Source organism: Peromyscus maniculatus, chromosome 4 (genome assembly GCF_049852395.1).
Source record: "Peromyscus maniculatus bairdii isolate BWxNUB_F1_BW_parent chromosome 4, HU_Pman_BW_mat_3.1, whole genome shotgun sequence".
Taxonomy (NCBI): domain Eukaryota; kingdom Metazoa; phylum Chordata; class Mammalia; order Rodentia; family Cricetidae; genus Peromyscus; species Peromyscus maniculatus.
Genome location: NC_134855.1, coordinates 50,861,467 through 51,116,678, shown reverse-complemented (window position 1 = coordinate 51,116,678; position 255,212 = coordinate 50,861,467). Strand labels below are relative to the sequence as shown.

The 255,212-nt window shown below is 42.5% G+C and overlaps 2 protein-coding genes, 1 long non-coding RNA gene and 1 pseudogene across 4 annotated transcripts; 1 reads left to right on the top strand and 3 right to left on the bottom strand.

The window, feature by feature from the left end:
• Nucleotides 1-8,151: 8,151 nt before the first annotated feature.
• Nucleotides 8,152-11,782, bottom strand: Sp9 (Sp9 transcription factor). Its single transcript, XM_042277023.2, has 2 exons — nucleotides 11,615-11,782; nucleotides 8,152-10,611 (listed from the first exon to the last, which is right to left on the bottom strand). The coding sequence occupies exons 1-2, from the start codon at nucleotides 11,633-11,635 to the stop codon at nucleotides 9,175-9,177; spliced, it is 1,458 nt and encodes a 485-aa protein (XP_042132957.2). The 5' UTR covers nucleotides 11,636-11,782; the 3' UTR covers nucleotides 8,152-9,174.
• Nucleotides 11,783-54,808: 43,026 nt separating this feature from the next.
• LOC107399757 (large ribosomal subunit protein eL31 pseudogene) lies at nucleotides 54,809-59,773 on the bottom strand (annotated as a pseudogene).
• Nucleotides 59,774-82,168: 22,395 nt separating this feature from the next.
• Ola1 (Obg like ATPase 1) lies at nucleotides 82,169-218,376 on the top strand. Of its 2 annotated transcripts, XM_006972431.3 has the most exons (11): nucleotides 82,169-82,359; nucleotides 83,656-83,756; nucleotides 98,834-98,977; nucleotides 102,701-102,828; nucleotides 150,721-150,896; nucleotides 165,548-165,628; nucleotides 165,929-166,026; nucleotides 211,605-211,745; nucleotides 212,431-212,527; nucleotides 214,541-214,663; nucleotides 217,856-218,376. In XM_006972431.3, the coding sequence occupies exons 2-11, from the start codon at nucleotides 83,656-83,658 to the stop codon at nucleotides 217,955-217,957; spliced, it is 1,191 nt and encodes a 396-aa protein (XP_006972493.1). In that variant the 5' UTR covers nucleotides 82,169-82,359; the 3' UTR covers nucleotides 217,958-218,376. The 2 variants fall into 2 exon arrangements, with proteins under 2 accessions (XP_006972493.1, XP_076425788.1); XM_076569673.1 differs by lacking the exons at nucleotides 82,169-82,359; nucleotides 83,656-83,756; nucleotides 98,834-98,977; nucleotides 102,701-102,828 and adding an exon at nucleotides 113,518-113,675.
• On the bottom strand, nucleotides 217,610-225,595 carry LOC121828685 (uncharacterized). Its single transcript, XR_013050515.1, has 2 exons — nucleotides 225,221-225,595; nucleotides 217,610-217,859 (listed from the first exon to the last, which is right to left on the bottom strand). It is a non-coding gene; the product is annotated as an uncharacterized LOC121828685 (long non-coding RNA).
• Between the last annotated feature and the right edge of the window lie 29,617 nt (nucleotides 225,596-255,212).

The window sequence follows — 255,212 nt, the reverse complement described above, 5'->3', positions numbered from 1 at the left end:
TCACAGGAACCAGGGCTTGAAGACGTGTATCTTTTGGGGAATGGTTATTCTGCCTACCGCAATAGCCTTTCTGATGTTAGACATATCATTACAAGTTGTTCCCCCCCCCCCAAAGGTAAAACATTTATGTTACAAAATACAAAGAAACAATATAAACTAGATATATTTTACTTAAAAGTTGGAGGGTTCCTCTTCTTTGAAACAGGGTCTCACTATCACCTTGTAGCCCTTGCTAGCCTGCAGCTCACTATGTAGACCAAGCCAATATATAAAATGGTTTCATTTGTTGTTGTTGTTTTTTAATTTAGCTACAATTTTTGCTATATGTGCCAAAGGACTGGTAAAGAAAAACTGTGGAAATTTTTAATACAAATTACAGATACCATGCAGTTCAAATTTTTTTCCTATTGTGCATGTATTAAATATTTCTTTTATCAGGGCTTCACTTTTTAAAAACATCCCTCATTTAGTACAAAAATACTGATTTTGATGGCAGTCACAATTTCCAAGTTCTGAAGAAAATAGATTTGCAAGGAGTTAAAACTACTCCATGTCTACTCCTTGACTACGCACAGGGAAGCAGCTGGCCTGGGATGTAGCTGTGTTGACGATGTAAATAGCCCTTTGATTATGCAGATGAAGGAAACTGGAGAGGAACTGAGCTCCTTCACACATCCACTAATGTCTCCCAGCACACCTCAAAGATCCTACTCCTTCACTTTAAAAAGCATGCATTTGAAATTGATAAAGGCTAATTTACACCCTGAGTTCATCAGTGTCGCTGTGATTATTTTCTACCGTACACCTTTTTAGACTTTATAATTTTTGTAATGTCAAAACCTATGCAGTACTTACTGCCTTAAAAGAGGGTTCCAAACCAATACAGTGCTCATGAGGAAAAATGTTGAAATGCATCCTGTAATTAAGAATGAATTAAATACTGTTTCTTACACTTTGACTTTCACCAAAATGTGCCACCACCCCTTAACTTTATAAGGTAGCCCCTCAGGTTTTTTAAATCTCTGATCTAATCCTTCGTGTTGAGAATATGAAACCATACATAAGGGACTAATTTTTAAAGCTCTAATCTTACCCACCCAATTCTGAAAGAAATTTCCATGGTTACAGATCACAAGCATCTGCAGTTTAGTTTTTGGCCTTGGCCGCTAAGGATGCTAGACAAACACAAAGGACCAGCATTCTAACCTTATGAACTAAGAGGTGAAAGGGAGACATTTTTACACACAAAAACTCCATAACAGCAGCCTTCCAAAAGCTCACTCATTTGCATGCTATGGTGATACTAGGGGATGGGACTGAAAATGATCTTAAAAATATTAGGCTTCGTAAGTACTAATACTTCAGGTTCTAAACAAGTCAATAGTGACATTTTCTGGAAATCTAGACATGAAATATGTCATTCTTACCCTAAATAGAGAAGTTATTTTTTAAAAAATCTGGGTACACTTGAACGTTTTTTTTTATTTTTTATTTATTTATTTTTTTTATTTTTCCCCCAATGTGGACATATATGGAAAGGCATAGGTCAAACTTTGGGGCGATCCAGATCCTTCAAGGCTTCCCCCTAGCTTCGGTTAACTCAACACTGACGGATTCGTTCCTGTAGGAGGCACTGTCGATTTACAAATGACCAGGAAAAATTGGGTTGTTAGGCTAGGGTTTGTTTATCTGGATGTCTATATAGTAAATTAGTCATAATTTCTTTTAATAATTGCCCAAATAGGCAGAAGTTGCTGCGGCATGGCGGCAGGAATGCTCATTTTGCAATGTGACATGAATCTTGCTTGAATCGAACACTTGCAATACAAAGAAAGCTTTTTATCTGAATGGTTATGGAGAGACCTTGCTTCCAGATTCTTCCATGAGGCCAGTGGCAGAGAACGAGTCCAATCAGTCCTGCTGTTGGAGTAGGCGTTTTTCAGTTTCAATCACAGAATTTAGTATCCTTTAGCCCTGAAGATCTGAGTTCAAGATCCGCTCCGACTATTTCGTGCTTTTGACCTAATGAGCAAAACACCGGTGGAGGCCTCTCAGGAAGGCCGCATCCTCCAAGGAGCAGGCTTAAATACACACACACACACACACACACACACACTTTTATTCTTACCTGGGTTTTCTGAAAAGATAACGTTTACTACGGTTCTTGACGAGTGTGAACAGGCCTGCGATGGCGGCCTTTGGAGCCGGTTCAGATCTGAAAGTGCTGTTTGTACAGGTGAGGAGCAAGCGCCCTGAGAACTGAACGCTTTTCTGACTTGAAGCGCCTCCTTACTACCCGGTTCCTGCCGGCAGGGAAGGAAGCAGATCATCTTACCACCTTCCCCTCGCTTCACCTCCCACTTAGCCCCCCAGCGCCCCACAGTGTACCTAATACTATAGAGAGGTGCCTGCGGAGGCGCGGATGTCTCATTGTACTAGTATCCGGCGGGCCGAACTGCCCTCGGGTCGCCTACCCGCGCCTGGAGACATAGAAAACCTTCAGTCCTTCCCTGTCAGCGGCTCCCGGGGTGCCGAGGCCTTCACAACCGACCAGATCCCCACTTCAGCTTGCATCACACTGAACCCAAAGGAAGCAGAGGGCCGGGGAGGGTGAGCCCTGAACAGGTGTCGCCGGCCCATCCGCAGATGCCGTGGCACTCTGAGTTCTCTGGGGCCTTGACGGGTTTCTCACCTGGCAACCTGGGACGCCGCACACGGAGAGAAGCTGGGAATTTAGGGGCGCACAGCCGCCCGACTTCCTGTTCACATGCGTTAAGAGACAGGGACAAATTGGCTCTTTGCATGGGTACCCTGGCTCTGACCCGCGGTGGCCCGAACCCAGCCAGAAGACACTCGCAGGTCCCTCTGCGAGGCTGCGAGCCAGGGCTCGACCTCCCGGGGTCCTGGCCCTTGACGTCCTGTCCCCACCAGGGCTCGCCAGGCCTCCTGCATGTGTCCCCTGAGCGGGTCGCAGGGCGTACTCGCCCGCGGTGGCTTGGAAAGCGAGAGAATTTTTCTGCTCGCTGGGGCTCCACAGGTGAAGACCGCGCTTTGGAAAGCCAATACCAATCTCCGGCTCCTGGCGCGGAAGAAGAAGAAAATACCAAAGCTCACTAGCAACCTACAAGAAGACAGCGGACTGAGGGAGTCACAGCCTATCACTCTGCATTTCTTTCATCAACGAATCACCCCCGAAGTGGCAAGATGCCTGCGAAACAATGCAAAATCCCCAGTGAATGTCCAAAGAAAAAGAAGGCTATGGTTTGGGAAAACCTACAGCTTTCCCCGGATCCGGGCCAACTGACTCTGGAGGAATGTGTCCCTACGGACATTCGGAAACCTTAACTCGAGTTCCAAACACCCGTACATATTTATATCAATAATATATGGGGAGGCAAGTCTGTATGTATTTATCTCATACATATTTCTATAAACTCCAGCGTCTGGAAAAGGTGGGGGGTAAATAGCACTGAACGGTTAAAATTATGGAGAAGGGATAATAACTGATTACTAATTTGAAAGTAAATAAACAGGTGACTTTTTCAGATCAAATTCCTCCTTGGATCGTTACAATAAATATCTCTGAAGGAAGAGCTCTATTTATGTTGTCATTGATTAATTCTTCACTACCTCATTTGATTTCGATTTAGAACGATTTGATTCTAATTTAATTAGCATGTAATTTGGATGTACATAATTACTGTAATTATGACATTCAGGTAAGGCAGCTTTAGGCTGAAAGGCAATTTCAAATTTTCTAGCAACCTACTTTGTACTGGGAAATGGACAAGGACTTTGCGCCCTGCTATCCAAGTAGTAATTAGCACATCTTTGAAATAGGCAGTGCGGCGGGGTTTGTATTAAAACAGCAAATACAAACCCAGCCGAGTACCCGCTACAAAGGTGGCTGTTGAGTTCCCAGAAGCGCGCTGCGTTTCCCTGGCTTGAGTTTGGGGAGCCCGGCACCCCGGAGCCTCAGCTGCTCTCTCACAGCTTCGGGTGACTGCGTTTCTTTCCTCCTCCGGCGGGCGCGGGGTTGGAAGGTGTCGCTTTTTAAATTAAAATACAATAAGGGCTGAGGGGGGGGAGGGGAGAAAGTCGCTGCCAGGCGTCTAGGGCTCCTGGATGGGGGAGGGGTAGTGGACTAAGAAGAGGAGGGAAGGGGGCGGCAGGAGGCAGGACGAAGCACAGAGAAGAGAAAATTGGCCAACGCCCCCAACTGTTATCTCATTTCAGATTTGGGTTTCGAAAAGGCGAGGACAAAAGGGGTGGGTCTGCTCTGGGAGGGGGTGCGCACCCGTCGGGAGGACCTGGGGCGAGGACTCTGGCGGCTCCTGGTCGCCCTCTGGGGCCCCGCGCGCACGGCCCCGCCTTGGCCAGCCCAGATGCCCCCTGCGCCCCACTCGGGCAGCGGTCGCCTCCCAGAGCACCGAAGCCCTGCAGAGGGCTGCTGCGGTGGTCGGTGGGTTCAGGCTGGCCAGAGCCTCGGGACTCTCTGCCTTTCCCTCCTATCCTAGGGGTTCTGGGAACCTGAAGAGGTCTTGGTGACCTGGTTGAGTGAATTGCGTTCCCGCCCGCCCTGGGTAATCCACGTAGACCCCACAGTCCGGCAGCCCTCGATCCCAGTGCTCTGGGCAAAGTGTTCGAGGCAAGCTGTGCCCACCTCGGGATCTCTACCCCGGGTCCACGTCGCTACCGCTACCGACAGCGTTCAGCTTTCTCATCTAGGAGTGCTGGAAGACTCTGAAATCGCCTAGGAAAGAATGCTAAATGAAACAATGAAAGCAAGCTAAGACCAAGGCCAAGCAGGGCGGTAGTCTGTTTTGCTTGGAATTTTCAGTAAACGTGTTCCAGAAATAATCCCCTTCCCCTGGAGCCACTGCTAGGCAGTGTCCCCCCAAAATGGGGCTTGTCCCCAGCTGAAACACAAAACCTCGCTTTTCTTTACTTGATTCCTTGGGTTGTCGGAGTTCGCGACAGAAGCCAGTCTCCGCGCGCTAATAGCCAAGTGCCAGGCCGCCAGCGCGGACCTCCCCGGCAGGACCTCTAGATGGCGCCAGAGAGCCACACTCGCCGTACGCCTCTTGGGGGAATCAAGAGCTACTGTCAAACATAAAAGCAAATCAGAGTTTTCAGTTTTTTTAATGTGTTAAGAATGTTATTCCTTAAGAAAATTTGTAGCTAAATTATTCTCACTTAAAATAAACACTTAGTATACCAATTACACAAATGGGCGGGATTTATGTGAGATTTACTTCATCTGCATTTTTGGAGTGGAAGAGAGCCTTGGTGAATACAGATAATAGATGCAAATAAGATTAGAGTTAAAATAAATAAAGTTTCCATGTGAATAAAAAGAAATTCAATTTTGCACGGCCGGTGACGATTTGACGGAAATGTCCAGACACGCGCGCGGTTCAGGTGCACAATCTAATCTCATCCAAATGTTTTCATTTCCAAACGTCCTTGAGGAAAGGAAATCTTTTTCTGCTCCTTTCTCCTAATCAGGTAGGACCCTGTTCACTCCAAGAGGCGCGCGGGGCGGGGGGATGGGGGGGAGGATCACGCCAAGAAAGAAAAATACTGGGGAGGGTGTGGATCGGGGCCGGGTAGGCGCAGGCCCAGCAAACTTGGTCTTGGTTCATCTGCTGCGCGGAAGCTGGAAACAAGAAATCTTTGGAAACTCGCTGAAACGAAATTGCATTTCCCCTCACCCCGGCGGGAGCGGGATTCCTGGCCCCAGATCCCAGCCCTGGCTCCACAAAATCCACTTCGAGGTCGATGCCCTCATTCCCAGCATGGACCCCCAGCCGCGGCCTCCCCATCTACTCTACCCGGGACCCAGTTAGGCCCAGGCCGCGGGAACCCGGAGGTGGCCCTGGGGAGGCGCAGCCGCACCTCAGCTGGGGACCCAACTGGTGTCCTCGCTGGTGGACTTCTCTGGTGCACGCTCTCTTCAATCTGCTAGCCTTCGGGCGGTCGCCACCCACTGAGGTCAAGGTTCTCCGCGCCCGGGGGACGCCTAGAGCTGGAGGGGGACGTGGGACTGGTGTGTTTCCCCTGCTGGGTTTCCGACAGGAGCTAGGGACCCGGTCCCTCTTGGCTCAGCCTCGGAGCACACGGTGTCAGGCTGGACACTGGGGCCCGGGCTGCCGCCCGCGGTTCACCGGAGCCGCGGTGATGGACGTCGGCTGACCCGCGGGGCAGAGGCAGCGCGCAGAGGCCTTGATCACTGGCCTGCGGAGGGAGCCCCTCCGGGAGCGAGACCTGCACAGCCAGACCCTTTGATCTGCCTTTATTATCAACAAGAAACAAAGCTGCCGGGGACCGACGTCCCGGCGCCCTCCTTCTCAGGAACCCCCAGCACACACTCACCTCCGCGCCTCCAGCCCGCAGCCCCCAGACGCGCGGGGCACCCTATGGGCCTGCACAGCCTCTGCCCAGAGGCCCCAGAATAAACGCCCCTCTGCCAGCTTCTCCCCCAAGACCAGACCCAAACCCGAAGACGCCTGGGGAGGGGGGGGGGCGATCCCAGGCAGGAATGGATGAGCCAGGAGAGAAAATGACCAAAGAGAAAAACTAGAGGCAGAAGAGCCTGGCAGCTGGGGCGGCGGGGACCACAGGAGGAAGAACCTCCTCGTGCTGCAGACGCCCCGCTGGGAACCTTCCGGCTGTCTCCTCGCTACTTTGCTATTTGGCTTTTCAGAGCAGTTTTTGTTGACTGTTAATACCAATAATGTATTCTTTCCAAAGAATCAAAATCTTCATTTAAGTTTCCAAGGCCAGTAATGAAAAAAAAAGAGAGAGAGAAATTTATTGATTTTGACTTCGCTTGTAGTTTCTATTGTGTGAGAAGCCTTTTAGAAATATTTTTATTCTGTAAATATGTACTTTCTTTTCCAAACTAACATTTTTTTTTTCGAATTGCGAAATTGTCTCATTTACCAATTTCCCTTTCGTCATTCTCTCCGTTCTCCCTCTTTTTAAACGGGGGCTGTTAAGTTGGTGGTCAGAAGACAAAGAGAGTGAAAATAATTTTCATTTCAATAATTGCCTTCTGGTCAATTTAACTGTGCCTTATTTTGAAAGAGACTGTCTAAATGAGATTCCTGTCCCAAATGTGTTCCCAGGCCTGATCTCAGCCTTTAATTATTCCTGAGTTTTTTTCTTCAGAATAAGACGCCGCACTGAGTAATCACAAAGAAGGCCGAGAGCATCCTTGAACCTTTTCAGAAGCAGCCACTGATATTCAAATAACCTGCGAGGGCCATTTGACGGCGAGGGGACCTAGGCATTTCCAATTCACTATTTGCATAGATCAGCCCTCTTTGAAAGGGAAAGGAGCAGTTGTCTTCCATAACATTAAAAAGCCTAGTTATCAAATCAAGTGCTTAGTTTGGGGCTTCTAAAACGTTTACATTTTATCTCAGGTTGCCCTTTACCGTTTGACATGCAAATTTGGTGCAGTTAATTTAGACAATTAAAAAGATCTTCAAGGGAGCTTTGTCACAGAGAATATTTGGAGTTTTCCCCGTGGACCAGCTGAGATAAAGTTGGCCAGAACAAATGATGTCTAGGAGATTAATTAGATATTTGATAAGACATGAATCCCTAATAAGGGAATACAAGGCACCGGGGGCTGCTGTGTGCTCTAAGTCAAAATTAATAACATTTAACAAGATTTTCATTTAGGCATGAAATGTCTTTTCCGGGGTATTGACTCTAGCGATTTATTCCCCAGAGATGCCTCCCAACGTAGAGGGCCTTGGAAACTAAAAGACTTTTTTTTTTCCTAGAAAGATTTTTCTTTCATAGATTGTTTTAAAAATCAGATTTAAAAAACAAATCCACCAATTTTCTCTGAGCCCTCTGGGAGATGTAGTTACCTCCCCAGTTAAAACTGCCAAAAGACCTGGCTTTTTAAAAGGCGATCCAGAGATTTAAAATGTCACCTTTTGCTAGCCCTCCCATTAAGTAATACAACTACACATTCTTATAACCCAATTTAATTTATGCTGTTGATATACAAATAAATAATTTTGACTTCTCAAAATGTATCTGTGTTATGGCTTTTGCAACCCATATAGCCTACAACTAACATTAAGAGAATTTGCTTCCCAACCAAAAAAAAAAAATTGATCTCATACTATTGGGGGTGAGGAAGGTATTTCTTAAGGGGGGAGGGTGTTCAGAGTCTTTTAATAATACCAAAATGAAAAATATGATGTCAAGATTTTCTTCATACAGATAAACGCATTTAATTTCTTTAGATGACCTTAACTTACGGGTTTGAGTGAAATGGTAACTCAACATTTTAAATATCTTTTACATATATACTGACTTTCACAAAGTGCATCAGAAAATTAAAAAGAAACTCCCTGAATTTCAGGAATTCACAAAAAAAAAAACTATTCGAATGAACATTTACAAGAAATTAAAAGAGAACACAATCCTTTGAACCCTATTTATACAGATGTTATGAAATACAGAGAAACTGTTGCTAGACTTCCAGTTGAATATCTCACCTTAAGCCTTTTTTGATGCTTCCTTTTTTAGGAAAAAAAAGTCTCATTGTAAGTAGACATCAAGCAGGACTTGGAGCATTTTATATATAATATAATCCACACAAAGGGTCTTTTTTATAGGTCTCGTTTGTTGTCATTCGAAAGTTCTGACAGTCCTTTGCTGAGTGGTAGCTAGTTTTTTGTTTTTTGTTTTTGAGAAAAGGACAGAGGATGATGGAAGGAGTGGGCGGTGGGAGGGGGCGTTTCTGTGTATTGCTCTTCTCTGGAGAAGTTTGTGCCAGTGGTTGCGTGTGAGTGCACGCGTGCGCGAGTGTGCGTTTTTGCAGTTGTGGGTCTCCGGTGTGTGTGTGTGTGTATGTGTGTGTGCGCGCGTGTGTGTACAGTTTTGAACCTGTTTTGTCGGAGGACGGTTCGCTTTTGTTTCTGGACCTCGCGTTCGATTCTCGTCTGGGCGCATTGGGTGGAGGGGAACTCCGGCTCCGCCATCAAGCCACCGCCCGGGGATCCGCAGGGCTCCACCTCGCGCCCAACCTGGGCTCGGGGGCATCACTGGAGCCCCTGTCCTCCCGTGCGCCCACTCGCTCGCCCTCCGAACCTCTCGCTCGCTCTGGGTGTCTCTACTTGCTCGCTCGCGCCTCTCCGCCAACCTCTAGGAATCGTTGGGACCGGTCGCAGCTTCTTTGCCTCCCGCCGAGGCCGCCGCCGCCGCCGCCGCTGCAGCCGCCGCCGCCGCCGCCGCAGCCGCCCGGGCTGCACTGACGCCGGAGTCGTGCAGGATGAGGTCGGGGGACTCGGAACGGGGTGTCTCCAGGTTGCTGGCGTCCGTGTCACTGTCGCTGCCCTTTTTGCCCCCGCCGCCCCCGTTGTGCGTCTTAATGTGTTTGCTCAGGTGGTCGCTGCGCATGAAGCGCTTGTTGCACACCGGGCAGGCGAAGCGCTTCTCGCCCGTGTGAGTCCGCAGGTGCCGCTGCAGCTCGTCCGAGCGCGTGAAGCGCTTGCCGCAGAAGAGCCAGTTGCACACGAAGGGCCGCTCGCCCGTGTGCCAGCGCAGGTGCGCCTTCAGGTGCGACGTCTTGCCGTACACCTTGCCGCAGCCCGGGATGTGGCAGCTGTGCAGCCCCTTGCGTCGCAGGCTCGCCCCGGCCGGACCCAGCCGCTCGGCTTCCTGGCAGTTGGGGCAGTCGCAGGTGGCACGGCCGGAGTAGCGGCGGGCGGAGCGCGCGGAGCTGCCCCCGGCGGCCGCCGCCGCGGCCCCCGAGATCATGGCGCTGGCGGCGGCCGCGGCCACCGCGGCGCTGGAGTCCGAGTAGGAGGGCAGCACCGGCTTGAAGCCGTCCTGGGCCAGCAGGTGCTGGCTGGTGGAGAGCAGGTGCGAGGCGGCGGCGGCCGAGGAGCCGAGGCCGGTGGAGCTGAAGGCCGAGTGCGTGAGCGAGCTGAAGTCGGGGTTGTAGGTGCCCAGCTGCGAGTGCAGCGAGGCCTGGGGGGCGCCCGAGTGCAGCGAGCTCTGCAGCCCCCCGGCGGGGTTCTGCACCTCCAGCCAGGAGCCGGGGCTGCTGTGCACGTCCCACCACGACGACGCCGCGCCGTTGGTCACCTCGCCCGCCGCCAGCGTCGAGTGGAAGCCCGACTTGTACCACGACTCGTACGGGTGCGCCATGCCCACGCGCGGATACAGGCCGTCGGCGGCCGTCGTGTGCACCTTGGAGATGAAGGCCGACTGGCCGCCCGCCTCCTGCGGGGACACGCCGGCCGCCGCGGCCGCCGCCGCCGCCGAGTTAGAGAAGAGGCCGCCGTAGTCGCTGCTGAAGGCGGACGACGTGGGGGACGTGGAGGCCAGGCAGAAGGCGCTGTTGGCGGCTCCCGAGCCACCCGCCAGGCCGCTCGAGCCGCGGCCGCCCGTGGCCACAGCGAAGCCGGAGAGGCTGGAGCCGAGGTTGCAGCTGGACGACGAGCGCTTCCAAGGGTGGAAGCCGCCTTTGGCGAAGGCGCTGGACTCGGGCAGCGTCGTCAGCGGGCTCGTGTTGCCGATCTTGTTGCAGGTCGCCGCCAGCATGGCCAACGGGGTCGTTCCGAAGCGTGGCTCTTCCTGGAGTGGGTGGGGTGAGGGAGGGAGCAAGGAGGAGGAGGAGGAGGAGGGCAGGAGGAAGTGGAGGAAGACACAAAGTGCACCCGTGAGCAGCCTCGTTCCCCCGCGCCGGTCCCGGAGGGCCCTGGCACCCCGGCTCGCGCCTCCTCCCCACGGGCTGGCCGAGGACGTGCCGCGCCCCGCGCAAGGCAGAGGCGATCACAAGCGTGGAGGTCCTGGCGCTGGGAAGTTGTTCTTCCGTGAGACTACAGAGCAGAGATGCCTCGGTTTTCTTCACCTCGTTCACTGCCACCCTTGTCTAGAATCAGACTTGGGTTGACGCCATAAACCCGCTCTTCTCCCAGGAGCCCCCAAGTCGCCCTTCCGGGTGTAGCACGAAGATAAACACAGACAACAAACACGAGTGAGGGCAGGGGGATGGCCGAAACAGCGGCCCTGGCCTGGGAGAAACTTGGAACACTCCTCGCTTAAGTGCCTACGACTTAGCTATTTTCTTTTATAGTTCAAAAACGTGGTTTTAATATTTACACACACACACACACACACACACACACGCAGTTACAAAAATAATCCGAGTATAAACGGTCCGGGGACGGCTTTCAAAGTCAAGGGCGAACTGGGGAGCCACGCAAATGTAAATGTTTATTAATGTAACTGCATGGCCTGCAAAACAAGACTTTTCTGAAAACACTGCCCTGGATTAATGCAACAATTCCCAAAGCAAGGGGGTGGGGTAAAACCAAAGAGAGGAAAAGAAACCTTCAGCTTTGCTTTAAAACCAATTAAAAGGGAATTTGCTTAAATTCTTTACTTGCAAAGGCAATGCCCCAGGTTTCAATAACTTGAAAAGATCCGTTCCGGAAATGTGGAAAATGCTAGAAAGGAACCTGAGGCTGCGGTCCAGCAACAGTTTCATGTGAGCCGCGGACCCAGAGAAGCCATAAAGAAAAAAATAACTCCAGTCATAAAACGAGCAACTGCGTTGCAGCGCTTTTTCACTTACCCCGAGTATAGACGTGGCCATAGCAGGTCTCTTGGCTGCGCGGCGAGGCCGGGAGCGGTGTTAAGCCCTGCGGCTGCTGGGAAACGCAACTCGGGTCCCGCGCGGCTCCCGCGTCCCGCGCTCGCGCCGAGCGGACTCTGGGCTCCCGCCGGCAAAACTCAGCCTAAGTGCGAGGAGCACCCGCTTTGAAGTGCCGCTGGCTGCGCCTCTCGCCCAATGAGGGCGCAGGCAGAGCAGACGGGAGCTGCCCTGCAGCCAATCAGACGCGCCGAGGGGCCCGAGCCCGGGCTCCTGGCGCGTGCCAGTCAAGTCTGCGGGCGTGGGTGGGAGGGGGGGGGCGGGCTGGGGACAGAAGAAATTACAGTGCAATTAAAAATTTACACACACGTACCAAGCCAGGTTTAAGTACCGTTGAGACCGATCCGCAAGACCCCCACACACAACCCGGGTCACCTCGAGATGTTTGCCAGTTAAGGGCTGACAGTCTTCACTCCCCACTTGTGGGAAAGAGGCAGGAGAGGTGGGGACACCCGGGCCTAGGGCACAAGTGGAAATAATTTGCCTTCACTTTATGTGTACGGGTTCTTGCTGTGAAGAACTTCAGCTTGTAACCATCACTCTGTCGATTTCATCTTTGTCGTGGTCGGTTTTTTGTTTTTGTTTTTTTAACCAGTTTCTTATTCCCACTGTATTCGGTTGTATGCTCAGAGTCCTATTGAGCAAAGGGCGCAGAGGACAGCTGGGCCTCTCCAGGCAGGTCTACACCCACAGACTTATTGGGAGAGCCCAGAGCCTGCTGCATCTCGCCATTTCCCCCCAGCGGTCTAAGTGACTTCCTAATTGTCGCTCTGGCCTCTGACCCAGGGGGTAATACAAGTGCCACTCACTCCAGAAGCTTCTGGTGGTAATTGAGGGCACCCTTTGTACGGCTTCGCCAGCGCCTAGATACCAGGTTAACCCAGTTGTCAAATATGACTAAACAGTGGGATGTGCTGATTATCTGCCAGGTTTTGCTGGGGGCTGGCGTGGGGGTGGGAAGCATCAGCCCATACAACACGCGGCACGAAGCCGCTTATTTTCACATTGTAACAACTTTGGAAACGGAGACCAGCGCTAGAGGCACCCGCCCCCACCGCCACCCCCGCTGAAGCTGCAGCTTGCTCGCACCGCTGTTTGTTTAACCCGGTGGAGATTTGCATGTCGGATTTCAGCCTGAAGTCGGAGTTTTAAGGGATGTTTCTAAGAGTCATTTTTTTCTTGCTTCAGCTCCAACCTGTCTCCAGTGCAGACTGCCAGGGCCTAGAAACTCGGTCTGCAGGGCTAAGGGTGTCCAAAGGTAGGCTCATCCGCAGCAGGCACCCTGCTGTGACAGATCTACCAAGGACCTCTCCGGAACCTGCGAGAGCCAGGCCACACGTGGGCGCCTCCGCGTTCTGCAAGCGGGAAGCATCCTCAATCCTCTCTGGACCTTGGTGTGAAAGAGGTGTCTTCACACATCGCGGGGCGCCGCCGCTGGAGTGTTTCCAGTCCTCCTGGTCTCTACTTTCTCTTTTCCAGGATAGCCTGAGGCTGCTTTTGAACTAGAAATACCAGCGCCCTCAGGCAGGTCTGGGTACTGTAAAACACGTAGCACATTTCCCCCTCCAAACCTACATCCTGCTCTCTAAAAAAATAAGAACCACCATTCCCAAATGCTCGAGTGCGAAGACAATTTGTGGAGGAAGGACCCCTGAAGAGGTCGTGGAGGTGTTCTGCCAGCTGTTTCTCTGTTCTTTCGCAAGATGTCTAGGCCCAAAAGTAAGTCTACAGCAGCACTTCTCTCCCACCTTAAGGTGGAAGACTAGGCCTGCGTGCATCCGCTCTCTTCGTAGATGGGGAGAGCTATATGGATCGCGTTCCTTGCTTTTCACTAGAATATTTTTGCTCAGAATGCCTTAAAAAAAAAAAAACACCTTTAAGGTAGCAAAAAAAAGCACGGAGGAAGATGATTGCGGAAAAAGAAGAAAGATAGAAATGGCCTGAGCAGCTACGAAGGAAGCGCTGTGCCCTAGGGGACCGAGAGAGAAATCTGAGGGGAGGGGGAGGGTAAAGAAAGGCCCTAGGGCTACCGGGTGGAAGGTGGGGGGGGGGGGTGTACCAGGCCGCAGGACCGAGCTGAAAAGCCCAGCAGGGGGACCCAGGAGCCTTTCCCAACAGGTGACTTCTGCCCTGGAAGGGGAGGCTGGCCCTCGGCTTCCCGTAGCGTCCCCGCGTCGATTTACTAATAGAGGGATTGTTAAGTGGCAGCCAGGCGTTTCCGATTCACCCTGTGCAGCCCCGGGAGGAGAAGTGACGAGGGTTCCCCACGACTTCTCCTCCCCAGCCCACCCTCTTAAGGAAACCTGACCAAGTAATAAATAAGACAATCGGCGAAGCCACTTGGCACTGGTGACATTTTCAAGCCAACCATTGATGCAGTTCTCACGGGCACCTCGGGCTCGCGGATCCCGGCTCCTCTCCTTCTCCTCCTCCGGCAGTCCCCTCCCCCTCCCTCTGTTCTCCAGGCGGTTCCAGCTGCCAGACTCTGGACGTGGGCACTCTCGTATTCCTAGACACACGCGTCCCCATCACAATAAAAGTTAGGGAAATCTTCCAAACAAGACAGACAAACAATCGGAGCCAGTTCAACTCTAAGGTGGGGCTCAAAGGAAATCTTTCGGGAAAAGTCCAGTTTTTTTTTTTTTCCTTCTCCCGTTTGACAGATTTTTTTTTTCATCTTCTAAAAAATCTAGTTTTTAAACAAAGATCAATGTGTTATGCTAAAGTGTTGAGCTGACTGTTAAAACATTTGGGGAAATAATGACAATGTAACAAAGGCCTGGTTTGGAGTGAATCATCACCCTTTTAAAAGTTAAAGCAATTTTCAGGAGAATAGCTTTCAGCAAACGCTTTACATTATTCAAAACGGCCAAATAATGCTCTATTATAGCGCCTGAATGCTGCCAGTCAGCCCCTAAGTGCAATTTGTGCGAAGGCCCCGGTGCCTTATCTCCACTTCTTTATAAAGAGGTGAATATAAAACAATTTCTTCCAAACCCAGACAGAGAGCACGAAAATTGCTTCCCTTTCTGCAATCAGGGCAATTTAACTGGAGTGCAATTAGCACTATTAAATGTCGATTCTGCATAAACAAATCTGACTGAGCAGAGAAAGTGGGGTGAGAACCTCATATACACTGAAACTGATTTTTTAAAATTATGTATCCGGGTCCTTTACAATTGATCCGTGACGTTTTCATCTTGGCATATATTTACATCGTAAATACACTATGGTTAAATCAACATGATTTTTTTTTTTTGCAAAAAAAAAAAAAAATTCAATACGAAACCTAATAAAGAATGGAGCAATTAAAGGGAAGAGTTCACTTCCCTTGAACAAATGTTGCGTCTCCCATTTTGGCTCTCGGAAGGGCTTTGATCTGAGCAACTGCTCAAGTTTGTGGTGTTTAAGAGGCAAAGCTAGAGAAACAATTTCGTCTTGAGCGCTCATGCCGGATCCATGCGCCTATGCCGTAGATGAAATGCTTTCTCTCTGAGACACGAAGGAGGGTGGCGATCCCTAAGACCAGCTATTTTCTGAACTCCTCTAGACTGTAGCTGAGTAAACATTAGGTAGTGGCCCAGGCTCCTCGCTGGTTAGCAGCTGATGTACATCACTGAGGTGGGGTAAGGTGTAGTGGGAGACGCAGGATGTAGGCAGGAAGGGAGGCGTTGGGAGGGGAGGAACCGAAGGGTTCTCAAATTGGTGGGGCTGGCTTCAGTGGAAGCCTGGGCCACTAGAACCAGGATGCGGGGCGGGGGCAGGGGTGGGGGTAAGAGGGAGGGTGCCCATAAAAGCATTTGTCTGACCTGTCCTCCCACCTGCCTTTATTTATTTATTTGCTAAGCCACAGAGGCACCCGTTTTGAATCATTTGTGCAATTAATTATGCTTTTCATTTGCATGATCTACACCAGAGCAGTGATTATCAGGTCAGCACCGTGTGGGAGTTGGGGAGAAACATAATAACTTCAGTTTAAAAAAAAAAAAAAGCCGCATTTGTACCGGTTGTTGCCTGCCTTGAGCAAGTGGGGGAAGGAAGCCCAGTGCGGCCTTTAACGCCTGTTGAGTCCTGTGAATCCTTCCCACAGTTGGAGTTTGTCGATGTGAGTGAAAATGAAATACAGCCTTTGATTAGACGGGAATTTTTTATAGTTAACATATATTTATGTCTTTAAAAGCACCAGTCGAGTTCAAATGGATCAAGAAAATTAATTGAAAATTGAGGAACTCTTCCCACATTTTCTGTGGAGCTTTTATTTAATACTCATTTTATAACGCCCTTCCTTATTTTAGCCCAACCCTTACAAATAAAAAAGCCAAAGAAGAATCAATAGGCCAATGAGACTTTCTTTCTTTTTTTTTCTTTTCTTTCTCTGCTTCAAAGGTGTCTCTCCTATTTAGAGGTGCTAGGAGGTGCAAAGCATTCTAGCCTCTGGAGGGTTTCCAGGAGAAACTAAGTCCCTGGACTGTTGAGAACACAACATGCCTTTTGCTGCACAGCCAATTTTCTGCTGCTAGATGTGACTGGACCTTATATTCGAAGCTTGCCTTGATCTGTTTATCTGAGCCAAAAATGCATTAACAATTAAAGGAGAGGCTGGTATGTCAAAGGAAGGAAGGTGACTGGAGATTGTGATGATTTTAATGACTGCAATTATTGGAAGATTATTCAACAAGCATCATAGGTTTGTTTACTGCATCACTAGGAAACTATGGGGGGCCTGCTTGGCTTGAGGCTGTACTTTCCTCCCTCCCTCCCAACCACTATGAAGGAGTCTCAGACCCAAGCAAAGTGACAGGAGGGTCAGTTTTCTTCATTTTAGGGGGAGTCCTACCCAAAGGATACACATGCTGCGGTGCCTCAAACAAGGCTAACAGAACTCTCCTCGGAACCACTCTAAGATCTCCTCGTTTTCATCTGAACCTGATGTTCACAAAGAAGCCCAGAGGCCAGAAGACTCTGGTCAGGAGTCCTCTGCTGGCCAGCATGCTAGCTTCCTCCGTTTAAGCACTTCTTGGGCAGCCTGAGAGAAGGCTCTTCCCTCCTTCATCTAGAGCTCCGAGAAGGAAGACACCCCACCTGTAAGAGGCATACCTCCAGAGCTCACCTAGGGAAGTCCCCCCTTCCTTCCTTCCACAGTCCCCTTCAAATCATTCCTTGGCATTACTGTTCAGAATAAGTCAAGGAAAAAGAAAAGGTATGACCAAGAGCATTATCGGTTTGGGACTAGCCAAGTTTTTACTGTAAATACAACTGCAAGGAAGGGATGCAAACACAGAAAGGTTCAAAGAGTGACAGAATGTGCTTTGGTTCACAATCGCTCACCCTGGAAATGCTGGTGTGGAGGTTAACTTTAGCCAGTGGACATCCCTAGCAAACACTCGCCTCTTCTGGGCACCAAGGCTGGAGTGATTGGGGGTGCTCTTGCTGGGATCTGTAATGACCAGCCTGGGGCTTAAGGTGGACTGAGCTGGCGTTGAGAACCATCCCTACTCAAGTGTGAGCTTGCAGGCTTCTGCAAATGACAATTAGGAACCTATTACAAGCCATTAGATTGATCAATGTACCTTAAACAATGTGAATGATTTATATGGCTGATTTATAAGGGAGAAAGAAAGAGGTGGGGAGATGGCGCCATATCCTTCATCTCCATGGCATGGCTGTGCAGAGTAGGAGACCCAGATCCTTGCTCTTCTCAGCTTAGAGTCACCAGTGACTTAGACAACTTTTCAAGTAAAGACACAGGTTCCTCAGCTTGTCCAGTGGGTGGCGAAATGCATGTTCTTTGCCCCCGTTTCCTCTTTTTAAGAAAAAGCGAAGACCAAGGCCAGACACAGCAGAGGAGGGTCAGAGAGACGCCCCTCCCCTAGCAGAGGACACTACCAGCAGGGGTCCCAGCTGCCTCCCTTCCTCAGTCTCTTCCCCACAAGGATGACTTACATATTTGTTTAACGGAGTGTTGGATTGCTGCATGGCCCCCTAATTACTGCAGGAACACACACCATTAGCCCCTGAAATTTCGGGCCAGATTGGGGAGGAGCAGCAGCCAGGCTCTGAAAGGAAGACACTGCCGACGGGTGAGGTGGGGGCTGGGAATCCTCCTTAGCGCTGACTCTTCCGAGCTCGTCTACAAAGCGAAGACAAAATTACTACAGAGCTGAAGCGATCAAAGCTACCCTTCCTGTCCTGGCCCAAAGTCTGTTCGTGGCTGTCTACTTGCTGCAGACACTCATTGGCTTCTCACGACAAGGAAAGTCCTGCCACTTTTTTTCCAGAGCCTGTAAGGAGAGGACACACGTCACCCATCCCGAAGGAGGATTCCCTTTGTCTACCTTCTCCCTCCTGGTGCACCTTCAGCTCCACCACACAGGGGAGGCCAGGCTCTGGAAGGACTCTAAGTCTAATGTGGTGACTAACACAGAACATCCCATACTCAGGTCTAATTCCGCCCCTGCTGGTTCCTCCTCCTCCTCCTCCTCTCCCCTCTCCCTTCACAGGAAAGGGTCTCTCTGGGTCTCTGCCTCCTGAACACCCCCCCCCCATGTCTTCTTACCTCTCTAGTTCCATAGAGCCTGGACAGGGTATGTCCCCCACCTTAGTTTGGCAGGAAAGAGCTTCATCTTGGTTTGTTCACAAGTGTCAATAACAAACCCTTTTGCTTGTGTCTAAGTGTGGAATCCAAAGCCTTTCAAGGGTTGATCGTGCGCAGAAGGAAGGGGGAAAGAGTGGGGGAAACAACATACATATGTCTTTTGCAGCCAATGTTCCACGGGAGCCCAGGATTTGGAAAGACTTCTAAATGGATCATGCTCTCTCCCGAACATACCCCACCCCCATGCTACACACACACACACACACACACACACACACACACACACACACACACACACACACACACACACTTCCAGAGGCTGTCCTCTGACCTTATTTCTGCAGGTGGCACCCTGCTGAGTTCTTCTCTGAATGCCTTCAATCCCCTCCCTTCCCTGCCTGGAATCTCTTCTTAAGGCCCCTCAACTCCATGGGGCAGAGAAGGGGAGGTGGGTTATGTGGGCCATGAGACTGGCGGTGAGGATTCAGGCGCCCCTGTGACATCGCCCAGACAAGCCATGCTTTCTGGGTTTCAGCCACTCTAGAGCCCATCCCTGGCAAGAGGGCCTTCTATTTTCCCACCCACTGGTGTTACATACATCCTGCGTCCGCAGAGAGCCCGCGAGCACCTGGACTCTATCCGTGGAGTGGTGATTGAATGGGCTAAGGGTAGCTCCACACGCTGTAGGCACGTGCTTGTCCTGCCTCCACTCTTCCGGGACCGCAAGCAAAAGATACTCTTGCTGACATGACACACTCACCGAGCACATGCCGCGGGTGGCCGTCCTCGTTCTCAGCCAGGCGTCAGCGAGCAGGATGGCCTTAAGGCAGGCGACAATGCGGAGAGGCAGGCTCAGAGCTCCAGAAACATCCCTGCGAGTTCAGGCGTGGGGATACACTCAGACCTCTCAAAACTGCCTGGAAGCCTTTGGAGGGGTGGCCTCCGTCGTGGCAGGGCCTCTCCTCCACCTTCTGGTACCCGGCTCAGCTTCCTTCACCACACCATGTTGAGTATCTCCGTGGCTACAGCACCCCTGTTCCTGTCCAACAGCCCTCAGCAAGACCCCCGTCTTGCACGCCCTCCATAGGCTCAGTTACATCTGGGATGCTGCCCCTTAATTGTCAACCCGGTTATTGTGATCAAGTGAATGTTGCTAATCTCTACATTTATTGTTTAGGTAAATAGAGGTTGCGTTTCATCAATATGCAGGGCCCCAGCCCTCGCAGCGCCAAGTAACTTAAGTCAACGCTGAAAATTTCAGGGTGTGCGTAATTACAGGGCACGCGGAATTTTTACTCGATCCTAATTCCACATCTTTTCTCCGACCCGGGGGCAGCAGGAGGAGGGAACCCGAGGAATCTCCACCCTCTAAGGAGTCGAGGGCCTGCTCCTTTCGAGCAAAGGAACTTCACTGGCGGTGGCACGCGCGTCCTGTCCTCGACCCACAGCGTGAGACGGATCTGGGGACAATCCTAAACTTCCAAGCTGCAGAAACCAGCGCTCAGCGTTCTCTCTGCAATGCTTCTGGAACCCTCCCCCGAAATCTGCCGCAGTGAGGAGAGGGTTCCCCACTCGGCGGGTCCTCGTGGGAGGGGGAGGGGTTTTGGAGGAGGGTTGTCCCACGCTCTCCACGCGCGGATGCGCGGTGGGCTTCTTGTTCTGCTGTGCCCAGCTCCTTGCCGTGGGCTTGGAGCCAGAGAGTGTGTTGTGCTTCGGCGTGGAGAGCGCGGGTACTGGTGCTTCTTAAAGAGCAGCTATTGTTTTCTAATTAAGAGGATCTAAACCCAGATACTAAGAGACTAGGCATTCGCCTCAAGAATGGGCGGTCTCCTTCAGCCAAGGCTGGTGTGGGCTTCTCCCAGCCTCTGGGCTCTGGGAGTGGCCTTGGACGGCCGGGGTAGGGGGGGGGGGATCTGCTGCTCTGAGCCCGGCTGAGAAAGGGTTAGCTGGGAATATTCCAGGAGGCTGTGGAATGAGACTCTAGAGGCTGATGATGCTCAAGTCCGAGGGAGTAACACTTTCTCAGGCAACTCGGTTGCAGGGAATTTGTTTCTCTGCTTCAGGAGTAACTCCAGGTTTAACGGGAGGTCCATCTTATCGGAGATAGTCTGGCTTTATTTAAACAGAATTTTGAAGTCAACTCCTCACTTGCAAGTTTAGGGTGTCGGTGCAACCACTAGATAAAATTATAACTGAGGCGTGAACTGGGGGCCACAGTATGGAGTGGCAGCTAGGAGTTTTTCATCTTTGGAACCAGTCTCTTCTCATGTAAGGGACTTCTCTTTGCTTTCCTCTTTCCTGAAGAGTTGAATAGCGTTTGCAACAAGGGAGAAATTAAACACAAATGTCAGTTCCATCCCGACAGCCTTTCTTTCTGTTATCCCATTCTGAACCACCCCTTTGCAGGCCCAAGCTCCTTTCAGGCCTGTGACCCCCCCCCCTTATCATACATGCAGATCTTTACCACGCTGACACATACCAGCACTGCCTCTCACAGGGCAGCTGGATATGGGTTTAGACTATTCAGACTGAAAATGTTAACTTACCCTTTTCTGAGTTGTGGTTGTTTTCAGCTAGGACAGGGTAAAAAGGATAAGACGGCTGACAGCGAGGTCCTCTGGGTGGGCACATGCCCCTTGGAAGTCTCAGGATGGGTATACATTAAAGCCCACCACTTAAAAGTGTTGATCCTGACCAGGCCTAAACATTTGCCAGGTGTCTGTTCTCCAAAATGCAGCTAAGAATTTCAGATTTGAAGGATTGCTATAAAGGCTAAATGAAACCAGGCAGAGAAAGTCCTGGCCATGCTTTTCTTGGTGCTTACTGAGAATTAAAAGGTCTTGCCTTCCTAGGAAATTCCACTCATAGCTAAAACACTGAGACTCAAACCAGGCCCATGGCCACTCCACAGCTGATTCACAGTGAGGGGCCAGGAAGGCAAGCCTCCTATCAGCCAGCAGCCAGGAGACCTGTTTGGAAGGAGTCAGTAATCATTCTAGGGATGATTTCTTGCTGTCTGTTTAGTTGATTTTGTTTGGTTTGGGTTTGATTAGTTTTAGAGTCTTTTGTTGCTGTCTTGGAATTCTCTGTGTAGATCAAGGTGGCCTCTAACTCTGCCTCTGAGATCCATCTGCCTCTGCCTCCCAGAGTGCTGGGACTAAAGGGGTGTGCCACCATGCCTGACTTGTTTTAGTTTTTTGAGATTATTTTTATTTATTTATTTTTATTTTGTATATGTCTGTAGAGAGGCATGTACAGGGTTCCTGAGGAGGCCAGGGGCCTTTGGTGCTGGAATTACAGGTGGTGATTCAGAACCACCCATTGTGGATGCTGGGAACTGAACCCAGGTCCTCTGCAAGGGCAGTAAGTGCTCTTAACCATTGAGCCATCTTTCCAGCCCTTTTTTTTCTTTTTCTCTTTCTTTTCTTTTTTTTTCTTTTTCTTTTTTCTTTTCTTTTTTTTTAGGTAAGGTCTCACCATGTATCTCACACTGGGCTTGAACTTACTGATTTAGCCCAGGTTAACCTCTAACTTGCAGTCTTTTTGGAGTTACATGTGTCTTCTACCATGTCTATCCCTAGCTTCCACAATTTTTGCACATAGAAAATGGAGGTCTTGTTCCTAGGAACTACAGCTAACATTTATTGAGCAATTATTATATCCCGGGCATTCTGGCATGTGCTTTGCACTCAGCATCTCACTTATTTCACATAATAATCTTAACATTGAATATTACTGACCTCTTTCTCATTTTAAAGATATTATTTTCAGTTGTGTGTGTTAGTGTTAGGGTGCAGGTGCCCACAGAGACCAGAGGCGTCAGATGCCCTGGAGCGGGAGTTCTATGAGGTTTTGAGCTACCTGATGTGGGTGCTGGGAATAGAACGTGGTTCTTCTGGAAGAGCCTAAGTGCTGACCTTAACCACCCAGCCATCTCTCCAGCTCGCTCGCTCTCTTTAAAACATTACTATATAAAGTGTCAAATGCATATTGAAAAGTAGAGAAGAAGTCATCCATCATTCAGTGTCAATCATTGTCACCACCCGGCCCAAATTTGTTTTTCTGCTATTTCCATCTCCTCTTGCTAAATTTTAAATCAAATCTCAGAGACCATATTAATGATCTATATTATACATATGTGAAAAGATGTTTTAAAACTTACAATATCATGTTATGATCATATTTAAACACATTTGAAATCATTCCTTATAGTATCAAATATCTAATCAATGTTCAAGTATACCCTAGAGTCTTATGAATGATTTTTTATAATTTTTTTGTTAGATCAAAAACAATTTTTGTTTGGTTTTTTGGAGACAGTGTTTCTCTGTGTAACAGCCCTCTGGCTGTCTTGGAATTTGCTTTGTAGATCAGGCTGGCCTCGAACTCACAGAGATTCACCTGCATCTGTCTCCCAAGTGCTGGGATTAAAGGAGTGCTCAATCACTGCCCAGCTGATCAAGATATTCTTACATAATATTTAGTTAGCTAATTGCCTCTTTGTGTAGGGGTTTCTTTTTTGTTTGTTTGAGAAAGGGTCTCTCTATGTAGCTCTGTCTTTGAACTCTCTATGTAGACCAGGCTGGCCTCAAATGAACAAAGATCTGCCTGCCTCTACTTTCCAAGTGCTGGGATTAAAGGAGTATACCACCACACCTGGCTTTAATTGCCTATCAAGTCACTCTTGATACATCTCATATCTCCATCCACCCCTCCTTCCTCCCTTCCTTCCTCCCTTCCTTCCTCCCCCTCTTCTAACACTGAGTCACTCCTCGTCTCCTTGTGGTTTATTTGTTGACATGAGTCATTGGTCCTGATACTCATTTTTAGAATGAAGAAATCAAGGTTCAGAGAGGTTAGAAGCATTTAGAAGTGACTAGAAAAAGAATGTGGTTCTTCTAACTAGAGTGTCTCTGCTATATTGGCTTTGTTATAGTCCCTTTAAGTCAAATGATGGGAAGCAAGACGCAGGAAACCCTCGTCACCCCTAAGGGTTTCAGAGGATGCATGACTCCCCTAAGCAACCAGATCTACCAAATAACCACAGAACACTATTCACTCAAAAGCCAGTCTGGGTTTGAAACCGGGAGGAACATTGAGAAGAGTAACTCTGCATGATGAGGTAACCCCTGCATGCCCTTGTATCTGTAACATGAGCAGATTTGTATGTCCAACAAATATTTAATGAGATAAAAAGATTTCTCCCAGAAACCAAATGTCTTCCTCTTCCTCTTCTCCATTCGCTCCACAACCTCTCTTTCCAACGCTCCACAAGGCAGGGTAAGGAGAAAATATCTCTTTCAAGTAGTTATTTTAAAATACCGTCAAATTAACAATTTGGTAGTTTGATACGTGATATCTGGCTTTTGTTGCTGTAGTTTTGAAACCACACGTTACCCTAGCAACTGAATACATTTTTTTTTCTTTAAAAATTTTTTTAGCTGTCTAGAGGAGAAAAAAAGAAAAGGGAAACTTCTTGACAGAATTTCCCCATAATAGCTTCCATTAACTGCGGTGACTTCTATCGGGAAGGCCAGTGCGCTGTCTCCTGCTGTCGCCAGCCGTCCACCGATCCAGCAGATGTTTTGTTTGATAAGGCCAATTTGAGCGTGATAAAACATTTATTTTTCTCACCTCCAAGGAGCAAATACCAGTAAGGGTGGGATTCAGCGGTGATCACTAGACACGCAAGGGCCTCCATCTGCCTGCCGGTGGAGATGCTGGGTGAGAAGAAGCACTAAAACAAGTCTTAAGACTTCGGTTCCTAAAAAGAAGGGACGAAAAGGAAAAAAAAAGAGGAGGGATGGTTCAAGAGCATTGGATCAGCCTCCAGGGACTTAACAAGGGGAAGAAAGTGAGTTGAAGAGGCAAGAGTCTATGGGGGAAGCAACTGGAAATCGCTGGTGAGTGAGGCGTTCCCTGAGAGGGCAATGCTGAGGGTGAACAGAGAGAGAGGCTAGCAGGCCTTCTTCTGGGCCACCAACCAGCTCCCAGATACAGGCGTGGAGACTGAACATTAGTTATGAATGTCAGCATTACCTTTGCTTGTCTCACTAGCCCTTATAACTTAATTGAACCTGTTTCTCTTCATCTACATTTTGCCTTGGGGCTTTTGACCTTTCTGTCACTCTGTATGTCCTGCTCTGTGTCTGTGTCTGGCTGGCTGGCCCTGGGTGTGAGCATCAGCATCTCTCTCTTCCTCTCTTTCCTAGATTCCTCTTATTTATTCTCTCTGCCCACCAGCTCTGCCTATTTCTCTCTCCTGCTTAGCTATTGGACATTCAGCTTTTTATTAGACCAATCAGGTGCCTTAGGCAGGCAAGGTGAAGCAGCAACACATCTTTACATAATTCAACAAATGCAGCATAAACAAAAGCAACATATCTTTACATAGCGAAACAAACGTAGCACATCTTTGCCTAGTTAAAGCAACATTCCACAGGAAGGAGGTGTGGTTCATTTTACATTTAGTTTGTACTTTTGCTAAGTCAGGTGTCAGCATTTCAAGCACAGTAGAGAAGAATCAAGATGGAAAGCAAGTGACCGTTAGGTCTTCTCACAGCCACTAAACTGAAATATCTACTTGCATCTGAACAAGATGCTCCCACCCCCAACCTCATGACCCCCATGAAAGTGGCTCTGGGTTCCACTCTTTAAAAACACGGATTGATTTGATAAAATTATGAACATATCAGTCCTTTTCCTGGAGTAAAAAGAAGGTAAAGTTTCAAGGCCTGGAGTTGTGCTACATACAAATAATAAATCAGAATAAAAAGTGATCAGTGGTCTGTGCCTCTAGGTACAGGGCCCCCTTTAATATATATAATGTTAATATATATAATGTATGGGTCTCGAGGGGACTGCTTATTTAGTTATGTTTGCAGTAGAGAGAGAAAAAATAGGGAAGTCATCTGTTGCAAGATCTTGGCTGAACAAAGTTTGAAAGAAAAAAGATTCCACTGTTCAAGACTTTATTTTAGAATACCTATCTCCATATAATATTTTGATTTGAGGAATCATATTTTGAGCCAGAGGGAGAACTAAAGAACTAAGAGATGGAGAAAGGGAGGGGAGGGAGAAGGTGGGAAGGGAATAAGAATGTTGACAATTTTTATAGAAAATTTAAATTTTTTTAATAAACTCACCCTGAACAATATATATTGTTATATACATGTATGTGTATATACACACATATATGTATATATATGTATATATACACACACATACATACATGCATATTCTCTTCTAAGGAAAAAAGCCATAATCAATCTACAATATTAACTACGACTTTTTCCTTCACTTATTTTTTGAGACAGGGTCTTACTATGTACCTCTGGCTGGCCTGGGACTTCTTTTTCTATTTTTAAATTTATTTTCAGTTGTATGTGTCTAAGCGTTTGCCTGTGTGAGCGTATGTATCCCTCATGTATGATCGGCATCGTAGGAGAGGTGTCAGATCCCCTGGGACTGGAGTTACAACAGTTGTGATCCACCATGTGGGTGCTGGGAGTTGAACTTGGGTCCTGGCAGGAGCAGCAAGTGCTCTTAACTGCTGAACCACCCATCTCTCCCGCCCTAGAACTCCTCATACGGTCCGGGTTGGCTTCAAGTTCACAGAAGTCTGCTTGCCTCTGCTTCGAAGCTGCTGGGACCACAGATATCAGCTAGCTATGACTTTTCCTTAACTCCTCCAAGAACTGCAAGAGCCTTCTGGCCCTTGGTTGAGCAGCTACACAATGCCGCCATTATCTGTGTTCTATTTCCACCTGGGCAGTCGTGGCGTGGATCGCATTGGGCCCTAGATCCCAAACTGGAGAAGAATGAGTCTCCAGAGGAAACTCCTAAGAATGAGAAGTGGAGCTGGGCGGTGGTGGCGCATGCCTTTAATCCCAGCACTCGGGAGGCAGAGGCAGGCGGATCTCTGTGAGTTCGAGGTCAGCCTGGTCTACAAAGTGAGATCCAGTACAGCCAGGGCTACACAGAGAAACCTATCTGGAAAAATCAAAATCAAAAACAAAAACAAAGGAAGAGAGAGAATTAGATATTGAGAAGATAAAAAAGAAACACCCACTACAGGAAGCATGGTGAAAGCCTAAATAATATTGATTGGTTTGCGAGAAGAGCCGAGGAAATTAGAATGAAATATTATTCTGACATGTTTCAGTATCAATACCATCAAACATGCATGCCTCATGACCAGAACTGGAGAAATGTGTGGTAGATTCGATTATAATTTCCAATTCTTGTCTCTTGTATGCCTTTTCTTGTTTTCTTTCGTTCTTTTCTTTCTTTCTTTCTTTCTTTCTTCCTTCCTTCCTTCCTTCCTTCCTTCCTTCCTTCCTTCCTTCCTTCCTTCCTTTCTTTCTTTCTTTCTTTCTTTCTTTCTTTCTTTCTTCCTTCCTTCCTTCCTTCCTTCCTTCCTTTCTTCCTTCCTTTCTTTCTTTCTTTTTTTTTTTTTGGTTTTGTAGACCAGGCTGGCCTCGAACTCACAGAGAGAGATCTGCCTGCCTCTGCCTCCCGAGTGCTGGGATTAAAGGCATGCGCCACTGATAAATAAATTTTTTAAAGAAAAAAAGAAGCTGCCACCACCACCACCCAGCTTCTTTTTTTCTTTAAAAAATGTATTTATGTACATTGGTGTTTTGCCTGCACATATGTCTGTATGAGGGTGTCAGGTCCCCTGGAACTGGAGTTACAGACGGTTATGAGCTGTCACGTGCATCCTTGGCAGGCAAGCGCTGTATCACTGAACTTCATCACTGTATCACTGGGAACTGCTCTTCTCTGGAACAGCATCAGGTGCTCTTAGCTGCTGAGCCATCTCTCCAGCCCCTTTTCTCTTCCTTCCTCCCTTCCTTTCTTGCTGCCTTTCCTCCTTCTTCCCTGCTCCTTTTTATTTGTTTTTGAGACAGAGTTTCACTGTGTAACCCTGGCTGGTCTAGAACTCACTTTGCAGACCAGGCTGACCCAGAACTCACAGGGATCCACCTGTCTCTGGCTCCCGAGTGCTGGGATTAAATATTTGTACCACCACAGCCAGCAATTTTTTTTGATTTTTAAGTAATTTCCAGTGTTCAGGGGAGTTGTAAGAGTCATCCAGAGGAGCACCTTGGTTTTCTTCTTCACCAGAGTCACCAGCTTTTAACACTTGGCATCATTTGCTTCTCTCCTGTCTCAGGGGGTCCAGTTTCACAAAGAAGACGGTGGGTGGGTTTGAGAGCAGCAAAGTTCGACCTAATGATGCGGATCCAGATAGAAAGCTCAGCTACACTGGGATCCAGGCACGAAACAACACTTACCCCAGTGAGGACCGGACTTTCAGGGAAACAAATTCTGCAAGACAAAAGTCTAAACCCCAATAAAAAGACAGGGCCTGTGAATGGCAGTTTTTTTTTATGTCTCACTCCTTTTAGTGATAGGTCTAAACGATAGGTCTCATCCATGGCAGGCAAGCACTGTATCACTGAACTGCGACCCCAGGCCTGTTTTTCTCATTTCATCATTGAGAGATACTTTTGAATATGTCAATTTCATGGTTTCCATTAATTACTCATCTCGTTGCTGTGACAAAAATACCCTGACCAAACACAACTTAAGGGAGACAGAGTTTATTTTAGCGCACAGTTCAGGGTAGAGTTCATCACGATGAGGAAGTCATGGCAACAGGAACCGAGGCAGCTGGTCACGTCGCATCAGCAGCCAGGAAGCAGAGTGTTAATGCCCAGCTCATTTTCTCCCTTTTATTAAGTCTGGGACCCCAGCCTACAGAATGATGCTGCCCACATTCAAGGTAGGTCCTCAGATCTCACATAATGTAACCTAGATAATACCTCACAGACATGCCTGGAGTTTTGTCCTCTAGGTGATCCTAGTCTTGTCTCTTGGGTGATGGGAGATTCTGTCAAGCTGACAAGAGCAACCATCACATAGTTTCTCCTAGTTAGCCTTGACTGTCTACTTGACACAGCCTGAGAGAAAAGCCTGGACTGAGGAATAACTTACCTCAGCTTGGTCTGTAGGGGATCATCTTGTAGGGTATTATTAATTGATGCAGCAGGACTCAGCCCACTGTAGGTGGCCCTGTCCCTGGGCAGGTGAGCCTGAGCTGCACAAGAAAGCTAGTCAAATGTGAGCCTGGGAGCCAGCCAGCAAGCAGTGTTAGCCCCATGGTTTCTGCTTCAAGTTCTTACTTGAGTTCCTGTGCTGCCTCCCCTCAGTGATGAACCGTGACCTGGAAACAGTAGCCAAATAACCCACCACCACCACCAAGTGACTTTTGACCAGAATGTGTATCACCGCACCAGAGAGGCAACCAGAATGGGTTCTATCCTGGGATGTCATGGCTATTGAAAATGTTACTAATACAACTTATAACGTTTATATTCCAAGTTACTGTTGCACACTAGCAAACTGCCCTGAAACTCAGCAGCATAAAACAATGATTTTATTATGTGGACAGATTTTGTGAGTTAGGAATTCGGATGGGAAACAATGGGATGACTTCTCTTTGCTCTGAGACACAGAAGCCTCAGGGGAAGATGCAAAGGCCAGGTATGTTCGTAAGGACGCACCTGGGGCTGGAATCAGTGAACACGTCTTCACACCTATCCCGCAGATGACAGTGGCCGTTTAGTTGGGGCACCTTCCAGCTTGTGGGCTAATTTGGGCTTCCTTGGGGTATCCACGTGAGTTCCCACAGTGAGTGTCCCAAGCGACCAAGATGACACACTTGACATTTTTGTCATCTAGTCTCAGACTTTGCATAATAGTATTCCCCTGAATTCTTCTGCTTGATGCTCACCCAGGTTTAGGGGGCAAAGACATAAACTCCATCTTCCTATTAAGGTCAAACTGTGAAGAGAACACTGGGACATGCCATACTGTTTCAGCCACTTCTCGAAGATACAGTCTGCAATGATTCATGTATATGCATTTAAAGGGAGAATTGACATCTGAATTATGTTTTACTGTTTCTGGTGCTTGTAAAGTCTTCTTTTAATGTGTAAAGTATAAAGTAGGATTTTACCTCTTCTCTATGCTTCCTTTACTAGGAATTATTTTCCATTAATTTTTTAGAAGTATAAGACTTACAGTATTCTTTTGAATTTATTTTATATATTTATTTAAATTTATTTATTTTATGTATATGAGTGTTTTGTCTGCATGTGTGTCTGTGTACCACATGCATGCCTGGTGCCTGAGGAGGTCAGAAGAAGATATCAGATCCCCTGGAACTGGAGTTACAGACAATTGTGAGCCACCATGTGGGTGCTGGGCATCAAACCCAGATTCTCTGGAAGAATAGCTAGTGACCCTAACCACTGAACCATCTTCCAGCCCCTTGATTTGCAGTATTTTAATTAATGTTATGTTCTCACACATGAACTATAGTAACGTAGCAATTTTCTACACTTCTATGATCAGGTGAACAGCAGCAAGCCTGGGATTCCAGAGCATCCTTCTCTGGGCGGTAACACTGCCATTGAGGATACTATCTCTTGCATCTCATTAAGGTAAAATGTGTTGCTGGGGATGTAGCTCAACGGTAGAACACTGTCAACACATGCAAAGCTCAATCCTTGGCACTGAAAAAAGAAGGTAGACTTGATAGATTTTTTTGTTTTGTTTTTTCAAGGCAGGATTTCTCTGTGTAGCTTTATGCCTTTCCTGAAACTCACTCTGTAGCCCAGGCTGGCCTTGAACTCACAGAGATCCACCTGTCTCTACTTCCCAAGTGCTGGGACTAAAGGCGTGCGCCACCACTGCCTGGCATTCAATAGATTTTTTTTTATAGCAAAAAGTAGTATTTTGTCACTTCAGCAGCGTCTCTGGAACGGTGCAGAGTTTAGTGTCACCACAACATAAGGATGACATGCAGATCTGTGAAGAGAAAAAAAATAGATCCAGGTCCTCATTGCACGTTTTAAAATGAGCATCCCTCCCATACCTAGCTTAAATGTTTGGAATATTGGAAACTGGCTTGCATCTTTAAAAGAAGCCTTAACCCTTTTCTTTGTTACTGTAGGTCTTTTTCCTTTTTTTTTTTTTTTAAGTATAATAAGAGATTGAGAAGATGTCATGATGTTTGTTTAACAAATGAAAATCCCATGTTTAAGCTCTTTAATACCCTGGTCCTAATTCACTGTGTCATCAGGGGCTGGTTGTCTGGCTGTGAAATTACTTGAGAAACCTCTTCAGTTTGGAACCGTTGACAGTCCTTGAATGTCTGTACGTGTGCTTTGATCTCTGGCTAAGGACACATCCACTGTGACAGCTCCGAACATTCACCGGGCCTGGCTGAAGTCGGTGATGAGCGTTTAGAGAGCTCAGGCGGTTCACCACACAGCTTGCTCTGGTGTCCAGTTCCTGCACTGCTCTCAGTAGCTCAGGCTTCTTGCAGTCTTCGCCAAATCATTTTCAGCAGGCCAGCGACAAAATGTTTCTCTTAAGAGGCAAGCAGTTGGTCTACGTGGACAGCCTGTCAATTAAGACCGCAGAAAAGACATGGATTACACAGCCAGGACAGTTCCCAGGGAAAGGCGAACATGCGTCATTTTAAAATGGTAGATTTGACGGGCTGTGCCTCAGTTAATGTTGTATTAGGTGGAGAGCATTAGCTCAGAGCTAACCCATGTTTCCATGCCTATAGCCACCGCAATGGAAGGACTCTGCGGAAGTATGTGTCCGTTATGGTAAATTTAGCTATATGTGCTAAAATTGTTTGGGTTTGAAGTTTGGAGGACAGAGGCTTACTTCACAACTGACCGGGCACCTCCATGCCCATCAAGGATCCAAGTGTTTCTTTCATGGACACCTTACCCACTTGTACATAGTGTGCAAGTTCATAGGTCAAAACGCTGAAGTTCCAGCTACCGGTTCTACTTTCCAGTCAGCAAAGGAAACATGTGTTCTTCCTATTTAAGGGCATCTCCAGAAGCTTGATTCAAAGCACGATCTAATCCCCTACATTCTAGACTTTACCTCTCTAGCTGCATTAGGTTGCAGGAAAGCTTTCTTCTTCTTCTTCTTCTTCTTCTTCTTCTTCTTCTTCTTCTTCTTCTTCTTCTTCTTCTTCTTCTTCTTCTTCTTCTTCTTCTTCTTCTCCTCCTTCTCCTTCTCCTCCTCCTCCTCCTCCTCCTCCTCCTCCTCCTCCTCCTCCTCCTCCTTCTTCTTCTTCTTCACCATGTCTCTAGTTAAGAACTCCGTAACAGAGTGCTGTGGCTACAGAGTTTGGGTCTCCTCTAAATTCTCACGTGAGAAGCTTGGTCCCCAGTGCAACAGGATTGGCAGGTGGGTCCTGGGTGTTTAGCTATTACAGGTTTAACCCTGGCCAATGGATTAAGGTTATGAAAAGATCTTGCCGAGTGGTAGCTTCTGCTTTTCTGATGCCTGAGAAGGAGCAACCCCCTGGTGGTTGCTTTATACAGCCTTCACGGCAGCATCTGTGAAGCAGAGACTGTGTCCTCAGCAGACATCAACCCGCTGCTGCTGCCTTTGTCTTGGGCTTCCCAGCCTACACAACTGTAAGAAAGAACTGTTTTCTTTATAAATCACCCAAGCTTAGGCACTCTGCTAGTGTAGCACAAACGAACACTGAGGAGCTGAGAGCATTCCTTAACGCAAAATAAATTTTCCTTTGGAAAAGGATGAGTGATCGAAAAGCAAGACAAACTATGTGGTAAGATATATTTAGAGTATGTTTGGCACTTTGGTGGTTCAAGATAAGGGTCTTTAATTGAAAAAGCTTTAGATTGAATATAAGGAGTGAAATAAACTAATCTTCAGGATTTGTGTTACATTATTTGTGCAAAGAAAAGGGGAACATGAAAGAAGCATGCCCCGAATTTTTGTTGTCTACCTATCTACATGTACATGCATACATAATCTCTTTATCTATCTACATATACATGCATACATAATCTCTCTTATCTATCTACATGTACATGCATACATAATCTCTCTTATCTATCTACATGTACATGCATACATAATCTCTTTATCTATCTACATATACATGCATACATAATCTCTCTTATCTATCTACATGTACATGCATACATAATCTCTTTATCTATCTACATATACATGCATACATAATCTCTCTTATCTATCTACATGTACATGCATACATAATCTCTTTATCTATCTACATGTACATGCATACATAATCTCTTTATCTATCTACATATACATGCATACATAATCTCTCTTATCTATCTACATGTACATGAATACATAATCTCTCTTATCTATCTATCTACATGTACATGCATACACAATCTCTTTATCTATCTACATGTACATGCATACATAATCTCTCTTATCTATCCATCCACATATACATGCATACATAATTTCTCTTATCTATCTACATGTACATGCATACATAATCTCTCTTATCTATCTACATATACATGCATACATAATCTCTTTATCTATCTACATATACATGCATACATAATCTCTCTTATCTATCTACATGTACATGCATACATAATCTCTCTTATCTATCTATCTACATGTACATGCATACACAATCTCTTTATCTATCTACATGTACATGCATACATAATCTCTCTTATCTATCCATCCACATATACATGCATACATAATTTCTCTTATCTATCTACATGTACATGCATACAGAATCTCTCTTATCTATCTACATATACATGCATACATAATCTCTCTTCTCTAGCTTTCTACATATACATGCTTACATAATCTCCCTTATCTATCCATCCACATACATGTACATACATATCTTCAATAGTCAGAATCAACATTTCTGTCTTCTAGAGCAGAGAGTATAGTTCAGTTACTATGCTTACCTAGTGTGTAGGAGCCCTGGGTTTAAGCCTCAGCATAAAAAAAAAAAATGGGGCTGGAGAGATAGCTCAGCGGTTAAGAGCCCTGGCTGCTCTTCCAAAGGATCTGAGTTTAATTCCCAGCAACCACAAGGCAACTCACAACTATCTGTAATTCCAGTTCCAGGGGATCTGATATCCTCACAGAGACATACATGCAGACAAAATGCCAATGTGAAATAAAAAAAAAAAAACTACCTCTCAAAGGATAACATAAATTCTATGTATCCTTAACACCAGTTCATTTGATTTAAAAAAATATGTGCATTAGTGTTTTGTTTGTGTGTCTGTATGAGGGTATCAGATCCACTGGAACTTGAGTTACAGACAGTTGTGAACTTCCATATGGGTGCTGGGAATTGAATCCAGGTCCTCTGAAGAACAGACAATACTTTCACTGCTGAGCTATGTCTCCAGTCCCAAAGTTTATTTATTTACTTATCTATCTATCTATCTATCTATCTATCTATCTATCTATCTATCTATCTATCTATCTATCTATCTATTTTTGAGACAGGGTTGCCAGCCTGGAACTTGCTCTGTAGCACAAGCTGACTTCGAACTCAGAGATTCCGCTGTCTCTGCCTCCTGAGTGCTGGAATTAAAGACGTGCCACCGCAGCTCGACATTCATTTGATATTTTAACATTTGAGTTTCTTCAAGTATAGATTATAGATAATTGAGGATGGAGAGATGGCTCAATGGTTAAGAGCTCTTAATACTCTTCCAGAGGACTGGCATTTGGTTTCCAGCATTTGTATCAAAGATCTCACAACTGGCAGGCAGTGGTGATGCACGCCTTTAACCCCAGCACTTGGGAAGCAGAGGCAGTCGGATCTCAGTGAGTTCGAGGCCAGCCTGTTTTACAAAGTGAGTTCCAGCAGTCAAGTCAGACTGTTACACAGAGAAACCCTGTCTTGAAAAACCAAAAATAAGTAAATTAATTAATTAATAAAATAAAATAAAAATAAAAATCTCACAACTCCCTAAACCTCCAGCTCCAGGGGATTCAAAGATCCCTTTTGTCTCCACAGGCGTCTGTATTCACATGGGCACACATTCCACCACCACCCCCATATACAGATACACACAATTTTTTTTTTTAATACAGATAATAAAAATGAAAAGAATTTGTCCTAACCAGTTAACAGCCTTCTGGTGAAGCTTAAGTATACAACTGCCTGTGAGATGTTTTGGAACCTACATGTTAAAATAAAGCATGATATCAGATATTTTCAATAGTGCAGTTGCTAATAATTTTTATTATTATTAATGTGAGTGCAGAGGCCATCCTCATGGTTGACTATTGTATCTCCCATGATGAGTAAAATGCTTGGCACATAATAGACGAGAAATAAATGATTGGTGATCAAAGCAAAATCAAGGAAAAGAAATGTGGAACACATACCTGCTCGCGAGGATAGAAGAGATGGATGATTATCCAGCAAGCGCATGTTACCCACAAGAAAACTCAGTCACCGAGCAAATACATACATAGCTAACCTAAATGTCAGAACGACAGTTTGCAGTACAGTGGCCATGATAAAGGTGTAGTCATCTTCAGAACCACAAGAGAAACACCAGCACCCCAGAGAGAATGCTGTTCTCTTTTTAGTTACCGAACGGAAACTATGTTGCAATACAATCACATTGCTTCTTGTCAGAATCCCAAGAAACAGCACAATTTCTGGCAGTACTCAGATTTTGTTCTATTAACTACTGTTTCCATATAGGAGGCTAACCAGTGGGGACTCGGATCCTTTTGTCATGCTAACATTTTGGTTCTAATGGTCTCAATTATGAAAACTGGTTCTGTAGATGGAACTGCAATTACTTGCAATCATTTCTTTAAAAATTCTCATAATACCGTTACATAATTCTTGCGGCCAAGAGCTGTTTATTCTGTTTAAGTATTTCATGGGGAAATCTACTTGAAGGTGTACCTGAGTCAAGTTAACAATGTTCTGACACACAAAAAGGGCTACATTTACATATGAATGTTACTTTGATGGGTGAGATCCTTAAGATCAGCAGTCCTCAGGAAACAGTCACATGGCAGTCAGCCTGGTCTAGGGATGTAGCTCAGTGGTAGAGGGCTTGCTAGCATGGGCAAAGCCTCGGGTTCAATTTCCTGGCACCACAAATAAGACAGCATCAAGTAACCAAGTTTCCGTGTCAGAAATTATTAGACATTTCCCCTACTTCTTGCCAAACAAAACGTTTCTTTTCACTCATAAGTTTATGGGTCATTATTGTGGCTTAAATACAAAATATTCCCTATTGACCCATTTGTCTGATCCTTGTCCCCAGCTAGTGGCACTGTTTGGAGGCTGTAAAAGCTTCAGAAGGTGGGGCACTACTGGAGGAAGTGAGCTGTACCAGGCTTTGAGGTCTTCTAGCCTGGCCCTCCTCATGCCTGCTGTCTGCTTCCTGGCGGTATAGGCAATGCAACTTTAGCCTCTGGCTGCCATGTCGTCCCCCCCCCCCCCCCCCCCCCCCCCCCCCCCCGCTTCTGTGGATTTAACCCTCTCAAACTGTAGGCCAAAATAAACCCTTTCCCCTTTCATGTATTTGGCCACAGCAACGAAACAGGTAACTAAAACAGAAAATCAGTACCAGGAGTGGGGACATCGTTTTGATAAACCTGACCACATGGTTTGCAGGCCTTTGGACCTGATTTGCAAAAAGAATGTGGAATAGTTTGGGACTCTGAGCTAGGAAGGCCTGAGAATTCTATAAGCTTAGCTTAATGGTTTATTTTGATTGGGGTCTGGAAGGCCAGGATGCTTAGAGAAACAAGGACAGTGCTATCCCAACTCTGAGGTTTCAGAAGGCATAAGAACTCTGTTGGGAACTGAGAGAGAAGCCGTTCATGTTACATGCTGTCAAAGAATCTCTACATTCTGCCGCTGCCTGGAAAACTTGAGTGGGGCTGAATTTAAAAAATATTGGACCTCTTTGGAAAAGGGAATCTCAAAATAGGTTGGCATTTGGGCTGTGTCGTGGTTACTGCTCAGTGCTCTTATCAAGGTCTGCAGTGAGAAAAACCAGCAAGTAAAACAGAAAGACAGAGCAACCATCAGTTTGGAGAAGAAAGGAACGAGTTTAAGGATTCGGACGGGGTGAGTGTGAAAGCAGCTACATTTGCTAAAGGGATTATTAGCCTACTGAAGAGAAGCCAAGCCTGCCTGCAGAAGCGTTTCCCCGGATTCGCCTTGAACAGACACAGAGGATGCTACTCTGTAGCTATGACAGAGTGGCCAGGCTTCCCCTGGCAGCGCTGTCCACATGGCGCTCTCTGTGCAGGAGCGCCAAGTGCGAGAGTGAGGGGACGTAGGGTCTTGCATCAAGGTTCCATAAAGCTATTAAGTCCAACAGTGTGTGGCAGGGTCAGTGTCCCCTGGGAAGAAGCGCTGAGAGGCCATTGTGTAGAGCTGAAGCCTACGTTGCCATAGAGACTCCAGGATGTTGGAGATGTCGGGACTATGAGGTGTCTGTAGAGGAAAGCATAGGTACAGACCGGACCCAGCCAGGAGAAAGGCGAGGGTACCAAAGGCACCAGCATTGGAGATGTGGGCTTGTTGGAGTCTGGGTGGCTCTGTCAGGAGTCCCTGGTGCTAGGTATGGAGCTATCGAGTTTGGCATTTGCCCTGTTGGTTTTCAGTCTTGCTTTGGTTCAGTTTTTCTTGAGTACCTCCATACTGTATTCTTCCCTTTTAGAATGGGCATGATTACTCGGTGCCATTGTGTATTAGAAGACTACCACTTTAAAAAAATTATATAGGGGCTAGCAGTTAAGAGATTGCCTTGAGTCTCAGAAAAGACTTTAGACTCTTAACAGTGTTGGGACTATGAAAGACAATGGGGACTTTTGAAGCCAGAATAAATGCATTTTTCACTATGAGATGGTTGTTAGCTATGGCAGGCAGGGATAGAATATTCTGGTTTGAATATGAAATGCCCTGCATAAGATCGTATGTTTGAATACTTGATTCTCAGCTGTTTTGGAAGGGTGTGGAACATTCAGGAGACAGAGCCTCACTGGAGGATATTGGTCACTGGGGGCGGGGGGCGGGGGCGGGGCTTGAGGCCTTACAGCCCAGCCCCACTTCCTGTCTGCTTTCTGCTTCCTGACGGCAGAGGCGATGTAGCCAGCAACCTTGCAGCCTCACCGCTGGACCACCCCTGCTTGATGGGCTGTGTGCTCTCAAACCGTAAGCTGAAGTTGGAGTACTTCCTCCCTTACGTTGCTTCCTGTCGGCAAACAGGAAAATATCTGTCCTGGCTAGTTTCATGTTAACTTGACCCAAGAGTCTTTTGGGAAGAGGACATTGAGGAAATACGCTCACCAAATTGGCCTCTGGGAAAGTTTGCTGTGCATTTTTCATGATTGGCGATAGATACGGGCAGTGCCACCCTGGGATCATGGCTCTAGGTGCTGTAGGAAAGCAGGCTGAGCAAGCTGGGAAGAGCAAGCCAGCAAGCAGCACCCCTCCATGGTCTCTGCATCAGCTCCTGCCGCTAGGTGCCTGCCTTGTTTGAATTCCTGCCCCGACTTCCCTCAGTGATGGATTGTGATGTGGTATTATACGCTTAAATAAACTCTTTTCTCCCCGAGTTGATTCCGGTCATGGTGTTCTATCACAGAAATAGAAATCTTAACAGAAAAATTGGTACCAGGTTGTGGGGTGACAGACCTGACTATGTGTTTTGGGGAGGACTATCGTTGTATCTGAACTTGGAGCTGCAAGAGCCGCTGAGTGCTCAGAGCTCAGTGGTCCGTTCTGTGGGAGCTTGGAAGATAAGGAAGCTGAGCACAGTGCAGACTATGGAGGCCTGGCTTGCGAAGTTTCAGAGGGAAGCATTCATGTGATATTTTTAATTAAGAACCACTAAAGTGAAACTTGCGCTTTTCTGGGACAATTGATACCGGTCAGCTGTAGCTGAAGAATTGGCTGTGATTAAAAAAGAGAACAGAATCATTGAGGAAAAAAAAAATCTTCTGGGATGTGTTTCCTCAGGGTCATCACACAGAAGCCGTGTTCCAGAAAGGGCTCAGGCTGTATCTTGGGCTGGTAGCCAAACTTGGTCATGTGCAAGAGTCTCCCAAGCGTTACTGGTTTTGAAGGCATGAAGGGGTCATGGAGAGCAGCTGAGGCGTGGCCCCCTGAGAGGGTAGGTGAAACTTTTGGTGACTTTGCAGCTGCAGTTGAGGTAGAAGCTGTAGGATTGAAGAGGTTATGGTTAGAGTTTGAAGTTATGGTTTGAAGCTTGTCACCATGTGCCAGAGTCACAGTCCCCTACGGGAACCAAATGAGACCACTGGTGAAGCTGCAGCCGAGGGGCAGCCGGAGATCCCCGAAGTTCGGAGATGCCAGCATCATGGGAGGACCACCAAGAACAGTCGCAGGTGTGAAGTGGAGCCAGCCTGAGCCTGTGAGATGCCATGTGTGCTGTAGCAAAGCCCTGGGAAGCCTAGAAGGCGGTGAGTCCCGGAAGCCTGACACAAAACTGTTGCTCTCTGGGTTTGCTTTAATTTTAATGTGACTGTGCCCTCTTGGAATAAGAAAGGATGTAACATTTTTTAAAAAAAAATTTATTTTACAGTAGCCAATAGTTAAGTGATTTTGAAGTGTTAGAGAAACTTAGAATTTTAGTGAGGCTTTGACTATTGAAAGAGACCTTGGACTTTTTTTTTTTTTTTTTTTTGGTTTTTTTCGAGACAGGGTTTCTCTGTGTAGCTTTGCGCCTTTCCTGGGACTCACTTGGTAGTCCAGGCTGGCCTCGAACTCACAGAGATCCACCTGGCTCTGCCTCCCGAGTGCTGGGATTAAAGGCGTGCGCCACCACCGCCCGGCGAGACCTTGGACTTTTAATGGATTGACGTGTTTGGATTTTTAAAGACTAAGACTTGCAAAGTTTGGAATCTACTTTATACTGGGATATTGGTATTAATATGACATCTTGGGGACAACAAGGAAGGAAAGGTTCTAATTGAATAGTGATGTGTTTGTGTGTCAAGCTGACAACAGGTCAGTTGTGCTGGCTGGTTTTATGCCAACTTGACACACGTTGGAATAAATTTGTAAGAAGAATCTCAGTTGAGAAAACGCCCCCATCTGATTGGCCTGTTGGCAAGCCTGGGGAGCATTTTCTGAATCGATGACTGATGTGGGAAGGCTTAGATCACTGTGGGCAGTGCCATCTTGGGCTGGTGGTCCTGGATGCTATAAGAAAGCAGGATGAGCAGACTATGAGGATCAAGCCAGTAGGCAGTGTTCCTCCGTGGCCTCTGCTTCAGGTCCTGCCTCCAGATTCCTGCCTTGACTTCCCTTCATGATTGACTGTGATTGGGACCTATAAGGCGAAATAAACCCTTTCTTCCCAAAGTTGCTTTTGCTCATGGTGTTTTATCACAGCAATAAAAACACTAAGTTTCTACTGGGCTGGTGAGGCAGCTGGTTGATCTCAGCTAGGTTCACTTGCATCTCTGACTGACCTATAGCTCGAATTCCAATAGCTCCTTGTTATATCTGCTACCTCACATTGCCATCTGCATTTCCATTGACACTCTACTTTTTTTTTTTTTTTTTTTTTTTTTTAACTTCTGTAGGATTTTCCCACTGAGTTTTTCAAAGAGCAGTCTAGGATTCTCTATCCTATGGCTTCAAACTCTTCCACATTCCTTCTGCAAACCCGTTCCAAAGGAATCACATAGTCAGGTTTAGCCGCGGCAGTTACTCTATCTGTGGCACCAATTTTTCTCTCTTAGTTCCACGTTGCCGTGACCCAAATTCCTGACACCGACAGCTTAGGGGAGGAGAGTACATTAGTCACTTTCGTACTGCGGCGATGAAGCACCATGAGCAGCCTATGGAAGGAAGGGTTTATACGGACTTACAGTCCTGGGGGAGAAGAGTCATCACTGTCATGGTGGGGGGAGCTAGGCCGTGGGCAGGAATAGTGACTGGAACAGAAAGCTGAGAGCTCACGCCTTAAACCACAGGCAGAAAACAGAGCAAACTGGGAATGGCGAGAGTCTTTAAGCTCTCAAAGCCCGCCCCAGTGACACACCTCCCCCTGCAGGCCCACACCTCCTAAACTGCCCAAACAGTGCCACCCACCGGGGACCAAGTATGCAAATGCCCGGACATGGCAGCACTGAAAGGCTTATTTTGGTTTCTGTTGTCCGAGGGCTTCAGTTTACATGGCCGCGAAGGTATGACAAACAGTTCAGTTCACGGTGGTGGGAGCATGTGGCGGTGGCTGTTCACATCATGGCAGTTAGGGAGCAAAGAGCACAACAGTAAACAGGGACCGGTGTCATTTTTAAAGTTTTGCCAGCCAGGCTCTACTTCTTAAAGGCCCTACAGCCTCCCCAAACAGCACCACAAAATGGGGATCAAAGGCTGAGAATATGAACACCTGATTCAAACTGTAAAAAACGCATCGAAGACTGTATTTAGTTCATTATCACAGAAAACAGCAGACCATTGAAACAAGTTCAGTTCAAAGAACAAGCACCTATAACAGCAGTTAGTAATGCCCAAATGAGTCAGGTGTGCAGGCTCACATCTGTAACTCCAGTACTTAGGAGACCGAGACAGGAGGATGCGTTCAAGGCAAGCCTGAGCTATGGTCCTGACCAGCCTGAGTAAGACCCTGCCTCAAAACAATTAAACAATTAAACAAATGATAAAACAAACCATGCTGAAACGAAGCTGGACTGGGTATGCCTTAGTTAGTTGCTATTGCTGTGATGAAACACCATGTCCAGTAGCAACTTGGGAAGGAAAGGGCTTGTTTGGCTCACACTTTCACATCACTGTTAGTCATCAAAGAAGTCAGGACAGGAACTCAAACAGGGAAGGAACCCGGGGGCAGAAACTGACACAGAGGCCAGGGAGGGGTGCAGCTTAGGCTGGCCCCTCATGACTTATTCAGCATGCTTTCTTATAGAACCTAGGACCATCTGCTCAGGGGTGGCCCCACCCACAATGGGCTGGCCCTCCCCCATCAATCACTAGTTAAGAAAATGGGCAGTGGTGGCCCATGCCTTTAATCCCAGTACTCAGGAGGCAAAGACAGTTGGATCTCTGAGTTCAAGGCCAGCCTACTCTACAGAGTGAGTTCCAGGACAGCCAGAGCTACACAGAGAAACCCTGTCTTGAACCAACCCCCACCCCCGTCCCCCGCGAAAAAAAAAGAAAAGGAAAGAAAGAAAGAAAATGCCCTACAGCCCAATCTTACAGAGGTATTTTCTCAACTGAGGCTCCCTCCTCTCCAGTGACTCTAGCTTGTGTCAAGTTGACACAGAACTAGCCAGCACATGGTATTACCCAGGTGCCAAGGTTTGGGATCTGAGGCAAGAGGTTGGAGAGTCTAGATCTACCCTGGGCTACATATGGTTAGGGCCAACCTACAGTACATCGTAACACTGTCTCAAAAACAAAAGAAAATGAAACAAAGGATGCTCCAGTGAACTCCCTATAGATGAAAAACTGGACCATATTTGACATCTTTGCCGCAGAACATTGGTCAGCAGCATTGTTGGCCAACACATTACTATGTCTGTTAGGATTAATTTGTGTTATTAGTTTTCTACAACTTACATAGGTCTATGCAGTATCACCTAATCAAAAATGATGAACGCCACAGACTCACGTCTAGCTAAATCATCCCCCGAAAGACCACCATTGAGAATACACCCTGTAATTTTTACCAAGTCAAAAATTTCCTGGTAATCACTTGCAATTTTTTTCAACTCTATGTTTGAATCTGAAGTTTCCCAAATATGATACAGATAACATTGATGGCACTGCAATGATTTCAGATGACATGGATGATTTTTAACCTCAATCATGATATTTTTATTTTGATGTACAGCGGGGACAAAATTAGTTCAAAAGTCCTTACTTCATAGATAATATTATTTTTAATTCATAACTATACATATCACTATTAAATTTCAGATCATGGTACCTAGGAGATCATTCTATAATTTTGTATGGAAGGGGGAAAAAGCTACATAAAAAGAAACAAGAATGGAGGCCAGGGAGAAAGCTCCGTCAAAGTGTTTGCCATGTAAGCATCTGAGCTTGAGAACTGAAGTAGAAAAGGCAGGCGTGGTGGCGTGGGCATGTGATGCCAGTGCTGAGGAGGCAGAAACAGCCAGATGAGTCTCTGGGGCTCAGAGACCAGCCAGCCTGATCTACTCGGTGAGCGCCTGGCCATGCGAGACCCTGTCAAAAAACACAAGGTAGGTGTACCAGAGGAATAATACATGGGTTGACTTCTCCCCTCTCTCTACACACATTCTTACACACACACACACACACACACACACACACACACACACACACACACACACGAAGAAGAAGAAGGAGGAGGAGGAGGAGAAGAAGAAAGAAGGAGGAGGAGAAAGAGAGCAAGGAAGGAAGGGAGGGAGGGAGGAAGGGAGGGAGGGAGGGAGGGAGGGAGGGAGGGAGGGAGGGAGGAAGGGAGGGAGGGAGGAAGGGAGAATGGGAGGGAAGGAGGAAGAATCAAGCAATCACAAGTTCTTTTACCAGCAACACTAGATGCTTGAAAGGCAAGTAAAAATATTTGGAATAAAAATTATGTTAAGTGTAGAATTTTGTTTCCATTCGAAATGTTCAATAAAGACTGAGAACAAAGCACAGTCAATTTTAGACATCCAATAACTCAGAAAGTTTAACACCCATAAATTCCAGACAAATTAAAATCTTTAATACAGCACACACTTGTTCCCAGCAGGGGTGGGATAAAGCAAGACCAGATCCCAGCCCCACCTCATCTGAAACAACTGAAAAAAAGTCACAAAATATCCCTTTCTGTATGTTTGTGAGTGTATGTACATGTGTGTGTGCATGTTGTGTGTGCAGATTATGAAAGTCAGAAAAGGATGTTGAGTGTCCTGCTCTATTGTTCTATCTTATTTGCTTGAGACAGTGTCTTTCACTGAACCCGGAACTTGTCTTTTTTTCAGGTAGGCTTGCTGCTAGCCTAGTGAGCCCCAGTGGCCCCCTGTCTCCACTGCCACTGCCACAGAGCTGGGGGTGCAGGCCTAGGGTAGCCGCATCTAGGTTTTGCATGGGTTCTAGGAATGTGAACTCAGGTCCTTATGTCTGCAGAGTAGGTGCTTTTACCAAAGGAGCCATTTCCCTAGCTCTGAGCAAGGGTTCTTGAGACTCTGGACATGAGACAAGATCTCTGAGTGAAGAGAAATCTGACAGGTGATGCCGGGCCTGGCTTAGTGCTTAGGGGATTCTAGGCTGGACTGCAACCAGAGGAAATCTGAGAGGAAGCATCAAAAGCTGAAACTGGGAGGGATGTCAACTGCTGGAGTGTTTGTAGAACAAACTTCTAGAAGAGAGGGAGAGGGGAGAGGGATGGAGGGATGGAGGAAGGGAGGGGGGAGAGAGGGGGGAATCCTCTACACATTCAGGGCCTCTCTCAAGTATTCAGTAGAGTACTATCAGCAGATGTGGGTGAAAACTACTGTAGGTCATGCGTTCAACTAACCACAGGGGCCTCACATAGGGCTAGAAATAGTGTCAGTTCCTGCTGGCTAGACTGGGAAAGTCTTGTCATTCACTGAGCATTGGATAGACTGTGCAAAGTCTTGCTTTAGTGCTAGAACAGAATGAGCCAGAGATGCAACGTTGTTTTGGCCTCCACGAATGAGGCTAAAAGCAAGGCCTGAAAAGATCAAACCTCTTGCCAGGGACTTAGTTGCATCTCAGAACAAAGCTCAAGAGTATCTATAGGAGCATAAAAATATCCAGCATCCAAGAAAGTCAAACTCACGGTACCTGGCATCCAATAAAAATCAACTATAAGGCAGATGATAGAGTATGAAGTTTACAAGGAGAGAAATTAGCTGCAACTTAATAAGTTGGACAGAGGGTAATGGGAACAGCTGATGAGGACGTTTGTAACTAGAGCATTAGCAATAACCGAGGAACATTTAACAATGCCTGAAGACTATGTGCCACAACCCAGGGTAGCTGCCGACACCGGGTGGGTAGAATCCACAGGCCAGGTAAACATGTCCACAGTGCACAGGATAGCGTCCCACGACAAAATAGTATCTAGCTCCAATTCTCAACAATGAGAATTGAGGTAGAGAGACCTCCTGGCCTCCTGGTCTAGAGCTCAAAATGAAATTTGAAGACAGAATCATGGGAGACAAGAGAAAGATAAAAGGGTGAAAATGGGAGCGACCAGGATGAAAAATGCACTACCTAGGATTCACCACAAATTAGACACTTGGGGGAACACTGGTACAAAATAGAAAACAGCAGCAGGAATCTTGTCGAGGGAACCCAGACACAGTAAGCCTGGGGTAAAGAAAACAAACAAACCAACAAAGCAGCAGGTCATCAGTGCACCACGAGACAACGAGACAACGTCAAGGGGTCAGACACACTGCCATGGGAGCCCTAAGAAAAAGGATGGTGTCAGAAAGAAACCAACCCCAAACTCCAGACGTTTGAAGAGATACGAGCCACGGTGCTTCTAAACTTGATCAATGGGATGACAGCAGATCCCAGAAACTCCAGTGAACTCTGGGCACAAGGAGCAGGAGGAAAACTCTATCAGCTCAGCACCGTCATCAAATTGTTTCAAATGAGTGGTAAATGAGTTGTGCAGTCCTGGAAATCAAACGCAGAGGTTTACACATGCTAGGCAGCGATCGGTCAGTCACCAGCCTACATCCCCAGCCCAGGAGAAAGTGTGGAAAGCAGCCGTACATAATCGGGACACAGGAACAAAGGTGATGACAGAGGATAGCCTGTCAACGCCACCGTGAACAAAGAAGCAGAACACCACAAGCCGTGGAAACCAAAGCTAACCTGGACAAGCCAAGAGCTCTAAAGTGCTTAAGAGGAAAAATAAAAGTCGACTGAGGGGGCAGCTCAGTGGTGCTTGTGAGAGTGCCTGCTTAGCGTGCATGCAGCCCTGGGTTAATCTCCCGCAGCACATAGGAAAACAATGTCGGCTACAGACATACCGGGCTGATGAGATGGCTCAGCCAGGAAAGGCAGCAGCTACTGCCGCATCCTTGTGTGGCTCGGGCCGAGAACCCTGACTAGGCGTAATGAGGGAATGAAAAACAGACAGACAATAAAGAAATGACAGACATATGGACACAGAAAAGCGGAGATTGGGTGGTCTGAGGGAGGAGCTGCTACACCTCTGAAGCCCAGTGTGTTGATGAGACGGAGTTGAACAGGGAGGTGAGATTATTGCATACAGCTGAACAAGGAGGCAGGGGAGAGCTGTAGTGGACGTTTTCTTCACACTCTGTCAACATTCTCACTCAGCACAGAGGAAGGCTTTTCAAATTCCTTGAGCCTGAAGTGGGGAAAGCTTTGCCATTCCCACAGGTCTGAGGCTTTGGGGTTCTTGACATGGCTGTGCTCCTATCAACCACATGTTCACTCAGGGCTTCCTCTGCTCCCCAAAATGGTGCATGACTGCAACCCCAGAATTCTAGAGGTAGAAGGAGGAGGGTTACCACAAATTTGAGGCCAGTCTTGTGGTGATATATTGTGTACCCTAATAAACTTGCCTGAGGATCAGATCACAGAGCAAGCCACTAGATTAGACATAGAGATCAGGCAGTGGTGACACACGCCCTTAATCCCAGCACTTGAGATCTCATGCCTTTGCTTAGGAAGCACACAGGCCTTTAATCCCAGGAAGTAATATGGCAGGGCAGAGAAAGGTATACAAAGGTATATAAAGCATGAGGAAACAGGAACTCACTCTCTTTAGGCTGAGGATTTCGTAGAGGTAAGAACTAGTGGCTGCTGTTCTGCTTCTCTGATCTTTCAGCTTTCAACCTGATATCTGGCTCTGAGTTTTTTGTTTGTTTGTTTGTTTTTTTAATTAAAAGACCATCTAAGATTTGAACAACACAGTGTGGTCTCCATAATGGTCTGCATATTTTTAGGCAGCCAGGGTTATACAATGAGATCCCATCTCAGATAAACACACCACCACCACCACCACCGCCACGGCCACAGTTACCACCACCATTACCACCACCGCCGCCACCACTAACAACGCAAGAACGATGGCAGACACATCCTCAGTAGTGATGTGGGTCATTGTGTGGCTCTCTCTCTGACTCAGCCCCCTACTGAGCTCTGATGACATACTATATTGCAGGTAGGTCCTGTGTATCAGACTTGAGACTAGAATAGGAATCTGAAAGTTTTCCCTTTAGGGGACATCATGGCAAGCAATAGACAGCAAGCTGGTTTTCCTCAGGCCAAGAGGCGTGGCTACTGGAACAAATTGGCAAAGCTGAACCTGGATCCTTACTGCTCCTTTGGCAATAATCCCAGAGACGAGGTGTTGAGGCTTGGAAGGCAACTTTACTTTTTTGATGGCTCACTGGAAAGATAAGGATTATTTTCCAAAGTCCAGCTTGCTGTGTACAGTTTTTGTACTTATTGTGCATACATGTATATGTAGATGTATGTGCACATGTGTGGGTATGGAGGCCAGAGGTCATCACTGAGTGCCTTTCCTCAATCTTTTCTTTTTTTCTTTTTCTTTTTATTTTTTTAAGACAAGTTTTCTCACTGAACCTGGAGCTTGTCATTTTAACTCGGCTAGCCGGCTGCCCTGCAGGCCCCTGGGATCTTTCTGTCTTTGTCCCTAGGCCTGGGATTATAGCTGTATACTACAGCATCCAAAGTTTTCTATGTGGAGGTGCTGGAGGTCCAAACTTAGGTCCTTAAGCTTTTGCAAAAAGCACTTTATCCACTGAGACATCTCCTCAGCCCCCACACAAATTTTCTAAATATTTGTCATTTAAGAATTTCAGACTGTTTTATTTATTTAAGTCACATCTATGTATTTGTTTATTCACGTGTGTGCATATGTAGGTGGGTGCCACTGTGCTCATGCAGAGGAAGGAGGACAATTGGTAGGAATTGGTTCTCTCCTCCTACCATGTGGCTCCTGGGGATCAAACCCAGGTCCCCAGGCTTGGAGCAAAGTGCCTTTGCCTGCTAAGTCATTTTGCAGGTTCTAACTTTATACATTATCTATACATCCTCTATCAATGACCACTCCACTCTCTGCTCTTGGGATTCTAAACAAAAGTCCCAAGTGTGAAGTATTTGACCTCCTCTGACTTATTCTGATAGCACAATGCCATCTAGCTTGTCACATTGTCACTAATGGCAGGAATTCTTTCCATAAGGCTGAGTAACATTCTGTTTCATACACCATTTTCTTCTCTTGATAAACGTTTAGATTGCTTCTGCGTCTTGGCTTGTGTGGATAACGCTAAAGTACACACACCATTTTGAGACATTTATTTTATTTCTTTTGCACATGAAGGCCCAGAAGGGCAGTTGTCCACCATGTGGTTGTCTAGCTTTGTTTTTTTTTTGTTTTTTTTTTTTTGTTTTTTTTTTTTGTTTTTTTTTTTTTAGCTTTTCCATGATGTTCTTAAGAGCAGACGAAACAATCCACATTCTTGTTAATGGTATGCAAGGGTTCCCTCACTCCACACTCACAAACCTTACTTACTTTGGAATTTTGATAATGGCCGTCCTAATAGATGTGAAGAGGCATCCTTTTGGTTTGCATCTGTCTGACAATTAGCTGTCAATCATTTTTTTATATACCTGTTGGCTATTGATATATGTTCTTTAGAGAACTGTCTCTTTGGTCTTGGCCCACTTTAAAATGTATTTTTTATTTTATTTTATACTTTTGCTATTGAGCTGTAAGAGTTTCTCAGATATTTTAGATATTAGTCTCTTGTCAAATACATGGCTTACAAATGGTGTAGACTGTATTTTTGTTTTTTAAAAATCTCCTTTACTATTCAAAAACCGTTTAGCTTGATATAAACTTATTTGTTTATTTTTCCTTTTGTTGTCTGTGATTTTGCATGTCATATGCAAGATATTATCTCAAAGACCAGTATCAAGAAGAGTCCACAAATGTTTCCTCTAGAAATTTATGCTCTGAGATGCCCATTTATTATTAATTATTATTACATTTATTCAGTATAGTAACAGCAAGGGCAGCTAGGCAAGAAATTAATAATAAAAAGTATTTCAATCTGAAAGGAAAAATTATCTCTGCAGAAGCCCTGGTTTTATATAAAGAATAAAATCTCAAAGACGCCACAGAAGCCTGTTGGAATTAATAAATGAGTTCAGTAAAGTTGCAATATACAAAATCAATAAACGAAATGATTTGCACCTGTGTGTGACAGCGAGCACCTGTGTTAACTCCACACACACAATGCTAAGGCAGGAGGGTGGTGAGCTGAAGGCCAGTCTTGGCTACGTACCAAGTTTCATGCTACTCTGGGCTGCATAAGAAGACTTCATTATTTTTTTTAAAGTTAGTTATATTTCTATCAAGCAGCATGTGATTCAAAAAGAAGTTAAGAAGACAGTCCCATTTACAGTAGCATTAGGAATAAAATACTTAGGAACAAGCTAAGGAGATTAAACTTATATACTGAAAACTATAGAGCATTCATAAAGGGATTTAAGGAAGATACAAATAAATGGAAAGACTTTTTAGGGGAAGAATTAATTTTACTACAATGTCTATGTTACCTGAAGCAATTTATAAATTCAACGAAGTCTGTATCAAAATACAGACATTTCTTTGTAGAAATAGAAAAGCATCCCCAAGCTCATATTGATCCATTAAAGACTCCACATAACCAAAGTATCTCAGGCAAGAGGACCAAACCTGGAGGCATCACACTATGAAGCTACAGCAATCAAAACCGTATGATACGGGCGTGAGGACAGACACAGAGTGATGGACCAGAACAGAGAGCCTGGAAATAACCCCCTGCATGTATAGTCAACTGATCTTTAACAAGTGTGCCAAGGGTACCTGGTGGGGGAAGGATAGCCATGCCAATAGTGTTGGGAAAACTAGGTAGCCAGGTAGAAAAAGGAACCTCAATTTGGACCTTTATTTTATATCATACATAATTAATGACAAAAGCCTTAAATATAAAACTCCAAGAAACTGGAGAGGACCCTTCTCCTTTCCATCCCTAGCAGTTAAGAAAAGTCAGAATCCATGAGACAAGGTAGCCAGTGGTCCAGCAGGACTGTGCGTTGTTGTCCTGTGATGACGCCCAGCAGATGATTTCCGGAGGAGATGAAGAACAGCCAGTTCTGGTGTTGTAGAGGTTTCCAGAGGAGATGAAGAACAGCCAGTTCTGGTGTTGTAGAGGTTTCCAGAGGAGATGAAGAACAGCCAGTTCTGGTGTTGTAGAGGTTTCCAGAGGAGATGAAGAACAGCCAGTTCTGGTGTTGTAGAGGTTTCCAGAGGAGATGAAGAACAGCCAGTTCTGGTGTTGTAGAGGTTTCCAGAGGAGATGAAGAACAGGCAGTTCTGGTGTTGTAGAGTCTGCCTAAGTCTTGCCTTGGCTAGCACTCTAAGCTTCACCAAGTGTTTAACTTCAACTGGGCATGGAAGAGGTCTACATTGGTTAAAGCCAACTTGGAGCTGAATGCTAGTGTTTGAGATAAGTAATTGAGAGTTGGAAACGCTTGGCCCAATAGGATGGGGGACTTGACGGAGCTTATTAGATCACAGTTCCCTGTGAGCAGGGTCACCATGATTAAAGACAGATCTTTCTTCTTTCTTTTACACAGTGGGATGCTCCTAAGACCCATTCATATGAAAAAAAAAAAAATCAGTGAGGTCTGCCTCCTCAAGGATGGCTGTATCATCTTTCTCTGTGTTCCTTTCCCAAAATAATATGCTTTAGTCCCTAAGTCCCTTCAGACTTGCTTGGTTTAGGTAAAACTGCCTCTCCTTAACCGGTTGTGAAAATGTTTCCTGCATCCTACACATTTCTAAGAAGAACAGTATACACCAGACCCAACCTGTTTCCAATTGGGTTTCCTTCTATTGGCTGGAGAGAACTAATCCTTTCTCCCATGGGCGACATCAAAGGAGAGCTGGCAGGGTTTTCAGGGCTGGAGAATGTGGTCAGTGGCAGTTAGACTGCAGGTCTACAAGTGGCAGAAGTGCATTTGTTAGAATGTTTAATTGGACTTACAATAGGCTAAGCAACATGCTGGGCAATGGACCTATAGTAAACGTATCAGACAACCCGTGCTCTACAGGTGTTTCACATATAGGATTCTTTCATGTGTAAAACTGGGGAGAAAACAGCTGTTGCCCAGTCCTCCTTCCCCAGCAGGCCCTTTCTTTAAAGAATAATGAATATATATTGCTCCCTGCACATTCTCCATTTCTGCTGTCACAGAGATTGTATCCAGGAGGCATGTGAGTCCAGAAGAGCCATTTGATGATGGGTGCATACTACGAATTAATTTGGCTGCATCTCTGGAAGTCGCACCCAACTAGCCTGTCCTCTTTGAAGTAAGTACCACATAAGATGGCAGTTGGGCGGCTGCTGGCCTTCTGCAGCCTCTTCTGTGGCAGATGAAAGGACCAACATCATGTAAATCACGACAGCATTCAGACTTTCTGCAGACATTGTTTCCTCCAGGAACAAATTGGTGTTGGTGGGAAGGTGACCCATGCGTCTTAACTGGAACAAAAAGCGGGGGAGTTAACAGGACAGCTCGGAGCCTGCTGTCAGGCCTTCAGACCTGGGTGGGGGACACGGTGAAGGAGAGAGTCCTGATGGAGAACTAATTGCTCAGGTGTGTGTCCATCGGGAATCTGCCACCTTGAGTCAAGAGACAGGAGCCCAGATGGCGGCCCTAGAATTCAGCTGCTCGCCAGAATGTACTTGGCTAATATGATGGCCATGTCTGTTGGGAGTAGGAAGAAAGGAATGTAGCATGGAGTTGCGAGCATTCCTGGACTTCAAAGGACTGTGAACTAGGCACGCTTGCTACTTTCTGATTCCTTCTGTCTGGTTTATGACATAACTTAGATCCACGAATTCTCAAAACTGAATAGTGTTACTTCAGGTAAACATCTTTGCTCATATCGGATCAGAACTTAGTGATTCCTTTGAATCAGGTATTTCTTTTGTTGTCAAACATTGTTATTTATTTTGTGTCTATGTCTGGGGGAGTGCAGGTACACATTTGCCACAGCGAGAGCCTGTGGAGGTCAGAGGGCAACTTTGTGGAGTCGATTCCCTCCTTTCACCTCTGAGTGGGTTCTAGGGATTGAACTCAGGGTGTCAGGCTTGCAAGCTCGTGAGCCATGGAGTCATCTTCCAGCCCTAGTATGTCATTTCTTCTCCCGGGTTTTCTTGCTTTGGTGGGTGGCTGGCGCTCACTGTGATGTAGATGGGCCCATGGTTGTAACCATACAAACATCATTTGTTCTGTATGTAGTACCCGAAAAGCAGGCTGAAGTGAGCTGGAGGCCAGCCTGTGCTATATACTGAGTTCCAGTCCAGCCAGAGCTTCATAGTAGGGCCCCATTGGGAAGGCCTTTAAGGTCTGTGTGTGTGTGTGTGTGTGTGTGTGTGTGTGTGTGTGTGTGTGTATTCATTATTCATTCAGGTGAAATATCAGGGGATTTTTTTTTCCCATATAGGGACGTGTAAATGCATCTATGGTCTGGACTTACACTCTGGGTACAATTCTACTGACCTTTCCCAAGTCTAAGCAATCACTTATGCAACTCTCTAGTTCAAAGGCTCTTGTCCAAATCAGAGGGGCATTTTAGTCCTCCAAACAGTCTCTGAACAAAGGCTGATGCCACCACTGCCTCCTCCTCCAACACTTGTTTCTTCTTTTCTGAAATAAAACTCATAAACAATTTTTTTAAATCCAAAGAGAACATCATAAATAGACCCTTAAAGTCTACAATTCAGTAGGCTTTGGTAAACAAACAAGTAACATTGCCACCATTATCACTATGTAATTCAAGAGTAATTCTATCACCCCAGGAAGAGAGACTGTATCCATCAGCCATAGCTCCTCATTTCCCCACCTCCTCATATTAGCAACTACTTATATAATTTTGTTTCTATGGGTGTGCCCATTCCAGGCATTTCATGTAAATGGTATTAGTATGTGGTATTTTGTATCTGACTTTTTTCACTTCACATAATATTTTCAAGGTTTGTGACTAGTGTGGCATGATATTTTTACTGGCCTAGTAATATTCCATTGTGCGGCTATACCATGTTTTGTTTATTGGTTTCTCAGCTGATGGACATATGGGTTGTTCCCCATTTTAATTCTTTTAAGTATTGTTGCTTGTGATTCAAGAATCACAAGTTTCTGTGTGGAAATATGTTTCTAGTTCTCTTAGAAATATACTTAAGAATGGGGTTAGTGGATCCTATGGTAACTATGTGAGAAACTGTTGGATTGTTTGCAAATTGTTGAAGCATTTTACATCCCTACTATCAATGTATAAGGATTCCAGCTTTTCCATATTGTTCCCAACACTGACACTTCTATTGTTTGTTTGTTTTGAAGCAGGCTTTCACTATGGAGCCCTGGCTTGGAACTGGCTGTGTAGACTAGGGTTGCCTCAAACTCACAGAGATCTGCCTGTCTCTGCCTCCTGAGCTCTGGAATTTAAAGCATGTACCATCACTCCTGGCTTGTTAGTTTTCCTCATTCTAGCTTTCCTTCTAGTTATGAAGTTATATCTCATCACACTTTGATTTCTGTTTTTCTAAGACTTACTTATTTTTTAATTTATGTGTATAGGTTTTTTGATTTCATGTATGTCTGTGTATCATTTGTGTGTCTGAAGACCTCAAGGCTAGAAGGGGGTGTTAGATTCCTGAAACCAAAGTTACAGATGATTGTGAGCTGCATGTGGGTACTGGTAATTGAACCAGCACACCTTTAATCCCAGCATTTGGGAGGCAGAGGCCTATCTGTATGGCTCTGGCAGCAGCATGTGTAAGTAAATTGGTTGCAACAACTCTGGGTTTGGTCCCTGATTTTGGCACCAAAATGTGAGTTTTGTAACTCTGGGAAAGTGTCCTGATTACCTGGGGAGTCAGGCAACCCCTTGAGTTGCTTAGGACAGCTCTGACAGCTGAAGCTGCAAGGAGACAGTTCAGCCCTGGAGGGCGAGGTATCCCAGACACCTCAAGCTCCTCAGAACAACAGCTCTGCCCTGAAGGTGTCCCGGACACCTGGAGCTGTTTAGCACAGCTCTGACGGCTGGAACTGCAAAGAAGCAGCCCAACCCTGGAAGGAAAATTTTTCTGATTTCTTGGGAAAGTCAGGCCTGGAACTACTTCAGCAGGGAAGGGTATCCTGACTATTTGGAAAAGCCAAGGTATACCTGGTGTGATGGGGATTGTCTCCCCCCCAGGATATAGCAATCCTGTTCCTCTCCTGGAGAGCCACTTAAGGGGGCTTCCTGGCAGAGCTCTGCTTCTCTGGCCTAAGATGTTGCTTCTTTTGCTTCACTCTGCAAAAGGGGAGAAACTCCTGCAGAAATGTAGCAATCTCCTCTGGCTCAGAAGTGTTACTTTTTCAGCTTTCTTTTGCTCTGTCCATTGAGGGATATCTCAGTAGAGATCTTCCTTTCAGCTCCTCCTTGCTCTGCTTTTTCAGCTCTCCCTTGTTTTATTCACTGAGGGATGTCTCAGCAAGGATCTTCACACCCAAAACTCTTTTGAGAATGAAATTTATTTGGGAAGGAGGAGTCCAGGAGAGTAGCTGCCTCTACCAGGGTAGAGAGAACAGCCTTTTTTTCTAACTGACCAGGCAGGGCAGTTTATACATGAAGTCTTGGGGGTGGATTCAACCAGGGGTTGATTGGGTCCCAGGGTTCTACTATCCTGCTCTGTGACTGGTTGGTTTCACAAGTCAGTTGGCCAGGGGCGGAGATGGCTCTGATCTGACTGAGCCAAACTGTTTCTTTCTGCCCTGATCTGAGCCATCTTCCCCTAGTTCTGGGCTCCAGGGTCAGGGTGGGTTTCTTTAGCCAGCCGCTTTTCCCTACAGCCTGACCCTTGGACACCAACATGGCCTCAGATGTCGGCCCAGGTCCCAGGCACCTGCACAGCCATCAGTGGTAACAGGAGCCACAGACATAGGCACAGACCCTGACTGGGGTAGGGTCACAGAGCCTTTTAGTTTTTTTAATAGTCTCCTTTTCTTTAAATCACATAGCTTTCAATTTTGGTGAAGTTTAATTTGTTTACCTTTTCTTTGGTTGCTTGTATTTTATGTGTCTTAATTAAGAAAACACTGCTAATCCAAGGTCATGAACATACACTTGCATTCCCCCCCCCCGCCCTAAAATGTTACATAGTTTTAGTTCCTATGTTTAGGCTTTTGGTCTATTTTGAGCTCATTTTGTATATAATGTGATGTAGGAGCTGAGTTTTATTCTTTTTTTTGTTTTTGTTTTTGTTTTTTGTTTTTTCAAGACAGGGTTTCTCTGTAGTTTTGCGCCTTTCTTGGAACTTACTTTGTAGACCAGGCTGGCCTTGAACTCACAGAGATCCGCCTGCCTCTGCCTCCCGAGTGCTGGGATTAAAGGCGTGCGCCACCACCGCCCAGCGAGTTTCATTCGTTTGTCTGTGGATACTTACTAATTTTATAAGCATCTTATACTAAGTGTCCATAGTTTCTGGTAGTTGATGTGAAGCATTTTTTTTTTTTTTGGAAGTTCTACAGTTTTATTTGATATCCAGCAGGTTGGTTCTCATCCACAATGAGTCTGTAGAATTTTGAATGTGGTAATAGGCACATACGTCACCAATGTGTAGAACGTGTTTAGTGAATCCTCATCCTCATTACGTTTTCTGGACAAATGTATACATACATGGTATGGAACATTATTCCTTTGGCTCAGATGGCTTTGTTGAGCCTGGTATCAGTGCACACATCTGGAGTCCCCATCTCCTTCATGGCAAATTTCCAGATTTCTTTGAGTGCCCGAGGGGCACGCTTCTTGAAGCCCACTCCATGGATGCGCTTGTGAAAGTTGAAGGTGTTTTTTCCGGCCACTTCCCTGTTGATGGCAGAACAACCCTTCTTTTTCTCGCCACGCTTCCTTGTGGGAGCCTTACGCTGGGCCCAAGTTGGAAAGGCTGTAAAGCATTTATACTATTTATACTATTGTTGTTTTGTTTTGTTTTTTTTGAACCTGGGTCCTACTATATAGCCCTGGCTGACAGGGAATTTGCTATATAGACCAGGCTAGCCTCAAACCCACAGAGTTTCTGCCTCTTGAGTGCTGATAATACTATTTACCCAACAGTGAGCAGTAATTTTTATATGTCCTATTTTAGCATTACTTTAAGATCACTTTCTCTTCTTCCTTTTATAACAATGATTGGGCAACCAATATCTTCAGTTTTACACTCCTGTTTTGTAGCATTTACTGACTTAACTTTAGTCAATTGTGATTGTTAGCATCAACACTGGTCTATTGCCCATAATGCCTCCTTGCCTGCTTGTGACTGGAATCAAGCAGCTATTTAATTCAGTAAAGTTACTCATCCCAACAAACAAAAATAATCCAAATAAAAACTGAGCTCAATGGCACCGTCTTTAACTCCAGCTCAAGAGGCTGACCCTATGAGTTTGAGGCTAGCCTGGTCTATATAGCAAGCTCCCGGCCAGCCAGGGCTACATAGTAAGACCCAGTCTTAAAAAAAAAAAAAAAAAAAACCAACAACAACAAAAGAATTTCAAATGAGAAAAGTTTGGGTTCTGCCTCATTTTTAACAAAGGAATGCAACTTCCAATTTAGCACTCCAGGGCAAGAAAAACCTTGGCTACCTTTGAAAATGTTACAGGAAAGAAAAAAAGCACATAGACCCTTGCGCCTCTATTCCTCAAAGACAGTCAGACCTAAGCCGTGGAAATGGCATTCTAACAAGCAGATGCGATGAGCAAGAATGTGAATTATTGATGCACCATAGCACTGGCACAGGCAGACCACGGAATCTATTTAAAAAATTCTTTTACAGACATAGTTGATTCTGCTCCGGCACTGTGTACCCTCAAAGCCACAGATACGCCATGGAAACACTGATGAAGCTGCTAACTGCTCTGTCCGTGTGTTCATCGTAAATGTCATTATTCAAGAAACTTAAGAACCGTAATGATGGGAAATCACACAGAAAGAAAAGAGGAGGAATGGAGACCCTGTCAGCAGCAAGGGCGACATTTTTATTCAAGAGGTCCCTAATGATGGAAAATCACAGTGAAAGGCACGGACGAAACTGGGTTTCCATAAAGAAGCCAGCACATACCAGTTGTACGCGCAGGAGAACAGCCGTAACAGACGCATAAAAAGAAAGAAAAACAAAATTAACGAGACAAGTTGTACCAGGCCTGACACACAAAACAGCAACAAATCACAGCGCATTCTGAAGATTAATTTCAACGCATCTTCTGAAATAAGCAGGGAGACAGACAGCATCAATATTAATGATGCCGGAATGGAACTCCCTGAAAGAGCCATGGCAGAAAGCAGCACATGGAAATGTGTTGTTTTTAAATGGGCTGTAGATTGGATCACAGGACCATCAGGAAAATGAAGGGACATCTATAAGAACATCATAACAGGGCCAGCTGTGTGATGAGCAATTACAACATCATCGTTAAAGTCCCCAATGTAAAAGAAAAACATCAGTGTGGAAATCAAAGGAATGTCAACAGTCTGCAGATGAGGTAGAGGAAAGGAAAGAATGGATGTTATTGAGACTCAATTGCCTGCACTGTGTCTATATTGACTATCCTTGATAAAACGGACAATAGGCATTTGAAGAAAAATGAGAATTTGATTCATCTTGGATTGCACTTGCTCCCCTTCAAATTGTCGGGTAAGGCAGGCTGGGAGTCAGCCCAGAGCTTCCGGTGCTTAAGCTATTGCTGGTGGCAGATACTTCTGGACAGTGTGTCAAATGTCATGGGTTCCTACAAATCTGCAGATGTGTCTCTTACATCCTGTATAGCTCAAAATTAAAACTAGTAGTTACAACGTGTAATAACATGGTCTACTTAGTCCTATGTTACAGTCTAAATTCTTATGACAGATTTGCTATTAAAAGGCAAATGATCCTTTATTTGTTGGTCTTATGAAGTTCTGACCTCTAGTTTTGTAAGTCCACAGGTAGCAATGTATCATGGCAATTTATACCTCTGTGTGTAGGAAAATAACACACACACCCCCACCTCAAGCTTCGTCTCTTGTCTCATAGCTCTACAACATGTATGGTTGCAGAAGATTAAGCTACCTAACAACTAGCTGAGCCAAAGCAAGGAAGAGCAGAGTGAGGACCATTTCCAGCCCGCAGTTACAAAGGCAAACATACCCGGGACAAAACAGCGCCTGCAAGGCCACGTTCTTTTCCAGAACCCTCTAGAGGACAGGCGGGAAGGTATGGACATCTCTGGAGTACTTAAACTAAGAGAGCTTTTCACAAAACTTTGTTCAATGAAAGCCCAGGAGGAAATAATGCTAGCACAGAGGCAATGTGAAAATAGTCCCATGGATTCTCTGGAATGCTTTCCTTCAAGAGGCGGCGGCACCCAGCTACAAATGGTACCACGCGCCTGGGACACCAGCACTTGGGAGACCGAGGTAGGAGAATTATGAGCTTGAAGTTGGTGTTGGTATGGTGGTTTGAATAAGAATGGCCCCCATAGACTCATATATTTGAATATTTTGTAGTGGAACTGTTTGGGAAGGATTAGCCAGTTTGTGGGAGGATGTGTGTCATGGGGGGGGGTGCTTTGAGGTTTCAAAAGATGAACGCTACTCTCAGTGTGCTCTCTGTCTCCTGCTTGCGGACCCAGAGATCCAGATGTGCGCTCCCAGCTGTTCCTGCTGCCATGCCTTTTCTTCACTGTTTGGACACTCACCCTCTGAAACCATAAGGCCAATGAAATTTTTTCTTTTGTGAATTGCCTCGGTCATGGTATTTTATCACAGAGACAGAAAGGCGACCAATGCAGTGGTTTAAATAGCAAGACCTCGTCTCAAAATGGAAAAGAAGAGGGACAGAGAGACAGAGAGAGAGAGAGAGAGAGAGAGAGAGAGAGAGAGAGAGAGAGAGAGAGAGAGAATGCTGTGTTATCCTCCCTTGGAATGTTGGCTAGATTTAATGAGAAATAGATTATGATGAAGAAAATGATCAGTTATGAAAGACTCTGAGGTTGCATCTTTTCTCTCTTGAACCATTCACTCTGAAGAAGGCAGTTGTTATTTCCCAAGGACACCTAAGGAGTCCTGTGGAGAGGCCCACCTGGCAAGGAACTGAAAATGAAGCCTCCTAGGAAAAGCAATAGGAATGACTGAGGCCTTCTTATCCATCCATCCACCCACCCACCCACCCACCCACCCACCCACCCACCCACCCACCCATCTATCTATCTATCTATCTATCTATCTATCTATCTATCTATCTATCTATCTATCTATCTATCTGGTTTTTCAAGATAGGGTCTCTCTGTGTAGCCCTGGCTGTCCTGGAAATCACTCTGTAGACCAGGCTGGCCTTGAACTCACAGAGATCCTCTTGCCTCTGTCTCCAAGACTGGTATTAAAGCATACGCCACCATGTCTGGCTTTAAAAAAATTTCTGTACCTACAAAGTCATCCATATTCTTATGTACCCGAAGAATAATTGCAATTAAAGATTCAATTTCTTTTTAAAAGGTTTATTTTACTTTTATTTATGTGTATGGGGTGTGTGTGTGTGCTGGTGCTGTAGAGGCCAGAGGGATCCCCTGGAGCTGGAGCTGCGGGTGGTTGTGGGCCACCTGACATGGATGCCAGGAGCAAAACTCAGGTCTTCTGCAAGACCAAAAGCACTCTTAACCACTGAGCCCCCTTCAGCCCAGAGAAGAGATTTTTTTTTTTGATGGTGAGAGCCTGATGGTGAGAAAGAAGAGAAATTAGATACCAAATACCATAAATGAAGGCTCACAAGCCTGTAATCTCATTTTCATTGTGCTGAAAGAGCCCCCCAAGAAAGGAAAGGAAAGTCGTTCCTTTTCTTGGATTTTGACCAATCTTCTATTGCTTAAGAGACTGCCTTCATCCATGATAGCAGGATATTGCAGTTTGGATGGGATGAGAACACAGATAGAAACACCAAGTACAAAGAAAAATCACATTGGGACTAGACTGAGATATTTGATAAACACTGAAGAGGATAGTGGGTACCTTTTTTCTTTTTCTTTCCCTCCCTCCCTCCCTCCCTCCCTTTTTTCTTTCTTTCCTTTCTTTCTTTTTTCCTTTTCCTTCCTTCCTTCCTTCCTTCCTTCCTTCCTTCCTTCCTTCCTTCCTTCTTTCTCTTTCTTTCTTTCTTTCTTTCTTTCTTTCTTTCTTTCTTTCTTTCTTTCTTTCTTTCTTTCTTTCTTTCTTTCCTTCTCCCTTCCTAAGACAGGCTTTCTCTGTGTAGCCTGTCCTGGAACTGGCTCTGTAGACCAGCTGGCCTCTCAAATTCGGAGATCCACATGTCTCTGTCTCCTGAATTCTGGGACTAAAGTTGCACAACACTATGCCCAGCTACAGGACAATAACCACAGGCAAAACAATGGGGCTGTCTTCCTTAACTGCTGTAGAAATGACCATGGGGCTGCAGACCATGTCACCAATTCTTCCTTCTTCCTCCGCTGACCTCAGCATGCAGCGGGATTCTGTCTCCATCGTTACTGCAGAAACTGCAGAAGAAGAAATGGCTTTGGGAATCTTGAAGGAACTCTAACTAGCCCAGCAGAGGTTGTAAGTCTTCATTTTGGGGTGTTTCTATTTTGTTTTTTGTAACTCTGGGAATCATCCTGCCACAGAGCTACACTTTAGCCTTTGGAACATCTCTTTTTTAAACAAACAAACAAACAAACACCAGCACTCTACAGCTTGGCTCCTTGTACATACAGCCAGTTCTTTTTCTACTTCTCTGATACACACTGTGGCAAAGCCAGGAGTCATCTCCAGGATTACCATGCTGTTTGGACCTTCCAGTCACCAGAAATGTGAGCCAAATAAACATCTTTTACTTTATAAAATACCCAGCATTAAATATTGTGTTAAGGCAACACAAAATAGACTCAGCCATTCTATGAGCTCAATTTACCTTAACTAGCTCTTTAAACTCCCCTCTCCAAATATAGGCACATTATCAGATACCGGGGTTTTAAGACTTCAACATATGAACTTGGATGAGAGACACAGTTAAGTGCATAATAAAGAGCATGTCTGCCAGGTGGTGGCGCACATCTTTAATCCCAGCACTCAGGAGGCAGAAGCAGGAGGATTTCTGTGAGTTCGAAACCAGCCTGGTCTACAGAGCGAGTTCCAAGACAGGCTCCAAATCTACACAGAGAAACCTTATCTTGAAAAAAAAAAAAAAAACAAGAAGAAGAAGAACAACAACAACAACAACAGCAGCAGCAACAACAACAACAACAACAACATATCTGTGGGGGCAAGAAGACTTGAAAGAACATGATGAGATCACTGTTTATTGTAGCAAAAGTGTAATGTAATCTGAAATAAAGCTGAATGGGGCCGGTGTTCAGAGGTTTAAGGTTCTAATCTACCAAGGTAAGATTTCATCCTGGAGGTCATAGGCCTTGAAAAAACTGAAATCATAGAAATGCCCCAATCAGGCAGGTTGTGGTGATGCACACCTTTAGTCCCAGCACTCTGGAAGCAGAGGCAGGCAGATCTCTGAGTTGAGTCCAGCCTGGTCTACAGAGTGAGTTCTAGAACAGCCAGGACTACACAGAGAAACCCTATCTTGATAAATCAAAAAAAAAAAAAAAAAAAAAAAAAAAAAAAAAAAAGAAAAGAAAAGAAAAGGAAAGGAAAGAAAAGAAGTGTCCCAATCAAAGGTGTGTGTTTTGAATACCCTGCAGTGCAGGGACTGGACTGCTGGACTGTAGGGGGCGGGGAATGTTTGAAGAGACAGAAACTAGTTAAGAAGTTAATGGTAGGATGTGAGGGAGATCTGGCTGCGACATCTGTCACCCCATTGATCGCCAGGGTTGATTCGGCTGATCTGGCTGGCTAGGCGGGTGTCCCCTTCCTCCCTCACCGCTCCATGTGAAAGTGAAGCAGAAATTCTTCTCCAGCAGTTGTGAGCCAGCGGCCTCCTTTCTGGTGCCCTATGACCTGCCCCCAGAGCTCTATGGGAGTCAAGATCGGCCGTGGATCTGGAACATTCCTTATGTCAAAGCACCTGATACACACGGGAACATGTGTGTATCAGGTGCTTTGAGACAAAGTACTGTGAAGTTTGAGTGTAAGACGTTGAATGTTCCTGTTTGTACTGGTTGTTTACCGCCCTTTAAATCTTATTTGCACCCATACAAAACTCTTTGCAAAAGTCAGTCTTGGTTATGTGTCTGATGGTCATTGTCAACATCCTCCCTAAGAAAGAGAAGTGTTATTTTCTTAATTCACTTTTATGTGTTCTTGAAATCAAGCTATTAAACTTCATACTGTTTAAAAAAAAAAAAAAGAAGTTAACGGTAAATTAGACTACCAAGCAGGATGGCATTCCCAGAGTGTTAGTGTAGAGACTGTATGGACAGTAGCTGGATGTAAAAAAGTTGGCAGCCCTGGAGAAAGCTAAAAGACCATGAAAACAGAAAGCTGTCCACGAGGAAATGAGGCCCAGGCTCAATCTCTAGTAATAGACCAAAAATAAAATAAAATCAAAAGTGTGGCCAGGTGTGATGATTCATACTTTTAATCCCAGCACTCCAGAGGCAGGGAGAGAGATCACTGTGAGTTCAAGGCCAGCCTAGTCTACATAGCAAATTCTAGGCCAACCAGAGTGAAAAAAAAATGAGACTCTATCCCAGTCACAACAAAACAAAACTGATGAAGAAAAATTCAGGTACGTATGTAAACAGAGAATGAACGGAGTACCAACCTAACGGCCTTTTCCCCTCTGTCCTCCTTCTTGAGGGACTGGTGTTGGGAGCTTGAGAAGATCAACAACGTTTTAGGGCAGGCACTCTGGATAGAAAGGAAAGAAGGAAAGAAAGTAATTCCTGAGCGACCTTGTAACTCCAGGACTTTTAGGGTTGCGATTAAAGCTACAGGACTTGTTTGGATAGAGGCTGAGAAAGTCAGAATCCAAGGCTGAGGCTGTTGTGAGAGGGCAGGAGAGTGGCTGACCATTTGGGACCAGGCATATGAAGACAGAAACGAGTCAGGGGGGTCTTAAGTCTCAGGATGCACAGAATGAATGGCCAGATGGCTCGGTGGTTAGAAAAAAAATGAGGTTGCCGGTGACAGATGTCTGAGGAAGGACAGTCTGAGGTAGTGACAAGTCTTAAAGTCGCTGCTAAAGAAGAGGAGACATGTGCCGAGTTCCACAGGAGAGATTTATTTGTGTTATGCCCAGAGGAAGCATTTCCTTAAAGCTCTGTCAACATGGCTTTATTGTTGGGCCCTTTTTAAGTGTAGGGAAATATTGAAAACCTCTGTCCCTAGGAAAGATGAAAGTGAGAGGATGGGTTCTGGAGAGCAAGGACATCTGGGGACCATTAATTAGATGTAAAAACAAAAACACTGTTAGAGCAAGAGCAGGACGGGAGGTGAGGACTCTACCTCTCGCCACGGTAATAACCAGCGAGGAAAGCGTTCTCTGCACAAATCTTCATAATAAGGTGATTTTATTTGGCTTATACATCCCATAAATCTTGAAATAAGAGAACTTTTATTTAAGTTTTGTTATATAAATTCCCCTGCCTCTGAAAAACAGCATGAATTCTCTTTTATGTTCTGGTCCTCCTCCTGGGGTGTGATTAATACAGTGGACCGGTAATTCCTAACTTCACACTATCTAAGTATACATTATTGCCCTACTTCCTCCCTCCAGAAACCGGTTTTCTTTTAGATGACTTTCAGATTCCAATCTTAAAACAAAAACTGAGAAAAGACAATGCACAAACCCCACCAGAAGCAAACACATTCCTCTTATTTAAGACATTCTACAGAGCCCTTAGTCTAAATTGAATAAAGCTGTAAATAAATATTCGTGGAGTTAGAATGACTCAAAGGGGAAAAACAATCCAGTTATCTGGCCATTGATGAACGATTGAAAATGAACAGCGGTCTCACCATATGCCGAACAAGAAGGTGGGAGACAGGCGAATCCATCCTACCTGCCTGGCTTCTTGGGCTGGACACCCGTCTTCTGCTGGGACTGGACTCACACCATCAGTTCTCTGGTCCTCAGGACTTCATCAACAGTTTCCCTGGGTTTCCCAACTGCAGGAGTCAGACTGTGGGACTTTTCAGTCTCCATAATGGTGAGAGCTGGTTCTTCGTTATAAATCTGAGCCACAAACAAAGGGCCCAGAACTCACTCTTTTAATTTACCTCAAACTAGATAGCTCTAGACTTAACTTTTGCAATAGCTAGTCTCGAAAACTGGCCTTTCAGATGCTTTCTGTTCCTGGTTCACATGTTTCTCGTGTGTGTGTGTGTGTGTGTGTGTGTGTGTGTGTGTGTGTGTGTGTGTACAGGTCAGAGGTCAGTATTATTCCCTCAATTGCCCTCTGTCCTTCTTTTTGAGTCAGGGTCTGTTATTGAACTCTGACTAGCTATTCCCAGGGATCCTCCTGTCTGCTCCTTCCTAGTTTATAGGTGAGCATGGTTTTTAACATGAGTTCTAGGAATTTGAACTCAGCAATCACTTACTGAGGCCTGGGGTCTCTTTTATAAAAGCACTAATTCTAGTCACACTTTCATGATGTAATAACTTTCCAAAGGTCATAGCTTACAATACCATCATATTGAGGAGTATTATTTAGACATTTGCATGTGGACAATCATAAACATTTACTCTATAACAAAACTCAATTGCTATGATTACAGCTACATAAGAGACCCCATACAACACCAGAAGAACTACTCAGGTAAACCCTTGGCAATCCATAGAATCAAGAGAAGTGATAAAGTGCTGTTGCTTTTAAGTCACTAAAACTTCGGGGTTTTACATAGCAATAGATAACAAGACAGAAACTAGATTCACCTCAGGGGTCGCTGTAACAAATCTAAGTCATGTGGCATTGGTTCGGGGGCCAGCTGGAAGGCAGAGCTGAGCAGGGCCATTAGGAAACTAAACGGGACACAAGGACAGTGCCATTGGATCAGAATCCAGTACTTTTTATATTGTCTTCCTTTTGGGAAGTACCAGTTGTGGATATTCTGCTTCTTTCCCATCATTGCATTTTTTCACGGCATGTGCAACAGATCATCTTTCAGATCGTAGGTCTTTACACTCAGGCTGCCGCACCAGAAAACATGCTGGAAGATCCTTCCCCACTCCTGGGCTGATTTAGACCCATCTGGAATTTGAGTTGATGCCATAATTGTATGAGACGGTCAAGAGTTTGAGAAGGGGTGAGTGTATTTTCCATATTGGAGGGCTGCAAACTGTTGTGGCCTGAGGGTAGGCTCTAATAGCTAGTTGCTAAAGGTTAGTCACCCTCCACCCTCATTCCCAAATCCTTCATCTGCTGGTATATATTTTCTCCTGTTCCTATCAAGAGATGAAACTTCTTCCCTTCCTTGAGTCTGACTGAAAGTCTTTACAGACTGAAAGAACGTGGGCAAAAGTATAGTCTAGGACTTCCAGACTGTGACCTCAAGAGAAATGACAGCTTCTATTTTCTCTTGTTCTTGAAATGCTGTCAGTCCTCAGAGTGTGAGACACCTGAGTGGAAACTCAGATGCCTTAATGAAGGACCCCAGATGGCAAACAACAATGTTAGCCAAATAGGTGTAACAATTTTGGATCTATCTTCTAGAGTTCCCTGAGGACATATTAAGTAGTTAAGTAATGTAATATGCTTTTGTTCTTTCTAGTTTAACAAAACATTCACCAATACTTTAATAGAAAAACTTAAAAGTTTAACATAGAGAAAAACACAATCTGTAATTTTAAAGAGTACTATTCTAAAAACCTTGCATATCTTAAGTAGAAATAAAACTTTATTTTATATGTACTACCATATAATGTATATATTGGTATTATATATGTATTTATGTATATGTACATAATACATGTACATATATATGCTTTATTTGGATATATATCTCCAAATCCTTACTTTCTCAAATCTCAAGACTTTTTTTTTTTTTTTCCGAGACAGGGTTTCTCTGTGTAGTTTTGGTGCCTGTCCTGGACCTTGTTCTGTAGCCCAGGCTGGCCTCGAACTCACAGAGATCTGCCTGCCTCTGCCTCCAGAGTGCTGGGATTAAAGGTGTGTGCCACTTCCACCTGGCAAATCTCAAGACTTTTATTGGTTCTAATTTCTTCTTTGGGCCTGAATAATCCAAATAATAGTGTGTTGACTAGTTTATATGTCAACTGGACATAAGCTAGGGTCATCTGTGAGGAAGGAATCTTAATGGAGAAACTGCCTCCATAGGATTGGTCTGCAGGCAAGTCTGCAGGACATTTTTTTGATTGATGATTGATGTGGGCAGTGCCATGCCTGGGCTGCTGGTCATAGGTTCTATGAGGAAGCCGGCTGAGGAAGTCATGAGGAGCAAGGCAGTAAACAGTACTCCTCCACGGCCTCTGCACGAGTTTCTGCCTCCAGGTTCCTGCCTTGACTACTTTTCCATGATAAAGTGTGATGTGGAAGTGAGAGAATGATAAACCCTTTCATCCCTAACTTGCTTTTGCTTGTGGTGTTTCATCACAGCAATAGAAACCCCAACTAAGACAAATCGGAAGTTTGTTTTGTTGCTTATTTTGATACTACCTTTTTTTTTTTTTATTTCTATGGGAAAATCTTGTTACTCATGAGAGCCTTTGGCTGGCCTTGTGCTGTTTAGTGAGGTGGAGAACTATTCACTGCATTAGACTTTCTTTGAAGTTGGTGTTTGTCTCATAAAGCGCAGTGGAAGACCAATGCATACGGCGGGCACATTTCTGCAAGTTTGACTTTTAAGGAGAGAACACGGAAGGTGAACATTAAAAAAACAAGCAGCATGAAATACCTTCAAAGCCTCATACTGAAGAAAAAAATCTATGGTTAAAGAACAGTGAAAATTCTATACTTTCCCAAGATAGCTCATTCCAGTTTATTCACAGATTATTAGGTAGTTATATTTAGCTAACAATTCTATACAAAGACCTCTTAGTCTGTTTTAGAAGAATAGTTTCATATAAATGTGAGCAATTGTTTGGAGGCAACTCAGTTCTTTTTATCCCCCTGCTGTGAGCTATCACACATTGGCCTGCTTTATGGTTATTTTGTTCAGTTGGTTGGAACTTTATCATGCCTTAATTGAATATGTTATCAAGAGTGCTGGGGACGACTGTGGGTGTTAGCAGGAGTGGAGGGGACGACCGTGGATGTTAGCAGGGGTGGAGGGGACGACCATGGAGAGAAGGATCTGGCAGGCAAGTGCTTTTCCTTCTTGCTTCTGTCCACTGGCAGTGGACACCCCATACTCTGCCCTGGCCACACGAAGCTCTGCATTGTGAGGAAATGGTGACCTTGTATTTCTCTGAGACTTCCTCCAGCCATCTCAGTTAACTCCATCTTCGTATGCCCCCCCCTCAGGATGCAGTCCTTTTCAGCCTGGTACCACAGTGCACTCTTCTTGTCGACACTAGAAGGCTCATTCACCACGCTGAGTCCTTTGTCTCTTCTCCCGTTAGGTTAAGGAACTGTTGAAGGAGCAATTGCGGTCTTTATCTTTCTTCTCAGCACAGTATCTGCATGGCATTAGCTTTACTAAATGCCTAGTAAAGGTGAAAATTAAAGCGATGACCCCCGCCCCCATCTTACAGGAGGGGACAGTCAAGTCTTAGAAAGGCACCTTCAGGGGAACCACAAGAAAACAGGATTTTACTTCTTCTAGAAAGCTTTACCGAGTGAGTGTTATGGTGCACACTTCTAATCCCAGCACTCAGGAGGCAGAGGCATGTAGATCTCTGTGAGTCCAAGGTCAGTCTGGTCTACATAATGAGTTCTAGGATAGTCAGAGCTATGTAGAGAGTCTCTGTCTCAAAAAAAAAAAAAACTTTATTGAAGGACTTACTAAGACTCAAAAATATTTATGCTGTTACAATGAACTTTAGGTGGTAGTTAAAAACTATATTCTCTCAGGTTATCATATATATATATCACAAATAGTTTATTTTTAGACAGGGACTTACTATGTAGCCTAGCCTGGCCTGAAACTCACTATGCTGATCAGGCTGGCTTCAGATGCACAGAGAGATCTACCCACCTCTGCCTCCCCAATTTTGGAACGATGTGTGCCCACACATTATGTGTATATATATGTGTGTGTGTGTGTGTGTGTGTGTGTGTGTGTGTGTGTGTGTGTATACACACATATAATATTCTTAGAAATTGAATTTTACTATTTTTGTTTTTATTTTATGTGTATGTATGTTTGTTTTGTCTGTCTGTATGTTTGTGTACCACATGTATGCTTGGTGCCCTAAGAGGCCAGAAGAGGCCATAGGATCTCCTGGAACTGGAGGTACACACTTTTTTTTTTTTTTTTTTTTTGAGATAGAGCCTCTCTATTATGTAGCTCTTGTTGTCCTGGAACTCTCAATGTAGAGCAGGCTGGCCTCAAACTCACAGAGATCCACCTGCCTCTGCCTCCCGAGTGCTGGGATTAAAGGCGGGCACCACTGTTCTCAGACTGGTTTTGTTTCCTTTGTGGGGAGGTTGAACTAGTGCTTAGCTCATGGTAGGCAAGTGCTCTGCTCCTAGTCATATCCACAGCTCAAGAAATGTTTTACATTGAGTTTCAAAAATACCAAATGCCCTTAAGATTCTTAGGGACACTTTGTGTAGCGGTTGTTCCTCACCTGTAGGGGTGTGTGTGTGTGTGTGTGTGTGTAGCACATTGTGGCCCACTTGTGGAGATCAGAGGACAACTGTGGGAGTTGGTTCAGTCTTTCCTCTGTGGGCTCCTGGGATCCAACTCAACTTTGGTGGGAAGGGCCTTCACCTGCTGAGTCATCTGGCTGGTGACCCTTCCTTTTTCATGCCGTTGGTCTGTTGACAAAATCATGTCAATCACTTTGTTGGATGTGGATGACTGCTTCCTTGTAGTGTCACTAACTTGTCCCTCTAGTCACTGTATTTCTTGTAAACCGGGTTCATTTGGATTCAGTTTTAAGTTCTCTAACAGGAATATCTCATTGGCAATACAGCATTATATTGCTATCATAACAGGAGGTATGGTAGTTTGAATGAGAATGGCTCATATAGTTGTTGCTTGGTGCCCACTTGGTGGAACTGTCTGGGAAGGATTAGGAGGTGTGGCCTTGATGGAGGTGGTGTGTCACTGAGGATAGGCTTTGAGGTTTCAAAAGCCTACATCATTCTCAGGTAGCTCTTTCTGCTTCATGGTTGTGTTTCAGGATGTAAACTTGGAGCTACTGCTCCAGCACTCTGCCTGCCTGGTGGCTGTCATGCTGTCCACCAAATGATCATGAATTCTAACCCTCTGAGGCTGTAAGCCTTTGTCATGGTGTCTTATCACAGTATGGTGGTTTGAATAAGAATGGGTCCCGTAGGTTCATAGATTTGAATGCTTGGGTACCAGGGAGTGGCAGTATTTGAAAGGATTAGGAGGTATAGCCTTGTTGTAGAAAGTAAGTCATTGGGGGTGGCCTTTGAAGTTTCATGGGCCCAAGCCAGGCCCAGAGGCTTTCTCTGTTCTTCCTGCCCATAGATCCAGATGTAGAATTCTCAGCTACCTCTCCAGTACCATGTCTGCCTGCATGCCACCATGCTTCTTCCCATGATGGTAATGAACTAAGCCTCTGAAAGTGTAAGCAAGCCCCAGTTAAATGTTCTCCTTTATAAGAGTTGTTGTGGTCATGGTGTCTTTTCACAGCAATAAAACCCTAAGACACACATCAATAGAAAAGTAACTCAGACAGAAGGCATATAATATCTGTTTGTCTCACTTTTAGTGATGCTAAGTTGATGGCTATATCCAAGAAGTAAAGGCTTAACCTTTATATTGTACAGTGCACTACCAATCTTTCTTCTAGTGGCTTTACTATCCCCTGATGAGCACTGTTTATCTCACATAATGGTACTCTTCTAAACATACCACTTCTTTCACATTTATTAACATGATTTCTTACCATTAGACCTATTTTGTTGTGGAATATTTGTGTATACTATATAAAGATGTGTCTCTGTCTAAGGCACCTTCTGACTGGCTTAATAAAGAGCTGAATGGCAAATAACTAGGCAGGAGAGGATAGGCAGGATTTCTGGAGAGAGGAAGAGGAGGAGGAATCTAGGCACTGTGAATTATGCCAGAGACTTTAAACAAGTCAGACATGCCTTACCAAGGAGAGGTAACTGAGCCATAGTGGCAAAACATAGATTAAAAATATGGGTTAATTAAGTTATAAGAGCTAGTTGGAAACAAGCCTAAACTGAAGGCCAATCTTTCATAATTAATAATAAATCTGTGTCATTATTTTGGGGGCTGGTGACCTAAAGATAGTCTGACAAGAAGGCTTGATACATTTGGCACCCAACAGCTGGCATATACATCCACATAGGGCCTGATAAAGCTAAACCAAAAAAAGTTCCAAATATGGAGTAGTACATAGCCACAGCCTGGCAACTGTAGTCTCTTGGTGTGCTTGTGGCATACACAGGCACAGCTGGGACAGTTAGGTGCTGCTGAGAAGGTCAGGCCCAGCTCCTGCCACTGCCTGTGGACCCAAAGGGGGCAGAGCCAACCACCAGCGCCATGCACTGAGCCACATAGCAGCTGGCATGGCCATTTAAGGTTTGTCTCCTGCAGTCAGAAAATGCTGCAGAGGCCAGGCATGGTGGCACATGCCTTTAATCCCAGCACTTGAGAGGTAGAGGCAGGAGAATCTCTGTGAGTTCGAGGCCAGCCTGGTCTACAGAGCAAGATCCAGGAAAGGTGCAAAGATACATAGAGAAACCCTGTCTCAAAAAAAAAAAAAAGAAAGAAAGAAAGAAAGAAAGAAAAAAGAAAAGAAAAAGAAAATGCAGACATGGAGAAAGTCAGGTTCAGACCAAGAAAACCCCTGAACTGATATAGTATATTTAAAAATGTGCTTAGATGCTGAAGAAAGAAAAGAAAATGCATATAGATGGCCATCAAAAACTAAATAAATTGTTTAAAAATAATAAGTAACGTCTTTAAAGAGAGAGTCAAGTAATATAGAAGGAAAAAGCCACATAAAGATGGGAAATGCACAGAATGTCTGAATCCTGTGTGGTATCTTGTTGACTTTAGATTTTTTAAATGCTAATGAACAAAAACAATAGCTACTGAGACATTGGATTATGAAAACTACTAAGTTAAATCAACCTATATATTTTTAAATGTCTTAACTTCAGAATGGAATTCAGAAAAGACATTGCATTGGGGGAGAGGTTTTGCTTTTGTTTTCACAGGAAACAAAAAGCTATGGATTTCTTCAAAATTAAGACCAGATTTGATGGGTGGAGATCTCCTAGGAATCTTGACTTAAGACATGAAGAAAAAAAAAAGAAAAACTACAGAATAGGTGACTTATAAGCTGATAACTTGACATGAGAACAGCTCTGAGACTAGCTGAGACATGATAAAAGTTACTGGCTATAGAGTCTTCATGACTTATTATTCCATGCCATCCTTTCATATGAAATGGATAGGTTTGGCTATACAGTCCAAACAGACTTATCAAGTTACCAGATGCCTTTTACCTGCTCAAACATAAAACAAACAATCATCTTTAGCTGACTTGTACACACAGCACATTCCATACTTGTGTCAATGCAGATATATACAAACCTTTAAAAGTTTATGTTTTCAGAAAAAAAAGGACCAAACACCAATGAAGACAAATAGCCCAGATGATCCAGCCTCTCAGAATGCCTCTGTTGTAGTTTACTCAAAATTCTACACCCAGAACAACTTCAAAGCTGCTAGCTGAGATGGTCCAGCCTTACAGACTACTCTAGCCGGGACTTCAGATAAGCTCTACGCTTTCCCATCACACAGAGACTGAACAAAAAAATAATACAGCTAGTTCTCCCAGGACTTGACCATTATCCCAATTTTTTCAGGGTCCCTTAGAGATGCCATCACACCCAGACAATAGGAAGTAATTTTAAGAACACAATGTCCACATTCCCAAGAGGTGGGGTGGGTGGTTTTTGGTCATTCGGTGGGTTATGGATGTTTGTCATCATTTAGGGGGTTTGATTGTAAATTGTTACTGGTTGTGGTGAGAGAGGAAACTAAGCAAGGAGGTTGGATTCAAGGATCTCTTTCTGAAAAGAAAATGGGGGGATATGGAAAGGATAGGATAAAAGGGTAGATTATTGAATCTACTTTTAGATTAAAAAGCAACTATTAGTTTTAAATATTTTATATTGGTATGGGGTTTTGCATATTGATACAAAATTAAGGTTACACATACTGTATATATATTTCTATTCTTTTTAAGGTATTGTACCTGTGCAGCTCATTTTAAAATGTAACATTCTAGTCCTTGAAAGCTATTATTACAAACTCTTTAAGATAACTAAGAAATGCAGGTTAGTAGACATCTATAACAATCAAACTTGTAGTCATATTAGGTATGTTTTCAAGATTAAACATATATTTTAGAAAGATTGTCTTTGAACACTTCAGAAACCTACAGAATATGGCCTTTAAGATATTTTAATAATATAAGGATTTTCATGACAGTGAGATAAGTCTGTTCCTGGAAGCACCAATCATCTACTTCAAAAAAGGATGATGGGGATTGAAGAAACTCCATATGGAGTTTGCTTTCATTATGGCAAAGTTAGCCCCTGAGCAAGAAACTGCCCTTGCCTCAACTGCTGACACTATACTATCCAAAATGGATGAGCAGGACACAAAAGAAGCCAACTGCCAAACTTTGCCAAGACAAGGTAGGGCAGTCCTTCAAAATCCCTGCTTCACAGAAAAGTCTGTCAGATGTTCTAGACTTGTAGGCAGAAGATGGATGCCCCAACATTACAGAGGAACCTTGGATGACTGTCTAGGCAACCAGCTGTTTCTGTCATTTCTTAGTTTTGGAAGTTGTGTGCTGTGAACTTCCTATTTACTCAGGTAATAGTATATTCTTCTCAGGTCTTTGTTGGAGTTGAAGATAGTTATAGTTACAACTTTCCTTGTTACCAAATTCAGAAAGAAAAAAAAACCCTCACAAAACAGGTATAAAGTATTTAAGGTTAAGAGACATAAAAACTTAAATTGTTTATCTAAGAAAATGTTTTGAGGTCTAAGAAGATAGTTTTGGGTTGGTAATACAAGTTATGATAGAAAATAGTTTAGGTATAAAACTTTGGACTCATCAAAATAGGATAGATAATAGAGTATTTTCTCTGAAATTGCCAAATACAGATGGACTAGATATTGTGAGTGTAATTCTTACTTGATAATTGTTCTTATTATATATAGTTTTACTGTGTTAGAGTTAAACCCTTTCCTTTTTATTTAGACAAAAATGGGGGAATGTTGCAGAATATTTGTGTGCACTGTAAAGATGTGTCTCTAAGGCACTTTCTGATTGGTTTAATAAAGAACTGAATGGCCAATTCAGGAGAGGATCAGCAGGGTTTCTAGAGAGAGGGAAGAAGAGGAGTAGGAATCTAAGTACGTGGATTTCTCCAGAGACTCTGTGCAAGTCGAACATGCCATATTGAGGAGAGCTAACCAAGCCATGAAGCAGAACATGTATTTAAACGTATGGGTTAAGTTATAAGAATGAGTTGGAAACAAGCCCAAGCTTTCATAAATTAATAGTAAGTTTCTGTGTTGTTATTTGGGTGCTGGCAGTCCAAAGATAGTCTGACAAGAAAGTTTGATACTATTTACTGATTCTAAATGTGGTTTGCTTGGGTCAGATAGAACAAGATTTTGAATTCCTTACTTTCAAAGTCAGGAACTTGATGCTTATCCCTATTGAGGTGCATTCTCACAGATCCATGTCTTACGAGCTAACTCCCAGTGTCTGCATTGCGAGATAGGGTCTTTAATGAAGCAATCGATTTAAAATAAAGATATTAATCAGAACTGGCTTATGTCCTTATCAGAAGAGGAGATTTTTTTTTTTTTTTTTTTTTTTTTTTTTTTTTTTTTTTTTTTTTTTTGGTTTTTCGAGACAGGGTTTCTCTGTGTAGCTTTGCGCCTTTCCTGGAGCTCACTTGGTAGCCCAGGCTGGCCTCGAACTCACAGAGATCCGCCTGGCTCTGCCTCCCGAGTGCTGGGATTAAAGGCGTGCGCCACCAACGCCCAGCCAGAAGAGGAGATTTGATTGTAAGTGCGGAGTGAAGACCATGTGTGTATTGACGGCCACACAGATGCCAAGGAGCAGTCTCAGACGAAACCAACCTTGTTAACATCCTTCTTCCTGACTCTAGATTCTTGTTTGGCCACCTACTGTAGCTAGAGTTTTCTTGCCTTGCCCACAGTCAGGACAAATCTCTCTCACCCGCCAGTCCCACAGCCGCTCAGACCCAACCAAGTAAACACAGAGACTTATTTTGCTTACAAACTGTATGGCCATGGCAGGCTTCTTGCTAACTGTTCTTATATCTTAAATTAATCCATTTCTACAAATCTATACCTTGCCACGTGGCTCGTGGCTTACCAGCATTTTCACATTCTGCTTGTCCTGGTGGCAGCTGGCTGTGTCTCCTTCTGCCTTCCTGTTCTTTTATTTCTCCTCTCTGTTAGTCCCGCCTATACTTCGTGCCTAGCCACGGTCAATCAGGCTTTATTTATTGACCAATCAGAGCAACTTGACATACAGACCATCCCCCAGCACAGCCAAGTGCAGACCATCTCAGACACCTGCACTCAGGCTTGTGGTCCTAATCATCCTCTATGTCGACCTGCTGGGTAAAGCCATGAGGAACCCAAGAACGGGCTCCCACAGAACATACAGAACATCCCACAGGCCACCTACCCTGTGGCACTCTTGTTATGTGAGCCCACGTAAACAAGACTCTTTCTAATAGTAAATGCTGGCTTCTTGTGAAACTTCTTTTACGTGACCCATTTTTCTTGTCCTGTGACTTTACATACTATATTAGTTACTTTTCTATTGCCGTGGCCAAGGCAACTTATAGAAGGAAACATCTGCGGGTTAGAGGTCATGGCGGCGGCGGCATCAGGCTAATAGCTCACATCTTGAACCACAAGCAAGAAGAATGGGGAGAAAATTCAAAGTGGTGTATGGCTTTTAAACCTCTAAGCCCTCCCCTAGTGACGTACTTCCTCCAGCAAAACTATACCTACACTTATCCAAACAGTACCACCCCTGGGGACCAAATAAGCAAATCTCTGAGCCTTTGGGGGACGTTCTCGTTCAAACCACACACTCAGTTGACTCAGTTTTCTTTTGGATGTTAATTCTTGTTCTCTGTATTTTCTTGGTGGAAGACTGAATGGAAACAGGCTTGTGTATCATCTGATATGACCTGTTATGGCTACTCTTGTCAACTTGACGGGATCTAGAATCACCAAGAAGACAAGCTTCAGGGAAAGCCTGTGAGGGATTAGCCAGAATAAGTTGAGATGAGAAGACCCACCTTAGCTGTGGGTGGCTCCATTCCATGGGCTGGGACCCTAGACTTAATTAAAAGGAGAAATCAAGCTGTGTGCTAGGGTTCATTTCCCCTGCTTACCGACTGCACTTACTGAAATGTGACCTCGTGCCTCAAGCTCTGCCTCCCACTTCTCCATAATGGACTGCATCCTCAATGTAAATCCTTTCCCCCTTAAACTGTCTTAGATTGCTTTATCACAGCAACAGGGCAGGTCATGAGTACAAGACCTAGGAGTCTTTAGTGGTGTCTTCCTTACTTTCAGGTACATGATGTCCAGAATCATTTGAGACATTTCTTACCCCAGAGATAGAATTCTCAGTCATTGTTTTGTGTTTTTAAGACATGATCTCTATTATATAGCTCAGGCTGTCCTTGGGACTCACTATGTAGAGCAGGCTGGCCTCAGAATCACAGAGATCCACCTGCATCTGCCTCCCAAGCTCTGGGATTAAAGGCGTGCACCACCTCTGGGCTAGAATCAGCAATCTTAAAAATTGCATAATTGCTGTGTGACTATTAGTTGACACTAGGTTGTCACTGTGTTGAATTTTTTTTTTTTAAACTGGAAATAAAGTCTTCCAAAGTTTTTGCTTCTTTGACATGGTTCTTAACAAATAACTTTGGCTGGTCCGGAACTCACAAAGATCCACCTGCCTCTGTCTCCTGAGTGTTGGGATTAAAGACACATGCCACCATACCCAGCTATTTTTTTGATTTTTGTATATTTAATCTCTCTCTCTCTCTCTCTCTCTCTCTCTCTCTCTCTCTCTCTCTCTCTCTCTCTCTGTGTGTGTGTGTGTACATGCACACCTCCATATACATGGGGAAATCAAAGGATAACTTGGTGGGTTGGGTCTTTCCTTCTACTGTGTAGATTCTGGGGATTGAACTCGGGTGGTCAGATTGGTGGTAAGCACCTTTTCTAGCTGAACCAGCTCACTAGCCCCTTCTTTGTTTTTCTATCTATAGCTTTTATTTAAACATGTTAACATAATTTGCTCTATAATATTCATAGAAGTTTCAAAATGATACCAATATTTTTAAATATGAGACTAATAAAATGTTTAAAATTTGCCTTTTGTCCATAGCATATATATTTCTAAAAATAGTCAGTCTTATGTTCTAAAAAGTGCCTCTGAAAATTATTTTTGTATGGTTAAATCATTAACTTGATCAATAGTTCGTTTATTTTAGCACAGTCTTTTGGTACTTTGTAAGGCAATGCTCTCTGTCTTACTTTAGAAACATCATTAGAAAACAGCTTTGCTCATGTTTGTGTTAAGAATTGAGGTTAAAAGAAGAAATGAGAAGAAATAGTTCAGCGATCTCATCTTCCTGTTACATGCATCACTTAATGTCTTACCAGTGATTTCACAGCAATTCACCCAAGATTCCCTGCAGAAACTGTTCCCTGACAAAACGTTTTAATCACTGCCTCAATTTAGATAATCCTGGTCAAGTCACCAATGCTAAAGTCTTCATGTAACAAGCTCTTGTCTGCCTTTGAATGCTGAAGCCAATGATATGTCTTCCAACAGTTAATAATCACATTGACCAAACTGAAATGGTCATGATTAAAGAAAAGAAATCCTAGCCAAACATTTCCTTTGAAGTCGATGTCTGTACATTAAATATTTGAATTAATCTTTTGATCCTGTAAGAACACCCATACACACACAGTTTTTTTTCAATAGGTGTTTTTATTTCATTTTATTTTTAAAGAGTGGTCTTAGGCTCACAGCAAAATGGAGAGGACAGTATGGAGGTTTCTCACACACACCCTCTCCCCACAATGAATGGAATCCCATTGACAGTCTCCCTGTTAGAGCAGTGTGCTTGCTAACAGCCTGGCTGACACCTCCCCTCCAAAGTCCACAGACCCTAGACCTCACCTTGGGTCTGAGACTCCTTGGCTTAGCACAGACATACGGAGTTACTAAACATTCTAGGGTTATGCAAAGTCAGGTCATTGCTCTAAAGCCCTCTGTGCTCAGTCACCCCTCCCTCTCTCCATCAGCCCCGGGCAGGCGCAGATGTCTGTCTCCACCCTGCTTACTTCGTGCCTTTCCAAGATGTTATAGACGGGGAACCATCAGCATTTTCAGAAAGGCTCTTCTGACTTTAAGTTCTCCGAATGTTGTTTCTTCTTGATAGTTTCTTCCTCCTCCCTCCCTCCCTCCCTCCTTCCCTCCCTCCCTCCATGCAGGGTCTCACTGAATTCATGCCCGGTCAGGAACTGGCTGACTGGATCAAGCTGACAATGAATCCGCAGGGACCCCTCTACCTCTTCTTCCTGAGTGCTGGGATCAAAGCCATGTGCCACCACACCTTGATGTTTATTATTTTTGTTTGTCCACATATGTGTATGTGTGTGCACCTGTGTGTGAAGGTCACGGGACAACTTACAGGTATGGTGGTATTTTGTTTGTACTGAAATGTGATTTTAATTGTATGTTAATAAATAAAGTTGCCCAGGGGTCAGAGCTATTAGAGCCATAGCAAGAGCGTGGCGGTGGTGGCGTACGCTTATCCCAGCACTTAGTAGGCAGAGCTAGGTAAGTCTCTGTGTTCAGGGATACAGCCAGCATTGGACACATACGAAGACCTGGAGGGCTGTACTTACAGGCAGTGACGAGGCAGTCACGTGTTTGGGTTTACAACCAATGAGAAGGCAGAACAGAAAGACTATATCAAGACAAACACACAGGAAGTAGGTCTCTTTCAGAGAGGCAGGCCCACTGCAGGAGGAAGGGTAAGGTTTTAGCTCTGAGCTCTGACCTCTTGTCTTTCTCTTTTACATTGGTTCTGTGTTTCTTATTTAATAAGACAGTTGGTTACATCTACATATGGGAGCTTGTCCTCTTCTTCTACCCTGTGGACCCTGAGGTTCAAGCTCAGGGGGTCAGGGGTGGCAGTCTTTACCTGCTGAGTCAGCTTGCCAGCTCTTGATCTGTAATGAGTGTCTTCATGGGGCCAGGCAGATGGCTCAGCAGTTGAGAGCACTCACAGACTGCTCTTCCAGTGAGCAGGGGGTTTCGAGTCCCAGCACCCACACGGCAGCCACAACCATCCATAATACTCCAGTCCCAGGGGATCTGACACTCTCTTCTGGCCTCAGTGGGCACCAGGCATGCATGTGGTATATAGACATACATACAGGCAAAACAGGCAAACACATAAAATAAATAAATGAAAAAAAGGAGGTGTTTTTATACCAATCCCTGCAAACGACAACAACAAAAAACCCACCCTCATCTAATAGATACACCGGTCTCCCAAAACGATTATGCAGTGCTTCCTGAACTCATCTGATCCTGCACCCCCTTTCAGCAGAGCTTCTTGGAGAATCACAGATACATAGAGCATGCTCTGGGGGAACTGCTGTATCATTTAAAGCCACAGAGGAAAGGAACAGAGGAACAATGTCCCTCCAACACACACATTATAATACTTCTCAGCAGGGTATAAGTTCTTTTCTGCCTTGGCCACTGCAAATATTGCTTGGCTATTAGAAAGCCACTGTAAACCAATTTAAACAGAAAATGGAAGTTCTTGGTAGAAAACAAGGTTATCGGCGAGTCTAAGGTTAAAAAGTAAACAGGCCATTAGATGGATTAGCCATTTGGAATTGAACACTTAGAACTTGTGATTGCTCTTTCCTCTCTCAATTTCTCCAGGACCATCTTAGGATTACTTGCCTCATTTCTGCCTTATTTTTCTTTCTTTAGAATAGCCCTCTCTCAAAAATAAAATAAAATAAAAAGTGCCTAACGTAGTTCTTAGCCTTGGTTTTATGTTCTCTTTTCAGCCGCCAGTAGTGTTCCTTACTATGGCTTAACTCCAACTTCTCAGAACAAAGGAGAATCTTGATTTCTTCAGCTTGGGGTTGCTGCCCCTGGTACAAGATATTATGGCCAGAAGGTTCACGTGCTACAAACAGGAAGGCCTGAGACGAATGAAGGGGCCTGGGCTGTGTAGGTGTCCTCACAGTAATCAATCACCGTCTTAGGTGACTCTGAGATGACCCTGTGATGGGTGCTTTGTATGGATGTCAGTGCACTATGTGGCTGCCTGGTGCCCTTAGAGGCGAGAAGAAGGCATTAGATCCTCTGGGACAGGAATTCCAATTTTGAGTTGCCAGATGGGTGCTAGGAATTGAACCTGGTCCCTCTGGAAGAGCAGCCAGAGCTCTTCCCCACGGAGCCTTCTTGATTGCAGTACAATAGTCCCATCCCCTTAGCTGTGGTTTTACCTTCTGTGGTTTTATTTAGCCAAGCCCAATTGCAGTGTTAGAATATTAAAGGGAAAATTCCAGAAATAAGTAATTCCCAAGCTTTAAGTCCTGTCATGCTGAAGAACGCAATGCAGTCTTATGATGTTTTATTCTCTCCGGCCTGGGATGTGACTAACTTATCACGAGGCCCAGCACATCCACACTCAAAATCTCTCTCACCTGTGAGTCACGTAGGAGCCACCCAGTTTTGCCCAGTGAAATGGAAGATGTCTGCTAGAGGCTTCTGAGGCACATTTCCTTTTTTCCTAAGAGGTCCACTAGAAGAGAAGTCTTTCTCTCTCTTACTCCCCGAATTTTGGTGTTGCCTAGAACTGCAATAGTCTTTTTGTTGTTAGCCAGAGGATGAGACCAGAGGAAGGCCCAGCAACATAAAGCCACGATATGGGGGACCCGTAGTAATTGAAAATAGTGTCATTATTGAATCTATCAGACCTTAAATTCTGTTTTTGAACTTTGCTGTTTATTTATTTGGACTTTGGTAAACAGGATAAATTTTCACTGAACTAGAATATTTTGCTACTCAGAGCTAAAATCATTGGCTTGCCCAAAACACTGATTGTATAATTATATCCATAGATCAGCAGGTGCAATGTGATGTTGCCTCAGGAAAATAGCCTATGGACTTTTCTTCTCAGAATTTCTAAGTCTTTACCTGTGAATCACAATGGTAATAACATACAAAAACCTACTAGTTTCTAACCTGTATTATTTCCTATGGTATGAGCAATTGGTTAAACTGGGACATTGACTAGATTTCAAATACCTATATACTGTTGAGTGGAACAGAAACGTGATTAAATGTCTTCTTTCACCGGTTAAGTTAACAGGCAACTTTCAAAGGTCATGGTCTGTTAAGTGGAAGAATGAAAATGAAAAATTGGCTTCTTTGCTGGTACTTAACAGGCTGAGTGTTGTGCTATGGTGATGGAATAGGGGAAGGGGGTGATGACCAGTCCCAGATGGAGTATAGGATCAGATGTCCTGAGTCAGGGAAAACCAAAGTGGCTTATCTTAAAGTTAGCATTAATTAACTGTAGCTAAATCACATAACTATCCTGTCAATTTTTGTCTGTCTGTCTGTTTGTTTGTTTGTTTGTTTGAGACAGGCTCTACTATGTAGCCTTGGCTGGCCTAGAGCTGGACAGGTAGATTAGGCTAGTCTTAAACTCATAGAAATCCTCCTGCTTCTGCATCCTGAGTGCTGGGATTTAAGGCATATGCCACCATGCCAAGCCCATCTGTAGATTTTCTTAAAATACTTTTTACTTTATGTGTAGGAGTGTTTTGCTTGCATGTATGTAAGTGCACTGTGTGTGCCTGATCACTAAGGAGGCCAGAAGAGGGTGCTGGATCCCCTGGAATTGGACTTTTGTGTCCTGTGAGTGCTGGGAACTGAACTTGGGTCTTTTGCAAGAATATCAAGTGCTCTCAACTGTTGAGGTACCCTTTCATTCCCCCATCTGGAGAGATTTCCAGGCTGTTATTACATATATTTATCACATCCGGACTTGTCTCCCCACTAGATCATACATTCCTCAAGGGCAAAGGACTCTATTCAGCTTGCTCTTCACAACTCCAAAGATTACTGCCTGGGATGGAGGAGAAGGGTGTTCAAGAGCACAAATGTATACAGACATCAAAATGTAAATAGATATTCTAACGTTTTCAATTATACATCTAGATACTGGATATGGCGAAACCTTAGTGTAGAGGAAAATGAGTTGAAAGTCGCAGAGAATAATGTTGTTTTGTTTTCACTTATGTCTTATGAAGGATTGCGTCAGGACTAGTCAGTAGGTGTTGCTATGGTGTGCTTTGTATTTGTCTCCTGTAACAGTATTCTCTCAGAACTACCTGCTTTATGATAGGGAAGTCACACACAGGGTTGTTCTGAGTATGATTTGGATGACTCCTATCTACCTGGCTGATTCAGTTGTGTTAGGGTTCTGTACATGCCCAGCTTGGGGACTTGTCTGGAGCCTTACATCATCAGGAGGTGACTACGTACCACTTTAAAAAATCAGACACGGACCCCCACCCTCCCTTTTCTGTTTCCTCTCTGCTGTCTGCTCTGCCCTGCTTCCCCTCCCCCCAGGTCTGACTTCTCCCGCTATCCCATCATCTTTCTAATAAAGCCCATTCTAACTATGGTAACGATGGCCCGTGACTCTTCCATCGACCAACCAGCGCCGTTCATCCTTTCATGTTGGGTCCTTAGGAAAACTATTAAAGTTAGGCAAATTAGATATTTCCTATGAATAAAAGTTGACCTCTTAGCTGGGCGGTGGTGGCGCATGCCTTTAATCCCATCTCAACCGTGATATGCATGAGTCAATCCACACACGCACACATATTATACATAATAAACGTACTTTAAAAAAAATCCCCAGATTTTGCGGTGAGATCAGGGTTTGAAATGTGTTTTCTGTCACTTTCTGATACTAGTCTGTCATCTGCAAATTGGGGATAGCAACCAATTCACATCTTTTCCTTTATTTGGAGTTGGTATGCTTGAAAAAATTATTATAATTTTTGGACATTCACTGCAACAAATACTTGAAGGTCACTGAGGAAAAGCTAATAAAAAATACTTTTTCCAGTGGAGTTCATAGTGTACTCATCAGGTGTGGCGGCTTTATGCATATTATCTCATTTTATCCTCACAATAACCTCTTCTGATGGATCGCAATAGTCTCATTTTATAACCAGAAGGAAATCATGTTCTCCAAACTCCAAAAGCCTGTTCTTAACTACCCTGAGAAAAGGGATGTGCCTGTGGCAGTGGGAAAGGATATGAAGATTCTTTAAATGTTTTCTGTACTTGTGTGGTTGCTAGGGGCGCCTTGGATCCTAAGTTTTACTTGGTCCATTTTCCCTGGAAGAAAGTTTAATGGCCTCTCCTCGTCAACCCGTCTGAAAGAAGTTACTGGAAAAGAGAGGAGGGCTGCGCCGTGCAGGTGGCGGAAGGTGGATCTGTGCGCAGTCGTTCAGGGCCAAGGGGAATCCGAGGTGGAGCGGGTGAAGGACCCGGAGCAGCCAAACGGAAGGAAACGCGGAGGCTTGGCTGAAGCCCACGTGTTGAGACGCGGAAGCCTGGCGCAGCAGCTAAGTGCCCGCCCCCTCGCAAGCCCCGCCCACCGGGAACCCGGCATCCGGACCAATGGGCGTGGCTCGTGTGCGGGGCGTGGCCTGCGCACAGGTGCCGCCCCGGCCCGCCTGTTCCGTCGCCTCTGCCGTCGTGCGTGCGGCTCGGCGGAGGGCCGGGCCTGCGCTCTCTCCGCCTTCCTCCCCACCTCCGGCTGCCGGCTACACGGGTGTTTGCAGCCCGCGACCCGGTGCGATCGTCAGCCCGTTGCACGGTGAGTTCCCGAGGGAGCCCACGGGCGCCTAGGCCAGTGGCTTGGAGGCTGACGCCAGGCCGGAGCCGGGCCGCCGGGATGGACTGAGGGCAGCGGACGGCGTGGGGCGTGTGGATGAATGGGGCGCCCTCGGAGTAGGCCGCGCGGCCACGAGATCGGCCCTCGCCGCAGTCTGGGCAGAGCCTTGCCTCAGGGCAGGACGCCAGTGCCGGGTCGGGAGGGGAAAGGTGGTGTGCGGGGGGTCCTTCTCGGCTGGGCCGCGGGCCACCCCTTGTAGGCCCCAGGACTGGACCGGCTCTCCCCATGCAGCTGTTCATTGGAGGCCTGGAGATGGGCCCGGAACAGGTGTCAAGACCCTAAGACGGGAGATCTTTGGCCTCCCGATCTGGGCTTACAGGTTGGAATATCACTTCAGGAGCGGGGTCCCCTGCGTGGCTCGAAGAGGTACAAGCCAGAGGACAGGGGTAGTTTTAGTTTCCAGCTTCTGAGACGCGAGATTGCTGTTCCTCGTGGGTTCCTATTGCAGTGTAAAGTGGGATCCAGTTTTGCACAGAGGATCTTGGAGCCAAAACGAGCAAGCAAAGACAGAAAGTTTGGACCTGTCAATCAAAAGGTTGAAAGTATTTGGAATGGGGGTAGATAGAGCCCTTGCTTTTTAGCATGCCTGAAGCTCTGGGTTGGATTTTAGAAAGGGGTGAGGTGAGCCCCTGAGAAGTATCCAGTGTGTGGAGCGTGGGTTTTGAAGACTGTTGATAAGGACTGATTAGCCGTACCTACAGTGTCAAAGGTGGAGAAGTCTGGGTTAGGAGGACCTCCAGGCCTAGCAGTGAGCATTGTGGTAAACATTGAGCTGTGGAGAGAGGTGAAAGGGCGGATTCCAGGTAATGCAGGGATGATTGGGGAGAGGAGACTGGATGGCTGGTGTTGCCAGAATGGGTTTTCTTTGACTTGTGTCTCTGCCCTTGCTTCCGATGCTTTCCTTCGTATGACAGGTTAAGAAGGTGGTTGTCAGCAGCCAGGATGGAAGAGTAGGGCTAAGTTTTATGTTTGTCTTTGATTCCTTCTGTCACAGTCTTTCTGGGACTACTCACAAGTGACTCTGACAAACATTAGAGTCTGATATGTTTACAGACCCCTCCCCCCTTGTGTTAAAAACCGAATGGATTTCGCTCTTATTTTAGTTGAAGATTGATACATACAGTATGTTTTATTTTCTGTTACCCAGTTATATATTCTGTATACAGAAATGTGGTTTTTTTGTAGGGGTACTTTAAAAAGTTTATTTTGACATTTTAGATGCCCCCGAAAAAGGCAGGAGATGGAATTAAACCACCCCCAATCATTGGAAGATTTGGAACTTCACTGAAAATTGGTATTGTTGGATTGCCAAATGTTGGGTAAGTAAAAATCGGGATTTTTCATACTTTTATTTTATAAACTTTTGGGTCCTGTTGTAGAAATAGAAACTCACAAGGCAATAAGAATTGCAATTGAAAAAAAAAGGGGGGAGGCTAGAATATTACTGTTACAAACCTAGGCTTTAACTTACATGTGTTTTATTTATTTAATGTTAGTTTTTTTTTGCATACATTGAAACGAGTTATTTATATTGTTTTGCTAGCCTCAGGAAGAAGCAAGGAGGCAATATCAATATCAAAATATCAATGAGGCAAGCCCAATACAGTGGCTTGAAATGTTGGGAGAAGCATAGTATTGCATTTGTTGGGAATTGTACCTCCAACCTAGGCTGTTACCAGGAACCTTTTACAGAACAATTTAGGAAATAGTTTTAAAACTTTTTTATAAAGCTCTTGAGAGAAGACGGTTGTCTAGGGGGTGAATTTTTACTGGGGAGAGAGGCGAGTACTTCGAATATACTGTTGGAAGGTGGGTAGAGAGTTTCTGTGACAGCATGTTTAAAGGCTGAGACGGAATCCACAGAGCAAGCTGGCTGCCCAGTCTAGCCAAAATGGTGAGCTCGGGGTTCAGCAAGAGACCCTGCCTCAGTAGGTAAGGTGGCACGCCCTCAAGGAAGACGCTTCTGTCAGCGGCAGGCTGCCTTATACACACATGCACCCGTGTCTACACACATTTGAACATATGAATGCATGCCATACACATGTGTACACAAAAAAGTGTTTAAACTTGGGAATTATGTGAACAAAGTACTGAATTTTGTCATGTTTTCAAAATTAAGCATATATGCCATATATTTGCACGTAAGGCAGTGATAGCAGTATGTATGGGGTTTATCATATAGTTTTTTGTACATTTAACATTAATATTCAGTGTCTGCTCTTTTCATTATTTAAACTATCTTAGCTAGGCATGATGGTTTACATCTTCATCCTGGCACTTGAGAGGCTAATGCAAAAGCATTACTGTGAGATTGAGGCCAGTCTGGGCCGTATTGAGATCTTGTAACAACAAGAAACACACACACACACACACACACACACACACACACACACACACACACATTACAAGGTGATAGTGACGCACACCTTTAATTCCAGCGCTCAGGAGGCAGAGGCAGGTGGATCTCTGAGTTGGAGGCCAGCCTGGTCTACAGAGTGAGTTCCAGGACAGCCAGAGCTACACAGAGAGACCTTGTCTTGAAAAAAACAAAACAAACAAACAAGCAAGCAAGCGATTAGGTAGTAGGCACAGCGTGGATTTATGAGGCTCACTAGAGAATTAGTGACATGGAGAACAACTTGGTGCTCTGCTCCTTGGAGCTCCTGTTCCAGTCTTCAGTGAATGGCACACGATATGCTCAAGTACCCAGTTCTTAGATTCTTGTAATGTAAAACATGAGCAAATAGGTCCCAATTTCAGTCTCTTCTAGGTATATTTTGAAGGGGTTTCCTGCTGTGCTAGAGTCTACTTGTAAAGTAATAATAAACAAAGAGTGGAAATACAGCAAAACAAGTAATCAAGCCAGGTACTGTAGGGTACTGTCAATACATTTGAAAGCAAAATATGATTATAATGTTTGCAGTGAGTTTTTCTGCACCAGTAAGAAAATTTTTAGATATTAGCATTCATCTCTTTGGAATCACTGTAGTCAGAGGATCTAGAATTCAAATGGTACTAATTGAAAAGGGCCATCTTAAGATCTTAAGTGTTTTTTATGTAAGTTTTTTTTTTTAGGGGGGAACTAGAGTATAATAATAACTAATATATGAGAAAACCTAAAAGGTTTTATTATTCAGTGTAATTGTGGTATTTATGCTTTCAGCTTCAAAATAGTCCTCTTCAGTTTTATTGAAATGTTTTACATACAGTAAAATTTTACTTCAAAATATTTTGAATTTCATTTGTATTTATTTTGTTTGTGGGTGTTGCCACAAATATTAGAGATCAGATGACAACTTGTGGGAGTTGGTTCTTCCACCATGTGGGTTCAGGGGTTGAATTTAGGTCATCAGGCTTGGTGGTAGCCACCTTTACCTGCTGAGCCATCTCGCTGGCTTGAATTTATTTACTCAGTTTTGATAGGGAGGTTCTGAAGATTTGACTCGGGGCTTATGTGAACATTTATTTGCTTTTAAGCGATAGTTTATTCAATTTTGGCAATTGTGCTTGGTTATAAAATTTCTTTTTATAGAATGATCTTTCTTTTAAACAATATCAGGTAGGGCACACTGTGTGAAACACAAATCTTGATTCTTTTAAGACACTGGAAGAGTGAACAGCCAGACTTTAGGAGGATAAGAGCTTGAGTGGTACAGGCAGGTGTTGTGTCCACATGGAGCTCAGCTACATGAATTCTTGACCTGGATGATTCTTATTTCTTTTCTTTCTTTCTCTTTTTGAAGACAGGGTTTCTCTATGTAGTCTTGGCTGTTCTGGAACTTGATCAGTGAGCCAGGCAGGTCTCGAACTCACAGAGATCCACCTGCTTCTACCTCCTGAGTCCTGAGATTAAAGGCCTGAGCCACCACACCCTGCCAGGGTAGTTTAGTTAAGGATGGTCTGCTGGTGGAAATAAGGATGATCAATGTAGAAACTGTCTTGGTCAAGGTTACTGCTACAGTGATAAAAACACCATGACCAATAGCAAAAGCGACTTGGGGAGGAAAGGGTTTATTTTTATTGAGTTTACATATTCTGAATCACTGTCCATTGACAGTTGCCAAGGCGGAGACTCAGGCCAGTGGGGGAACCTTGAGGCAGGAGCTGATGCAGAGACCATCCATGCAGGAGTACTGCCTACTGGCTTGCTCTCCGTGGCTTGCTCAGCCTGCTTTCTTATAGAACCCAGGACTGTCTGCCCAAGGGTGTTCCCACCCATAATGAACTAATTAAGAAAATGCCCTACAGGCTTGCCTACAGTGATCTTATAGAAGCAATTTCTCAGTTGAGGTTCCCTCCTCTCAGATGACTCCAGCTTGTGTCAAGTTGGCATGAAACTATCCAGGACAGAAACTATCTAAGGAATCTCTTGATATTTAGAGAGTTAGTTAAGAATGCTTGCTTTTTTAGTATATATCTGTAAAGCTAATTACTAGAAGTTAAGAGGTTATACTGATAGCTAAACTGATTTGTTTGTGTTTGTTTTCATGACAAGGTCTCACTATGCAGCTCTGACTATCCTGGAACTCACTCTGTAGCCCAGGCTATTCTTGAACCCAAAGAGATCCTCCTGCCTCTGCCTCCCTAGTGCTGGGATGCATCACTGAGCCCAGCTGAATTTTGTATCATATCCTACCACACCATGTCATTTCATTTGTGACAAGGTCTCATTCTGTAGCCCGTGCTGATCTAGAACTTACTGTGTAGCCCAGGCTGTCCTTGAGTCTCCAGGGATCTTTGTGCCTGTGCTTACTGAATGCTGGGGCTACAGGAATAAATCCCTTTGCCCAGAAAGCTAGTCTGGCATTTAGCAAACACTTACTGTGTGCAAGTCTCTGTTCTGAGTGTTTGATACATGTTATCTAATTGAGTTAGCTATTTGGCATCTCCGATTGGACTTTCAAGACTGTAAAGGAAGAGATTGTGTTGTTCCTGTTTATTGACATATTTCTAGTGCCTAGACTGGTGTTAGTAACATAGTGAACACCCAATAATTATTTGTGGAAGGTAGTAATCATTTGTGAATGGGATAATTTCCCTCCTTTGATAGCTGTATGTAGGCTTAGTGATAAAGAAACATGTTTTATTGCTGCTTTTAATGAAGAAGAAAGAGTATCATGCCAAGAGTATGGACATTTGGTTTCTAGCTCTCTCTTACTGTTTCTTACCTCAGGGTGCTTTGTAAATTACCTCTTGTTAGACCATTGTATTATTGTGAGTGTAAGGCTTAGAAGCCCTTGGGGGAAACTACTCGATGTTCTAGACTGTGTCAGGGATAGCTCTTCTCGCATTGCGTTAGGTTGAGTTACGATGTTGATGTTTGAACAGCCCAGATAACCTTGGCTTAAAGAGTTGGTTATGGAAAGGAGTGTTTTGCAGTCAGAGATAGGTTGCTTTAGTCATAGTGGACCTTCTTTATGATTGCCTTAGGAAATTCATAGTTTAGCAGTCCCTAGGATTGCGGCCTTTTCCTATGGCCTAGGCTGCTATGAATTCCAGACAGCTGGTTACCCACAGTGTCAAAAGACCCAGTAATTTAGCAGCATTTCCCTTTCAACTGCAGTACCATACTCGCGCTACCATGCCTTTGCCAGAGTGTATTACAAGAATGAAGGTTAGGAAATGTAGTCCATATCTCAACACGCACGCACGCACGCACGCACGCACGCACGCACGCACGCTCCCTCGCTGCTGGGAGACATGTTATATCCTCTGTTTGAGCACCCCAGAGCTAGCTGCCCCAAGAAAGTAATTCTCTTGCTTGGTCGATATATCAGGGAATTATTCTTTAGTATGCCTACAACTTTCTCTTTCTAGCTGATTCCATTCTTGATTTTTTTCTTTTTTAGATTAAAAAAAATTATGTGTGTATGCATATGGCTAGAAGCATCAGATTCCCTTTGAACTGGAGTTACAGGTGATTGTGAGTGGGTGTTGGAGATCAAACTCAGGTCCTTTGCAAGAGCAGAGCCATTTTGTGCTCTTAACTGCTGAGGAAAATCCCCCATTCTTGATTTTGTAAAGGAACTCTGAGGAAAATATTTTGTAGGCTGCAGATATTGATGATCACAGTATTTTCATTCTAAAAGAGCTGACACAGTTAAGCAAAATTCCTATGCCTGCTGAATGGACAGATTTTCACACATCATACACACACTTTATATATGTGTAATTTTAAATACTTTATATATCGTGCTAGGGATTCAGTGATAGTTGCCTTATTTATTTTATTTTGTTCACTTGTTTGTTTTTTGATTCAGAATCTTACTATGTAGATCAGGCTGACCTTGAACTCACAGAGAGCCACCTGCCTCTGCTTCCAGAGTTCTGAATGCTGGGATTAAATTCATGACCCACCACACCTGGCTTGCCTTATTTTTATGCATTTTAATTCTTTGGTCTCGTTACGTCTTGCCTGTAGGAACTGTTAATATGTCATTCCAAAGGTAATTTCCCATTTCCCTGTTCCTTCTTCGTGTGTTTTTTGAAATGCTTCTTGTTTTTGTATATTGAGTTAGTTATTAAATCATTTGTGTAGTATTAATGAGCTTATTTTAATCTTTGGATTATAAAAGGAAAGGGTGTCTGCCTTAGTTGATTTCCACTTTTTTTAATTGAAAATAAATTTTTCCATATAATATATTCTGATCCCAGTTTTCCCTCCTCATCTCTTCTCAGATCCTCCCCACCCATCCAACTCCATGCCATCTCTCTCTTTAGAGAACAGGCAAATAAAACAAATACCCCCCCCCCAAAAAAAGAAACCAAAACAAACAGATAAAAAAGCCAAAGAAAAAGCACACCCACAACCCCCCCCCACACACACACCCCATAAAAACACAAAATCAGAAACCATAATATATAAGCAAGAGACCAGTAAGGTAAAAAATGTCCACAGCATTATGAGACAAAAATCTCCAAAAGTACCATTGTGTTTGTTTTGTGTTGGCCTCTCTTAAGTGTGATTTTTATACCCAGTGAGACTCCATTGGAGGAAACTTTTTGAGCAGTTGGCACTTGGAGATAGCTTCTGGGTTAAGAATGGGGGCTCATGTCTGCTTCCCCTCAGCACTGGGACCCCATCTGGCTTGGACCGTGCAGGCCCTGTGCGTGCTGCCCCAGACTCTGGGAGGTCATGCGCATCATCAGTTCTGTTGTGTGGGAGGCAATGTTTCCTTGATGTCGTCCATTCCCTCGGCTTTAAAGATTTTTTTCCTTGTCTTCTGCATAGATCCTTAGCCCTGAGGGGAGGGATATGATGGAGACATCCCATTTAAGACTGAGTTCGAAGGCCACTGTTTGCGTGTTGTCCAGTTGTGGGTCTCTGTATTTCTTCCCATCCACTGCAGGAGGAAGCTTCTCTGATGATGAGCTAGACACTGATGTGAGTCCAGGTCAGGCGCGTGGCTACTGGGGATCCCAGGTAGAAAGGGTTTCTAGATGTAGGTGGGTGACACAGAGGGACAGGAATGGGCTGAGAAGGTCCACGGGGAGGAGGAAAGCTCGGTCAGCTGCAAGATACAGAGGAGTCGTCAGGGAAGGGTTCTTGTGTGGGAGGATAGGTCCCTGCAAGCTGTCTGCTCCATGGCTGGGGATGAGACTGGAGAGACTGATGGAGGCCAGGAAGGAGAGCCTTCACCTTAGTTTTTGAGACAAGGTCTTTCACTGAACCTGGAGCTCAGCTCAGCTAGACTGGCTGGTCCGCTAGCTCCATGGACCCACCTGTTAGCACGTCGCCTGCACTGACATTACAGATGGGGAAGCACTCCATTTCTACATGGGCTCAGGAGACATACACTCAGGTCCTCAGGCTTTGGTGGCAAGTACTTTACCAAGTGAACTTTTGACCCAGCCCCTCACCTGTTTTTCAGAATAAAGAAATATCTAAAAACGTAAGGAGACATGACTTTTAGGCTCATTTTCTTTCTTGTTTGGGTCTTGTGTCCAGGGAGCCCTGTTTCTTTTTATTCAAGAATGACATTAAGAGACTGATATTCTGATCTCTAGGTATGATGATTGTTCCTGGGTTTGTTACTGAATTTAGGTCCCTTTACCTAACAGTTGTGAAATATGTGTAGCTACACTGACCTGTGTATATACATATATATTGGCATTCATTTATCTTTTGTATTTTTCTACTGGATAGATACTTAACTTTTGACAGTTAAGTATCTAAATTCAGGAAAGTTTAGGGCTGATGAGATAACTCAGTAGGTGAAGGCCCCTCAGCCTGACCACCTGAGTTGAATACCGGGTCCCACATGTACTGTTCTCTAATCTCCACATGTATGCGGCGGCTAAGGTGCACCTCCACATGCAGGCACACTACGGAAGTAAGTGAAAAGTATAACTAAAGTCGGAAATGAAAGTTTGAAAGGACATTCTGCCATTGTCTGTGTCTTGGGTGTGTGGTAGAAATGTTAATTCACTGTGCTGTGGGAATTTGCATTAATATTCATATTTTTCCTTTACCTATTGGAATTTTACTATGATTTTAGGGAAAACACCTGTTCAATTAGATTTTTTTAATATACTAAAATATATAATTTCCAAAATGGAGTGTTTATGTCTTAAGTAGTGGGCTACACAATAAGTCTAGCCATTGTTTTCTAATTATGTTTTTATTTTGAGATACTGTCTTCTTTGTAGCCTAAGCTGGCTTCAAACTCACTGTGTAGCTCAGGGTAGTTTGTAAATACCAATTTTGCCTCAGCCTCCTGAGTTCTAAGATTACAGGCATGCACCACTAGGCTATGTTTCTTCAAGTTCCATCATTGCTGAAAGAGTCCTTTTGTGCAAACCAATCCTTTTGTTTAGTTTTGTTTATTTTTTATTTTATGTGTATGTGTGTGCACCACAAGTGTACCTTCTGCTGATTATGCTCACAGAGGACAGAAGAGGACATTCCCCTGGAACTGGAGTTAAAATGGTTGTGAGCCAATATGTGGGTACTGGGAATTGAACCCAATTCCTCTGCAAGAGCAATAGGTGCTCTTAATTCCTGAGACAACTCTCCAGCCCTTCAAACTCATTCTTGTGTGAATTTCCTATAAGTTTGAGTCTTCTGCTTGTCTTAAGTTTTAATAATAATCTCATGAGATTTAAATGTGTATGTATGTATAAAATTTCATTTCACAAAAAGTCTGTCTTCTGTCTTAGGCCAAAACAAAATCCTTTGCCTCCACAAGGGAATAGTTGAATAGATTTAAATAGATCAAAAATGTCTTAAGTTGCCATTGAAGTCCTAGTAATAATCTAGTTATTTTCTAGTTCTAGTTTCTTGTTATTCTTTATTTCATTTTGCTTTTTTTTTGGGGGGGGGTACCTACAGAGCTATTGGAAGATGCAGGTCCTTTAGACTTCACTGAAGTCTATAGCAATAATCTTCAGACATCTCTGTTTCCTCCTTCCTTATTTCCTTTTTCATGCCTGTAGAATTACTGGGCCTTTCTAAAACTTGAAACCTATCTAAGGTGAGATGGCCTATGAAAAATGGAGAATTGTCCAGTTTAAGTTTACTTTGAATATGTTACATTTTTTTTCTCTCTAAGAACTAAGGGGCATTTCTTCTGGTGTATGTTTTGATATATGGCCTGAAGAATAAACTACTTTTTTTGTGTGTGTGATGCTGAGGATTGAACTCTGAATTTCCTCATGGTAGGCAAGTGTTCTGGCACTGAGCTATATCTCAGCCACTCTTAGCATCCTTAATATGTGGACAATGAGAATATATTTTTGAGGTTTATTTACTATGTATAGGTATTAAAATTATTTGATTTTTTACAATGTTTTTTACCATTTTGATTTGTGCTCAGATTGATGGACCTTTGGTTAGTTTGCCTTTTCAAATTGGCTCTAAAATAGCTTTTCCCCCTTCTCTTATTTTCTTCTTTTTTAACCTTGGTCGTGTTGTATTACCAAGGTTGGTTTTGTAATCCTGGGCTTAAAAGCTATCCTCCTGCCTCAGCTTTCTGAAATAGTGGGGATGGCAGGCACACAGCTCCAGAACTATTAATAGCTTCCTTCTGTTCTGTGAGAAAAATTGAGATTCCAGGTTATTTCTTTGTTATTTGTGTTTTCTTGTTTGATGCAGGATCTTACTGTATAGCCCTGGCTGGCCTTACACTCAAGATCCTCCTGCCTCAGCCTTGAACATTCTAGGATTGCAGGCATGTATCATTATACTCAACTCATTGTTGGCAGAGTTTTCCTGTCCTGCAGCCGCTCTCAAATAATCACTCAAAGGTTCAATATTAATTACAAATGCTTGGCCAATAGCTCAGGCTTGTTACTAACTAGTTTTTACAACTTAACCCATTCCTATTCATCTGTGTGCTGCCCAGAGGCTCATGGCTTTTACCTCTATCCTATTTTGTGTGTTCGACTCATTCTGACCTCTGACTCTGCCCTTCATCCCATCATTCTCAGTTTGGCTCTCCCACCTAACTTTATCCTGTTCAGCTATTGGCCAGTCAGCTTGTTTATTAAACCAGTCACAGTGACAATCTTCACAGTGTACAAAAGGATTTTCCACAGCATTTCCCCCTTTTTGTCTAATTAAAAAGGTAGGCTTTAACTTTAACATAGTAAAATTATATACAACAAAAACAGTTACCAAGTAAGAATCATAGTCATAATATCCAGTGTATTTGCATTTGGCAAAACTCAGATAAAATATTCCATTATCTATTTTATCTTTGTGAGTCCAAAGTTTTGTATATAATTTACCTTTTATCACAACTAAGGAAAAACTATAACTATTTAGTCTTCAACTCCATCAAAGACCCCAGACGGGTGAAATATTACCTAATGACAGGGACATCTTGCTGCCTGGACAGTCACCCAAAGTTCCTCTGTAATGTTGGGGCATCCAACTCTGGCTTACAGGCCTAGCATATCTGACAGACTTTTCTGTGAAGCAGGGAATTTTGAAAGACTGTCCTACCTTGTCTTGGCAAAGTTTAGCAGTCCCCTTTTTTGTGTCCTGCTGGCCTAGTTTGGACAGTAACTGTCAGCAATTGAGGCAAGGACAGTTTCTTTGCCCACATGGCTAGCTTTTGCCATAAAGGAAACAAACTCCATACGGAGTTTCTTTGATGCCCATCATCTTCTCTGAAGTAGATTGATGCTGCCAGGAACAGACATATGTCACTGTCATAAAAAGCCTTATGTTATTAAAACATCTTAAGTGCCATATTCTGTAGATCTATGAAGTGTTTGAAGACCACCTGTCTATCTAAAATAGATCTCTGTTTGACCTTGATAACATACATAACATTACTTCAAGTTTGATTGTAATAGGTGACTAACTTTTAACCTGCATTTCTTTATTATCCTAAATAGTCTGTAATGTAGCTAGAGTTTTCTCCAGTTCCCGCCAAGCCCCGACAGTCCCGCAGCCCACTTATAAAATAAACACACAGACTCTTATATTATTTATAAACTGTATGGCTGTGGCAGGCTTCTTGCTAACTGTTCTTATATCTTAAATCAACCCATTTCTATAAATCTATAAGTTGCCATGTGGCTCGTAGCTTACCAATATCTTAACATCTTCTCATGGCAGCGTCTGGCAGCGTCTCTCTACCTCAGCCTTCCACTTTCCAGAATTCTCCTCTTGTCCCTCCTATACTTCCTGCCTGGCTACTGGCCAATCAATGTTTTATTTATTAGCCAATTCAGAGCAACACATTTAACATACAGAACATCCCACAGCACTGTAATAATAACTTTCAAGGACTAGAAATTTATATTACATTGTTAAGTGAGCTGTATAGGTACAATACCTTAAACAAGAGTAGAAATGTAGGTACAGTAGTTTCTAACAAAAATAACCTTAGATTTGTATCATTTTACAAAAATACCTTAAACAAGAGTAGAAACATATACAGTACAACAATAATAACCTTAAATTTTTATCAATAAACCAAAAATTCATGACAATGTAAAATATTTAGGATTAACAGTTGTTTTTTGGAGTAAAGTAGATTCAACAATCTACCTTTTTATCTCATCATTTCTTTATTATATCCCTCTTTTTTCTTTCAGAGAGAGATCTTTGAATCTAACTTATTTGGCTAGTTTTTTGTTTTGTTTTTTAGCCATGACCAATAATAATTTGTAACCAACCACCCTAAACAAAGACAAACATCCATAATCCATCTTTTGGGAATGTGGACATTGTTTTCTCTAGACTGCTTTCTGCTATCTGAGGGGCACAGCCATTTTTGGGGGACCCTGAGAAAAATTTAGGATTATGGTCAAGTCCTGACTGGAGAATTCTGTGCAACTGGATCATCTCAGCCAGCAGCCTTGAAGCTGTTCTGGATGCAGAATCCAGAGGAGACTGTGACAGGGATTTTGAGATACCAGATCACCTGGGCCATCTGTTTTCATTGGTCTGGTCTCTTTGCTCTGAAAGTACGTAAACTTTTAAAGGTAACATACATATCTGTATTAATACAAGTATAGACTGTGTATTGTACACAAGTCAGCCAAAGATGATATTTTGTTATATGTTTGAGCAGGTAAAATATACATCAGGTGTCTTGATTTTTCTTTAGCTTTTTTTTTTTTAATGTTTGTTATCAGGATTTTAGGGGGTCTTTCTCAATCATCTGATTTTCTTTAACTTTGAATGAATCCACAGCCTTTTATTTTCTATGGAAATAAAAGCCGAACCTCCTTTCCAAAGTAACATATCTTTTGGCTTCCACTTTGAAGTCAAGACATTTTAATACATACACACACACACATACACACACACGTACATATATGTATACACACATGTACATATATGTACACACACTTGTACATATATGTATACACACACACACACACACACACATTGGTTTAATCCAACAGCATTTATACTCAAATGTCTCTTAGCAGCTATTGCTTTTTTGTCAGCATTCAATCAATTCAAAGACAATACAACAACACACAGTATCCAGATTCTCTGTATATTTTCCAGCTTTATGTGTTTTTTTTCTTTTATATTACTTTGCTCCCCTTTTAAGGATGCTATTTTATTATTTTAAAACTATATTTTTAAATCTGTGACTATGCCCTTTCTTTTTCCCTCCCAAGCTCATACATATTTAAACACACTGTAAACTGTTTAGAGGTTTTTTTTTTTTTTTTGGCTGAATCTGTTTTTACTGTATATTTCTATCCTTTTCTGACCACAGGAGTCTCTAAACTGCTAACCAGCGTGGCTAGGACTAAAGCTGTGCCTTTGGCATCTGGCTCTGCCCCCTCGGTGGTTCATGAGAGCTTAGCTTCATGGCAGAGGTGTCTGCGGGGGACATGTTTACTGCCCTAGCTCTGGGGAGTTTTGGGGCCCACGCTGCCACCAGGAGAGGACCACCTGCTGCTCAGGAACCCCATTTCAGTGTTAGCAGGGCTTCTTAGAGGAGCTGCACCCTGTGCTAGTGTTGTGGGAAGCCACCTCTTAAGGAACTGCGCTTCTGCTTGCCGCTGTCAAACAGAGCCTGCTGGGAAAAGGAGTTACCAAGAAGCCATGCTTGACTCCGTCTTTTGTGTGTTTAGAATCCTTTTTAAGCTTTTTCAGGCTTTATGTGGATAAATGTGGCCCTGGACGTTGGGCGCCATTTGTTGTCAGAGTTTTCCTGTCCCACAGCCTCTCTCAGATAACCACTCAGAGGCTTAATATTAATTTCAAATGCTTGGTTAATAGCTCAGCCTTGTTACTAACTAGCTCTTATAACTTAACCTATTTCTGTTAGTCTTATGTACTGCCTGGAAGCTCATGGCTTTTACCTCTATCCTATTTTGTGTGTCCGACTCATTCTCTGGCTGGTGACTCTCTTGTCTCCACCGTTTTCCTTCCGAGCATTCTCAGTTTAGCTTTCCCGCCTAACTTTATCTGTTCAGCTATTGGCCAGTCAGCTTGTTTATTAAACCAATCACAGTGACAAATCTTCACAGTGTACAAAAGGATTTTTTACAGCAGTTCATCTTACACGTATTTTTTTGTGCCAGATCTGAAACCACCTATTTCTCTGAGAAGTCTTGATCATTTTTAGTAGGCATGACATTTAAAGACCATGGTGTAAATGCAAATTCTCTTAAAAAGTATCTGATCTTTGTGTTTATATATTAACATTTTAAATTATGTTGTCTTATAGTCTTTTAAAAGTTAAAATGTGTATTATCATATGGGTATGTGTATGATATGTGTGTGGGAATGTTTGCATGCCTTGGTGTGTCTTTGGAGGTCAGAGAACAACTTTGTGGAAGTCCCACCTTTACAAGAGGTGCCAGAGATCAAACTCAGCTTGCCAGGTTTGTGTGGCAACTTTGTGTGTAGAGACTTGCTGAACCTCACTGGCTCAGGCTGTACATCCCTTTTGGGAAGTAAATGGATTATGCTTTTATAAATATATACACACCATTTTAAATTAAGTGTATGACATCTGTTTTTATAAGATTAAAACTAAGGAGCACTTCTATAACGAAGTCAGTGATTTCCTCCCAATCCTTTTAGTCCTAGAGTTTTGACGTTGTTACTAGTACTGTGTCTCATGGGACTTGGGTCCTGGAACTCTGACCAGGGGGGACAAGGATATGGAGAGAGGACAGTGACACTAAGGAACAACAGACACATGGACAGGAAAAGCTGGGTCAGGTGGGTTGTGTGCTCTGATGGAGCCTCAGCATAGGGCGAGGGAGCTCGAAGAGGAAGCTGCAGTGGCTGCTTCTCATACACAGTGGTCACTCTGTTACACTTGGACCCCCCACCCCCACCCCGGAAAGTTTTGCTATCCTGTGGAGCCTGGCCTCTGTAGGAACCAGCTTTGTCAAAATCTCTGTAGGCCCAAGGCCTTGATCTTTATTTGTCATGGCTGTGTGTGTGTAATACACATTCATCCAGGGCTTCCTCTGCTCCCTGCAAACTGGGTTGTTATGGGTTGTACTATAAGCCCTACAGCAGTCACCATTAGTTTGTGGGTTGTTAGCTGAGCATGAATCTAGCCCCGTTTTTCTAAAACCTGCCTTTATACCACCATATTTCTGAATATATTTAAAACATGGAGTTGTGTACTGGTGAATCTTGTAAGAGGCCTGATAATGCCCACCTTTACCCTCTATATTCCAACCAGCAGTGATTTATATGCATATTTTAGCATCATTTCTACTTAACTCTGAAATGTTTAGTCTCAACTGATGTCAGTACAGTATTTAAAGACTGGTAGGTAGGGGCAGTTCAGTGTCTTGTTAAAGCACGCTTCTCACTAGTAGCACTAAAGTAAGCCTTGATTGTTACTTTTTGTTTATCACATTTTTTATAGGGCTCTCAAAATTATGTACCAAAGGACTGGTTTCTTGGTTTAAAAGTTTAATCAGGTGTGCTGTGGTTAAGTATGATTTTTTTCCCCTGATAAATATAAGCTAATTAGACCTCATTTGAAGACACAGGTTTACCTTAAAATTTGGGGGGAGGGGAAGGAAAATAGTCATTTTTAAATCCACTATAGTAACACAATTATTATATTCTTTTAATATTCTTTGTTACCAAATTTAATGCATATGCAAACATTTTTACATAATCACATCTAACCAGAGTTTGTAAGTTCTAGCCTCATAATTACCATCTGATCCTTAACTTTCTCAATTCTTCAGGTTAAAGCCAAAAAACACTATAAAACACTAATTCTCATTTTAAATTCCTTGTGCCCTTGTTCTGGATCAAGGAAAAGTCATTGTAGTGAGGTCTCTACAGTCTCTATTGTTGATGGGAGTTTGGACAGTAGTTCAAGCAAATCAGCAAGTCCTCAAATGTCTCCTTTTGTTTCAGATTTTGCTGTGCTTTTGGCACATTTTACAAACATGACCCGTGTTACTGTGGTTTGGCGTCATCTTTTAAGTACTTATCACTTGATAAGAATCAGATAATTGGAAAATCAGTGACTAGTTTATTCCATATGAGTGCACTTTTTATCTTGGTTTAAATCATATAGTGAAAATATTCACATTTTTTACTTTCAGAATTCGTAGTTTGAGGCTTACCAGTAATCCTTATGTAGTAACAATTAGAAGTTAGTGTGAGCTCTGACCTCCCATTTCTTCGCAAATAGCAGCCACTCCTCAGTTTGGGATGCTTTGGGAAGTTATGTTAGCTTTTAGTATGTCATGTTAGAGAAGATTATGTTAGATATGGGTGAAGTGATATTGGCATTATGGGGTACATTATGAGAAGAATATGTTTTGTGACATTATATAAAACTTCAGTTGTCTTCTATAACAAAGCATTAGTAAAACTGTTTCTTCTCCTTTCCCAGATTTGTCCTTATAAATCTTGAGCTCTGAAATTATATCAGATGTGTTTTTCTTAGCAATTTAAGAATTGACCGAAAGTCTTTCCTTACTTTAGGAAGTCCACCTTCTTCAATGTCTTAACCAATAGTCAAGCTTCTGCGGAGAACTTCCCATTCTGCACTATTGACCCTAATGAGAGTAGAGTGCCTGTGCCAGATGAGAGGTTTGACTTCCTGTGCCAGTATCACAAGCCAGCCAGGTAAGAAATACGTTATGCCATGATTCATTTGCTCATAGATGGGGTAAATATGTATGTTTGGTATGTTCAGAATCAAGTTTCTTCCTAAATTAATGTAGCATTACTTTGCATGATTGTAAAAGCAATGTAGAATAGAAAAAGGAAGAAGGAAGGATTTTGTATGTTAATACAGTTATTTTTTTCTGAAATTGTGAAGTAGGAGAAATTAGCTTATTATATGATCTCATCATGTATTATAAGGATATACATGTATTATGCATAGGAAAAGGTATGTAGTGAAGATTTCAAATTTTTTTTTTTTTTTTTATGGGTTTTTCGAGACAGGGTTTCTCTGTGTAGCTTTGCGCCTTTCCTGGAGCTCACTTGGTAGCCCAGGCTGGCCTCGAACTCACAGAGATCCACCTGGCTCTGCCTCCCGAGTGCTGGGATTAAAGGCGTGCGCCACCACCGCCCGGCCCCGAAGATTTCAAATTTATTGATGATTCTGGGTAGTGGAATTTTTAGGTGATATTTGTTTGTTTGTTTATTTATTTATTTATTTTTAAAGATTTATTTATTTATTATGTATACAGCATGTATGACTGCAGGCCAGAAGAGGGCATCAGATCTCGTTACAGATGGTCGTGAGCCGCCATGTGGGTGCTGGGAGTTGAACTCAGGTCCTCTGGAAGAGCAGTCAGTGCTCTTAACCTCTGAGCCATGTCTCCAGCCCGTTTTTTTTTTTTTTTTAAATTATTATTTATTTATTTATTTATTTATTTTTTAGGGTTTCTCTGTGTAGTTTTTTTGGAGCTGTCCTGAATCTCCCTCTGTAGACCAGGCTGGCCTCGAACTCACAGAGATCCTGCTGGCTCTGCCTCTTGAGTGCTGGGATTAAAGGCGTGCACCACTGCAGCCTGGCTTGTTTGTTTGTTTATTAACACAAGGTTTAATGAGGTATCCCACACTGGCTTTGAACCATAGTCTTCTTGCCTCAGCCCGAGATCTCAGTGCTGGGGTTACAGGCGTATGGCACTATAGCTGGCTAAGACGGTTTCTTACTGTGTAGTTTTCCCTTGGTGTTCATTAGATCCTAAGGATATCAAAAGTTGTTCACCTAAAATGCTATAGTCATTTCCTCCATAGAGCCTTTGCCCCACCTCTATATATTTCACATCAACTCTATTACTTACACAATTAAGTGTTATGTACTTTATTGTTGAGGGAATAATGACAAGGAAAAAATCTGCATGCTCATTGTAGGTATGCTTTCTTTCTTGTGAATATTTTTGATCTGTGATTGGTGGGATGTAAGGTATAATATATAATACAGTTTTGTTTTGTTTTTTGTTTTGTTTTTGAGCTGTGCAGCCGTGGCTGGCCTGGAACTCACTATGTAGATAGGCCAGGTTGGCCTCAGATTTATAGAGATCTGCCTGTTTCTGCCTCCTGGGTCCTGAGATTACAGGTGTGGGCCACCACACCGGTTCTAGCTGTACCTTAGTTCTGTTGTCACGTTTTCATACAGGTTGTATTTTTGACCTTATAAACTGCAGAAGACAGGCTCCCTTTCAATCTCTTTATATCCATAAGAGCCTTTAATCGATGGTTTCAGTAAAGGAAAACAAGGAAATTTCTGAGGAATTCATTCCCTTACTACCTAAAATTTCAACAGATTTGAATTTCAAAAGATTTATTATGTCTTTATATATTTGAAATTTTCAGCAGCATCCCATGACCGTACTGTGGCAGTTGGACCTTTACAAGGACTGCCTGTTGGCAGGAGCACAGCCTCAGCAGTAGCCAGGGCCCAGCCAGGAGGGGCTGCAAATTAGACAGTGGCCTGCTGGGGTCGAGAGAATGATTATGGAGGGGGGTTCGGCAAAGGTGCGGATATATCGGGCATCACAGGAGCATCACCGGACCAGTGGTGGAGGAGAGATGGACAGATGCAGATAAGGAGAAAGCCACTGGGAACTCTGCAGTCTTTAGATTAGATGGGCAGGATTAGAGAGAGCTGGTAGCCTATAATATATACATTCAGAAATAAGTCCAGGAAGCTATTAATACTCTAGGGAAAACCCATATGCTGTGCTTTGTATACACATTGAAGGATATACTTCTCAGTGTAGTTATACCTGTTTTATCACGGGTGAGGTGACCAGTCACTCCTCACTATGTATCTACTTTCTGTCTCAGTGTCCTCAATGTATTATCTTATTTTCTCCTTAATAAAGTTTCATTTTGTCTAAAGATTAAAATACATACTTAATGAAAAATGACTTTCCAGATTAAATACAAATTGAAACTATCATTTCTATTATCTACTTCTAGTACTACTATGTACATATAAAGTATATTTACTATTTGTTTACTATTACTGAGAATTTAGTTTTCTTTTTAGCTTTTCTCTAACTTTTCATTCAGTATTACATTCATTCACAAAATGGTTTTATTCACTATTTTGAAGTGCTGATAAATACCAGGTTTCTGTTTCTAATCCTGGATTCTGCAGAATCCCAAGCGTATCTAGTTGCTTGCTTGATTGTGGTACTTGGTATGTGCATATGCCAACAGAACTTTTAGTAATATAACTCATTGGAGTTTTAATTCAGAGATAGGGCAATAGTTGCCTCCCTCATTTTCCTAGGTAAGGAAGTCTTAATGTGGGCTGTGGAGATGGCTCAGTGGATAAGATGCTTGCCATACACTCACAAACACCCAAGTTCATTCTCTAGAACCTACATTAAAACAAAACAAAACCTGGGCATGATGAGGATGCACTTGTAATCCCAGCAGTTGGGTGGCAGAGGCAGGTGGATTTCTGGGCTTTGTTGGTCGATAGGCAGCCTTGTTGGCAAACTCCAGATAGATGAGAAACTTTGTCTCAAAAAACAAGGTGGATGATAGCTGAGGACAGTGCCTGAGGTTGACCTCTGGTGCTATGGGATCGATGCCCATGTGAACACTCACACACACACTGCATGCTCATCTTCACATGTGCACAGAAGGGGAACTGGAGATGGCTCAGTGAGGAAAGGCTTGCACCCCTGTGTGAGGACTGCGTTCGATCTCCATTACTCAGGCACATGCGGTGCACTGAAGGTGGAGGTGGACTGTCTGGAGGAAGCTGCTAGCCAGGCTGGCCATGTCTGAATTTTATGACTTCAGCAGTTTTGGTGTTTTGAGTAAACAGATGGTGTTTGAGGAAGAGTAGATGTAGATGGTGTCTCAATGAGTAAAGTAGATGGTGATTAAGGAAGACTCCCAATATTGACTTTGGGCCACTACATGCCACCTGTGAGTGCACACACCCACACCCACACACTTCCATTCACCTCTGAACACTCATCCACACATGCACACACAATAGAGGGCCATCGAGATGGCTCAGCAGGTGAAGGAGGCTGCCATCAAGATTGATGACCTGAGTTTGATCCCTAGGACCCACATGGCAGAAGGAAAGGACTGACTTTTGCAGTTTGTCCTCTGACCTCCACAAGTGAGCTGTGGCACATGTGCACAGACGTACACACGCATGCACGAAATAATAATGTAATAAAAACTAAAAGACAGAAAAAAGTCACAATATATAGAATGTTTATTTTGAGGGCTATTAATTTATCTATTATTATGTGCTTTCCAAACTTTGTTCCAAGAAGCAAGTAGTTAATTTATGTGAAATGTTTGGAGAATTCAGTTGGTTGATAAGCAGGTTCTTTATATTTATCTTTTGTATTTCAGCAAGATTCCTGCTTTCCTCAATGTAGTGGATATTGCTGGCCTTGTGAAGGGAGCTCACAATGGACAGGGCTTGGGGAACGCCTTCTTATCTCATATTAGTGCCTGTGACGGGATTTTTCATCTAACACGTGAGTACTGTTGTTTGTTTACTGAGGAAGACTAATGTTGGTGTGTGTCTCCATGTTGCCCAAAGAGAAATGAGTGGTTTATAGATGAAAGTGGTTTGCTTTGTAAGATGAGTCATGAATTAGTCTATTGATTTCTAACCTTAATGTTCCTATCGTTTCTCCATGAGATCACGGCATAGCAAGTGTATTCCATGACATTAAAGTCCATTTGAATGTTATCCCTTGTTTTGGATTAGAGACCTGAGGTGTGTTTCTGTGTGAATTGATTTGGTGATTATAAAGGCATTTTTTTTTTCTGATCTATTTGAGTTGTGCTGGGTTGAGCCCAGAACTGCATGCATGCTAGGTGAGAGTTCTGCACAAGGCTTTGCCTCTCCTTATGCTGTGGGACTCCTCTGCACTTCTGCTTCTCCTCAGCTGAGAAGGCAGAATTGGGAGAAGGGGTTTCTGTTTCAGAGGAGGGAAAGGTACCCAGGGCGTCTGCTACAGATACAGGGAGTAAGAAGGAAGTCTAGATCGTCTCAGCTGGTGCTTATGGAAAGCCAGAATGCAAAGAACAGTAAGAACCTTGGGCTCTTTTGAACCCAAAGGGATGGGGAGATGGTTCAGCCTTGTAAGCAAAAGGACATGAGAAAGACCAAGATTGGAGGATCATCATTTGACAGGAATCAGGGAGGAAAAGTAGTGAAACTTGAGGAATCTAACCCGCAAACAGTAAAACCTATAGGCGATTGCTCTGCCTAATTCTAATATTAGCACCAAACACAGGAGGCCCCCACGGTCATTGTGTACCTAAGAACATGGATGCTAGGAAGTCATTAAACTTAGGCACAGGCTGATGACTGTTTTAACCCTGGCACAGTGACTGCGCCTTAATCTACTGCTATTTCAACTAGTAATTGCAACTCCACACTTACTGGCCTGCTTCTCCTGCAGCAGCCTGGCCGCTCAGGCCACAGCCTGGTGGGAATTCTGTTCCCACAGTCACAGGCTCATGTTGCTGCTGTTAAAGGTAACTTGAACTAAATCTCTGTCGTTCTATTTATGAAAAAGACTCGAGATTCAAAGGCTGGGGTGAAAACCTGCTAGCTAAGAGAGGCTAAATAACAACTAGCTAACCTTCTCTCTTTGCTGGTGTCTCCCATAGACCCATGCTTCTGCTTTGCCAAACCAGATAAATCTGTGCCACTCCCAAACCCACCCTACTACTTCCTGTGTCTCTCTATCTCTCCCAGATGCCCTATGATAACTTTCTGTCAACTAGTTGCTAATGCAGCCTCCTGGCCCAGGGTTAATTTTATTTAAATAACTCAAATGCAAAATCAGGATTCACAGTGTGATCAAATATCCCCCAACAGATGACTGATCTTGGAGGACTGAAAAATACATTGTCCAAATTGTTAGGATATACACAACATTTCACTTTAATAGTGGCACAGGTTCTTGCGAGGGATACTCTCTGAAGTTGAGATGTGGAAGACAGTTTCCTACAAACCTGAATAACCCTCGGTACTCCATTTCCATTCAGTGCCTATGCCAGCTCCATGGAACAAACACCTGGGAGATTTGGGCTAAAATACAGTGTTTTATGTGTCTTTAAGTCCTGTCTAGGGATACTGTTTTGTTTCATGTCACTTGTGTTACTGAGTAAAATGCATGCTGTTTATGCTGGGGAGATGGCTCGGAGGTTAAGAGTGCCTTTCTTCTTCCAGAGGACCTGAGTTTGGATCACAGCCCTCTTGTCAGGTGGCTAAGGACTTCCTGTTATCCAGCTCCAGAGGATCTGGAGCCTCCCTCTGGCCTTCAGAGGCACCTTCACACATGTGGCATACATACATAGACACATGCATTAAAAAAAAAATTTAAGCCAGGTGGAGGTGGTGCACACCTTTAATCCCAGCACTTGGGAAGCAGAAGCAGGCAGATCTCTGAGTTCGAGGCCAGCCTGGTCTACAGATCCGGACTAGGACAGGCACCAAAACTACACAGAGAAACCCTGTATTGAAAAACTAAAAAAAAAAAAAAAAAACCCTTAAAATCCACAATCCACAACACCACATGAGATTTGATGATTCTGTCAGGTAGACAGTCAGTAAAAGAATTTTATGGGGTCTGGAGAGACGCTCAGCAGTTAAGAGTGTGACTGATCTCCAGAGGACTCTGATTTAGTTCCCAGATTCTATGTCCGGTTGCTTACAACCACCTGCAACTCGAGTTCTAGGTGATCTGACACCTCTGGCCTCCAGTGGCCCCTTTGTACATGTAACCCCCCCCCACACACACACACACAGGTACACACATGTACACATAATTAAAAATGAAGTAAATCTTAAAACAAAACCTCTTATTAGGGATAGGACTATGGCCTGGTTGTAGAGAGTTTACTTACCAGGTATGAAAACTATTTTCTCCCCCGCGGTGTCCTACCTCAAAGGAAAGTTTCTGGTGTTTATCAAAAACACTAGAAATTCATATTCCAAAGACTTATTTGGTAGATTAGACTGCTTTTGAAAATTAAGTATCTCTTATGCTTAGTATGTATTACTTTTGTGGAAGATTTTATTGTTGGGAACATCTGTTTGTACCAGTTCGTTTATTTTATTTTATTTTATTTTTTTGTTTTTCGAGACAGGGTTTCTCTGTGTAACTTTGCGCCTTTCCTGGAACTCACTTGGTAGCCCAGGCTGGCCTTGAACTCACAGAGATCTGCCTGCCTCTGCCTCCCGAGTGCTGGGATTAAAGGCGTGCGCCACCACCGCCCTGCCCAGTTCGTTTATTTTTAAGTCTTTTGAAGCTAATTATTCAAAATACTTCTTCAGGTTAGTTATTTGCATCAACTGAGACAGCTTTTTAAAATAAAAAATGAAGGCCAAAGCCTTCATTCACATTGAATCAACACTACAAATGATATTCAGAGTAGTTTTTGAAGTGGCTCCATAGATATGACTGTTCAGGGGCTCACTGAGGCCTGCTCAGGACCAAGAAAACTCATTTAAATGATACCATGAAAAGAAAGGAAAAATAGGATCAAGTTAATTTAACACAACATTTTTGTTTTGTTTTGTTTTTCCAGACAGGGTTTCTCTGTGTGGTCCTGGATGTCCTAGAACTCACTCTGTAGACCAGGCTGGCTTTAAATTCACACAAATCCGCCTGCCTCTGCCTCCAAGAACTGGAATTAAAGGTGTGTGCCACCACCTCCTGGTGTAATTTTTTTTTAATTTGAGGATAAATTAGTTAAAATGAATATAGTGTGGTGTTTGTGAGTGTAGCGTGCATGAGTGTAAATGTGTGTGTGCATATGTGTGTACATGAGTGTTTGTGTGATTATGGGGACCAAATCCTAGGCCTCTGTGTGCTAGTACTACCACTGAGCCGTAACCCAATACCCTCAGCCTAAGTGTGTGTTTTAGAATCAAACTGAGTGTGACTACTGACTCCCACTGATAGTTATAAAACCGTGAAAAAATAATCTGCATTTCTGAACCATAGTTTTCCTTGTAAAATGAGAACGGCAATGCTGTACTACCTACATAACTATTTTGTAAGTTGAAATATGAAATATCTTATGTTAGCACATATAAACTGTTACTTATAATGCTGCTTTTTTGTGAATATAGGTTTTGTTTTATTTTATATATTTTTTGAGATATAGTCTTACTATGTAGCTCTGACTTGCCTGGAACTTTCTATGTAGACCATGCTGACGTTGAACTCACAGTTATCTGCCTACCTCTGTCTCTTGAATGCTGGGATTAAAGGCATATGTCACTATGTCCATGTGTGAATGTAGATTTTAAATGTCAGTGTATTTTCTCTTTTTAAATATTAAAGATTGTGCTAACATGCATAACATTTGCTGTTTTAATCATTGTTATATGTAAAGTTCAGTATATTAAGTGCATTCCCATTGTTGAACAGCCAGTATCACCATTCATTTTTAGAGACTTAGAAAGTCTTTTAGATTTTTTAAAAAATGCATATTTTGCTCAATTTGTGTGTCTGTGCACTTTGTGCATGCCTGGTTCCCATGGAGGTCAGAAGAGGGCATTGGATCCCCTGGAACTCATTGTACATGGTTGTAAGCTGCCATGTCTGTGCGGGGACTCAAACCTGTGTTCTCTGCAAGATCAACAACTGCTTTTAATTGCTAAGCATCTCTTCAGCCCCAAAGATTTGGTTTTTTAATGTGTATAGGTGTTTGGCCTGCGTATATGTATGTGCACCATGTGTTGGCCACAGAGGTCAGAAGAGGGTGGCAGACCCCTAGAACTGGAGTGCAGATGCTTTTGAGCCTCCATGTGGGTGCTGGGAATCAACCTCATCCTCTGCCAGAGCAGTAAGTGCTCTTAGCCAATGAACCATCTCTCCAGCCCCTTTAAGAGACTTCTCAGTCTTCTCAGACTGAAACTGTGCACCTGTTAAACATACTCCACAGTGCTCCTTCCTCCCTCCTCCCAACAGCTCCTGACAACCACCGTTCTTCTGTCTCTGAATCTGACTACACTTAAGGATCTCAAATCAGTGGGTCGTACAGTATTTGCTCTTTTTGAGACTGGCTTATTCCATGCTACATTATTATTTAACTGCTACATCATTGTTCATAGGTTACTGAATAGCTTCCTATTTATTAGGTATAACTTTAAAAATTGCAGATGTTGTTGCTAATGAATATTCTTTTGTTTCTTTTCCTTTTTTTGTTTTTGTTTTGGTTTTTGTTTTTGTTTTTATGAGACAGAGTTTCTCTGTGTAACCCTGGCTGTCCTGGAACTCTCTTTGTAGACCAGGCTGGTTGAACTTAGAGATCTTCCTCTGCCTCCAGAGAGCTGGGATTAAAGGTGTGTGCCACCACTGTCTGGCTGCCAATGATTATTCTTACCACAGCTGGCTTTGTACATCTCTGGTATTTCTCAAAGAGATAGATTTAGCAGAAGGATTAGTAAGTGAGGAATGTATAATATACATTTAAAGTTCTTTTAGATATGTCCAGGTTTCTTTTCCATTCCCAGGAGAGTTTTAATTTTCTAATAATGAATAAAAGAGGTTTAAAATATGTAATAGGAGGGTATACATTGATAAATATTATTCTTGTTTACTTTATGATTTTTCTGTTTAACTTTTATACCTACTGGTACTTACAAGTTTCCTGGCATTTTCTTTTTCTTCTGTTAAACATTTTCTTGTAATGATTTTTTTATTCTTATTTTATGTACATTGCTGTTTTGCTTACATGTATATCTGTATGAGGGTGTCAGATTCCCTAGAACTGGGGTTACAGACAGTTGTGAGCTGCCATGTGGGTACTGGGAATTGAACCCAGGTCCTCTGGAAAAGCAGCCAATGCTCTTAACCACTGAGCCATCCCTTCAGCCCCCTGGCATTTTTTTTTTTAAAGGCAGATTGCTATGCAGCCCCAGACTGGCTTTGAACTTACTTGATAGCCAAAGATGACTCTGAACTCCTGATCCTTCTTTTTCTACCTGCTGAACGCTTGGGTTGCAGATCCGTACACTACTCCTGTTGTATGTTGTGCTGGGGATCGAATGCAGGATCTCATGCATGCTAGACAAGCACTCCGCCACTTGAGCCATCTACAGCGTTTCCTGCTTCCTAGTAGAGCATTTGTTGGGAAACTTTGTCTGCCTGCCTGCCTGCCTGCCTCCCCTCCCCTCCCCTCCCCTCCCTCCCTCCCTCCCTCCCTCCTTCTCTTTCTTTCTTTCTTTCTTTCTTTCTTTCTTTCTTTCTTTCTTTCTTTCTTTCTTTCTTTCTTTCTTTCTTTCTTTCTTTCTTTCTTTCTTTCTTTCTTTCTTTCTTTCTTTCTTTCTTTTTTTTTTTTTTTTTGAGACAGGGTTTCTTTGTGTTGCCCTGGCTGTCCTGGAACTCACTCTGAAGCCCAGGCTGGCCTTGAACTCACAGAGATCCACCTCCCTCTGCCTCCCAAGTGCTGGGATTAAAGGCATAATCCACCACCGCTGGGAAACTTTTTCTTTAATGACCATTTAGTAAATATATTACTCTTCATTGTATATCCTGTGTCTGTGTGTACTTGAGAATGTGTGTTTATAATGCTTGGAAGATGCAAATGTCGTGCTGGCTCTAGGTCATAACCCAGCAACTTTTAGTGTGCTGATCTCTGCTCTAGAGTCTCTTCATGCAGTATAGGTTCTTAACCTCTGAGCCGTCTCTCCAGCTCCCCTGGTGCAGAATTTTTATTTTAATGTAGTCCCAGCTGTTGATGGTTGGGCCTGGCTCCTGTGTTACATGTCCTGTTTGGGAAATTCTTGCCTACCCCAGTGTCTTGAAGAGAATTCCCTATGGATTTCTTTGAGAAGTTTCAGCATTTCAGGTTTTAAATGAAGGTTTTTGATTCATTTTGAATTGATTGTTATACAAGGTAAAAGATATGAACCTAATAACTCCATCCTTCTGCAGGTAGAAATCAAGCTTTGCTGGCACGATTGAAAAGGCTGTCTTTATCCAGTGTCTGTTTTTGTCTTCTTTGTCAAAGTTAAGCAGGCATAGCTTTCTTGTTTTATTTTCGGGGCCTCCATTCTGTTCCATTGGCCTACCCATCTATTTTTATACCAGTATCAGGCTGTCTTTATTTCTGTAGCGCTGTAGTATAGAGACCAGGTATTAACATGTCTTTAGCGGTGTTCTTATCTTTGGCTATTCACAGTCTTTTATGGTTCCATATGAATTCCTGAATCAATTTTCTAAATCTATGAAAAATGACATCAGAGTTTTGATAGGTAGATTAGTTTTGGTAGTATAGCTGTTTTTTTGTTTTTTGTTTTTTTTTTTGCAATATTAATTCTGTTAATTGAAGAACATGAGACATTTTTCCATCTTTGATTTCCAATGTCTTGTACCACGTCTCTAAAGCTCATTGGCTTTCTGATTGATCTAGAGGAGTCAGTGAGCTTGAGGTTCCCTGAGAGACTCTTGCTCAAAAAGTAAAAAGTAAAGAGTGATTGAGGATAACCACCAGTGTAACCTCTGTCCTTCATATGTGCAGACGTGTGACCCCGCATACACACCTGCACACACCTACACCAACAATCTATCTACCTACCTACACACACACACACACACACACACACACACACACATCTGTAAGAAGTCGAGGATGAGGGAAGCAGCACAGGACATCGCCTTCTGATCTCCACATGTCTTGAAAGCGATGAGTGGATCCATCTATACATGTGCGCGCACAAACACACACACACCAAAAAAGGAAAAAGAGAAAGTGTCAAGTCAGTCAATGCCACATCAAATTGATGATGTGGAATATCAAAATGAGAAGTTACAGAAATAAACTGGATTAAGTTGTGTGAATATCAAGATTAAAGAATGCACTTACATTTTAAAGTAATAGATACATTGCAGTTTTTTTTTTTTCAGGAAAGTACATAGCCTCATGGGCATGTAGAGGAATGTAAAGATGCTCGATGGGAGGAGACGGGAAGCAGGATGAACAGTTAGCACTTCAGCAGTCCAGCGTGGAGGCCTCAAGATGGGTGAGGGGAGGGGGAGAGAGGCTCCATAACTCAGACTTGAGTGGATAGTTGATAAGATGGTCCCTGATTTTGCCACAGATTTTGAGTACTGCTTATTTATCAGTGTCCTGAAACATTGCTCATTTTCCAAAGTCCTGAAAAGACTGTTTCGAGATGGAGATTGAAAACCATGAAAGCAAAGGCATTTGCTTTGTAGTGTGTTGTAGCTAATTTGAGAGGTAGACATTTTACAGGTTTGAAAACCAGCAAAGAAAATTCATGTTTTTCTTGTGGGAAAAGGAAGATGGTGGGTGGGGAAAGAAATGTAGGTATTATATCCAGTAGACTCTTTCCAATTTAATATTTATGCCTCAGACAATTGTTTTGATCAGCTGTTAACGTGTAACTTTGTCGACTTCTGTTTGGCTAGGAGGCCAGTGAGCTCATAGGGGGTGTTTGATTGCTTTTGCACACCCTCTCAGCAGTAAGCGCTCCCCACTCTCCTCAGGGTTACCCGTATCCCAGAGGTCTGGAGCCAACAGTATGATGCTGGATGTCCTGTGCAAATGTAATGTATGCCAGTTTCGGGCCATAGAAATTCATTACATTTACTCTCTCAGAATAATTATAATACTAAGCTCAAGACCTCTTTTTAGCCAGTAATTTACTCTCTTTTTAATTTTATTTCCAGTGCTTATTTCATAAAGTAAGTATACTTTAGTAAATATAGCATTTTAGATTTTAGAATAACTGCTAGTTGTACCATGGGATTTTATTTTATTCATTTATTTATTTTAGACAGAATCTTTCTATTATGTAGTCCTGGATGTCCTGGAACTTGCTATGGCCTTGAACTCACAGAGATCCACCTGCCTCTACTTCTCAAGTGCTGAGATTAAAGGCATGTGTCACCATGCCCGCCTGTACCTTGTATTTTGATGCCATTTTTTGTTTGTTTCTGAATATGTAGTCTTAACCCTTCTGAAACACTTCCCTCCTTCCTTTCCAAGTAGGACTGTAAGTGAGCATTGGCTCAGTACTCTTCTCCCTTGGCCTGTTGCTCTCTTAAGCTAGTCAGCCCAGGTCTTACAGACACATCTAAGATCAGTTCATGGAAGGATGGTTTCTGTGCAGATGGTTAGAGTGTTTGGCAAGAAAAGCTAAAGGCCCTTGTCCTCTCTCCTGTATTATTAATGGCAGATGTGTCTTCTTCCTATTTTATTTTCGCAGCCCCTCTGTCTGTTGGATTTCATCTGTCATGGTTGTTTAGTTAGAGCGTCAACCACACGGCTCCAGAGAGCTGCTTTGGTTTTGTTGTGGCCGCTTGGCTAGAGAGAGCTGAAGGTGGGCCTGCCAGTTTAGTTGCCTTTTTAGCTGATTTGGAGTTAGAGCCCCGAGGCACTGCTGCTTTATTGAACTGCTAAATGAGAAGGTAAACATGGCTTCATTCAACTGCCCCACCCCCTTGGGTTAAGTTAGGTGTTTATATGTTAGTAAATCACCTTTAATTACCAGGAACATAAATTTCTGTTTTCAAGAGCCCACCTTCCCCCCCATAAGCTTGTCATTTAGAGGTTTTAAATGAGTCACACATTTTTGCCTAGACACAAATTGCCAATATAAAGTTGTCTTTGATTGTATTCTAACATAATGGAGTTCCCCCCCACTCCTTGGGTTCTGTAATTATCTTTTTCAGCAGCATTTATTAAATTAATCTAGTATTGGACTTCAGCAAATAATTTGACCAAATCCCATATGTTTTCTTTGTTTCTTTAGTACAAATTCAATGGGATAAATAATGGTGCAGTAGTTCTCATCTACATATACAAAGCATTCTAATAACCAACCCTGTTTACTGGGGGAAACACTACAGCAGAAACAGTTCCCTCTGCTTTGTATTGCAATGCTGAATGAAACTATGGAGTTAGTCTACTAGCTATTTGCACTTTCATTGTTTGGCTATATCCTTATATCTTTGGTGGTCTTCCATCTATTAGGTGATTGGAGCATTCTTTCTTTTTCTTGAATATTTTTTCTGACATAACTTGGAGGCCTCATTTCCTGTCCTCTGCCCAAAATAGCCAACTGTAGGGTTTCTTTTGTAGTTCTTGAATCATTAATGAGTTGAAGGTAATCAGGGATATGAGAGTGACTTCTGAGGTCCAGGAGAATCTCTTGGTCTTCAAGCATCAAATTTGAGCGTGGCTTGGAGAGTCAGTGCAGTCCTTGGCAGTCTTCCTTGAAGGAATGGAACCAGTTTCCTTACAATCTGTCCTTTTGCAAACTTTCCATGGATACCTTCAGCTCTCCTTTCTGTGCCAAGTGTAGTCCTCCTACAGCAATGATGATACTAACTTCAAGAGCAGCCACAACTGCTTGGTATTGCCATTCTGCAGGTGTCTGTAATCTGCAGGTGATGTCTGTAATCTGCAGGTGTCTGTAATCTGCAGGTGTCTGTAATCTGCAGGTATCTGTAATCTGCAGGTGTCTGTAATCTGCAGGTGTCTGTAATCTGCAGATGATGTCTGTAATCTGCAGGTGTCTCTAGTAGCCAGTGATTATAGTGGGACTTTGACTTAAGTAACTGTTGGAGGATCAATAGCCAAGGGTGCTATGGAACATATTAGATTTTAGTTAGGAAGATGAGGAGTGGGAGGGAAATAGGGTGGATAAAAATAAGGAATAAGTAGTAGATTGACTTTGAAAAAAAAATATTTGAGTTGGGTAAAGTGTTGGGATGCTGTTGGGGAACATGATTTTAGAGATTGCTAAAGGTATGTGATGTAGCTAGAGTTTTCTTGTCTTGCCCATAGTCAGGACAAATCTCTGTCACCCGCCAGTCCCACAGCCGCTCAGACCCAACCAAGTAAACACAGAGACTTATATTGCATACAAACTGTATGGCCGTGGCAGGCTTCTTGCTAACTGTTCTTATAGCTTAAATTAATCCATTTCCATAAATCTATACCTTGCCAGGAGGCTTGTGGCTTACTGGCATCTCCACATGCTGCTTGTCAAGGCGGCGGCTGACAGTGACTCCTTCTGCCTTCCTGTTATTTTATTTCTCCTCTCTGTTAGTACCGCCTATACTTCCTGCCTAGCCACTGGCCAATCAGTGTTTTATTTATTGACCAATCAGAGTAATTTGACATACAGACCATCCCACAGTGATGTGATGTCATAATTAAGAAGTAAAAACAGGAAGTGAATAAAGATGAGAGAAAGGAAGACAGGAATGAGAGGCAGCTGAAGATCGCCTTATAGTAAACTAGGTGTGGAAACATAAACAGCGGTCCTAAAGCCTAACGAGCATCATACAAGCAGGAGCAAAGCCATCATGAGATAGACGTAAGAGTGCAAGTTAAACAATAGGAAACAAGAACTAGATGCTTAGGGAGTGATTGCTGGCATACCTGCGCTGAGTTGAAAGATGAAGTTCTTAGATTCCTCTCTTTTAGCTGGCTCCAGGTGCTGTGTGTGGGAGAGGTCGTTCTGGTGTATGGGGGAGGGGAGGTTTCAGATCCTTTTTTTTTTTTTCAAAGATTTATTTATTTATTATGTATCCAGTGTTCTGTTTGTATGTATGCCTGCATACCAGAAGAGGGCACCAGATCTCATTACAGGTGGTTGTGAGCCACCATGTGGTTGCTGGGAATTGAACTCAGGACCTCTGGAAGAGCAGTCAGTGCTCTTAACCTCTGAGCTATCTCTCCAGCCCTCAGATCCTTTCTTGATGGTTGCCTGTGCACCGCACCCTCCACTGTGCCCTCTTCTGGTCCTCCTGGTCTGTGCGTGTGGTGAACAGTACTTCCTTCCCTTGCACTTTCGTGACCTTGGGCAGCTTCCCTGGTGGATCTTCAAGCTGGGCAGGGCTTGTGATTGTTCTCTCTTTTGTTTGTCTGTGTGTACTGTAGACGCATGTGTATGTGTGCTCCTGTGTGTTTGAGTCCATGGCTCTGTGCAGGTGGGCATTTTTTTTTTTTTCCCTCCGGAAACAGGGTTTCTCTGTGTAGTTTTGGTGCCTGTCCTGGAACTCGCTTTGTAGCCCAGGCTGGCCTCGAACTCACAGAGATTCGCCTGGCTCTGCCTCCTAAGTGCTGGGATTAAAGGCGTGCTCTACCACCGCCTGGCCACAGGTGGGCATTCTTACAGCCCCACATATGTTTTGGGGCTGGAGGTTGATGTTGGATGTGATGTCTTCTTTGATCAGTCTTTGTTTTACATGGTGAGGCAGGGTCTCTTACTTGAACCCACAGCTTCCTTATTCAGGTAGTCTAGTCTTCTAGTCTTGCTCTGGGAACCCTGTCTGCCTGTAGAACACTGGGATATAGCTGGGTCACCCACCCTCTTAGAATTTCTTTTGGTTCCTAAGAATCTGAACTCAGGTCCTCAGGCAAGTACGTTACCTACTGAGCCATCTTGCCCATCCCTTGATTTGCTTTCCTGGGAAGGTTTTGTCCAGCATCACTAACACTACACATAGATTAGCAAATGAGGACAGAGTTTTGGTTTTTGAAGCAGTGTCTTATGTAGCTCAGGTTGGCCATGAATTTACTACATTGTTCAAGTTGGTTTCAAACTTCTGATCCTTTACCTCTGAGTGCTTGAATTAGGTTATAATTCTATATGGCCACTACTCCTGTCTTGTAAGACCTATTTTTTAAAAAAATTTAGGTCTGGCATGGTGGCACACACCTTTAATCCCAGCACTCGGGAGGCAGAGCCACGCTGATCTCTGTGGGTTCGAGGCCAGCCTGGTCTACAGAGTAAGTTCCAGGATAGGCTCCAAAGCTACACAGAGAAATTTTGTCTCTAAAAACCATAAAAAATTAAATATGTAGCTTGAATTATTAGAAAATATCTGGCAACATATTGATGTACTGGCAATATGTGAATACATTATCTCATAAAAACAGCTCTATCGCCGGGCGGTGGTGGCGCACGCCTTTAATCCCAGCACTTGGGAGGCAGAGGCAGGCGGATCTCTGTGAGTTTGAGGCCAGCCTGGGCTACCAAGTGAGTTCCAGGAAAGGCACAAAGCTACATAGAGAAACCCTGTCTCGAAAAACCAAAAAAAAAAAAAAAAAAAAAACAGCTCTATCTCAGTATTAACCCTAGTTTGTCTGATTAAGCTTTCCCTTTTTTAGATTGAGTATACTGTATTTTTCTGTTCATGAAATGTTTCATTGTATCAAGATTACAGCAGATATTCTATCAAATCACATTATAAAAGTGTTGATTATAACCGGGTGGTGGTGGTGGTACATACCTTTAATCCCAGTACTTGGGAAACAGAGGCATGTGGATCTCTGAGTTTTGAGTTTGAAGCCAGCCTGGTCTACAGAGCAAGCCAAAAAAAAAAAAAAAAAGTGTTGATTATAAAGTGTTAAAAGGTTCTCTGTAGATTTTATATATACATATTATACATATATTATAAAGTGAAAAAAATCTCATTTCTTCAAACTTTATTGTGAAAACTTAGTTTAATTTATTCTTCTCATATATTGCATCCCGACTGCAGTTTCCTCTCCTTCCTGTCCTCCCAGTCCCTCCCCCACGTCCCCTCTCCCCCAGATCAACTTCTCCTTCCCTTTCAGAAAAGGGCAGGTTCCCCAGGGATATCAACCAAACATGGCATGTCAAATTATAATAAGACTAGGCACATCCCCCTCATATTAAGGCTGGATAAGGCAACCCAGTAGGAAGAAGAGGGTCCCAGGAGCAGGCAAAAAAGTCAGAGGCAGCCCCCGCTCCCACTCTTAGGAGTCCCACAGGAACACCAAGCTACACCAAGCAATCATAACATATGTATGTAGAGGGCCTAGGTCAGACCCAGACCGGCTCCTTGATTGTCGGTTGAGTCTCTGTGAGCCCCTGTGAGCCCTGTGGGCTGTTTTCTTGTGGTAACCTTCATCCCTCTGCCTCCTCCAGTTCTTCCTCCCCTTCTTCTGTAGGATTCCTGGAGCTCCACCTAATGTTTGGTTGTGGGTCTGTGCATCTGCTCCCGTCAGTTGTAGGAAGCCTCTCCGATGATGATTATGCCAGGCTTCAATTTGGGGATCTGGGTCCTGGCGTGGCCTTTGATGGAGCAGGGGCTTCTGCCTGAGGTGTGGGCTGGGGATCTGGGTGCTGGTGTGGGCTGGTAGAGCAGGGGGCTTCCCTTCTCCTTCTGTTTGACTTGTATAACCACCTGTTGTTTGTGTGCGTAGCGTACACATTTGAACAAAGTGCTCGTCACTTGTCAGCCATCAGTGGAAGCATAGAAATGACTTGTGCTTGTTTTGCAAAAAGTTCTTTTGTATTTGTGACATCAGCTTTGTTTTGTACAATTAAAGTATTACACGCTAGAATAATCTAAATTGCAGCCACTAAATGGAGATGTAGAGTGGTTTTTTTTTTTTTGCCTTGAACCAAATTTATTGACTAAATGTATGCAACTATTGACTGTTATTTAACATGGTTATATTTATATATTATATATTTATATTTTTCTAATATAAGTTGATCTTCATTATAGATTAGTAATAGATTAGAAACTCCACATATGTGAAATGTCCTTCAATTGCACAGTTTTATTTCTGATGAGTTATTGCTTTTAAAAAACATTCACTATCACTAATGGTATTGTTCTAATTTTCAAACTCCTGCTAAAAAGTGCTACAGTTATTTTTATTCATTTTCCCCTGTTGGGAAGAACAAAGTATAACTATTCAATTAAAGTTTAAGATTGATATTGGAATAAATATTTAGACTGTTAGCTAACTTCTTTTGTACCTGCACGAACATTAACTCCACGCTGCAGTCTAGATAGGTAGAAACTTTACCAATGTCTTTTTTCCCCTTGAATTTCCCCTTTGATCTGTTGTTAAATAATTTATTTAAATTGTCAACAAGCTTAGTATATTAACATTATTTACATTTACAAGTATTTTCTTCAGATAATTATTTCAATGAACAGGTTTTAGAAATAATTGAAGAAAATTGCTTGATGAAGGTGAGTTTACTTGTACTTTGTAAAAAGCTTTAAGAATATCGGTATTTAGCTTTTCTTGTAAGATGTGGAAGGTTAGTTCAGAATAAGGGCATTAGCTGGTATATCTGGTGTTGTGTTTCTGTGATGTAATAAACAGACCTGCTGAGCTGCAGCCTTGTTCCCTGTATAGAAACGATATGCCTTCAAAGATTAAAAAGCAAAAAAGCTTGCAAGCACGACTTTTTGTTCTTTTTAAAAACAATCTAAATTCAAATGGAAGCTTTATTATTTACATGAACAAAATGTAGGAGTCTTTTTGGCTCCTTGGTTACTTTTATGTAAGTGGTCTAGTGGAGTGGACATTAATGCAGAGTAAATGGCTAAATGAGTCATAAGATGCCACATCTGCTCCGAAGGCCCTGGAGACAGCCTGAGTTATGCTGTGAAATCTCTAATCAGTGCATCTGTCCCTGAGACTTCAGTTGCTACAAGGATAGTTTTCTATTTTGGAGTACTCACTGTATGAAGACAGCATATTAAATTTTTTTATGCATGGAACTGGAAACTTTGTGCTGGTGATATCTAAATAGTAGAGTTACAGCAATGCTCATTTTTGGGAATAGAAATACAGGAAATGGCAATAAGTATGTCAGCGTTAACTGTTTCATGTCTTCTGGTTGTTTGTGGTCAGAGTTTTACATTACAGACACATAGGTGTTAATGTCTTACAAAATACAGCGATTGTAACAAGAGAAATGTAGACCATAGCTGGGTGCCTTCTGAACAGAGATGGAGTGGGGTGAGGGAGACAGAGGAAGTTGTGTTACTTGTATGTGTATGAACTCAGTAGTATGCATTTTGTCTCAAAAATCACCCTTTGTTTTCAGTGTTGAACAAGCCATTTAATTGGCAGTGTTCACATGGAATTCTAAAGAGGGATGTTGTCTTACTGGGAGAGCTGAATTTTGTTTTTTGGTTTTTCAAGATAGGGTTTCTCTGTGCAGTCCTGGCTGCCCTGGAACTCCTCTGTAGCAGCACAGGCTGGCCTTGAACTCAGATCTGCCTGCCTCTGCCTCCCGAGTGCCAGGACTTAAGGCATGAACAGCCGCCACTGCCACCACCACCACCACTATCACTACCTAGCTGAGATCTGAACTTTAAATTATAGTTTTCATTATTTCAATATTCTCTAGGCTGCAGTTCTTTGTAAATATTACCAAGTAGTATATTTTATTATTTAAAAAATAACTTTAGTTATTTAGATAGTAGTATCAAGATTGTTAGAAGTATGTTAAAAATAATCTTTAAAATAAACTTTTAAATTTCTGGGAATGTGGGGCGTTTACCCACCACCCCCACAGCTTCCCAGAGTTTTCTTGAGTGCGATCAGCAGGAAATATTAGATAGAAGGATTTATATCGGAGAATCTTGTGGAGATAAACAGATAGAAAATAAAGGATAGCCTCGAGAGGGCCTGGAACCTATTCCAACGGGCCCCGACTGTCTCTGGCCCAGGGTTTTTATAGAGACGCCAAGGGGTGGAACAAAAGACCTCCTCCCCCAGCACAGCCAAGTGCAGACCATCTCAGACACCTGCACTCAGGCCCGTGGTCCTGATCATCCTCTATTCGGACCTGCTGGGTAAAGCCACGAAGAACCCGAGAACGGGCTCCCACACGGGAATACTGATTTCTTGTCCCTGAATCTCAAAACTTGATATGCTAGGAGTTTGAAAACACTTTTTTCCCCACTATATATTACAATTCTAAAATGGATCATTGTTACTGAACAAATGTAATTGTTGTGGAATGTTATTTTAAAGTGTGTTGCATTTTTTCCTACTGCTTTTGTTAACAATGCAAAGATGTGTTTGTTACACTTGTTTGATTAAATAAAATTAACCTGTGAGCAGGAGGCTGAGTCAGCAAGTAACTGACAGGAAGTCATAGGGAAGAACCTTGTGTAGCTAGGGTTCTTAAGTGGGGACTAAGCAGAAGGACGGTTGGGTCATTTGGAAGACATGAGCAAAGGGAGAAGGTTAGCTTGCTATTCATTCTCTCTGAGCAGCAGAATTCCACTCAACCTTTGAATTGTGAGTCCTATAGAGGGATAGAGATCTAGGTAAAGTTTCCCTAGCTTTGGAAGAGTCGGTGCCCGAGGGAACAGAATCCCCTCAGGCTGCAGCCTGCTGGCTGATCTGTAGCAGTGGAGCTGCAGTCTCTGATTAGGACAGCCGTTGCTCAAGGGGCAGCCACTGTAAATAATAAAAAACAGTTAACAGCAATTGACGCCCAACATGGTACCATGGGGCCGTCTAAAGCTGAACAACATGTAACTTTGCTGTAAATTAAAATAAACAAAACACTCATTTGTAAGTTCATGTCCTGGGATGTAGAAAGCTGGAAGGAATATCATTCCTTATAGTAAAAGGGCCTGACTGACTTCTGAATGTAAGGGCATGAGCACCTGTGAAGAAAGAGGATACACTCTCTGGGGGTAGACATAGGTGGACAAGGTAAGAGGACTTTAGCTGTACTTGTGACAGATTAGTGAAGCTGTGTACAGCCTGGCTGCAGTGAAATCCATGAAATCCGCCAAGTGGGGATCCTGTTGACCCTTCTTCTTAAACCCCAGTGGGTAGGGTAAGAACCCATGGAGATGGAAGATGGCCGTCATCACTCAAGTATGTGTTGTTCTCACCAACAGAAAATAGTAGAGTCGGGTTCCTCTGCCTCTTTGTTATAAAACAAATAAATACGTCTTTAGGGCATTGATTAAAATTCATTGCAGTGCCAGAAAGAATGTTGGGGTAGGTGGAATATCCTCACTTTCTCAGGAATTTGTTAGGTCCACTGCTGTGTCTGTAGTGTTATGAAGGGAGTTGAAAAGGCTACACTCTCAAGACCCAGAGTCACATGACTAAGGCTGCAGCCTGGTCAGAACAACAGGGTGGTTCCCTTTCCAACAGCTGTTTACCATCAAAGTAACATGTTTCTACTGAGTGACAAGAGAACATGGTTGAGTTAGGTAGAGGGGAAAGAGTAGATAGTCCTAGTGCAAAGGAGAGATGCCAGTGCACAGCTGAACAGACAGTACTAATAAACATGGCATCTCCCTAGGAACTGGACGTCAACAGCAGTGCTACTTTCAAATCTAAGCCTTTCCCACTTCACCCCTTTGCAGCATGGAAGCTCTTCTGAGTACTAGCCAAGTGCTCTGTCACTGAGTCACATACAGCCTCCAGGCCAACACCTCGCTCAATGAACGCAACTCCACTAAAGTCCCAGGGAAAAAAGGTGGGCTTGTAAGGTGGCTGGCTCAGTGGATGAAGGCCCTTGCTACCAAAGCCTTACTACCTGAGTTCAGTCTCCAGAACCTACCTAAAGGTAGAAGGAGGGAACAGACGCCTACAAGTTGTCCTCTGACTCCACTTGTGTGCCATGGCACACACACTAAATAAGTGTAAAAAATATAGCAAAAGATTTGCTCTGTTAAGGCGTATAAAAAGTATTTCAGTTTCTGCTGTTCCCTACAATGTTCCTTCCTTCCTTCCTTCCTTCCTTCCTTCCTTCCTTCCTTCCTTCCTTCCTTCCTTCCTTCCTTCCTTCCTTCCTTCCTTTCTTTCTTTTTCTCCAACGGAAAATTATAAGGCATAAAAGAGCAGGGAAAACACACTAAATGAAAAATCAGTAATTGAAACTAGCCTTAAGTGTGTAATAGATGTTACTATTTCACAAGGAATTTTTAATAACAAGTCAACATGTAAAATTTCTAAAGAAGTGGACAGTGTGGGTGATGAGTTGGGTGATTTCAGTAGAGATGAAAGGACGGAAGGACCACAGGAGCACTGGGGATAGGAACTAGGTGACAGTGCCAGCTGGTTTGTGTCAGCTTGATACTGCTGGAGTTGGCAGAGAGAGAACGCCTCCATAAATTGGGCTGGAGGCAAGCCCGTGGGGCATATTTTAAACTAGCGATCAATGGGGGAGGGCCCAGCCCATTGTGGGTGGTGCCATTCCTGGGCTGGTGGTCCTGGGTTCTGTAAGAAAGCAGGCTGAGCAAGCCAGTAAGCCACACTCCTCCATGGCCCCTGCATCCGCTCCTGCCTTCAGGTTCCTGCCCTGTTTGAGTTCCTGTCCTGACTTCCTTCAATGATGAATGGTGCTGTGAAAGTGTAAACCAAATAAAAATAAGCCCTTCCTTCCCCAACTTGCTTTTGATTGTGGTGTTTCATTGAAGCCATAGTGACCCTAACTAGGGTGGTGACAGATAACAGATGCTTTAGACTCATTAGTAAAGTTCACACAGTAAGAAGTATTGCCTGAAACTAAACACAAAGAGAAGAAAAATGGAAGAGAATATCAAGAGAATTAGAAGTGCTAACAAATAACTAACATGCAAGGGAAATCGTCCATGGAGAAACACTTGGGTAATTTCCTCATTGTATAAACATGGTTGAGTACAGAAAACTAGGGGGATAGCCTACTACATACCCAGATTGCAGGAAACAGGCTGCTGATTTTAGACTGAATAATGTAGGAAATTGCTACACTATGTTAAGTTTTGTGTATCCAAACACAGGGAAATTATAGTAAAAATAGTAGCTGAGAGGATTGGTCAGTACACACCTGTAAACCTAGCACTTGGTTAGCAGAGGCAGGAGAATTATCAGTTCAAGCCAGCCTGCATGACTGTGTCTCAAAAACAAGCAGGCAAACAATAAACCCTTTATAGTTTGGAAATATGTTTTGTCTGGCTTGATTTTGCACAGATCTTGTGTATACATTCACAGTCACTGAGTTCATATGTTAAGCTGCCCTGTTGGTTCCTGAAAACACTGTTTCATTGCAGCCATCCCCCTCCTGGTTCTTCGAACCTTTCTGCTCCCTTCTCCACGATGCTGTTGAGCCTTGAGAGGAGAGGTGTGATGTTATTTAGGGCTGAGCACTCCTGCAGTCTCTTAGGCTCCTTACGTTGCCAGCTGTGGGTCACTGTGTTAATTGCTATCAACTGCTAAAGGAAGCTTCTCCAATGAGGGTCACTAATCTTTGGGTGTAATAAGTCTTTAAGAATTGGTTTTAATACTCTGTCCATTTAGCAGAATGACAGCAGGAGGTTCTTCCTAAGGCCTGTGACTGTCTAGCCAGAGGTTTTTGCACCTGATTATGGTGCCAGGCATGAGTTTGTCTTGTGGAATGGGCTTTAAATCTTGTCAGAAAGTTGTTTGATTACTCCTGTAACATTTGTACCACTATTACACTGTGGCATATCCTGCCAGGCTGGGCATTATTGTAGCTGACAGGATTCAGAGCTGCATAAGATTTGATTGATTTTTTTTTCTGCTAGTGTGTACAGCACCTTCTAGCACAGTGAAAACTGGCCAGTGGGGATGAAAGTTCCAGGTCAGTACCAGCTTGAGTTCTCCTTTTTCCATGACTCAGGTCTGTGCTGTCTTCTGCAGTAGGTTCTCCCCTCCCTCCCTCCCTCCTTCCCTCCCTCCCTCTTTCCTTTCTCCTGTCTCCTCGGCACACTTGTGTCTAGGTTTTAGGAAGCTTCTGCAGTGGTAGGTTACCACATGACTTTCTCAAAGGTCTTTAGTGTTAGTTCTCCCTTTCCACTCCCACGCCCCGCCTCATCAGCCCTTAATTTGAGGAATAGCTTTGCTTTACATTTTTGTCCCAGTCTGGCCTAGTACTCTGATAGCTGCACTTGGGCCATATTATTGAAATACAGCATAAGCACATATACATACAACCAATAATACTCTGGTTCTATAGCTGGATTTCTGATGTATACTTAAATCTGAGAAGTCTGATGCTTCCAGCATTTGGTGTTCAAATGTAGATACTGTTTATAAAAATAAAAATGAATGCAGTTTTAAAAATTGTGCTAGTGTTACATCAAAGGTAAAATTAGTTTTTGTATAACAAATATATCCATAACAAACTGTATTTTATTATGGATTTTAAAAATCTGCATTGAGGGAAATGTTTGCACTAATGTTAATTAGCTAGTAACTGCTGTTTTCAGTGTGCTCCACTTACACTAGGTTGCTTGATTATATGTTACAAAGTAAATTTAAGGTTACCCTAGGCAGTTAAAGTACTTTGTAGTTTAACAAACTGTTAGGAGTAGATTTTTTACATATTTTTTGAGGAAAGTGAAGGTATAAGTAAAAAATGAAAATAATACTAAAACACGTATTATCTCTTCTCATTAAATTAATGTGTATTTCTTATTCTTATTGTGTAACTAGACATGATTTATAAATTTAATTACCTGTCTAGAATGTTTCAGAAACATGAGCTAGCCATTATTATTGGCTAATAATTGATAGCAACATTTATTAACTATGATGTCATATGGAAGCTCTAAGGTCCAGGTTAGTAAAATTATAATATCTCTCCTTAAAAAGTTCACAAAGAGGCCAGGGGATGGTGGCCCATGCTTTTAATCCCAGCACTCAGGAGTAGAGGCAGGTGACTAGTCTCATCTACAAGGAGAGTTCCAGGACAGCCAGGATTGTTACACAGAGAAACCCTGTCTTGAAAAGCAAAACAAAACAAACAACAACAACAACAAAAGAAACCCTGTCTCAAAAAACCCACAAACCACAAAATAAACACACAAAACTTGGGAATTAGGGGCTGGAGAGATGGCTCAGAGGTTAAGAGCACCGACTACTCTTCCAGAGGTCCTGAGTTCAATTCCCAGCAACCACATGGTGGCTCACAACCATCTGTAATGAGATCTGGCGCCCTCTTCTGTATACATAATAAATAAATAAGTCTTTAAAAAAAAAAACAAAAAAAACTTGGGAATTAGGATTTCACAAGTAAGCTATTTTTTTATTTATTCATATTTTTTGTTTCCTTAGTTGTATTATATCCTTAAATGTAAGTAAAGTAAAAATTAAGTAAAGTTAAAAATAAAAATATACATGCACACATATGTATATAGTTTTTTGCTCCTTATCTTTTTAATGTGAGCATTATCCTTGGTTTAAATTTCTACTCACTCACATTACTTTTCTTTTTATATATAAGTTAATTTTAATGTCAGTCACATAGCTCAGATCATAAACCAGTTCAAAGCAGAGCATGTTATGATTGACCCCTCTCACTTTCTTCCCTACCCCCCCCCTTTTTTTTTCCTTAATATCTCCTCCTGTGTGACCCAGGGTGGCCTCCCAGCAGGCCTCCTGCACAGCCTCCACAGCACTACAGAGTCAGGCTTGCCTCGATCCCCAGCTTATCTTTACTGCTAGATTCATTTTTCTGGAGGGAGTTGAACTTTTAAAAACAAAGAGTAGTACTAAGAAGTAAATTTTAATGTTGAACTCATTGAAATAATTGTCAATTTTGTTCTCATTCAAAATTTCTACTTAAGTTTCCAGAAGTTAGGAGTTTCCAGATTTTTGTATATTTCTTTTGTTCTAGTTTTGTAGCATTAGATAATTTTGCTTCTTGTTTTATGATCCTTTAAACCAAACTCAAAGCTCGTGTGGAAGGTTGTGAGCAGAGGGTGTTATATATATTTATACAGGAGACTTGTGCCCAATTGAAAGTTGAAGTAGTTGGCACAATTTGCTTAAAATAAATTTCATAATTGGATCATGTGAAGTGTGTGTATGTATTTGCCTTAAGGAGGTAGAATATTTCATTTCTGTTCATCATGTGTTTAACTTTAGATCTCATGTTTCATCATCATTAAAGCTTGAGAGTGGTGCCAGTTTATTATTGTGTACCTATATACAATACAAAAGAGGTGGATTAATAAATTTAAATTGTCTTGTTTATGAGTGCTTATATTCACTTCGAACATTCTTAAAGTTGGCTTATTTCTTCAGCAGGAATTGTGATCTGATTTAACGAATAATTAGAGAATATGTTGTTTCTGCATAGATAGACTTCCAATACCCATTGGACATCTGTAATAAATACTGAAACATGCCAGGTGTGGTGGTGTGTGCCTAATATCCCAGCACTTGAGAGACTGCTCTGGGGCCCCCAGTGAGACCATGTCTCATAAAACAAAACAAAAAGGAAAAAATGGAAATAAATACCTATAATTAATACTTGTAAATGCTGAAAATTAGTGAACTTATTACTTTGTAGTTGAATTTTCAAGTTCAAAAGATTTAGATAAATAACCACAGCTTAGTAGCAAGTGGTTAAAAACAGGAACGTTAGTATATTTTGGCATCATTTGGTAATTAATGTAGTTGGTGAACGACTGCAAGGTTGCCACCATTTTGTGCGTTATGATTATTTTAGCACATGGCTTTTTTATAAATCAAAATGAATTTCCTGAGGAGTTTACATTAATTTTTTTTATTGCTTGTGATGAAGTGTGCCTGAAAAAAACATAAGTAATTCAAATATTCTTGAATTATTAGACTAACTCTCTCTAAGGTGCACTGCCATTTGTGTATGGCTTCTGGCTTTGGTAGTGAAGAAGAGCTCTTCTGTTGGATTTAGGCTAACTTTAAAGAATATGTTTGTTCTAAGTAATCCAAGATGTGCTGAGATCCATGTCAATATTCAGAATTCATATTTTCCTTGAACAGAAGGTTGTGATAAAATGGTACATGGTGTGTTTTCATTGCCTGTTGAAAGACTTTCATGCAGTTAAAATAAGCATTTTGATGGTGGTTGAATTAAGAGTTTTTGTCAGTCTCTTCTCATCATGGATGATTAGACTAAAACGTCTGCTTGTCTTGACTTGAGATCACCACAGCTTCAGATAACATGCTTTGTGATTGAAGGTCGAAATATTTTGAATTCTAATAGGCTGCCAGATGAATTGCTTGAAATAGACTGTAAAATTTCAAGGCATCCTTTTCCATCTGCTGTGAAAAGAACCATTGGGAATGGTTGAGCTTGATGATCATAGAATTACTGGATGGTGATTCTAAAACCCTCAAAGGGAAGTTGCTATGGAGATCTTGTTCCAAACTGTGAAATGATTCACCTTTGAAAGGCTGCAGGGTCTGGGAAGCTGAACACATCATTGTTCAGGTGGTCATTGGTTAGGAAATTGCTGGTGCCCGTGTAATCAGCACTCCTGTGGTAGTTAACGATCTAAAAAGGTTTGTTCTGAATGATGTGGGACAACAGCAACTGCATAAGATGCTTCTCAGTCCTGGCTGGTGCAGCCTGGAGCTTGTCATACACAGCGGACTGCATAGCTCAGAGCGAACTGCTTTATTGAGGAGATCTTTTGAAAACAAGATTTGGCACCAATGAGTTCAATGTCACAATAAAATGGTTCCTCTTGGAAATAAAATTTGTATAGAGATCGGATTTCTTGACTCTGTTTTAATCCCCTGTACATGTTGGTGGTAGGATGCTCCTTGTCTCTTAAAGTCCAAGGCTTTACCATGGTGAGGTTCACCTTCTCACAGAACTGGAGGAGCACCTAAGGAGTGTAGAAGAGCCCACTGAGAACAAGTCTAGGACACTTTCCAAATGGATAGGAATAGAATCTTAAGTGCCTTTTCGACACCAGAGTGTTCCTTATGTGCATTTGTAGCAGTGCTTCAAATTGATTTTTCTGTTTTTATTAACTGAAATATTCAGAGTCAACTTAAGAGCAGAACAGAACAGAACAATTTTTGAAATTCATATGATCATCCAGTAAGCTGCTATCCTCCCTAGTAAAATTTTCAAAATAAATAAATAAAATTGACTCTTTGCTTGATAAGTGCCAGTAATGGCAAGCTTAAGTAAACATATATGAAAGAAACTTCCTGCAAGACGTTTGTATATCAAGTTTCTCTAAGTGGCATTTTCTCCAAACATCATTAAGCTAGAAAATGTGTGTGTGTGTGTATACATACACACTACATTTCTTTCTTTTTTTTTCTTCTTTCTTTTTTTTCTTTTTTTCTTTTTTCTCGAGACAGGGTTTCTCTGTATAGCTTTGGAGCCTGTCCTGGAACTCAAACTCAGAGATCCGCCTGGCTCTGCCTCCCGAGTGCTGGGACAAAAGGCGTGCGCCACCACCGCCCAGCCTATCATATGTTTCTTGGTAGGCAGTTTTCTGTATCCACCGTCATGCATGCAAACACCGAGTGTTCCACCTTCTGTGATGTTTTTCAGGTTTTGTTGCTGTTGTTCCTTTGCACTGCTCCTCGTCACAGTTTCAGCGTTTTTAGAATTCCATGTAATACCACATTGCGGTAGTGTTTGTGTATGTATGTGTTTGGCTTCACTAGCACACTTTTGAGTTTGTCCATAGTTTGCACAGTGATATTTTATTGCCAGATAGTCTTTAATACTATTGACTGTCAGGATTTGCGAGATGGTGACTATTGTAATTTGTTCTCGGCTTTACTATGTTATAAACATCTGTGTACAAGTGTTTACATGAACAAATATTTCTATTTTTTGGTGGGGTGTGTAAGTACCTAGAAATAGGGTTGCTGGAAGCATGTAGAAAATGTGTGTTTTGTTCTGATGCACTACCACACTGGTTTTCAAAGTAGCTGTAACAGTTTTCCACAGTCTCTCCATAGCCTGTCTAGTAGTTGCCAATGAACTGTATAGACAAGTTTGTGTTTCTAATATAAACTCACTGTCATAATGATCTTCTTACATGATTTTAGACTGGCCAAGTTTTTTGTTTGTTTATATACAAGTGACAGGTTTGCAGGCCCAATTATTTCTGGTTTCTACAGAACTGCTGTCCTCATTGACCATTATGTCATGAAAATTATTAGGCATATACTATTAGAATTTCTGGTAATCATTTAGTCATTTTGTCATGGCTAACTAACAGTCATTATATTTTGGGATTATTATATAGAGTAGTTAAATTTGTATTTTCATTTTGTTGCATATATGTTTCTAACTAATTTCTTTTGCATACAGAATAATGAGCTGCATTATAGTCTCATCACACCTAGAGATCATTGTATTTGGCTGGCTAGAATGTTAAAGATCTTTTCACGGGTGTGCTTGAAGGCCTGCCGGTTGTTTGGTTTTCTTGTGATCTTTGCCTGATTTCACACGAGGATAATATTAGCCTTGGGAATTAACGGGTGATTTTCTGATGGATTGGTTGAAAATTGTTGTTCATTTTCTCGTAAAGGATGGAAAGAATTTACCAGTGGAGCCGTTTCTAGGCCTAGATTATTTGTTTACTATGGTGAAGTTGCTATGTCAAGTTCAGCTTACTGAGTTGCTACAAGACAGTTTATATATAGATTTTTGTTGTTCAGTTTTGGTCATTTGTTAATTTCTAGAATTTGTATTGTTTCAGCTACATTATTGAATTTATTAGCATAAAGTTATTAATCTATCATTTATGTGCATTATGACTTATAGTAATACCCCTCTTTCATTCCTGATATTGGAGTAAGACATAATTTTTATCTTTTGTCCTTTCTTGATCAATCTACCTAGGACCTACTCAATTTTAATGGTCTTTTTAAGAGACATTGGTTTCACTGATTATTGTTTATTTGTTCATTTTATTTCACCAGTCTCATTTTTATCTGCTGTGTGTAATTTCCTTTTGAGATAGGGTCTCAATTGTTGCCCAGACTACTCTTAAGCTCCTTAATCTCCTAGGCAGAAATGACTCTCCTGCCTCAGCCTCCTAAACAGCTGAGATTTCCAGTTGTGCCACTGCATTCGCTGTATATGGCTTTAACATTTTCTTTTCAATTTCTTATGGAAAAAGGCGGAGGGAAGCTCAGGTCATTGAGTTTTGAACTTTTCTCCTAATTATATTTAAAGTCATAAACTTCCTTCTGAGTACTTTCCATCTATATCCCATATATTTTATAGTTCAGTTTTATTTATCATTTGCTTTAAAATATTTTTCTTTGACCCTCCCCCCATTTTTGTTTGTTTGTTTACATTTTTGAAACAGGTTTTCCCTGTGTAGCCCTGGTTGTCCTGGAACTCGTTCTACTCTGTAGACCAGGCTGGCCTCAAACCCAAAGAGATCCGCCTGCCTTTGTCTTCCCAGTGCTGGGATTAAAGACATGCGTCGCCACCACCTGGCCTTTTTTAACTCTTTTAAAAAATAATTTAAAAAATTTATATACATTGGTATTTTGCCTGTATGTATGTCTATGTGAGGGCATCAAGTTCCCTGGAACTGGAGTTACAGGCAGTTGTGAGCTGCCATGTGGGTGCTGGGCAGCCATTGCTCTTAACTGCTGAGCCATCTCTCCAGCCCCCTGAACTCTTATTTTTGTTTTATTTTTTATTTTGCTAGGAGTAGAACCCAGGGCCTTGGCAAGCTAAGCAAATGCTCTTCTGCTAAGCTAGCCTGTTCAGCCCTTGAACCAGGGATTAAGGAGGATGTGCATGGATGGAGGGCGGGGGTCAATGGTAGTGCACTGGTATGGCCTGTATGGTCTCAGTATTGCAGGGGGGGGGTGTATCTGTATTTCCAAATATTTGAGAATCTCTTAGTATTCTTAATGCTAATGCTTTCTAACTTAATTCTTTCATAGTCAGTAATCATCAGCTATATGATTTTGGTCTTTTAAAATTCATTGAGAATTATTTTTTGTCTCAGTGTGAGTCAAATATACTGTGCTGTTGAAAGAATGCATTTTCTTAATGGAGGCCCGCCATCCAGCTCCCAAATAAATCACATAAGAGGTTTATTCTTTTTTTTCTTTTCTTTTTTTTTTTTTTTTCAAGACAGGGTTTCTCTGTGTAGTTTTGGTGCCTGTCCTGGATCTCGCTCTGTAGACCAGGCTGGCCTCGGACTCACAGAGATCTGCCTGCCTCTGCCTCCCTACTGCTGGGATTAAAGGCGTGCGCCACCACCCAGCCCAGAGGTTTATTCTTAAATAGAAATGCCCGGCCTCATCTTGGCTCATTTCTAGCCAGCTTTTCTTAAATTAACCCATCTACCATTTGCCTCTGGGCCTTTTCCTTTTCTTACTTCATAAATCTTACGTTCACTCTTACTCTGTGACTTGCTGGGTGCCTGGTCCCTGATGTCCTCCTTCTTCTCTGGCTACTTTTTTCCCTTCCAGATTCTCTTTTTATATATTCTCTCTGCCTGCCAGCCCCACCTATCCTTTCTCCTGCCTTACCATTGGCAACCAGTTCTTCATTAGACCATCAGGTGTTTTAGACAGGCACAGTAACACAGCTTCACAGAGTTAAACAAATGCAACATGAACAAAAGTAACACACCTTAAAATAATATTCTACAAAAGAGGCATGTTGGTGTGTTCCTGTAATTTCATTACTCCAGAGGCTGAGGCAGGAGAATTGAAGACTGTGGAGCATGGGCAGGAAGGGAGATGTTTCCTTTATAACTGTGAATAGTCAGTGACAGTAACAAATGACGATAATATTGTTGATGTCTTTACTGATTGTTTTGTCTAGTTCTATCATTCAGTTAGTATTTATAGATTATACATGTGTATCTAAGAGAGAGTAGAGTGTCCATTTTACCTTTAATTGTGCCAGTGTCCTAGAGTTGGAGACTATTCTGAGGCACCTGTACATATGTGTGTATTATGCCTTCCCAGTCAGTTCCCATAGTCCCTTTTTATGCTTTTCTTTTCCAAGTAAACTACTGTCCATTGAACTTGTTTGTACATCTTTGCCAATAGCTGGGACGCCTCCACGCATGTATTTCTGGTGTAAATTATTTGAGCTCTGTTGATGAGTCCTTTCCTGCAGAGCTCCCGAAGGGCTAACTTGGCCAGGGAGCTGCACATCTTCAGTCCCAGAGGCCACTGCGGACGTAGCAAGTGTAGTAAGGTCAGAAGGTGAGAAGGTATAGAGTTTGTCGCGTAGTGCTTTGTGAACTCGGGTAGTTTGTTGAGCTTGTCTTGGACGTTGCTTTGGCCACTTCTCTTTGGCCTTGACCCAGACTTGCTCACTTGGTCTTTGTCTTATTTCTTCTACTGTTTCTGAGACGTTGATGTGACGAAGCCCAGAGAGCAATGGCAACCGCTCTTACTGACGTCCTGTAGCATCCCTTCTCTACTAGGGATGTTTCCAGACCCGCTATGAGTGGCTAAATGTGTGCACACCATCAAACCCTCTGTCTGTGCTTATTTTCAGTCAGGTATAGTTACCTTTCCACCTAAAGCACTTGCTTCTTGGGGTTGCTATTTATTTAAATATGGCTAACTTGAACTTAAGCACTGTGGTAATGTGACAGTTGATTTGATAACCTAGGTAGCTCCCTGGCTACCAAGTGACTAATAAGTAGGTAGCATGTTCCACATGGATGTGCTGGACAGAGAGATGATTACTGGCCTAAGTGGACAGCACAATTTGATCGTATTATGCAGAAGGAGAATTTACAGTTTAAGAATCTATAAATTGTTAACTTCTGGAATTCTCCATGTAATATTTCATGTAATTAATTAATACTTCATGTAATTAAACCCACAGAAAGCAAAACTGTAGACAAGGGAGGATGAATGCACTTTTTCCTTATTACAAAATATTTCTCATTCCTGGCAGTATTTTTATTTTGAAATCACTTTTATCTGATTAACAGCTATTATGATAGACTCATGCTTATTGTTTTCTATGTTTACCTCTAGTCTGTTCATCTCGTTTACGTTTTAGTTGTGTCTTGGACACTGTAGATGGTTATATCTACTATCACTTCTGGCAGTCTTTGCCTCTCCTCCCCCTGTCCCGATTCTCCAGATTAAGCCCAGGGCCTCATGTATCCTAGGTAAATATTTATAACTTCAGCCTTGGCCCATTGTTTAACACACTTATTTATAGGTTTGATTTGATATATGGTGTTTTGCTTTGTTACCGTGCTTTATCCTTATGTTTTTTTCTTTATCCTTATGTTTTTTCTTTTCTTTCTTTCTTTTTTGTACTATTTGGTTATTGAAATATCTTAGGATCTTAATATTAATTTTGCTCATTGACTGGACTTGTACATCCATTTTTAGAGGTTCCACTGGTGATTACAGTCTGTATCCTTAACTTTTTAGTTGTGAGCAAGTGTTCTTTTTTATAATTCATATTGTATTCATTATAAAATAGAGAACACTTGAATGTTGCTTTGAGCCCCTTCCCCTGTCCACTCTTTATGTTGTAGTTGTACTAAGCATGTATATTCTAAACCTTCGATTTAGAGCACTGAAATCAAACTCACATACATAAGATCATTTCAAAAGGGGACATTTTTGGTGACATTTAATACATCCCATAGACTTCTGTGATGTGTTTCTGTATTTGCATTACAGATCTGATGCTTACCTATTCTACCTCCGCTCTCTTAGCCCTGGAGAACTTTAGCCTAAGGCTGCCAGCAATGAATTCTCCGTTTTCTTTCATCTGGAAATGAATTCATTTCAGATCATTCATAAAAATACTTTAATGAACCGGGCGGTGGCACACACCTTTAATCCCAGCACTCGGGAGACAGAGGCAGGCAGATCTCTGTGAGTTTGAGGCCAGCCTGGTCTACAAAGTGAGTTCCAGGAAAGGCGCAAAGCTACACAGAGAAACCCTGTCTCGAAACAACAACAACAACAACAATAAAAAAAAAGGTTAACAGGTTCTTTTTTCCTGTCTTGTAGCCACCTTAGTTTCTTATGAGATGTCAGCTATGAATTGAGCCAATTTTCTGTCTCTACTCTTGGTGTTTGTGACATTTGTTACTACTCTGTCAGCCTTGAAGTTTTTTGAATTTATTTTTCTTGGTAGTCATTGAACTTCATTATATAAATTTCTTTCTTGCAATAAATTGGGCCAGTTTTTATTTATTAATTTAAAATTTTTCTGCCATATACTTTTTCTTCTAGCTCTCCAGTCGCATTAGGCCATTGTTCCTGGGGCTCTGTTCATTTTTGTTAGTCTTATTCATCTGTAGTAAGCTATATCATTTCTGTTTTTTGAGTGCGCATACTCACTCTCTAGTCATCTGTTTGTTTTTAATGTCCATAGTTTCCTTAAAGATATGTAATCTGTTACTCCTTTCTCTCCTGCCCCTCCTCGTTACTTCCTCTTTCTCTTACTGTCTAGTAGAGGTACGTATATTTTTGTTCATAATGTACATCATTTATTGACAGTAGTTTCGAGGGGCACTTCAGTCTCTTAAGCTACTTCAAGCATCCAGGTCACCTCACAGTTCAATCTCTCTTGTTTTCTTTTCTCTCACTAGCTTGGTCTCCCACAGGCACTTTTGGACTGCACCTGGATATTATGAATAGTATGATTCCCTATTTGTTTTTCTCCGATATATGGGGCTTTCTTGGATTGGTTAGAAATTGGTCTTAGATTGCTGATTGCACCTCTTAGGAGATGCCTCCAGCCTCACTTCAGACACTTTGCCTCTGATCTGCCTTGAGTCTGCCTTCCCTATCCATGGTTCACATAGGAGTTGAAGACACACTAACTGTAGGGATTTCCTTTATTTTTTCTGGCTCTTTCCTTTTCCTTTGAGCTTTTTCATTGACATAATTTCTGGCTTTTGTTTTCTTTCTTCCCAAGTCAGGAGTACTGTGTTTACCTGCTTGAACTGTGCCGTCAACATTGGCTTCCTGCTCAAAGTCATGAAAAGGGGAATCATCATGAATTGGCCTCTCTCTGAGCATGCACACTCAGCAGGCCTAACATAGCTTCTGATTAGCCTCATCAGTTTTCGTTCACATTGCTTTAGGATGGAAGAATGGCTTTGTCTCAGCCTTCCTAGTAAATTTACTCTGCTATGGATAGCTTACGTCCCATGCCTGATCCTTGAGTAGTCACTGTAGGAAGATAGAATAATCTAATCTGCAACAGTCTGAGTTCCTACAAAGCAGTTGAGTGCCTGGAAGAGGAGATGTTGGGGAGAAGAGCAAGTCAGTACACATCATTGTTAAACTTGAATGTTGTATTAACTTAGACAGGAGAACTATGCGTGTAAAATTTAGGAACTAAAGCCAAATGTGGTGTTGCACTCGGGGAGTTGGATCTCTGTGAGTTCAAGACAACCTTGGTCTACATAGCGAGTGCCAGGACAGCCAGGACTATGTAGAGTTACCCTGCCCCCCAAACCATAAATAAATCAATAGATAGATAGATAGATAGATAGATAGATAGATAGATAGATAGATAGATAGATAGGTAAGCAAGCAAGCAAATTAACAAACAAATAATTAATTTAGGGGCGAATGTACTGTGATTCCTGACTGGAAAGTATCTTTCTTATCATAGTAATACCTCATAATACTGGTTTAAAAGATATTATGAAGAGTTGAAGCCATGAAATTCTGATGAAATTTCATTGTTAGAATTGTAATAAAAATATTTCCTCTTCATTAACTACGTAGTAAAGTTTATTGTTCATGAAAATGGCTGTGAGAAATTCTATTGTGGGATAGCCAACATAAAACAGTGGACTCCAAGCCTCCCTGTTCTCAGGGTCAGCTTGTACTGGCTCTGAACTGCCTGTACCAGTAATGGAGGATATAGTGTGAATCTAATTATTTTTGTCTTTATTTGATGAAATGAAGTAGTTCTGTACTCCAGGAGAGGGAGAAAAAAAAACCTTGTGTTATCCTTTTACACAGGCACTCCATGTTTTCATGTAGATATACTGATATGTATGATTTCTATAAGCTGTCACCCAGTTCTGTTGGTCTTTTCTGAAAGGTCACTTTCTTTTTTTATTTTATTACTACCACCACTTAACTGACTTTTATAATAAAATGTTGAGTCCTTTCTTTATGATCAGTGAACCATCTGCCTCATCGACACATTTTCTTAGGATAGAGAACCTCAGGTAGCAGCCTAACAGTCCTAAAGCAGGAAGAGGGCTGGCAGTCAGCTGGATGCTGGAGGACTTGGAGACTGCTCTTCTCCTTCCTTCCTCCTCCAGTTTCACCCTGGTGGCGGAACAGCCGCCACTTTTATGTCCCGGAGTACTCAGGAGTAGGGAGAAGTGAGAAATATTAGCTAGAAAGAGAGACCTAGACGACGACGACGAGAGGAAAGACAGAAACACAGGATAGCCTCGGGAGGGCCTGGGTCAAACCCACCAGCCCTGAACTTTATTCCAAGGGGCTTTTGATCACAATGCCAAGAGGTGGAGCAAAAGATTTCCCCCTTGCTCAATATAGCCAAGTGTAGACCCTTCCAAGCACCTGATACTCAGGCCCATGGTTGCATCCTCTTTATGCAGATCTGCTAGGCAAAGCCACCAGGAAACCCAGATGGGCTCCAACACCCTCCCAGAGCAATTGTCCTCAACTATTCTTTTTAAATTTTAGCTTTTAATTATTATTCTGTTATTTTGTGTGTATAAGTGTTTTATACATGTCTGTGCACCATGTGTGTGTAGTGCCCTTGCAGGCCAGAAAAGGGTGTTGGATCTCTTGGGACTGGAGTTACAGATGGTTGTTAGCTGCCTTGAGGGTGGTGGGAATTGAACCTAGGACTTCTGAAAGAGCAGCCAGCGCTCTTAACCTTCAAGCCATCTCTTCAGCTCCAGTTTGCAGCAATTCTTATATCTCATTATAATTAATTCTGTCCAGGAATCTTGTTCCCATACCCTGGGTAGGGTTGGGGAGTAAGCCTGCTTTTCAGAAAGTAGAAAATTATGTGCATTTGGTTAAGTTTCTAATAATCTTTCGAAGGATGTATTGTTGTCTGCTTTAAAATATACACAAATGAAAATCTAGCAGTAGCTGACTATTATCCTAATGACTATTGAGTTTTATCTGTGCTGACTGTAAGACAAAGATAATGAATACGTGAGCATACATTTGTTAAATAGAGAGCAGTAATTTCAGACTTGGTATGAGACACAGAAAAGGAAAGACCTCATCTGGGAATATAGCTAATATTCCAGGACCCAGGTTTTTGGTGTTCATCACCTTTAATTGTTATAGAACCGTAGAGAAATTAGAGGTGTCACCATTCAAGAGTTAATGCACTTGGTTATGCTACTGCCTCACACCTTTCTGGGGTTCCAGTTGCTCCCTAGTTTTTAAGGCTCTTTACTGTTAAGAATTCGTGTGTTTTCTAGCATACCCTTTCTGTTCTGGATTTCCCTCAGACAAACCCTTTGTGTCTTTATGTACCTTATGCATTCTGTCCTTGTCTTTGCTTAGCCGTAGCACCATTTTCTCCTCCAAGGGCCACGTGCTCTGTGAACTCCTTTTCTCTGCTCCCTTCTAAGCCCTTTCCTTCCTGTCCAGGAGTGAGTTCAGCACCCCGCTTTAAGCAGGTTCCATTTCGTGCAGCCATGTCTTGGCTTCATGTGCACCTATTGCACCAGCTAGCCTGTCTGCTTCTTGAAGTATGCAGCATGCTGTTTCCTGTTGTCCCTCCCCGAGGCCCAAAGCACGCTTCTGGTTGAGCTTCCCCATCAGACGATTATCGCTTTCAATGCTCATATTTGTTTCTCCTGTAAGCTGATATAAATTGTGACATGGTAGGATTTTTATACTGCTTCACTCTGCTGCCTAAGAGAACATTGCAAGTCACTTTTAGATAAGTGAAAATGTAATTCTTATATTTGAACCTTTTACATGTGTTGTGGGGCTTCCACATACAGGGCTTTATGCTAGTCACATGCAGATTTATAGATTTGTATTTGACATATGTACAAATAGGATATAGATATGTTTGTTTGTGTTTACATTGTTAATTTGCATTTGTTATTATACTTCAGTTTTATATTGTCTCTAGTATTAATAGTTTTATCTGGGGTTAAAACTTAGCTAACAGTAGCATGGTATCATATTTGATACAATTAAGCACATTTTATGGGTACAAATTTATATAAAGGAAAGGAAATGTTATTTTAAAGATGAACTGCACTATTTAAAATAGAAATCTGAGATCTTTTTGACATTGCAGCTGAGTTAAACAAATAATCTTTCCACCATTATAAGTAGTACATGTAGTTAAAAATACATTTATACATATTATTTTTAAAAACCTAGTTAACTTTAAAATATGTAAGTTTTCTTGTCGTTTAGGGTTCTGTGAAGCTGATCATCAAGAGGGTTGCAAATCATTGGTGGTTTCTATTTTCAGATTTCCACATCCCGGAGTAATTTGCTTTAATTTCACCCAATTTAACCTATACTTCACACCATCACCATTCAGCTTTAATAGCTATGTTCTATGCATAAGAAAAGCAGATAAATGTCCACAATTAGGCTGCAAATGATTACAACTAGTTAGGGCTTTATGAAGACAAAACTTAAAGGCCCTGGCGCCAAACAAAGCACAAAGGACGCTGGAAATCCGGCCTGAGAAGTCAGGGCTGCGTGGACTGGATTTACACTCGGTAGTTGATTTTACTTTCTTAATGTATTGGCAGGTGTGCCCACTCAGAGAATTGTTCATCGTTACAGAATATTAGTGCTTTGTTGTTAATTTACTCTGCTTTTAAATTTATTTGCTTCCTTGGATTTCAACATCGATAATCAGGTTTAATTTAAAAATATATTAAAATGGTCGCATTTAAAAAATATATATGAATAATTCATTTGAGACGTGCTGGTACTTATATGCCTTGTCAGCACATTTGTGAAATGAAGACTTTTCTGAAATATTTATGTATGCATCAGATGACCCTATGGTACATGTGGTGGGAGTATAGTATAATTCTGTATAGAATTCTTCTGTAGCTCGGACTTAGGATGTCAGGTTCTCTGCATGTGCACACACAGAAAAGACTGAGGACTTGTGTTAATTGTGTCAGTCTGCTTTTCTCCCCTTTCTGTGGTTTATGTTCTAGTTGATGGGTAGTGCATGATGTTGTTTTACTGCATAGAGAATTTGTTCACTGTTGATATTTTTAAAGATAAACTAGTCATTTTATGTAACAGCGTTTTAGAAAATAATTATAATTATTTTATAATTAAAATAATGCATACAATAGCAAAATGACAAAGTAAAGTTTGTTATTTGGGTTAATGTATCTCATTACATCTCATTACAAAATTTTTCTAATATTTTAGTCAAAGTTTGAAGTCCAAAAATACCTTCCTGAAAATAACTTATGATGAATATAAGTATAATATAAAAACAATTCAAGGTTTTGTGTTCGAGGTCAGCTTCAGTCATCCTGTTAGATATTCTCTCAGAAATTTTGTATTGATAAGTGTAGCCATATTGAAATGTAATATCTTTTTATAATTTATTTGCATCTAGAATTTAAGTGAAATACTCTTCATTTTATAAATGTAATGTTCACTGTTATATAAGTAGTATGCTTATTTAAAATACATACTTATTTAGGTACTTTATTTTCTTAAATATTAACCAAGTAATGCCATCTTAGTTTGTTTAAAGCCAAATAAATGTAATTGAATAATCCATGTGATTGTTTTTTATTCACTGTAACAAACATGTCTATAAGAGTAGACATAGTTGCTAACTTTAAAATAATGCTTGGGAATTAGTTGTTCAGGCCCCTTTATTTTTAAAATCAGTGTATGTGGGAAGGAGCACTGAAACTTAACCTTAAATATTCTTATTTTCAAAGACTAGTGTTAATTATCTTTCCTACAGAGTAGGCCAGTATGGACACGGCAGGACAATACAGCTACACAGCATCAGTTGTGTTAAACTAGTTTCATATGCTATATCATAAAACTTTCAGTCCAATCAGCAACTAAATTTAAATACTGCAAATTGTAGCAGCAAAACAATAATTCTGCTGATTAGCCCCTTTCCATTTCTTGTAAGTGAACTGTTTATGCTGTTGAGTACCTTTTGAAAAAAGAAAAAGCCAAAACAGCCTTGATTAGTCAAGGAGTAATTGGATGACTTGATTTTAGCAAGAGAATGAATTGGTTGATGATAGCCTGTAACTAAGTGTAGTGGTTCTGTTCAGATGAATACATAACATACAGTCATCAGATCTTGACAGGTATAACTTATAGGCAGTGCTAAAAATCGAGTGGTGGGGGTGATAGGATGGAAATGGAGGTCAGCAACTTCGCCAGAAAGTCTTTCGCTGGAATTTTTGAGCTGATCCTTGAAGGAACTCAGAAAAAATATTTGTATTCCCCCACTTTTGGGGGTGAGTGGTGGAATCCTTTATCTTATTACTGTAGTTCCTTGTCTTGTGCACTAAAAGCGAAAGGTCTAACATGGTCATTTAACGTTTTCAAAGGGATCGGCAATGTTGCATCCTTTCCTTTTTTGTTGAAGCTCTGGAGTGAATGAAGACCATGGCTGTTAGTGCAGCCATTGGGTAAAGCTTAAAGTCTTCATTGTATTCATATTTAACTGCTGGAAGTCTTGGTCATGCCAGAATGTTTGTATGCTGCATTCTTATTTATAGCTCCTTGATTGAAGACTGCATATGAAATAGAATAGAGAACAATTTAAAAAACTTTCTCATTTATAACTAGTCTTCAGTAAGCCCAGTTGTCCTATTATCCTCTTTCCCCTCAAAAGTATAATACACTAATTGCCCCTTCTGTGCTATATTGTGTATGTGGGCCCACAAGTGTCAGTTGCATCAAATATGGAGTTGTTTTGTTTTGTTTGCTATGTGAAGGAAATAGGAGGGGTAGACCTGCATAACCAGCTGGAGGGGGTGATGAAGGTCACGAGGTGTAGGCCCATCCAGGTCGTTCTGGCACCGGCTTTGATTTGGCACCACCTGGTGGTGAGTGCTTGCTTTGGCTTAACTATCTGGTGATGACTAGATTTGTGTGGGCAGACAAGATCTCACGAAGTAGGCTTCTAGAAATCTCTCAAGTAGTTGGTTCATATTTTGTTGGGCCAAATCGAGTGGGTTGTGTTGGGAGACTAGTGGGAAAGGAAGAGCCGACTTAACACAGCCGGCCTCCAAAGGACGTAGTGTTTACTGTCCTAGCCTGCCTTCCATCCTTCCTTTCCCAGTTTAGAACTGGGAGTCGTGTATCCAAGAGGATAATCCTTTTTTGACATATGGTACCTGGTTTGGGGGTATCTACTATTTTCATAGTCCTTTTTGTTTGGATCCAAGGATGTGATCCCCTGGTATAATGTGGATGTAGTCATCATCTTCCTATTCCAATACAAATAAATGAAGAGTGTTCCTTTTCTGTTTCTTTATTCCCCCTTCTGTATATTAGAAAACTGAACTGAAAGTAAAAATCCATTGATATTTTGAAGAAAGCTGTATAAAATAGCTGTTTTAAAAATTAATAGGTATTTTTATTAATTAAGCCATTTTTATTAGTAACTGTTACATGTTTACATTTTTCAAGCATATAAACTCCAGTGGAAACAATATTTTCTCTCTTCTCACAGCATCAATACATTTAAATATCTTCCATCCAAACCTGTAGGTGAATCTGAGTCTGAATTTAAATTGCTTCTGTATGATGCCTGCTTTCCAGTTTGAAAACTTGAGGTTGTCTTTCCTTCCCCATCAACTTGTAGTGGATACTTATTCTTCTTTGGTATCCTCCTTTCTAAATTAACCTTTTTACATTTACCACATGCTCATCTGTCTTCCCTATTTGACTATAAATATCTTGGGGAGCAGAAACCAGTTTGATTCAGCCTTTTTTTCTTTCTGTGGAGGTTTCATAGCTGAAGAAAGGGACTGAACTCTTCTCGGCAGTTGTTTTCCTCATGGTAGCTCAGGTATTGCTTAGCTTCTTTTCCATGAGCTTGAACTTGTGTGACTCCCTCTGGTTTGGTGACCTTGAGGCTCCATTCATTCTTAAAAACTTGTGTAGTGTCTGTCGTGTTTGGAATGCTGCTGATTGGTTCATTTCTCATAGAAGGTTGTCAGGATTGGTCAGACACCTGCTTGGGAGCTGTGCCTCATCTCCTTGCTTATGTTCTTCGTCACTGAGCGTGCTCTTTTGGGGTCACAATAATGAGTAGTAGCTCAGAGTCATGGAACCTGCTTGGCAGTGGCTGTTCCAGTTTTCTTATCTTGAAGAAGGGGCTTTCTACCCCATATCTAAGACACTTGTTTGAAAATGTCTTTTAAGATGTGTATTTTTTTGGTGGTACACACATATCATCCCAGCATTCAAGCAGTAGACAAGAGAATCAGAACAAAACAAAAGTTATGTTCATCCTTTTTGTTTGTTTTTGTTTTTTGAGACAAGGTTTCTCTGTGTAGCCCTGGCTATCCTGGATTTCACTCCGTAGACCAGGCTGGCCTCGAACTAGCAGAGATCCTCCTGCCTCTGCTTCCCAAGTGCTGGGATTAAAGATGTGCACCACCACTGCCCGGCTCCCATTCATTCTTAAAATGCATAGCTTTGTCTTTCCTCATCTGCAAGGCAACCCTGGAAGAATTCAGATCGAACTTTCTGTACCACCTCTGACTCCCAAAAGAGTTTTGGAGGTTTCTTTGGATTAAAGTACAATAAAAATGATTATTGAATATACTGCCCTGGGTGTGATTCCTGGGACAAATATATTATTCTAAATGTAGTTTCTGAGAAAATCAGTTTCATATACTTCTGAGGAGTAATATTATGAGAAGGGGAAATGCAGAGGAGGTAGAATGGGTTTTCACTACCATTTCTGTGGATAGCGAAGGGGGTCACATGAACTACCTGCCATTCAGTAAATAGACTGAGCAGCAAATCTTCGTGTTGAACTTTCTAATGTTGGGACCATAATAGTGCACACACTTTGAAACTCAGCCTTCCCATTCTTCATCTCCTATACTGTCATTCATGCTTCTGCTGAGACTATTTTCCCTTCTCCTGCCTTCCAAAGCAAGTCACACACAGTCTCTTTCATAGCCTCAGTCTCACTGAAATGAAATCTCCATGACAGTGTTTCTTCTGACCCTGCCCTTTAGTTAAACTGCTACAGTAATCTGTCCATCTATTCATGTGACTTGTAAAATGCACATTAAATATTAAAGCGTATGGTCCTGTTCCTAGCTGCCTGGTCTTGAGGATTGTACGTGAATTGCCCTTCCATTCCCACCTGTGCCTCAGTCAGTGCTGTTGTACACACAGTTTGGTATAAGGTAAAATAATAAGTTAAGAGAATCAATGAATGCTTGTGCATTTATTCATACTGAGAATAAATAAATGACTCCAGAGAAGAATTGTAAATTCTAGAAGTTAAAACAACAAAAGATAAATTTCATAGCACACATTAAAGTATTCAGCAAATATTGCTAGGAAACCAGTGTTAAGCATATCAAACACCTAAGTTAGCAGATACAGTAAAATCCTTATAATTTCTTTTCACCTCTGAATTCCTTATCTGTTGGTGCTGGGTTATAATCCTTTAGATTGTAAAGCATCTTCGTAGACTTCCAGAGAAGGAAGTGGTCTTGGGATTTTTCTCACTTGCTCATTTATACTCTGACTAAATGATCCTGCCAGCTTGCATCAAAACCAACTTACATCATCCTTAAAATAAAGTAGCTTCTCCATTTGCATGGTGTACTTGGAAGAATGCGGTCTGAGAGATCTCTACCAATCCTGACTTATAGCTTGGGAGACTAATGATCACAATAGAGCAGTTAAGTATATAGATGACATGGGAGTAGTCAAACCTGAATGAAAATAAAGTAGAATTACAAAGACTGTTTAGTTAGTAGGTAAGAAGGATGTTATTAAATTGAGAAGAACTAAAATGTGGCCAGTTATCCAATTGGAAATGTATAACAGTTAAAAATATCCGGTACTTAGAAGGATGTAACTTAGAAAGGAGGTGTGTGTGTGTGTGTGTGTGTGTGTGTGTGTGTGTGTGTGTGTGTGTGTGTGTATTTGAAGCTCAAAAATGGGATGGGTGGAGATACAGGGACAAATCTGAGGAACTTCTGGGACTTAATGAGTGGCCTGAGCTGAGGATTTGCGCATGGAGAAGATGAAGTTATGGAGAGGCTCTTTTTCTAGGCAGAAGACCAGGGGTGGTTTGGAGGTCAGGAAGCTAGTGAGATAGTTATGCGGGAGGTAAGTAGAGCACTAGGAGCTCGACACTGGACATAAGGTGGATCCCAGTTCTAATAAAAATATTGGGTTTGTGTTTTGTGTATTGAAAGTGGCTTAGGATATAGAACAAGCAGGGGGATATTGTTAAGAGGTGAATCCTCTTCTCATTAAGGAACTTCTGTCTACTTCTTTGGAAAGAGTTGATGTGTTGCAGCAACTAAAAATGTAAAACTCTTGAGCAGTTGAATATAATTAGCTACAGGTGTTGACTCTGAATTATAATTCATAACTTTTAAGTGACTTTAAGGATTTCTTAAATGGTATGATTGTATAATTATCTACAGTATAAGAATAGTACTAGTGACTGTTGGGCAGAATTTTGTGGTGTTTTGTATATATGAAATAATTGTCAGTTAAGTGGTGTCACCTAAAAAGGTTTTTGTTTTGTTTTGTTTTGTTTTTGTTTTTGCTTCTGACTATTCCAATAGAAGCTTCCATTTTAAACAGAGTTCATGTTTTTCTATCTGTTTCTTTCCATCTTTCTCACCCAATATTTTTGTTTTGATTCATTGCTTAAAAGATTGTTATTTTTAATTTTAATGATTAAAATTAGGGGGAAATAATGAACAATATTTTTTTTAAGTTTCTCAAAAATCAACTGACCCATTTTATTATTCTGTCTTATATTAAATACGTATTTGTCTTAAAATCTGGATTATTTTTAATCACAGCATTCTTGAGTGCTTCCATAAAAGTTAATTAACTGTTTGGTGCAAAAGCCCTATGTGAATCATTTATAATTTATTTAATTTTAGATTGGCCTCTCCAAGTCAGCCATATGTACATTTGGTTTTACTAATATTTAAAATTTCACTTCATTTTATGTATTGAGTGTTTTGCCTGCATGTGTGTCTGTGTGCCCTGTGAGTGAGTGGTGCCTTCAGAGATCAGAAGGTATCAGTCAGATCCCCGGGAACTGGAGTTACAGACAGTTCCGAGCCTCCTTGTGGGGGCTGGGAATTGAACCCAGCTCCTCTGGAAGAGCAGCCAGTGCTTTTAACCTCTGAGCCATCTCTCTGGACCCATTACCAAGATTTTTGAGAACTCAGATCAATTCTTAAGTAAGGCAAATGGACTAGTTGTTATTGATACATACATGTACATTTGCATGTGTGTGGTGTATGCATGTGTTTGCCAGTGTAGAGGCTAGAACTTGATGTCAGGTGGTCTTCTTGATCATCCTCCACCTTAGTTTTTGAAGTAAGATCTCTCACTGAACTTGGAGCTTGTGGTTTTGGTTAAACTAGCTGGCCATCAAGACTCTGGAATCCACCCCCCGCCCCCTCCATTCTGTATTGGATCACAGGCAGGCACACCTTGCCCAGCTTTCACATTAGTATCCGGATTCTCAGCTCGAGTTCTCAGGCTCAAGCAGCGAGCACTTCACCTACTGTGTTCTTCCCAGCCCCGAAAATGGACTTTTACAAATAAACAAAATACATTAAAATGCTCTTCTCTCCTTTCATAACTTAAAGTAGTTAGTTATTTTAATCCACAGGTATGAATTACAAATTTTGAGGTCCAGCTGAGAATTAGATTGTTTTCTTGTCAAGGTGGGTCCTTTTTATAGATCAAGACTAGAATTTTAGTGTACCTCTAAGCTGGGGTTTAAACTGCACTTCTAAATCAGAGCATTTAGAGGATGCAGTAAATAGCTCACCTCCCCACCCCCAACCACCTCTCCTCTCCTTAATACAGTGAAGCATGTTATTGTTTTTATGAAAAGTAAATGGTAACTTGCATTTTCCAGTGTTTGTGCTAGAGCCATAAAGATGGTGAGGGTATTGCCCATGCACGCTTCACCCCTCTTAGAGCACTTGGCCTCCAGGAGTGCAGGAAGCTCTGGCTTTGATCCTAGCGCCATCAAACAAGTACAGAAAGCCCGAACACTAAACTGCCGAACAGAGTTGCCGTGTGGTACTAGCTCTGCTACTCAGGAGGCTAAGGAGTGAGGGCGTCTGGAATTCAAGAAGTGGAGCTCAACCTGGGTGACACAGTGAGTTCCAGAATAGAAAAACAGAAAGAAGTTTGAATGGTGGTTTGAGGTCCATGGAATTTTGAAGACTTGATTAGAAGTTTGAAAAGATACACGTTTTAGAAATGATATGCTTGTCTTGATTTCCACCATTGGATTGAATGAAGAATCTGCTTTAAAGGCTGGGGCTCTAGGCCAATGGCGGACGGAGTGCTTGCCTGCTGGGCCCAAGGCCCTGAACTGTAGGTGAAAGTGAAAGGCCCTGGGTTTGGTTCCCAGAACTGACGAGAACAGCAGCTGTGGCCAGTGAGGGGCTCACTGGGTAAAAGCGCTTGTTGGGGAGCCTGGTGACATGAGCTTTGTCCCCAGAACCCATGCGGGTGATTTAAATGAGAAATGTCCCCAGTTATCTCCGTCGTTTGTTCCAAGTGGATGGTGCTGTTTGGGGAAGGTTAGGAGGTGTGGCCTTGTGGGCAGAAATGTGTCACATGGAGGTTTTGAGAGTTAAGGAGCCAGATGCCATTCCAGGTTGGCTCTCTGCTGTGTGCTTGTGGTTTAAGAGCTGAGCTCCGAGCTGGCTGCTCCAGTAACCATGCCTGCCTATTGCCATGCTTCTCTGCGGGGTGGCCATGGACTCTAGCTTTCGGGAACCATAAGCCAAATAAGCCCTTCCTTCTGTAAGTTGTCTTGGTTGTGGGGTCATCACAGCACCAGACATTGAACTGAGGTACCACGTGAAGGTGGGAGGAGAGAGCCTGCTCACAGACCTGTCCCTGGCATCACATGTGTGCTGGGCCATCTGTGTGCCCTCACTCACGTGGAGAGTGATAATAAGTAAAAGCACTTTAAAATATGGAAGCAGAAGGGGGTCTGTTTGAAGCAAGGTAGGAGACTACCAAGAGGGGGAAAGTGTGGGGAGGGAGATGAGTCAGAATGAGGTCAAAGGGCCCACATGAATGGCGGTACCAGAATGAGCTCATCATTCTGTATGCTGACTTAACAATAAAAGCATTTTGTACATATAGCTTCTGCTTTAGAAATGTGACTTCCTAACTTTTTCGTAGTTTTTTTAAGAATGAATCAGAACGTAGATTTTTCAGAACATTTGCTATTCCCCATGAAAGACAACTTGGAATATAATAATATACAGATGTCTTGATGCTGATTTGGTATGACTATATGTGTAGTGTTTCTTATCTCTTTTCCTAGAACATTGGTTCTCAACCTTCCTAATGCTGCAAACCTTTAATAGAGTTTCTCATATTGTAGTGACCCCCAACCATAAATTATTTTCACTGCTACTTCATAACTGTAATTTCACTACTGTTATGAATCATAATGTAAATATTTTTGGAGATAGAAGTTTGTCTAAGGGGCCATGACCCACAGGTTGAGAACCACTGTCCTAGCAATTATGCATTTTGATTATATAATACCTTTTCCTTCAGACCTGGTTTGGGCTTTTACATTTATATGCATTGGCTTTACTGGAATGCAGATAAACATCCTTTGGCTTGAAACCATACAGTGATCTCTCAGCTTCTCTTTCTGCCTTCTGAATACTCGGCATAACCCTGACTGTCCTGGAACTCGCTCTGTAGACCTGGCTGAACTCAAGAGAGATCCGCCTGCCTCCGCTGCCCGAGTGCTGGGATTAAAGGCCTGCGCCACCACCGCCCGGCCGGCTCCATTACCGCTTTCCATCTCGTTGGACTTGTTCTCTGTGGTAGCTGTCGCCCTTCATCCTGTCTTTCAGTGTGGCGTTCCCCTCAGTTGTTTCCTACTTCCGGTTAGTCTCTGACAAAATGTTCTTTACACGTACCCCGCCCTGGCGTGAGAGCCATTGCTGGCGTCCTGCTGCCCGACAGCTGAGACCCACACTCGACCCTGCTGTCTGTGACTTCCATATCTTCAGCTCTTCAGGGCAATTCTCTCCACTACGCCTTGCTCCTTCCAACCTTCAGTTTTTAAATATGGCTTACCCTGTCACTCGGCATGACTTCTTTACCTATACAAACTTTATATTTTAAAAGTGTTAATTACATCTAAGATCCTACTGTTGTTTTTTGTTTGTTTTTTTTTAAACAGACTAGTTTGTTTTGCCAACTAGTTTGCACAATCTACAAGACCAAAATCTTGTTTTGGTTTTTGTTTTAAATTCTCACTGACTGAACACATTGGTAGATGTATAAGGGAGCTTCTGTGAGTTGGGAACATTATAATTAGCGAGTCATATTGTAGTTTGCATATGTGTTGAGGGTGGTAGTTTGCATTATCAAGTAATTCTTTATTGCTGCATTATACAGTGGTGGAGGATAGAAAGGTGGGTCCGTTCAGACCATGTGTCCTTTTATTCACAAGAAAGCCCTAGACATGCTGTTTAGAATATTACATCCATGGCCTGTGGTTTGTAAAGAAGACCATGAAAAAGCCACCAACACCATGCACAAGAAAGGGCCTGAGAGAACCTAATAGAGATGATAGTGGAGAATACGGGGCTGGCCTTAGACAGGAGCAGTGAGACTTCCGTGCGCCGAAGTGAGCGGTCAGTCTCGAAGACTAATCATAAAGGCAAGTCTCTGTGGTTGGTCCTCCCTTCTTTCTTCTTGCTGTGTAGCCCAGGCTGACCTCAAACTTGCACCTTCCACCTCTCTCTCTCAAATACCAGGAACCCATGGCTGCCCCTCCATACCTGGCTAGTTCCTGTGATCCTTGCTATGATGGATTTCTGAAAGTGTTGCAGAGGTATGTGGTCTGAGTTATAAAGAGGCCAACACATGGAGATTTAGCAGACACCGGCAGTGCTTTCCGAATGTTTGCCTCCGAACTGGAGGAGAGGAAGCAGCAGCTAGACGGAGATTCATGTCCTGGAGTGATTGGCACATTTGATTTAATGTAGAACCTTAAATTTACTGAAATGTTTGAGGGAAAGAAGTTGTGAAATGGAGGAAGTGCTTATAGCCTAAGGTCTCAGTAAATCAAAGGAACAGTCTGTGGGAGCAGACATTTATGGGATGGAAGGGAGGAAGGAAGGAAAAGAAGAACTAACTTCTGTGACACTCAGACTGAAAAATACCTTGCACAATTGTCTATACTTACATAGAGGCTAATGACGCTAGTGTTGTATTTAACAACATCCCTACGGTAAATGCATTAGAAAATTTAAATGGCAGTTTCTTAATTACAGCCCTCAATGTTATCCAAGCAGCTAGTGGAGAGGAACCTGGTGTTTGAAATTCTGTTAAAAGCATGGAAACATTAATTTTAAGCTTCTTTATCAGTTTTGTCTCACTTAAACTTTTCACAATGAACAGTTTTTATAAAAATAAGCCACTCTTTCTAAAACGCAATAAACAAGTTTAATTTTCTAAAAAAGCATATAAATTTTAGTTACAATTTTGGTCTTACAGTAATTAGCCAGAAAGAGAAAATCGTTATTGCTATATGTTGTGCCCAACCGTGTGTGTGTGTGTGTGTGTGTGTGTGTGTGTGTGTGTAGAGAGAAAAACTGAAAATATTAAATACAACAAACTTTTGTTTTTCAAACTCTTGTTTATTTAAAAACAATTAGCCATAAACTAATTTATTCACCCCAAAGATTCCCCAGCAATCCTGTCATGTTTCCTTTACTAAGGTCTTCATTTCAAGCCTCTCTTCTCCTACTTGCGCACCCCCCAATTCCCCCCCACCCCCGGTAACTAACCTAGCCTTAGATCCTCAGGAAACATGCATGGCGTTTGTAAGCTCCACTCCATGTCATTGGTTTTCATCCAGCTGTTTCTTCTTGCTGGGGTAAGATGGAAATGCTGTCTACTGTGCATACTGTACCTCTCTGCTGTCTGCTCTGGATCTTAATATTCTCAGGATCTTGTTGACTCGCTAGTCATTAGCCTCTGTATAAAGATAATTAATTGTACAGGATATTGTTCACAGAGTGTCACAGGAGATGTAGTTGTTTCTTCTTTTCTTCCCTTCCTCCCTTCCTTCTTTTTTGACATGGTTTCACATAATCAAGGTTGACCTTGAATTCACTGTATAGGCAGGCATGACCTTGAACCTCTGATGTTCTTGTTTCTACCCCATGAGTACTCGTTTTACAGATGTGTCCCACTACACCCAGTTTAAGCACTCTTAGAGATCAAACCAGAGCTTCCTGCATGCCAGAGAAACACTACCAACTCAACTGCACCCCAGACTGACTTAGCTATCTCAGTAACTGGCCACGCTGCGTAGGTCACTCTGCTTGTCTTTATGTAAGGCAAATCATAGCAAGAAATATTATTGTGCCTGTCAGCTGGGGCTTATGTGTTTGTTTGTTGTGTTTAGTAGGAAATACACCCAGTTTGGGGTTTTTGGTTTTTGGTTTTGATTTTAGTTTTTTTGCTTATTTTGTTGATACGAATTCTGACACCATCTGACACATCAGTTTCATGCCCAAAGCACTTAAATATTTAAATAGCTACATTTTAATAGCAGTAACCTGTAATAAGAATACAGTAGTCTGTGTTGCATAAAAATGAACTATATTTGCTGTTTCTTTATCAAATTCAAGCTGACTCATGATTCCTATAATACCTCTGTCTAAAATAATTGATACTCTGTTAGAAAACATCTCTTAAGCAGTATAATCAAATGGACGATTTTCATGAAATTAATTTGTTTATGTGTGTTTGCTGTTTTGTACCTATATCATTGCTTTCTGTTTCTAATATTTCATAGCATTTATTCATTTTTTACGATACTGTTCTTTATCTGGTAATGTGAGTAAATCCCAGCTGAATTATGTTGCCACATTATGTCTTCAGAAGGGCATAAAGTCAGGACACATCCTTCAGTAATATCTGCTTGTTTTACCCTTATGTTTCTAGTTGGCAATTTGAAATTATGGCTTCAACTGCACTTTAAATATGTGATAATAGCATGTGTTTCTAATAAGGGCCAGCACCATTTTGTTCGGATAGTGTGAATGGTTGTCACTCATATATGACAAATGCACCTTCATCTGCTTCTTTGATAGCCCCCTAAAAACCATACCCTCAAATCAGGCCGATGAAATTAGCTGCTGTGTAAATTGTGTGTCTGAGTGGTTCATTATCTAATCACCGTCAGAACCACAGTGATAAAGTAGATTGAGCAGAGAAGAGGTCTGCCAGATGATTTGAGCCCACCCCACCCCCCCAAAATCTGGTTTCCCTTGGAAACCCTAATAGTGCAGCTTAGAACTTCAGGCCTCAGGCTTTCATGTTGGCATTCAGTATCTTTTATATACCAAACTTGAAAACAACCAGTAGTTCTGGAATCAAATTTCTTTTTCCTATAAAGATAATAATTTTACTTGTCTGTATCAGTTTTTTAAATGTTGACACTCTTGAACTACTATTTCTGTGGTTAGTGTGTTAAGTATTACCAAATGGTGGGAGGATGCTCTGGTTTGCTTGAAAAGAGTTGAGAAGGATTGATTTGCTGGAGCTGTTTGTTCACCGTCTGAAAGTCTTCACTCTGTTCACCTCTGTTTCCTTCTTCATCATCTGCTCATTGAATTGTTCTCTTTTATTCACTTTAGGTGCTTTTGAAGATGACGATATCACGCATGTTGAAGGAAGTGTAGATCCCATTCGAGATATAGAAATAATTCACGAAGAGCTTCAGCTGAAAGATGAGGAGATGATTGGACCCATTATAGATAAACTAGAGAAGGTGGCTGTCAGAGGAGGAGATAAGAAACTAAAGCCTGAGTATGTAAGTAAACATTTACACTTTGAAAACAATACCTAAGTATATTTCTCTTGGCTTAAAAATAAAGCACCTAAAATATTTGCTATTATTACTGAATGTAATGAAGGTTCATGATGATTAGCAAGCCATAGTGTAGTAATATTGAGAATGTTTAAGGTTGTGGGGTAGGTTTCTGAGTTTTAGTGCTTAGTGAAACAGTTTTGCGATGAAAAATTAACTGCATTTTAACATACGATGAATATATGAACTTGATGGATTTGAATTAGTAATTTACACAAAAGATTGGTCTTACCTTGGGGTAGTCAAGAATGAATACACTCGTGTGTGTGTGTGTGTGTGTGTGTGTGTGTGTGTACACGTATGTACACATATGCACATTTGTGTGTGGGATATAGGTGCACATTTCCATTTTCTTTGAAACTGGGTCTTTAGCTGTTTGCCACTGTATGTGCCAGCCTAGTTGCCCCATACAGATATTTACTATGGTTTGTGGCTTTTCATGGGTTTTAGGGATTTGAACTTGGGTCTTCATGCTTCTATGGCAAGCATTTTACCTAGTGAGCCATCTCCCATTCCTGGTTTTGCCTTTTTGAGATAAGGGCTTACTCTGTAAGCCAGTGTGGCTTCAGAGTCACCAAGTAACCCAAGCTTGTCTCAAAACTAACTGTGATCCTCCTGTCTCAGCCTCCTGAGTACTGGGATTACAGAGATAAGCTACCATGGCATGCCAGCTTTGAATGAATACACTTTCAAAGTAGACAGAAATTATATTTTTATGGAATGGAAATAGCCACCATTATCTCCACTATTTGGATATATTTTTAATCACATTAGTGAATTATTTTTAGTAGTATTGGATAGATGTTTCAAAGTCAGTTTTGCAGTTTTATATAGTGGAATTATACTTTTCACTTATTAACATCTCCTAGTAACTGTCCGTGCTTTGTGTGTAACTGTGTTGTAGAAATGTCTTTTTATTTTTACTGCAAGTATTTGCTTTAGTTTTCAGAAACCGATTAGGCCATCCTTCCCCTCCTACATTTATTTTCAGTGTGTATAAAACTGTACTCCTTAGAAAGAAACTGTAGTAGCTCACAGAGCTACACCTCACCACTTCCTGAGCCTGCCTGCTCTTCTGAGTCTTTATCTGTCTGCTCTAAGCAGGCCTTTTCTGTTACTCTGGGCTCTGGCTTTCTGGAGCTCCCCTCTTCCCGCCATGTGGCTGACCTCCGCGGTGGCTTAACTAAAAGGCATGTCCTCTTGGTTTCTCTTCTGTGTTCCCCTTCAGGCAGCTGCTGAGGTTCACAGCTGCCCACCCTGGGGATTTCTTTTAAACTAATAAAATTGTCCTCTTTAAACAAACTTTGGTTTTTCGGAAGGAAGGAAGGAAGGAAGGAAGGAAGGAAGGAAGGAAGGAAGGAAGGAAGGAAGGAAGGAAGGGGAAGAAGGAAAGATCCTAAGCTTGTCTTCTGAATTTAGGCAGATGATCAATAAATAATAGTTAAGAGAAGTTTGACTAAGAGAAGTTTGACGTGGGACAGGAAGATATGTGTATTACCGGTTTCCTTTGTATTCTTCTCTTAATGTTGTGGTCACTTCCTGTTCATGTGCAACAGAGAATGGAGAGGTGTCTAATAAAGTTGCATGAGGGTTAGGATAGGGGAGAAAATGCAGAGTGAGTATAAAACCTTCCTTGGGTGGGGGCAGGGGACTGGAATGGATGTGTCTTCTGCATGTGACAGGATGCTGCACTCATGGACTCTCCGTAGCTGTAGTTACCAGCACAAGACCTGCACAAGGACAAGCCAGTCCACACTTCAGCATGGAGCACTGAGGGGCTCACAAGCCGCCATCCCTAACTGAAATGCTAGTGACAGTTAATGGCTTCTGGGGAAGGAAGAGTCAGTTTTATTTAAAGGTGTCCCTTGTTGAGTGGACTGTGCTGCAGTGGGTAGCCCCATACCGATGAGGATATGAACGGTACAAATAGGACTTGGTAGGTTATTGAAAAAAAAAAAAAAAAGAGTTACAAAATTGGGATGATAGGTCTGGGAGGAGTTGAGGTAAATATAATCCAAATACATTGTATGAAATTATCAAAGAATTAATAAGATATATAAAACATATTTAAAATTAATACTAAGGACAAAAATAATATTTCTGGGGATGGAGATGTTGCTTAGCAGTAGAGTGTTTGCTTGGCATGTGCACACATACATAAATACCCTCACATACATGAATATGCACCCCCAACACACACATACACAAATGCCAGGCATGGCAAATACCTGTCATATACTTGAGGTCAAGGCAAGGAGGATCAGGAGTTACAGACCAGCTTTACTCATTACAAGAGAAACGGCCTCATAAATAAGAACTGGGCTGGCGAGGTGGCTCAGTGGGTAAAGGCACTTGCCACCCAAGCCTGACAGTCCGAGTCTGAGCTCCAGAATCCACTTTGTGGGAGGGAGAAACCTGACTCCCACAGCTGTCTACGGATCACGTGTGCCCTGTGGTTCATGATCCGAGTTACGTGTATGCAGGCATATGTACATACATAAATACATATGTAAATATATGTTTAAAAAATCATCTCCTATCTTGTCTTATAAAAGCTTATTGTTAACCTTTCACATTGAAGTCAGTAATCTACCTGGGATTAATTTTGTTGTTAGCAGTATTAAGGTAATCATCATATTTGATTCTGTCCCCCATTTGGAAAGCCCATTGTTCTGCTCCCTTTACTAAAATCTAAAATAATTCTCTTCCTACTCCAGTGAATGTTACCTTGGTCATAATTCAAAGAATTTTGTGGCATTTTAGCTCTTTGCTAAATCCTCGGATTGGCAGATGATAGCATAGTTTCCAAGAGCCACAGAGGAAGTCCCCTTTATCTTAGCCTTCACATGGTTATGTTTCCTGTGTCCCAACAGTCCTCTTGTTAAAATGATACCAGTCATACTAAAGACTCCCTCCACTCTACTATGGTCTCATTTTAACTAATTCTCAAGGTGGGTGGGGGGAGAATTCTTGGAAGGATGCATAAAACTCATATGAAATGTGTAGCCCAGGCTGGCTTTGAACTTGTCATCCTCCTGACCTTGGGCTTCCAAGTACTGCGATTTTGAGTGTGTAAAAATATACCTGCTCTAGGCTAGGAATTTTCTGAATGACTTAAATATAACTTCTTGTTGTCATTGTCATGGAGGCAGTGTCGTAGAGCCCAGGCTGGCCTCAAACCCCGAGTAGCCAAGGATGTACTTGAATTCCTGATTCTCCTGTTTCCATCTTCCAAGTTTGGGGATCACAGGAGTGTGCCACCGCACCTGGCTTCGTGTTCTGCCTGGCACAGAACCCAGAGTTTTGTTCAGGCTAGGCCATCATGCTACCATCTGAGTTACATTTTCAGCCCCTAAAAACATCATTTCTAAAGAAAAAGACATTAAGAGTAATATTCATTGAAACTGAACAACATCCTTCCATATTTCTGGGTAGTCTCTAGTTAACGAAGTCCTGTTGTTTAAAATGAAAACCTGCATCTGTTTCTGTAGCCCCGGCTGTCCTGGAACTCACTGTATATCCCAGGCTAGCCTCACACTCAGTTCTCCTGCCTCAGCCTTCTAGGTGCTGAAATGACAGACACTGGCTACCACACTCCTCCTCTTCTCCTCTCCTCCTGTCCTTTTCTTTCCCCCCATGCTGTCCAGGTTGCCTGTGAACTCAGTAACTTCCGGCCTCAGTCTCCTGAGTGCTAGGATCGCAGACATCTATCACCCTCAATGTCTTAGTTATGCATTAAGATAAGGGCTGAGACAGAAGGTCCCCACTCTAAAAATGGTGCTTATCATGGTAAACTATACATAACACAACATTCTCCATTAACCAGTTCAGTGTTAAGTAGTCATCCCTGGAATTTTTCATGAACTTGGAGTGAGTGAAATTCTGTGGTCTTTAAACAATAACTTCACATTTCTTATCCTTGTTCCTGATAACTTTTGTTTTCCTTTCTGTCTCCAAAGATTTGCCTAGTCTAGATGTCTTATAAAATAGAATTAAATAATTTTCATTTTTTTGTTTGGTTTATTCCACTAAACAATACATTCAAGAATATCGAATGCTTAAATATACCTCAATTTCTTATCACTTTTATTTACTTATATGTATATGTGAGTGGCTGCTCACATGTATGTGTATCACATGTGAGTGCCTGCTCACATGTATGTGTATCACATGTGTGCCTGGTATCCATAAAAGCCTGAAAAAGGTCTCAAAACTGCCTGTAACTGGATATGAGCCAGCCTGTGGGTGTTGGGAGCTGAACTCAGATCCTCTACAAGAATAGCAAGTACTGTTAACCTCTGAGTGGCCTCTCCAGCTTCTTTATTGCTATTATAAAATAAATTTATAGAAAACAAACCCTAAAGTTAAAAAATAGGTAAGTACATCCGTCAGTTTAAAAGTTCATGACCCGTAGGCTGGGGAAGGTAGCTCAGTTGATAAAGTGTTCGTAAGAGGGCCTGAGTTTGGGCCCCAGAACCCACATAAAAATCCAGGTGCTCTGGCACACTTAAAATCCCAGTGCTAGAGGGACACAGACAGCAGGGTCCCTCGGACTTACAGCCACCCAGCCCAGCCTACTTGGTAACTCCAGGCCAATGAGAGACTCCTGAAGAGTGACATGAGTTTGTCCTCTGGCCACCGTGTGAACACATGCACAAGCACATGCATGTGTATTTGCACACACATGAACACACACATGAGAGAAAAGTGATGAGGACTGAAGAGGTGGCTCATTGATTAAGAACGCCTGCTGCTCTTGCAGAGGACTTGAGCTCAGTTCTCAACACCCATGTCCAGCCCCTCACAGCTACTTATAATGCCACCTCCTGGGGATCCTGTGCCTTCTAGCCTCTCTGGCCACTTACACACATGTACAGACGCACACACACATCTATTTTTTAATGTGCACTAATCAGGAGTTTGATTAGATCATTTTAGTTTATTATTTGAATCTATGTATTCTATACATTCAGAAAGTTTAAAAGATAAATTTTTTCAAAGTGAGAGGGATAAAATCCTTAATTTGATGTAATAATATCAATGTGGAACTCAAACTTTGTGTCTTATTTTTCTATTTCCATGAAGTGTCACCAAGGCAACTTCTAAAAGGAAACATTTATTGGGGACTTGCTTCTGAGAGTTAATTCATGATCATCAGGGCAGGGAATATGGTGGTTGGCAGACATGATACTGGAACTGTATCTGTGATCTGATCCACAGCTTCAAGGTAGAGAGACCAACTGGAAATGGGGTGGGTTTTTGAAAGCCAACCCCCAGTGACACATCTCCTCCAGCAAGGCCACCTCCTAGTTCTTCCCAAGACAGTTCCACCAACTGGGGACCAAGCATTCAAATATATGAGCCTATGGTGTCCATTCTCATTCAGACCACCACACTGTGGTAGGTTGGACTACTTCATGGGTGCGAAAGTAATTACTTTAAACACTGATGAGGGGTTTGAACAATGATGCTTTTAAGCAACAATTGGGAAGGTTGAGCTAGTGTTTCCTTTTTGCTTTTTACACGAGAACCTCTACATAATTGACTACAATTAACCAAATAATCCTAACACTATATTTTGCTTAATTTATAGTCATTATTTTTGGTAAAGAACTATTGTAAGTTTTTAGGGAAAAAATTGACTTCATACTTGGTTGTATAGCATGTGAACATAGAGGTAAAAATTGCTAGAGATGAAAAACTTCTATGTCATTTACTCTCAGAAATTTTATTTTTAAATTGGAACTTTTACTTGAAAGGAGCCAGGTTCAGCTTAAGATTATTTTAAGAAATGGGATTTTAGTCTTAAATACAAGGTAATGAATGCAGTGGGATTAAGAAAATACTCAAGAACAGTTTGTTGTATAGTCACATGCCTTTTGGTGTTGAATTGAAAGTCCTACCAGGACGGCTCCTAAGAATTCAGGCTCTGGTGCTCTGCCTCTCATAGCGTCAGATACGCTATCTCTGTGTCATCACAGAGGAACCTACTTCTCCTCTTGCCGCCAGGATTTATGTTTTGCCTTAGATATTATTTTTATTTCCGACTTTTGCTTCTTTATAATGTATGCTTACTTAAAATTAGCCTACTTAGTTCCAGGTAGTTTCCTGGTGTTCTTTCAGCCTCTCTTCACTGTTTCCTATGCTTACTCTGTATTTTGGGATCCACATTCAGGAGCGTGAGCATCACATTGCCTTCGCTCCCTTCTGGCAGAGCTCTTGCAGGACACCTCTGCATGGGGTCAGATGTCTACTAGTTGTGGCTGAGAAACTCACCTCATAACAGAAGTTGTAGACTAGGAAGGAGTCAAGTGCCATGGTGGACACTGTGTTCAGTATGTTGTGTAAAGTGGTATGAGTACCTGCACACCCCGTTCTCCATTTGAGGGCAGAAGTTAGGAAGTGCAAAGGTGTTTGAGACCTCCCAAGATAACGCAGAGGTGAGCATTGAATTTGGAGCAAGTGTCCCAAATATTCAATTCATTTGAGATCAGACTATTTTAGGACCATCAGTTTATATAGCACATAAGACAGTAGTAAATTCATGTAAGAACTGATATAAAAGAAGGTATATAAAAGAAGACTAGGTATGTCACTGGTGTATATAAAGAGAGATATTTACCAGTGGTAGGATGCACAAGTTTGATCTCAAGCATCAAAAACAGTGGATCAGAAGTGGGCTTGGCGGTACAAGCCTGAAGGCCCAGCAGCTCAAGGCCATCTAGGACTACATAGTGAGACCGTGTGTCAAAAACAGCAGGAAAAATTACAGATCAAAAGTGAGGCACAGGAGAAGACAGTTGAGGCTGCCTGTCTCCAGAGTGAGACGTTGTCATAAACAAACCAACCAACCGACCAACCGACAAGCACACAAATGATAGCAGAGAGCCAGATCGGGGTTGGGTAGATAACTTGACTTAAGGGCCTACTGGGCAAACTTGAGGACCTGAGTTTGGATCCTCAGCACCAATATAAAAGCTGTGTTTGGTGGTGGAGAGCAACCAAGGAAGCTACCCAGCATTGACCTCTGACCTCCACACATACGTGCTCACGCACATAGTATACTTAGATATCCCAATGCTGTGATACAGATGCCGGAGAAACATTCCCCTAATATTTCTCCCTGTTCACTTCTTCTTCCCCAGTAACCTGCCAAACACAGGAAAGGTTTTTAAGAAGACAAGCTAGTGTCCATGAGCACCATCTTCCTAGGGCCCTTAGTGGCATCTAGCTTCTCTGTTTGTTCTCCTGCTCTGCTGCACCTGTTTCCTGTGCCCCCCAACCTCTCCGTTGTGCTCACTCTGTAATTCCATCCATCCTGACTCCACCAGATGACTCCAGAGAAAAAGATACAAGTCTGTAGACATAGGAATTCTTCCCGTTTTCACCAACCAAGTCTGAAGCCGACGTATTCCTCTTATCCACAGGAAACCCTACACTTCTTCCCCTTTTGTGGCTTTTAAATGGCTTTTTAGATATAATTCATATACTAAAATATCCACCCTTTAAAAGTGTACAATTCAGTGGGCTTTTAGAATATTCATAAAGTTGTGCTTGTCCCGGGCAACCTTTCCTTCCTTTTCCCTCTACAGATTGCTAAATGTTATCTAAAATTATTGGGAGCAGATATGTTTCCGACAGGTTTTTTTTTTTTTTTCCATATTCTTCATTATTTGCCTACACTTTCTTTTATATCCTGAGGACAGAATCCAGATTCTAAACACAAATCCACTCATGTTTCATATACGTTATTTATGCATATTGCCTGAAGACAGTTTCATGCAGTATTTTTGGTATGCCTTCATTTTGACTGCCACTAATCACATGAAATCAGATGTGGAATTTCTCCTTTGTGGTGTCATGTCATTGTTCAGAAAGCTGCAGAGTTTGGAGGTTTCCAGGTTTTTTGAATTAGGGTATCTCAGGTTTTTTGTTTTGTTACCCCCCTTCCCCGACAGGGTTTCTCTGTGCAGTCCTGGCTGTTCAGGCTAGCCTGGAATTCAGAGATCCACTGGCCTCTGGCTGGGATTAAAGGCATGAGCTACCATGTCTGTCATGGAGTTCTCAGTTTTATGTAGATAGGACTTGTCTCTATCAAACTAGATTCTTTTCAACAACTTCAAGATTTTTCATTGTCAAATAAAATGTTTTGAACAGGCAGGGTTATGGTGGCGCACTCCTTTAGTCCCAGTACTCAGGAGGCAGAGGCAGACAGATCTCGGAGTTTGAGACCAGCCTGGTCTACAAAGCAAATTCCGGGACAGCCAGACCTGTTACACAGAGAAGCCCTGTCTCAAAAAACCAAAAAGAAAAAGAAAAAGAAAAAGTTTTGGACCACAACTTTCTAAATACCCCCTTTAGTTACATTTATATTAATTTTTTTTTATTTTACTGTGTTTGTGTGGGTGTTCATGCCACACAGGGTATACATGCAAAGGTCAGAAGACGCTTTTGTGGTTCTGGGGATGGAATTCAGGTCTTTAGGCTTGCAGAACCAACTGCATTTTCTTTACTATTCTTCTTAAAAACTTCTGAGAAAGTTATTTGTATTTACAGCTTTTAGTGGTGCTAATGTCTTTAACAATTACAGATGTTTTGTCTTCACCCCCATGAAACTGAAGATTCTCTCTCTCTCTCTCTCTCTCTCTCTCTCTCTCTCTCTCTCTCTCTCTCTCTCTCTCTCTCTCTCTCTCTCTCTCTCTGTTCTATTTGTTGGTTTCTTTCCCTGTAAACTTGGATAAAAGCAGTGAGCAGTAACTATGCCACAGCCTGCATGCTTACTGTCCATGAATTACTGCATGCTTACTGACTTGAATTCAGCTTAGCTCAGTTTTAAGAGCTAGGCAGATGTCAGGTGGTGGTGGCGCACGCCTTTATTCCCAGCACTCGGGAGGCAGAGGCAGGCGGATCTCTGTGAGTTCAAGGCCAGTCTGGTCTACAGAGCGAGATCCAGGACAGGCACCAAAGCTACACAGAGGAACCCTGTCTTGAAGGAAAAAAAAAGCAAAAACAAAAGAGCTAGGCAGAAGACGGTGAGATTCTCTGTCAGACAGTAATATGGATGACCTTTGGCCAATAAAGGTTAACGTCCAGTAGAATCTTTCTTTGTCAAATCTCATTAGCACAATTTTCATTGTTTACATTTCTATCAGCCTTGTAGTCTTTACTCCCACCAGAATGGCCCATTAAGATTAATTTACAGCATCCCAGGGTTTATCTAGCTCATTAGTGATGATGTTTTTTATTTGAGACAGGGTCTGTCTATATAGCCCTAGCTGTTCTATAACTACCTCTGTAGACCAGGCTGTCCTTGAACTCACAGAGATCCACCAGCCTCTACCTCCCAAATACAGGGGATAAAGGCGTGTGCCACCACGAATCTGTGGGTCACAGCCCTCATAACCACACATAAGAGAAGTGTGAATACTGTGGCAACTGAAAATGAGTTCATGGTTAAATATGTGATAGTGTTCTTGATAGCATTGGCTGTTTGGTTTTAAAATTATTGTTTGACTTGCTGGCTGAAGTTTTATTTTATTTTTTTAATTATTAATTTTTTATTATTATGAAATATAATTTTTATATATAAATTTTTTAAATTACTAAATGAAAAGTTTGGGCAGTTTGGGTTTGGAATTAAGACAGTTTCCAGGAATTTCTGAAATGGCCCCAAACCTGCTTCTGCCATCTTGTACTTGTGTTTTTGTGAAGGGCCTTCTTCTCAGCATTGACAGTCACCGTGAAAAACACTGCAGATGCTGTACATCTGTGGTATCGAGTACTCAGCCAGTGTTTAATTCCTTATGTAAAGTAACCATAATGTGCTGTTGTTTCTAGTAACTGGCACTATTCTATGCATGCAAAAATGGTTTCAAAATAAATTCTTTATGGTTTATCCGTAAATGCTTAGTTCATATTTCACAGACCTGTATACACAGGGTCACTAGAAACTGCTCAGGTGTAAAGCGGTTATCAATGGAGACAGTTTTAGGAGCTCTGCTTTAGCCGGCAGCTCTGAACTCTTGCTCGTTTATTCCGTAAACTGGTTCCAAAGACTTAGGATCCACATGGTGAGGCAGTTTTGTGTATTGATTACTTTTCTTGCTGCTGTGGCCAAAACCCTGACAAGAAACAACTTCAAGGGGAGAAGAATTTCTTTTAGTTCTGTTGTTAGGCTTGGTCTATCGTAATGGGAAGGGCGCAGCAGCAGGAGCAGCCCCAGGCTCCACCACAGAGTAGGAGGCTGCTTCCTCCATGCAGGACAGGACAGGAAGCACATCTGGGCTATGGAACGTAAGGCCTTCTCCCAATGACCACTCCCCAGCTAGGCCCCACCTTCTAATAGTTCCACAACCTCAGCAGCTGTCTGGGAACCAGGTGTTTAAAGACTTGAGCCTGTGGGAGACATTTCACATTGAAATCCTATTAGGTCACATCCCTGTCTGTGGTTACAGTTCATTGTCTACATACAGGTCAGTTCTAAAGTTTTCTCTCTAGCCCTGATCTGTCCTCCGAGCTCCAGTGAGTGTATCGAATCCTGACTTGATTTCTCTTTGGTTTTTCAACATGTCAAGATAGTGAGTGCATCTAAAACCAAGTGCAAGAGCATGACCGCAAGCCCGGCGTCCTCCACTGTGTCTTGGTGCCATGTGCCAGCATCTAACCCAGGGGCCTGTGTAGCAGGAATCTTAGAGAGTCTTATTAATAAGATCAAACCTCAGCCAGGTATTGGGGTGAACACTGGAAAATCAGAGAAGCAGAACAAGCCACAGTTACCTCACCTCGCCGGATCCTCAGCTGATCCTGTTTCCTCAGACTGGAGGCCTCTGAGTCCTCATCCAGAATGGGTCTCAGCTGAACTGCTGCTCAAAAGCCTGAATGCTTAACCAGGCCAAATGCTTTTATTTCCTGGTCCTCATGCCTTTATATACCTTTCTGCTTTCTACCATCACTCCCTGGGATTAAAGCCTCGCTTTCTGGGATTAAAGGTGTGAGTCACCATGCTTGGCTGTATCCTTGAACACATGGATTTCTGCCTAGCTCTGCCTCCCAAGTGCTGGGATTAAAGGCGTGTGCTACCACTGCCTGTCCTCTATGTTTAATATTGTGGCTGTTCTGTCTCTGACCCCAGATAAGTTTATTAGGGTGCACAATATTTCGGGGAACACAGTACCACCACAGGCCTGTCTGATCGGTCATTCCCACTGAGCTACGTCTCCAGTTACCGTGGTCATTGTTGATCCTTTTTGTTTCCATACCTAAGCATATATTGTTAGCTCTAAGATTAGTATACTCATAGAACTACAAGCTATACAAAATTCAGGTGACAAATTTATTCTTTCCTTTTGTTTTTTTTGTTTGGTTTGGTTTGGATTTTTGAGACAGGGTTTCTCTTTGTAGCCTTGGCTGTCCTGAAACTCATTCTATAGACCAGGTTGACCTTGAACTCACAGTGATCCCCCTGCCTCTGCCTCCTGAGTGTTGAGATTAAAGGCATGCACCACCACTGCCCGGCAAGTTTATTCATTATAATATACAGAATATATTTTTAAAATGAAATGTTAGATGGTTACAAAAGCAGTCCAGGTTCATATTCCAAAGTCTGTATTTCTACACCACGATAGGAAGATGTATGAGGTCTTGTGTGAAAGAGGCAGCTCATCCGTCGGTTAAAGCACCGGCTGTGTGAGAAAGGACCCGCGTTCAGTTCTTGACGCCTGTGTTGGTGGTTCACAACCATCTGTGACTCTAGTCCCGAGGGATCTGGTGCCCTCTTCTGACCTCCATGGGCAGCAGACACACACATAGCACATAGACATCTGCAGGCAAAACAGTCGTATTCATAAAAATAAAGAAGAAATATGGAATCTCAGGTGCTAGAGAGAAAGGTCAATGTTTAAGAGTACTTGCTGTTCTCCCAGAGTACTTGAATTCATTCCCAGCCCAAATATCAGCAGGCTCACAATTGCCTATAACTCCAGCTCCAGGGGCTCCAAAGCCCTCTTCTGACTTCCATGGACACCTGCACACATGTGGCAGACACAAATGAGTAACCATCTTAAATAGGAAATCTCAAAATGACTTAAATGCATTAGAGAATCAATACAAAGGGACTAGTAATGTTTTTACTATGTGCTCATTGGCTGAATGTGGATAAAGTATATATATTTTACCTAATTAAATTTAACTGGAAATTATTATTATTAATTTTTGTATGCGTTATTAATATATTATAGCTATTAATATATGCCTATATATACAAGCATAAGGGAAACATTTACTTAGCTTATTACGCATTTTATCTCACGCCCTTTTGGTCTAATTAGAAATTTCTCAGATAGGCTATAACATTTACATTCCTCATTAAAATTAATTTTTCTTTTATATAAGAAAAGAACACACTGAAAATATAGCATCTACTGATTATTTATATGAAATAATATTATCTGATTGCAATCTACTTCTGTTTTGTCTTAGATAAAACTGGCGTCTTTTAGTAATCTAACACATAACTGGCTTCTAAGGAAAATACTGTTGGCGAACTTCATATATGACTTAATTCTCTTTATGTAAAACTGCAATGCTCCTAGTCTATAGTATGAAAGAAAAACTGAAAACTAATGCCACAGTGCTTCTATGATATGGCTTCTGTGTCTAAAGCAAGAATCTAGTTACTTTTAAGTGAAGAGCAACCCTGAAATTCCTTCACTGGTGATCAGCACTCATCGAGACCCTTTGGCTTTGTAAAAATGTTTATCGTCACAAAAGCATTTTATACTTTTTATATGATTAAAATTAATTCTCATCCTTATTTTTGAATTGGCTTTCTTTTGTCTATTTTCTTTTTTAATTGGGAAAGATTAATGGAATGAAGTAAAGGACGGTACCTCTGTTTTCTTCTTTTGTATAATCTTGTTGCGTGTCTCTACATAAGCTGTTCTGGCCACTCATCATAGTAACCAGCTGGGCCATTTCACCTGCTGGAGCCATTAAAGAGGACTCTCTCCCCCTAGATTAATCCCCTCCGACATTAGTTTTTTTGCACTGACAACTGCAGCAGGCATTCAGAATTTGCAGGTGGCCAGTGTGACGCACATAATTGCCTACAATTTTAGGCAATGAATAAAAATGGTCTACATTACTTGTCAAAGGTTGTATATGCAGTGCCAAGTGAGATCTATGGGAAGCCTTTTAGGGTTTAAAGAACAGTTAATAGCAAGGCTGCACAGGGCTTTTTTAATCATAATGCATTTGTAATATAGCACTTTGATCTTCTCCTTGTAGGAAATGGTGTTACATTAGCCACTTTTAAACATTTATGAGTGAAATTCAGTTATAGAAGAGTAAAAGTGATTATTCTTAAGCAGAACATGTTAGATTTCATTAAAAGTTTTCGTCTTGCCCCTTCCTTGTTAAAATCCGTGGGAAGTCCTTTCCCTGGAGGGCTTCAAATCAGGATCTAAGGATACAGGGCTTTTTCCTTATTTTTCTTATTGGTAACAGTAAGATTTGCAAGGAAGGTATACTAAATATTGCGATCATTATAAAAGTGGACATTTGTAAGAGAATAACTGGTCGTGGTAACGTAAAGTGCTCTCAGGAAATCTATTACTAGTGATTGTGTTGCAACAGATTTTAAGAAATGAATATTTAAAACAGGTTCATAAACTATCTTTACAAAAACAAAACAAAAAGCCCAGATGACTCTCAACCGTGCCTCTTCTGGAAGAGCTGAGTCTGACCTTTGGGACCTGAGAGCCTTTTATTAGCACCTGCCTGTAAGAAGAGCCCTGCCACACGCAGCTTTTAGATTCAGACCCACAGGGCTCATGAGGAAAGGCTTGAAGGGTTCAGTTTGTGTCGCTTGCTGTTTGCCGTTTCCATTTCACAGATGATTAATCTTTCTGTGAAGAAAGGCCAGAGAAACAAAGCGCATTGGGCTCTTCCCGCAGTTACTCCTTCTGAATGCACACTAGCTTGCTAACTAAAAGGCCTTTAGATTTCCAGCCGAGAGAGATGTTCTGAAAGTGAATGCAGCTGGTTGGAGGTCACCAGTGCAGGGCTCTTGCCATTGTGTAATGGAGGCTTTGGCAGGTTGGGGTGGGGGAGCAGTGGAGAAGTGGCAGGGAGAAGGTGTTGTCAAAAAATTAATTCAGAAGAAAAGAGGTTTGGGTCAGTTCATTTGATATTTGCTAGAGTAAATAATCAATAGCAGGCTTAAATTAGTTACTTTGTTTTTATTTTTAGGAAAAAATATACTTTAGTCTCTCTTCAGCATACTCCCCCCATTTCATAAGAGCATGTGACATCACTAGATAATGTTGACTCTTAAATTCTGACTTTGATGTGACTGAATTGTTTTGCAGTTTTTCATATTGTTATGTTAACTAATTTTGCTAACTTTGTACACTAAAATAATGCTTCATCAATATTTCATCAGTTTTATTTTGAGATGCAAAATGTTGTTTGTGTAGCTTAGATGGATGTCCTTTCATTACAAAGTTACCTTTATTTTGAGGACTTGAAACTTTTAATACTTGGTATCAAGTGCTTAACCGTTCATCTTGTATTTTTTTCCTTGATCGTGTGTACAGGATATAATGTGCAAAGTCAAATCCTGGGTTATAGATCAAAAGAAACCTGTGCGCTTCTATCATGACTGGAATGACAAAGAGGTAAGTTATAAACACTGATGTCTACTGCCTTTGCTCTGATTCCTTAGAGAACCAATTGGCTACTCATTACCTTGTATCTGGTATTAGATATGGTTAAACCTTGATTTCTGTCGGCTGTTACGTATTCCCAAACTTACATTTTCCTTTTCCCCATCTCTGAGATATTTTATAACATCTCATCCTTTATAAACAAAGAACTTAAATTGTTGACTCAAACAGTATTTGTGTTCAAATTAGTCGGTGGTTTGCTCCATATTGACTCAGCTTTTACAAGAGTTCTTTCTCTGTCTCCTACTTTAGATTGAAGTGTTGAATAAGCACTTATTTTTGACTTCAAAACCAATGGTCTACTTGGTTAATCTTTCTGAAAAAGACTATATAAGAAAGAAAAACAAATGGTAAGTTCTTCTTTTCTGGATATACTCATAGGTTTTATATATATATAACAAAGCATATAGGTATGTGTATAATGTGTTTGATTTTAATATCGTTTCCTTATAAAATGTTGAAAATGCTAAGAAAGTTTGGCCTCATGTTGCATTTAGAGATGAGTCTCCCAAATGATTTGCACTAAGAGAACACTACAAAACTGAATTCAATTAGGAAATTTTGAATCCTACATACTTGCTTTTCCAATTTAAGTTCTTTAAACGTTGTTGTATAGTTTTGTTACAAAATGAGAGTCAAGTGTATTTGGAGCGATAAAGTGTTTTAAGCCAAGAATGTCTAGCCCTCTTGATACTGCAGGCGACCTTAAAGGCTCTACCATGGGTTACAGCCAGACATAAATTTTAAAATCCAGATTGAATCGTTTCTTTAATATATATGCTAAACCTGGATGCAAAAAAGTTCAGACACTGGTTTGAAACTTCCAAAGTGTAACAAAGTAAAAACTGCATGTATATGTTGCCATTCTAATATGTAGCTAAAATGTGCAAGATTTGTTCCCCTTCCTTAAAAATTCAAAGAGAACTCTTGCGTTCATGTGAGCATGGAGACATTTGGCTTAGTGCTTCACTGTGACTCCCTCACTAGACCCTCAGCATTTTATACTGTTGAGTCATAGAAAGAAATCAAAACTATACAAAGCAAAAGACCTGAATTCTCCTCAAATATATTGTCGGTTTCTCCCTGTACTTCATTAAGTACTTAGATGCACATGGTTTCAATTTTCCATTAAAAATTCTCATTTCCATATGATATCAAAGAGTGAGAAGGCTTTAAACTGAAAAATAAACATTCATAGACTGGAAGCCAAAACAATAATTAATGTCAGATGGTTAGCTCCAATAAATCATTAGAATAAACTCTGTGAAATTACTGCGACTGGAAATGCCCTGTTGATATTCCTGTAAGACATTCTGTGTCCCTGATAGCAAGCTGAGTTTAACCTCTTTATTGGCAATGTTCTAGAAAACATAAATTTAACATAAAAATGAAGTTCAGACTGGTCATTGTCCTCCAGAAAGTAATTAAAATATAATCAGTTCCGTCTTGTTTCAAACTCTAATAAATTTGATGATTAATGTGTCAAAATTGTTTCCTTTAAGAAGGAATTTTAAAATTTACTATTTGACTTCAGCTAGTCTATCTTCTCATGGAAGTATGAGTGGTAAGTTTTCCTGAGGCTCGGTAAAACAATACAGACATCAAAGTTTACATGAAAAGGGATGAGTCAGTTCCTTGCCCAAAGGGGCTTCTCACACCTGTATTTCAGTGATTACAGGTAGAACTCCCCGGCTCTAATTGTATAGTAAATACCATTTCCCAGACCCTAATGGTAGACAGACTGCTTAGGAGACGCCAGCCTGTGATTTAGCTGTCGCCAGACACCCCATGTTTTTTGTGAGACCAGTTGTGATGATGATATGGTTATAGCCCATTGAAACGACTCTTGTCTAAATAACAAATTTTAATTTGTAACAACGTAGACGTATGAATGGTTCTGTTTTATAAAACCAAATTTTCGTAGGTTTTATGTGTAGCTAATGATCTGGTCTGAGGTTGGGATGTGTGTTGGGGGGAGGTGTCCAGATCTTGTGGAAGTTAGTGTAATTGTAGCTGAAACATCAAAGACCGGGGAACTGAGTGATGTTCCAGAAGAGAATTTACCACATAGCCATTTTCTGTACCGTTTCTGCCGCCTGCTGTTCCTATTTTCCCTCAAGCCAGCCATTGACTACCCCCTGTGCATCCCTGCTCGTAAAACATGATTGAGGAAGTATTTGTCATGTATTTATGAGTGGGAAACACTGTGTGATAGGGAATGGCATCTACTGGAGCCAAAAGATTGCCACTTTCCTTCCATTCAGCCACTCTGCCGAAGCTTTAAATCCTCTGTTTATGTAACATAGCCTTCATATTAAAGCACAGAATGGATTTTTATTATGAAGGACATGAACACTCGGTTTCCACCATTTATAACACTGCAAGCAGATGTAAATAGTTAAAATTCATTTTAACTCCTAAATCCATTTGCTCTGTTAGCATCTTGTTTTTTGGTTTGTATCTAAACCCCCTTTGCATCAGTTGCTCCTTCACCAAGAAACAAAAAGACTTTTCCCAAGGATAACATGTAATACTACTGTAGCGAATTAGGACCGATGCCGGAAGCAGTAGTGAATGTGCTCACAAGGGCTGGTAAAGTCCTAGTCTAACATATACAGGCCCTGAGTTCAGTCTCCAGCACCAAAAGGAAAAAAGTTTAAAATACACACGTGCGTACACACACACACACACACACACACACACACACACACACACACACACACACGTGTTTAAAATGTAGAAAGTTCCTTTCAGTGGCAGAAAAGGTCTGACTTGAACCCAGAGGAAGACTATCCTCATTTTAGTAAGCCACATTTCTAGAGTGATAAACATTTTGGTTACTGGCTAAAATTCACTTTAAATTGAAATGGTAACATGTTATTTTTTAATGATAGGTTTTTTTTAAAAAAGAAGCATTTCGATGGATAAGGCTATTGTATACTAACTAGAGGCATGCTGACCTTTTGAAGGTAAAAGCTAGAGTGAGTCCAGGTTTCTACTGTGTTAGAAGTGCTGAATTCACTATTTCATTGATGGATTATTAAGATCTAGGTCCCGAAGAGAGGCTGATGTGGCAGGCAGGTTGGCTGTGGCTGTTATGATCAGATGACAGTCATCAGGATACTGTGAAGAATCCACAAAGACCACTAATACTGTTACAATTGAAGAAATAGAACTATGTAGACACTTTTGTTGACTTTGGTAGGTGCTAATGATTTATTAATAATCCATTTTCTAAACATGATCAGTTGTTACAGGCAAGATTATAGACAGTATTCATTTTCATTTTAGATTGCGTAATGAGTCATGGTGTCAGGCAGGTATGGGGCATTCCGACTGTCAAGGCACTGCTAATTGGAGGTTTCACTTCCAGTCTTTGCACCATTGCTGCTCTGTTAGTAATATATGCTGTCCAATTATGGAACCAGTGGAACAAACTAATTTAGAGACTTTTTACACCTAATAGCTACCAGTTCTGTTTCACTCTGGGTTGTCTTGTCTTTACCTCTGTACTATTGATGAGGACAGTTGGATGTTGTTGTTCCGTATAGATGTCCATCTAGAACTACTAGGAAATTTAAAATTTAAAACATACATACTTCTTACATACATCTTGGTTAATAAATTAGTCATTTTAAATGATGAAATTGTTTCAAGACTCATAGATAAACATTTGGAAATCTTTTCACGCTTTAGAACAATCAATATGTCAAGTTTACCAAATAAATTTTATACTCACAGAAGTTTTATTATTAACCCTTCTACTATTATGTATGATTCAAGTTTTTGTGTTTTGGGTTTGGTTTTTGGAAACAGGGTTTCTTTGTATAGCCCTGTCTGTCCTGGAACTTGCTTTGTAGACCAAGCTGGCCTTGAACTCAGAGATCTGCCTGCCTCTGCCTCCCCAGTATTAGAATTAAAGGTGTGCGCCACCACACCTGGCTTTGATTCAGATTTTTTTTCTACCCAGCTTTCTGCTTTTGTTAGTTTTTCATATTTGTTTACAAAACCAAAAATAACTTCAAAATGATATATATTGTATGACTATCGTAGGGGAAAAATCATAGACTAGATCTGTCTTTTCTTAATTTACCTTCTTTTTGTTTGTTTGCTTGTTTGCTTACTTGCTTGCTTTTTTCAAGCCAGGGTTTTTCTGTGTTAACGGCCCTGGCTGTCCTGGAACGGTGTGTGCGACCATGCCTGGCACCAAATTATTTTTTAATGTAAATTCCGTTTTTTATCTACATATATGTGTACGTGGTGGGTGTCAGGGCATGCTTGTAGTCATCAAAGGACAGCTTAGGGAGTCGGGTCTCCTTCCACTGTATGGGTCCTGGGATGGAATTCAGGTCATCAGGCTTGGTGACAAAGTGTCTACCCACTGAGCCTGAGTCTCACCAGCCTCTGAATTATTTTCTCATGTGCGTTTGCATTTTAATACAGTGTTCATGTACTAATATTTGTGACTTTCTGATTTGGGTTTGGTTTTTTGTTGTTCTTTTGTGAATCCCAGGTTGGCCTTAAATTTGAAGCAATCCTCCTCTTGCCTCAGCCTCTCAAACACAGGGAGTGTGGGTGAGGCAGATGTATTTGGTTTTCACTAAATGGCTTGGCTGTCCTTTCAACAATTTCCAATCCTTATCAAGCAGGACTAATACACTAGTTCACATCATGAGAGTGATGATTATAGAAGTGTACCTTTCTGTATAAAGAGAAACTACTGTCCCACAATAAATGCATATGTGGAGCCTGTTTGCATTTTTTTTTTCAATATGATTTGTGGCTAATTACTTCTATTTGCAGGGTAGTTCATTAATTTTTTTAAAAAATAATACATTAAGAGTATGAGTTGTAATTTTATAAGCAGCATCATCTAACAGTGATTTCTGTGTGACATGATTCATCAAACGTATAGAATAAATTTTTCTATATAAACGGGAAATATTTCATAATTTCTTTTCTAACTTCAAGAGATTAAAAGGTTTAAGCCCTTTTTAAAGACAGCAAGTATTGCTGGGCGGTGGTGGCGCATGCCTTTAATCCCAGCACTCGGGAGGCAGAGGCAGGCGGATCTCTGTGAGTTCGAGGCCAGCCTGGTCTACAGAGTGAGTTCCAGGACAGGCACCAAAACTACAGAGAAAGCCTGTCTCAAAAAACCAAAAAAAAAGCAGGTGTTTCATAGGATTCTCTCAAATGGTTCAAATGTGTATTTCCTCATACATCAGCACTTCTCAACCTTCCTAGTGCTGCATACCTTGAATCCAGTTCCTCATGGTGTGGGGACCCCAACCATACAATATTTTCATTGCTACTTTGTAACTGTAATTTTGCTACTGTTATGAATCATAAAGCAAATATCTGTGCTTTGCAACCCCTGTGAAAGTGTTATTCACCTCCTTCCCGGGGAGTCGTGACCCACAGGTTGAAAACTGTTGTCATACATGGACATAGACACCTGTGATCTAGAAAACGAAAGGATTTTGTTTGTAATTTCTGCATTTCTTCCGATTACCAACAATTCATGTTCATGAAGGCTTTTCCTGATGCCCTGTCCCTACCCACTGGAGGATAATTCAAATTAAACTCCTTAAAAGTCTGTGTACCAAAGATTAAGGACCTCACATCTGATTTTGTTTCCAAAATAACAAGTTGAGATGAGCTATAATCAAGAATGGGAATTCAAGGGGCAGGAGAGATGGCTCAGTAGTAAGAACACTGGCTGCTTTTCCCTAGATTCTGTTCCTAGTACCCACGTGGTGGCTCATAACCCTCTGTAACTCAGTCCCAGGTAACCCAGCACTTTCTTCTGGTCTCTATTGACATCAGGCATGCAGGCAGGCAAAACATCCATATGCATTTAATAATAATAATAATAATAATAATAATAATAATAATAAAAGAATGGGAGTCTGACTAGCTGTGCGTAGATGTGGAGAAGTTGGAAGTTCAGAAATGTAAGACTGTTGGGATTGAGACATGTAACCTTACAAAGATAGAATGGAGTCTTAGGTAGTGTACATGTTTGCCTGGGACAAGACAAAGGAAAAAGCTGATCTGGACTATTTCAGTATTTTGTCCATTCTGCCCTGCCTGTGCAATATAGGAGAGCGTATTACTTTCTCTGACCTTTGCCCCTTGCCCCTCTGCTGCATACTCTGTAGGTACAAGGCTTACATTTAGAGTTGTAGTTCACCAGACTTCTGAAGGCTATCCCAAAATGCTGGGTACCATTAATAACATTGTTGAGTAAGAAAAATGGACTCTCAGAAACTCTTATACTTTAGTCGTAAATGAAGGAGTAGCTGTGATCAAGAAGTTTGATTTATTGGGAAAAACATTGCTTTGCCAGGTGGGGTACACAGGGGCAAGTGGATCTCTTAGTTAAAGGTCATCCAGGGCAACGTAGGGAGACTGTCACAAGAGGGAGAAAAACAAAAAAGAAAAATAATTGCAATTGGAAATAATAATGTTGTAGTCTTTGGTACTCAGTATTTTTGACTTTAGGCAGATTACATAGGCTTTCTTATAGAGAACACTTAGTTCTATTGTTCATATAAAATGTATTCTATAAAACAAACTTCTCCAAACTTAATTATCATAGCTCAAAATTAATCCAGTAACAGGAAAAAGGACTTGATTGTCCTGTTCTCTGCTGGATACTGGACCTGTCCCATGCTTCCTCTCCTGTGGCATGAGTAAAGAAACAAAATGCATCACATGCCATCGCCGCTCAGTGCTCAGGGAGACTCCCTGGCGTCACAGGCATCCTCGCTGTGGCCCCGCCGTTTTACCTGCAGTAGCTTACATCATTTTATTGGCGCTGCTTAGCTTCCACTAGTATAATTTTTAAGTTGTCATTGCACAGGGACAAGTTAAAGACCAGGAGGTTGAGTGGGAGACAGTGGGCAGTGCGGCCATTGTGAGGCTGGATTTTAATATATTATGAAGCGTCAAGAAACTACCTAAAAAGAACTTAGGATTCGTATTTATTTATTTATTTATTTTTTTTTTTTTTTTTTTTTTTTTTTTTTGGTTTTTTCGAGACAGGGTTTCTCTGTGTAGCTTTGCGCCTTTCCTGGAGCTCACTTGGTAGCCCAGGCTGGCCTCGAACTCACAGCGATCCGCCTGGCTCTGCCTCCCGAGTGCTGGGATTAAAGGCGTGCGCCACCACCGCCCGGCCCTAGGATTCGTATTTATTAATTCAATAAATTTTAAGCGTATCCTATTTGCATTCTAAAATTTAATTCTCTATTTTTTCTACATTTAATGTCATTGATGAGCTTTTCCTATGCCAAACCAAAGGACACACCGTAGATCACCATTTATTAAAGTTTCTGCTGTGTGACAGGCACTTGAAGCTTAGAAATTGCTAAGACATTAATAAAAACTTTGTGAAGCTTATATAAATAATATCATGCATGCACACTTTACAGATAGGACAGTTGGAGAGATTATAAACTGTGCCTAAATCCTTGAGCGTGTGTGTGACAAACAGATCCTGCTGATTGGAGTATTTATACCTGTTCATGGGTGGTGATGAGGAGCCAAGCAGCAAGCACAGGCTATAGCATGGCTTCCCATCACCCTGAGAACTGTGTGCTGTTCTAGGATCTGCTGCTGCTGCTGCTGCTGCTGCTGCCGCCGCTGCCGCCCCCACTGCCCCCGCCGCCCCCTTGTCATTGAGTACCTTCCTGTTAAGAGGCAAAAGCGTCTAGTTTAGCATCTATTCTTAAGCGTATGCTGTAAAGTTCAGGTAGAGAAAATTCTGTGGATACAACTGAAAACTAAAAACTGTATAAAATTGCTAAATCCAAAATAGTTATTGCCACAGTATAGACTTCCCCAAAATACAACACGCTAGCTTTTATATACTGAGATGAGCTTATTTTCCAACAGAAATAAAAACTGGTGATAATAATGAGCACAGATACCAAAGTATATCTTTGCTAACTGTATTATTTTAACATTACAAGTTAAATAAACTTCTATGGTGAGTCTTACAGTCTAATGTTTTTGATAAGGAAATGTTTGCTAAATCACTTTAAAAAGCAAATATTTCGGCCAGCCGGTGGTGGCGCACGCCTTTAATCCCAGCACTCGGGAGGCAGAGGCAGGCGGATCTCTGTGAGTTCAAGGCCAGCCTGGTCTCCAAAGCGAGTTCCAGGAAAGGCGCAAAGCTACACAGAGAAACCCTGTCTCGAACCGCCCCCCCAAAAGAAAAGAAAGAAAAAAGAAAAAAAAGCAAATATTTCACTCCTTTTTAAAAGTAGCAAACCGTTGTTTGTTAAAAAATAATTGTTTACTGCCTGGTTGAGCAGGTTGTAGGAATGGAGAGTATACCACAAACTGGAGTTGTGGCAAATAATTTGTATGCCTAATGTTGTGTGTGTGAACATCATGCCAATCTTAACTATGTACCACTTGTATTTACGAGTCCCAGCAACCTTATAAAGTAGATGTTATCAGCTCTCACCTTTTGAAGAAGGAAAAACATGTCTAGAGAAGTTAAGGAAGCTGGCCAGAGTTAATAGCCAGAGAGAGGTGTTAGGATGGAAGCCTAAGCGGTCTCCGCAGAGATCCTTTGTGTTCTTCACTACGTGTCATTCAGCATCAGCACCCGGTCCTTGGTGATACTGCCAGTATAGAAAGGGCCAGAGAAGTGTGTCACGTGCCAGGCACATTCCTATACTGCACATTTGCTGTCAATAAAGCTTTCTTATTGTTAAATATATCACGGTATACATAAAGTTTGAGGGCTGGAGATTTGGCTCAGCAGTCATGAGCACCTGCTCTTTTCCAGAGGACCCAAGTTCAGTTCCTAGCTCCCATGTCTGGTGGTTCACTACTATTTGTACTCTAGATCCAGGGGCTCCAATACCACCTTCTGCCTCCTGTGGGCATCTGCACATGTGTGATATACACGCACAGACATACACATACATTTTAGACTTGAAAATTTTTTTGAGATTAAAAATTTACCATAATATAATTAGGAAATGCCAACTGAAAATAACATTTCAATGCATCTATTATCTTTATGGACTTACCTCTGAAACTCTTTTCCAATTTAACAGCCTTTGTAGGGACAATCATTAAAATAGTTTATCTGGTTTTATGTAGAAAATACACATTTACTCTCTTTAGGACATCTGCTTTCAGGCTGGAGGTGGCTCAGTGGTTAAGAATACTTGATGTACCTAACTGCCACGCAGTTTACAGCCGTCTGTAACTGCAGGCCCAGGCTATCCAGTGCTCCTTCTCTGATCTCTGTGGGCACCAGACGTGAACATGGTCACAGACATACATGCAAGCAAAACACTCATACGCATGTAAAATAATAAGATAAATCAATCTTTAAGAAAAAAGACAACTGCTTTTTCCAACTCCTGGTTGGTTTGTTTCTTTGATTTCTAGTGCTGGAGATCAGACTCCAGCCTCAGGGGTGCTAACAAGTGTTTTACCGCTGAACTACACTCCCAGCACCACACGTGGTTTTAACCACAGACGAATTTACTATACTCGTCACATTGTCAATAACAAGGATTTGCTTTTATATTTTATTTTGAGGCTATAGTATAATTACATCATTTACCTCATCCCTTTCCTCCCTTCCGACCTTCTTACCCTTCTGTGTTCTCTTTCAAATCATGGCCTCATTTTCCATTAATTGTTGTTACATATATATGTGTGTGTGTGTGCGTGCGTGCGTGCGTGTACATAAATTCCTAAATATGTAAGTACAGCCTGTTCAGTCTGTATATTGTAACTTCTGTGTGTGTTTTCTGGGCTCATTATTGGTATTGGATAACCATTGCTGTGTTCTTCCCTGAGGGAGACTGTTCTTCCCTTTCTTGGCATAAGGATTTGCTTTTGTGAACTAATTTTAAAACAGAGATGTATTTAAAACAGGGATGTGTGTGTCTGTTTGTCTGTGTCTGGGTGTCTATTTTACAAAGTACAAGTGGATGATTTGTGCACTACTCTGTGTAATTACTATTTTAATACATAGCAGTGTAATAGAAAGAGTATTACATGTGTGCATATATGTGCATATATAGACAGGTCTTTGGGAGTAATAACTACCATTTGTTAAATGATTATTATATACCTGACTTAGGGGCTTTTTTTGTTTGTTTGTTTGTTTGTTTTTCGAGACAGGGTTTCTCTGTAGCTTTGGAGCCTGTCCTGGATCTCCTCTGTAGCCCAGGCTGGCCTCGAACTCACAGAGATCCTCCTGGCTCTGCCTCATGAGTGCTGGGATTAAAGGCGTGCACCACCACTGCCCGGCAACTTAGGGGCATTTAGATATGTTCTGTCTAGTCTTCCTCAGAGCCTCAGAAGACAGAGTATAACCTCTTTCATGAAGTCAGCTTAAGGCTTAGAAAAGGGAAATAAGAAACCTAGTTAAATATTTGGAAGATTTCTTTTAGTTTGAACTCAGAAGAGAAAGTATAAAACATTTTTTCATTATTGCATATTTTATTGCAAAAAGCATGCAAAGAATTTTCTATATTGTTTATATCCTAATAAAGTTATACCAAAATTCATACCTGCCAGAGAACAAACGTAATTGCAAAATTCAAAAAGACATGACTCAGCACAGTTTGATTGGCTTCCTTATACCTCTTGGTTTCTTCACCTTCAGACGTTTTTCTTAAAGAGCTATGAGAAAGAAATAAAATGCTTATGGATACTTACTAAGTTGACCTGCTCTATGGTAGAAAGAGGTTCATTTTAAGTGTGATTTTATATAATTCTTCTGATTCTGTTAGAAAAGCAGAGCACATATGTGTGTGTGTACATGAGTAGATGAGTTACTTAGTGCCTGAGACTTGTCATGACATAGTCAGTTCTCTTAATCAGTCCTTGCTGTGTAGATTCAGCTGTACCTTACTGCCCTGTAGGCATTCAGGACTTACAAGGAGAGGCAGCCCTTAGGAAGTCGTACTGTGTCTCCTTTTCCCCTGGTGAAAACTTGTCCCTATGCCTTTCTAACTAAAAGGAGTCTTGCATCTCCAGTCTCTACATTGCCCTTTCTAGTCATTACCAATATTGTAGTACCGTATATCTTCAAGTAAATCACTTAATATATTAAATAACAAAGTTATGTTATAAGACAATTTTTAAATAGAGATTGGAAAAGAAATCTGTAAAAAATACTTTTATTATTTGAAAATGAGACCCCCCCCCCCAATTATATTTTAAGGAGTTACATAGAACAGTTTGTGTAACGATTTCTTATGTCATAGAACTTTAAGCTCATTCAGGCCAGATCTATAGTGGAGACAAAAGAGAACAGAACAGGAGATACAGTGATAGCGACCATAGGTTTTCTTCTCTATATTCAGAGATAGCATGTGTTGTCTGAATCAAGAGCTTTTAAGGCTGTTATAATACAGCTGCAAAGCCATATTTGTAAATAAAGCTTTTGAACTAAGTATGATTAAGGAATTGTGTGTTTTTTTAATTTATACAAAGCATGATTATTATATATACTAGGATATTTTATTTTAAATGTTATTAACTAAAATATGTATGGAGTGCCAAGTATTTATGTGTTATAACTTGGGCATTTGGAATATATAGCCTCAAGATCACCAAATTAGACTGGAGGGTTCTATAAGCTTTGGAAGCTTGAGAAAATGAAACAAAAGGGAAAGTGAGACTAGTCAGCATTCTTCCCATGTGCCGGAGGTGCGGGTGCGGCTTGGCTAGGAGCACCTGCTTTCTTACGGTGCATCACTTAGGGACTCTTTTCTCTACGAAGTACGTAATAGTTATGGTTTGCAGTTCTATAGTTTATTTTAGTGCCCTGTTGACATCAAGGGTTACTGACTGTTGTATTAGTAGTACCTGACAAACAGAAATTATTTTATATTCTAACCCATTTCTGACAGAAGATATAAAGTTTTGACAAATACGTATGGCACAGCAAGTGTCCAATTCTAAAGAGCAAAATAAATGCAAACCACCATTATGGGGAACACAAACAGCCTGAAAGCAAGTTATCAGCAAGCAAATAATTGTTGAACTGTTATGAATGGAGTAGGATGTTGAAATGGGGCATGATTGGCTGATGTTACATGTGTCCTTGATTACCTTCCTTGTGCTTTTATCCTAATAAGTGACATTCTTTGTATTCCCTGGGATGGCTAGACAGTCTGACACTGAAGAAGAATAAATATTGCATGTGGTACACATTAAGCTGTCATCCAAGACAGCATTTATAAAAAGTAACTGGAGAAATTCATAAGAAATTCTGCAGTGCTACAGTTTCCCGGCTCCAGTCATAATTGTCAAAGTTCCTGACACATCCAGGTCTTGAGAAATGATTTAGGTTTACAGTGGCTTGGCGCATGAATAATTACCATGGATTGTGTTCTCACATTGCCTTAGGATGTTAATGTTAGTTCCCAGAATGTTTCATTTTCCGATCATTTTTAGTTTAGGAATTGTCTACACTGGTGATAGTGCCCTGTCCTCCAGCTTTGGTAAGAGGGTTTTCTGGTGATTTTTATTTAAAAGCAGAGCAGGAGTTTAAATGTTTGTGTTTGTTTTTAATCTTAGAAAATATTGCTTGCTTGTGTTTAATGCTAGCAAATGACCTTGAAAATAGTATTTTTATTTTTCTTCTCCAGCAACATTGGAAAGCCTTCAAACAGTCCAAATAAATACCATTTTAAACTATCCCACCCCCCGAAAAGCCTCAAATCACTACTTGATGTTTCATTTAAAAATATTGTATGCCTTTATTCACATACTTTTGTTATTTTAATGTAGTTCCTCGAGGCTGGGCAGTATTTGATTTATACCAGTCACTGTTTTCTCTTAAAATATCCTTTCAGAAGAGGACACACTGGTGCACTGGTGTAAGCTTACCTAGGCGTGAGGGAGTCATGGCCCCAAAGAGAGTCCATCTTCACCAAGCTGTACGCATCTCCTTTTCAACCCTCCATACGCACTTACCTGAAGGATGCCAAAAGAACAAACTTTTAAACATGTATTCCTGTGATCTGATATGATTATTCTAAACCATTTAAAATTAAGTAATTAGCATTGCTATTTCATAATCTAATCAAGAATATAATATTCTGTCAGCTGATTGCTGAGAAAATGTGATTTAGTATCAGAATGATTTCAAACCCATTGCAAACAGGAAAATAACATTGTGCTTAGTGAGTTTTAAGTTCTCGGCCTTTGTTTTGGGATAGTGAGAAGGAAGTGAGATATACTCTATGTAACAGTTGTGTTTTGGGTTAGTCTTTAAATTTATAATATTAATTTGGGAGGTGTTTTTAGGATATTCTTGATATTTTGGAACCTAAACCATCCATCTGTGTTGAAGAAACTTTTCTCCAAGTATAACACTTCTCGACGTTACCTATGGCTTTTAACTCTCTAGGCCACTACAGAGAACAAAATATTTGCCCAACTGGTAAATTGAACTGTAAGTCCCACTGTGGGAAATTGCTTTGCTGTGCACCAAACAGCAGTTATCTTAGTAATTGTACCCGAATTCTTTGTGGCTAATAGAGCGTGGATGTCCATTTTAAAAGCAGAAAATTATTTGTCTTAAATGCTTTTAATTGTGAAGCACCTAAATAAAATGAGAATCAGCAGACTATAATGAGGCATTAGACTGCTTTATTTTTAATTGTTTGTGCAGAAAAGTGAAATTCTTTTCCCTTTTAGTGTAAAACTGTATGTCCGACATTTCACATTCTAAACCGGAGCTCCCAACAAGGAGCTTATCAGAGCAAATTGTCTAGTCCACCCCCTTCCTCACTCAAAACCTAATGACCCTTTATCATCATGGTTTAGATTGCTGGACACAGATGTGAGAAAATACAAGTAATCTACAGGTAACTACAGTAGCTGCACTGATGTTCTCGGAGAACTGACTGCTGGGAAGATAAAGAGCTTCCCACAGAGCCTGCGACTTTCCGGCAGCAGAGCACATCATGAGCTCATACATGAAGTTTTATTTGCTGAAGACTCACAATAAGATGCATTAGAACATTCAGCAGGGACTCTTCTTAGATGAGCAGAGACATTCTGGAGGGTTATTAGTTGATGCACCAGTGCATCGCATCACTAAAAAAAGTTCAACGATATTAATTCTTTCTGCGGACAAGAAGGATTACGGCACAATGCAGCACTCAAGTTGAATTCTTTTCTCCATATTTATATAATCTACTCAGACTCTAATCACTTTCTCTGCACAGAAGCCTGAGCTTCCTACTGAAAAGTAGTTCGCGTCTGGTTTTTAATACGAAAGTAGAGCAGCAATTCTTCAGACTTTAGCATAAATTACAGTCAGAGGACTCGCTTATGGCCAGGTGTTGTGCTTTTGTTAGCTGCTTAGATTGTGACCAGTGAGGTAAACTCCCTTTTCTGTTTGCATGCAGTTGAGTAATTTACCAGGCAAAGGACAATCGGTCTTGGATAAGGTACTGCACCTGTAGCTGAAGTTTTATAATTGCTACTTTGTTCTTTGAAATGATCATAGCTTCATGTTGCCTTAAGAAACTACAATGAAAAATGTATCTAATCTTTTTGTGTAGGAGATGTTTGTTTTTAGTTTAATAAATTTGGTGTGAGTTTACTAGATTGAGGGGAATCAACATGAATTAGGCTGCTTGAACTCCAGGTGTGGGTTTCTTTTCAAAAACCATTTGCTCATCAGAGTCTTCTAAAAGCTAAATAATTCTAGTTCAGTAAAAACTATAACTCCTGCATTAGGGCTGTTCACATCGCATTCATATGTCAGGATGAGCTATAGCCCTCAGACCACTTCTAGAAAATACCATGTTAGTAACTGAAAAGTAATCTTCAGCCAACAGTATTGGTTAAGTAGTTTCCAGCCAACAAAGAGGTAGTATTCAGTGCAGTCCTGTAGAGGTCTGTGTGTTACAGCCCTAGCTAGCTACAGGTCACTGCTCAGGGAGAGTACTGAAAAGCTCAGGCAGTTTGAGAGGACACTAAGTTCTTTGGCCTTGGCTCCTGCTCATTTGCTTAGGAATATTAGGGTGTGCTGTCACAAATTACCCTTTGTGAATGGAGCCTCAAAGTTCCTCCATATATTGCCCATGAACCCGAGGATTAATTTAATGTTTGCGTCTAGTATAGAATGACCAGTAAGCCAAGTAACTCGTGTGCCAGAAAATAGAAATGACACATTATCTGTACGTACTGCTGGTCATTAAAATCCCTGTCACTCGCTGATAGCAATTAGTGCCACTCCTGCTGGAGATTTGTATCAGTGGCTTTTCGTTTATCTTTATACGTCTGAAATACTCATGGTGTATGGCATAGTTTAAAATAGAATACAGAACATGAAGAATTGTTTGAGGCAGTATTATGAATTAATTCTGGTTTTAGTTTGCTGTAAGATCTAAAGAAAAAAAGAAGATACTTGTTTCCATTTAGCAGCAAATAGGAAACACAGAACTCCAGATTCTACAAAGTACATTTCTTACCCACTCCGTGTTTAAAAGGAAAGAGACCAGGGGAGCATGTGTGGCATGAGATTGTTTTGCATTTTTGTTTTTACATCACCAGATTAAGTATAATGAAACCCATCTGCAGACTGGAAAGCTGTTCACTGCTTTTCCTTTCTTCAAGGACTGTGTGTTCTAGGATTTTTTTCTCTTCTTTCTTCTACAGTTTTTTTTTTTTTTAATTTCAACAAGATATACATAAAATTAAAAACCTTGTCTGTTATAAAGTTTTGTTTGAGCTTTTTAAACTGAGTGATTAGCAGAAATAATGACCCTGTCAGCCTTAATCACATTAAAATGTGGTTAACATCATTTAATTTTTTCCACTTAATATGCAAAAATTTCCAGTAGATTTGCAGTGAAGGCCATTGAAATTCCATTAGAACAAGAATAAAAATTTCAGGCATCATTTATTCAGAGAAGAAATAAAGGTCTCGATTGAGAACTGCTGGATCTTTCTATTAGAGGCACTATGAATCATTGCATTGAACTGTACCTTACATTTTGATAGACCTCTATCTGGCTTTTCAAATGGTTGGAAAGCATGTTTTCTGGCATTTCATAAGGAGAAATCAGCTAGAATTGCCTGATTATTTTATAAATGTCTAAAATAGTTGGTTTTCCTGCTGCTTCAACCTGCTGAAATTGTAAGTAGAAAGTTATTTGTACTCTAAAATCAAGATAACAGAAATTAATCTTAGGCATAGAACAGACTGCAAAGGCAACTTAGAGAAGGTATAGGTTCTGTTTTCAAATCATGTGGGACTCTGTCGGGATGATCCAGTGAGGCCAGTGCTTGTTCCAAGTTTATAGCTTATCATTTTTCAAGCTTCAACTGGTATGTTAGGCTGCATTGAATACAACAAAAGAATATTTTGCTGTTTCTAGAATTATTTAATTTTTTATTGTGTTTATAGAATAAAAGAGAAGAGGCCTAATTTTACTTTAAGCAATACCTACTACTAAATTTCATTTGGCATGTTTGATATGCCAGTATCCTACGTGTTTTTTCCCACTGCAGGAAAAAAAAAAACTTGCTCTGTGTGTGTGTGTGTGTGTGTGTCTGTGTGTCTGTGTGTGTGTCTGTGTCTTTCTGGAGCCAATCCTGTTGCTTGGTAACTAAGTGATGCTGTGATGCTGCACTTTTCTTTTGATTTTGTTTCTGAACCATTCAAACTTACATGATTACACTTGTGTGTCCTTTGTAGTGGGAACCACCACTGGATCTCAGTGGAAGTAGTCAGAGCATGTGCTGCCCACAGTGTCACTTCTCTTGGCCTGCTTCTGTGTCTGTGGAAGTCTAAGGACATTTCATTGTCTGCCTTAGCCATACACATCCTCCCACCAAGGTTCCCAGTGCCTCCTCCTCACAAGCTGTGGTGGAGTCACTCCCTACACCCCTCCTGTCTGTCATGTCCTCACGTGTGTTTTCTTTGGAACCTTTATTCACTGTGTGATTTTGCTCAGCTGTCTTGGCTGTCTCTGAACAGGGAGGGGCTGCTTCTTTGTTTTCTATCTCCAGTGCTTGGCAATGGACTTAAGTAAGTAATGAATGAGGAAAATCCATTGACTTTAGTTTTGTTTTGGTTTAGTTTGGTTTGGTTTTTTAAGACGGCGTTTCTCTGTGTAGCCCTGGCCATCCTGGAACTCACTCTGTAGAGCAGGCTGGACTTAAACTCAGAGTTGCCTCTGCCTCCTGAGTGCTGGGATTAAAGGTGTGCACCACCACTGCCTGGCCTATTTTTTTGTTGTGTTTGTTTTGTTTTTTGAGACAGGTCTTGCTCCGTAGCTGTGGCTGGCCTGGGATTCACTGTGTAGACCCACCTGCCTCACTCAGTCTTGGCCTCTACCTCGAAGTGCTGGAATTAAAGGGATGGGCCACCACACCTGACCAAAAATCCATTGTTTTTCACTTCCTTAATTTCAACACTTTTTAAAAAGGAATGTTTTATTTACTATTTGAGAAAATCATACAATGAATTTTGATCATATTCACCTTATCCCCAATTCCTGCCAGATCCTCCTCACCTTCCTGACCACCCAACATCATATTCTCTCTCCTTTTCCGACAACCCCACACCAAGAAAGAAGAAACCCACTAGGTCCAGTTTGTACTGACCAGATACTCCTGGATGAGGGGCCTGCCCTGGAGTGTGGTCAGTAGACCAGGTTTTACTCCACTGAAGAAAACCATGCTTGCCCTCTCCCAGGCCGTTGTCACATGCCAGTGGCTCCTCAGCTAGGGCTGAGACTTTGTGCCCACCTGCCTCCTCTAGGCCTGGGTATTGTTCTGTTTGAGCATGTGTAGGTCTTGTGAATACTGTCAAAGTCTCTGAGTTCACATGCCCACCTGCCTCCTCTAGGCCTGGGTATTTTTCTGTTTGAGCATGTGTAGGTCTTGTGAATACTGTCAAAGTCTCTGAGTTCACATACCCACCTGCCCTGCTGTGCTGGAAACCACTTTTCTCCACATCATCCACTGCCTCTGCTCTTCATCCCTCCTCAGCATAGATCCCAAGCCTTGAGGGGAGGGATGTGATGTGGACATCCCATCAATACTCACTTTCAGTCTTCCTTGGTAAAACAATCTAGATGGTTTGGAGTTAGGCTGTTCTGCTCAGATCTCTCTGTGGCTTAGGACACAGGTGGAATTTTATTCGGGTCGACATTCTCTCCAGTGAGTCAGAGAGTACATCTCTGCGCTTCTCAGCTTCGTCGCTGCAAAGTAAAGCAGTAGTAGACAGTGTGTACCAAGCAGTCAGGCCATCCTTCCAGGAGCATTGCATTTATAGGTCCTGAAATCTGGTCAAGATCAGTGAGTTTACTGGCATAAATTATTATTTTCCTTAAGATGTCAGTTAATAATTTATGAAAGAAACATTGTAATGATTTGCTAGCTCCAAGTTACACCTGGCCATAATTAGCCTTTGTGTTGTACATGGGATAAGATAGCCCCATTCACCTACTGAAATAACTCTTTCTGAATCATCAGTTTTCCTTCCTTAGTAGATATTTTCATGAAGCACGTAACTCTGATCTTATTTTCCCATCTTTGGGGTAACTTGTTTTAACCTCACTTGTCTTTTACACTACAGCTCATTTTTCCTTCCTCTTGGAAAGCATTGTGTATACAGTTGGCCTTTCCTGTCTATAGGTTCTACACCCATGTATTAAATTAAAATAGATTTTTTAAATTGCATCTCTAGTAAACATGTACAAATCTTTCCCCTAATCATTATTCTCTAAACAATATAACAATTGGTAATATAACATTGATATTATGTTAAGTATTTTGATTAACCTAGAAATGAAAGTATATGGAAAAAAATCAGGTGGGTTATACAGATAGAATACCATTTTATAAAGAGACATGTTACCTTGAATTTATGGAGTTTCTAGCACTAATCCCCCAGGGAGAAAAGACTGACTATAATCTGTAGCATGAATCTTAAAAGTTCTTATTAATAAACTCAAACCTGAGCCAGGTATTGGGGTGAGCACTGGAAGATCAGAGAGACAGAACAAGCCACAGCTAACCTCACCTGGCCAACTTCTCAGCTGATCCTGTTTCCTCAGACTGGAAGCTTCTGAGTCCTCATCCAAATGGATCTCAGCTGAACTGCTGCTAGAAAGCCTGAATGCTTAACCAGTCAAATGCTTCTAGTTTCTGGCTCTTACGCCTTATATACCTTTCTCTTTCTACCACCACTCCCTGGGATTAAAGGCGTGAGTCACCTTGCTTGACTGTATCCTTGAACACATGGATTTCTGCCTCTGGAATGCTAGGATTAAAGTCATGTGCTACCACTGCCTATCCTCTATGTTTAATATAGTGGCTGTTCTATCTCTGACCCCAGATAAGTTTATTAGGGTGCACAATATTTTGGGGAACAGTTAAAAAAAAAAGAGCCAGGTGGTGGTGGCGCACACCTTTAATCCCAGCACTTAGGAGGCAGAGCCAGGCAGATCTCTGTGAGTTCGAGGCCAGCCTGGTCTACAGAACGAGATCCAGGACAGGCACCAAAGCTACACAGAGAACCCCTGTCTGAAAAAAAAAAAAAAAGGAGGAAAAGAAAAAAAAATTCATCAGTCTTCTGAGTATAAGTAGGTAATGAATATCATTTGAAAAATACAGCTCAGTCCATGTGGGAGTACACGAAAGCTTCCTAGTGAGATCTGAGCTTGCTTTACCCACCAGGGCTGCACAGGGGTGGCCTGACCACGTGCATGGTCACCAGGTGCCTGGCATGGTCTGCACTTGGCTCTGCTGGGGGAGGTCTTTTGCTCCACCCCTTGGCACTCCTTTAAAAGCCCTTTAGTAGAGTCAGAGGGAGCTGGTGGGTTTTGACCCAGGCCCTCCCAAGGCTACCCTGTGTTTCTGTCTTTCTCTCTCTCCTCTATATTTCTGTCTACATATTCCTTATTTCTCCCTGCTCAATAATGCCCTGCAGGAAAAAGTGGGGGCAGCCCCCCACAAAGTCCACTAGTTGAACTTTTAGAAATGAGCAAGCATCTTGGAATAGTGGAAGAATCAAGAACTTTGTGGTTGGGTGGACTAGAGTCCTATGTCCATCATCAATCTCTAAACATCCTTAAGTATTAAATAAAATTACAAAGGTGAGAGGCTGTCAGCTCTCTCTTTCAAATCAATGTGGTCATATAGCTATGTTTTATTATTACTATACAGGTTTCCCATATCCAAGTGAGTGCTAGTATGGAAAGAACATCATGGTTAACATTTCTTGTGTGACTCTTAACTGAGGTTGGAGATTGGGGGAGATCTACAGTGGATGAAGGAGGACTTCTGATTCTTCAGAATAAATCAGACTCAGAAACTTGATGGCATTTTGTTCTGCCTGGCTTTGAGGCCGTGAGAGCAGTCACAAAATGTCGAGAATAGAACCAGCACAGCCACTTAGAAAGTGGGCAAGCATCCACCTGCACTGTGATCCGGTGACACCAGCTTCCACTTTCAGCATGTCCTCGTGTTCATACACAGGTTTCGTTAGACGAGACTCTGAAGAGCAGCTTCATTGTCATATCCCCAAACTGGAACAACACGTGCTTATCAGTAGTAAAATGGGTAAAGTCTGAGATTTTTTTAATTAATTAATTGTGTTGTGTGGGAGGGGCAGTGTGGGGGTCAGAGGACAACTTGCAGGAGTTGATTTTCTCATTTCCCCATGTGGGTTCTGAGAACCAGACTCTGGCTATCAGGCTTGGTGGCAAGTACCTTTACTCACTGAACCGTCTTCCTGTCCAGATTATGGGATCTCTGTCTTGTGGATATCATACACCTCACCAATAAAATACACATAGCAGTCTGGAGAGTGGAGGGGATTGACTGCAAATGGGGCTTAAGAAACTTACTGGAGAGAGCAAATGGTCTGATAATTTTTTTTAATGGGACAAGTTGTGTGTGTGTGTGTGTGTGTGTGTGTGTGTGTGTGTGTGTGTGTGTGTGTGTGCAAAATTCATCAGACTGAACATCTAGGATATTTGCATTTTAAATCTTTGTTAATTCTGCCTCAATTTAAAATAATTTTAAAAAGAAGTGTTTCTGTCAAGTCTGTGTAAATACACAGTCATGCATGGCATAGCAATGGAGATATTCTGGGGAAGTGTAGCAAGGCAATTTCATCACTTGCAAACATAGAATATATTTCTACAAACTGAAGTATCTATGACTTCAGTATAATCCTGTGGGCAGATGGGTAATCTCCATGAAGAAAAGATACTGTCTCTGGCTAGCACAATGCCTGACACAGAGTTAAGTATTACCAGTAAATGATTGTGTGGCTGAATCTTCTCAGTATGTTAATGTTTTCTAGTACTGTTTCTGGTACTACTGCATGGTAGTATATTAAGGTACTGCATTTCTCCAAGTCTTCCAGTGTCTTCCTTGTTTACTTTTCCCCTTTTAAAAAGAAATAAAGTGTACTGAATAATGTCATGCTGCCATTCAAGAAAGTGCATTGTCCTTAATCCCATGCAATGCTATAGATTGTTGCTGTTTTCATCTTCATTAATTTGATAGACAAGCAATGATATGTTACTATTATTATTGTTTATTGGGTCACAATGGAGAGATGGTACATTTAATGACTAGAAGATGAATTATTAAAAGATGGAAACCTGTTTTATGCCTCTACTGAGGAGAAAAAAAAATGGATTTAAGTTAATTGCATAGCACTTCTCATTTGTTATTATTATTTTGCTAAAATTTTAGCAGAAATGTTACATAAAGAGAAAACACTCAAGAACATTCATTTAATTATAATTCATCTTAATATAATTATTTTTGGCAATTGCTTTTCAAATGAATTATTAGTAAGAGACAGTGTGACAGGGCAGTTATGCTGGCTAGTTTTATGTCAGCTTGCCACAAGCTAGAGTTACTTGGGAAGAGGAAACCTCGCTTGAGAAAATGTCCCCACCAGATTGACCTGTGGGCAAGCTTGTGGTGCATTTTCTTGGATTGATGTAGGATGAACCACACACCGTGGGTGGTGTCACCCCTGGCAGCTATATGAAAACAGTCTGAAGAAGCTGTGGAGAGCCAGCCAGTAAGCAGTACTCTTCTAGGCCTATGCTTCAGTTCCTGCTTCTAGGTTCCTACTGTGAGTTCCTGCCCTGGCTTCCCTGGGTGGTGGAACTATGATGTGGAACTGCATGCTAAAATAAACCCAAGTTGTTTTGGGATCATGGTGTTTATTACAGCAGTAAAACCTAAGACAGTGGTAGAGTGAAATCTTTGCACCAGGAGTAGAAACAGAATAGGATTTATGAAACTATTCTTTGTGTGCAGAATCAAGTAGCAGTGTTAATATATTAGGTCATAGAAAAAAATCAAGTATACTTCCTACTTATTTGTCTCAACTCTTTCTTTTATGATATTTGCAACTCTAGACTGCTTCTTAAAACCTCTTAGAAGCTTTGGGAGTATTATTTAGCAATATTTTTATTTTATTTTAATTTTTTTTTATTTTTTTATTTTTTTTGGTTTTTTTTCGAGACAGGGTTTCTCTGTGTAGCTTTGCGCCTTTCCTGGAACTCACTTGGTAGACCAGGCTGGCCTCGAACTCACAGAGATTCGCCTGGCTCTGCCTCCCGAGTGCTGGGATTAAAGGCGTGCGCCACCACCGCCCGGCTTATTTTAATTTTTTTATGCTTACATATATAAACTGAAGGCTTCATGGCATTTTCATATATGTATCATTATACTTCTTTCTTGTTCGTTCCTTTCCCCATTGTAGTGGTTTGAATGAAAATATCCCCCATAGGCTCATATATTCGTGTGCTTTCTAAACAGTAAATGAACTGTTTAGAAAGGGTTAGGAGGCGTGGCCTTGTTGGAGGAGGTGTGTGGTACTGGGGAGGTGGGCTTTGAGGTTTCAAAAACTCCCACCTGGCCCATTGTCCCTCTGTCTGCTGCCTGTGGATCAGGATGTAAAGCTCTCAGCTACTGCTGCAGCACCATGCCTGTCTGCTCCCTGCCATGACGATAATGGACAAACCTCTGAAACTGTAAGCAATCCCCCATTAAATGCTTTCTTTAGAAGAGTTGCCTTGGCCATGGTGTCTCTCAGAGCAATAGGACAGTGACTAACAGTAATTAACAGTGACAGCCATCCTTCCTGCTTCCTTGCTCCCATAGTCTCCCGCTCCGCTTCCATGTCTTGTGAATTCCAGCATCTTTTCCCTCTTCCCCTCTTTTAGATGTCCTCCTCCCTCATAGTACTCTACTCCCCATATCCATTTAAATCTGGATCACGCATAATGTGAGGAAACATGGTATTTGTCTTTCTAAATCTTGCTTATTTTAGGTAATCCTCTCCACTTCATTTGTTTTCCTGCAAATGTCATGATTTCTTTTTTTAAGGCTGGAAAAAAACATCATTGCATATATGTACAACATTTTCTTATCTATTCATCTGGTAATGGACATCAAAGCTTGCTCCATTTCTTAGCTAATGTGAATATTGCTGCAATAAACATGAATCTGGAAGTATCTCCGAAGTGTGCTGTGTTAGAGTCCTTTAGCACCTGGCGTAGCTGGGTCATAGGTCATTTTAGTTCTTCTCCTTGGTGACTTTCATCATGGCAGCAAGGGTTCAAGTTGCTATCAACAGTGAGTAAAGGTTCTCGTTTCCCACATCGTCAACAACATGTGTTTCTTGTTTTCCTGATGTTAGCCATTCTGGCTGGGTTGAGCCAGAATTTCAGAGCACTTTGAGTTTATATTCCCTGATGCTGAGCCTTTTCAGAGTACTCACTGGCCATTTGTGTTTCTTCTTCTGAGAACTCTACTTGATTCATTCACCATTGGTAGTTGAATTTTGCCATTCAATATTTTTAGTTCATATGCGTGCGCAAGTGCTTGGGGGGTGGAGATAGAGATAGGATCTCACTATATAACCGTAGCTGGCCTGGAGCTCACCGTCTAGACCAGGCTGTACTCTAACTCACAGAAATATGCCTGCTGCTGCCTCCCAAATTCTGGAATTCAAGGTACGTGCCACACCACTCTTGGCCTAGTTTGAGTTCTTTATAAATTCTCGGTATTAATTCCCTGTCCGATGTATACTTGGCCGAGGTGGGTTGTTTTGGTTTGGGGGTTTTGCCTGTTTTGTAGGTTGTCTCTTCACTCTTCCTTTGCTATGCAGAAGCTTTTTAATTTTCTGCAGTCCCACTGGCCTGTTGGGATTAAGTCCTGTGTTATTAGAGTTCTTTTTAGGAAGATCTTACCTAGATCATGAAGTGTTTACATGTTTTTTCCCAGCAGCATCAGAGTTTCAAGTCTCACCTCGAGGTCATTCATCCATTTTTAAATGATTTATTTACTTTATGTGTAAGAGTGTTTTGCCAGCATGTATGTATGTGCACCATGTGCATGCTTGGTGCCCACGGGGGTCAGTAGAGAGCACTGAGTCCCTTGGAACTGGAGTAATAGACAGTTACTGAGCTGCCTTGTGGGTTCTGGAAACCAAACCTGAGTCCTCTACTAGAAAAACAAATATTCTTAATTGCTGAGTCATCTCTCCAGCTGGGCTTCCTGGGGGGCGGGGGGTGCAGGCCAGAAGTCAGCCTCAGGTGCCTTTTATCAGGAGCTGACCACAGGGACCTGGGCTTGCTCGCTAGGCTGGCTGGCCAATAAGCCCTGGGGTCAGTCTGTCTGCCTCTCAACACTGGGGTACTGGAGTGGTCATACCTGGCCTTCCACCTGGGAGGTCAAACTCAGGTCATTGAGTTTGTGCAACAAGTACTTTTCCAACTGAGCCGTCCCCCAACCCCCTTTGATCCATTTTGAATTTATTTGTTTGTTTGCTTGCTTGCTTGCTTGCTTTTGTGCAGAGCAACACAAAGATCTGTTTTCATTCCTCTACATACAGACATTGGTTTTCTCTGCACCATTTGCTGATGAGACTGTCTTTTTTCCAATGTATATTCTTGACACCTTTGTTCAAAATGAGGTGGCTGCATCTATTGACTTATTTCTGGGTTCTCTCTTCTGTTGGTCTTTATCTCTTTATGCCAGTTTTTTGGTACTGTTTGGGTACTACACTTTTAAATCAGCTGCACCTACAGCGTTGTTCTTTTTGCTTGGGATTGCTTTGGGTGGTTGGAGTCCTTTGTGCTTCCTTCCCTGTGTGGTGTTTTCTAGTAACTGGAGTTTTGATGAGAATTGTGTTTAGTCTGCTCTCAGTAATACAGTCTATAAATTTTGTCTTTACAGTATTCTGACAGCTCATGAGCACTGGAGGTCTTTGTATATTCTAGTGCCTTCTTGAGTGCCCTCAAGTTTTCATTAGGGAGGCCTTTCCTATCCTTGGTTAGCTTTATTCCTAGGCCTTCCATGTCCATAGTTAGGTATATTCCTGGGCATTTTGGTTTGGTTTGTTGGTTAGTTGGTTGGTTTTGAAACTATTGTGAGTGGATTTTTTTTCCCTAATTTCCTTTTTTAGGAAGTTCATTTTTGGTATATTTAGAAAGGCTACTGAAGAAGACCTTAAACTTACAATCCCAAGTGTTGTACCATCACACCTAACCTGTATTTTTTTAAGGAGTAGCTAAATTACCCATTTGTCTATGCAGCAGAAAAACAAAGGAGTAAGAACCTGCCTTTGAAGTTGATAGTGCTGTTACTTACTTTCTCAATAAATCTAATAATCACCAGGTCACAAATAGGTACAAGATAGTTGTGCAAGAAATTGTAGTCTGAACATTGATGAGTCCAGAAAAAAGAAAGCCATCCTTTCTTTATAGGAAGTAATGCTTATCATGTGTTAAGGATTTCCGTTGTGTCAGATACTATGCTAAGCATTTTATGTAGACTTCCTCATTTAATCTTCACAACTACTCTGTGAAGGAAATGTGGTTTCTATTTGTAGGTGCATAACTAAGGCTTTGGGAGACTATGATATAGCTAGGACACCTCTGTCTAGCCTCAGTGTTCTACAGCCATATATTATATACTTCCTCCTTTGCAAACCGACTGTCTTAGTCAGTGTTCTGTTGCTGTGAAGAAACACAGTGACCACGGCAACTCTTATCAAAGAAAGCATTGAATTGGGGCTGGCTTACAGTTCAGAGGTTTAGTCAGTGCTGTCTTGGCGGGCGGCATGGCAGCACGAAGGCAGACACGGTGCTGGAGAACAGCTGAGAGTTCTGCATCGGATCCGCAGGCAGCAGCAGAGAGAGAGCCATCGGGCCTGGCTTGAGCTTCGGAAACCTCAAAGCCCACCCCCAGTGACACACACCTCCTCCAACGAAGATACACCTCATAATAGTGCCACTCCCTGATGACTAAGCATTCAAATCTATGAGCCAATGGGAGGTATTCTTATTCAGATCACCACACTGACTGTCCTTGAGAGTCCTTTAGTTTTATCTAGTTCCCTCATTTAAAATAATTAACTAATGGATCTGGAGAGATGTCTCAGCAGCTAGTTAAAAGTACTGGCTACTCTTGTAGAGAACCCAGATTTGATTCCCAGCACCACCCAGCAACTCATCCATAACTCCAGTTCCAGGGGACCCAATCCCCTCTTCTGACCTCCATAGCACCAGGCATGCACATGATGCATAGACATACATACATGCAGCCACAACACCCATATGTAGTCGGAAGTTTTTCTGTGTCCCACCTGGCCTGCGGTCAGGACAAATCTCTCATCCACAGTCCCACAGCCTTTTATAAAATAATCACACAGAGGCTTATATGAATTGAAACTGCTTGGCCATTAGCTCAGGCTTACCACTCACTAGCTTTTACACTTAAACTTAGCCCATTTCTGTTAATCTGTATGTTGCCACATGTTCCATGGCTTTGCCTGTGTGCCATTACGTGCTACTCCCTACACAGTGGGCTGGCATCTCCTCACTCAGCCTTCCTCTTCCCAGAATTCTCCTTGTCTGCTTATCCCACCTATACTTCCTGCCTGGATACTGGCCAATCAGCATTTTATTAAACCAGTGTACAAAAGCATTATCCCACAGCATTCATACACATAAAACCAAGTTTTAGGAAAAAAAATAAACTTACATTTTATTTAAAAATTTGTATTTTTTATATAATATCTTTAGTAAAACAGACTCTGGCTTATTGTTGATTGCTAGATCGAACTATAAGCTGTAAACTAAAAACTTTGGTAACTAGAATTCTTCAGTGTATCTCCCAATGTTTTTTACTTGTGTCAAAATTTTCATTACAGACCAGTTGGTACTCTACATAAGACTGTTTGTACTAAATGGAGGCAAACATTCCTATTAGAGACCAAATCCCCTTTCAGAAGCAGCTGGAAGCTCCGTCCCGGGTTGCACACCACACCATGGATGGGGAACGGCTAGAAAGGAGCTTGGTTGTTTGCTTGTTTCGGAGGCTTCATTTCCTCTCTAGCGTGGCTTCAGTTAACTTCTTTGAAGCTAACTCTACTCTACCGAGAGGGATTTTGTGCCTCCAGAGTAGGAAGTTTGCCTGAGGGCCACCACTCCTCTGCTGTTCCTTTTTCTCAGCTCCACAGATGCGGACACCATGACTCTCAGTCTTGCTTTCATCTGTGTGTCCGCTGCTTTGATGCGCAGACTCCTGCATTGTGGGTAGAGGACGTGGACAAGTGGGACCATAAGATGAACTCCTGGTAGACTAGGGACCGTCCTCAAGCAGCTGACGTATGAATGACTGCAGAAGGACATAACACTCATTTATCTGTCCCTTGGACATTCCTTACTTTATTCCTGGCCCCATAAAATTCTGGCTTATTATTTTTATTGAATTTATTATTATTCTTGCTGCTGCTTTTCTTACTCTAACCTCAGTGTTGTAAGTATGTAATTTTAATATGTCGGTCCCTCATTCACTGTGTCTTCTCCCTTTTCTGTGTCTCGAGAGCCTCATTTCCTCTGTCCTAAACTTACGCTCTTTTGCAGTTTCTTCTTCCTTCCTTCCTTCCTTCCTTCCTTCCTTCCTTCCTTCCTTCCTTCCTTCCCCTCTCTTTCTCTCCCTCCCTCCCTCCCTCCCTCCCTCCCTTCCTTCCTTCCTTTCTTTCTTTCTCTCTCTCTACTCTCTCCATTCCTTTCTCAAAGTTGTATTCACCAAGATCTAGCATAATGTTACCTACTCTACATAATTTTTCACCATATGTTTCTGCCGTTAGTGTGCCTGAAGCTCTCTCCTTTCAGCTGGCCACCTCCCTTTCCATACAGATTGATTAGGCGAGGTCTCATAGAAATGTAGACCAGGCTAGCCTCTGTTATAGAATATTTATTTATACTGTAAAGATGTGTCTCTGCCTAAGGTGCCTTGTGATTGGTTTAGTAAAGAGCTGAATGGCCAATAGCTAGACAGGAAAGGATAGGCAGTATTTCCAGGGAGAGAGAGGAGGAGGAATCTAGGTCCATAGATCCCCAGCAGACTTAGAGCAAGTTGGACGTGCCTTACTGATGAGAGGTAACCGAACGTTGTAGAGCATAGATTTAAAAAAAAAATATGGGTTAATTAAGTTATAAGAGCTAGTTGGAAACAAGTCTATGCTAAAACCAAGCTTTCAGAAATAGTTAGTCTCTGTCGTTATTTGTGGGCTGGTGATCCAAGAAAGTCTGACTAGAAAGCTTGCTACAAACCTTGTCAGAGACCCGCCTGCCTCTGCCTCCTGAGTGCTGGGATTAAAGGTGTGCGCCACCAGCCAGTTCCCACTCTTTTTACATGTGGACAATCTGACAGATTTTTTTTTTTTTTTTTTTTTTTGCTTTTTCGAGACAGGGTTTCTCTGTGTAGCTTTGCGCCTTTCCTGGAACTCGCTTTGGAGACCAGGCTGGCCTCGAACTCACAGAGATCCACCTGCCTCTGCCTCCCGAGTGCTGGGATTAAAGGCGTGCGCCACCACCGCCCGGCCTGACAGAATTTTTAACTCTTCCTGCAACTAGAATGCGCCCCCACCCACCCACACACACACACACACACTGACAACTGAGATTAGAGGTTAGCATTTTAAAGGCTCTTCTGTTTAGAGCACTTTACTGAAAATGTAGCCTACAAAGGTAGGTGTGATTTTTGTTATAGGTGATTAAACTGAGGCTCAGAAAGCTCAAATGGTGTTTCTAGGATCACATAGTTACTGTGTAGTTGAACTATAGTTTGAATTGGCATTTGCCTTACTTCAAATCTGTGGGGTTCTTATTGGACTGGACTGTTTCCATGGAAATTTCAACAGAATCATAATGTGGAACTGTTATAACTTGTTTTTTTTTTTTATCTTTTTTAGTATTTAGATTAGTTTTAACTTACTTTCAGGGTTTTAGGGTTTTTTTAATCTTCCTATCTGTAGATACACACACACACACACACACACACACACACACACACACACACATATAATAATTCACATATACAAAAATCCTCCCTTTTAAGGTGCACAATTTATTGGGATTTTTTTTTGTTTTGTTTTTTGGTGTTTTTGGTTTGATTTGGTTTGGTTTCTCGAACTGTGTCACCACAGAACAGTTTGAGGACACTGAAAAGAAGGCCATGCGCATCAACAGGCAGCCCCTTTCCACCTACCCTGCAGGCGCCCATCTACTGTCTGCCTGCTTGAATTCGCCTGCTTCATGTTATTTGAATCATGCATGATATGGCTTGTTTTACCTAGCATAATGTTTCAGTCAGTATTCATCTGTATTGCTGTACGCATTAAAATAATTCATTTCTCCCTTTCTTGACTAAATAATACTGTCTTGCATGGATATGCCACTTATTATTTTTTGTGCTTCTATTTGTAACCTCCTAGATGTGGAATAGTGTCTTATGAAGGTTTTAATTTATGTTCTTCTAATAACTAGTGTTGATCATCTTTTTATACACTTATTGTTGTTTGTATGTCCTCCTTGGAGAACTATCTATTCAGTCTTTTCCTGTATTTGTTTAGGTTCTATCTTTTTATTCTTGTATTATAACAATAAAAGTTCTTTGTATATTCCTAGCACTGTACTTATTTGAACAAAAAAGGTGGGAGTGGTTAATCTGGGAAATAATTTTATCCTATATAAGGTCATACCATAGTTGGAAATTTTCTTGTAGCTAACAGAGTTTTTTAGTCTCAGTGTATAAATATGGGCTTCATAACTCATGACAACTGTAATATAGAACTGTTCTATAGGTAATATTTAAAATTAGAGTATAAAATTGCCAACAACATACAGATTCAGTAGTGACTCTCAACTCACACACCAGAGGACAGTTTTAGAAATTGTTGCTTCTGTAGATCCTAACCTTAGATCATTTTAAACCCTGGATTTCACAGGCTGTGCACAAGCTGTTTTGAGAAACACTGCTCCTATGTGTCAAATGTGCTTTGCTGGGGCCACTAATGATCGATACAAATCTTAGTAACTGGGAGTGGAGAAAGCCCCGAGTGAATGTATGCTGTTGACATGTGCGGGGCCATATCGAGGATCATAGCGTCAGACCCAGGGGAAATGGCAGGGTATCTGCCCATCCCCCGGGAGGCTTAGTGAAATGGCAAGGCTTTCCTTGGGAGTCTGAGTGTGAGTGTTGATAGTTTGTGCAAAAAATGTTCACCATAGCTTTCTTCCTCCTGGTGTTTACAGAGATTGCTCCCACCGTGATTAACTAAGCCTAGCTCTTTTATCCAGCTTTATACCATAAACCTTCCTCTGTATTTATCTATATGTAATAATCCCACCTCCTTGTTCAGCTGTCTGCAGTAACCCCGCCCCCATGTTACACACACCATTGACAGTATCTAATAAACACGCTGAGCCTCTGGGCTGCTGCCATTTCTCCATCCAAGAGCACAGGCTGCCTGACCCCAGCTTGCCTGTGCATGTGGCTGTCTTTTCTTCATTCCCTCCTTCGTTCAGTGCCCCAGACGGCTCCATTACTGGAGGTCATGCAAAGCGTTCAGGGAGTAAACATGGAGGAGGCTAAGCAGCCTAGGTTTGAACTGTTCATTCTGATACTTGCACAGTGAAACTTGATATAGCTGATAACTTGAGGATTCAAACCACAGATAAAAACTGGGAATGAACTTGACCTACCTTTCTAGTTTTTTAAAGAAGAGGCAAACATCTTTTGTTAGGTTGTAAGGAGGCAAAAATTACAGAGTAAGACTTTACAGATTACTAAGGAAATTAAAAGAAGTGAAAAGGAATCAGGTGCAGGGCAGATATGGATCATTGAGCGTGTGGAGGAACATGGAGAAGGTAAAGAAATAGTAGGATTAAGATTTCTAAATCTGGGCTGGAGAGATGGCTCAGAGGTTAAAAGCACTGGCTGTTCTTCCAGAGGTCCTGAGTTCAATTCCCAGCAACCACATGGTGGCTCACAACCACCTGTAATGAGATCTGGTGCTCTCTTCTGGCATGCAGGAATACATGCAGGCAGAACACTGTATACATGATAATTAAATAAAACTTTTAAAAAAAAAAGATTTCTAAGTCTTGAGAGCCACGTCACCATTGGTGCTGTCTCTTCGTCTTCTCCTCCCCATCCTCATCATCACCATCCTTTCCATCTTCACATTCCTCTTGTCTCCATGGAGATACTGCTCTGCTCTCCTCTGACTTTCTCAGTCTTCATCCCCGTAGAGATGGGGACGACAGGTCTGCTTGTTCTCCTGTTCATTTTCATTTTCCCCAGGCTTTCCAGGGGAGAATCTGCTTTTGTGTTTTGTCTGGACTGGTCTTAATGGCCTGAAGCTTATTGCCTTTCAACATTCAACATTTCAACAGGAGGACTTGTAAGAAGATCCTCCTTGGGGACTGGACCTGCCTGGACTGAGTCTACCAGGTTGATTGCAGTCCTCGGGGGAGGCTTTGCCCTGGAGGAGGTGGGAATGGGGGGTGGGCTGGGGGGAAGGGGAAGGGGGTGGGAGGGGGGAGAACAGGGGAACCCATGGCTGATATGTAGAACTGAATGGTATTGTAAAATAAAATAAAAGGAAAATAAAATAAAGAAAGAAGATCCTCCTTGTCCACTCTTAGAATTGAAGCTCTTTGGCCCTTCGTGAGTTCCCGACACCCTCTGGCATTTGGAGGGCACCACATCTAAGCACCAGGAGGAGGTGCCTGTGCAGGGTAACTGCGTTTCGCCAGCGCAGTGCCACTGAGAGTCGTGGTTCAGTCAACAGTAGTTGTGCGTCTCTGCTGCGGGCCTCCGTGCAGCCGCTTTTCTGTGGTCCACATTTGTCTCTGCAGCCAGATTGGTGTCTAAAGCATGGCCAGAAGTTTCTCTGCTGTCCTTCCTGCTCTACCAGCCTGGGCATTTCTAAACTCACTGGTCATGGGCCAGCGTCCGTATGAGCGAGCAGCTTACAGTTGAGTGTACTTCTGGCTTTCCTCCTCAAGTACATGCGCAGGAGCTCATGACGTGAACAGCGTCTTGTTGGGAGCATTGTTGCTGTCACCTTAGATGAGGTTCCTCATAAAGTGTAAGAAGGTAGCTGAAGACCACAAAAAAAAAAAAACTCACAAGAAGAGAGAGAAAAGAAGAGATTCGATTTCTAAATCTCCTACTTGAAGGCTCTGTGTGGAAAAACTGGCTGCTTCAGGAGACTAAGAACACATACAACCATTTAATCTCTTCACAAAATGGCCCTAAGATTCTATTTTTGTTGATAGAGCAATGCAGCAATTAGTTACACCTCCCCCATTCTGTTGTGATTTTCACTTACCATTCTAGCTGAAAAATAAGCCTACCTCCAATGGTCAGTTTCATTGTAGCTTACTGTTTTCTAGACATTAGTTTTACGGAAGACAGATAAGCAGAATCTGTAGGAATTACACATTACACATCCTTCTGAATAGTCTTTTAGCTGCTTTTATGTGTGCATGAGTGTGCGTGTATATGCAGTTGAATGTACCAGTGCATTTAGCATGGAAGTCAGAGGAAGATGTGCCCAGCTCTGCTGCTCTCCTGCCTATTCCCTTGAGGCAGGGTCTCTCATTGAACCTGGAGTTCACTGGTTTTTGGTTTGCCTGGCTGGCCAGCAAGCCCCTGTGATCCTCTTTGTCTACACACACACACACACACACACACACACACACACACACACACACACACACACACACACACACTAGAGCTCATGTTACAAGTACATACACGTGACTTTTTATATGGATTCTAGGGATCTAAGCTCAGGTCCCCATGCTTGAATAGAGTACTTTCTTCAGCACAGCCAACTCCCCAGCTCTTAAATGTTTTCTTCAGAAAAAAAAAAAAAGTAAGTTTAATTCCTTCTATTTATTGGTCCACCCATCATTTACTGAACATCTGTGCCCCGGCCAGCAGGGTCTTCAACAGGGACCTGAAGGGAGGGCTGGCGAATGAGAGGGACAAGAGACACAAAGAATGAGAGCAAGACAGGACGTCTGATCAAGCTCCAAAATTTTATTTTCCTCTTAAGACATATATAGGCGGGGGCAAACGGGGGTGCAAGCAGGGAGGGGACTTCAATCGTGGGTTGTTCAGCCAGCAGGGAATGTTGCTATGGGGATTATCTATCTATTCTTCCCTAACTGCCTAACTGCAGCGCGGTCACCTGATTTCTGAGAAGAGGTTCTGGTGCTATGGAGACTTAAGCAAGGCCTAGATCTAGAAAAAAGAGGAGAGAAGCCCAAATATGGCGGCATGTGTGTCAAGGGTCGCTTAGACTTATGGCTCCCGTCACATCTGCTTGTGCTGGACACTTTTCTAAGTGGTGTTGAAGATGACTGATAAAATATGGACAAATGGATCCAGCAATAAGAATAAATTATTGTGTAAGAATAAATTATCAAGGGCACAACGTAAGCATTGTAAAGAGAAATAAGTCAAGGTGTGGAAGTAGAGAGGGACAGAAAAGGGAAGGAAGGCTGTTTAAACAGATGCTGAGAAGTATACCTAGCAGAATGGGCATGAAGTGCTTGCAGATTTCAGTGTTGGCTCCTCTGTATGCTGGGCACATGCCTGGCATAGCAGTTTTCCATCTGAAGAAGGTCACTCATCAGTGACCTTTAGAATGGCTGAAAACAACAGAGTTCTGTCTTCCAATGAAATCGTACTCAGAAGTTCAACGTACTAGTCAAGAAGCTCTGATTGAAGTGCAAGAGTGCGTCCCAGAGCTCAGGGTTCCTCCACCATTGCTCTCTCTTCCTTTCTCCTCCCAGCACCATGGGAAATCCCTCAGGAAACTCAGAATAGGTTATAGTTGCTACCAGAGACCATTTTATAGATGAAGGAACTAAGATGTTAAAGAGCCAATGGAGTCACTGGACTGTTTAGAAGTTCACCAGCCCTTGATCAAAATGTTTGAGACCCAAAGTTTCAAAATGTTTTAGATTTCAGAGGTTTTCAGATTTGTTGTATTTGTAAAAAGTTTGTACAAACTGATTAGATACCCCTAATTGGAAATCTGAAGTGCTTGTCATTCTGCAACTTTCTTAGCATCATGGAACTCAAAAAGTTTGGATATCAGAGCATTTTAGACTAAAGACGCTGAGTCTGAATTACTCATGAAGAGTATTTGAGCATCCACTGTGGGGTGGTTTGAAAGAAAACGGCCCCCAAAGGCTTATGGGAGTGGCACTGTTAGGAGATGTGGCCTTATTGCCGTAGGTGTGGTGTTGCTGGAGAAAGTAGATCACTGGGGGTGGGCTTTGAGGTTTCAGATGCTCAAGATAGGCCCAGTATTTCAGTCTCTTCCTGCTGCCTAAGGATCTGGATGTAGAATTCTCAGCTACCTCTCCAACACCATGTCTGCCTGTGTGCCATCATGCTTCCCACCATGAGGTTGATGGACTAAACTTTTAACCTGTAAGCCAGTCCAATGAAATGTTTTCCTTCCTAAGAGTAGCCATGGTCATGGTGTCTCTCCACAGTAATAGAAACCCTAAGACCGAAGTTGGTACCAGAGACTGGGGTGTTGCTGTGATAGACTGGAGCATGCTTTTGTTTGAGGAATGTGGACTTTGGATTAGAAAAGCAGTTGGATGTTTGAAGTGGGCCTTAATGGGCCATATCAGTAGGAGTGTGGAAGACAGTGGTGCTGAGGGTGATTTGAACTGTGGGGGGCTGGCTCAGGACGGTTCACAGGAGAAGAATATTGGCCTAGAGGTCATCTGGTATTTTGGTGAATGTGGCTGCTTTCTGCCCTTGTCCAAAAAATCTGCTGGAGGCTAAATTGAAGAGTTTTGGACTAACAGCTTTGGCAGAGGAAATTTCCAGTGGATTACAGTTAAGAGATTACATAAATCTCTGAAGAGACTTTGGACTTTTACAGGTTTGAGACTGTAAAAGACTGTTATAGACTATGGGGACTTGTAAGCCAGCCCCAGTTAAATGTTTTCCTTTATTAGAGTTGACATGGTCATGGTGTCTGTTCAAAGCAAGAGAAAACCTAAGACACACTGTGTGCCAGGTATTGTGCTTAGGAATGCTTTGTGGAGATGGCAAGGAACAAAGACACAGACCTGATCATAAGTTTTTTTCTAACCTGATCTGATGGTGCAGGTTTGTGATCTCAGCTACTCCAGAGGCCAAGGCAGGAAAATCATAAGTTCAAGGACTGCCTGGGCAACCTAATAAGACCATGTCTTTAAAAAAACAAAAACAAAAACAAAAAACAGAGGGACCGTGAACAAAACTTGGTGGTAAGCTGTGTGTTTATTTAGTGCATTGAGACCTTGTATTCAACCCCTACTGTGGGGACAGCGACATCTAAAGCCAGGTGTGGTGGCATTCACTTGTTATCCCAGCACTTAGTGGGGGAGGATCACAAGTTTGATGACGACAACCGGGGCTGCATAGCAAGACCCTGACCCCCTCCAGTAGTTTTTCTGTAGTGGGAGGAGAAAGAGACCAGAAAGGGGCAAAATAAGCCATTTATAATATAGGTAGAATGTTGTGCTGGCTCTTATCTATGTGGGGGCTTGTCGAAAGGAGGACTGTGTCTTAAAGGACACATTGATGTTGCTCTGGTCAAGAGGTCACTTAAATGAGGGTAATTCTCTGGGAAGCAGCAGTATCAGGGTGCTGCTAGGCACTTATAACAAGGACAGACCAAAAGATACAAAAGAAGACCAAAGGGAGCCTGTGTCCTGAGAGGGTTGAGTCCAAGTCCCCATGTTATCACCCAGATCAAGCATCTCTCCTAACCTTCCTACTTCACGTTGGCTGCTCGTGTACCAGTGGTGAGATCTAAGCCATGGCCTCAGAGACCCACCTTTCTCTTTTTAGGAGCCTCATGAACACTTGGAAACCTTGCCCCGAAGCTTCCTGGTAGTATTCCAGGCCATTCTCAGTGTGTCTGCTAGGAAATCAGCTGTGATTGGCTCGAGCTGATTTGAATTTACCCTGCTATTTTCTTTGTTTGCTTACAAACTGCAAGGAACTTTTTAAAAGTATGTGTAGGTATGTGAATCTACATATGGGTATGTGTACAGGTGCGTGCAAGTGCCCTTGGAAGCCAGTGCTTTGGATCCCCTGGGGCTGGTGTTACAGATGTTGTTAGCCCAGTGATGTGGGCGCTGGGAGCCATCTCTCCAGCCCAAAGAACTCTTTTTGTTTTTAATGTAGCCTTTCTGTTAAACAAAGTAACTATTTTCAGATATTGATTACAAGGCCATCAGAGATTAGTTATATGTGTTTCCACATGTATTCTACTTTTTCTGCTTTGTTTTTATAGTTGCCTACTCATCCTAACATCTTTCATTTATTTGTATTTTGTGATAGCTTTCTAGTTGTTATTAGAGTCAAAAGGCTTTTTATCTCGAAAAAGGAGTCAGAGTGGATTATTTGCTACAAAATTAATGCTCATTTCTCTCAAGTTTGTTCATTTTCATAAGCACTCACAAGCACACATACACTGTAAGGTGACCACAGTGATTCTTGGAGGTCTTCGTAGGAATATTTATAGCAGTATTCCTTTCATTCCACCAAGTCCTATACTGAAATCCTTCCTAATAGAATCTGGACCCAAAAGTTAATGGACTACAGATGTTTTTCTGGGTATGGAGGCACATAGCATAATTGTGTTTTAACAAAGTACAGAATGCTAACCATATCTATGTGTCTGAATTAGGTCATCATTTTACTGTGAATCTGAAACTGTCTTGACATGGCATGGGATTCAGACAGAACATCTTCTTAGACTTGTTGACATTCTTGTGACCTTCTCTGTTTCTGGTTTTGAGCCCAGGAGACATAGCAGCAGGATTCACCTATCACTCTTTGCTGTATTGGTGGAATGGATCACACGCTGACTGCCATGTCTGTGCCCTACACAGTCATTTCATTGTACATTACATTAAATGCTCTTGTTTTCACAGTCTTTAGGTTAGTGATACTAAAAATGTAGTATGTGCATGAATGACCTAGGGTCTCATTAAAAATGCAGATTCTGCCTTCCCAACATGTGCTCAAGTGATGGAGTCAGACCTGAACTGTCACTGTTGGCATTGTTCTACTTACAGCCCCATGAAGTTAGGCCATAACACCAAAACTTGACATCTCTTCCTGTGACAACATGAGGCTCTCTTTCAGACACTGTGTAGACTGCTACACACTAGTCAAAACTAGATCTTGGTATTTCGTCTTTCTTCCAGCCTGTCTTTTTGGCTTGGTTTGTTTTGGTTTTATCTCTCTCTGTAGCTCTTTCTGTCCTAGAACTGACTCTGTAGACCAGGCTGGCCTCGAACTCACAGAGATCCGCCTGCGTCTGCCTCCCCAGTGCTGGGATTAAAGCCATGTGCAACTACCACTTAGGCCCTATCTTTTTTTAAATTACAAACTTCCTTTTGGTTTTTGGTTTTGTTTTTCAGTACTGAGGATCAGACCCAAGGAGTCATGGCATGGTAGGCAAGCATTCTGCCACTAAGCTACAGATTTTTGTTTTGAGACAGGGATTCACTCTGTTGGCCAGATTGGCCCTAAACTTGCCAGCCCTCCGGCCTCAGCCTCCTGAGTAGCTAGAATTACAGACTTGTGCCACCAGCCCAATCATGCATGGGCTTCCTTAGTAGCTTCCATTCAGAGAATGCCTGTCAATAAAGTTGTACTTTAGTAATTTTACTTTAAGGTAGAAAATTTGGAAAAGTTGATGTCTGAATTTCTAGAACTAACTCTTTGACTTTAAAAAGTCATATGTTGGAGTTGGGGGTTTAGCTCAGCTTACAAGGCCCTGGGTACAGTCCTCAGCTCTGAGAAAAAAAAGTCATGTTGTCATAAATACATGCTATATTTCAAGTTTATATGTTGCGTGTGGTACAAATCTGATTGTAGGTCCCGTTATTAGTTGTTGTCATTTGTTTACAAAATAATCTTTAGGAAAATAACTTTACTTTCCACTAATTGCCTTTGTCTTTTCTGGTTTTGGACCACAAGTAAAACAGCCTTAATTTGCAGTGGTCCTGTCAGGGAAGTGGGGAGGACTGTCTTGTCTGGAAGGCATTCTTTGGACTCTGAACGGTGTGATAGAAGAGGAAAAGCTGCAGGAAGGAGAGCGTGGCCTCAGAGTTCCCCAGTGCCTGGATTCATGGCACTTCCCACTGTAGACATGCCAGAGCTAGCTCACCCAAGGCTGGCTGAGCTGCCTGATGGCTGCTAAGTCACTGCAGTGGCCTTTTGTAAACTGTGGCCTTTTCTGAATGTTGGCCTGTGGGTCTTCCTGCCAGTCACCTTCAGTCAGAAGCAGATGTCACTGCGCACACAGACAGACAGACACGAAACCACAGACGGCGCGAGGAAGAGGCCAACAGTACCATGTGTCACATTTTTAGAAATCAGATAAACTTTGATATTGCAAAGGATAATGAGCAAATTCGGAGAAGTTCTGATGTGCAGCAAAGGTGCCATGATTGGCAGTGTGATTTGGACCTAGTGCTGGACTGATCTCTGAAATACTTTCAGGACATACAGTCTGAATTTGAATGGATTAGAGATCGTTGAAAAGGGATATGAGCTCTAGAAAAGAAGACAAAATCCTCATTAAAATATGCTAGAGAAGACTGGCTTAGGCATGTTTTAAGTTGCAAGAATTTGGCTTTTATGGAAAATATCAAATAGCATTATTGAAATTGTCCTGTTCCTTTTGTTAAGGAAAGTATTGTTTGCAAATCTGTTTGTTTATATACAAGAGTATACCTCAGTACTCCATGTTTGAGTTGAAATTTAATATTTAAGTTTATTAATGTTGGCTTAAAAAATAGCTTGAGCCAGGCATGGTGGTATACACCTTTAATCCCAGCACTTGGGAGGCAAAGCCTCTTGTGAGTTCAAGGCCAGCATGGTCTACATAGCAAGTTCTAGGACAGCCAAGAAAAGCTAAAGTTATGGTATTAGAACACTATGAAGTGAGTACGTAGTAGAGTTTTCAGTTAAGAAGCTGAGTTAGTTGGGCAGTGATGGTGCACACACCTTTAATCCCAGCACTCAGAACGCAGAGGCAGGAGGATCTCTGAGTTTTCAGACAGCCTGGTCTACAAAGAGAGTTCCAGGACTCTAAAGCCAGAACCATATGGCTGAAACTGCCGCAGTCTACTGCTTACTAGGGCTGGAACATGGCCTCCTTGTTCAATTCCATCTTCATCAGCTTTCTGTTTTCCATGGTTTCCATCTCTGCCTAAGCTTGGCTGTCCTGAAACTTGATCTGTAGACCAGGCTGGCTGGCCTCAAGAGATCTGCTAGCCTCTGCCTTTGAAGTGCTAGGATAAAAGTGTGCGCCACCACAGGGCTCTAAGCTTTTCTTTAAAATTTATTTATTTTTACTTTATGTTCATTGATGTTTTGCCTGCGTGTATGTCTGTGTGAGGGTGTCAGATCTTGTAGTTACAGACAGTTGTGAGCTGCCATGTAGGTGCTGGGAATTGAACTCAGGTCCTTTGGAAGAGCAGCCAATGCTCTGAACTACTGAGCCATCTCTCCAGCCCCTAAGCTTTTCTTTAATTCCTTTCCACAAGTTGGAAACTTAACAGAGTGGGATCTTGCCCATAGGTCACCACTCCCTTTATTCCATTTCTTTTTTTTTTTTTTTTTTTTTTTTTTTTTGGTTTTTGGTTTTTGGTTTTTCGAGACAGGGTTTCTCTGTGTAGCTTTGCATCTTTTTTGGAACTCGCTTTATAGACTAGGCTGGCCTCTAACTCACAGAGATCTGCCTGCCTCTGCCTCCCGAGTGCTGGGATTAAAGGAGTATGCCACCACTGCTGCCCTTTATTCCATTTCTTAATTCGTTTATCTCTGAACACAGGATTATAGTTCCATTACACTTCCTGATACCCCTTTTCTTAATCTGTACACTTTGTATTTTTATTTGTTCAGCTTGCTCCTTTTCACCACAGCATTAATAACCACACAACAGAGTCTATACTAGGCTGTTTTGCGATTTCCTCTGCCAATGGAATTAATCCAAAACTCTTCACTTTAGCCTCAGCCAGACTCTTCAGACTTTTCGAATAAGGGCAAAAAGCAGCCGCATTCTCCACTAAAATATCACAAGACCAGTCTCTAGGCCACATACTAACATTCTTCTCCTGTGAACCCTCTTGATCCAGACACCCAAAGTTCAAATCACACTCAACACCACTGTCTTCCATGCTCCAATTAGTAAGGCCCATTGAACAGCACTCAAATCGTTCAACTACATTTCTAATCCACAGCCCCAAGATCCACATCCCTTCAAACGAAAGTGTGGTGAGGCCTATCACAGCAACACCCCAGTCCCTGGTACCAACTTCAGTCTTGGGGTTTCTACTGCTGTGAAGAGACACCATGACCATGGCAACTCTTATAAGGGAAACATTTAATTGGGTGGCTTACGGTTCAGAGGTTCAGTCTATTATCATCATAGTGGGACATGGCAGCATGCAGGCAGACATGGTGCTGGAGAGGTAGCTGAGAATTCTGCATCTTGCTCTGGCAACAGGAAGTGGTCTGTCTCACTGGACGTGGTTTGAGCATATGGCACCTCAAAGCCCACCTCCAGTGACACACTTCCTCTAACAAAACCAGACCTACCTACTCCAGTAAGAAGTCCACACCTTCTAATAGTGCCATTCCCTTCGGGAGCCATTTTCTTTGAAAGCACCACCAGCAGGTAACCTCACCTCTTCAGACAAAAGCTCAGTAGCTTGACACTTGCTGAACCCAGACATTGCCTGTAACCAAGTGCAGAAACACTAGGCCTAAAAATGAAAAAGTAGAGGGCTGGAGAGATGGCTCAGTGGTTAAGAGCACTTGCTGTTCTTGCAAAGGACCTGGGTTTAGTTCCCAGCACCTTCATGGTGGCTCACAACCATCTGTCACTCCACTTTCAGAGGATCTGATACCCTCTTCTTACCTCCACAGGCACCAGAGACACACATATATACATCAGACAAAACACTCATATAACTAATAAAATGAAATAAATAAACCTTAAAAAAAATGACTCAGAGCCCAGGACTTCCAAGGGATCTTTTCCTAAAAGAATCAAAACTATACTGTAGATGCATCTGTACTGGCTGGTTTGGGGTGTCTAGTTGACACAAGCTAGAGTCATCGGAGGAAGGAGCCTCAGTTGAGGAAAGGCCTCGATGAGATCTAGCTGTAAGGCATTTTCTCAATTAGTGATCAATGGGGGGTGGGGGGTCCAGCCCATGGCGGGTGGTGCTACACCTGGGCTGGCAGTCCTGGTTCTAAAAGAAAGTAGTCTGAGCAAGCGAGGGGAAAGCCAGTAACACTCCTCTGTGGCCTCTACATCAGCTCCTGCTTCCAGGATCCTGCCTGTTTGAGTTCCTGTCCTGACTTCCTTCAGTGATGAACAGCAATGCTGGAGTGTGAGCCAAGTAAACCCTTTCCTCCTTAACTTGCTTTTTGGTCATGGTGTTTTGTTGCAGCAATAGAAACCCTAACTAAGACAGCATCTCATCTCACCCCAGGACCACAAGACTCCCTTAGAACTTGACCGCTAAATGTAAAAAGCAATTTGGAGAGAATTTTTGTTGAAAGAAAAAATAATTTATTAAACAGTAATATCCCTCCTCCCAAAATAAAACAGATAAGGTAGCTCAGTGGTGGTCTGCCTAAGTGCACAAGAGCGCTAAGTTCTGTGCCCAGCACCATCAACCATAAAAAATAAGAAAGCTGCTATCTAGGAAAAGAAGCACGCAGAATGGAGAGCAGTGGTTCTCAACCTTTCTAACGCTGCGGCCCTTCAATACAGTCCCTCACGTGGTGACCCCAACTGTAAAAGCATTTTCACTGCTCCTTCCTAACTGGAGTTTTGCTACTGTTATGAATTGTAATGTAAATATCTGATATGTAGGATATCTGATATGAGACCCCTGCCAAAGGTCATTTGGCCCCAGAAAGGGTTGAGAACCACTGATGTAAAGTAACCCAGTGGAAATATCAAATTTTGGAACCTAGGATTTCTACATGGAAATAATCCCGGAGAGTTTCCTTTGCTAAAAATCTGACAGGTTGGGAACTGCTGGTATAGCTCAAGGCCCCACCCTTCTAGGCTCAAAACCAGCTGTCCCTGCTTTGTCCCGTTTGGTGTAATTGCTGCCTGGGGGGCAGTGCAGGTCAACTGCGGTGCTTCCCTTTGTCATTTCTAACCATTTGGGCTCCTTATCAGGGGGTTGGATACCCTGGCAGTAATCTGCGCGTGTAAATTGTTAACCTACACGCTCTGACCGTGGTGTTTACAGTTGAAATCTGCAAGTACTCTGCCCCTCCTGATGCTTGCTTCTCTCCCCGGCCATCCTGTCATTTGACACTCCATGACAATTTCAGATCGCTGTTTGGGTCACTAGCAACTGAATGGCTTTCTTGAGACACTTTATTGTTTAGGCACTTTGACTGTGTGCTTAGAAATATATTTGAGTAGTGACAAGTGAGCTCAACTTTGAATTTTCTGAGTCCATCAGGTGCCAATAGCACACATTTTCTAGATGGCTGGCTATAGTTTGGGGCTTGGATTGTAGCAAGAGAATAGACATGTCTTTCTGCAGAAGGTCCCTATGGGGTTCAAACTTGTGATCTTAGCCTCATTATCACACTTTGAAAACCATCAAACCTAATAGGCATATTATATGTATTTCCCTCTGTAATCTTGAATTGAGCTTAATTTTTTAATTACCCAAGGCTTATTTCAAATATGCAATTAAAAATCACTTCGGGCTGTTGCTCACTTTTGTTTGATAGTGAAAGTTACAAAAGTAAAGCAGACAGCCAAAGAGCCTGTCACTTTTCATCTTCCCGTGCTGCCCGTGACAGCAGAGCCACAAAAGTGGAGCCCGCCAGCAGCAATGAGCAGAACTCACTTTCCCGAGAGTGTGACGGGACCTTTTTCTTCAGGGAGGCTGGAGCGGGTCTGATGGCAGTCACTTTAGAGACCTTTAGACCTCGGCGCTCATTTACCGCTAAAACGTGCCCGCTCTGCTTCTGCATTATGAAGATCATCTGTCAACACTTTGAGATCGGCCCCTTTGTTATTAAGCGTGTGATGCTCTACACTGTCAGGTTTTTTTTGCCAATTATAGTTAAGGTACAATGGTGTATTCACCAGATCAAAGTCTCACATTGGCGGTAGAGAAATGATTTGTAAGTCTTTATTCATCTGAATTGTACAGTAGAACACCTGAGGAATGCAAATAATCCCTCTGAGGGCTCTGCAGGGAAGGCTGTGGAGATGATAGGAGAGAACTATTGTTATTCTGAATTGATGTTTTAGCCAAAATAATTATTTCTTACCTTGTTTCCTAACAGTTTTAGCTTTACTGGTTCTGTTGACCATACTTAAGAGACAGATATATGACATTTTCCATTATCCTTGCACATGGGTTTGTTCTGTTTGCCTTTCATGAAGCTGTATTTGGTGTGCTTTTTAAAATGACATATTTGATTCTAACTTGTATAATAAAAGTCTGTTACTAAGCCTTTAATGATAACATTTTAATATAGAGATTTCAATAGTTTGCCTATAAAATAATGTAGAATGCCATAATGCTATTATATGCAAAAATGCCTATTTAAGTCCCCTTTTTGCTTTACTATACCCTTCATAATTTTCCATAAGAAAATACCAAGTTTAAATAATAATTTAAGGCTATATACTTTATTCCAAAATAATTCTTAGGTGTCAGTATACTTTTTTAGGATGTAAACAAAAGATACAAATATTATGAAGGTCAAAAGTCACTAATAACATTAAATATGTAATTACCTCTGTATGATAAGCATATGCAACCCTTGTATGAATTTTCATTTCTTTTTCTATCCTGAATCCTGTGCAGCTGGCCATATTCTCTTCCTTCCTCCCTCCCTCCCTTACTCCCTCCCTCTCTCTCTCCTTCCCTCCCTCCCTTCCTTCCTTTCTTTCTTTCTGGCTTTTCAGGACAGGGTTTCTCTGTAGTCCTGACTGTCCTGGAACTCACTGTGTGGACCAGTCTGGCATTGAACTCAGAGATCCACCTGCCTTTTCTTCCCAAGTGCTGGGATTAAAGGCGTGCGCCTCCATTACCTGGCTATATTCTTAACTTTTTAATAGCTATTTGAATTCCTGCCATTTTGTTTGATATTTGAATTTTGATGAATTTGGTCTTTAGTTCTTCCTTTTCTTTGCCCTTAAAAGTAGCTGAACATTGATTATTGAAGATATTTCTCCCACAGTATTTTGCCATAATGCCTATTAAACTTGAGTCACAGTACAGGGGGGTGGGGCCAGTGCAATGATGGCTCAGCAGTAGAAGTGCTTGCGCCAAACCTATGGCCTGAGTTCGCTCCCGGAGCCTACATGGTGGAAGGAGAGACCTGCCTCCTGCAAGTTGTCCTCTGACCTCCATGGCACGTGGGATCAAGTGTGTGTGCACAAGTCAAAAATAAATGTAAACTACAGGATGCTGATAGAATGGTGTAAGACCCCAGTGACTTATGGTACTTATCCCAATCTGTAAGCAGCCCTGGGTAAAACCCCTCGACTCATAGGAGAATATGCTATGATTACATGGGAATGATGAAGATATTACCTGCTCAGTGGATGTGTTATGCTCCTAGGTTCTTTACAATATTATGTACTATTATTATTTCCACTTCTGCAGCAGGCTTAGAAACAGGTCCTGACCCGAGAAGAAGAAGAAGAAACCATGAGAAGAAACTTTTAGTTATCTGCTGCATTTGTTTCACTTCAATTCTAATCACTACTTTTCAAAAATGCTCACTTGAGAAGAGGGAGGAAGACCCACAGTGCCTTTCCAGGCAATAGCTACTGTGGTTCCTAATGGACTTGGCTTTCCATAACTTGGGTGATTAAAGGAATTGATTTCCTCTGTCTTTCTATTTATGATCCTATGGAAGTTTGGATTTATAGGATAGCATGTACCCAATTGGCTATATTTGTAAATCTGTATTTGCATTTTTGTTGTTGTTGTTGTTGCTGTTAGCAGAAACCTCCCTGGAAAACCATGGTAGCTGCTGATTCAGTTCATTCAGGAAGGAACTAACCCAGTCAGTAGATATCTGGGTGGGACGAATTGTTTTTCAGAGATGCTTCAAAATTAGTTGGCATTTCTAAGTGTGATTCCTGTATAAGCAACTTTGAGTTCTCTTTCTAAAATTTACTTTGTAAAGGACATTAGACATTATGAAACAGTCTTGTTCAGAAGTACAGGTGTTAATGCGGAACAAATTCAGTTTGACTTTTAAAAGTTGATAATATTTGTAATAGAGTCCCTATAGATAGTGTGCTAAAGTAAAACTAGATGACAATAGAAAATCCCTGCATGTACCTGAAGAAATCGCTGCCTGCTAATGCCTTGACCTTGGAGAGCTATACACAAAAGATGGCATCATAGAACCGTGCGGTTCTTATGAATATGTATGTGATACTTGATAATAATGAATGTGGTACAGTCATGCATGCACTACAAGACAATGTTGTGCCCTTTTTTGTCTACAGGTTGATAAAAATTAAAGAGTGGGTGGACAAGTATGACCCAGGTGCCTTGGTCATTCCTTTTAGTGGGGCCTTGGAACTCAAGTTGCAAGAATTGAGTGCCGAGGAGAGACAGAAGTATCTGGAAGCGAACATGACACAAAGGTTAATTAGCATTCATTTTCCCTACACTTTATTATCAACTATTTCCTTGCAGTAATTTAATTGCTTGCGCTGATAGAATAATAAATGACAGAGTAATTACCATTATAAAGAGGGAATCTTCTCCTTTCTTTACCATGAGACAGAGTGAAAAGATTTATTTGAAATTAAGTTTTTAACTGTCATCTGTCATCTCCGAACAGTGTTTTAATTATAACATAGGTATTAGTTATGTATATTTTTGAGGAGGGATGATCGCCAAAACGCTTTCGTCATGTTCAGTGGGGGGAGGGGAACGGGTGAATCACTTGCCGTAGTTTTTTTCTGAGTAACAATAATATATTGTTAGAAGATTGGGTTTCAATCAAATAATTTTGCTTTCATGGCTCAAGTTCTGGAAATAATTAATATTGGATGAAAATAGTTGTAGTCTGGGAAGATACAGTTTTTCGTTTTTATAGTAAACAGTTCAAAATGCTTCAGGCTAATACAATTAAAGCCAATTTTAGAATGGGTGTTTTAAGAAATAGCCCCAGCTCTCTGAGCTCTTCAAGTGTGCTATGGGAGATAAATGGTCATTTACTAATATCTTTACCATTATCTGCTTAAGATGAATCATTTTAGTTCTAGACGGATCTCTGGCAGAGTCAACTTAAATGTTGAGTGAATTTGTTTCATTTTATTTCAGTGCTTTGCCAAAGATCATTAAGGCTGGGTTTGCAGCCCTCCAGCTAGAATACTTTTTCACTGCAGGCCCAGATGAAGTGCGTGCGTGGACCATCAGGGTAAGATTCATACTTATTCATCAGCTCTATCCAGTTCCACACTATTGAATTCAGATTAATATCACTGACTTTGAAGTTTGTCATGGTGGCGGTTAGCTAGTCATTACAGATGAGGTTTTTGTCCAGGATAACTTTAATTATTTGTGAGCTGCTGAACAGTGAAAGTGGAGCGGCATTGATTGAGGCAGGTAACAATTGATTCTGCCTATTACATAGTCTGAATTTCTTCATCCTGTAGAATCTGCCTACCCTCCTCCTGTGGTCAGAGATAAGACGCACCAGTATTGTGCTTGCTTAATCTGTGTGACTGGGTTTGTCTGTGCTGAAATTGATGTTGCTTTTCATTTTGTATTCGCTAAGTTTGTTTGGGTTGCGGGTGCTTCTTTCCTCCTTTGCTTTGCTCGGATTACATTTCAGCAATAAAAGCAATATGACATCATTATGCTCTTCATAGATACACAGTTGGGCTCAAAAAGCTAAACTCAGTGTGTAATAATTCATTCTTTTCTATTGAATTCATAGAAGTGATGTTTGTTTTCACTGTTACGTGTTCAACTTCTTTAAGAATGTGATACATATTGTAGATATTAGTGTATACTGAATATGACTACGGAGAGTGACTAATTTATTCCCAGAGGACAATAGACTGAAGTATAATGGTTTGTTTGCTTTTGAGTGTAAATATATTGTAATATAGTATTTCCTACTGAAAAATATTTTGAAATATATATAGTCCTAAATGATGTGTTACAGAATATAAACAGGTCGGAACTTTCAGATTCAGTGTTTGAGTAAGTCTTTACTAATGCTGTTTAAAATACATGCTTTGTGGTGATCGGTGCTATCCTGACTTGGGCTTCTGTTCCGTTTTTCTTTGGTATGGATAGAAACATGGAGATGGTCAGCAGTGTTAGATAAGACTGTGAATCCAAGACTCACTCTCCTTTATGTCTTCTCCTTTGAAGAAGAAAAGTGTCTGACTGACTTCTAACCGAGGTCCTTTTAGATAAACTTTAAAAATAATGTCAAAGCAAATCCAAGTTGGTAAACAAATTGCCAGTATTTGTTGTTACTATATATTTAAAAGATATATTTTAAAGCCTTAAAACTTCTAACTGAAGTGTGTGAAGCAGGAAGGAGCATCACTGGGTTTGAGACATGAAAGCTTGGTTTGTCTTAAGACTGATTGTTCGTTCCCATGATTTAATATGCTGTGACCCTCGGTCAGGTAAGCATCAGCGAGTAGCCACATTCACCCAATACATCTTTTATTGTAAAAACTGTGCTCCGTAGTGTCAGGCTTCTTAGCACTTGAACATGCTTTATTAAGCAGCTCACGGTCACCATTATTTCTCAGGTTTCCTTCTGTGGTTGTGTCTGTCTGGAATGTATGTTCTTGTAATTTAGCATATGGGGTAATTACAAGACATTTCTCTTCCCATCTCGACTTGAATTTCCTTCATGATGGTTAGAGGCAGGGTATATATAAAAAATTTTCAAAAATCTTAATGTTAACATTTCTTGATTATGTCAAAATTATTTGCTGACCATAGCTTATTTGATTCACTAGAAATGCCTTAAAATATCCCTTTCTAGATTGACTTTTATATGTTCTTTAGAGGAGCTGAAATTTTGAGGGCTTTTTATCTTTTTTAAACCTTTTATAATTCAACTTGAAAGTTACTTAAAAATCTTTATTTTTTTTTCACTGTGAAGAATAGAAAATCGAAATGAAACCCACACCAAACCCCACCAGTGCATCTAAATCAATAAAACCAGAGATGGCTGTTAGGAAAAACAAAGCTACGAGCTGTGTCCCTTTAACACCTATGACGTGTCTCTCAATCTGCTGCACAGTGTCCACTGATGAAAATGTACTGGTTGTATGGCTGACACCCTAACTGCTATTAAACTCAAGTTTGAGTTGAGCCAACTACAGATCAGAGAAAAAAACCTCGATGCTTATAATCAGTCATCTTAAATGCAATTCGTTTTCTCTGGTCCTTTTCAAAGAAAGGAACGAAGGCTCCTCAGGCTGCAGGAAAGATTCACACAGATTTTGAAAAGGGATTCATTATGGCTGAAGTCATGAAATACGAAGACTTTAAAGAGGAGGGTTCTGAAAATGCAGTCAAGGTAAGGAATGACTTTTTTACTTGCAAATTTCATAATTTTAGCACTCATGTGACACCCTTGATAAATTACAGCTGTTTTAACTGTGTGCTGCTAGCCTGTTAGGATCCCATTGTCCCCTGATGAGGGGCTGCCCATGTGCTCTCAGGTCAGTTTTAGAGAGCTGTATGGAGGGGTTTGTTTGTGGGTTTGCTTTTCTCTAACTGAAAATAAAAAGAGACGTTTAAGTCACATTAAAAAAAAAAAAAGAAAGAAAGAATTTGTTCACTGGTAGCTAATGAAAAAGTCATAGTAATCATTTGAGTATATGAACTAGAAATAAACACCTTTGGTTAAGTCAAGGAAACAGATAATGGTGCCTAGTCAAATGAACCTGCTGAACCCGCTGAACCTGCTGAATGATACTGAAACTTCATGGGTTTCTTTTTTTCTTTTTTTCTTTTTCTGGATCTTTGGGAATTTGATTTGCTTTTTCAACACTAGAGGGCAGGTCCAAAATTGTGCTTTCTTTTAGCTAATAACTATAATTTGATTTACAGACACAGATAGAGAAGCAGTGTTAAATATGAGTACTAAGCAAGTTTTAATATAAGTTCTATTGCAAATTCATTTTCCTAGCTTGTTTGATTCTACACAAAGAAACGTATTAATATCCAATAAGTAGGTAGTTCAACTAACTAAAGTTGACCTTGTAGGTAGCTGCTTTAATTTAATTTGAAGACTGTCATAGAAAATGTTGAATGATTTAAATAGGACTCTTATGTTGACTGTTTCATAATTTGAAAGGAATGTGAAAGATATTTCAAGTTTGGTATATTCTTACCAGTATTATTAGAATACTCATATCAAACAGCATGGTTTTAATGGGACTCTTGGAACCTTAGAAGCAGGAAGGGAAAAATCTTCATATAAGTGATTCAGTATTGAAAGCCATTTTGGATTTACAAAAAAAAAAAAAAAAAAGAGTAAGTTACAGTTTATAACTAAACAAAGCCATTAATTTTATTGGTGTCATCTGTATTGATATAGATAAGTATGTAAATATTGATGGTGAATTTTGTCAAGAATACTAATTAGACTTGAAGAATATCTGATTTTTTTTCTACATGTTATATCACGTTAGCATATTTCTTTTCATACAAAAGATTTAAATGAGGATATTTTCCCTTTCTAAAATTCAAGATATAAGCTTCCTTTTCATACTTACATATGCTAAGTTGATTTTTACCAGTCCTTAGTAGATTATTTGTTATAATAAACTTAGATAACGTGAATCATGACTACTTTAACAATTCAGAAACTATAATACACAGTGCAATGATATTTCCTGCTTATAATATGAGTAAGGCTGAGTGCTTTATATCATAAATAGGGAAAGGTGCATCTGGCTTTTCCACCTAGAATATCACTAAATATCTTGTGGGTTTTTAACTTCCAAAACTAACATTTAAAATTGTGAACTCTGACTAAATGAAAGATTTATGAGCTGCTTTATACTCCGTATTCAACAGTGTTCACTTGTACATGACAAGAAGTTTGAGCTTGAGAACACAACTGTGTGTGTGTGTGTGTGTGTGTGTGTGTGTGTGTGTGTGTGTGTGTGTGTGTGTTTCTACCACCGGTGCAGCATAGCTAATTCAGTGCAGTGCTGTGAACTATATACTGAATAGCTCTGTGGGCTTTGTAGTCTACAGGGATATCACACTATTAGCAATCATATCTGCTTAGGCAAAGCTGCCTTCTACAGATGGCCGCTTTCAAGTGCAAATGAACTGCTTAGACGTGTCTTGTTTAATACATACTCAAGACTCACAAATGGGTATTGATTTTTTTTTCAACCAGTGTTTCTGATAGCAGTGGAAATGGATTAAATGGTCTCTAGAGAATTTAAAGAAACACTGTCACTATTAATAGTAAACTTGAGTGTAACAAAGTATATAAACTTACACTAATATGTCGTGTCAATATGTATTTCATTTAACTTGTCTGTATAGTTTAATAATAGTAGGCCTTAGGTTCTAGAAATACGTAGCATATGGCTTTCAGTACATCACATCTTTACAAAAATCATGTGAATATTTAGTTATATCTTTTAGAATGATAAAGCACACCATCTTTTTAAAGCTAAACTTCATGTTAATAGCATATTTGTTACTAGTAGGCAAAATTCTTTGTATAGTGCACTATCAAAAATATGCTCATGAGGGCTTTTCAGTCTGGTTTGTTGATTTTAAACCTCAGATGTATGATCTTTGTTAGTGTTTTTAACTACTGATTAATATAATTCCACTTGGCTTTGAACTTTTAGTATTGACAACAGGAAGTAGTAATCTTACATTGGACAAAGTTTTCATGTTCTCAAGAAATTCTAGCAGAAGGAAAACACTTGAGAATTTTTTCCAAAAGATCCTCAGGTCCCCATTGAGTAGTTGGTGCCGGGGTCGCAGGAGACTGCTAATATGTGAGTGTCGAGTGTGGGCGCTGAGGAACCTGCATTGTGTCCTGGGCCACGGGATGAACCTGCTTTGTTGTGTGCAGTGACCAAGAGCATGTCTGGATCTGCATGCCGGCAGGTGGAATCAGGTGCTTTGTGGACTGGTCTACAAGTGGAAGAATATCTGTCTGCAGTTCCAACCTGTTAGAGTGTGCTTGTCACGACACTGTTAGTAAACTTCTGAGTTAGTGTTCCGAATGCACACTTGTTCAGCACTGTGCTCAAGATCAAACTGGGCCACGAGAAATTCACATATATGTGCCACAATTGAGCACAGTGTTTCTTAGAGCAACCTGTCTCTAAGATGTCACCATGGTCACCAAAGAATTCTTTAAGCCAACAAAGCACTTGTAGCTTTTTTCTACCTCCTTTGATGGGTTTTCTTAGAGTGACTTGCTGATTTTTGCAGACACATCAGAAATGTACCATAAACAGCATGTAATGAAACTTAATGATATCGGTATAATTGCATTTATGTATCAGCAATGACTGAGAATCCATTATGTACACGCATATGTGAAGACGTAGTCCTGCCGTAGGTCTGCTTTTCTTTGCATTCGAACTTGTGTGCATTCCCATATTCTCTCTCTTCTTCTTCATCCTTTTTTTAACATGACCCACAGAGCATTGCTTTGCATAGTTTTTCCTGTGTATTTAGTTGTAAGTGATAAGCCATTTCCTCTTGTTTGTTCTCTTTGCAGGCTGCTGGAAAATACAGACAACAAGGCAGAAATTATATTGTTGAAGATGGAGATATTATCTTCTTCAAATTTAATACACCTCAGCAACCAAAAAAGAAATAAAGTTTAGTTATTGCTCAGATAAACATACTTCTAAAATGCATATATTGGGTTTTGGGGTTTTGTTTTTTAAATTAAAGTTTCTGAAATCTAAAGAGACAAAGTTAGAAGTGGAAATCTTCTACAAACAAATTATTTTTATTTGTTTTTAAATTATAAAATACTGTGTACCTTCAATGAAATTCGAGTTACTAAACGTGAACAGCTTTGCTTTTCACGTGATTAAGACCCTACTTCAGATTGTAGAAGCTTTTCAAGAACCATATTACTCTCATGATACTCCATTAATCTCCATCATGTATGCCAGGCCTGACACATTTGACAGTGAGGACAATGTGGCTTGCTCCTTTTTGAATCTACAGATAATGCATGTTTTACAGTACTCCAGATGTCTACACTCAATAAAACATTTGACAAAACCAGCCTTGGTCTGTTTGGGGATGTCTGTATTGACTGGCTCTGGTGTGTTGAATGCGATACGGCACCTGCTCACTGCTGATTACAGAATTTAAGGCGTGTGTGTGCTGCAGCCACTGGCAGTGTGGGGCAGCTGCATTGTATCTGAAAAGTGAGTCTTTCGTGGGAATTAGAAGAATAAGATACCAGGGACTGTCTCAAAAAATTAATGAATTTGTAGATGGACATTTATTGAAAGATGATAGCGGTGATATTTCAAAGGTTAGAACATAGGTGACTCCAACCAGAAAGAAAATCATTTTGTTTCAACACTAGTGAATTTTGTTTGCTGTTATTGTTCTAACCAAATGGAAGGCATCTTTATTTTCACTTTTCTTTAAAATTATTAAATTTTAAAAATCTGACATTTCGTTTCTGAGGGGTTGCATTTTTATTTCAATTCAGATTCATACACTGGTTTAAAAACTACTGAGAAACAATTCAGCTTTAATCATTTTTATCCTTCACACTTGCTCTTGAAGTATTTGCAGCTTAGTTACCTGGAAATCATTTGCCATCTCGCCCTTTTAAGGCAGCCTCCACTCTGCCCGCCCTGAGTGCCCCTCTGTGCTCCAAGAGCAAGAGGAGCCATTTCCTAGAAATGAAGGCTCAGACCCAGCTCAACCTCTTTCTTACTGTAGGAGTTTGTTATGTAGAAGTATGGCACAGAGGGGAAAGAGGAGTGTTTCTTAGGGAGATTAGGCTGCCCTGAGGAAAGCAGATGCAGTTACCTGGCATGTAACATAAGCCTGTAATCCCAGCACTCAGGAGACTGAGGCAGGAGGATGGTGAGGTGAGTTCAGGGCCCACTTGAGCCACATAATGAGAACGTGCCTCAAAGAACAGACTGAAGCTGCACGTGGTAGCCCATAATCTCAGCATTTGGGAGGATGGGTCAAACAACTACATAGTGAAGTTCCGGGCAAACTTAGGCTGGAGCATACGATCCTGTCTTGAAAAGAATCAGTCAGTAAATAAGCACTAGATAGTTCAGTGGAGTGTGAATATAACTTAGAAACTGGTGACTGCAGCATGAAACAAAACTGCAGTGGTGTTGGCCATGCTTGCTGTGAGTTCTTACTGGGTCTGCATTTAGACTACCATGGCTCAGCAACTATCGGGCATTTTGGTAACATAAAGAAATCAAATGCCTTACTTCCGACCATCACAGTAACCTGCATAGATGTGTTTAAAAGCTTGAAGATGGCCAGGCAGTGGTGGCCATGCCTTTAATCCCAGCACTCGGGAGGCAGAGCCAGGCAGATCTCTGTGAGTTTGAGGCCAGCCTGGTCTACAGAGCAAGATCCAGGACAGGCACCAAAACTACACAGAGAAACCCTGTCTCGAAAACAACAAAAAAAGCTTGAAGATGATCAGACTCAGCTTTCTAACTTCTGATGTGGTGGTTGCACACCGTGGGGAAAACCAGTAACAGGAGAAAGGAGACTTTTGAGGTAGCTACATTTGTTAGGGCAGAAATTAGATGCTAAAAATGTGTAATGTACAGAATTGAATTTTCTACATAAGTTTAGAATTCTAGGAACTGTTGCCTGTGGATAAAAAGGTATCAGAAATGTTTTTAGTGATATAGATGTATAAAATATAGTTTGTATTTTTAAAATTTTAGGTAATATTTTTGCACCTGTCTAGCTTTATCCCAAACAAGTTTGTACCCGGGAGATTGATTTGTGCCAGAAGCTTGGGGAAATGTTTTGAGCCTTCCGTTGGATTGTCTCGTGTGGCCTTTGCGACTTTCACATTGCACTGGGCACGGCTTGGATGGGAACCAGGGCTGGTGAAGAAGCCAAGTTCTCCTATGGTTCATGACTCATTTAATTGTGAATAAAGGTTTTGTTCATGTATAATTCGCCAGCACCATGCTGGAGTAAGTCTTCCCCCAAATGCTTTATCAACTTCCGGTATTAGAAATAACGCCTGCTGATCACTGTTAGCCATCCCTGCCATGGTGTCAATACTCGGGTTATGACTCTGCCTCAGACAGCCCGTGTCAGAGGGCGGGATCTCTTTGTGCCTCGTGTTTCCTAGCAGTCTGCTTTATTTAACAGTTTTCACAGACCCTTCAGACATGCTGGATCTTATGGCTGACTCCTTAAATTGGAAAAATTGATCTTGACACGTTTTTAAGCTTGTAGAAACACAATATGCTAAAATAGGGTTTGGCTTTGGGGTGGTTTTTGGCTCCCTACAATTGTCTGGGGACCCTTATAAAAACTGGCAGCTCGGGGATGTCAAAATGGCCTAGAGGGTAAGACCAATTGCCCAACCTGACAACCCGAGTTCAGTCCTTGGGACCCTATGATAGAAGGAAAGACCCAACTACTTACTGTAAGCTGTCCTCTGGTCTCTACGTGCATGCTCACACACACACACACACACACACACACACACACACACACACACACACACACAATGAATGAAGATTAATTTTTAAAAATTGTATTGACGATTCTTTCTGGGTTAGGTGGTGCACACATGTTAGGCCAGCCTGGGCTCCAGAATAAGAACCTGTCTCAAGAGCAAAAATTACTGACAGTTCTTGAATTGCCTTCAGGGCCTGTAAACACCCTGAATCACTTACAAGTGTGTACCTCAGTGAAAGCCCCATGTTAGTTGATTGAAAACTGAGGACTCACCACACACAAACGCACGCACACAGGAGCGCATCTCAGAACGTGGTGTGGTCCTTGGCCTCGTAGGGCTAAGGAAGCCAGGTTAGGTTTGTATCTTAGCCGCCTGTGCGGCTTCCAACTTGTGTGAACTTGATTAGACAAGTTACTTGAGCAGTCTGAGTCAATGTGGGCCTTTAGGGAGGGTTGAATTTAGACAGAAGTGACAAAAATCCCTCCGCACCTAGCACATCCACTCAACAGACACAATTATGCAACAGAAAGTTGCTGGTGCTAGTAACGTTGGGAGAAAGAGACGTGGATGTTCTCTACTAAAGATACATTTGTCAGCCCGGCAGGGCCGGCGCACACCTGTAATCCCAGCACTTGGGAGGCAGAGGCAGGCAGATCTCTGTGAGTTCAAGGCCAGCCTCGTCAACAAAGCAAGTTCCAGGACAGCCAGAGCTATTACACAGAGAAACCCTGTCTCGAAAAACCAATCCGTCCATCCATCAATCAATCAACAAAACATTTGCCTTAATCAGTAAGTCAGTTTAGTCTTGTGACTGGAAGGTCACAGTGAAATGATGGGCACAGGTAATTACAGGTATTTTTTCAAAAGACACAGAGAGAGCCAACATTCTGCCTGCTTGACATCGCACACAGAGCACAGCTCCAGGGTGGGGCAGGTTTCCTAATGAATCGGAAGGAATGCAGTCACAGAGTCTGCATCCAGCTTCTCAGGCTAGCGTTTGTTTCCCAAGATGAAGGTCTGACTCTGGTGTCATCTCCAGAGCATCTCTGTGCTTTCATACTGTGGAGGATTACTATCCTCCCCACTTGGACAAGAGGCTAAGGAAGAAGCCTTCATGTGTGCTCTGCTTATGTGACCTGCTATTGAAGGCCCAAAGGCCAGCCAGGGAAGTCATGCATTCTGTTGCCACCAAATATGGAAGAAAAGGACGGTGCCATGGTGCCATTTGTGTTCTTTGAATTTCTAGTCTCTGTGCACATTGCCATTGGGCGGGGGGGGGGGGGGGGGGGGGGGGGGGTTGTCTGGTGGAGTCCTACTTGGTTGCCTTAGAGTGTGCCAAGAATGTGTCACATCTGAGGTGTGTTCCATTCATACTTCCCAGGTCCTCTCCATACAGTTTTATTAAAAAGCTACTCTGGGGCTGGAGAGATGGCTCAGGGGTTAAGAGTGCTGACTCTGCTTCCAGAGGACCTGAGTTCAATTCCCAGCACCCACATGGCAGCTCACACCTGTCTGTAACTCCAGTTTCAGGGGACCCTGACACCCATGGCAAAAACACAAATGCACATTAAAAAATAAAATAAAATATATTTAAAAAAAAAAAAAAAAGCTACTCTGGGGTCAAGGCCACCTGCTGCTGTTTGAAGAAGGTCATTTGCCACTTGGACACGTGTTCCTTCCTGTTTCTCCTTTCGGAGGACTCCTTAATCATGCATACAAGGTCAGCACCCTAATCAGCAGGTCTCAACCTAGGGCGCACCTAAGACCATGGGAAAACAAATATTTACATTACAATTCACAACAGTAGCAAAATTATTGTTATGAAGTAGCCATGAAAATAATTTTATGGTTGGGGTCACCACAACGTCAGGAACTGTATTAAGGGTCGCAGCCTTGGGAAGGTTGAGAACAAGCAATACGGCAGGAACCTGCATCTCGGGGGTGCCCAGCTGCCCACTGACCTGACTGCTTACCACGGTACATGAAAGAACAATTCAGGGCGTAAGCTCTTGTGTCTGAGCTAACATTTCGGTAGTAGCAGTCTGGCTTTTACTCCAGCAAATACAGGCAAGTCCTATAGTTGTTCCCATGATGCCTCAGCTGCGTGATTGCTCCTGCTCTCTACTGTGATCCAGCCGTATAGAGTGGAGTGGACTTTTGATGAGATCTGGATCCCACTTAGATGTCACCCACCGCTGCTTACTCCTCCACCCTAGGGTCTTCTAGATGTGACAGAAATAACACTGATGTGTTAATAGATGAAATGGCTTCCTACTAAGGAACTGAGGACCCTCAGTGTTAATTCCTGCAGACCTCCCTTTAGTATGACTTAGAAGAAAACACCAATAACAGACCCTTGTGTAGTACACACACACACATGAGAGAATTATGGAGCATATTTTCCTATGATTCCCTGAAAACCTGTCCTGCAGAAGCTACCTGGGATGGCTTCATGAATGAGTAAGTTGTATTCTAAAAACTAGAGTTAATTTTATTGCATAAAATGGAGGCAGCACTTTGGGTATCCCCAAAAGTTTACTCCACATCTGCTACTGTGGTGCAGATGGGGCCTTGGACGGCTTAGAGAAGAGACGATCTCTTGAATTCTCAGCTTGATGATGGAGGCCGTCTGTTATCTGGCCCCCCCTCCTGCCCCAGCCTTCTCCCCTACTCTTTCTTGTCTAGACATAGACATTAGATTCCATAACCAAAACTGCACAGCTCCCTATTTTCTGTTAAATTTTTCTAATTTTAAAACCAATACAGAACAGCAACTATTTGTATTGAATAGCCCTCACATGAATATTGCCACATTTGAGAGACTAGAATGAAAATTCCATTGACTTTGATCAAATAAACTTGAAAGTTTTCGGCAACACATTATTTTCCCATTAAATCCAGCTGCCCATCAGCAGCCTTTTTTTTTTTTTTTTAAGTTAAGTAGAGATGAGAAACTACAAACTTCCTTGTAGGTCCCTTGCTTCCCCGACTCTCTTTTCCAAACTGTAGGCACCATAGAATCATAAGGGAGAACTCATCCCAGAGAAAACTGGAAATTCAAGGGAAGAAAATTTTAAGTGTCCTACATAAAATGTGCTGTCCCTGTCTAGGCATGGCATCATCTCAGCACGCTTAAGACTTGAGCATAGGAATGTAAGATCAGCCTGGACACCAGAGATTGCATCTTCGAAAAAACAAAACAAAACAATACAAAACAAAATTGTTTCTTGCCAGCGGTGGTGACGCACACCTTTAATCCCAGCACTCAGGAGGCAGAGGGCAGAGTGGCCTGGTCTACAGAGCGAGTTCCAGGACAGCCAGGGCTTCACAGAGAAACCCTGTCTTAAAAAAAAACAAAAAACAAAAAACTGTTCCTTAAAGAATGTTAAGATATGTTAAATATTTTTATCTGTGAATATGTATATTATACATATGTATATTATATGTGTGTGTGGCCAAACATATTGCTTCTTTATGGTACACACACGCATGCATGCACACACAGTATGGCAAGATGGCTCTGAGATCAGCACACTTACTGATCTTGGAGAGGACCCAAGTTCAATTCCCAGCACCCATATCAGGCCACTCATTGTAGCCTGTACTCCAGCACCTGGGAATCTGATGCCCTCTTCTGATGCATTCACAGACACAATACCCACATACACATACACATAACTATTCAACATTTGTGCACTATACTATGTATGTTATATCTCAATTTTAAAAAGAAAAATTCATCCTTCAAACAGTTGTTAGAGCCACTGTACATACATTATTATAGATATTGGGTCTTGGGAAGTACTCATGTGCTTTAATACTGTAAAGATGTTAGTTAAGGTAGAAATCATGCAAACATACAAGCTGCATATGAAAAGTTGCTGATGCTTAAGATAGCCTTGTTTCACAACTGAACTGTATGTGCCATTTCAGAAGCAGTAAAAGACTGGTTCCCATAGATGAGAAGGCAAATTATTTTCTGTGGTCCGAAGAATTGAAATCCGATGAGCTGTAATAAGATTCGATTGTAACAGCAAAAACAATTAGAAACAATTTAAAATATCCATTAATATAGGACAATGGCAAAATGAATTATAAAGCACCCATACAAAAGAGTACCTTAAGCCATTAAAAAGAATAAAGTACGTCCATATGAGCTGGCATAGGAAGATGGCTCATTCATACTGCTTTGTGAGAAAGAGCCACAGAACAGTGCGTGGAGTAGGACCCCGGAGAAAACTTCAGTTAACTATCCGATACGTGTCCTCCTGAAGAGTTAAGGATGTGCTTACATGTGTGAATAACTCTGCATATATTTTGCACACATGAGAACAACTTATACATATCATTTGGTGACTTTTTCACTGAAGGAGCCTGTTTGAAGGCAATGTAAAACTGCCTAGAATGACATTGTGTCTGAGGACTTACCTTTCTGTATGTATGTGAACCAAGACTTGAGGGGAAGGATGCAGTCTTCAACGCAAAAAATGGTAGATGACGCTTGACTTGAAAATATGAAAACAGAAGCCACCAGGCAGAGGCGACAGCAAATGCAGAGCCCGGTGCCCGGGGGAACAGAGGGCCGAGTTGGCTGGAGTGCGCTTCCACGTGATGTGGGACCCTGGATCTCCCTCCGGCTTCAGAGGAAAGCCCGAAGGCTTTCAAACACGTCGTGCATTGTGATGTGTGTCGATTTTGAAAGGTCAGCAGGCATCCTGCCCTATCTGCCGCCTGCCCGGTCCTCGCAGTCCCAAGCTGGCTGGGAGGAAGACCCAACGGCTAGTGGCCGTGCAGAAGAGAGATGTGGAAGAGGAGCAGGAAGCGGGGTGCCAGAGGCCAGAACTGCAGCGGACTGTCCAAAAGAAGTGTGCCCGGCTGCTGTCCGTTTCTAACAGCCATTTTGGTTCTGTTTGTTTGGGATCTTGAGACAGAATCTCACTATGGGTTGGCTTGGAACTCAAACTTGGGAATCCTCCTGCCTCTGACCCCCAGGTGCTGGAATTACAGGTATATCCCACCATACCTGGCTAGTAGCCACATTTTTTAAAGAAAAGAAACAAAGTTCATCTTTATAATATTTTTTATTTAATCCAGTGTGCCCAAATTGTTATTTCACAAGTTATTTCAATGTGTGACCAACCTTAAAATTACTAATATGTTTTAGATCCCCCCCACCCCCGCACAGGTTAAGCATCCCTAATCCAAAACGTTTTGAGCACTGATATGAAAGACATTTGGGTTTGAACCATTTAGGATTTGGGGGTTACAAATGTTCAATCAAGTGAGATCTATGCAAATATTCCTAAATCTGAAAAACTCTGTAATCTAAACCCCCTGTGGTCCCATATACCTCAGGTAAGGACTGCTGTCCTCAGCCTTCAAATCTCACGGTACAGTTCAAGCCACACTAGTCACATTCCCAGTGCTCAGTAGCTCCTCCTGACTGGGTAAGGCCAGGGTTTTGCCTTCCCTCTGAAGGACTTTAATATGAACTCTCAACCACATCCGGTTTCCACATCTCATGAGAAACACTCATGTTCCCCGGGTGGAGTGTTTCCTTTTAAGACTGAATCTCAAAAGTCTGATAACCCCTTGTGTCTTCCTGTAAGATAAAAAGACGGCACACGGGAGGGAGACGAGGCACAGTAGGACCGGTGAGATTCACTCTTGACATGAACTGAGTGGAACAGACACAGCCTGGTTTGTTTCGCTGCGGCAGGAAGAGCCGACAAGACACGTAGAATGGATGTAAGTGGGAAAGAAGAATTCAGAGTGACCTCCGCCGCTGGGGAGATGGTTCAGTTGGCAACAAGCTTGCTGTGCAATCAGGAAGAGCTGAGTTCAAATTCGCAGCACCCATGTAAAAGCTGGGCATGGCTGCCAGCGCCGCGGAATCAGAGACAGGGAATCCTTTGGTCTTGCTAGCCAGCCAGTCTTGGCAATCAGCTTCAGGTTCAGTGAGAGAACTTGCCTCAAAAAATAAGTTAGAGAGCAATTCGGGAAGACAGCCAAACTTGATTGCTGGCCTAATACACACACACACACACACACACACACACGCACGCACGCACGCACGCACGCACGCACGCACGCAAGCGCGCGCTATGGCCAGGTGTGGCTCATGCCTGTAATCCCAGCACTCAGGAGGCAGAGACAGGAAGCTGAGTTCAGGTCATCCTTGGTGACAAAGTGAGTTCTAGTCGAGCCTGGCTAAGAGACCCTGTCTCAACAAAACAAAAATCAAAAAATGGGAAACAAAATATATATATATATATATATATTAAAATGACTTCTAGGTTTTTAACCTGAGCAGCTGGATGCAGAGGCATTTCCTGGGATGGGAAAGATGAAGGTGGCAGGGATGTGTCATGTGTATGAAGATGGAAGGCAAGAATCTCTTCTGGGTGTCGATGGCAGCCAGTACTTGAGTTTAAGACTTACAGTAAGGCTGATGACTCAGGGCAGTATGGTATGGGGAAGGAAAGACAATATCAAAGAATAAAACGGAACCCAGACACAGACTCACCTGAATTGCTTTTTCCTGTTGCCTTGACAACTTGAAAAAGGAAGGGTTTAGGGCTGAAGAGTTGGCTCAGCAGTTAAGAGCACTGGCTGTTCTTCCAAAGGACCTGGGTTCAATTCCCAGCACCCACATGGCAGCTCACAACTGTCTTTAACTCCAGTTCCAGGGGATCCAATACCCTCTTCCGGCCTCTCAAGTCATTAGGTGTACATGTGGTGCACAGACAGAAACGTGCTGGCAAAACCCGTACACGTAAAATAAAGATAGTTTTCTAACGAAGGAAAGGTTTGTTTTGACTCTCGGTGTGAGGATGCAGTCCATCTTGATGGGGAAGACATGACTACGGGAACTTGAAGGCGGCTCGTCATGGTGCGTTTGCAGTCAGCAATCAGAGGGCAAGGGGCGCTTGTGCTCAGCTCACATTCTCCTGTTTCAGTCCGGGATCTCAGCCCATGGTATAGTGCCTACCACAGTTAAGATATCTGCTACCCCAGTGTTCCCAGTTCCCCTCCCCACCTTGGGAACTCCCTCACTGACGTGCCCAGAGGTGTTTCCCCTGGACCGTAAATCCTGTCAAGTTGACAACCAATTAACAAGTCAACTGATTTTTGTCTTACAACTACCACAGGACAGCCAGGTGTGGTGGCACATGCCATTAATTCCAGCATACAGGAGGCAGAGGCACTCGGATCTCTGAGTTTGAGGCCAGCCTGGTCTACGTAGTAAGTTCCGGAAGAGCCAGAGCTATGTAATAGGGAAAACTTTGTCTCAAACACAGTTACAGGACTTTTTGACCAATGGTACTAGAATGACTAGACAGGAAAGAAATAGCTAAACACAGACCTTAAGCCTGTCACAACAATTTACTTAAAATGGATCTCAAAATGCATCATAGACCTAAGTATAAAGTACAAGACCAAGCCGGGCATCAGTGGTGCACGCCTTTGATCCCAGCACTTGGGAGCCAGAGCCAGGCAGATCTCTGTGAGTTCGAGGCCAGCCTGATCTACAGAGCGAGATCCAGGACAGGCACCAAAACTACACAGAGAAACCCTGTCTCGAAAAACCAAAAAAAAAAAAAAAGTACAAGATTACAGATCAAACACCTAAAACGTAACCAGCTCTGGTTCCTGGTCCTCACGCCTTATATACCTTTCTGCTTCTGCCATCACTCCCTGGGATTAAAGGTGTGAGTCACCATGCCTGGCTGTTTCCAATGTGGCTTTGAACTCACAGAGATCCAGATGGATTTCTGCCTCTAGAATGCTAGGATTAAAGGCATATGCTACCACTGCCTAACTTCTATGTTTAATATTATGACTGTTCTGTTCTCTGACCCCCAGATAAGTTTATTGGGGTGCACAATATATCAACCACATTTCCCCTTTTTGTCTAAAATGAAAAAAACCTTATAACTAATACAAGAAAAACTATATCCAATAAGTATATACAATATATACAGTCAAGAATTACATTAACAATGTCTAGTCCATTATCATTAGACAGATTCAGACAAAAAAAACTCCATTATATATATTAACAATGTCCAGTAACATTTGATAAACTCAGACAAAAATTTCATTACTTATCCTATTTAAAACAAGTAGTTCGTTTTTTTAAAAGGAGATTCAATAATTGACCTTTTTATCTTATCATATCCATATTCTCTCTTTTTTTCTTTTCATAATAGATTGAGTAATCTACCTTTTTGTCATTTTTATATCTTCCCCTTGAAAGAAAGAACTGATCTCTGACACTACACTAAAAGTAAGATACCTAAGAATGTGAGAAAACCTTCACAAAGGATGTGTCTTGTAAAGATTGTATCTGACCTACTACCCAAAACACACAAGAAACTCTTGCAAGTGGATGATAAGGAAGCAAACTGCCCTATTTTAAAAAGCTTTGAATGTAGGTCCGGAGTGGCTACTAAACACTCTGTACTAAACACTTCTGATGCATCACGTGTCTAGTGCACAGCTAGGCACATGCACCAGAAGCTCAAAGGTTAAGTCTCAGAATGCAGGGACCTGCTTTCAGAATCGGTACTCTAGGAAACTCTGAGGACTAGAGTGAATGGCCTAGACAAGGGGAAAGATCTAGAGGAAGAGAAGGGACGTCAGGAAGGCTGTTGCAGAGGTCTAAGAAGCAGCATGTTGAGAGAGGCAGCCTGTGAGCAGGAAAGCTGCTCCAGCAACACGGAGGAGACAGGAAGCGTGGGCTAACCAGTCATTGAAAAACAAGGTACTTCACAAGTTGCTTCATCACGAAGAAGGGTCCGAATACCCTTGAGAAGGTCTAACATACAAGAGGTAAGGCTGTTGGGGAAGAAGTTGCAGGGAGCTGTGCAAACAAAAGAGCTTTATTGGTTTGTTTTGTTGGTTGATTGATTATTTTTAGCCAGGGAAAGTGCTAGAAACATGGTTCTCAATCTGCCAAATGTGGTGGTATATCAGATATCCTGCATCTCAGACATTTGTTTATATTATGGTTCATAACAGTATCAAAATGACAGTTATGAAGTAGCAATGAAATAACTTCATGGTTGGGGGTCACCGCATCATGAGGATCTGTATTAAAGGGCCGCAGCATCAGGACCACTATGCTAAAGCATGTTTAGATGTTGATAAGGCTTGCTTCTAAGAGGAGTACTCAGGGCCAATAGACGAGAGAGCAGCATTGTCCCAGAGCTGCAGGGACTGAGACCTTTCGGCCTTGGCCTTTGCTGAGCAAGGGCAGAGGGGACAGAGGTAGCTGCTGCTTTGAGGTGAAGTTTCAGCCAAAGCCCTTAGCGTTGAGAGTCTGGAGAGAGCAGATCTGAAGAGGCAGTGGAGCTATTATGAGGCCTTCTTCAAAGCTCCAGTGTGTCTGTCTGTCTGTCTGTCTAAGGTCCAAGAGCTGCTCAGAACCCCAAGCACCTTTATTCATTAATCCTTTAGTTACTGGATGGTGGGAGGATCAGGATCATATTTCATTATCTTGGCTAATGATGAGTCATTCATGGGCCTAGGAGTTGCCCAGAGAAGAGCTCTCGGGGAGATGCACCAGGAGAAGCGGGATGTAAAAGTATTGTGGAATAATATAAGGGCCACTCCACGTAGTTAAAAGGAAGATTTATTTAGTGGATGACTTACAAATGAAAGAATGGATAGGTCGCTGGGGTCTGGGGAAGGCGTCTAGCAATCCAGCGGTGTTCTCTGGAGCTCTGCACAATCAATCTCCACCATCCAGGGTCCAGGCGCAGAGAGAGCCCCGAGCGAGCGCTTGCCCATCCAGCTCTCAGGTTTCCAGCACCTCCCCTCGCCCCGCCTCGTAGGCGTGACAGTTGCCAGAGTCTCAATGGGGGTTGGAGCTTCCAGATCCAAGCTGGAATGACTACCCACTACATCTCCCCCTTTTTTGTCTAAATAAGAAGGTTCTAAACTAATACAAGACTATATACAAAGGAATGGTTATCAAATATTGTCCAGAAATAATGAGGGATAATGACCTAGATAAGATGTAACTACAACCAATGCAAACAATATCAAGCAAGAAACACATTCTAAAATCCAGAGAAGTATAGAGCATAGGTAAACGGCATGTTATAAAGATCATTCAAAGGTGTCCTGTCCTAAAGAACCTGAATCTAATACTTAATATGTTCTATCTAAGATATTATATATACTAAGTTGTAACTATAACTGCTAGTCTTCAATCCCATCAAAGACCTGAGAAGGAACATAATGGTACTTGAGAAATGGTAGACGGATGCAAGCAACTTCAGGAGTCTTGCAAGAGTAGACCAAGACAGCTGGCAGCCTGGACAGTCACCTAATGTTTCTCAGCATTGTTGGTGCATTCAAATTGGCTACAGGCCTAGAGTATCTGACAGACCATTTTCAGAAGCAGGATTTCTGAAAGACCATCTTACCCTGTCTTGGCAGAGTACAGTGGTCGCTTTTCTTGTGTCCCGCTTGTCCAGAAAGGACAGCATTGCATTTGTACTGTCAGCCATCAAGGCAAGGGCAGTTCTTTGCCCCGTAGGCCATTTTGTGCCAAAAAGACAAACTTCCAAATGGAAATGTCTTAGAAGCCCAACATTCTCTCGGGATCAATTGGTGCAGCCAGGAGCAATTGTGCCTCACGTCAACAGAATTCTAAGTTATTTAAATGCCATATTCTCTAGGTCTATGAAGTGTTTGAAGATTACCTGTCCATCTGACCTATGTATCTGTAAATCTGGATAACCTAACTAACGTAACTATAGAGATGACAGGCATAGGCGACCATAAATCTATAAATCTTATCTACCGAAATAACCTAAGGACTAAGGCTTCACGTAAATAAGGTAAACAGTCTATAAGCAAATGTATGGTGAAGAACGATGACTTCAAAATTGTGACAATACACAAGATATTTATAACAGAGGTAGGAATATATAGTGCGATATGCAATATGACAATAATCTTAAATATATATCAATATACCAAATATCCTAACAGAAGTAGGACATATATAAAGTATGACAGATATAAATTTACATTTGTATCAATATAAAAATGTTACAAATAAGAGTAGAAATATATGTACATTATAACAAATATAGTTCTGTATTTGTATCAATATACAAATTATCTTAAACAGGAGTATAAAAATAGTTTACATTTGTATCAACATATAAGAATCTATAACAGTACAAATTACAGTGCAAATTGTCTAAGGTTGCTATTTTACCAAGTTTGTTTACTAGTATATACAATGATTTACCATCATATCTTATACCTATCCGTTCCATTTCTTCCGCCCCCCCCCCCTTTTTTTTTTTTTTTACAATACTGAGTTAATATTTTTTTCCACCCCCAACCCTACAACCGTCATCCATAACCCTGAGAATTATGAAACCCAAGGGAGAAGGGGCGTCGTTTTCTAAGAATTGTTTCCTGCCGTTTGGGGGGTGATGTTATCTCTGTTGGGTACTGTGAGAAAGCTCAGATAGTTAAATCTCAGTTAGACTAACTGTAGGTTCTGCAGCAAGTTTTAGAGTAATGGGTAAGATTGTCTGAAATTCTGGCAAGAAGTGTAGTATGATGATGATTACCATGGCATCATTCTGGATTGGGTAGAGTTGTTGTTGTTGGGGCCCCATCTTCCTTCTGGTGACTTCTGAGATTGCTATTGGAAAAACTTATTTGTTATCAAAAATGGGAGGTTTGGATTTAAAGAGGACATAGCATGTAAGAAAGGATTCTGAGAAATCAAGAGTAAGCATGGAGAGAATTAGAATTTAGAAGACAATGGTCCCTTTTTATTGGTTTCCTTCTGTCTCACACCAGAGGGCTCTTCTGATATGGGACTGAAGAATCTCTTAAATTTTTCTTTTAGCAATATGCTTGGGTTTAGAGAAGGAGTGAGCCAATTCCATCTCCAAAGCCAGCTTGGCTATAATTGAATTGGAACCACAACTTTTCTAGATTGATAGAGAGAAAGATGTTAGACAGTGAGATTTTACCATGTGTAGATAGATTGGTACCAATAGATTCTTCCTTTCTGCTGTAAAGATCCGGATATCCAAGGCCTTATGAGTTTTGGAAGATGGGTATTTCCATTATCCTGGAAAGACAAAAACAGAACCCTACCCCACCCTTTGATTGTTAAATTTTTCTTACAACTTGTAGAGATGTCACATTGGTGGATGATCTTTTACTTCTCTTCATCAAGGGGTTTTTCCTGTTCGAATCGGATTTTTATTAATTTTGTTGGTATCCATAGCTTTTCTTCTCCTGCAGAAACAAAGGCAAAACCCCTTCCCCAACGTAGAACATATCCAGGTTTCCATTCTGAGGTCAGCACATCCTTGAAATAAACTGGTTGGTTTAGCTCAGGAGTTTTGTCTGTCGTCCAATGTCTCTCCGCAGCTGTTGTTCCTTTCTCATTAGCATTGAGAAAATTCAAGGTTAATAAAGCACTATGCAGTCTATTTCTAGGAGTCATTGTTACCTGTTGCTGTTTATTTAGCATATCCTTTAAAGTTCGATTGGATCTCTCTATGACTGCTTGGCCTGTGGGATTATGTGGTATACCTGTAACATGCTTTATATTGTAATAAGCAAAGAACTGTCTCATTTTATTGGAGACATATGCTGGGGCATTGTCTGTCTTAATTTGTACAGGTATTCCCATGATGGCCATAACTTCTAATAGGTGTGTAATCACAGAATCAGCCTTTTCAGAACTCATAGGAGTTGCCCATTGAAATCCTGAATAGGTGTCAATGGTATGATGTACATACTTTAATCTTCCAAATTCTGCAAAATGAAACACATCCATCTGCCAAATTTCATTTCTTTGTATACCTTTTGGATTACTCCCTGCAGGTAATGGAGTTTGGTTATAGATGGAACAAGTAGGACATTTTTTCACAATATCCTTAGCCTGTTGCCAAGTGATGGAGAAATCCTTCTTCAAACCTTTGCTATTTACATGGTGTTTCTTATGACATTCTGAAGCTTCTAGCACATTACCTATTAGTAACTGATCAATCTCATCATTACCTTGTGCTAAAGGTCCTGGTAGACCTGTATGGGATCTGATATGTGTTATATATATAGGATGTTCCCTTTTTCTGATGATTTCCTGCAATTGTATGAATAATGAAGTTAATTCTGTATTATCAGGAATGAATTCAGCAGTTTCAATATGTAAAACAACTCTCTCTGCATATTGAGAGTCAGTGACTATATTGAGGGGTTCTGTGAAGTCCATCAGTACCATAAGAATGGCATACAGTTCTGCCTTTTGTACAGAGTTATATGGACTTTGTACCACTTTACTTAAGTCTCCTGATTTATATCCTGCTTTCCCTGATTTATTTGCATCAGTGTAGAATGTGAGGACTCCAGAAATTGGCTTTTGTCGTACAATGTGAGGAAGGACCCATTCAGTCTTCTTTATGAATTCTATTCTCTTGCTTTTGGGATAGTGGTTGTTAATCTCTCCCAAAAAGTTACTGCAGGCTCTCTGCCAGTACTCATTATCTTTCCATAGTGATGAAATTTCCTCATTAGTTAATGGTACTACAATTTCTGCTGGGTCCATTCCTGTCAACTGACGAAGTCTTAATTTACCCTTTTGAATCAAATCAGAGATCTTTTCTATATAAGTCTTTAATTTCTTATTTGGTTTACGTGGTAGGAATATCCACTCCAATATAATATCTTCCCTCTGCATCAAAATACCTGTTGGGGAATGTCTGGAAGGGAATATGACAAGAATGCATTTAAGTTCTGGATCCACACGATCCACATGTGCTTCTCGAATTGTCTTTTCTACTAGAGCCAATTCCTTCTCAGCTTCGGCTGATAATTCTCTTGGACTATTTAATTCTTTGTCCCCTTCTAGAGTATTAGCCAAATTTTTTAGTCCATCTTTGGGTATTCCCATGATACCCAGTAAGTTGGAAATGCTTCCTAATAACTTTTGAAAATCATTAAGAGTCTTCAATCTATCTCTTCTTAGTTGTACCTTTTGGGGTCTAATTTTTTGTAGCTCTATCTTATATCCTAAGTAATTAATAGAATCTCCTCTTTGTATTTTTTCAGGAGCAATTTGCAGTCCCCAGCGAGGCAAAACTTTTTTTACTTCTTCAAACATGCTTTCTAATGTATCTAACTTTGGATCAGCTAATAGGATATCATCCATATAGTGATAAATTATGGATTGTGGAAACTTTACACGAATTATCTCTAATGGTTTCTGCACAAAGTATTGACACAAAGTAGGACTGTTTAACATTCCCTGTGGGAGGACCTTCCATTGATATCTCTTGACTGGCTGAGAATTATTATAATTAGGTACTGTGAAGGCAAACTTTTCTCTATCATTTTCCTGTAAGGGTATGGTAAAGAAACAGTCTTTTAAGTCAATAACTATTATAGGCCATTCTTTTGGTAGCATAGAGGGCAAGGGGATCCCAGTCTGTAGGGAGCCCATTGGCTGAATTACTTTATTAATAGCTCTCAGATCTGTCAGCATTCTCCAATTACCAGATTTTTTTTTAATAACAAATACAGGAGAATTCCAAGGGCTGGTAGATTCTTCAATGTGTTGAGCATTTAACTGCTCTTGAACCAGCTGTTCTAAAGCTTGTAGCTTCTCTTTTGTCAAAGGCCATTGTCCAACCCAGACAGGTTTATTAGTTAGCCATTTTAAAGGTAAGGCAGTTGGTACTTCTGAGAGTTCAACAACAGTCGTGCTCTGTTTGTGAACAGCCTTGGGCGCCAGATATTGTGGAATAATATAAGGGCCACTCCACGTAGTTAAAAGGAAGATTTATTTAGTGGATGACTTACAAATGAAAGAATGGATAGGTCGCTGGGGTCTGGGGAAGGCGTCTAGCAATCCAGCGGTGTTCTCTGGAGCTCTGCACAATCAATCTCCACCATCCAGGGTCCAGGCGCAGAGAGAGCCCCGAGCGAGCGCTTGCCCATCCAGCTCTCAGGTTTCCAGCACCTCCCCTCGCCCCGCCTCGTAGGCGTGACAGTTGCCAGAGTCTCAATGGGGGTTGGAGCTTCCAGATCCAAGCTGGAATGACTACCCACTACATAAAAGTGCCGGTAAGCCACGTGACAATACGTAGATTAATAGAAATAGGCTGAGTTAAGTTCTAAGAGCTAGCTAGCGAGAAGCCCTAGCCAACAGGCCATAGAATTGGTAATTAATATAAACGTCTGTGTAATTATTTTATAAGCAACTCCGGGACCACAGGGCCAGGTAGACCTGGAGAAACTTCCGGCTACAGAGCTCTGATGACCACAGTTCATGTCAGCCTCTCTCAGGGATTCAGAGTTGAGGTGACCTTTCTGTAGACCTTTCAGCTCTCTTGTTTTCTGTTCTTGTTCTCAAGAGCCCTCCAAATCCAAGCAGTGTTTAGGGTCTCTACCTTTGAAAAAAAAAGTTAGTTGATTTTTAGTACAATCCAGGCAGTCTAGCCGCTGTCATCAAGGATATGGATTGTGTGTGAGCACGTGCGGGTCCTGAGTGCGCATGTGTGAGCACGTGCCGATCCTGAGTGCGCATGTGTGAGCTGCCATACTGAGTGCGCATGTGTGAGCTGCCATAGCCAATCCTTTGAAATCCCGTGGAAAGTGCCACTGAGAGAGACCCTCTCTTGAGCTTTGGAAGCTCTTGTCCAAGTGGATTAACTAAACCCTGGTTACTAATGTCTCTCTTCCAGCTCTGAGGACCCTCGATTTGGAATTCAGTGTTTTCTTGACCTCTCCTCTCCTGCTCTTCTCAACACAGGATGAGAGCAAGCTTATGTACTTTGGTCAGAAGTTGTGGGTTAGTGACTTCGGCACTTGGCTTCTTGTATTGAAAGACTCCCGAAGGCAGTCTTCCCTCTGGAGAGACCCTCGCCCAGAGATCACACGAGACCACGAGTCAGATGCAAACAGCAAGAGGCTTTATTCAGGAACACGGGTACCCGGGGCAACACAGTCCCTCAAGAAGCTCAAGAGACTGGCGCGCCCACGGGCTGGAGCGGAGGGTTTTTATAGGGTCGGGCAGCAGGAGCACGAGGAGGGCGGGTTCAAACTCAGGGCAGCCCATGGTTTACAGGGTTCTGATTGGACGATTCAAATGAGGCCGGGTTCAAACTCAGGGCAGCTCGTGGTTTTTCCCCGAGCTTGACACGCCTGCTGTCTGGCTCCAAGCTGTTTTTCTGACCTTTAGTACCCTTTTCTGGGGCCAGGAGGCCGGCCGTAGACACCCCGCGCTTTTCAGACCTTACTTGAAATGGCGTTAGGCTAAGCTAGTATGCTGGGATCTTTCAGTATCTGGTCATTTGGGACTGACTATCAGGGATTTTAGAACTTTATTCCTTTTCCTTTTCTTTCTTTAAACTTGAAAATAGATTTAATAAAGAATTATACCTCTATGGATTTCCCAGGAAAGAGTCTATCTTGTGCTTAAATCCTCTAAAACTGTATGGATTGTTAATCCCACCAGGGCAAGAATAAAAGCATTACCATAATTTTTGAGCCAAATTTGAAGCAAGCTTTATTAAATACTAGCCAGGCAGGACAGGCTCCAAAGCTACACAGAGAAACCCTGTCTCAAGAAACAAACAAGCAAACAAATAAATAAAACAACAACAAAAAAAAAATTTTTTTTGGGCTGGAGAGATGGCTCAGCCGTTAGAGGCTAGGCTCACAACCAAAAGTATAAGAGTTCGGTTCCCAGCACCCACAGCTGTCTCTCCAGCCAAAAAAATAAATAAATAAATAAAAAATAAAAAAATACTAGCCTGGGCAATAGACACTGGCCAGGTCCACACCCAGGATTCCCAGAGAATGCCTGAATTATGTTAGTCTGGTGCTAATAGAGGCAAGCATGCATCCTGACGCATCCTGACGTACTTCCAGCCTCGGTACCTCCGGCCTCTGTGTGATCAAACACATCCTATGCCGTTGAGGCTCCTAACCTTGTTTACAGAAGTGAAAACACGTGGCTTGTTATCTCACATGAACAATAGCCCCCGGCATCCCAGGAAGATATCGGTCCTTATAGGTCTCTTAGGCACAGCAATTAAAACTGAAAACAAAGCTTTAGCCCTCACGGGATATGAGCTGGGACTGAGGTCTGAGCAGTAACAAACAGCCCCAGCTTTGGGACCAATGCCTCACTTTTCATAAGCTAGTGCCTCCAAATGTCACCAGCTCTGGTGACTGCTTGCCCGGAACCACCTCCCACGCACACCACCCCTTTTCTTGGCTCACAGGCTCTCAATCAGGGAGTGAGTACACCCAACTCCTGGAGATTAATGATTCTCCGTCTGAGGTTATCCTGATATGCCCCTCATCAGCGGCAGGCTCGGCTGATGAGCCAGCTCCATCCTGAGACACGTGAGGTCTGGATAGGGGCTTGACAGGACTTTGGAGGAGACTCCCCCAACCCCCTCCACCCCATTAGAGATACCCTCTCTCTCCTCCTTCTGTGAGGACTTGAATCCAGAGCTATCTGGACACCCTATCTTTTCTTTTGTTTGAAAATAGATGGAGATAGAGATCGGTTTGTTTAGTACTAGGGTGGCTAAGGCCCTGGACAGTGTCCCCTGAACTGAAGAAAGAGAAAGGAGGGGATGGATTACAGAAGAATACTATCTGGAGTTCTGAAGAGAAAGCAGGCTAAGGCAGAGAGGCAGCCCCCAGGCTGTGGGTAACTCACTAGCAGTGTGGAAGCTGCCTCCCAACAGACTTAAGAACTAAGCACCCTCATTACTAAAGCCACTTTGGCGGAGTACGCTGTCATCTGGAGGTGAAAGCCCCCACGCACACCTGACTCCCCAGAACTTGCAGGCCCCCGAATACGTCTAACTATCACTCCGCATCCTGGCTCCCTGAGAACAATTTCCTGTCCACCACTTGGGTTGTCAAGGCCTGGTTCCTTAACAACTCGTTAAATATGTTGACTCACCAGGAGCACTGTTGAAGGGAGGTGTTTTTACTCTTCCCATTGGCTCACACATGTTGGCTAAATGGAATGTTACAAATGATGTTTAGTAACCGACCTACAGAAAACAGAACACCAGTATTCCTGCGGGGCCAGTTTAGAGCTCTCATCGTGTGTGTGTGTGTGTGTGTGTGTGTGTGTGTGTGTGTGTGTGTGTGTGTGTGTGTGTATGTGTGTGTGTGTGTGTGTGTGTGTTTAACTTTCTAGTTTAGAATTTGAGTTCTTTTCTCTGTGTAGCTGTGTGCCTTTCCTGGAACTCACTCTGTAGACCAGGATGGCCTCGAACTCACAGAGATCCTCCTGCCTCTGCCTCCTGAGTGCTGGGATTAAAGGCATGCGCCACCACCGCCTGGCTAGACTTTGAGTTCTTACTGGATGAGCCTTTGGGAAGCATTGGAACTCTCTACTAGTGCCAAGGCAGGCGGGCCTCTTCTTAATTGTTGTAAGCCACCCCTGTATTGTCAAGACCCAGAGCATCACCCATTTTAAGACGCGGCATTTGTTACCTTATCGTCTGTAGCTTTAGCAGTCGCCCACTGTCTACCTAGAGGCTTGAATTGGTTCCATATTTAATATACTTGTAGCTTTTAGGTAACATGTGGTGATTCCCACTGTAGCATTTTCATACACAGACAATTATGGTTTTATTTGCTCCCCCACTCCCACCCTTCCCACCCCCTTCTTTTCTCACTGGTCCCCTTCCTCCCCCAAACAATCCCTCCTTCTGTTCGTGTCTCATACACAGTTTCATTCCCCACCCTTGCTTGTTCCCCTCTCTCCTTCGTCCCTTCTCAAAGCCCCCTTTCTGCTTTCATCATACATGTACACACGTGTGCCCAGACCTGTGTGTGCTTAACTAGATGAGTCGGCTTCGGGAGAAGAAGGGTCGATGGAACACTGGCCAAGTGAGGACAAAAGTACATGTGCGGCATGTGTGCGTTTAAATGTAGGTTCAGCATATGAGAAAAAAATACATGGTATTTTGTCTTTCTGAGTGTGGCTTGTTTCGCTTAACATAATGATCTACAGTTCCATCTATTTTCCTGCTTAGGCCGTATTTTCATCCTTCTTTGCAACTGAATAAAATTCTGTTGTGTGTATGTGACACACACACACACACACACACACACACACACACACACACACACCGTCTGTTGATGGCTGGTTCCACATCTTAGCTATTGAATGCAGCAGTAAGTGCTGTGCATGTATCTCTGTGGCATGTTGTCTTAGAGTCCTTAGGATGTTTAAGTCAGGGGTGTATTTAATATTTTTATTGGCTTTTCTTCTTTTTTATTTTTTATTTGCATCTTCTCACTGTGTCTCTGTAAATGTGGCAGCACAGCCAACCCTGGTGACTCCTAGGTCTGTTTAATAGATACAGACAGCACAGTGAAGATTCATAGAATCAACCACCAAGCATACGTCCTCAACCTGGCAGACTCTCAGTGTCCTTGCCTGGAGAACAATTAAGGTGATTAGGGAAGAAAGCAGCTTCAGGAGAGCCTTGATGTTTTGTGATAAGAAAAACAATGATAATCTAGCATTCACCCGGATAGTGGAATAAACTGAGCAACAGGCCTAAAAGGATGCACACTTTTCCTTCCTTCAGGGGTCTTAGTTCTTTTTGTTGTTGTTTTGTTCTTTTGGTGTTTTGGTTTGTTCGGGGGTTTTTTGAGACAGGGTTTCTCTGTGTAGCTTTGGCTATCCTGGAATTTGCTCTGTAGACCAGACTGACCTCGAACTCACAGAGATCCACCTGCCTCTGCCTCCCAAGTGCTGGGATTAAAGGCATGTGTCACCACCATCCATCTTGAGGGGGTCTTAGTTCTTAAGGTATTCAAGACAGATTTAGTTCAGGGAGTAGGCATGCCTTACTTGCTTAATTAAATGGGCTGGGAGTGGAGAAAAAAGGGGAAAAGTATGCAGGCCAAGTTAGGACCAAAGCATTTTCAGTCCATTTAGTCCGAGCAGAACTGTGGGCCGATGGTCATTGTGTAAGTGGGTTGTCAAACTTATTTTCAAATCCCATGTAGAGCACAGACTACATACATCAAGTGAACTGAATCTCCTGTGTCACCAGAATGAAAGCTGGAAGTATGAAAGTTGTTCCTTAAATTTAGTAAACATTGGCTGGGCCTGGACCCAGCAGGCAAGACCACTGCCCATTTCAGTCAGAATCAATCTCTCTCTCTCTCTCTCTCTCTCTCTCTCTCTCTCTCTCTCTCTCTCTCTCTCTCAACAGTCTCAGACTCTGTGCATCTCTTCTGATTTTTATCTTTATCTTGCCCCCATAACAAACTAGAAGCATAAGTGTAATAATAGCATTTGATGAGCTCAGTGTGTCTCTAGTGAGTTATCCAGCATGAATGTGGGGGTTTGAATGAAAATGGCCCCATAGGTTCATGGGGAGTAGCACTATTAGGAGGTGTGACCTAGTTGGAGTGGGTGTAGCCTTGTTGGAGGAAGTGTGTCACTAGGGGTGGGCTTTGAGGTTGCAGATGCTCAAGCCAGGCCCCATGTCACTCTCTCTTCCTGCCGCCTGAGGATCCAGATGTAGAACTCTAAGCTACTTCTCCAGCACCATGGAGAAGTCTGCCTGTGTGCCACCATGCTTCCTGACGTGACAACAATGGACTAAACCTCTGAACTGTAAGCCAGCCCCAGTTGAAAGCTTTCTTTTACAAGAGTTATCATGGTCATGGTGTCTCCTCACGGCAACAAAACCCCTAACTAGCCGGGGGTGGGGAGGGGGGTGGGGGGATGGGGGGGTGGGGGGGTGGAGGGAGGTGGCACACGCCTTTAATCCCAGCACTCAGGAGGCACAGGCAGGTGTATCTCAGTGAGTTCAAGGTCAGCCTGCTCTACAGAGAGAGTTCCAGGACAGCCAGGACTGTTACACAGAGAAACCTTATCTCAAAAAAAAAACAAACAACAACAAAACCCTCACTAAAACAATGAGGTAGTTCCCCACGCTCCTTTATGGACTGGGTAGGAAACATCCCCACAGGCTTCTATACTGCACACTTGCTCCCCACTATTGAAGTTGGTTTTGTTTTTTCCCCACTTTGGGGGCCCACCACCCAGCTCCCAAATAAATACACGGATGCTGTGGATATCACTCTATATAAATAAAACACTGATGGCCAGTGACCAGACAGGAAGTATAGGCGGGACAAGGAGAGAGGAGAATTGGGGAAACAGGAAGAAGGAGGGAGAGACACTGCAGCCACCGCCAGGACAAGCAGCATGTAAAGACGCCGGTAAGCCACCAGCCACGGGGCAAGGTATAGATTTATAAAAATGGGTTAATTTAAGATATAAGAACAGTTAGCAAGAAGCCTGCCATGGCCATACAGTTTATAGGTAATATAAGTGTCTGAGTGATTATTTTATACGTGGATTGTGGGACTGTGGGTCTTGGTGGAACCTGGAGAGAAGCCCTCCAGCAACACACGGAGACTTATTCTTACTTATAAATGCCAGGCCTTAGCTTGGCTTGTTTGTTGCTAGCTTTTCTAACTTAAATTTTCTCTTTTCTCTTTAGTTTTGTCTCTGGGATTTTTGCCTTTCTTTATTCTGTATGTCTTTCTTCCCTTCTTACTCCATGGCTAGGCCGTGGCTGGGTGGCTGGCCCCTGGTGTCTGCCTCTCCTCCTTTTCTCACTCCTCGCTCTCTTCCCTAGGTTTCTCCTCCCATTTTTTCTCTCTGCTTGGCAGCCCTGCTTATTCCTCTCTTGTCTAGCTATGGGCCATTCAGCTCACTATTAGACCAATCAGGTGTTCTAGGCAGGCAAAATAACACAGCTTCACAGAGTTAAACAAATGCAACATAAAAGAATGCAACACAATCGGGCAGTGGTGGCACACGCCTTGAATTCCAGAACTCAGGAGGCAGAGGCAGGCAGATCTCTGAGTTTGAGGCCAGCCTGGTCTACAGAGTGAGTTCCAAGACAGCCAGGGCTACACAGAGAAACCCTGGCTCAAAAAAAATATATATATAAATAAATAAAAACAAAAGAATGTAATACGTCTTTGTATCATTAAGCAAATATTCCACAGCATAAATGAATGTAACACATCTTAAACTAATAGTCCTCAATGGACTATTTTAGAAGGTTCTGGAAACTTTAAAGGATGGGGGTCTAGCTGAAGCAAAGTGGTCCCTCACTGGTGCGACATGATGTTGAAAATTGTAGCTATTCCCTGCCCTGTCTGGAGGTGAAGAAGGCCCCCCTTACAAGGTCCTGTTGACATGCTGCTCTGTACTGCCCATACACAAGGGCCAGGCAACCGGGAGCCTCTGGAATCAAGAGCTGAAATGACTGTTTCTTCCTGTAAGTTGTTTGTGTCAGGGATTTGGTTCCAGCAATGAGAGGTCTGACCTGAACACCCAGATATATAGTTAGTGTCAGAAGAAAAGCAGGCTTGAGAACACGGGTGACGGCCTTGGCAGTTGGGCTAGCTCTGAGCACTATTAAAGAATAATTAAATAAACAAAAGAGAAGAGTCTCCCTCCTTCCACACAACCAGAAGGCCTCCCCGTTAGCTGCTCATTTCTGCTTCTTCTGCGTAGCAAACATTTTCTGCATAAATATAAATACACATGTATGCATATTGTTATAGAAAACTATTTTAATCATAAATAAGATTTATGCACCACAGCCTGCCCTGAAACTTCCTGTTTTCATGAGTGTTCTTTGTGTGTTCACATCTGGACCTACTTCTGAGCTTTTTGATGGCTGAGTGGTATTTCTCTTTATGCGTGCCCCATCCGAAGACAAGAACGAATCAGCTCCGAGGGCTCTTGGCTGATTGCACGATTTCATAACCATATAGAAAATAAGCCAGCACACATGTTACTTGTTACCATTTGTTTATTTAGCCCGCCCCGAGTTGCACACATTGAGACGTCTAACTTATGATTCCCCAAGAGGCCGAAGTGAATGTCCTTACTTCCTTGTACAGCACAGGAAGGAGAAAGTACCGGGAACAGAACTGCTGGACAAGGGGTTTGTGCGTGTGCCGTCGAGCTGGTGTCCTCAGACTGTCTGGGATGGTTCTGCCAACTTACATCTCACCCGCTCCCACTACGGAGCACTAACAGACTTTGTAGACTTTGCCCTTCTGGAAAGGTTTTAGAAATTCAGTCTCCCTGCATCTTAGCCCGCACTGTTGATCGGATTGACTGTGCTTTTTACATATCTACTTTTTATTCCGCTGCTTTTTCGTTAGGCTGCTTATCCATGCACTTTGATTTCCTCTTTGGTTTAAACACGAGTCCCCCAAGGCACCGAATGAGAATCGAGCAAAACAAAAGTTTTGCTGGACTTTGTTGCAGCCACCATTTCCATAGCCTCCTGACTTCTACCTCCTCGACCAAAGCGAAGTGGGAAACAAGAGAGCCTGTGGAGAGGCGCTGTTTTCTCTGGCTGACTGAGGGGCGTTGGTTTGTTCCTTTCTGCTAAATAGAAATCATCTATTTCTCCAGCATGGAAACCAATTCCCCAAGAACTGAAACTTCTGATGCTGTCATTTAATCCAATCTAATAATTACCCTTGGTAATGAGTGATCAGTGACGATAGATTGCAGACTGGTAAAGCACTTTTTAATTTGAGTTAACTTTTAAGTCTGGGTGACTTAAAAGAAGAAATGACGCGCGCACGCAGGAAAGCTGGGGTCCACTGGGCTGTGCTCGTTCTGAAGGGGGACACCAACTACTCATCCCAGAAGTGTAGTGGGTGGGGTAAACTTATTCTGTACAGCATAAGGAGGAAGAGTTCATCTTGGTAGGAGGTCTTTGCGGGGAGCAGTCTCAGGTTGTAGTCATCCCTGCAGCCCAAAGAGGAAGCTGAATTGCTGCTGGGTTTTGCTCACACTGGTCAAACTTCGTAAACACTAGTACTTGAACCAGAGGAAGACTTTGCCTTTTCCATGGGTCTGAGGCATTAGGGTCTTCGACATCACTGCACTCATATCAACAACATGCGATGACTCAGGACTTCATGCGCTTCCCACACCTGAGCTCACGTGACCTTTTCCCTCTTCCAAGTCCCCAGTAAGTGGGACTACTACAGCTCTGTATCACCAGGTTGGGCTTCCAGACAGACTCTCGATTTTCCAGTGAGTTTCACAGGTTTACAAAGACCACTGGGATGAACGCCTCGGGATTTGGTTTCTGCTCAAAGGAGAGAGCCCCGTGATGTGGTCTTGCCTTTCTTCAGGCTCCTTCTCCTTCTAAATTAACCTCTAGGAAGTCTCCCAAACAAGCCTCCTGTTTCTCCACTGTGCGGCCTTCTCCCTCCTCCCCCACCCCATTTCTCAGAACTCTGTAACAATCAGTACATAATTATCCACATACTGGTTGGTTTCACATATTTTTCTTTATTCATTTTCATCTTTTCTTCCCTTTTAAGTTAAAACGCTCCTACAGATTAGGTTTTGCATTAATTATATCATGTGGCGTAACAAATTACCCCCCAAATTTAGCATCTTACAACAACATCATCTAGCAGTTTCTCTGAGCCAGAAGCTCCAGCATGGCTGAGCCGCATGGATAAGCTTGGCTGAGTTGCAGGCTCCCTTCTGGGGTGGGGGTAGGGTCATGGTCACAGAAGCAAATTGAGACTCTTAGTTTCTTGCCACCTGGACTCCAATCGTGCTGTTCCAGAAGCCGTTCAGGAAGTGTGACACTTGTCCAGACCTCTGTTGAGAGAGCCCCCCCCCCCCAAAAAAAGCAAAGGTTATACTGTCTTTCATGTAGGTTTCGAAGTCACACAGTGTTGTTTTTCCAACCACCTTGTTGGGTCCATAGCCCTCCACAGGGCTATGTATGTATGAACACCAGCACACAGGAGTTATATGGGGCCACCTTAGAGCATAGCACAGGGACCCTGTCTTTCCTGAATTCTTTTTATCATTCACGTTGGCATGAATATGGTCACTTAGGAGACCCGAACGACATGGTGATACACACCTGTAATCCCATCACTCCAGGGGCTGTGACCACAGGAGCACAAAGTCTGCTCTATGCAGTGAAAGTGTCTCTCACAAAACCAAACGCTTACGTGGGAATATTGAGATGAGTCAAGAGGGTGGGGGTTGGTCTGTGGGAGCACAGGGTCTTGAGCCACGTTACGTCAGGCAAGGTCGAGTTTTGCGCGTGAGTTCATTGAATGTGTCCTAGAGAGGAGCCCTCTGGATCACTCCCACTTGTTGGGGTGTCAGCTGGAATTAGGGTCGCAGACGGACAGAGTGACAAAGTCCTCCACAGCCCCGAGGGGCACTCTTAAACTGGAATGACTTTTGGGTTTCCATCATGGAAGTTGCAACACTATAAATCAAGGCTTTTAAGCCCAGATTTAATTCTCAAGTTGGCCATTAATCATTTGCCAGCACACCAGTGATCTACTGAATGGGATATTTTCAAATATTAAATTTCTGAGAAATCTTACAATAAAGAAGTTGGACTGACTTTGTAAAATAAGCATTTCCCAGACATATGACGTGAGCGTAAATCTCAGTCCAGAGACTGAAGTCCACAAGAAACTGATTTTTGATCTGGAGTGCCAGACTGATGAGGAAAGCCCCTCGAGTTCCTTCTTTAATGGAATAGGTACCCCAGGGTTATGCCTCACTTCTGGGGTACCCGTGTATTCCAACTTTGGGCACACTTAGTCACTGCTCAGATGTCCCCAATCCCGGTCCATATGACTCTATCAGGTTTGAGGCCCTGGCTTGCCTCTGGGGATCTACTCAAACCCAAGGGATCCTCTTGCTTTGGGGTGAGGTAGTTCCCTCTCCAGACCCAGGCCTTGCTGCCTCTGCTCCCTCCAGCCTGACTTACCATCTGCTCTAACCCTGACAGCACTTAGGTTGCAACTCAGGTCTAAGTGACCCTGCTGACTTTCTCCCCAGCCCCCGGCATTTGGCTTAAAGGCCAGCCCGAGGCTCTGCTGAGCTACAGCTAGCCATGGCCTCCTCCACTCCTGCCTCCCCCTCCTCTTCCTGACTCTCCCTCATCTCCCCTTCTCCCCTCTCCTTCGTTCATCTCTCTTCTCCTTTTCTTTCTCCTCAAACTCTTTTTCCAAGTGAAGACCCCTGAATCCCCCTGAGAACTTGGGCTATTTTGTTTCCCGCCACGGCAGAGACCTTCCCTACCAATGATCACTGTGCTTCGTCTGCTCACACAGAAGAAAGCTAAGAGATGGAGGGGTCACATCTGACCTGTCACCCGTCACACCAAGGTAACAGTTTTGTGGGCCATAGCCTGGAAGTCCTGCAAATGGCTTCCCAATGGCCTACTAAGAAGCCAGGTGGATGCCAAGAGGGTGGTCTTACAGCCTATAGCCTGGTGACAAAGAGGAGGCAGCGGGGGGGGGGGGGGCTTTTCATCTGCAGAGTTCGGTCTGCCCTGCTGGAGGATGGGTGCAAAAGGCCTGGGCACAGCTGCTGGGAACCTCTAGGCCTGCCGCAAGAGCCTGAGGGCTTGTGGGAGGAGATGTTGCTATTCTTGGTGGCTTTTGAACACTTTTTAAATGAGCGTGCGTGTCTCTCCACCCATTGCACTTTTGAACACTTTTTAAATGAGCGTGCGTGTCTCTCCACCCATTCCTTATGTTTTCTACAAGGTGCCACTTTCTTCAGGGCTCTTTTGAAGAACATTCAGCTCCCTACTGTGAGAGTATGAGGCTCTGAAAGCATCTTAAAGCCCATCAAAAACTTAATGCATGGACTTTGAAGTGGGACCAAAATGCAAGAACTCCACCAGAATAAAATGTCTCCCAAACCAGTTAAATAGGCACCACTTACTAGCCAGCCATTTCTAAACTGTTTCTTTTATATCGTGGAGCATTTACGTTGGTGGTAACTATGGTAACGGATCCTAAGGACCTCCATAAGATCAGCAAATTACCAGGTGCTAATTGTAAATAAGGAGACAAATAAATAGCTTATAATTTAAACGGCAGCGTTAGAGTGCCATCCCCAGCTTCGTGGGCCAGTCTGTACCCTCTGATAAAACAGTGTCCTCTCAACCATATTTAGCCATTTTTGCCTCTAAAAACTAGACTCATTAATGGATGTGTTATCCTTTTACTGACGAATTCAAAAGAGTAAAAAATACTGAGACAATGCAATCTGATAAACTGAACATCAGTGACATGTCACCCTGTCCCAGTCACTGAAATATCGTCTGTGTCTACGGGATTGGTTCCAGGAGCCTTGTGGATACCAAAACCCCACGTGGGCTCAGGCCCCTCATATAAAGTGACATGGATCTGCGTATATCCTACGCTTCTCCCCACATACACTTTACATCATCACCAGACGGTCAGTGCCTGTGCTGTGCAAACACGATGCAGAGCATGTCCACCCTCCTGCGTAGGGTATAAACAAGGGCTATAAACGGGCGTAGTACAGAAGCTGGGTGTTTTTTCTCCCATGACCAACTGCAGCCATGGATGCTAAACGCACAGCTATTGAGGAAAACTGTGCAGATGTAGGCTCCAGACCACCACTCGGTCATCTTTTTACTTTTCCCGTAAGGATCTGCTTCTCTAACACTGAGAGGGGCATGCGTTTATCGGAACTGTGTGGCCCTGGTCTGGAACTTTCTACCACCTGCTCTTCCCTCCATACTATTGGCACTTTTACCAGTGAGACCAGGGGTTCTCCACCTTCCTAATGCTGTGATCCTTTAACACAGTTTCTCGTGGTATGGTGACCCCTGACCACAGCTATATTCATTGCTACCTCATAACTGTCATTTTACCACGGTTGTGAATTGTAATATAAATATCTGCGTTTTCCATGGTCTTAGGTGACCCCTGTGAAAGGGTCATTCGACCCCGAGAGGGGTCGTGACCCACAGGTTGAGAACTGCTGCATGAGACCATCACATTGATTCTATTCCAGTTACTATGTCTTAACTTTATCATGGATGTCAAGTGCTCCGTTTCTGACCTGTCCGTCCCGAGTGCAGACCATACGTGTTGAATGTGACTGCCACATTAGTCTACTAGAGATATGGGCATAGAATGCAAAGCAGTGGAAAGAGTGATTTTTTTTTCCTTCCCTTTTTTTTGTTTAGTCTCTGAACATCTGGTTGGAAAAGTGTTATCTGGAAAATGTTAGTTTCCACTCTCCTTCAGTCACGGCATGTCAAGAAATGTCTAAGGACAAAAATGTGTCTCTTCCTTGTTAGTTTCCATCCATGCACGCATCCATCCATCTGTCCATCCATCCATCCATCCGTCCGTCCATCCGTCCGTCCGTCCGTCCATCCATCCATCCGTCCGTCCGTCCGTCCATCCGTCCGTCCGTCCGTCCGTCCGTCCATCCGTCCGTCCGTCCGTCCGTCCGTCCGTCCGTCCATCCGTCCATCCGTCCATCCGTCCATCCGTCCGTCCATCCGTCCATCCGTCCGTCCATCCATCCATCCGTCCATCCATCCATCCATCCGTCCATCCATCCATCCGTCCATCCATCCATCCATCCATCCATTCATCCATTTCATCATTTACTCTTTTCACAGTTACCACGCTCCCTTGGCCCATGCGCAGGCTGCTAGAAGAACATAAGCTGGCCACATCTTCCTCTCTGCTGAGCTCACAGGAAGAGGCTCAGACTGTAAGCCCGGAGCAGAGCTTGAAACAACACAGGAAGGCCTCGCCTGGCTCAGGCCAGACAGGAGAATTCCAGTGAAGAGATGGAAATGTACAGATGAGAAGCAGAGACACCACCAGCCTCTTGCGGGCCTCCTGCCTGAGACTGCCACGGAGCAGATCAGTCAGCTCCCACCTAACTGATCCTGGAGAACCCTGTGCCAAGGCCTGGCGCTCTGAAGATGCCCCTTGTCCAGCCATCTTGTCCCGGCAACCCTGTGACGTTCACATGGTGTTCAGCCCTTGCTGTTCTGTGGTGGAGGACAAGAGGGAAGGGCGGAGAAACCCTGGCTGTTTCAGCCTACTGCAGCCTGGGGAAGGAAATTTCCTGTCTCTGAGCCTCAATCTCTTGATCTTAAGCCTTCCTTTCCTGTCAGTGTTGCTGATAGGATTAGGATGTTGAATGGATTCAGCAGCCAGTGTCGACCATTACTCACTCTGACAGTTAAACCTCAGGAGCATAATTAAAGGACAACCAACCCAAACCTCTGTCTTACCCCAGAGGTGAACTGTAGGTCGTGGGACCTTAGAGCTGATCCCGAGACTCCCTGGAGAGGATGGCCCTGAGCAGAGGCTGGAAGAAGGGCCAGGAGTACCAGGGAGAGAAGAGAGAAGAACCTATGGATAGGGAGAACTTGGGGTGTAGGGGCCTCAGACAGGAGCTGTTGTGCAGGGGCTGACGTCAGGGCTGAGTGAGGGTGAGGGGCTGTCACCCAGAGAGGTGCCAGCTGAGGGGTCCCAACCGGCTCCCAGGGCAATGCATAGTCTCCATCTTGGCTTTGAAGGATGGGAATAAGTAAAGGAAACCAAAGGGGGAAGGAAAGAAGTCATTTATATTACAATGTGCTTATTATTATTAATTGGCTCGCTCTTTTTACTTAAATTTATTTTTTACAGGAAACTCTCTAGCTGGGTGGTAGTGGCGCACACCTTTAATCCCAGCACTCCAGAGACAGAGGCAGGCGGATCTCTGTGAGTTCGAGGACAGCCTGGTCTACAGAGCGAGATCCAGGACAGCCAGGGCAACATGGAGAAACCCTGTCTCAAAAAAACCAAAAATAAAGAAAGATAAAGAAACTTTCTACTCCAACCACAGGTGGAAAGCTCCTGGTGCCAGATGTGGCGTGGAACACAGACCTTTTCTGATTTTTTTTCTGATAAAGTACATACACCCTACATCAGAGAACACCCCTACAGGACAAGGGGACGATGAATGCTCAGAGGCCAGTATGAAATTGATGCCGAACAGGATAAAGACTACATATGGTTTGCCCAAACTCACACGAACCCTTTCTTTTGGGGGGCTTTTTGGTTTTTCATCTGTGTGCGTAGCATCACTTCCGAGAATTAGAAGGTACCAGAAAATGTATTCACTGGAACCTGAGCGGCGTCTTAGAGTCCGCTCCCCCTCTGCCCTCTGGGCTGCCTGGGTGTCACACAGGCCTTGTGGGGGAGGGGGGTCGTAGAGCCTTGACTAGCAAACAGAGGGGAATTGGTTGTGGGGCATACAGGAAGTCTGTGGAATGTTCTTGCAACTTTTCCATAAACCTAAAACTATTCTAAAATTAAAAACTTTTTTAAAAAAAATAGCACTAAACCAGACCTTCCATTTCAGGTTCACCTTGTACTCAGTCCTTCCACTCTCTGTCCCTCTCATGCCCTCTGAAATCATTCCACGTAGTCCCTGGTCCCCACCACGGGCTCCCAGGCTTTGGGAAACCCCCACCACACACACACACACACACACACACACACACACACACACACACACACACACACACACACACACTGGGCTGGGACACAGCACACAGCATCTGAACGTCAGGCCAAGGGATTTTCTGTGACTTTTCCACTAAAGGCATTGAAATGCGCTCGCTTGGAGATGTTCTTCAAAACAGTTCAGAGGGAGCTGAAGAGATGGCTTAGCAGTTACCAGTGCTTACGCCTCTTCTAGAGGAGGGAAGTTCCGTTCTCAGCACCCACTCCACGCCGCCGGTATCTCCAGCTCCAAGGGAATGGGTGGGGGGGGCACACCTGCGCTCACGTTCAAACAACCCCCCAACCCCCCACCCCTGCCCCGCATACTTACAGTTAAAGATAATAAAAACAAATCTTACAGAAGTAGTTGTAGGGGAGAGGAAGATGAGCATTTCAGTTAGAGACAGGAGGCCAGGGCTCGTCACCTGTCGGGCAGTGTGGGTGTGGGGAGGCAAAGAGTCTTTTCTGCAAGCCTTCCAGGGCGGGGAGGGGACAGGCATGTGGAGGTGGCAGTGAAGGAAGAGCCAGGCTGCTGCAGAGAAATAGGCCAAGGGCCCTCTCTGACCTCATTCTGCAGGGCAAAGCCAGATTGACTCCTAAAATCCGAAGAGAGTGGAACTGGGACCTGCCTTCCAGGACTGACTGCGCAGGACGGAGAAGTGAACGATGCACGCGGACACATCTAGAAGAAGGCAGGAAACAGACCCAGCGACACTTGGATGAGGGTCACACGGGGTCACACATCCTGCCCAAGCGCCTCTTCCCTATCCATCGGTTTCCTGCAAGAGTCACCAACCCAGGGATCCTGTGCCAAGACAGTGTCATTCTGAGCCTCACCTCGGCTGCTAGAAGCGCGGGAGAAAGTGGGGTCCCCCGGGCGGTTGCCGAACTCGGGTCCCGCCGCAGCCGCGCGCAGGCTTCCGGGTGGCTTTGAGGAGCCCCAGGGCGCGGAGTGGCAGCCGGCTGCGGGCCTGCCTCCCGAGCCCGCCAGCCTGTGGTCCCCAGCAGATGTCAGTCTGGGAACAGGAAGCAAGCCTGTTTGGGGTTTCTAAAAATAAATAAATAATAACCACAACCACAAGAACGATCTTTTATCCCAAAAATTTAAAAAAAAAAATGCTTTAATGACTACGGCATTTAGCACATCGGGGGTTTGCATTGTTTTCAATTAAGCGCAATTCTGAAAGGAGAGGACAGACTCTGAGCCTGAACCGGGAATTGTGGGGCTGCGGGGCTTTTGCTGTTTCAAACATTCGCTTCGCTACTTTAAGGAGAGAACTGTAAAAATAGAAATAATGATATATTATGGCAGCACCGCGGAGTAGCGTTAATATTGCCGTTGAAACCTAGAATTTGAAATAAAGATGGAAATACTTATTTGTGCATACTTTTTTGTTCTTAGAAAAATGATTTGGAAAGACGCAAGAGGCCTCCTTGTGCGTGCGTGTGCGCAGCCGTCTGAGGCGTCCTGGTCTGAGGGGCCAGTTCCCAGATCGGGGTCAAGTCCCCAGGGACGGGGAACACCAGCTCTCAGCCCCGCACAGGCCTGGCGCTCCTGTGGCCTCCTCAAAGCTGCCAGGACGCTCTCTTCCTCTCTTTCTTGTTTCCTAGAAATGGAGAGAAGACACAGAAGAAACACGGTGGACCAGGACAGCAGGAAATAGATCTTAGGAAGATACTTAGTTTGGCATGGGAAATGGATGCTTGGAGTTCTCTTACCTTTCGCCTTAAAAAAAAAAAAAAAAAAAAAAAAAAAAGTAACCAACCAGCGGGAGATGGTTCAAAGGTCAAGAGAGTGCCTACTGCTCTTCCAGAAGACCTGAGTTCTGTTCCCAACATCCACATGGGGTGACTCACAACCACCTGTAACTCCAGTTACACACACACACACACACACACACACACACACACACACACACACACACACACACACACAGTTTAAAATAATGAAAATAAACCTTAAAAAAAATCTCATCAAATATAATTTGTGCTTGTGGAAAAAAGAAAGTGAACATATAATAGAAATGTGTGATCAGAAAGCGGCAATGTGTAGGAGGCTGGTAGAGGGAGACTGGGTGAGCTCTCCAGAGGAAGGAGTCAATTCTAGAGTTTCTCTCCAGCTGCCAGGTGCTGAGGATGTAGCCCAGAGTAGAGGACCAACGTGGCATGCACAAGGCCCTGGTGCCATCCCCGGGACCTCAAAAAACAGAAACAAAAGCCACAAACCAGCCAATGGAGCGCCCTGGTTTGCTCTGTGGCGCTCGTGTGTTGGATAATCACACTACACTTCACATTTAAAAAAAGTAACTTAAAAATAAAGAAGCCTCTGCAGTCTCCGTTATAGATGGGACTTTTGGTGCTTCGGGGAACAGAGACCAGATAAAATGTAGCAGGTGGCAGATAAGCTTCACACACACATACACTGCACCCCCCTACTCCCCACCACCACCACCCACCTACCCCACCCCACCCCGACTCCCCGGTCAGGCTTGGTTCCCATCCAGGCTTTCTCTTCCCCATCTAGTGGGGAGAAGGTTAAGGCCCGGAGTTTCCCTCTGGTTATCAATTAAAGTGCCTCCTCCTCCCCTATCAATAAAACATAATTGTTTTCTAAATCAAACATCATGGCTTACGGTATTCGGAGTGAATAGCCTTTGGAATGTTTCTTTAAAGGTACACCCTCACCCAGCCAGGCCTGATACTGCTTGTTTGTGACCCATTTCCTGAACATGGCCTTGCCCACATGCCAAACTCTTTTCCAAGGAGGTCTAGCCACCTCCTGGACTCCTAAACTACCTAATATCTTTGCCATGGAGCGTCCTTGGCACAGAACATTCTTTTCTCACAAGCACAGGCCACCAGACTCACCACTGCAGATAGCCCAACTCCACAGCCTCCATGAAACCTTCCAAGGTAAATCCTCACCCCATATAGCCTTTATGGATTGACCACAGTGGTCTCCCATCTGATCTGAGCTCCCCGAAGTGACTGGATTCATAAGCGCACACAGCAATAATGTTTGATGAGTGGATGAATTGGACGTGGGGGGGGGAGTGGCCTGGGAGAAAGTATTTATTTAGGACATTACCACAGTCACACAGAGTGGGCATGGCCACTCCCACTTCAATAAATGACAAAACTGAGAAGTTCTGCAACCTGACCAAAGTTACACAGCCAAGAAGGAATTGGAATCCAGGTCTGTCTGACTCCCTAAGGCACCTGCTTATGGTCTGATTCTTGATTGATTTTTTTCCCCAAAGTCTCACTATATAGCGCAAACTGACCCAGAACTTGCTATCTAGCCCAAGCTTGTCTCAAACTCATGGTCCTCCTGCCTCAGCCTACACGGGCCAGGATTACAGGTGTGCACCACCATGCCCAGCTGGTTCGGATGCCTCCTCCAAAAGCAATGCTGGAATTTGGTTGCCATAGCAGCTCCTCCTCATAGATGGTAGTCAACGGTTATAAACCTATCTTGCCTCTTGCTCCTCTGTATCATTAGAGCAGGCTGGCTCTCAACAGACGCTGGTATTGAGCTTCATCTTTCCAGTCCCCAGAACTGTGAGTCAGTATTATTATTTCTGCTTGTTATACATTGTCCAGTCTCAGGAATTCTGCTGTAGCCCCACACATGGCCTAAGCACACACATTTTAAACTTTACCTGGTGGGGTGAGGGATGTCTCTGGCCATCATCAACATGTACACTGAGACCTACTCGTAGGCTGTAAAGGTCTCCCAGAGTCATGAGGATGGCCCTGCACATGTCAAGGTTCTTCACATGGAGAACTTGGGGTGCATTCCTGACAGTCATACACACCTTCCACCTCCACCTTTTAGTTGGAAAACTTTAAAGGCAGGGGAAAGTTCATAGCACAGTGAGGATCTAAAATGCTTGTACCTATTTTGAATGATAGATTAGGTTGTATTTTCCAACTCATAAGTACCACATTCTTGGAATTTATATTTCTGTGGTTCCTAACACTT

Coding starts and splice junctions, on each gene's coding strand:
- Ola1 (XM_006972431.3), top strand. CDS start 83,656: ATGCCCCCGAAAAAGGCAGGAGATGGAATTAAACCACCCCCAATCATT. Junction 150,897..165,547: donor AGAAACTAAAGCCTGAGTAT/GTAAGTAAACAT, acceptor TCGTGTGTACAG/GATATAATGTGCAAAGTCAA. Junction 212,528..214,540: donor TGCGTGCGTGGACCATCAGG/GTAAGATTCATA, acceptor TCCTTTTCAAAG/AAAGGAACGAAGGCTCCTCA.
- Sp9 (XM_042277023.2), bottom strand. CDS start 11,635: ATGGCCACGTCTATACTCGGG. Junction 10,612..11,614: donor TGGCCACGTCTATACTCGGG/GTAAGTGAAAAA, acceptor CACCCACTCCAG/GAAGAGCCACGCTTCGGAAC.